Below are 232,869 nucleotides of genomic sequence, written 5' to 3' on the forward strand. Positions count from 1 at the left end.
AGCGGTTCTCAACCTTTTAGTCTCGGCGACCCCTTTTTGCAATCCCCCACTCTGCCGCGACCCCCCCCCCCGCACACACACACACACATCAATAGAAGAATGGACAAAAACAATCCATTTTTTCGATGGTCTTAGGCGACCCCTGGCAAATCGTCAATCGACCCACAGGTTGAGAACCCCTGTTCTAAAGCAATAACCCAAAAAAAATTGCGTTGTTGTTGTTTCAATGGCTTTATTCTTTGAAATAAATTCAAACGATATGAAATCACCATGGAAACGTTGTTTATGTTGCTATACCTCCTCTAGGAATACTCTACCCCAGGTCTAGGGACGAATGCACTAGTCGGATAGACTTGAGATATGTGTCAGTGCAGTCCAGCAGCTAGTGCTGTTGATGGACATGACGTCATAAGTTTCCCATTGAAGTATTGCACATTTTTTGTTATCTAGGTCATGGCTTTGCCTCTGCTATTATTGCACAACCTTTACATTATACACACACTCACACACACACATATATATATATATATATATATATATATATATATATATATATATAGGCCTATATTACTGGCAAATCAAGGGAGGGGGGATCACTATTATAAATTATTTGGTATATGTATTACATTTTTTTATATCAAGTTGCCTCCCTTCTCTAAAGTCAAATGCAATCATTGACAAGTGAAGTAAAATGGAAAGAGGACCCGTACCTGATTTTTCATTATCACTCTGCCGCCTGTCCCCCCTTTTTCTGACGAAAACATGAAAGTCAAATATGGCGACAGTTTTTTATGTAAGTTCTAAAATTATTTAATGGCATACATTTCATAATCATTTAGGGCCTAAACCGAGACTTTGTTTTGAAAAGTTTAGAATTGATAAGAAAGTTTTAAGGGAAACAAATGAAATGAGTTTTTAACCCTGATACTGTTTTCCTAGTCGCCTTTTCGCAGTCTCACATTATCTATTATATACATAAATTCTGCGATAGTCGTTGTCTAGTCTTCTGAATGTAACAGCGTGCACACAGGGCCGGCCTTAAGCCACTGCAACCTATGCGGCCGCAGTGGGCCCTGCACTTTCACAGGCCCCGCGCTAATTCTAGGTGTAATTAAATTAAAACATTATAACTTAAATATAATAACAGGGTTTCCGTGGCTTCATGATTTTTCAGGAACTCCTGGAAATCTGAAATTTCAAATTATATGAAAAAGTCATAGAAATCTGAAATTATTAAAATCTCCTGAAAACTCATAAAAATCGCCTGAAAAATAGACAAAATTATCATTTTGGGGTGCCAATCTTTCGCGCGGTTGGAAGAAAAGGCGTTGTCAGCTTTCATTTAATAAAATTGTATTGCAAAGACGTATGCATTTTCTAATACAAAATCTTTATTTTGACATTATGCTTATCCCTACCCAGACGGCCCCGCGCAATCAGTTTGGCATTGGGCCCCACAATTGTTAGGGCCAGCCCTGCGTGCATAAATCGCATTCATTTACTTTTATGTAACTAATTATATTCACATTACCTTTTTTTTTTGTTTAAAGCAATAAGTAGATCTTATTTTAAAGTAATCTTACAGATGAAATGTTATAGGTCGGGATGGCTGGACTGTCGTTCGGATTTATCGACGGTCGAGGGTTCAAACCCTGCCCGCTCCCATCCCCCGTCGTCCTGCGGGAGGTTTGGACTAGGAAGTAAACTATCTTCAACTCTGAAGGAACATCCGAATTATGTAAAACATTTTACAAACATTTTTACGATGCTTGTGAAGCAGATCAGAAAGCCATGATCTAGGCCACAGTTCCTCAAACGAACAAAGATCATAAGATCATGTGACATCTTGTTGATTTTTACAATCTAAAACCAAAAACACAACCAAAAAAAAACAAAGAAGGCTGTCCTTGTTTGGTTGCTGCTGGTAGCGTCAGGTCAACACCTGAAGTCAATATTTACACTGGTCGAGATAATTCCGCGTCAATAAAAAATGTCAGTGACTCAGGGGTGACAGAAGGATGAGCCCTGTGGAGCACACGCCCATCTTTACCTACAATAAACTTCTCCCAGTTCCACGCCACGTCATTGGATTGAATCGGTGAATAGAAAAGTCTGGAAGGCTGGAATGTTGTCGTGGTGGCTGGACAGTTGCTCTAGGAATAAAAAAACAAACAAAGTTACGTGAGGCCCACAACTAAGGACAACAGACGTTTTATCTTGAAATGATTTTAAACATTCTCAGCCTAACTGCTTTATTGTGTATTGTGTTGGACGGTCATCAACTTCTTATCTTATATAATACAGACGTTACTTTTTTTTTTATTATAGCTTTTATATAGCGCTACTTTCATGCTTATAGCATGCTCAGAGCGCTTTGGTCCAATCTCATTTGTGGACCAGTTGGGGGGGGGGGAGGGGGTATCTAGGAGTTGGTTTTCCGTGCTGCCTTTAGGCGCTCAGTAAACACAACTTTGCCCGAGTCGGGTGTCGAACCTCGAGCCCCCTTACCCTCTCGACCACGCATCTTCAAAAAAGAAGATGATTACGTCCTACGCGTCATGCATTTAGTCATGCGTATTAACCAATGACTTAAATTCTGCCAAGTCACTGGTTTTCCTGGCTAGCTCAGCAAACTTTTAGCACCAAACTGCTGGTAGACAACTAAACCGCCCTAAGCGTATTATGTCTAAACTTAAAATAACCTCTTTTTTGTGAAATATGTATTACAATATAGACAAAATCAACATGAGATGAAATACGAGTAGTGGACTTTAGTAATAATATAAATGATACCGGTATTTTTGAACAAAATCTTACTCACTACAAAAACGCGTCTTTTCACTCTGGCATTCTGGAGTCAACTGTCTTACTCTAGACAGCTTATTTACACTGAATAGCCGCCAACCAATCGGTAACTTCTTACCGTCACCATAGAAACACATACACACAGTCCATAGCTTGTATAGGTTTTCAAGTATTAATATAAATAACTTATTTATCAGGACAGTTATCTCGTCTATTTCCTTTCCCCCCCCCCCCCCCCCAATTTTTTGTTTTATTTTTGGAACCGCCACTGATTTCAATGTCACGCTTACCAGTAACAAGAAATTTCTAGCAGTAGTAATAATTGCTTACCTTTAAATAGGTGTACAGAGGATGTTCATTGTCTCCATTGACTAGAATTTTCTGCATCAAAGTAAAATTGGGCGTGAACCCATTGCCAGGACGCACGTATTTGATGCCATTGTAAATTTCTGTTGCGTTGGCACCAGGCTCTTGCTGGAGATAAAAAAAATTTGGAGTTACCGTACTTTATTGTTAGATAGTAATTTGCATTGCAAGCAACAATCTCTAAAGCTCTTGGTCTAGAGCAGCGGTTCTCAACCTTTTAAGCTCGGTGACCCTTTTTACAATCCCCCACTCTGCCGCTACCCCCCTCCCCAACACAAACACACATACAGAAGAGTAGACAATAACAATCCATAATTTCGATGGTCTTAGGCGACCCCTGGCAAATCCTCAATCGACCCCCCAAGGGGGTCGCGACCCACAGGTTGAGAACCCCTGGTGTAGAGGTGGCTCACAAATGATAGATTCTAATACTTGCAAGTTTCTTTTAGTAAAATAACCCATTTAAAGGTTACAATACAACTAGTAAAAACCTATGTGCCTGTAATATTTTCTTCATAATTAATGATGAATCAAATCAGTCTCGTACAACAAATATACAAAAGCCAAACAACGAGAATATGAAAAAGAGATTATTTAATGGGAAGAACTACACATTTACATCCGTGTAGCTCAACACTGTACGATCTATTTACCTATTTACCTTTTATATATCAATAAAAATTAATTAATAGACACTATTTAATAAAATACTTGATTACTTTCGAAAATATTCATGTTTTTTTTTTAGGAACAATGAATAATTGTGCTAATTTTAACTGGAATGGGAGGTAGGAGAGGTAACGTGCTCACAAATTGTACCAGAGAGACAGAGTGAGTTGATACAAGCTTTGAACAAATATCAACACTGATCATCATATCCTCGCTACACTTTTAATACCTATTAGGCTTATGTTAGTTTTGCGGGGTTACTCTGATGTTTTATTTTGGTGAAAGATGTGAAGAAATCTGGCTTTTACTCACCAAGCCAAATATATTACAGGGAAATGCTAAGATGGTAAAATTACGATCACCATATCTGGAATTAAGTGCATTCATTCCAGAATATTGATAGGTGTAGTCTCAGTAGGTTGCCACATTGACGATTAACAGAACCTGGTAGGAAATAGCGGATATATGTCAAGGTTACAGAGCAAAGCATAGTGTAATAATGACAAAACAACATGGATTTATATTATCTAGTGGTTTCCAACCATTATCTGCCCGAGTGTTGTTACCAGTCGTTGACTTGTAGCACCAAACTGCTGGTAGACAACTAAACCGTGGTAGGCGTAATATATCTTAACTAATAAAACTTCAAATAACTTGAATAACTTCCTTTTGTGGGTAAAACTAAATAGAACTGTTGTATTTATAATATAAACCAAATCAAGTTGACATAGCTGTGGTAGACGTTAGTAATGATATTTCTGAACAAAATCTAGCTTACTTCAATAACACAACCTTTCAGTCTCAAGTTCTTGAGTCGTCTGTCCTAACTAAGACCAAGTGACGACAATGCCACTTTTGTTGCATCATTCACAACCAATCCCTAACCTCTTCCCACCGTCACTGTATAAACACACACACACTCCATAACACCGAAGACTATATACGTACATTTCCGACATGCGGGCCGCAATAAACAAAAAAAAAAAGTCCTCCAGTACAATGGAACCGGGCCTCTGTGGCCTCATAACGAACTCTGGTTTTCAAAGCGTTACGGGCCGGAAACGGTCCTTGGTTCAAAAGTTGGACAGCACTAGTTTTTATCGATCCAACATGAACATTGTGTGGATGTGTTGACTTATTTGTGAGGATGTGTTGAGTTATCTGTGTGGGTGTCTTGAGTCATCTGTGTGTGTGACTTGAGCTATCTGTGTGGATGTGTTGAGTTATTTGTGTAGATGTATTGAGTTATTTGTGTGGATTTGTTGAGTTATCTGTGTGGAAGTCTTGAGTTATCTGTGTGGATGTATTGAGTTATTTGTGTGGATGTATTGAGTTATTTGTGTAGATGTATTGAGTTATTTGTGTAGATGTATTGAGTTATTTGTGTGGATGTATTGAGTTATTTGTGTAGATGTATTGAGTTATTTGTGTAGATGTATTGAGTTATTTGTGTGGATGTATTGAGTTATCTGTGTGGATGTATTGAGTTATCTGTGTGGATATGTTGAGTTATTTGTGTAGATGTATTGAGTTATCTGTGTGGATATGTTGAGTTATTTGTGTAGATGTATTGAGTTATTTGTGTAGATGTATTGAGTTATTTGTGTGGATGTATTGAGTTATCTGTGTGGATGTATTGAGTTATTTGTGTAGATGTATTGAGTTATTTGTGTAGATGTATTGAGTTATTTGTGTGGATGTATTGAGTTATTTGTGTAGATGTATTGAGTTATCTGTGTGGATGTATTGAGTTATCTGTGTGGATGTATTGAGTTATTTGTGTGGATGTATTGAGTTATTTGTGTAGATGTATTGAGTTATTTGTGTAGATGTATTGAGTTATTTGTGTGGATGTATTGAGTTATCTGTGTGGATGTATTGAGTTATTTGTGTGGATGTATTGAGTTATTTGTGTAGATGTATTGAGTTATTTGTGTAGATGTATTGAGTTATTTGTGTGGATGTATTGAGTTATTTGTGTAGATGTATTGAGTTATTTGTGTAGATGTATTGAGTTATCTGTGTGGATATGTTGAGTTATTTGTGTAGATGTATTGAGTTATTTGTGTAGATGTATTGAGTTATTTGTGTGGATGTATTGAGTTATCTGTGTGGATGTATTGAGTTATCTGTGTGGATATGTTGAGTTATTTGTGTAGATGTATTGAGTTATCTGTGTGGATATGTTGAGTTATTTGTGTAGATGTATTGAGTTATCTGTGTGGATGTATTGAGTTATCTGTGTGGATGTATTGAGTTATTTGTGTAGATGTATTGAGTTATTTGTGTAGATGTATTGAGTTATTTGTGTGGATGTATTGAGTTATTTGTGTAGATGTATTGAGTTATTTGTGTAGATGTATTGAGTTATTTGTGTAGATGTATTGAGTTATCTGTGTGGATGTATTGAGTTATTTGTGTGGATGTATTGAGTTATTTGTGTAGATGTATTGAGTTATTTGTGTGGATGTATTGAGTTATTTGTGTAGATGTATTGAGTTATCTGTGTGGATATGTTGAGTTATTTGTGTAGATGTATTGAGTTATCTGTGTGGATATGTTGAGTTATTTGTGTAGATGTATTGAGTTATTTGTGTAGATGTATTGAGTTATTTGTGTGGATGTATTGAGTTATCTGTGTGGATGTATTGAGTTATTTGTGTAGATGTATTGAGTTATTTGTGTAGATGTATTGAGTTATTTGTGTGGATGTATTGAGTTATTTGTGTAGATGTATTGAGTTATTTGTGTAGATGTATTGAGTTATTTGTGTAGATGTATTGAGTTATCTGTGTGGATGTATTGAGTTATTTGTGTGGATGTATTGAGTTATTTGTGTGGATGTATTGAGTTATTTGTGTAGATGTATTGAGTTATTTGTGTAGATGTATTGAGTTATTTGTGTAGATGTATTGAGTTATTTGTGTGGATGTATTGAGTTATTTGTGTAGATGTATTGAGTTATTTGTGTGGATGTATTGAGTTATTTGTGTAGATGTATTGAGTTATTTGTGTGGATGTATTGAGTTATTTGTGTGGATGTATTGAGTTATTTGTGTAGATGTATTGAGTTATTTGTGTAGATGTATTGAGTTATTTGTGTAGATGTATTGAGTTATCTGTGTGGATGTATTGAGTTATTTGTGTGGATGTATTGAGTTATCTGTGTGGATGTATTGAGTTATTTGTGTAGATGTATTGAGTTATTTGTGTAGATGTATTGAGTTATTTGTGTGGATGTATTGAGTTATCTGTGTGGATATGTTGAGTTATTTGTGTGGATGTATTGAGTTATTTGTGTGGATGTATTGAGTTATTTGTGTAGATGTATTGAGTTATTTGTGTAGATGTATTGAGTTATTTGTGTAGATGTATTGAGTTATTTGTGTAGATGTATTGAGTTATTTGAGTGGATGTATTGAGTTATTTGTGTAGATGTATTGAGTTATTTGTGTGGATGTATTGAGTTATTTGTGTGGATGTATTGAGTTATTTGTGTAGATGTATTGAGTTATTTGTGTAGATGTATTGAGTTATTTGTGTAGATGTATTGAGTTATTTGTGTGGATGTATTGAGTTATTTGTGTAGATGTATTGAGTTATTTGTGTAGATGTATTGAGTTATTTGTGTAGATGTATTGAGTTATTTGTGTAGATGTATTGAGTTATCTGTGTGGATATGTTGAGTTATTTGTGTAGATGTATTGAGTTATTTGTGTAGATGTATTGAGTTATTTGTGTGGATGTATTGAGTTATTTGTGTAGATGTATTGAGTTATTTGTGTGGATGTATTGAGTTATTTGTGTAGATGTATTGAGTTATCTGTGTGGATATGTTGAGTTATTTGTGTAGATGTATTGAGTTATTTGTGTAGATGTATTGAGTTATTTGTGTGGATGTATTGAGTTATTTGTGTAGATGTATTGAGTTATTTGTGTGGATGTATTGAGTTATTTGTGTAGATGTATTGAGTTATCTGTGTGGATATGTTGAGTTATTTGTGTAGATGTATTGAGTTATTTGTGTGGATGTATTGAGTTATTTGTGTAGATGTATTGAGTTATCTGTGTGGATATGTTGAGTTATTTGTGTAGATGTATTGAGTTATTTGTGTGGATATGTTGAGTTATTTGTGTAGATGTATTGAGTTATCTGTGTGGATATGTTGAGTTATTTGTGTAGATGTATTGAGTTATTTGTGTGGATGTATTGAGTTATTTGTGTAGATGTATTGAGTTATCTGTGTGGATATGTTGAGTTATTTGTGTAGATGTATTGAGTTATTTGTGTAGATATGTTGAGTTATTTGTGTAGATGTATTGAGTTATTTGTGTGGATATGTTGAGTTATTTGTGTAGATGTATTGAGTTATCTGTGTGGATATGTTGAGTTATTTGTGTAGATGTATTGAGTTATCTGTGTGGAAATGTTGAGTTATTTGTGTAGATGTATTGAGTTATTTGTGTGGATTTGTTGAGTTATCTGTGTGGAAGTCTTGAGTTATCTGTGTGGATGTGTTGAGTTATTTGTGTGGATGTATTGAGTTATCTGTGTGGATATGTTGAGTTATTTGTGTGGATGTGTTGAGTTGTTGTGGAAGTCTTAAGTTATCTGTGTGGATATCTTATCTGTGTGGAAGTCTTGAGTTATATGTGTGAATCAGCTTTTCTGACTATTTCTAAACCAGAATAAGCTCACAAGCTCATAAAGTTTTGCATAATGGAATTGTTTCTCTGTTACCAAAGTAGGCGAGAATGAACTTCTAATTAAAGTTGTTTAATTTAGGTTGACTTATCAAACTTTGTTATTCTTTCGATGCTGGCATTTCCAGTGCATTTTAGGGTGGCTATATGAATGCACTCTTGTGTTTCTTTATTTTTGTTTTGTATATTAGCATATATTTCAAAATATCTATTTATCTTGAATCTTTAAAGAAATCAACTTGAGATAAACAAAAACTAATCGAGACTTGAACAAAGAAAACATTTAAAATAATAAAAAAAAAAACATCATGGTCAGAAAAGTTGCTCTACAAATTATAAAAGGACTGTAGAATACACTAAAACTAAAGATCTCTTGGATATTTAATAATTTTCACTTGTAAATAAAAAGTTCTTACCTGACCTCTGAACTCTTCTAAATTGACAACTTTATTTCCGTCAATCTTTGTCACAGAGAAGTCATAGATTGTGCGATTATTATTGGAAGGTTGGTAACAGTTCTGCAACGAATCCAACAAACACCAGTTTAGTTAGCACACATTATGTGGATGACTTATGACAGTGGGGGGCGTAGAAATTGGATTGGCGTTTACTGTCACGGCAGTCTTAAGATGTAAAGGGCTAAATGATGGTGATTTAAATATAACTACACCGGAAGTTAGCGTAAGATGTAATAAAGTAGTGATTTACCCATAGACATAAATAAATATAGACTGGCCGAAGGAAGTAACTTCATGTAACTTGAAAACATGTATCTATATCTATTGTATTCGGATTTCCGAATTATGAAAAATTGCATGATCTTCATTCTTAGAGATTAAACAAAACTACACTGCCTCCTTATTTACAATATATATATATATAGGTGTGTGGCTGAAATAGATATGAATACTTAACTTTTATACTGCTCATAAATGCTGTATAATAAAGTGCACAAAATTGCAAGTCACAAATTTTCGTTTCATAAAACTCTTTAATCGGCCAGTCTATATTGATTACAAAGCACACACACACACAAATTCATACGCACCAAAACACTGTTAGAGTCGATCAAAGTCAAGAGACCACACAGTGTGGTCAAAAGACCCGTAAGTCTTGCAGACGACCACGTCCACATGGTGCAGAAAAAGGATAATGTGAAGTTCAAAACTTTTTATAGACCTGGCAGACGACAGCTTGTTGTCTGAGATGTTTCGTTAGGAGGTGTCAAGGTCGTTTAAGAAATGGGGGTAACTTCAAATGGGATTAAACTTCTAATTTGTCGGTTTGTTTTGGTTTATTTTCAATACACGGGAGACTGAAAACTCTTGCTTTGGTTTGCATTTAAATTCTAGAAGGCAGTTTAGGTAACGTATTAAGCTATTTTATGTTTCCAACACTGATATTTAAGAAAAACAAAAGACAAATGAAGTGATAGGTAGGGACAGCCACTAGATCGAGTAAAATAGTCAATACACCGAGTGACAGACTGCAATTTATCAACCAACTCAGCTGATTCTGCTAAAAAAAGCAGGGTTTTTAAATATATATTTTTTTTTTGGATAAACGCTTCTCCAGCTAGATGTAACAGTATTCATACTGATGCTTAAAGTCTGTCCGACCTCAGTGACCTAAGTGACCCGTATGGGAGAGCAGAAGACTGGCTAATTTGTTGTTAATAGCATGATTTGTTAGAGCGTCTATATTTGAATGTGTAATGTGTTAGGAACACGTAGTTGAGCGTGTTTGTAGTTTATTAATACAGTTTAGTGGTTGTTTTATCTTCTTAGCTTATATAATACAGATGTTACTAACCGTTACTTCAATGAAGAAGATGATTACATTCAGTCATGCATATTAACCAATGACCTCCATTCTGCCAAGTCACTGATTTTCCTGGCTGGCTCAGGCAACCCATTCCATGCTCTAATAGCACTAGGAAAGAAGGAGCATCTGTACACATTTGTCCTAGCATATGGAACAAGGAATGTGCCTTTATCTTTGTGTCTTTCAGAGTATTTTATTAAATTGTGTTTTTGTATTTGGAGATTGTGGTTCAGTGTTTTATGGTTGTCTTGGCTACAATGAGTTAAGAGATTCATTCGTTGAGTATTTGTGTGTAGAGTGGGCGAAAGCTGGTAGCCATTACGCAAGATCTAGTTAAACAGGTCAGAATATAAGCTGGGTTTATTGTCTGTTGGATTGACCTGACAAATTTTCATAGACTACTACGATGTCTGGGGGCGCTGTGGCTGAGTGGTTAAGCGCTTAGCTGGGTTCGAATCTCTGTGAAGGCTGGGGATTTTTTATTTCGGGATTTTTAGGGCGTCCCTGAGTCCAGCCAACTCTAATGGGTACCTGACTTTAGTTAAGGAAAGTTCGTCGCTGTACTGGCCACATGGCACCCTGCCCTTTAACCGTTGTCCAAAGAAACAGATGACCTTAACATCTTCTGCCCCATTAGATCGCAAGGTCAGAAAGGGGAAAGATTACTTGTCTGACAACATGCTAATGCAGTATTTGAAAAAGCGGACCTCTTGGAGTTTTCTTTTACTTAGAACTTTGTCATTTTGTCTTTAGGATAATTGGTCAGATTCTTTATCTTTTCAGCGGTGATTTCCAGTCCGTTTCTGTGGCCCATGGTTAACGCCCTTACTTTCCCCAACTAATGTCAGGTACCCATTAGAGCTGGGTGGACTCAGAGCTACTCAGAGATCTTGAAATTAAAAATACCTGTATTCACCAGGATTCGAACCCGGGACCCCGATTCGGAAGCCAAGCGCTTCACCCCTCAGTCAACTCTGTATAAAATAATTTTATTGGTCCCAACAAATGGACAATTAGTTTGACTACAACTGTCTACCTCATCATTACTAATGGTCTACGAACGCGTTGGATTTAGATCTAAATCCGTTGATAAAAGAGAAGCTGTAACATTGCCTTACTTGAAATCTGACGGGGAACATTTTGTGAATTTTACACAAAGTACAATTTTGTAAGATTTTGTGGTTTTTTTGCTTGATATATTACGAGACAGCTGGAGGTCACTCACAAAGGCCGCGGGATACACATTTGAGACCAGAAGAAATTTCGCTGCCTAGGACAGACGCAGACGGCGAAAAACAAATCTTAATCGATCACCGGCGGACAATGGTTATGCTTGCCCTGGATGTGGCAAAATATGTAGGTCACAGCTGGGGCTGCGTAGCCACGGGAAATACTGCATTCCTCATTAATCTTTGTACTCGAAGACAAGCCTTATTATTATTATTATTATTATTATTATGTTAGAAAAGAACGAGTATTCATTCTCTGGCGCCAGAGTCGAGTTTCGTTAAAGGGAAACAAAATTCATTGTAATCTCTTTATCAGTTTCCACCGTGGAATTATCTGGTGATGTGGCAGGTCTGCAGCAGTACCTCCCTCTGACAGGCAACGAGAATGTTCCTAGGAATGCCAAGGGCCTTGAAGGTATCTGTGAGGTCAGTTGTTATTATCCCCTCGGTTGATATAACATTGTGGTAGGCCTATATTGTTGTTTTAGATAACTTCCATAAACGCTTAATCTCCAAGCCTCGGTTCCTATATTTACGTTGTTTTTTCCAGCTCAGTTTTTTTATTAAATTGTGAGACAGTTAGTGATGGGCAAAAGTTAACTAAAAAGTTAGAAACTTTTAGTTTAACTAAAATAAATTAGTTGAGGCCATTGTTTAACTAGAAAAAAAAAGTTTAGTTAAAATCGTAGGTTAATTAATTTTTTTTAGTTACTAACTAAAAAGTTTAATTAAAATTTGTACAACTTTTCAATATGTGGTCAGGGTTGAAAAGCACATCCCTGTTTTCTGGTCATGTGATGTCAATAACTTAATTATCAAAAACAAAGATGCAGTTAACAACTATTTAGTCAGTCTGCATTTGAAGAGGGTAAAGTAAGATGCTGGTAGAAGTCATGGGATTAAATATTTGCAATTGAAAGTAGCAGTATTATATTATTATTATTATTATTCTAGTGGGAATCTGATTAGTGAGTTAGGTCAATATTTAGTGGTTTTAATCAATTCATTTGCGGCAAACAATAATTTATGAACTGCAGGAACATCAAGTACACCCTTTTTATAGTCTTAAGACTTATTATTGAGATCTAGGAATCGACAGTTAGACCTAGATAGATCTTAAAGCATTAGGATAACTAACTCTATAAAAAAAATCTTAATCCAGACCCTCTCTTGACCATAAAGTAAATAGACAGTGTCCAACTGATTTCAACGTCTGGTCAACTAGACATACACACGTAGGCCAAGTGTACAGTACGTGTGTAGTTGATGATATTACAAGACTACCTTGCATTTTTTTCATTACGCGTTATGCAATAGTGTTTTTGCTTAATGTGGAGTGGTCAGACGAGGCATGGCTAGTCAAGCATGTTCTTTACACTAAAATAGTTGCACACCCTCCCAGCCCAGAAAGTAAATAGACGGTGTGTCCAACTGATTTTAACAACCTGGCCAGATAGACGTACACGTGTAGGCCTATATAGTGTACTGAGTGTGCAGTCCATAAAGACAAGACTACCCTGTTTTTTTCCCTTGCGCGTTTAACAGTTATGCAATAGTGTTCATTGTATTTTTAGTGGTCAGACAAAAATAGCACATCGGCATGGTTAGTCAAACATGTATTTTACACTATAAAATAGTTATACTGTCAAATGTTTCTTAAAACTCTAACAATTTCGTTTCTATTTCATAGGTTACTAAGATCTAATTTTTAAACTTTAAATGTATGTTATTTAATATAAGTTTTAAAAAAAGAGTACCATTCTTTTCTAAATTATTTAGAAATCTTTTTAAAGAATTTTATTGTGCATTAAAGTTTATGTAAGAGACATATTCCTAATTTTATTATGGATAAATATTTCTGTCAACCCCCCCCCCCAAAAGTTTGTTATAGTTTAATTAATTTTCTTTAGTTTAGTTTAACTATATTTTGAAATTCACGATAAACTAATAGTTTATCTACTTTTTTTAAAAATTGATAACTAGTTTTAGTTTAACTTTTAAAAGTTAGTTTAGTTCCCATCACTAGAGACAGTGGTACGGCGATGTCAATAATGATAGCGGCTTTCTCTTTCTCACCGATGAGCAGCAGATCAGGACGATTAAAATCTACCGTTTTATCGGTCAAAATAGGCCTATCCCAGTACAGCATATGGTCAGTAGACTCCAGAACCTCTTGTGGTGAGTATTTGTAATAAGGAGGAGCATCCTTACCGATCAAATAATGTCAAAGCAAGAGCTGGTGTATTAGCTTTGCAACTTGGTTATGGCGACCTAGGTAGGCAAATTCTGATAGGGCTAAACATCCTACCATTATGTGTTCAATCGACTCACTCGCATTTCCACATTTTCGGCATTTGTCAACAATTATTATTATTATGTTAATGTAGTGTTATGAGTGTATGTTTGTGCTTCCAAAGCAACGAGAAGGAAAGAGCGTTAGTTTTTGATGATGAAGTCACTAGTTTTATTTTAAGAAAGAAATTCGTTCACGTTATTTAAAACTTAGTTCATTTAAATATATACACCTATATCTGTTTAGTTGTACTAGCTGTTTGGAGCTACAAACTAACGACCGACCAACAGCATGTAGGTAAATATTGTACACCATAACTTACATATCTACTTCGACAGACCAACATGTTCATAGTTGTAATATTGCTAGTCTTGGTTCGGTGTGAAGTTTTAACTCTTTCTCTCCTAATCGACGATACCATCGTTGATTTGACCTCATTAAATTAAAATAATGTTTAATTTTATAAACTATACTTCTATAAAAAGAGCATGCATTCCCCTTCTAGACCAAATAAAACATTTTCTGATAACAATCGAAAAAGTTATTGAAGCGTAATCATAACAGGGGAGTGAAATAGTAATGAGCAAAATGGAGAATTCCGTCAGAATGTGGAAAATAAATTACGGAGATAAAGAGTTAATACAACGAAGAAGCCGTCTGTAGTTATCTTTAGAGACGGAAGCTTGCATAGTGAGATTTTTCTTAAGATCGCGGCAAATCTCGACAAGTTTGAAATCACAATTAGCTTACTTGAAACGCCATTTCAACCGTTTGATCTTGTTTCATGAGACTGACAAAAAAAAAAGGCCAGTAAGCTTTACTTTAATTAACTCAGTATTGATACGTTGATTAACTGTAGGTCTGTGATCAATAACACGGTGGCTTGGTGTCCGTGACATCCATCAGACTGTTTTTTTTTTTTTTTTGCAATGCTTACAGTTTAATAAAATCATGTGTAGACATAAGTTATTTGATAGGTGTAGTAGTAATTTAATACAGCGTCCCGAATGGGAAATAGTGCAACAGAGGACATAAATAGAAAGCCTTCCAACTGATTCCTAAAATTTTTCCAAGCCTAATTGGACAGGATCTATACAAATCTTTTTCTTCCCTAGTGCTATTAGAGCGTGGGATGGGTTGCCTGAGTCAGACAGGAAATACAACGACCTAGCAAGTCATTGATTAACATCATAACATGCATGACTAACATATATGATGACCCCCCCCCCTCAATGTTTTCTCTTAAAGCAGTCATTTTCTGGCAGCGCTACGAACGAAATTATCTCATGGAAACAGTTCCTAACAGTATTCCGTAAGAAATTTTCAAAAGATTGAGTAGGTCTGCAGCAGTACCGCCCTCTGAGTGGTTATGATTACAATTATTAGTATTACCAGATCCGTTGGCCTTTTATCAGATGTTAGTAAAACGTCAGAGGTAATGAATGCTAGGACGTTACTTGTCAAGTACTTTTTATTTAGACTAGAGACGCTCTATGGTTGACGGACTCTGAACGCGACATTTAGTGACGTCATGGATAGTGGGGTTTAGTTTGTTCCTCTTGTTATTTTATTCAGTTGGCATTAGAACTTTGGGGGCGACATTATCAAGTAACGACGGGTATCGAGACCAATAGTTCAAGTCATGACCTGTGACGTGGCAACAAGCTATTGGTCTAAACTGCCCACTGATTGATCTCGACGAGGATCGACTGTGGCCTTTTCTGCATTAACTTTTTTTTTACCTTTTACCTATCCCTTAGTCTGTTGGACCGTTGGGGCACCAGGCAAGATTTGTCGACCGTCTTTCTCCATTCCTCTCTTTTTTTTGTGCCTTGTTTAGAACCTCTCTCAATGGCAGGCCTGTCCATTCTTTAATGTTGTCCTCCCATCGCTTTTTCTGTCTGCCTCTTCTCCTTTTTTCCTGGCACCGTTCCCTGAAGGAAGGTCTTTGCGAGCCCCGTAGATCTTGTAATGTGGCCAAAGGTTTTAAGCTTTCGTCTTTTCACAATAGTTAGCATTAACTATTGTTCTGCTTTAAACATTAACTGAATTGTTTATAAGGCTGGGTTTAGTCTTTCACATGCAGTTTGTGATGGTGTTGTGTTTGGCAGACTCGCGATGTTCATTAGTAATACGCCTGCACAAGATACTCACACATCTGCCGAGTAGTTGAAGTCTTACAACTGTTAAGCACATGTATACTGATGTGGCGGAGAGATAGGGTTAATGTGTGTGCGACCTACTAACACACGTGACTCAGGCAAATCACACAGGTCAACGGCTGTCAGTGGACAATGGACAGTACAGCTATTCCACGCAAATATGACCCATGTTATGATCATGTAATGGAAAGCCTTCGAGGACCAGAGACCGTGTGTAAGAAGGTGTCTGGAAATTTAGGCACCGGATATTTAGGCACCCTGAAATTTAGGCCCCCCTTACTTTTCCGGTGCCTTATTTTCCGCTTTGTCAAAAACTGCTTAATTTACCGGTGACTAAATTTCCAGTGGCTAAATTTCCTAGACTCGTGTAAGAAAGGGAGTTCTGTCCATGACAGCAAGGCAGTATAGACGGTGCGGTACAATGTGAGTCCTCGAAAATGTAGGGTTTATGTTGCTAGTAGACTGAGAGACCAGTAGTGTTTAGTTGGCAGTTCTTTTCAGCACAACAAAGCCTTTGTAGTTAGTGTAGCCAATTGTGTTGTTTATGTATTTAGTTATTAAGCTACCACACTTTTTTTTGGAACTCTAGTTGTCAAGTTCTTGTGTTTGATGTGCTGTGTTGAGCGCTGGAACTCTAGTTGTCAAGTTTTTGTGTTAGATGTTCTGTGTTGAGCGCTGGAACTCTAGTTGTCAAGTTCTTGTGTTAGATGTGCTGTGTTGAGCGCTGGAATTCTAGTTGTCTAGTTTTTGTGTTAGATGTGCTGTGTTGAGCAGTGTTTACAGAAGGCTGGTAGAGTAATACACAACGTCTCTATTACATACTGTTATTAACTTCACTTCGGAATTACAAAAGTTAAACTAATAAAAGGTATTAATTAGAGCAGTGGCGTCCCTAGGGGGGTTCGAGCCGCAACGGGTGACACACCCATCAATTTCTGACCACAGTGCATAATAAGGCCGCAGGTAACAATGGGCGTGTTGGAAATTTATATAGCCTCAGGGCGAAAAAGGTCAGGCAACAAACTGATCGAGGGGAGCCTCGCTATTAACAGTTTGAGAACTACTTTAATATATGTTTAAACGTTTCCGTCAAGTCTACAAACTTGACAAAGAAAATATATTCAGTTAATGTTCAGTCTGGTTCTAATTTTAATAATTTTATATTTCGATACATATCATAGATATTGATAAAGTATCATAAACAATGACATTTTAAAATAGTGTCCAATTGTCATTTTACAGACGTGTAACAATCAACAAATATAGGTTACTAGCTCACTGTATTATGGTTCGACACAAGATAAAGTGAACGACAGTTATCTTTGGAAAATTTTGCAAACGAAAACCCATGGTGGGGAAGGGGTGACACCCTAACTAACCGCACCGGGTGACACCGACCCTAGTAATGCCACTGAATTAGAGTGTTATAAATTTCTTGCGTCCATCTGCTTCTCTCGTATATGACAGACTTAAGAAATCAACAATATTGGTGGATACAAAAAAAAGTTAATACATTTTATTTGAAGTCTAAGTTGCCTTTTCATAATACATTTCACTTGTAGGAAAGCAGGAAAAGCTAACCCAGAGATATTAAACATCTACAGTGTATTATTATTAGTTCTAACAAATGTGCAATATTCTTTCGTTAAAAAGATTGTCTGATGAGCTCAGCTTCCTAGTTTTTAACAGAAAATGCCATTACATCTGCCACCAGACGAATGCACAAGTCTTGATGACGTCAGTAGTGTGTCAGCGTAATCCAGCAGCCAATGAAGGCTGTTTGTAGAAAACACGTCATAACATTCCCAAAGAAGTTGAGCCCACCAAACAGTTCAACACATCACTAAAGAATCCATTAAAAATTTTTCTGGTCATTATTAACTTTTCCCACGTTACTAAAGATAAAAATGTAATATGTTTTCAGATAAATATGCATTTTTTTCACACCACATATACAACGACAATACGTTACAATCAGGGCCTAGGCTGTAGCTTATATTTGTCTGATACCATGTACAGCACTGATTACAATGATGAAATTATATACAATAAATCAAATTAATGGTTAAACTACATATACATGTAATTACTTCCCTTTAAAAAGATTTCTTCTCTCCAATTTAAAGTTAGAAAACTAAACAAATGTGAAAAAATACGATTTAACATTTGGAATTGAATATAGTATAAAGACCTACATATTGATCTAAATATCAAGTTGCTAAGTTTTGATAGGTCGGGAAAACATGATTAAATTGTGGAGTTAAAAGTTGTTTTGTTTCGTATTAAAGCAAAATAAACTATTTCGATTGTAAAATTTCAGGCGGAGGTAATCCAATCCAGTTGAAAAGGAAATCCCATGTATTCTGGAGCTAACCATTGACAGTCTGGTCGAGTTCAGCACTCTTGGCACGTGCCACCTCTAAGTCTATGTCGTCTGCAAGTTGTAGTGGATCCGTTCGAGGATAAGCTCGCTTGACAACTTTCCCGTCGTAACCAATCAGAAAGGCCTCAAAGTTCCAGGCCACATCACTGGCTTTGATTGGTGTGTAAAATAATCTGGTTTGATTAAAGACAGTGGCTGTTGGAGGGCAGACACTCTGAAAATGACAAACAGCATGAAATCATTGGTGAAAGAAATTTTAAAAAATGTAATAGAATCTACATTGAGGAAGAAAAATAAGTACTATTATAGTCTTATCTTATATAATACAGACGTTACTTCAAAAAAGAAGATGATTACATCCTACGCGTCATGCAATCAGTCATGCATATTAACCAATGACTTACATTCTGCCAAGTCACTGGTTTTCCTGGTTAGCTCAGGCAACCCATTCCATGCTCTAATAGCACTAGGGAAGAAGAAACATTTGTACAAATTTGTCCTAGCATATGGAACGAGGAATGTGCCTTTATCTTTGTGTCTTTCTGAGTATTTTATTAAATTTTGTTTTTGTATTTGAAGATTATGTTTCAGTGTTTTATGTATAATTGCTACTTTACTTTTGAGTCTTCTGTCCTGAAGGCTTTCTAAATTTAGTGATTTAACTAAAGGTGTTACTCTAGTCAAATGTGAATATTCGTTTGTTATGAATCTCATTGCTCTATTTTGTGTCTGTTCCAGTTTCTTAATGTTTTCTTGAGTTGAGGGGTCCCAAACAGAGGATGCATATTCTATTATTGGCCTAACCAAGGTTAAATAACATTTTAGTTTAATGCTCTTATTGGATTTATAGAAATTTCTTTTAATAAACCCTAATGCTTTGTTTTTTGTTTTTTTTAAATAGTTTTTTCATTTTTCATTTATTATAACACCTAGGTATTTTGCCTTTTTAGTCTGTGTTACTGGTTTGCCATGAATAAGATAAGTGGAATTAATTTGTTTTAGTTTTTTTTGTTACTCTTAATAACTGACATTTTTCTGGGTGGAAAGACATGCTCGAATTTGATTCCCATTTCTGTAATTCATCTAATTCTCTTTGTAAAATGTCTGTATCTTGTGTTGTTTTTATTGTTCTATATATTATGCAATCGTCTGCAAATAATCTGTCTTTTCCTGAACTAATGCAATTTGGTAAATCATTTATGTAAATTAAAAGTAGTAGTGGACCTAAGACTGTTTCTCGAGGTACACCTGAGTTTACTGTTATTGGTCTTGATTTAGAGCCATTTATTATTACAGTTTGTTCTCTCCCTATCAGAAAATCCTTAATCCAAAGATGCAGTGGACCATAGATGCCAAAGCACAATAATCAAAATACAATAAGAAAATCATTCTTAATGTTTTTTGTGGTTTTTTTAAAAACTGTTTTTGCTAACATCAGAAAATTGAATCATTCACCGTGACCTACTTTTTTTTCCTAGAAACATTTTGCATGAATACAAGTGGCGCATTACACCCCCTGAGATACAGAAGGCGAAAAACTGCGCGTAAAAAAATAAAAACCGATATTTAGAAAAGGTGGGAAATTTAACTCATTTGCAACAATAATGTCAGCAGAGACACACATAGTTTTAATATTGATAGGTCCCAACACCTGGAACATACAAAAGTAAAGGAGTGCTTGAGATTTGCACAATAATAATAATAATAATAATAATCTTTATTGTCCGTAAGGAAATTTGTCTTACAATTTGTGCATTACACCAAACAAGAAACATTATAACTATAAGAAACCAAAGTGTACATTTACACCAGACTCACTCATAATTTACATGTGACAAAGTTTATCTGCATAACTAATTACAAACGAACATTCAATATACATCCAGCAAATAAAATAATAATAAATAATGAAAGCACAAATTGCACTGTGGCTTATTTTTTTTTTTTTTTTTTTTTTTAAAAGGAAACCTCAGAATTTGCGCTATTCAGTTTTAGCTTTATCATCATAGTAATCCTTGGGCTTTATGCCTCTTTTCTTTGCCTCTGTGGCTTAAAATGAAACTATGACAAACATATTTGTCTTTTAAAAAAACGTGTTTGTTCTAACATAGTCTACAACTGTTGGATTAACTTATATTTGGTGAAAATGTTTTTGAATACGCTTGTCATCTTTAAATAAAAAAAAAAGTAACGTTTCACTGCATACTGTGATGTAAAGAAAAGAGAACTACAGGGATATAAAAATTAGTTCAGAACAAAACACAAACGAAACAATGAAAGAAGATACAGGAGGATTCTTCTCGGAAATGACCAAATTTTTCCAAACTCATGTAATCAATAGTGAGTCCCCAGAACCTGACAACCTTACCATTTGTAATTCAAAAGAGGTTTACGAAGTTCTTCCCCCTCTTCCACCAACAATGTAAAAACACGAACAAAAGAAAAGCAGAAAGTGATAGCAAGCGTCAGTCGAACAGAATATATCAGAAAATTAATTCTTATTCATTTCGAGTTAATTAGGAAAACCAATATCCATTGTTTGTCGGCACAGTTTTTCGGATAATAGAAGATATGATCTTTGCAGACACTAATTAAAATAGTTAAAATAGAAGAAAAAAGAAGAAAGTCTTGATTTACTTCATAAAAAAATATCAGGGACCGACATATTTTTGAGTCATGTCAGGAAAATTATCAATTAAATTTGAGCTAACACTTAAGTGTCTGTACTGATGTAGCACCGCCAATGACTGGTACAGTTATTGGAACAGTAAACTTGTCCGAAAGGGTTTTAGTCCTTCTGAAATATAATCACACGAGTCGACCCGCGGCGTAGCATACGCCGCTATTTAGTGACGGGTGAACACTTCCTGAAAGGCACAGTTGTCCAAATTGGGTTGAGGGGTTGGGCGACGAAGAGAATTATATATACAGAGAAGATTACTTGTTCTCCCCACCCCCTATTTTTTTTTCTGTCGACACGAAAGTTACGTGGGGTAACTCTAGTCCGACTTGCAGAAATAAAAGAGTTATCTTTCGATGACTTTTTCATCTAGGGTTAGGGAGTCGTCGTGCTTGCGTTGTGTCCCGCATGGTTGGGTGACGTAGAGAACTATATATACGGATTATACACCAAGAGTTTCTTTTCGTTAAACATTACTTCCTATTCTGTGCTAAACAAGAGGTCCAAAAAATAAATAAATGAATTACGTTATTATACCGTTGTACAATTTGTGAATAAAATTAGAGTAAGAGATAAATATTGTGAACTGTAAATATGGAATAAATTTAGAAACAGAAAAATATTGACCATTAAGAAAAATACCAGAGGAAAGAGCTTTCCTACATTGAAAATCAAAATAAAATACCGATAGAATTCCAGTGTAATGACCTATATATTTTGACATTACCTTCAAGTAAATGTAAAGTATATGCTCATTTACTCCGTTCACTTCAATTTTCTCAAAAAGTTGAAAGTTCGGCACAAAACCCCCACCAGGTCGGACATATTTGATTCCGTTCATGATTTCTGTGCCATTGGCTCCAGGCTCTTGCTGAAGTAATAAATCAAATAAGTCATGATAAAGTTTAAATTCGAATACACCTGATCTGTCTTTCTGTCTGTCTGTCTGACCGTCCGTCCGTCCGTCCATCCGTCTGTCTGTCTGTCTGTCTGTCTGTCTGTCTATCTATCTATCTATCTATCTATCTATCTATCTATCTATCTATCTATCTATCTATCTATCTATCTGTCTGTCCGTCCGTCCGTCCGTCAGTTCGTCCATCTGTCTGTCTATCTGTCAGTCAGTCTGTTTGTTTACACACAAACACACATAAATTAATCATAATTTGTTAATGGAAATAAAGCTCGCAACTGGGTGTGAATCTAGCTAGAGAAAAAGAGTTACGTACCATCAGAAACTGGTTGCAAGGAAAGCCTAGGATGACAAAGTCTTGATCACTATACTTGGACTGTAGTGCATTCAACCCGAAGTAATGGTGAGTCAAGGCTCAGTAAGTAGCAACATTCACGATCATGACAACCTGGCAAGAGGGAAACATATTGAAACCCAACAGGGAAACATATTGAAACCCAACAGGGAAACATATTGAAACCCAACAGAGAAACATATTGAAACCCAACAGTGAAACATATTGAAACCCAACAGGGAAACATATTGAAACCCAACAGTGAAACATATTGAAACCCAACAGGGAAACATATTGAAACCCAACAGGGAAACATATTAAAACCCAACAGGGAAACTTATTGAGACCCAACAGGGAAACATATTGAAACCCAAAAGGGAAACATATTGAAACCCAACAGGGAAACATATTGAAACCCAACAGGGAAACATATTGAAAACCAACAGGGAAACATATTGAAACCCAACAGAGAAACATATTGAAACCCAACAGAGAAACATATTGAAACCCAACAGAGAAACATATTGAAACCCAACAGGGAAACATATTGAAACCCAACAGAGAAACATATTGAAACCCAACAGGGAAACATATTGTAACCCAACAGAGAAACATATTGAAACCCAACAGGGAAACATATTGAAACCAAGTGAATGAAAGATCCAAACATAGAGGGAACATTAGATTACTACAAAAGGGTGATCAGTTAAACTGTCAAAACTCTAATCGATTCCGATGAGGGTGATCAGTTAAACTGTCAAAACTCTAATCGATTCCGATGAGGGTGATCAGTTAAACTGTCAAAACTCTAATCGATTCCGATGAGGGTGATCAGTTAAACTGTCAAAAAACTCTAATCGATTCCGATGAGGGTGATCAGTTAAACTGTCAAAACTCTAATCGATTCCGATGATTAAGGATGTGCATTTCACATGACCACCTAAAACCCATGTACGACCTGCATATTTTGTCACAACTAACTTCCTCTGTCAGAATACACAAGTAATTAAATGACACATAAATGTCGGCTAAGGAGCTTTAAGTTTGAAAACTAAATTTAAAAAAATATTTTTAAGACGTATTCATTCTTTCTTTTCTGACAATAATGTAATTATCTTCTTTTTGTAAGTACCGTCTCTAATATATAAGATAAGATAAGAAGATAATAATTAGATCCAAAATAGGCCTACATTTAACTCTTTAAAAAATGTTTTTGACGTTCTCTTATCCACTTGGCGTCTTCAGGCAAAATTAAGTTGTTAGCACGTGCTGTGTAAATTCAACGCGCTATGTAATTTCAATTAATATTCATTTACTATTATAATTCTTTTAATAACATACATTTCTCAACAGTATAGATTGATTGAATCAGTTGTGGTATTGTGTCCAACTGTGTATAGACAAACTGGGTGACCTGTGTTGTTATTTGGATGAGTGGACTGCTGGGATAGTGTGTTAGGTATGAATGTGTAGGAATGGGTCAGTTGTTAGGATAATGCTGATACTGAAAGCATTACAAAGCAATACGTCTCTTCATGAGTGAAAAAAAAACAAAGAACATTGACCATTGTCTTGAACTATTCATTTACGACACAGTAATTAAATTAAACTGACATTGATCGAAGTTCCTGGTTTTTCGTCGAGGTTGACCCTTAACCCCTTACCCTTCGACCCCACTATGGGAGTCTGTAGAGCTTCTCAGACCCCCAGCTGGCTGAAAAGGATGGGGGGGGGGGGGGGGCTTATCAAATTTTTAAAAATTTCTTCACGGGGGAGCCCCTGGTGAAAGCTGTCAAAATTTAAAATCAACAAAACAATAATTAAACTATTCTATACAGCAATCATCAGCAGTCTAATTAACTTTGCCACCACCTGCTGTTATGGTAATAATTTACTGGCACAAAGACATCGACTAAATAGACTAATTAAAAAAGCACCGTATATCACTCGAACACAGCTACCATCTTCTTGGAGAACTTTTTTTTTTATGAAAGATGCTTTTCCAAAACATTCACAATCCTTAAAGACAAACTGCACCCATCAAACCCCTGTTACATCAGATCTAAACGAAGTGGTCGTCTCCTTTCCATTAGGACTAAAACAGAAAGATTAAAAAACTCCTTAATCCCACTTACGGTCAGTGTGCTACAATGTCATCTGTCGTCATCGAGAAGTACATATCATAAAAGTCTAATTCATAAAGCGCTGGTTGTGAGTGTGTATGCGTTTCGTGAATGAATGTTGTTCGTATTTGCATCTATATTATTATTGTTACAGTAGTTACGCTGAGGTGGCCAATAGTAGTGAAACTGAATTTCCATTACTTTGGATCAATAAAAATTATCTAATCTTATCTTATCTAAAAGTTATAATGTTTTTTAGCGACTTTCACTACACATCAGAACAATTTAGTAGCACAATAATATTGCATTCCACTTAGGATGAAAAACCTAAATCATTCTAAATCTATATGGCACTAGTTATGAAAGGGGAAAAAAAAAGGGTGAGGGTAGATTTGAAAGTACTGGTATTACCTTTCCCTTATAATCACTGAGACTAATTGTCCGATCTTTGTAAACGTTCATCACACTGAAGTCGTAGATCGTTCTTTTATCATCGTCTGCTTGATTGCAGGTCTGCGTGCCGATAGACAAATAAAATTAATGAAATAACAAATATAAATATGTGTTTTTTGTAAAGACTAGACCTAAACTAATCTAGGTTTTAATATCTAAGTTCTCCGTCCCTGACCACTCTCCAAGAATATCTACACAGTATATATATTTCTAATCTTGTCCGTTCCTTGCAAACACATTTCATTATATATCTCCCTTTACAGAACTATCTGGAGGCGTGGTGGCTGATCGGTAAAGCGCTTGGCTTCCGAACCGGGGACCGGGGTTCGAATTCTGGTGAAGATTGGGATTTTTAATTTCGGGATCTTCGGGCGCCACATGACACCCTTGTTAACCGTAGGCCACAGAAACAGATGACCTTTACATCACCTGCCCTATAGACCATAAGGTCTGAAAGGGGAACTTTCCTTTTTTTTTTTTACAGAACTATCTGGAATAATCTGAAAATAATAAGTGCGAATGAGGACTAAACTCAGAATCTCTACCATTGAATGCTCGCTGTTACATAGATAGATAGATAGATAGATAGATAGATAGATAGATAGGTAGATTAGATAGATAGGCAGACAGACAGACAGACAGACAGACAGATAGATAGATAGATAGATAGATAGATAGATAGATAGATAGATAGATAGATAGATAGATAGATAGATAGATAGATAGATAGATAGACAGACAGACAGACAGATAGATAGATAGATAGATAGATAGATAGATAGATAGATAGATAGATAGATAGATAGATAGACAGTTAGATAGAGATTAGATAGGCAATGTTCTCACTTACCAGCATGACACCTGCATGGACAATGGTCAGTAAGCCACACAAAGCGGCCACTAGGCCACCTCTGTATTGGCCTGGCCAATACATGGCTGAGCTTCGATTGAAACTTGTGTGTCTCGACCTCAGTATTTATACAGTAGGTCACCGCAGGATATCTGAAATTATCTTGATACACTAAAAGGATCAAGTGCTTTAACTTCTATATCATTTATCTTGTCAACCTGGCCCTGGCCTCTCAAAATACACAGCAAAGCACACTTTTATTTTGTTGTTGCCAGTTGTACATTTCTAATATCAAAATTTCTATTCATGTTTATGTTTGGGTTAGTTAGCAACCTGTCCCTGGCCTCTCAAATTACACAGCAAAGCACACTTTCATTTTGTTGTTGCCAGTTGTACATTTCTAATATCAAAATTTCTATTCATGTTTATGTTTGGGTTAGTTAGCAACCTGTCCCTGGCCTCTCAAATTACACAGCAAAGCACACTTTCATTTTGTTGTTGCCAGTTGTACATTTCTAATATCAAAATTTCTATTCATGTTTATGTTTGAGTTAGTTAGCAACCTGTCCCTGGCCTCTCAAATTACACAGCAAAGCACACTTTTATTTTGTTGTTGCCAGTTGTACATTTCTAATATCAAAATTTCTGTTCATGTTTATGTTTGGGTTAGTTAGCAACCTGTCCCTGGCCTCTCAAATTACACAGCAAAGCACACTTTTATTTTGTTGTTGCCAGTTGTACATTTCTAATATCAAAATTTCTGTTCATGTTTATGTTTGGGTTAGTTAGCAACCTGTCCCTGGCCTCTCAAATTACACAGCAAAGCACACTTTTATTTTGTTGTTGCCAGTTGTACATTTCTAATATCAAAATTTCTGTTCATGTTTATGTTTGGGTTAGTTAGCAACCTGTCCCTGGCCTCTCAAATTACACAGCAAAGCACACTTTTATTTTGTTGTTGCCAGTTGTACATTTCTAATATCAAAATTTCTGTTCATGTTTATGTTTGGGTTAGTTAGCAACCTGTCCCTGGCCTCTCAAATTACACAGCAAAGCACACTTTTATTTTGTTGTTGCCAGTTGTACATTTCTAATATCAAAATTTCTGTTCATGTTTATGTTTGGGTTAGTTAGCAACCTGTCCCTGGCCTCTCAAATTACACAGCAAAGCACACTTTTATTTTGTTGTTGCCAGTTGTACATTTCTAATATCAAAATTTCTGTTCATGTTTATGTTTGGGTTAGTTAGCAACCTGTCCCTGGCCTCTCAAATTACACAGCAAAGCACACTTTTATTTTGTTGTTGCCAGTTGTACATTTCTAATATCAAAATTTCTGTTCATGTTTATGTTTGGGTTAGTTAGCTCTGGATCTATTGCGCCTATCCCAAGATTAACAATGGCCAATCACTCAGTTAAGAAGCATTCTACATGTTTAAATAAGGAATCGAACTCTTACCGCCTAGTTTACAGCTGAATGACGAAATACGTGATTATGGGAACAAAAAGTTATCAGAGGAACCAACTGTTCAGTGTAAAAAGTACTTTAAGATGGCTTTTGAATATTAGGCTACGTAAAGCGAAAAATCGACTTCCTAACAACCTCGCCCCCTTGTGGCAAATCGTAACAAATCTATAGCCCTCCAACTCCCGGCGTAGAGTATTACAAGATTCGAATTTTACAAAATATTTATTTATCATTTCCCCAAGGAAGGTCTTTGCGACCCCCGAAGATCTTGTAATATGGTCATAGATTTTTAGCTTGCGTTTTTTTTTAACAGAAACAGATGACCTTTACATCACCTGCCCTATAGACCATAAGGTCTGAAAGGGGAACTTTACTTTTTTTTTTTTTACAGAACTATCTGGAATAATCTGAAAATAATAAGTGCGAATGAGGACTAAACTCAGAATCTCTACCATTGAATGTTAACTTTGTTTTTTAAGATGCAAGAGTATGTGTTCTTTCGCTTCAACAGGGGAACTAACTGTGGACTAGCATCAATCAGCGTTGTATCAGGCTAAGTTGGGTCGATGTACTATTGTCAGTATGACGACTCTGTTGTCTGACCACTGTGTTGGGCAAGTGTTGTGACTGTGTAAGGCTGAGGACTCTGTTGTCTGACCACTGTGTTGGGCAAGTGTTGTGACTGTGTAAGTCTGACGACTCTGTTGTCTGACCACTGTGTTGGGCAAGTGTTGTGACTGTGTAAGTCTGACGACTCTGTTGTCTGACCACTGTGTTGGGCAAGTGTTGTGACTGTGTAAGTCTGACGACTCTGTTGTCTGACCACTGTGTTGGGCAAGTGTTGTGGCTGTGTAAGTCTGACGACTGAGTTGTGTTCTGACGACTATGTCGGGACAGTGTTGTGGCCGTCGTGAGGTTTGAACGTGCTGTGATCATCTAAGGCAGCGGTTCTCAACCTTTTAAGCTCGGCGACCCATTTTTACAATCTCCCACTCTGCCGCGACCCCCCCCCCCCCCTAGACACACACAACAATAGAACATAGACAATAACAATCCTTATTTTTGATGGTCTTAGGCGACCCCTGGCAAATCGTCAAGCGACCCACAGGTTGAGAACCCCTGATCTAAGGGTTAGAGCGCAGACTGTTTATTCTACATCATAAATAAGTGTATGTCTACTATATGTGATGCAAACTCTGCCGCTCCAGAATTGGCTTGAACAGTTACTTAGCTACGTCTCAAGGCGTAACCAAAGTCAGTGACTCATCTGGGCGCATCCATTGTCTTCCGAGACAGAAGGAGCCATATATATATTATATATATATATATATCATATATATATGTGATACCCATTAATTATTCTTCTATGTATCATGCCACATAACTTCACCACATAGTAAATACTTTATCAAATTAAATATTATTGTTATAACCCTATTCGCGACGCAAAAAGGGTTAACTGTGTGTGATCAGCTGACATGTGTGACACAGGCCAGTAATACAGTTTGGCGTGCTATATTGAAAGGCAAGGGACAGTACTGGCATGAAATTTGCACGTGAATAGCGCCCGTGTTATGGTCATCTGATCATAAGCCTAGAGACACATTGTGTAAGAAAGCGGTAGTTCAAGACAGGACAGCGAGGAGACCGGGACTGTTAGTCTGGTGCAGTCCTCCAGTGAAACGTACGAGTCCTGGAAGAGACAGTAGAATTTATGAGTTTAGTACAGTGATATCCAGTCTAACGTTGTAGCAGTTGATTGTGTTGCCAATTGTGTCGTGTTGGCTGTTTTATTTGACCCTTATTAAAGTACCAGATTATTTGGAGCTCTTGTTGTCAAGTTCTTGATGTGTTAGATGTGTTCTGTTGTGTTTAGCAGTGTTTGCAGAAGGCCTGATTAGGAGAATGTCGTAACATTATGTTGTTGTTTTTTATCGGCTCGTCCATTATTCATTGTTCGGTCTGAATGTTTACACCAGGGAAGACGAGCCCAAGGCTTAAGAACAACCCTGACACGGTGTGTGTCATCTTAGAGTCTTTGGTGATGTTTCATTTCGTCATTCTTATAACAACTATTTGTAGCCTGCCCCCCCCCCTCTTCTCCGTTAAATTTCCCCTGTACACTATAGCTCTCACATTGTTAGAATATACACAGACCTGATACACACATACAGTAACCTAGTAGCAATAATGTAATCAATGTATCACTATAAGCATTAAACAATGTATTTGAGCACTGTTCATCCTATAGACTAGAAATTATTTTGAAGGACTGATAATTATTGACCAAAACAAAACCATTTTAGACATTTCGTTATTCCTCCGTGAAATGTATTTGACCACACAGCTTCGCTCAAACATGTTTTGGTCGGAACAGATAAAACAAAGGCCTTCACCTAGCACGAATAAATATGTGCTGCTATCAATTAAATTTGTCAACGGCGATTAAAAAAAAACAACACAATTTGGCAACTCTGTGTGTTTTATATTTCTGATATGTCAAGATAAACTCATGTAGACTGACATTAAAGTTGATGATAACAATACGTCCAAAGATAACAGTCTCTAACGTAAAAACTAGAAAGCTGGGACAGTCTTTGGGAGAGTTACTTCTGCTATCTATTTGTTGATGTCTTGCATGCGTTTGATACAGTTACTATGGGTTTGGGTGATAAGTAAGTCTTGCAACTTTCAGAAGTAAAACCTGATGAGCCAAAGACCTTGGGACAGTCTTTGGGAGACTTTTCACTTTCAGAGTTACTTCTGCTATCTATTTGTTGATGTCTTGCATGCGTTTGATACAGTTACTATGGGTTTGGGTGATTAGTAAGTCTTGTAACTTTCAGAAGTAAAACCTGATGAGCCAAAGACCTTGGGACAGTCTTTGGGAGACTTTTCACTTTCAGAGTTACTTCTGCTATCTATTTGTTGATATCTTGCATGCGTTTGATACAGTTACTATGGATTTGGGTGATTAGTAAGTCTTGTAACTTTCAAAAGTAAAATCTGATGAGCCAAAGACCATGGGACAGTCTTTGGGAGACTTTTCACTTTCAGAGTTACTTCTGCTATCTATTTGTTGATATCTTGCATGCGTTTGATACAGTTACTATGGATTTGGGTGATTAGTAAGTCTTGTAACTTTCAGAAGTAAAATCTGATGAGCCAAAGACCATGGGACAGTCTTTGGGAGACTTTTCACTTTCAGAGTTACTTCTGCTATCTATTTATTGATGTCTTGCATGCGTTTGAGCTTATAACTAATGACTATAACTATAATATATATATATATAAACACACACACAATAGGCCAATAAGCCAGTGGCGTAGCAAGGGTGGTGGGAGGTGGAGTCAAAATGTGAAAATCCCTGCGGGCCACCACTTGAGGGTGCTCCAAATGAGTGTCTAATTTTTGTTTACATTAAATATTATTGAACTGATGTCTTAACACTTTCTCTCCATAATTATTTTTGCACATTCAGATGGAATTCTTCATTTATGCTCATTACTATTTCACTACACTGTTATGATTAAGCTTCAATAGCTTTGTTGGTTGTTATCAGAAAATGCTTTATTTGGTATAGAATTAAAGAGAAATGCATGCTCTTTTTATGTAACACAAAGTCAAGTTTATAAAATTAAACATTAATTTAATTTCATGTGGTCAAATCAACGATGGTATCGTCGATTAGGAGAGAAAGAGTTAAACAAGCAAAATATAAAAATTCCTAAAAAAAAATATCATCTAAGGGGATGAACTACGCACTTATAATTATATCTGTCAATATATATTTAGCTATATCTGTGAATACTGAAGGATTTATTTCCCTTTTTCGTATAAAACAAAATTAATTACCATTAATTAATGGACTTATTTGAGTGACTTTGTTTATTGATTCACGTCTTGCCTATGCCAATAAGTAATTGTGCGCAAAGTTTCAAATTGATCCGAGAATGAATGTGGAAGAAATACCAAGTCCAAAACAGAGACAGATATAGTGAGTTGATATAAGCTTTGTAAAAATAAACAATCAATAACCACATTCGAACACATCTTTACTTGTTTTAAATCATGGAATCAAAAGTTTTTGTAGAAAGACGATTTTTATTGAAGGAGACATACATACAATGATTTAGGATGTAACTAACAATTTAACAAAGTATTATTATTAGACTAAAATTGTAAATTGCAACATTGTTTGTTCCGGTGAGTAAAGTTTCCTTTGTTTTTAACAACAGAAAATGCCATTGTATTGATCACCAGACGAATGCACAAGTCTTGATGACGTCAACAATGTGTCAGCGCAATCCATCAGCCAATGAAAGCTGTTTATAGAAAGCGCGTCATTACATTTTCAAGAAAAAAAACTTTATTCACCGAAAAGTCAAAGTACACACTAAAACAAAATTCACACTGCTGTTCATGTTTATTGGCGTCTTTATGCTCTTTCTGACTTCTTGTGTATAAATATTCTTAGAGTTGTTTTTAATAGTCTATTATAATCTGTGTGTCAAGAGAAAGGAACTCCAAATGGATTAATGATATTGATAATTACCTCCCTTGCTTCCTTTTATGTTACTCTTCTACAAGACAGTTTACTTTTGTTGGAAATTAAATTTCTTTTTTTTTTATATAGTGATCTCTTTCTACTAGAGTTATAAAAGATCATTAAACAAAGAAAATTAAATCTTAATTATTTGTAAGTAGTTCTTACAATTAACATTCAATTATTTATCTTTAAACAATCAAAGTTAAAAAGAAGATAGAAAAAAAAAGGTGTAGTTTGGCTATCCTATGATAGCACTTTTGGCACGCGTTAGCTCAGATTCAATATCTGCTGCCAACTTGTCTGGATCTGTTTGAGGAATAGTTCTCTTGGACACTTTCCCGTCGTAACCAATCAGAAATGATTCCCAGTTCCAAGCTACGTCACTGGCTTTGATTGGCGTGTAGAACAGAATGGATGGATTGAAGGATACCACTGTAGGAGGGCAGTAACTCTGGTAGGAAACAGAACAGTGTGTCATTAAATTGTAAACACTGAGAATAATTGTGCGAATAGTATTAAAAGAGAAAAAAAAGTCATGACCTATATATTCAAATGTCATACTTTCTAATGCGCTACAATCTACATTCTATCAGTTTCAATGTCTTGAACAGGAACAGAACATAATTCATTCTGGCTTAATTCATTTTACTTTCTTTTCTTTCATCTTTAAAAGCCTGTAACGTATAGTGATATGTTTCATGTGATCTGTTCGGCCCCTGCCAGGCGCGTGGCCCGTTAGAGGGAAATCAGTCATATCGGCCTAAAGTTTGCCCTGATAGTTATGTATTTTATTAAATATCTATGACCGAATTAAGCCAACGAATTTGGCGAAGATTAAAAAAAAAACATTTTGAATATTGTCGACTTCAAACTTATAGATTTTGATCTAGAATCAAGTTGTTTTTTTCAATCACTTCGCCACACTTATCACCAGTGTTGAAAACAAAGGCACACAACTCGTGTTTACCTTCAAATAAGTGAAGAGTGGATGCTCCTGTGCTCCATTCACATCTATTTTCTCAAAAATTTGAAAGTTTGGCACAAATCCTCCACCAGGGCGGACATACTTGATACCATTCATAATTTCTGTTCCATTGGCTCCAGGCTCTTGCTGCAAATGGAAACAATTCAAACAGAGACAATAATTAAAACACCAAGGCTATACAATATAATGCATAAAATAGTTCTTTTAGATCTCTATATTCCATTCAATTAGGCGCGAAGACTCAAAAGTAAACACAAAAACAAAACCTAATAAAATGCTCAGAAAGACACAAAGATAAAGGAACATCCCCCGTTCCATAGGCTAGGACAAATGTGTACAAATGCTCCTTCTTCCCTAGTGCTATTAGAGCATGGAATGGATTGCCTGAGCTAGCCAGGTCATTGGTTAACATGCATGACTTTTTAAAGTAACGTTTGTATTTTATAAGAAGATATGGCTATACCATAAAAGGCATACAATATTTCTTATAGGTCTCTATATTCCATTCAAGTAGGACTCAAATCAGGGGCGTAGTGAGCAAAACCTGCGCTCGGGGCAAGAAACTTTATTGACCCCCCCCCTCCCCCACGAACATCACACATAAAAATAGGTTTATCAATAAAAAGCATTTAAAAATAATATTAACATTAGAATGTATTACCTAACTAAAATATCTACAATAATTGTATTTTTTGGGCGCCTTTCTGCGCGTGGCGCCCCTTGACTACCGAACATGGGGTCCTGGGTTTGAATCCTGTGTGAAGACTGGGATTTTGAATTTCTGGATTCTTTGGGCGCCCCTGAGTTCACCCAGCTCTAATGGGTATTTGACTTGAGTTGGAGAAAAGTAAAGGCGGTTGGCCGTTGTGCTGACCACATTACACCCTCTTTAACCGTTGGTCAAAGAAACAGATGAATTTAATATCATCTGCCCTATAGATCGCAAGGTCTGAAAGGGGACTTTATTATACTTTCACTCTTGGATCTGAAATTTATGTAAGATGAAAGGGCTACTACCCAGCAGAAAAAAAGACAAGGAGATTTGATACTAAGATGAACTGCTACGCATTGAGATATTATTTAAATTAAAATTCATTTCTTTTTAAAATTTAATTAGCCACTGTGAAGTTTAAATTAGCATCCTTGACATTGATTAGTTTATCATGACAATCTCAATCTCCAATAATTATATACACAGTAGGGAATGAATGGTAAAAAAAAAAAAGTTCGACAAATCTGTGTGAATCTATAGTAAAGAGTTACGTACCTTGAGAAACTGGTTGCAAGGGAAGCCTAGGATGACGAAGCCTTGACTACCATACTGGGACTGGAGTGCATTCATCCCGAAGTAATGGTGAGTCAGGCCTCAGTAAGTAGCCACGTTCACAATCAGGACTACCTGGAAACGACAACATCATCTATAAAGTAAACACATCTGTTGGTGTGTCCATAAAAGGGTTAATATTATTCCTTCGTAGAATGCCAGTAGGTCGACTTCCACAGGACATCCTGTATGGAGATCTAATAGAAGGCAGGAGAGCCGCTGGTCGCCCACTTTTACGTTATACGGATGTATGCAAACGCGACATTAAGTTCTTCAAAATCGACACTGGCAACTGGGAAGAGGTGGCACTGGACAGAGCCACACGGAGAGAGGGAGAGAGAGCGTAAAGGAAGGGTCACGGATTGCAGATGTCATACACGACAGAGGCAGAAAGAAGGGCGAAAATGCAACGGCGCCTGGTGATTATATATGCCCAACCTGCGATCGCAGCTGTGTATCAAGGATTGGCCTCTTTAGTCACACAAGAAGTTGCAAAGGGAAAAGATCGTCTCTCGAGACGTAAAATGCCACAGACATATTATTAAATATTACACATAAACAAAAGCATTTACTTGTCGAAAGCGTGTTGATGTCTTCACGCACCAATGACCACCACACAGTCAGTGGTGCACAATGGCAAGAAAAAATGAGTGGGCAAATTAAGGTTTCTAGTATCCTAGCGCAGAGCCGGCCTTAGGCATGTGCAAACTAAGCAGCCTCATAGGGCCTCTGATTGTTGGGGACCTCGAACATTATTTAAAAATAAAAAAATATATCAAAATTGCGAAATTTAGGTCAGTCTCAGATTTCAAACACAGTAGAGCACTATGTTTACTAGTCTAACTCTGTCTTTTCTATGACTCCGTATTTACTAGTCTAACTCTGTCTCTACTATGACTATGTTTACTAGTCTAACTCTGTCTCTACTATGTCTCTATGTTTACTAGTCTAACTCTGTCTCTACTATGTCTCTATGTTTACTAGTCTAACTCTGTTTCTTCTATGACTCTATATTCATTAGTCCAAATCTGTCTCTACTACGGAATTTCAGTTACTTATTGATTTAGATATAGACACAGGCAGGTTTTTAATAAATTGCGTAATTTTTTTCCCACTGTTTCTTTGAAGTTTTTTTTTTACTTTCATTTGGGGCTACCAAATTCACTTCACCCTGGATCTATAATCCCCTAAGGCACGCCCTGCTAGCGGGTAGATATTTACAAATTATTTGTAGAAGACTAAATTTGTATTTTTATGCATAGTTTATCAGAAATTCTCCAGTCAGTCGCCTACATGCTCAATACAAGGGGAAGGAACTCATGGACGAGATGCAACTTTTTACATTGACAAAGAAATCGATGAGCTTATGATTTAAATTAAATTACTTTTATTAATGGCTCTTCATTACTCAGATTTCTTTTTTTTTTTTCAAATAAATCCCGTTTTCTTATAGATTCTATGTTTGGGACCCATCAGCTTAAAAGAACATTGAGAAACTGGAACAGACACAAAATAGGGCAGTGAGATTCATAACAAACGAATATTCACATTTGACTACAGTAACACTTTAGTAAAATCACTAAATTTAGAAAGCCTTCAGGACAGAAGACTCAAAAGTAAAGTAGCAATTATACATAAAGCACTGAACCATAATCTTCAAATACAAAAACAGAATTTAATAAAATACTCTGAAAGACACAAAGGTAGAGGCATACTACCAGTTCGATATGCTAGGACAAATATGTACAAATACTCCTTCTTCCCTAGCGCTATTAGAGCATGGAATGGGTTGTCTGAGTCAGCCAGGAAAACCAGTGACTTGGAAGAATGTAAGTCGTTGGTAAACATGTATTAATAGATAAATGTAGGAACACGCGTAGGACGTAATCATCTTCTTTTTTGAAGTAACGTCTATATTTTACAAGTTAAAATTATAAGCTCTATACAAGGGGACTAGCGACAATAGCGACAGGTATCCAAGCGGTTTATGCCACACACAAATGAGTGTTTCTCCAGTACTGGTGCCAAAAAGTGTCACATTATGCTAAAAATTAAAGTTGAAGTTTTTGGTTTCATTTCAACTGTATTCACTTCTTCAACCAGTTCACTTTAAGAATTTATCAATAGAAAATGAATTGCAAGATGTAGATTTTGACAGCAGTGTCTATTCAAGGGGTACCCCCTTTTGCGTCACAGGTGCATCACCGGGACACCACTTGATAATTTAACAACGACCAATTGATAAATTCATTGTATTTTAGCATAATATAACTGTCTTTATTGATATTAGTCTTTAGATACTGAAATTTATGCTTTTGCATAGAAAAAGTGGATTTGAGCTCAATTCAAAATTTGGGACACCGTAGCACCTGTGACACTACAAGTTAAAGTTTTTTTAAAAGATATTCTGTGAGAATATAGAAATTATTTTATTTTTGCACTAAAGTGATCCATTAGACTTGTTATTAAGTTCACTATTCTAGTCATAAAGTACCCATTTGTAAAAATGCTGCTTTAATTTCACAAAATGTCGCGGGTGCTTCATGGGACACCATTTTTTAAAATAATGTTTATAAGTTTATATTTTTGTCTTATCTGTGCACAAGTGAATGATCATTATTATTTTTAATTATTGACAAATATATATTTTATATCTTTTGTTAGTTTTAACACACAGAAAAAGGTTTGAAAAAAAAAAGAATGAAAAGAAAACATAAAACTGTACACAAATTTTATTTGACAAATTCAGAAATCAAAACATTCCACTCTCAAACTATTGCCATTGGTATCAACATCACTTCAGTAACAATCATGTCTGCATACACTAACTGTATGTCCTGCACTTCTGGATATATATTTATATATTTCTTTAATTTCTGTGCCTTTTTAAAAAATTATTTCTGCGCTGATCATCCAGGACTTCTATCACAACTCCTGTTAGAAAAAATTACCAGCAATGTTGAAAAGTTAATACTTCAATCTAAAACATACTTTGAACTTGTTTATTGAAATAAAAAGGTACACAGTGCAAAAAATTAAACCTGGATAGAATATTTCCCCATACTTGACAATCACACAGCTATTTACAATGTACTTTTGATGAGTGAAGAAAATTGTTTGGGCCTGAAAAAACAACAACATGAGGCTGAAATACTTAACTTCTAAAATGAGTCTAAAATTATTTAGCAAGGTATATTATTAAAAAACAACTTATACAATACAGGTAACATAAGATTCAATGAAAATGTTTAAAATGTTTATATGTAAAAGCTCTTTACCTTTGAATTTGAGCATATGGGACTGACATCCAAAGAGTCTTCAAGATTTGACTGAGATTGCACTACTGAAGAAAAAGAAACAATTTCATTTAGAAATCAATTACGTAATTTTAAAATGAATAATGTTTTTTTCTCAGATAATTGTAAAGTGCTATTTAAAAATAAATAAATACAAGTACTTACCATTTTGTTTCTGAAGTTTGAACACCTTCCAAGAGCCACATATTTCATCATGCAGGCACTGACTGCCATATATATGAATTTCTGTATGGATAGCAGAAACAGCTTCTATTTCTGTAAGCAATAGTGTTAGGTGTAATACCTCTCACTAGGTCATTAAAAGATCCTTCTTTATTTACTGGTCGCCACTTTGATACCTTTTGCAGTGTACCATCACTCTGAACATACTCATCCGTCATCTTTGACCACATACTATACTCCACTCTGCTAATTCATCTGTGCAATCTTTTAAAGGCTCAATACTTGTTAATTAAATCCACACCACAGTTGCTACATGATCTTTCAATGCACTGCAGCTTATGAAAACAATTGGCATTAGTTCTTGGGCATAGAGTTAAGTCAAGTGATGAAGCTGGATTTATTAATGTCAGCTCTCTGTGTCCTTTTTTGATCAGAAATTTATTAATGCCCTCTATGTAAAGAAAAATCTTCAAACACAACTCACATAAGCAAGACTGCATCTTATGTTAAGTAGCTTTTGCATGAAACGTTTTCCTGTTTGAGCACTAACAGATGATTGAGAGGGATCAGTTCCCTCTACTGTAAAAAATGAATATTGTTTCCAAGGCATTTTGTGCAATGCAATCACGTCATTTTTTTTCTTGCAATTTGTTCTGATTTGCACTTGGACATAAAACTTCTTGACCAAATGTTAGAAATGAGTAGCACAACCTCTGAGTTTGTTGTACTTACTAAGGATACTGCAGAGTACTTGTCTATGAGCACTAGACATCTGACTTTTTTTTTTGCTGGTGGAGTGTAGTTAGGTTTTGATACTTTCTTTAATGTTGTTTAGAAGGATGAGCTTTCTTCTCTCAGGTAGGCGCAGAAAGCGTATGTCATGGACAGCTTTTACTTTTTCTTGGGGAGCATATTTGTGTGAGACCATCAAAAACTGCAGCATATTTCTTGGGTGACCTAGGCAATTTCATCAAAGCCCTTGAAACAGCCATTCTTTTTGCCACTGGAGTCTGGAATCCAGTACCTAGTGATTCACCAACCTCTGCTGAGATGACATTAAGTGGACTATTAGCTTGCTGTTTTCTTTCTTTGCGTTTTCTGTTTATCCAAGCTTTTTCATGTGGGCTTAACTAGGCCCTGTATGCAGCTTTTCTCAACCTTTCCTTTTCTCTCTGCTCTAAAACAGCAACACGTGTTAGAGACTCAGGCTTTGATGCTTGTAAATTTAGAGTCTTTCTTGGCTTGTAGACGCCTTGAAACTCTAACAGATACTCCATTACTGAAATCTGTAATTTATAAAAAATGTATAAGTATCTAAATAAATAGATCTATTATATATAATATAGGCCTACTAATAAATTTCATAAACATATAATATATTATATATTGGTGCATTATTTAAATCTAGTCTAGTAATGCCCATAATTGCTTGATAGGGATAGACTCAATCAATAGTATAGGACTAGTACTGTTAATTATATTAACTTAAGTTATAATCATTCAGTGGTAGACTGAAAGAACTGAATACAATATAATTGAATATACTGTATAAACAATACAATGGAAATTAAGTGCAGGTTAAACCAAACTTTGTTTTAGATACTATCTACATTTTAATATAGAATAGGTCTATAATATAGATCTAGTCTCTAGATATTTTTCTAGATACTGGTCAATTTAAAGAAAAATATATTATTAAATCTAAAATTAGATTCTAAATCTAGTCATAAATGATCTAGTCTAGAGTCACTAGTCTAGATTCATAAAAGATCTAATGATTTCTAATCTAATAATCTAGTTTAGATCTAAATCTAGATATTGAATTAGATCTAGACTGACTAGACTATTCTACTCTACTCTAGGTCTAGATCAAGACTCAAGAGTAAATCTAGCTATAATATAATGAATTACATAATTAGATCTAGATCTAGGTCTAGATCTAGAGTAAATCTAGATAATGAATTACATAATTAGATCTAGATCTAGAGTAAATCTAGATTTAGGTCTAGAGGTCTAATCAGTCTAGATTTCTAGATCTAGAGTTAAGCTCTTTAAAGTTTTAAAGACAAGTGTCCGAGATGCGCCTCAAACGAAAGATCTAATAGTTCTAAATCTTATTTACAGTAATAAGTAAATTTTAATTATTTAATATTTCTTAAACAGTACCGCTTTATTTCTTTTAGATGTAGCTAATATTATCTGACACTGTAAAATCTTTAACAAACTATCACTAAAATCTATTTGGACTTAACAGACGCAAACTAGGACACCATTTGTAAACAAACGGAGTAGTGTCCACTGAAACGCCCCAAACGATGTAAAGTAAAATTACAAAAAATATATAATAAAAGATGTCAAAAAATGTTCATTTAAAATGATTAATTATGAAAATAGTTTATTACATATATTAAAATCATTTAATCTTAATTAAAACTTCCATGAATACAGAAAACGTAACAAATCCTGAACTCGCATTAGACGCTACATGTGACGCCATAATTTATGCATGGAAAACACCAGCACGGGGTCCCAAGGAGCGCCTCAACGCCTAATCCAATTTACTTCTCAAAATAAAAACAAATTAATTATTTTAAATCGCTACACACGTCTACTATTACATCAACATAATTGTTTTAGAAATATAAACTTTTTGTTTAGTAACAGGCTTTAAAATTGATTAACTTTACGATTTAAGACTAAATTGTGTTCAAGACGCTTCACGTGACGTCATGATTGAATGGTTAAATTTAGTAACCTCGTAATAAAAAAAGCACTTCGATTTGGATATTGCAATCAAACTTATTTGTAATAAGCTTAAATTTCAGTAGAATAATGAAATATCTACGTACCTGATGGGTTGTTGATTCACAAAAGATCACAAAAAACAGATTAAATGAGGTTTTTGTGCAAGATTGCCGGCGATTGATCGTGTCGACGCTTGAGGCGCATCAATGGTTAATTGTGGGACACGCTATTGTTTACGTACTCCTGTTAATTACTACGCTAGTATTTCCAGCGGAAACGGCACTTCTTTTGTTCTACACAATACCTGTGATGCTCAAAAGAACTCTCATTCATAAAAAGTAGTGTTGTGGGAAAAATAATCCCATTCTTAACACACGCAGCACAGGCGCTTCATCTGGGACACCTCGACCTATTTTAAGCTCGTTATGCATGTTTAGAAAGCTTTTAACAAAAAAAATACTTTAAAAGAAATCTTTAATGCTTGTTGTAACAGAAATGCAATGTTGAGCGTATTATTTATTTCTTGTTTACAATTCATAGAGGATTGTAATTCCGTATAAAGTGGGACACATCGCGATGCGCCTCAAACGCCTTTTTGTGGCCGTGTTTAATCAATATTTTGATAACCTTGAGAAAAACTAAATAATGACATTGAAATATGAGGATCTTGTTAACATATTCCAACAAAGATGGAAGTTTTATGCCCCTTGGTTTTAGTACGATATTAATTCAATCATACCATGGTGTTCCGTGTTACATCAAAAGCTGCCATTTTGGGTAGTAATTTCACACATTTTTTACAATTTCAATATTTCCCTAGCACCTTATGAGCTCAAAATATCAAAATTTATAGATTAACCATTTCTTAATGCAATGTAATGCAAATTGTCACATTTGAATAACAATCTTATGAAATACGGACTTTTTAGTGAACCAACACCTAGTTGTAACCAGTACTGGAGAAACACTCAAATATTTTGTTTTAGGTCATGGGAAGTTTGAATAAAGGTGCACCGGGTAGAACAGCCGTTTTCAACCTTTTTTGCTCGGCGACCCCTTTTTACAACTCCTCACTATGCCCCCCCCCCTCAACAGTAAACTGTTTTCGTTCCTATGTATAAGTAACTGTGCTTTCGCTAATGTTACATTATTATCATTATAGACCTGAAGTAAATATCTGATTTGCAGTATTAGAGCTATATGTTTAATCATGAAACAAAAGTATGTTATAATATGTTACAGTATATTATATTCTTGGATATACATAAATACATATCATCCAATTACAAATAAATGAAATAAAATCTTTATGACAGGCATTTATTTATTTATTTATTTATTACTAGACATATGTTACCCGCGACCCGCGGGTCTTTATTTGCGCATTACTGTTGATATAGTCACTGAGAGTGTTTTGTAAACAATTAAACGAAATAATAATGTAATAAGTAAAGCGAATGTGTCAATGTAAAAATAGTGTGAATGAAGCTATGAAATCAAAATAGCTAATAGGCTTAAATCCATTTTTTCAAATTAAAACATTTGCTTGTAGGCCTACATATATTTGATTAAAATTTGAGATGAATAGACTTAATTTTGTATGTTCATGTGTTACAGTATAAAATAGATCTTGAGGTAGACATAGATCTAAATCTACACTAATCTAGAGGATTTTATAGAGTTCATTCTGTGTTGCGCATGCGTAACCTTTTTTCATGAATGAATATAGGCCTATCTCAACACGGCTACGCAGCTTTATTTAGCGAACAGCGAACGAATGTATTAAAAATGCTTTAGAAAAACAAATTTGAATGTTAATTTGATTAAAATATGAAATGAATGGACAATAATTAGTATGTTTATGTGTTAAAGCATAAAACTATCTTTGCGAAAAGAAGTTTTATCATCTTAGAGTTCAATAAGAGTTTTAAACCTAGGCCTAGGAAAAGACTCAGTAGAGAGATGTGTTAATCACTGTTAATGTGTAACCATTTGGTAATGTCTAATGAAAGGAAGTTCGCCAGACAATACCCGCGGCCTGCGGGCCTAAGTTTGTGTTTACTAATCTAGTGGATTGGATTTAGATGTATGTTAAACTTAACTAATGATCCTTTCAAGTTTTTTCTCTTTCGCTACGAAAATAAAATTAGGTTTGCGAAAATGGGATTACCCGAAGCCGATACATTCATATCTATTAAAAACGAAAAGAGCGATAGCTTTGTTAAATGAATGGGATTATAAAGTGAACAATTAAACGAAATAATTTTTAGTACGCGATTCATGAATGAATATAGATCTAGGCCTTTAACTCGGCTTCGCAGCTTTCGTAAATAAATGGAGCTTAAGAAAACCAAATTTGAATGTTTATTTGATCAAAATATGAAATGAATGGACTTTAATTAATATGTTTATGTGTTAAAGTATAAAACTATCTGTGCGAAGAGAAGTTTTATCATCTTAGAGTTGAATTAGAGTTTTAGATCTAGGGATGGGATTATAAAGTAAACAATTAAACGAATTAATATTTAGTACGCGATTCATTACGGTAGGCTATTGTCTAATGAAAGAATGTTCGTCAGGAAATCTGTAATCACAGATATAAGGAACTAATTAATGTAAAAAATGCTTTTGAAACACAAAATTGAAGATTAATTTTATTATATAATGAAATCAATGGATCTTCTTTTGTCTTTTCATGTGTCAAAGTAAAAATTTATATGCGCAAAGTGCGCAAAACTTTATTTTTTTTGAGGGTCATAAGTTTGTTTTAGGGCTACAATACATACACTACGGTCTAAGTTAGTACCCAAAGAACATTCCTGCCTAGTTTTATCAAGATTGGTCAAGCGCTTTTGATGTCTATAAGTAACATACATACATACATACATACATACATACATACATACACCTCACATTCTACTTTATAATATAGATAATCTTATAATTATTTATTTATTTATTTTAACAGGATGTTATGCAAATAATGTATTTTTTTATTTTTTTTTTGCAAATTACAGAATAAGTTGCAACACAGACAAGTTGGGACATGACTGACAAGCTGAAAACGCTTGATCCAGATTTGTGTAAAAAAAAAATTAATGATATAACGTCAAAGTTAAATAAAATGTTTTTCTTATCTAAAGGGGGGAAAATGAGAAATATTAACTAGAAAGGAATGTTTAAACTATTAATTACATTAACTATTCATCACATGGACTCAAAGTTTATCAACAGACAACCAAGTCCGGAGACTAATCTTCACATGACATTTTAGTTTTATGTTCTTATTTGATTTATAGAAATTTCTTTTATTAAGTATATTATCAACCTGTAATGTTCTGTGGCTAATGTGGAGTAATTAATGCGATAGAAGTGAAGTCAGATAAAAGATTAGCCCACAACATTATAATATATATATATATAGGTCTGTGCTGTGTTACCTTTCCTCTGTAGTCGCTAAGGTTAATTGTCACATTTTGGTGAACGTTCTTTAAAGAGAAGTCGTAAATGGTTCTGTTGTCATTGGCTGGCTGGTTACAGTCCTGAAAGTACAAAGGAGTATTTTAGAACATGACAATGCAGGACACACCCACCCACCCACCCGCTCACACACAGACAGCGACACAGACAGACACAAACTACAAACACAGCGCATAGTTTCACAGTCGCACATCTATTTCCTTTACCTTTGCCTATCGCTTAGTCTATTGGACCGTTGGGGCACCATGCAAGACTCGTCGACCGTTCTCCATTCCTCTCTTTTTGCCTTAGTTTAAAAAAAAACTTTCAAAGGCAGTCCCGTCCATTCTTTTATGTTGTCCTCCCATCACTTTCTCTGTCTGCCTCTTCTTTTTCCTGGTACTGTTCCCTGAAGGAAGGTCTTTGCGAGCCCCAAATATCTTGTAATATGGCCATAGATTTAAAGCTTGCGTATTTTTAAATATAGCTAGCAGGTCATCCTGTGGTCCGATCGCTGCAGTAACCCTGTCTCTAATCTCTTGGTTTGTGATGCGGTCTTTGAATGTGAACCTAGGATCCTTCTGTAGCATCTCAATTCCATTGCTGGGTTCCAGCGGTTCTCAACCTTTTAAGCTCGGCGACCCCTTTTTTCAATTCCTCACTTTGCCGCGAAACCCCCATTTACACACACACACACAGCAATAGAAGAGTAGACAATAACAATCCATATTTTCGATGGTCTTTGGCGACCCCTGGCAAATCATCAATCGACCCCCCCAAAGGGGTCGCGATCCACAGGTTGAGAACCCCTGCTCTATACAGAGTTTTTTTTTTTTTTAAACAAATTCGACAAGGAAAGACCCGACTGAGTCTCAGCAGCACAATCCCTGTCTGTATTGTATAAGACAACAAGAGGATACGATCTAACAACACAGTGTTTCCCAAACTGTGTTCCGCGGAACTCTAGTGTTCCCCAAGGCCTAATTAGGTGTTTCACAAACTACTGGAATAATCAACTATTAGGCCAGCACGTATATTAATCTCTCTTAAAAAAAAGAAGCAAAAGTGTTCCGCTAAATACTCAGAATGTGCAAAGTGTTCCGTTAAAGAAAAAGTTTGTGAAACATACTAATAACAGGATGATAGGCGATTGTCAGATTCATTGGCTGATTTAACAAGATCTGAGATTGTTGAGACTTAGAACAGATACTAATAATAATAAGGCTAGTCTTCGAGTCCGAAGATTAGTGAGGAATGCAGTATTTCCCGTGGCTGCGCAGTCCCAGCTTTGAACTATATATTTTGCCACATCCAGGGCAAGCATAACCATTGTCCACAGGCGGTCGATTTAGATTTTCTTTTCGCCGTCTGCGTTTGTCCTCGGCAGCAGATTTTCTTTTGGTCTCAAATGTGTATCCCGCGGCCTTCGTGAGTGACCTCCAGCTGTCTCGTTCTGAGGCCGCATGCAGCCAGGTGCTCTCTTCTATGTCAGCCAAGGAAAGTTGACGCCTAAGCAGGTCTTTGAAGCGTTTCCGTGGGGCGCCTCTGTTACGTCGACCACCTTTTAGCTCACCAAAAAAAGACTTCCTTAGAACAGATAATGGATTAAGTAAATGAGCACGTTTTTCATTTTGCCTTGGCTATAAGATGGCAAATTCTGAGCCATTTCATTTTCAAGTATGGATGACTTAGCTACATCTCATATCGTGCTGTACCATAGGAATGAAACAGTAACACTTTAGTCCGAATTACGTAGACCATTTGCTAATGGGGCGTTGTGGGGGTGGGGCGAGTCTATGTGTACGTGTGTGTTACTGGAAAAGGGGGGGGGCGAAGTCAATGTGTCAGTGTATTACTTGGGGGGGGGGGCGAGTCAACACGTGACCTCCGTGACGTCGAAGGTGCCGGTCAACATGTCTGTGTGTCACTTGGCACTCAATCGTTTACTTGAGGAGAATACTGAGCTGTGGCGTGCACATTTGGGGCGCCTGTTTTTTTTACTTTATTTTCGAATAGATAAGTTATTTCTTGGGTGACGATCTTATGGTGGAGTTGTCTCTTGGGTGACGATCTTATGGTGGAGTTGTCTCTTGGGTGACGATCTTTTGGTGGAGCATCCCTTCGATGTTTTATACGTGACTTTGTTTAAATCCTAATGTTAAAAACACAATATTGCCAGGCCAATACTTCAAGAAGGCCTACTCATGCGTAAAAAGTAAAGTTCCCCTTTCAGACCTTGTGGTCTATAGGGCAAATGATGTAAAAGTCATCTTTTTATGTGGCCTACGGTTAACGAGGGTGTCATGTGGCCAGCACAACGACCAACCGTCTTTTCTTTCCCCCTAACTAACGTCAGGTACCCATTAGAGCTGGGTGGACTCAGAGGCGCCCGAAGATCCCGAAATTTAAAATCCCAGTCTTCACCAGGATTCGAACCCCGGTCCCCGATTCGGAAGCCAAGTGCTTTACCGCTCAGCCACCACGCCTCCAACTCGTGCGTACTGTAGGCTAATATGTACGATTTTCAGCATGTTTTAAAAAAACAATCTCAGCCTCTTCAACAAGGTCTTTTACGAAAAAGTTAAAAGTTATAAACAACCCAACACACATTATCTATTTAAAATGCTTATTTTATCAAAAATCGATATGATTAATGGAATGCAGCCACTTACCATCATAACTCCTGCATGGACTACGGCCAGAAGACCACAAAAAGTGGCCCACAAGCCGTAGGTCGATGTGTCTGACCAAGCCATGATGGCTCGAGCTGGAGTCCGACTGAGGTCACTTTGTGAACAGACCTCGATATTAGTAGCACGATCAATAATCTTATCTTCAAGTCAAAGTACTGTAAACATCTATGTCGTAGGCCACTACTAATTAGAAAAAAAATCTTTTATAATTGCCTTAATCTGTCTTATCACAAGCGAAACTAGCGGAAAGCTGTTGCTATGCAGATTTTAAAAAGGTTCAGTGGATCTCAAAATTTAATCAAACTGATGCACACAACAATAGTTTGTGCAAATCGATCTATGGTTCTGCTGATTAAATCTAATAAAATGAACACGCATTTGTAGTTTTTTGTTCACTCTTTCTACTCAGCAAATGTTCTCAACCTTCTTCAGTTATTTCTCACATATTCTTTGACTTCTGTCCCACATCTAAAACAGAAACACAGAAATACTTAAGTGTTTCCGCCATTTCTTTTCAGTTTGTAGCGCATATTCTCTCCCTTTATATTTCGCCTACCGCTGAGCCATGCACCCTCTACTATACCCATACCCTCAGGTCCCAAGTTGGGAAACGCAGATATTATATGGAGTTAGTGAACTGAAGACTCCTGGTTTGAATCTGGCTACTGACCACTATGGACTATTAATAGCAATGACGTTTTCCTTCATGAAGCCTCTTCTTCCTCCCCCACTTACACACACACACACACTTACACACCTTCACAAACAAGAAGTGAACTAGCCTGGAAACATTTGTTGTTTTTTTTATCCGGCGCTTTTTCGAGACCGACATATCGACATACTGAGCACAAAGTCAACAAGATTATAGGCTAAAAATCACTCGACCATTTTTTAATAAAGATTGAAATAGATTTCAGCATACGATCTGTGCATCAACACTCCCCCATCTTCCCCCTCCTTCTCTGAGAACACAGCGATTTGTTTGGTCACTTTGTCGTTTGGTGCAAACCAATTATCAATACTTCAGCTAATTGAGGTGGATTGCGCGTGAGATGTTAACACTGCAAGCTGTTTACTTAAAACACTTTTAAGTTCTTATAAGATAACTTGCATTGCATGCCGGGAAAAATTGCTCTGCTTCCGTTTATAGTTATGAGAATTATGGGTAAAAATGGTTAACATCCAGTTGTAAAGGCAAGGACATGAGATATGAATCAAAGTCTAGGAAGTCTAGTGCCAGGAGTGAGCGCCATTGTTTATGTCTCTTGTTAACTTCAGCTGAGGAGAGTGGGTCCTCGATTTACAGGTTGAATACAGAGTTGTTCATTGTTTATTTGTTTCGATTTTGATTTGGGAGAAGTGGATAGATTCTTGTATCTCATAGTGAGTGGAGCAAGACATTTTGAAAATCTTGGTATATAAGAGAGTTTGTTTTATTTGGAGGCTGAAAATAGTTTTTTTTCTGTTACACAAAATATTCAAGTTCTTAAATATTTTAAGTACTTTATACAACTGTGGACACCATTGTTGTCAGGATCAGATGTAATATAAATTCATATTCTCTGGATCTTATTAAATGTTATATTACATGCGGTGCTCATGAAATGAATTATTATAGCCTACATAAATAAACTATACATTTATGTAAACCCTAGTTATCAAACTTTATAGTATGAATGCTACGAAAACGATACAATATAAAACAAATGTTTACAAGTATAAAAGTTGGCACCTACTTGATATATAGGTCCTGGCAGAACAAATAAATATCAAGAGTTGGGGATAAAAACTTAACAAGTATTAGAGCTTCAAATATACACCTAAAGACATTTTACAAAGAAATGAAAAATTGACAGAGACAAGACTATACAACACTGACGTAGGAAAAAGAATAAACACTCGTAGTTTTTCATGATAAACTAATCAAGGTCAAGGGCGCTCAGTTGAACTACAAAAAAAAAATGCCAGGTAAATAAAAGCTTTAAAAATAATTTGATACTGCAGTGCTGACTATTTCTCAGACTGTATCATGTGACTTTACACCGTATACACCAAAAAGCTTGCAATGGATAGATTATCCGCCATGCATGAAAATCTCCAATCATCAGCATCTTTCCTTTGTGTTCCTCATGGAACCTGGGGTCTCGGTAAGAACACGTCACGCTCCACGGTCTCTTGCTAGTTTTATTAATGGCTTCTCAGCTTCTTCTAGTACACCGCGTCGCCACGTTCTTTTTGGTCTTCCCATATGTTTTGTGGTCCTGGGGGTTCCACTCTAAGGTCTGTCTAGCTCAGCGGTTCTCAACCTTTTAAGCTCGGCGACCCCTTTTTACAATCCCCCACTCTGCCGCGACCCCCCCCCACACACACACACACATACATCAATAGAAGAGTAGACAATACCAATCCATATTTTCGATGGTCTTAGGTGACCTCTGGCAAATGGACAATCGACCCCCAAGGGGGGTCTCGACCCACAGGTTGAGAACCACTGGTCTAGCTCTTGTTGTTGGTATCTTTTCTCCACTTCCTCTCTAAGATCTGCACCTCTGTATTTCTCTGTTCACCCATCTCCCACAGTGTGATATTTTCTACTTTGTGGTACCAGTGTATTTTCAAGAGATTTCTCAGACATCTGTTGATGAAGATCTGTACTTTTTTTTTGTTGTTGCTTCAGTTGTTCTCCATGTTTCAGAACCATACAATAGGACCGCCTTGACATTAGAGTTATAGATTCTTAATTTACTCTTGTTAGAGATGTGGGGAGATTTCCAGGTTGGTTTTAGGTTTTTGTTTTACATGTTTCGGATGTTCCTTCAGAGTTGAAGATAGTTTACTTCCTAGTCCAAACCTCCCGCAGGACGACGGGGGATGGGAGCGGGCAGGGCTTGAACCCTCGACCGTCGATAAATCCGAACGACAGTCCAGCGCGCAAACCGCACGACCAGGCAGCCATAGGTGTGCAAATGTCTGACGCGCAAGATTTATACGACGTTTAATGTCTTCATCTGTTCCACCTGATACACTGATTATACTCCCAAGGTATATCTTGGTCTACTACAGCGGTTCTCTACCTTTTATGCTTGACGACCCATTTTTAAAATCCCCCACTCCGCCGCGAGCCCCCGCGCGCACACACACACACACACATACAGCAATAGAAGAATAGACAATAACAATCCTTTTTTTCAATGGTCTTAGGCGACCCCTGGCAAATCGTCAATCGACCCCCAAGAGGATCGCGACCCACAGGTTGAGAACCCCTGGTCTACTACAATACTAAAACTAACTATTGTGGGAAGCTAGACAAAAAGCTGCAGTTGACAGCCTAACAACAATCCTCCATTTTGTCCCTTACATGAGTTCTATTTCTTTATTATTTTTTTAAATATCTAAATTCAGACAATACCATTTAAAAGAAAATCCAAAATAATTGCCCCAGGCTACATATCTATCTATAGATGTTGAAAGAATTTTTTAAAAAATCCAATTGATTTTGATTGTGTGTAGGTTACTTGTATAATTAAGGTTCTTTATCATTTTAATTCTTCTAAATCGTAGTCATTGAGCTTAAGTTATTGTGTTATTGAATGCAGGGCAACAGATCGTCTCTGGCTGTAGCAATCAATAACATAGAGTAGTATGCACAATTTCTTCTTATCTTATATATTAGAGACGTTACTTCAAAAAAAAGTAACATGATACCATAGTTAGCACTGCAGAATCAAATTCTTTTTGTAGCTTTTATTGAGCTGGCATTTTTGTGAAGTTCAACTTAGCATCCTTGACAAGTTGACATTGATTAGTTTATCGTGAAAATCTACGAGTATTCTGTTTATTCTTTTTCCACAGCCACCGAGCAGAAAGGGAAGCACTAACACTAGATGCTACCATGCTAGCAAATCATCCCAGTACCCCACACAGTCAGATTGTCTTTCTAACCGATGCAAAAACAATCTTTAAAAAAAAAACGGGAATACTCTGATTTCTTTTATATAAAACGACTCAGGACAGCACATATAAAGCTCAACAACAACAGCAAAAAAAAAACTGTTATTCAATGGATACCAGCACATTTAGAACTAGAAGGAAATGAGAAGGCTGACACACTCGCCAAGAGTGGGAGAACAAACTCACAATAAAACATTGCACTCTATCTGAAGAAACTAATAGTGAATAAAATTAATGAGAAATGGACAAGCTCTCATCCGAATCACAAGAAAGATGACACATATTTATAAGCTATCCCGACAAGATCAACGCCTAATCTTTCGCCTCAGGACCTGACACAACAGAATGAGACAACATATGCACCGGAAGCTCAAAATTGGAACCAGCGAAATCTGCCCATGTGGAGTATCACCAGAAAATGCCGACCACGTCCTCCAAAACCGCTCTCTTTACCAAGAGACCCGTATTAGACACTGGCCCCAAAACACCCCAATAGAAAGAAAACTATATGGGGAGCTCCCTGATTTGGAAACCACTGCGTAGTTCATCTCATGTATTGGTCTAGTCATCTGAACACTCAAACATAACAATGAGAACGAAGAAGAAGAAGATTCTTTGTCCACGTCAGTGTTGTGTAGTGTTGTCTTGAATATCTGACAGCGAATTACTTTTAACAACCCTATTCGAAATGACATTACAAAGTAAAAAAAAAACACAGTATTTAAGATTTCAAGACCATATGTTGTTGTTTTAAATAAACTCAGACTATTGTGTCCTGTGTCTGAAGTTTCTGCGACAGATGGTAAAGGATAGGGTTTGAACTTGAAACCATCGTAACGACAGTTTGAAGCGTACATGCTACCATGAGACCAGACAGTTAACACGCTACTCATGCATATAGTTTCATTTTTTTTTATACTGCCATATACAATCCAAGTGTTGTCTATTGCTAAGTATGTGTTTGTGTGTGTGTTTATGGTCATTCGAAGCTTTTTTTTTAATGGGTTATAAAATAGGTTTATAACGTAGACTATATATATAGTCAATGGTTTATACAGTATTTATAATTTTGATTCTTCTATTATAGCTCTTTATTTTCACAATCATTTAGTACATTTTATTAGTGCATTGATTGAGTACTGTCATACAGTGCTTTTTATTGGTACAATTTATTAATGGACTCGGTGCACTTTATAAATGCCTATTATTAATCGATATTTACATTTTAATAGTTTAATCTTTTTACTGACACATTTTATTGTGATTTAGTGAACACAAAATTATGATAATTTAATGGGCCTACAGGTTAAAGTTCAAACTCAGGCTGTCTCAAGTCTACAGAATATTCAAAATAAACTTTCTTTTTTATCATTGTCTTAGTAATAAAAGTAAAAAATAAAGTAAACTACCACTTTCAGACTTTTCGATCCTTTTCGAGGATGTAATAGTCCGTTTCTATAACGAGGGTGTCATGTGGCCAGCACAACGACCAACCGCCTTTACTTTTCCCCAACTAATGTCAGGTACCCATTAGACTTGGGTTGGACTCATGGGCGTCCTAATAATCCCGAAAGTAAAAATCCCAGTCTACACCAAGATTCGAACCTGATACCTGGAGGTTCGAAAACCAAGCGCTTTAACATTTACACGACATTGATGCAAAATAATGTGGCACTATATATGGAATGATTTTGAATAAAGCTTTATCCATCAGGTCAGAAAATTCCTTTGTATTTCGAAATTTCTAATTCTTTAAAATAATTATAATTGCCAAAAGTGCACACATTAAATAGGTATACACTCTCGGAATATTCTTTACTCAAATATTATAACTTTATCTTAACTGTAATTTCTAAAAAAATCAATTCAATTTTGTAGTATAACATAATAACAATAATTACCTCCCTGAAATGTACTTCTCTCTACTGACAGCACCAGCTGTGGTGTCCGCTATTTGCATATTTGTGTATGTGCGATATAATAGTTCATATTGAGAGAGATGTCAGCTGGTGTGAGTGTGTGAATAAGTCCAGAGAAACAAGGAAAGCGCGAGAGATCAATGAGCTAAGTATGTAAAGTCCTAGCATTTTTATCACGCGTCTGCGTTTTACTGACTACAGCTCACAGTCTACGGATATCTTCGTTAGTTCTGCGCGGTAGTTGAAAGATCAAAGCCTATGTTAAAACAAGCGTTTCTTTTATACGATTCGTTCTTTAAGAAAGTCTAAAAATAAAATTTCACTTTGAAATTAAAAAAAAAAAGGCATTTAACTCTCTACCAGTTATAAGGCCGCCTAGACCATACGATGCGCTTGACTTCCAAGCCGAATGGTTACAGGTTCGAATTCCAGTGAAGACAAAGAGTTTGATTTCGGGATTTTTAGGGCACCCCTGAGTCCACCCAACTTGAATGGTTACCTGACATTATACTATTTTTTTTCTCTCAAACATTTAATACTGGCGCCCCAGACAGCGGTCCAGTTAGACCACAAAAAATATCATTCACTGACCCTGTAGTCATCTACGTGGGCCTGGGGGTAGTGCTTCAGAAACTCATTCTCTTGGCGTCTACAACACATTATTTCTTCTAGTAAAAGATTGCAAGCTAAAATAAACTAAGAAGAGGTGAAACGGTCGGTACTGAAAGGTGATATTCTAGCCTTGTATGCCCTTGCCTTAAGGCAGCCCCTCAAACATGGCCGGTTGGGTCTTCTGCATTTTTTTCTCAGCCTAGTTCTACGTTCATTCATGATGGCCGATCTCCTTGCCTCGTATCACGAAACTCCGACACGCACGGCTTCACACCATGAGAAGCGATCGAGAGCTAGTGTTTCCAAGCCTTGATGGAGCTTTCAAGTGGTGTCTATGTAACGCCTGTGTCAAGGGCCTGAAAGCACAACCCTGCACACAGATACCCACAAAGAAGTTGGTTGGGAAAGCGATCTTCGGGTAAACGGACTACGAGTCCCACCGATCGTAATTCAGACTTTTTGCTGTGTCGTGGATATTGTTCATCTTATTGTTCATCTTATTGTTCATCTTATTGTTCATCTTATTGTTCATCTTATTGTTCATACAAAAGCTATAATAATAATCTTCCTTATATAGCATTAATAGAAACAATCATGTCACAGCATAGAGTGAACCAATAACTTCAGCTTTACCCAGTGCTTTTTTTTGTTGGCTGAGTGGTTAAACGCTCGGCTTCTGAACCTGAGGTCCTGGGTTTGAATCTCGGTGAAGGCTGGGATTTTAAATTTCGGGATTTTTAGGGCGTCCCTGAGTCCACCCAACTCTAATGGGCACCCGACTTTAGTTGGGGAAAGTAAAGACGGCTGGTCGTTGTGCTGGCCACATGACACCCTGCTTGTCAACCGCTGGCCATAGAAACTGATCTTAACATCATCTGCCCCATAGATCGTAAGGTCTGAAAGGGAAACTTTTTTTTTGTAGGCAGCATAATTATAGCTTAGGGCCCTCCACCCCCGAATATTGTTTTTAAATAAAAATTAAAAGCCTTTTGTTGATTACAATGGGAGCCATATCTCAAATAGCTTGGTGCCTTGTAAAGTCTAATTCCTTTGATGGAGAAATATTTTCTGATCAGCAAGCTAACTAGAGTACCACTATAAGAGTAGAAACTCAAGAAAACATTAAGAAACTGGAACAGACACAAAATAGAGCAGTGAGATTCATAACAAACGAATATTCCCATTTGACTAGAGTAACACCTTTAGTAAAATCCCTAAATTTAGAAAGCCTTCAGGACAGAAGGCTCAAAAGTAAAGTAGCAATCATACATAAAACACTGAACCATAATCTTCAAATACAAAAACCAAATTTAATTAAATACTCTGAAAGACACAAAGATAAAGGCACATCCCTCGTCCCATATGCTAGGACAAATTTGTACAAATACTCCTTCTTCCCTAGTGCTATTAGAGCATGGAATGGGTTGCCTGAGCTAGCCAGGAAAACCATTGACTTGGCAGAATTTAAGTCATTGGTTAATATGCATGACTAAATGCATGACGCGTAGGACGTAATCATCTTCTTTTTTGAAGTAACGTCTGATAAGATGGCTGCCTGGTCGTGCGGTTTGCGCGCTGGACTGTCGTTCGGAATTATCGACGGTCGAGGGTTCAAACCCTGCCCGCTCCCACCCCCCGTCGTCCTGCGGGAGGTTTGGACTAGGAAGTTAACTATCTTCAACTCTGAAGGAACATCCGAAACATGTAAAACAAACAAACAAGAATCTCGGTGAAGGCTGGGATTTTGAATTTCGGGATTTCTAATGGGTAGGTACCTGACTTTAGTTGGGGAAAGTAAAGGCGGCTGACCACATGACACCCTGCTTGTTAACCGCTGGCCATAGAAACTGATCTTAACATCATCTGCCCCATAGATCGTAAGGTCTGAAAGGGAAACTTTTTTTTTGTAGGCAGCATAATTATACCTTAGGGCCCCCCCACCCCCGAATATTGTTTTGAATAAAAATTAAAAGCCTTTTGTTGTTTACAAGGGGAGCCATATCTCAAATATAAAGTCTAATTCCTTTGATGGAGAAATATGTTCAGATCAGCAAGCTAACTAGAGTAGCACTATAAGAGTAGATTCAGAATCATAGGTTGTTATAAATCCTCTATTTATTATTTAAAATCGAAGTTAATCTAATAAAAGACATAACTAATAATGCAACCATCTCATAACAACTCTCTAATAGCAATTGAGTTGATTTAAGCACGCATTAATTAGTTTCATCCCAGTTCCCTGTAGCCACGAAAGACAATGTATTTGAATAAACAAGAGTCACTTAATTAATTATAACACACTCAAGGTAATCTTATCTTATAAAATACAGACGTAAGCTAACAATCTTCCATTGAATTAAGGCATTTGTCTAATGTAACAAATGCGCAATAATTGTAAGAAAAAATAAGTCTTCCATTTACTAGCATATTATTTACTGATGTGTTTTGCGAAACTATTATTAACGAATGATAATTTCGCAATTTTAGAATTCAAATATTTTGTTACCTGGTATCCTAAATTATGTTAATTATAGTTGAATAAGAAAACGTGATGATTAAAAGAAAAACAGGCGACAAATAAACAGCAAGATGATCTTCGGATTTACCTTCCAATGAGTTTGCACAAATACCTAGTACTACGCATGAATAAATAGTCCCTAGTTGATAATTTACGTTTTTCTCGCTTTGTTTTGATACGTTTGTCTTTCTCAAACAATAAGTCTGCCTAGTAGATTATCTCCCTTTAACTAGTTAGATGGTTTTAGTAAAATGTTGGGACATTTTTACACACACACACACACACACACACAAAAGCACCATAAAACTAATTAATAGATCTAGTTAATCTTCAAATAATCCTTACATTGGGAGAAATCGATTAGTGTGGTAAACATTTCTACCAGTGGTGAAAGTGTTCAAGATAAGATTAGATAAGATAAGATAAGACAATTTTGATTGACTCTAAACAAATGGAAACTTTGACTACCGTTGTCCACCCCAGCATTCCTATAACAATAACGATATAGATGTAAGCACGGACAACACTCGCAAATAAACACGCATACACAATAACACGCACACACAGCACACATAGGCTACTGTGTTCTTCTTGGCGACGACAAATGACATGAAAACACCCTGGCTGAAAGTGGAATAGAGGAGTTTTAAAATCTTTCTGTTCTAGCCGTAATGGAGAGGAGACGACCACTTCAACCAGATCTGATATAACTGTGGTTTAATGGGTGCAGATTGTCTTTCAGAATTGTGTGTGCTTTAGAAAGGCTTCTTTTATGAAAAAATTCTTCTAGGGTAGATTGTGTTCGAGTGATAAGAATGCTTTTTTAATTAGTCTATTTAGTCAATATCTTTGAGCCAGTGAAGTATTTTACCAGACCAGCAGGTGATGGTAAAGATAATTTGACTACTGGTGGTTGTTTTAAAAAAAAAAATTGCTTTGTCAATTTTAAACTTTCCTAGCTTCATTATGATGATACTGTGATATGAAATTGTTTTCCTTCTTTTATGTATTTCATGTTTTAAAACATTCTTTAACTGTTCAGCATGTTGCATACACTCGAGGAGCAAAACTTAAAATGCGTGTGTGTAAACAAAGTGGATGGCGGTAGCAACAACCCAGTCGAAACTATGGCATATACTTCTGACCTTGAACTAGATCTATGAATATCAATGTACACAACTCTATGTCACACGTGTTGCTTGACATGTGTCAATGCCATTGTTTGTGTCAATGTGTTGCAGCACTTTTAAAAAAATGCGCTTCTACTTCTTTCCGTTAGTGATTCGGTCTGAACTACAAAATAAAGGATACAAGACTTAAAAGTAAAGTAGCAATTATTCATAAAACTCCAAACCATAATCTTCAAATACAAGAACAAAACCAAATAAATACTCAGAAAGACACAAAGATACATATTTCATTGCAGTTTCATATGCTAGGACAATTTTTTACAAATGCTCCTTCTTCCCTAGTGCTATTAGAGCATGGAATAGGTTGCCTGAGTCAGCCAGAAAAAAACAACGACTTTGACAGAATTTAAGTCATTGAAATTAACATGTATGACTAGATTGACATAGGAGCATGCGTAGAACGTAACCATTTTCCTTTTTAAAGTAACGTCTGGGTATTTCTGGGTATTCTAGCTCGAATAGAAGTAGAACATTGTTAAATACTTTTTTTGTTTAAATATTGTCTTCCTCATTCTATAAAATTGTCAGAAACGAAAATTAAAGCAAACACATACACACCGAAGACACTTTCCATAAGCTCTAAAGAGCAACCCAGGCGCCATTTTGCCCTCGCTGGCATAGAGGAAAGTAACTGGCAGCGGATAGCCTCTGAAAAAGACAGTTGTCACAAAGGCCGCTGGTACCACATTTGAGACCCAAAGAAAAGCCCTTATTGAAGTCAGGCGCAGAAGACGAATAGAAAACTTAAATAGACCGCCGGCGGACAACGGCTTTGTCTGCACGAGATGCGAAAAATTATGCAGGTCGAAATAGGGTTTGCGTAGTCATGTGAGACACTGCACTCATTCTCAATCTTTGCAATTGAAGTCATTGCCATTATTATTTGCTTCGGAAAAAAGAGTGTAAATTTCTAGCATAGGCTTTAAAAAAAAAAAGTCGGTTCAAATATTGGCCGCGGGCCGCAGTTTGGGTATCACTGCTTTAATGTATGAATTTTGTTTTTCCCATTAGTTTTATCAGGACAAAGATGTAGATAGATCTATCTGTGAGAAGTTGACCGTATGGCGATTGTTTTTCTTGAGCTGATAAGACAAGAACGTATTGTGAAGTTTTCTTTTGATGGAATTTTAATTTACACCTAGAAGTGTACACAAAGAATATACCCAGTCTACAGACTTAAACTGAAAGTCTTGTGAATAACTCTTGGCCAACGGTCACAGCAAAATTAATTTGTCATTAACAGATTCAAACATTAACCAATTACTTGTAGGTAATTTTTAGTTGTCTCCCTTATATGTTTTGTTCATCTCTCTAATGACTATCGAGGGGGCCAGTGGATGTTAATTATTTGCCCAAGATAGATAGCAGTAGACATTATCGTTCATTTTGTACTGGCTACATTTGCATATGCATACATGTGTGTACTGTGTGTGATAGACCTATAGTTTTTTTTTTTTTTTTTTTATAAAACAAATCGCTGTAAAAAAAAAAAAATTTTAGGACAGCTGATATAAGCTCAAGACCAATCACGTGCCATGTTGACCAGCAGACATAAGTAGTCATAATCCCGAGGAAACTATCTTCATTGAGATCCGACTTCTGGAACTGTGGTCCACTCTTAGAGATCTAATGGTCAACATCATGATCAGTGATAGATAGCGAGGCAATACACAAGTTTCCAAGCAGTACATTTGTAGACCCTAAAGACACAAATCTCTTATATCATATTGTTACGACGTGGGGTTGAACTAAAGAAAATAACTCACCGATTCTCAGATCGCTGGTATCTCTTCGATTGCAGAAGTACAATCCAACTATCAATATCCCCGATAAAAAGAAATAATGTCACCATCTCCAAATCAAATTTACATATCCCGATTCACTAACACAATAGAAAACAATCCTCAATCCTCAGTCAAGAAATCCAAAAAATCATAACTAAAGTTTCTTAACACATATACACACTAGTTCAGGTCATTTACACCCAACAGCATACACAAAAATCACCCTACTTTGCACGTGGAAAAAAAAGGTTAGTCAGGGAGGAACAGGGTTACAACAATATCCTCATCCATAGAGCCTTTAGAGCATGGAACGGGTTGCCTGAATCAGCCAGGAAAACAAATAACTTAGTTGAGTTTGTCTATAATTAACTGCGTGCCATATAGATACGAGGAGGATGTAGAACCATTTTCATCAACCAAAAAAAAACTCAGTCTTTAAGACACAACAGGCAACAAAGGAAGACAGGGACACAGTGGCGTAGCTAAGGACTTTGGGGCCTGGGGGACTTGACCTCTTTAAGGGCCCCTGCATTTTAGCATTCACAATGACGACATGAGATAATGGGGTAATATTTAATGTGTGGGAAGCGTGGTCGAGAGGCCAGGTGCGCTTGAACTTGGCTACCTAGAAGGGGGCTCGACAAGTAAAAACAAGTTTCAGACACTCATTTGGGGGCCAGGGGGAATTAAAATTTTGGACCCCCCCCCTTTCCCCCACCCTAGCTACGTCACTCCAAGGGCAATAGATAAGACAATACAAGGGCAATAGATTTAAGACAACACAAGGGCAATAGATTTAAGACAACACAAGGGCAGTAGATTTAAGACAACACAAGGGCAATAGATTTAAGACAACACAAGGGCAGTAGATTTAAGACAACACAAGGGCAATAGATTTAAGACAACACAAGGGCAATAGATTTAAGACAACACAAGGGCAATAGATTTAAGACAACACAAGGGCAGTAGATTTAAGACAACACAAGGGCAATAGATTTAAGACAACACAAGGGCAGTAGATTTAAGACAACACAAGGGCAATAGATAAGACAACACAAGGGCAATAGATTTAAGACAACACAAGGGCAATAGTCATTAGATGAATATAAAAGCAACAGAAGGAATATCAGTATCTATCTATATATATAGTGATCAAATTAATATAATCCATTGTATTTTTAACTTAAGTAGAGTCTGTAGTGGTCAAATTAAAACAACCCATTGCTTTTTTTTAGTTTAAATTAAACAGTTTCAATGTTTTTAAAACATTATCATCAAAGTGACTTTGTACAAGATTCCCCTTTTGCTCTCTGCTCTACTGCAGCTAGTAAGTCAAACTCTATAAATGAATAAAAAAAAAAAAAAAAAAAGAAATACAAGAAACTCTTTAATTAAGAGAATGACAATCAGTATTTTTTTTATTGTGTATAATATGATAATATGAATTTTGCAGACTATATTTGATCCTAAGTCAATCAAAATTTGTTATGTGAAAGAGTTAAGATTACATTCACAACATAATTAAACTTTCAGAATGGAGAGTTCAATTCAGTGTTAACTTCTTTCTTTAATCATTTCATCAAACGTATGCAGTGTATCAACTGAAATGATTAGATCTAGTACATATGAGAAGCCTGCTACTGCTCAGCAGTTCAACTTGATTCAAGTTTAATGCCAAGAGTAGTGCAGGGAAGATGTTTAGACAATTTTATGGTCTTTGTTTTGTACTGAAACTTAGGAAGAGATTGATCTTGGTTTTACTTAGGAAGAATAGCATAGAACAAATGATAATATCAATAATAAAATAATAATAGATCTAAATATCACAGATTGCTTCCCGTAAACCTGAGATAACTCTGATTGGTGACAGAAAAGGAAGGACTACACCTCCCTTAGTGCTCTGGTAAGAAACTGGTCATATGGTGTAGTGCTTTATAGCCTCCCTTAACTCTCGGAGTCATGGAGACTCATACAAGATATGTTACACAGTTTCCTTGGTCTAAATAGTCATGGCGAATTTGGAGGGTGCAGGCACTGCAGAGTATTCACCAATAAGACAGTGTCTGCTTCCCCTGAACCAAAGACTGTTAAAATTGAGAATTTCTAGAATATGTTTTTAATGACAATTCATCTGAGTTCACAAACTTGAATATGCATTCCATACTGTATGTATTACTTTTTATTTATTTTGTTTTCATGCAAACAATGAAAAGCTTTGAAATGTTGATTGTTATAGCATCTTTGCACATCAAATCCAACACAGCTGTTTCCACCTCAAAACAATCTCTATAAACAGAAATATTAAGAATTTTGACAAAACCTGTTCAGTTCAATGAACCTGAGGAGATGAGCTAGGGATAGTAACTCATTTAGAAGAGACGATTCCCAAACTTAACAACTGGTCCCTTGCAGATGATCTTGGATGATCAAATCTATGGAAGCTTAACCAGAAAGAAAAGCAAGCTGAAGTCAGAGTCAAATGAAAAAAATAACTAGACTAAGCAATTGATAGTCTTCTTGGAGATTTTTTATCATTTAGCAAAAGAGTTTTCTTACATTTTGTAGCTAAAAGGGTTGTGACATTCCTTTTACCCTAACCTTGACCTCTCAACACACGTGCTAACAACACAGTGACCCTCAGAAAATACAATAAGTAGAAACTATTGGAATCATGGAAGGCAAGTAAAATTGGTTGGAAAGAGAGAAGCAACTCTGGCAAAAAAAAAGTGTTTTGAATTCAAAGGGACAGAATAACTCCTGGTGTTTTTTTGTTCTGTTTTTATAAGTTTTGGACATTCCTTCAGAAATGAAGATTATTACATCCTAGCCCACACTTCTTGTACGGTGACAGGAAATATGGTTCCTAATCTGGGGTTATGGTTCCTAATCTGGGGATATGGTTCCTAATCTGGGGTTATGGTTCCTAATCTGGGGTTATGGTTCCTAATCTGGGGTTATGGTTCCTAATCAGAACCATTGTGATGACAGTCTGAAGAACATACCACACAAGCAGGCAAGCCATTCCTCTAATTTCTCTACATCCACAAATTAATCTAATTTTTGTTCATTGTATTTCATTATATAGAGCTACACTTACTGCCATTAAACCCAGCAAGCAATGTGGCCCTAAACCTAAAACAAATATCTGGGTGATAAAAATGGAAGATGCAAAATATTTTGTTACCCTAAATAAAAAAAAAAAAAAAATTCATGAAGTGACAAACATACATTCACATTTAATAACACACTCCAACTAACTATCCAATCATTGTAATGACTAGCTAAATAGACTTTTAGAAATATAAATTCAATACAAACAATTTTTTTTATATAAATATATAAAGATATAAAAATGTACACACTATATATAGATAGGAAAAAAAAAAAATTTCCAGTGTTATACTAAGTTCTGGCAAAAGGATCAAGTTATAAGTGAACTATCAAAATTGTTTTCCCTTCTAGTGAATCCAAAAGAAAAAAAAATATCACTGATTTGTATATGAAAATCGAGTTGCTAAGTCACAAAAACATTGAGGCTGGAATGGTGTATACTACACCTTTTATACAGAAAGTTATGATACAAGTCTCCAACTGGAAGTGAGTGATGACATGTTATGAATTTGTACGAAAGCTTTTTTTTAACAATTAAGGACTTAGCGGCAGACCTAGCTTCACCTGGAAGACGTGCCCTGTTTGCCGACATAATTCAAGATGGCTGACTGTAAAACTTGCACCCTTTGAGCTTCTTCCTCTCGAAGACGTACAAGCTCCAGCTCCCGACCTTTCAACTTTTCTTCCAAGAGCACCACTTCTTTCTCTTTTTCTTCCATTTGTCTGCGATGTTTTAACATTTGTTCTGAAACAATGTAAACAAAAAGAACAGTGAAGAAAAAAAGAGTTTAAGTCCTCGATTAACATGCATGACTAGATTGACTTAGGGACATGCATAGGTCATTATCATCTTTTTTGAAGTAATGTCTGTATTTTATATGATTATAAAAAAAAAAAAAAAAAAAAAAAAGTAAAGTTCCCCTTTCAGACCTTGTGGTCAATAGGGCAGATGATGTAAAGGCCATCTGTTTCTGTAGCCTACGGTTAACAAGGGTGTCATGTGGCCAGCACAACGACCAACCGCCTTTACTTTTCCCTAACTAATGTCAGGTACCCATTAGAGCTGGGTGGACTCAGAGGCGCCCGAAGATCCCGAAATTAAAAAATCCCAGTATTCACCAGGATTCGAACCCCCGTCCCCGGTTTGGAAGCCAAGCCCTTTACCGCTCAGCCACTGCGCCTCCTATAAGATTATAAGATAAGGGGAAAGTACACACAAGATGGACAGTAGGCAAAAAAATAATTATAACAAAGGACTTAATTGACTGTAGGCACAAGGTGAACAGTAGGTATAGTGTGGACAGGGTCAAGTGTGTTAATAGTTTGTTTTTTTTAATTTTATTTGTTTATACTTGTAAATTTGGAGAGCATAATAACAAATTATAAACCTTTTTTAACCTTATTAAAACAAGAGTTAATAGAGAAAAGAAAAAAGTTAACAGACATGTTTCCCAGACAAACGGATAGTTCAATAACAAAAATTTTAGTAGCAAAAAATTTACCAGACATCTGACTGTCGACAGTGGCCAGTTTTTCTCTCATCTCTGATTGAACTGATCTCTCTTGATCAAGTTTGTTCTGTAATTTGTTCAGTTCAGCTTTGACCTTACCAACTTCAGCCATTGTGTAATTATTTTTCTGTGCTAGCTCCTGAGTTAAAAACAAAAACAACAACTAAAAAATACATAAATAATAAAAATAAAAATTAATTAATTAATCAAACAATTTAAATAAAAATAAACGATTTCTTCATAATTGCTTTCATAAACAAGACTTATGACTTACTTGATTCAATTCCTCCATCTGACGTCGAAGATTGTCAACTTCCATCTGTAGATTGCTATTTTTATGTTGTAATTGTGAAATGGTTGCTACCTGCTGATTGGTCAGACTCTGTAGTTCATCTCTACTGGTTTGTAGAACTCGAATTTTCTCTTCCAGCTGAACATGCCGCTGTTCCTGAATTAAAATAAAATCTCAAAAACTAAAAAAAAATTTTTTATCAATATAGGTAAATGAATTAGATGCACTTTCATGAGAATGGAGTTTAAAAATAATTGAGAAAACTTACAATATGAGATGTATGATGAAAAAAAAAAAGATAAAATTATTACAAGCAAATTAAAAAATATAATATAAACATGAATTTAGGATTTTTAAATTGCTAAATATATTCTAAGATCAGTGATGGAAGGAAAAAATAATTTCATTCAATAAAAAATCTTGAACTGTAAATTTTAGAATGTTCGCAATGGATATGATCAATATATAAATGATTGACATTGATAGTACTAAAGAACATTTTAAAAAGTCAGATATCATTAAAATACAACCCGTAATGAGTATAATTCCATAAAGTTGTTTTTGAGTCTGAATGCAATAGAAAATAAACATAAGCTCATGACCTTAACAAGTGACTCATTTTGTCAGGAAATTTTTTTTTATAATAAGCTAGTACAATATATGCATATTCTTATAATATCAAAGTCTTATCCTATGTTTGACAGTGCTCTACTGCATTAGTATGTATTCAAATATACCAGTGTCCTAGTCGAGTCCTAGAGACTTAACAATTACCTCTTCTGACTTAAGTCTGTGCTTCAGTGTTTGCAACTGTTCCTCCGCATTCAGTTTGTCTGAGACATTGGTCGACTTAAGACGACTGATTTCTTCTTCCATGTCCAGCCTCTGAGACTCCAGCTTAGAAATTCTGTCTCGGAGAATTTTCTCCATGTCTTCACTCTCTTGTTTCATGTGAATCATCTGGAGAAACATTTCATTGGTTGATCAAGTACAAAACACAAATAAATCATCTGGAGAAACATTTCATTGGTTGATCAATTACAAAACACAAATAAATCATCTTAGCAACATTTCATTGGTTGATCAATTACAAAACTAATAAATCAAAAGTTTAAGATGGTCATGTAGATGTAACCTAAAAGTTCCCCTTTCAGACCTTGCCATCTATAGGGAAGAGGATGTAAAGGTCATCTGTTTCTGTGGCCCACGGTTAACAAGGGTGTCATGTGGCCAGCACAAGGACTAACTGCCTTCACTTTTCTTCAACTAATGTCAGGTACCCATTAGAGCTGGGTGGACTCAGAGGCACCCTTAAGATCTCAGAATTAAAAAATCCCAGTCTTCACCAAGATTCAAACCTGATACCCCCCAAGTTAGGAAGCTAAGGGCTTTAACACTCAGCCACCTTGCCTCCAGATGTAACCTTGTAAGTTCTAATTAACTTCCTGGCATGCAGCTGATAGCTTTACATCAGAAGTGAAAGTGAAAGAATAAACTCACCTCCTTTTGTTTATACTGTTCAAAGTCTCTCATAGCTTCCTTCTGTCTAAGTTTTTCTTGGGTTATTCTTTCTGCAAAAGAAAAATTGATGCTAGTTAACCAATGTTTTTCTATAAAACAGTGTGTTGAGAAAATTCTTCTACCATGTGCTGATCTTATCTTCTAAAGTAAACTCCCTTGGCAACATTGAGGCTCATGATAACGAGAGTGTTATGAAGCCAGGACAACGCATTTTGCTTATACTTTTTCCAACATCACCCCGTAGAGCTGGTGTTTCAAAAAGCCAAAGGATTTCAACTGTGACCTTTGGTTAAAGCTAGTAGACACAATGTTATATGGAGTGAGTGTGTGTGTTTCCTAGGTAACAATGAAGAAAGGTAGCATCGATTGTTGGTCTAGTAGAATGATGAAACTATAACAAGGTCTATCATAATCTATGTTAGGTAGGTGATAGTAGAATGGGAGACAACAGAAAGTCAGGATGTGTTTCTGTAGTGATTTAAGATTTTGTTTAAAATATTATTTCATATTATTATTACACAGTTTATATTCATCTCAAGTTGAATCTGCATCTATTGCCAATAAAAGTTATATTGAGTTTTTATTTAAGAAAGAAGTTTGTTATTTAAAAGTTAGTTAATGTAAATAGAATACACCGACATCAGTTAGTTTTACTAGCCGTTTGGAGCTATCATCCAATGACCAACTATCACAAATGTTCATTAGTGACAAAGCAGGGGAAGTGATCAACATGATTCAACAATTCACTTATTCAAAAGAAACAATCAATAAATATTTTTATTTCAAACAAAGAAATGGATTAAGGCGACTTAATATGACACACAGTGAAGATGATGTAGTCGCTGGAATCATTTTTTTAAAAATACTATGCACATGACTTCAACATTTCTAAAACTGCCCCGTATATCTGAGGATGTTTCTAGCCCCCGTTGTATTTCATGAAACATTCCTATCACTGACCTTCATATTGTGAGCCTTTCATCGTCAGCTCCGACTGAAGGTGTGTTACTTGTTCTTTCAAGTCGTAGATTTGTTCTTGTTGTTGCCGACATTTTCTCTCGAGGTCTTCAACCTGCAGACATACAATATTTAATTTATAACTTACAACAACAAGTAAAAACCTAGACATCTAAATTACTCTTACTTCAATACTATTACAAGAATTTAGTCCAAAATAAAACAAGTCACACAAAAATTTTTATGACAACACTTAAACCTTACTTTATTTTGTAGTTGCATATTTTTATCTTGTGTCTCAGAAATTTCTTTTAAGTATTTCAATTCTTCATTAGCTCTGTCCTGCATTTGAAGAAAAGGTATTGGTAAATAGTTGGCTATGCAAATTTAATCAAAATTTACATTCATAAAAATCATAAAGCTTGACTTCAGGATAATATGTTATACTCCCAAACTTTAAATTCATCTATGTTGATTCATTCTTAAGTATGGAGTAACAAAACTAGTATTCAATCCCAAGAAATTTATCTTACTAGCTTATTGCTCTAATCACTACCATGAATCACCTGCCTCAGAAAGATTCTTATGGTCCACTGGCTAGACAGGATCACCACTGGAAAATTGTCAGGGAGTAAAAAGCAGTAGCCAATGTAAAAGATACCTTTCTCAAGTTGGAATCCAACATCATAAGACAAGCATTTACTTGGAACCCCCAAGGAAAGACGAAGAGGGGATGGCCCAGAAATACATGGCGCTGAGATTTGGATACAGATACCAAGCAGGCGGGACAGCTGAAGAAGCTCGCCCAGAGCTTAGGCCCCTTGAGAAAGCTGGTTGGCAGCTTATACCCAAGATGGAACCACAGGCAGAGAGGAAAGAACTGAGTTGATCAAATGTACATTTAATATCTCTAGATCTGCTCTTCCCTAAAATTGCAACCCACTGTACCCTTCCCTTTCATGCTGATTGATCAGAACTATGAATATTTACTTCTTTCTCTTTGCGCATCTCAGTCACATGATTAGCTGCCAACTCTTGCATTTCTACTTTAAGTCTGTTCAAAGAAGAGTTGTATTCATTAACTTTTTGTTCAGATAAGGCCAACTCTGTTTCTGCCATTGACAATCTGTAATTTAATAAATAAAAGCATAAGAAAAAAAAAAAGCCAAATATTTAGCTTAGAAACAAAAAATATAACAGTTGTCTGTCAAAAATTATGCTTTAAAAATTCAACTGTTTAAATGGTTCTTGTTACAACCAGCATTGTAAAATGTTTTAAGTACTTATAAGTTTGGAAAGAATGAAGCACTTACTTTGCAGCCAAAGAGTTAAAAGCACCTTTGCGTTCTTCTAGAGCTAGCTGAAGATTTCCAATTTTCTCAGTAGAAAATCTGGCAAAAAAGAAAAGAAATATGCTACAAGTTGCTAAAAGTTGTTTTTTTTAAAGTAAAATAAGACACTTGCTGGCATATAACTATCAGCATTAAATTGAATATGTTAACAGCCTATTTAGAAATGAGTGGTATACCTATGAGATTTCCTGTGGATTTCTTGTTGATTATCTAGAGAGGTGAGTAGTTCATTGACCTAAAGTAATATTGGAAATGTAAGAATGATGTTGAAATGTATGAATGATGTTGAAATGTATACATGATGTTGAAATGTATACATGATGTTGAAATGTACACATGATGCTGAAATGTATACATGGTGTTGAAATGTACACATGATGTTGAAATGTTAGAATGATGTTGAAAAGTACAAATGATGTTGAAATGTACACATGATGTTGAAATGTTAGAATGATGTTGAAATGTACAAATGATGTTGAAATGTACACATGATGTTGAAATGTACACACTTGAAATGTATACATGATGTTGAAATGTATACATGTATAACATAAAAGTTACTCTCACTCTTGTCATCCAGGGGGCTGAGGGCTTTGCACTTCTACCATTCACAATGCAAACTTATTTATACTATGCTAACTATTGTAACCAATGATATTAAAATACTAATACTTTAATCCAGTTTTTCATTACTGGGTGCCTGGTGATATGGTATGCGCTCTAGACTGTCATCTCCATGGTCCTGGGTTTGAGCTTGGCCTGCCCCTATTCCCCCACCATCCTACGGGAAGATTGGGCAAGGGATAAAATATTCTTCAATTCTGAAGGAACATCGAAAACGTAAAACATTTTATTTCAAGGCACTCCCCATGCGGGTACGGTGACTGAGTGGTTAAGCACTTGGCTTCTGAACCTGGGATCCAGGGTTTGAATCTTGGTGAAGACTGGGATTTTAAATATTGGGATTTTTAGAGCGCCACTGCGTCCACTCAACTCTAATCGTAACTGAACTAAGTTGGTGAAAAGTAAAGGTGGTTGGTCACATGACACGCTGCTTGTTAACCTTTGGCCAGAGAAACAGATGACCTTAACATCATCTGCCCTTTAGATTGTAAGGTCTGAAAGGTGGTACTTTACTTTTTACTCCCCATGCTATAAATAAAGAACTAAAGAAATATCCATATTTCTATGAACCTGTAGTTTTTTATCCAGCTCCAACTCTCTGATGTGTTGAGACATTGTTTGTGTTCTCTTGAGGTTCTCATCAATAATGACCTGTCTATCAGCATTATTTTGTACTGCTGTCTCTGGAACACAACAGAGTGTACACAATTATGAGTCTTTCAACTTTAAATATAAAGGAGGTGTGATATGTGATATGTAGATTAATTGCTTGGCTCTCAAGGAGGCTTAAGTTTGAATCCCAACTCGAGCTGAATTGTGTTTGATGAGTGCCTAAATGCAACAAGGAAACCTAAGCTATAGAATGAAAAAAAATGTTTTGTAATAGAAATTCAAGACAAAAAAATGAGCTCATAAAAATTAAGTTTACAAAAATGGTAGTTTAGGAATGATAGTTTATGGATTTCATCCTTTAATTATCCATTATATGTTTAGTAAGAGTGTCTACTGAGCAACTGAGTACAGATCTAAATAAAAAAAAATTACACATTTTATGTTTATAAATCAAAATATTTTTCTCTTTTTGGAAAAGGTTGTAAAATTAAGATTTAAATAACTACAACAGTCTGTGGTGAAAATCTCACTAACCTATGGATTTTGAAATATCTGTTGGCACATTATTTCCTGCTAATTCAAGACGACTAATCGTTTTATTACTTTGTAGCATCTCCAGCAGAGCACGCCCACCTAACAAGCCACAGTTGTTCCATCGCAAATCTGAACAAATGTTATATTAAGAAATTGAACATCGAACATCTCTCTTAAATGTCTCTAATGCTTAAGACTTTTTCCAATAAACAATTTTAAAAAGTCTTACCAAGGGCCCGTAAATGAACGTTACGTTTTAGAGCAGCTGCCAACTCTGATACGCTGTCATGGCTGATTTGGTTATTGCGCAAGTCCAGGGCTCTTAATGCTGTATTCGAACCCAATCCCTCACAGAACACAGCAAATGAGTTGTCTAGCATCCCCATACCATTCCATTCCAAACATAGGCTGATGTTGGAGAATAATAAATAGATAATTGAAAAATTGAAACATTAATTGTTGTTAGTATTTTGCTGAAGCAATTATGATTCACTTCAAATTGGTTAAAACCAAAAACAAATGTAAAATAAGTTGTTTGATAATACTGTGACCATTGCTGCAGTAAAAATTCAGAACGAAAGAAATACCCAGTTATGGTTCATTTAATTATCCATTAAAAAAAAAACACCAAAAGACATTATTTCAAGCAAACATTTTTAAATTCATAGATACAGTACAAGTGATGTTGATCATTTTTAATCAAGTAAAACTTCTGGATACTTCTAGATCAAGAAAAAAAAACTAGGTCTAAACCATTTACATATTTATAATTTTATTTAATTCTATACTAATAAAACGAAAATCAAATTGTCATATAAATGTACATTTTGCATCATTCTTTCCTTTGGTAGTTTTCCAGTAGTCATTAATTGAAATAAATTTTACAGGCCTATTTTTAAATACTCTAAAGAAATCTAGACTATATGCTGTTTAAAATCTTTTATCTTGTTACCCACCTGACTAAAGATTTGTTCTGGCGTAACATCTTACCAATGGCTTCAGTTCCTGCGGCATGTATATTGTTTCCCTAAATAGATTTATAAGCATTAATGTGCAAGTTTATTCACTCAGAATTCATAATAGAATAAAATCAACTTAATTTTCTTTTTAGCTTATTTCATTTTTGCATATCATTAACTTAATTATAATTTGTACCTTTAAGTCCAGTTTCTTACAAAATGTGTTGTATGCAAGTCCTTGAGCAAGACCTTTAATGGCTGCAGGTGAAATGAGAAAAATTCATAAAAGATAAAACACTATTTAAAAATAAATTTTAAATTCAAACTTAGCATCAAATGTATGCTCTGACCCACAAAATTTAGCATCCTGACCTATTTAACAGGTGCATGCTGTTCTACTTAACTCTATCTCTTCGTAATTATTGTGCATGAGCTGACAGAATTATTCATTTGCTCATTTGCAGTTCACTTCCGCTGTTATGATTAAACTTCTATAACTTTGTTATCAGAAAATATTTTATTCGCCATAGAATTAAAATGGGAATCCATGCTCTTTTTATGTAACTCAAGTTAATGTTTATAAAACCAAGAAAGTAATTTAACGTGGTGAAATCAACGATGGTATGGTCAATTAGGAGAGAAAGAGTTAAAAATATTTTTACAGGCAGCTTAAATGTATCAAGACAAATGTCTCACCATCTTCTGCCAGCATGCAATCAGCAAATTTAATTTCAACAAAGGTTCTGTCTGATGCCAGAGCTTTTCCAAGAACACAACAGGTTTTAGGGGTGAGGCTATTGGTGGAAAGGTCAAGGACAGCTTTACTCTTGGACCCAACTTCCAAGCTGAGAAATATAGCCATCATCAAGTAAAATAAAATAGGATTGTATAATGATAGTAGTAAAAATTATTATGCAAAAAAAACAAAAAAGATTAAATTTATAGTAAGAAGTTACTTTTAGAAAAGTTGATTTTAAAATAAATTTGAAAACTTTTCATATGTGAGCTATAATTTAAATAATGTATTTATAAAAAAAATATTTGTCACCTTTTGAGTTTTTCCAGAACACAGTCTTGTGGGTCAATATGATGATCTTTACAAAGACGTACATAAATATGTCGAAAACTTTCCATCATGGTGAACACTTCTTAACAGAATGGTTTTGTTCTCTTTTACTCTGAAAGTGTTAAAGTACTTCTACATATGAGTGAGACTTGAGTACACACTATGTATCCAATTTGAGTATCAAATACACACTATGTATCCAATTTGAGTATCAAATACACACTATGTATCCAATTTGAGTATCAAATACACACTATGTATCCAATTTAAGTATCAAATACACACTATGTATCCAATTTGAGTATCAAATACACACTATGTATCCCATTTGAGTATCACATACACACTATGTATCCAATTTGAGTATCAAATACACACTATGTATCCAATTTGAGTATCAAATACACACTATGTATCCAATACATACCAAGTAATATGTAGACAATAAAATAAATTAACACATCTCACTCTATTAGCCAAATAATGTTAATTTAAAATTGTATTTGAGTGTAATTGGATGTGCTGAGCTGCTCTTGAGGTGTGCACCATATGCAATTAAAGTGTATTAATTATAATTTTTTTTCTTGAGGTCTATAATAAGATATTTATAAAGCTTTCCAATATACACTTTTCACAACCACACAGCAAACTATAGGAGGTATAATTAAGACCTACCAGTATGTCTATAGTTTCTGTTATGCTATGTTAAAAGTAAAATATATTTTGCAAACCCTGCACCTTTAGATAGCCCAGACAGCTGCGATTCATTTTTAAAAACGTGTATAAACTGCAGGTTATATGTAAAAAAAAATATAAAAAAATGGGGTGTCCAGAAAATTTTTTCAAAAATCTCCTCCTTATATTTTGCCATTTAAATACTGAATATAAAAAGAAGAGTAAGTCAAGAGAGTGTAAACCGAACTTTTTTTTTTTTGTGTGGGGAAAAAAGAGAGAGACAGTTAACGAGTTAAGGAAAGACTAAAGTAACATGCACTTAGATCAAGTCTGTAAAGTCTAGTAGTGGAATGTGTGAGGAAGGCTGAGTCCTTCCTCATGTCATGTGATCAGTCAAGTGAAATTTTCTACATTTCTTGATTTCACTTGGCAGAATTTAAGCCATTGGTTAATATGCATGCCTGAATGCATGACGCGTTGGACGTAATCATCTTCTTTTTTGAAGTAAAGTCTGTATTAAATAAGATAAGAAGAATATAATATTATAATTAGTCATTTAGAAGAAAACATCACTAATTAATTGTGATAATGACTGGAGTGTCTAGCTATTTGATTTTGAGAAATGACTTAAAAGAGAAGCAATTTGTAAATCACTTCATAAGTCTAAAAATAAATTCATAGTCATGGTAAGTATTCATATTCATAGGCTTAGGCCACTTAGGGATCTAGATGAATGACAGATCTAAAATAAATCTAGAGTCTAAATCTAGGCCATTTTCTACATTTCTAATTCAGTAATTTCTAGGGTAGGTTAGGTAGGGCACAGGACTGACACTGACAGGTGGTTCCACTACTTAGTGACTATAGTCTACTAGAGTCAGTAGAGTAGATCTAGATCTACTATAACTATACTATAGATCTAGTTGAAGTTCCAGTCTAGACTTGTCCGGCAACAAAACAACGATTGAATAAAATTATAAATCAAATATATAACATATTAAATGACCTAAAATGAGAATGAAAACGTCATAGAACTACACCAAAATGGATACCTTTATATTGTACAAAAGATCGGTGCGAAAAAGAATAAATGAATGAATCTAGTCTAGCTCTAGAAGAGAATTTTGGTTTGTTAGAGCGTCGTTTGTTTCCATTTCGTCAAATTATAGTATTTTTTTCTTTCCAGTTTAAGCAGTTCAAAAGAAAAAAAAAAGGATATAGAATATAGAGGTCTATAGAAGATTTATATCGCATTATTATTTATTACCATTGTTATTATAAAATGTAAAATCTTTTACGTTTCTGATGTTCCTTAATTCAGTGTTGAAGATAATTTACTTCCAAGTCCAAACTTCCCGCAGGGATGGCAGCGGGCAGGATATGAACCCGCGGCGGGACCATCGAGAAGTCCTAACGACAGTCCAGCGCGCATATCGCCCGACCAGACAGCCATCTTATTATTATTACTAAGTGTTATGGTGTAACAGGGTTACCAGACGTCCGCAAAAGGAGTACATGCCCTCTTTTTGTGTGGTCGTGTCTATCATCCGTCAGGTAAATGCCAAAATTTTGAAAATGTCCGGCATATACTCAGTTGCTTACAACAATGGCAAATCTGATCTTATCTTGTATATTACAGGCGTTACTTCAAAAAATGAAGATAATTACGTCCTATGCATTTCGTGTGTCAATCTAGTCATGCATAATCATGCATAATCAATGACAAACTCTGCTAAGTCGTTGGTTTTCCTGGCTGATTCAAGCTACCCATTCCATTCAGCAATCCATCATATTGTTATAAACCTGCTTGGTGACACAGAGGGGGTAGGGATGTGACTGTTTAGACTACGCAAATCGCCCAAAGCCAGCGCTACACGAGCGGTCAACCGTGACGAGTGACAGTACACGTCAGTTCTGCAAAGACCCGTGTTGTAAATATTACGCACGTAAGTCATGGCGAATGTGGTCAACCAGTGGTCAAGCGACGTTCCATCCGATTCCCTTACTTGATATAAAAAAAAAAAGAATAATTAATTACAGTAAAAAATTGACCAATTGGATAATTTTTCAATTGATTCATGTTTTGTTAGGTAAAATAAATAATTGTTTACAGTTTCAACTTGATACGAGAATGAGTGTGGGAGAAATAATGTGTGCAATTATCTAAAGGGATAACTAACTCACAAAAAAACTCTGCACTCTATCCAGAGGAATTGAAGAAATTAATTGTAAATAAAATAAATGAGAAATGGACAAGCTCTCATCCAAATCACAAGAAAGATGACGCTTACTATAAGCTATCCCGACAAGACCAACGCCCTAGTTTTTCTACTCAGGACCGGACACAACAGAATGCGACAACACATGTACCGGAAGCTCAAAATTGGAACTAGTAAAATCTGCCCATGTGGAGTATCACCAGAGAATGCCGACCACGTCCTCCAAAACTGCTCTCTTTACCAAGAGACCCGTATAAGACACTGGCCCCAAAACACTCCAATAGAAAGAAAACTATATGGAGAGCTCCCTGACTTGGAAACCACTGCGCAGTTCATCTCATATATTGGTCTAGTCATCTGAACGCTCCAACATAACAATGAGAACGAAGAAGAAGAAAATCTAAGGGGATCAATCCCTACTATTTAGGATTTTATGATTTTCTAATTTAGCTATATCTGTGAATTCCGAATGATTACTTTCCATTGTTGGTATCAAACAAAAGAATTAAACACCAGTTATTAACTTAGTAATTAGTTGTCAATTTATTGATTCATATCTTATTCTATACCAGTGGTCTTCAACGGGGGCGATATCGCCCCCTAGGGGGCGTTTTCGAGATTTTGGGGGGCGCTGAGAGCCAAAGGGGCGGTAGGGGGGCGCTGGGCACAAAATGGGGCGGTAAGGGGGCGCTGGGCATAAAGGTGGAATGAAGAAACTAAAGGTGCTCTAAAACAAAACAAATTAAAAAATTCTTCAACATTAAAGCTGGGAAACTAAATATACATAAATTATAGTTAACTTGCTTCTAATTTAAGAATAGAAACAGCGTTAGAAATTGAGTTCGGGAATCCCATTTTCTATTTTTAAATTCTAACTCTTTTGCTATGATCAGAGAGTATCTATTGTCCTTGGATCTCGCGCGTATAAACGTTTAAGATTTGATAAAGTAGGTAATACGCCTTTATCTACATATGTTCATATATTGATATGTAAATGTTAATTGCAAAAAACATTAAAGGTAACATTTAATAGAATAATTTAACTTTAAAAAAAAAAAAGGATTGATAAAATGTTGTTACGAAAACTCACTGGTATGTCATGTAATATTTCCTTGAGATTTAGTGAATTGCCACTAGAAAAAAAGTAAGTTCTTCTTTGATGGCATTTTCAGATGAGGTTATGAAACCATGTCGGCTTCACGAACATATAGCGATATCCAAAAATAATTTAAGAATATTCATGAACAATTATAAAAATCTAGAGTTAAAACAATATTAAAACAAAAAAAAAACTGCAAAGCAGGCTATGTTTTAATGGCTTATTAGAAAAATGCATAGCTTTTTTAAAATACTTGTGATATTGTTGAAAAATTGATTAAAACTAAATTTATTTTAAAACATATGTAACACAAAAAGACTTTTTTACTGTTAGAGATGAAATATTTTTCAAAATTGTCTAGTTATGTAGCTTATGAGGACATACAGGAAACCATCAGCGGTCGGACGCTACAATGACTTCATAGGTAATATAGAATAAAGAACAAATCTATTCACTATTCACATTGTGAGTTATGATACACAAGAAAAGTTTAGCCCGCAATTTCATTTCTATTGGAATCTAATTATAAAACTGTAAATAAAATACAAACCCATGCCGAAAATAAGCGCAACTTTCAACAGTTTTGTGAAACAAATGATGAAAAAGGTGTAAGGTTGTAAAAAATTGTTGTACAAGGTAGGCATCTAACACAAATGAATGAAACGAACCTCCGACTGCTAGGAAAGAGATTGACTTTTATTTATAATATCATTTTCTCTTTTATCGAGATATTAAATCTATTTTAAAGAGTTTTACAATCTCACATCACTTGTTTATTGACAAATGAATTAGTGCCCAAGGACACCTATATCTATTCCATTTACATAACAATTCTATAAAGAAATTAAGATTCGCTTCTAAAATTAAATATATATATATATATATATATAAATAACAATTATTAAATATCTGTTACCTACGTTCAAAGTTAGTTGCATGAAAAAATAGATTTACAAAACTATGTCTTCAGTAAAAAGAATCTAAACATAGTAGGCACACAGTGGCGTATCTAGGTTGGGGGGAGGGGGGAGGGGAAATTGAAAATCCCCCAAATTAGTGCTTTTTTTATTAATTAAATTAAATATTACGCAAAATGCAGCGGCCCCCAGAGATGTCAAGCCCCCAGGCCCCCAAACGATGGAATTTCCTAGCTACGCCCCTGGAGGCACAACAGAGATGCGTCTGCATTGAAATGTTTCAGTAAAATTCCAAAACTGTGGTCGAAATTGGAATGATGTTTTATCTTTTCAGTAAACATACATGGGTAACCTAGATTTAGTGCGAAACAAAGTTAATAAATAAGCAAAGAAATAGACTGGATGTACCCACTAGAGGAGACCTTCGCCTTGCCTTGGCTAATTTAAAGCTTGAAATTTCTAATATTGTCAAACTGAAGGAGGCACAAGGTTACCATTAGCTTGATTTCATTTTGTAGTGAATTCAGCAATAGTAATATTTTTATTAAAAAATAAAAATAAATTGACAATTAAACCTAAAAACAGTAGGCCCAAATATTCTTAGGATTTGAAAGAAAGTCTTTTACAATTAATTTTTGTGTGTAATCACTGCAAATTATTTGACATAATTTTTGCATAATGATAATATTGGCTGTTTTTGCCTTTCATTCCGAAGATTACGGCTGAGTCCAGTGTTTCACATAACTACGCAAACCAAACTGCAACCTACATATTTTCTCGAATTTTATGCAGACAAAGCCGTTATATGCGGGCTTTTCTTTGAGTATCAAATGTTTCTCCAGCAGTTTTTGTAAGAGCTCTCGAACTGTTTTTGTCAGAGGCTATCTGCTGCCAGGTACTTTCCTCTATGCCAGTGAGAGCAAAATGGCGCCTGAATAAATCTTTATAGCGCTCACGGGGGAGAGAGGCACCTCAAAGCTCGTCAGTCATAGGCCAAGGAGTTCACAACAATCGCCTTTGGCATGCGGTCGTCTTCCAAGCGGGATAACTGTTATTGACAGCATAAAAATTAATAAATAGATGATATTTTGTTCAAATTTGCTTTCTTGCGCTTCTTCATAACTGTTTTTCTTAGAGGGGGGCGGTGGCGGATTTTTTTAAAGAAAACATTGGAAAAGGGGGCGGCAGGCCAAAAAAGGTTGAAGACCACTGTTCTATACAATGATTAGTGAATAATGTGGCAAAGTTTCAACTTGATCCTAGAATGGGTGTGGGAGAGATATCGTGTACAAAACGTTTTACCACTGACAGGCAGACAACGTGAGTTGATATACGCTTTGTAGCAAGAAAAAAATAATATAAAAAACAAACAAAGATTGTATTACGTGTATTCGTATCAGTTAGTTTGGATCAGTCATGTTATTAACTTTTGAATAGCTCTCGACTAACAATAATGCGCAACGATCCTAATACTTTGCACTAGTTGGTAAAGGAAAGGATAGAAAGAAATGAGTATCTGAATGAATGTTACCGCGATCGCTTTTAAATGCATTAAAAAAAAACAACGTGTTCACTCATGGTGTATACGAATTTATCACTTATATATATATATACTAATTATTTATATTTCAACCTATTTTTAGATTATTTCCCACCCCCTTTTAGTATGTTCACCGATTTTGTGGGTTGGGGAGGGGACTATAGCACTGACCAGGGTGGAGGGGTGAAGTGTGCTACCGACCATAATGGAAATATAATACAATATCAAAGAATGAAGAAGTAGACGCTGAAAACGACTTGAATTATACCACTAGGATTCTTTGCGTTAATTTTTTTCAACATTACATTAAATTCATGGAGATTAAAGTGTAAATTTGATATTGTTTACACTGAGAAATCGTGGCAAGTTCTCCATAATTTTAATACACTTAGAAAACAAAATACACACCAGGAAATCTTGGATAGCTTAGTGTTCATTTTATTATTATTATTTTTTTTTTTTTGAAATACTTGCAATGCAATTATATTTAGACATTTAAAACATGTATTTTTTTTTTTTAAATTGCTTTATTATTTCGGACAGTCTTAAGAAGGTCGGGTTTAGATTTCATATCCAATCTATTATATAGGGCTATAAGTAGCCTTCGTTTTTGTCATGATGAATAAATAATAGCTAATTGATATGTTTATTAATTATTAATTAAATAATAAAATCTATCAAGTCGGGTTTCTAGTTGATTCAGGCAACCCATTCCATGCTCTAATAGCACTAGCAGGGAAGAAGGAGCATTTGTACAAATTTGTCCTAGCATATGGCTGCCTGGTCGTGCGGTTTGCGCGCTGGACTGTCGTTCGGACTTATCGATGGTCCCGGGTTCAAACCCTGCCCGCTCCCATCCCCCGCCGTCCTGCGGGAGGTTTGGACTAGGAAGTAATTATCTTCAACTCTGAAGGAACATCCGAAATAAGTAAAACATTTTACAAGAAATATGCTATTATCGTTGTGTCTTTCTGAGTATTTTATTAGTTTTGTTTTTGTATTTTTAGTCTGTTGAACCGTTGGGGGCACCACACAAGATTTGCATTAGATAGACCCTCTTTCTAAGGCAGGCCCGTTCACTCTTTTATGTTGTCTCATCAACGTTTTCTCGGTCTGCCTCTTCTTCTTTTTTTCTGGTACGGTTCTTTGAAGGATGGTATTTGCGAGCCCCGAAGACCTTGTAATATGGCCATATAGTTTTAGTTTGTGTTGTTTTTTTTTACAATAATTAGCAGGTCATCGGAGGGTCCTATCTTTGTAGTAAACATGTCTCTAATATCTTCGTTTGCGATGCAATATTTAAATATGATACCTAGGATCCTTCTGTAGCATCTCCAGCCCATTGCTAGGATCCTGTATTCTCTAGCTCTGTAATCAGCGTCCAAGACTCGCAACCAGGGGCGGACTGGCTATATGGGCATTTGGGCAAATGCCCGGTGGGCCGGTACCCAAATGGGCCGGTAGGGCCACCGAAATGGCCTGATCGAAGTCACTATGGCACATATCAAGTTGTTAAAGGTTTTATAATATTCTTATTATGTTATTATCATTATTTTTATAAAAGGCCCTTTGAGCGTCGTGTTTAAAAAAAAAAATCTTCCACAGACATTGCAGTGTAATACTATTTTAATCAAACACATTTTCCGAAAATAAAATGTAGAATGTAGACAGTGCTACTAGTAGGCTTCGTCTTTTTAGGACCTACATAATTGCTGATTTAAAAAGACTCTATATTGCGTATTAAGATATAGAGTTCACTGTATGCATGCATATCGATACATTATCAAACTTAACAATGATTTTTAAGGACCAATACACCTAGAAATGGATGTCCATCACATGATAGAGAATTTGTGGGCCGAATTTTATAGAAATGCCCGGGCCGATATTGACACCCAGTCCGCCCCTGCTCGCAACAATATAAGAATGACCAGGGAGCTTATCAGTCTGACTTTGGTGTCGAGGGCTATGCATTTGCCTTTTCCCAAGTGCTGCCGTGAACTGTGCAATTGCAGCCATTAATTCAGGTTTGGTTCCCTCATCGGAGACGATAGCTCGGAGGTATAACATAAAACTTCACCTCTAATGCTGATGCCCCTTTTAAAGCCGGTTGGCTTTTGGACATAATATGATTTTTTTTTGGCATTTACTTGCATACCATATGCTGTAGAAGTCTTTATAATTGCTACATACTTTTTAGTCTTCTGACTAAAGGCACTATAGGGTCTTTAAAAAATTAACGATTTTACTAAAGTAATTAAATGTGAATACTCGTTTGTTATAAATTTCACTCTTTAGTTAATAGTAACAAATCTATAATTTTCACTTTTTCTTTCGTTTTTTGGAGGTAAATTTAGAATATATGGAGTCTAATGGAGTTATTATAAAGAGATTTCAACTCAAGATTAAATTCGGAGTGGCCTGGATATTTTGAACAAGTCTCTTTTCGGTTTCCAGGAAAGACAAGTCCGATTGCTTTCGATTGGTCTATTTACAGATTATCCGAGCAAATGTAGGTCAAAAAGCAGTGCAAAGTAAACGATATATGCAATTGCAAGTATGGGACCACGGATAAACAATACAATCAATAGTTAGGATTAGCTTGCCTAGTGTAGGTTATTTAAATAGATCCCCAGTGGTATTAGATAGATCTTTAAATTTTGATTACATCATTGCACTCGTGTGTAAACTCTAACTTGCAGATATCTAAAAGCCAAAGGTAATAGTAATATTTAGACTACATAGTATAATTTACTATAATAATAACTCTAATAAGGCATGACATGTCTTCGACTACGTGACTACCGTCTACGTAGATCTAGCTAGATCTAGTACTAGTCTAGTAGACTTATTAAGTTATTAACTTATCATCTTATCATGTCTTATGTCGTAGATAATCACTTATAAGTTCTAGATCTATATATTTAATATATTATATTCTAATAATAAGATAAGTATAAGTAATAACTAAATAAGATAATCATTAGAATCTATAGTATATTATATATTATATTAATGATTATTGACGATGTACTCTAGACTTTTTATAGAGTCTAGTAACTATCTAGAATAATCTAGATCTAGATATAAGTTATAAGACAAGTGATTAATAGTCTACTATGAGTATGAATGTATGAATACTAGATCTATAATATATTATATATATACAGTTATAGTTATACACACCAATGCAGTGGCTGATGGAGAAGAGTAACAGTAATATTAGAGTCTATATTATAAATATAGAAATCTAGTCTACTCTGTACTCACTATGATTATACTTTTATAGTTATAGTCTAGAGATAATAGAGAATAATACGTGACTAGAATTAACTTTTTATTTGATCTAAGATTATTATTATAGATCTAGATCAAGATTGATTTAATTATTTAAAAATTATATGTCATGTTAAATTAATTTTGATAATGTATACAATTTAGAAGTAGATCTAGTTTGTAACTTTAATATTCTTTTTTAGATTTTATAGTTTAATTAGATTGACCGAGGCCCTAGGCCTAGATTAGGCTAGATTATACAATTATTCTGTAGATCTAGAATCTAGACTATTGCTGACTTATTAGTCACAGTGTGTAGACACTAGGTGACTAGTCACTAGATTTGAGTGACATCTACTATATAAAATGTTTGTTTTACATGTTTCGGATGTACCTTCAGAGTTACTTTTTAGTCCAAACCTCCCGCAGAACGTCGGAGGATGGGCTCAGGCAGGGTTTGAACCCGAGACCATCAATAAATCCAAATGACAGTCCAGTGCGCAAACCGCACGACCAGGCAGCCATCTTTGTCCTTTATAAGTAGAATAGATCATGGTTAATCTGCTTATTATAGTAGATCTGTATACTAATATAGTGACTATAGTCGTTTAAGCGAGACTAATCATTTTAGTATGCCTCAACACTGACCTGCAAAGTCAACCTGTACGATGTGGCTACAAGGTATTGGTCTAAACTGCCCACAGGTTGTAATGTTGCAGGTCAGTGCTGAGGCCTTCTATGACCATTGGTCTCGGTTTAAGTCATTGATTAACATGCATGACTAGATGAACTAAGGGATACGCTTAGTATGTAAAAATCTTCTTTTTTGAAGTAATGTCTGTGTTTTATAATATAAGATGTTATATTATTTATGGTTTTATTTGATTTTGTCATTATAGTCATAGAGTGAAAGTCTAATGCTTCCTCAATTTTGAAATTTCTTTCCTGTATTGAAAAAGTCCTTTCAAGTCCCCCTTAGTTGGCAAACAAAAAGTCATCAACATAAACAATGTACAATAGTCAGGAGAAATTCAACCCTTTTAAATATAGAGTAAAAAAAAAATCACACTAACAGAGATGTTTTAAAATGTCTTCTTCAAATAGTTATTGTTGCAGATGCCTCTTCCCAAAACAGTTTACATAATATGTAAAAGGTCCTACCAGCTTTGCACCCACCCTTTTTTATTCTTCCCAAAACCTTGTCAGGTTGTCTGTGGTTCGCACTACATGCAGTAGCAGCACTACTGTTTGAGAACCAATACTCTTAATCCATTGCTATTAATATAGTATGACTCTTGATGTTGTGTACAGTTCAGTTATTGAAAGCTCTTTGTTTATACCTAGCTCATATCCAGCACTTCCCCATCTTGCAAAGCAACAAATGTGTTCAATATAGGCTAATTAGAGAAACAGAAGACGTAGGCTAGCTATATTGAATTTTAATAGAGATACGCGTGAGCAACGTATCAAGCCAAAACAACATTATCTTTTCTACAGTGTTTGGATCTGCTCATGCTACACGCCAACTTTGCCACTGGACCTCATTCACCAATCGTAAACAAGCAACATTTATCCAGTTGATTCTATATATCTTCTATACAAATTATGTAATCCATAAAGGCCGTCACGCGATACGTATTTTTCCATTGTTTTATCAATATCATGACGTGGCTATATGTGTTTATTTACGGTTGGTGAATTGAGGTCCATTCACTTGCTGAAATTTGTATAGAGTGAAATCATTTCAGCTTTTAGTTTTTGTGTAGTGTTAAGACACTTAGTATAGAGACGTACCATAGTTGACGGACTTTGAACGCGGCATTTGGTGAAGTCACGGATTAGTGGGTTTTAGTGTTTTTTTTTTATTGTCAGTTGGTGTTAGGACTTCAAGGTGACAACATCTTATTACGGGTCCTCGATTGTGGCCTTTATGCATTAAACTTGAAAGTATCAAAACGGTCTGGACTTAGCCCTTACGCCTTGTTCATGTGTAGGTCTTGTTCATAAGTAGTATAAACGTATCTAATACACCCGTACAAGAAACTCCAATATCTTCTGAGTAATCTGTCCAAGTCAGAGAGCCATCATACAACCCACCAAGATCAAGGCCGATCACAGTAACACAGGGGTTCTCAACCTGTGGGTCGCGACCCCCTTGGGGGGTCGATTGACGATTTGCCAGGGGTCGCCAAAGACCATCGAAAAAAAAAAAAGGATTGTTATTGTCTATTCTTCTATTGCTGTATGTGTGTGTGGGAGGGGGTGATCGCGGCAGAATGGGGGGGGGGTCCGCCGAGCTTAAAAGGTTGAGAACTGCTGCTGAGTAACATGACAGAAGGTTGAATCGTTTCTCGGTAGACCATCAGTTTTATTTGTGAGGCTCAGGTACATTCTCTTCATAACTCTTGTTCACTGTCTGGCGAAGGCGGCGGTGGCTTGGGCCACATGAAAGCTTAACCGTACTTGCACACGTCTTAGCGTCTCCACCAAGCTTGTTGTGGTACACCTTTGATTATGTATGTTGCAGGGGATGTCCATTAATGCTGTAGATACCAGTGGTGTCTATTTTAATATCATCTCGAGTTTCGACCCTATACCAAAATAGTCTCTGTGTATTTTTTTTTTGGTTTGGGGGGGGGGGCTGCGCGCATTGTCATAGTAGTGCGCATGTCCCCTGCACAGCGTGGTAATATTCAGTCTGGTAACACACTACTTCCTGGTTTGGTTTCGTTATGTAATTTGTGCTTAAAATCATGTCACTCCATTGGAGCGGACAATTAAAAAAAAAAATTATACGTTTTTACAACACACTTTTTGCACCCTGGGAATGAAATCAGTTTCTCAATGTGCAAGCCACAAGACAACACAGGCATTATTGTAGACAACACTTGACACGAAGCGGAGTGGATAGCTCTTGATATGATCCACTCTGGATAGCACTTGACATGATCCAGTGTGGATAACACTTGTCGTAATCCAGTGTGGATAACACTTGGCATGATCTAGTGGGGATAACACTTGTCGTAATCCAGTGTGGATAACACTTGTCGTAATCCAGTGTGGATAACACTTGACATGATCTAGTGGGGATAGCACTTTAGATAATCTATTGTGGATAGCACATGGCATGCTCTAGTCTGGATATACAGCTCCTTCTTTGTGGTCGAAGATGAGCACGTGTCTTATTTCCTATGAAGTCGAAGGTGGCTATGAAGTCCCATCCTCGATTTAAAAAAGCCAGCCCCATGGGTAAGCTGGGTCTACTGCAGATAAGCCTGCTTCTTCTCTTGAGTCTTTTATTGGCTCTGCGTTCTTTCAACGCTGGTCGCTCTCCTTGCCTCGCATCTCGAGACTCCCGCATTCACAGCTACAGAACACGAGGAGCGATCCCAGCCGTGAATGTCAGTATCACTGTTATCGAGGGAGCTCTTTAGGATGTCTTTGTAACGCTTGTATTGACCCCCCCCCATGAGAGCGCTTTCTTGCTCACGTCATATCTACAACACTGAAAGTCTACAGTGCTGTTGTCTGGATAGTACTTGACATGATCTAGTCTGACTGGATAGTACTTGACATGATCTAGTCTGACTGGATAGTACTTGACATGATCTAGTCTGGATAGTACTTGACATGATCTAGTCTGACTGGATAGTACTTGACATGATCTAGTCTGGATAGTACTTGACTTGATCAAGTCTGAATAGTACTTAACATGATCTAGTCTGGATAGTACTTGACATGATCAAGTCTGAATAGTACTTAACATGATCTAGTCTGGATAGTACTTAACATGATCTAGTCTGGATAGTACTTAACATGATCTAGTCTGGATAGTAGGCCTTACTTGACATGATCTAGTCTGGATAGTACTTGACATGATCAAGTCTGAATAGTACTTAACAGGATATAGTCTGGATAGTAGGCCTTACTTGACATGATCTAGTCTGGATAGTACTTGACATGATCAAGTCTGAATAGTACTTAACAGGATCTAGTCTGGATAGTAGGCCTTACTTGACATGATCTAGTCTGGATAGTAGGCCTTACTTGACATGATCTAGTCTGGATAGTAGGCCTTACTTGACATGATCTAGTCTGGATAGTAGGCCTTACTTGACATGATCTAGTCTGGATAGTACTTGACATGATCAAGTCTGAATAGTACTTAACAGGATATAGTCTGGATAGTAGGCCTTACTTGACATGATCTAGTCTGGATAGTAGGCCTTACTTGACATGATCTAGTCTGGATAGTACTTGACATGATCAAGTCTGAATAGTACTTAACAGGATCTAGTCTGGATAGTAGGCCTTACTTGACATGATCTAGTCTGGATAGTAGGCCTTACTTGACATGATCTAGTCTGGATAGTAGGCCTTACTTGACATGATCTAGTCTGGATAGTAGGCCTTACTTGACATGATCTAGTCTGGATAGTACTTGACATGATCAAGTCTGAATAGTACTTAACAGGATCTAGTCTGGATATTAGGCCTTACTTGACATGATCTAGTCTGGATAGTAGGCCTTACTTAACATGATCTAGTCTGGATAGTAGGCCTTACTTGACATGATCTAGTCTGGATAGTACTTGACATGATCTAGTCGGGATAGTACTGACATGATCTAGTCTGGATAGTACTTGACATGATCTAGTTTGGATAGCACTATACTTGACATGATCTAGTCTGGATAGTACTTGACATGATCTAGTCTGGATAGTAGGCCTTACTTGACATGATCTAGTCTGGATAGTACTTGACATGATCTAGTCGGGATAGTACTGACATGATCTAGTCTGGATAGTACTTGACATGATCTAGTTTGGATAGCACTACCACTTGACATGAGCTAGTCTGGATAGTACTACCACTTGACATGAGCTAGTCTGGATAGTACTACCACTTGACATGATCTAGTCTGGATAGTACTACCACTTGACATGAGCTAGTCTGGATAGTACTTGACATGATCTAGTTTGGATAGTACTATACTTGACATGATCTAGTTTGGATAGCACTACCACTTGACATGAGCTAGTCTGGATAGTACTACCACCTGACATGAGCTAGTCTGGATAGTACTTGACATGATCTAGTCTGGATAGTAGGCCTTACTTGACATGATCTAGTCTGGATAGTACTTGACATGATCTAGTCTGAATAGTACTTATCAGGATCTAGTCTGGATAGTACTTGACATGATCTAGTCTGGATAGCACTACCACTTGACATGATCTAGTCTGGGTAGCACTACCACTTGACATGAGCTAGTGTGTACAGTACTTGACATGAGTCGAGATGTGGATCGATCTGTGTACGTGCAAGGCTCAATCGAAGAGTCGGGAAGTCATTCAATTGAGAGCTTCGTAAACCAATAAGCTGGTCACGGAAAACGAGAAAGTTCTATTAAGAGATTACTTAAACATAATGGACTAGGAAAGTCTTTTTGGAAGACTAATATAAGAAAGCGAGGCACTCGAGGTCAGAGGTCAGTACAGTCGTTGGTTCGTAAAGTCATTACTCTTTGCCCGTTGTGCTTTACTTAATCTTCGTAGCTTTTTGGGCAGTCAACCTTGTTTTACTACTGAAATGATTGACTACAAGTGTGTTTGGTGTAAATAAAGCTCACCACAAACATATATATTTCATTGGATTGAGATTGAGGATATTTTAAACAGGGCAGGGGGGGTCCGGAACCTTATTGGCTTGGTGGGCCACTCTAATTTAAAAGAAAAAAACGCCAAGGCGGGCCGCACAAAACTTTCGCACAAAATCTGAACCAATGTCGCACTTTAGATAATTACTCCATGGGGGAGTCTTCTCGGTCTACAAGCGGGGAACAAAGAAATAATCTTCATGTCAATTTACTTGTAACATTCTTCTTTCTTCTGTCAATTAAAATTTAAATTGGACCGTGCTCCTAGATACCTTATGCTTCTGACTGCGCATGTCTCTCAACGAAGTCGTAATTTATGTCAAAGGCTCAGGATGTAAACATGGCCAATGACGTCACGCGGCTGGGCTGTTTATTTTATTTTTTGTTCCTATTCTTAACGTTGCAGTGTTTTGCCTTTATTTTATATTCTAACCATTACTTAGACATTTGACAGCAGTGCTTGTTCTTCTGTTGTTTTAATTTATTTTTTTCAGTCAAGAATATTAATAGTGGCCCCATGACTATTGAATCACAGTTTTCTATTTTTTTGGTTAGTCTCGTTAGTAATTATTGCAACAGTTAAGCACTATACAAGTTAGTCATTCTAAGAAAAGTAAAAGTAAAGTTCCCCTTTCGGACCTTGTGATCTATGTGGCAGATGATGTAAAGGTCATCTGGTTCTGTGGCCCGCGGTTAACGAGGGTGTCATGTGGCCAGCATAACGGCTAACCGCCTTTTACTTTTACCCAACTAATGTCAGGTACCCATTAGAGCTGGGTGGACTCAGAAGCGACCTAAAGATCCCGAAAGTAAAAAAATCCCAGTCTTCAACAGGATTCGAACCCGGGTCCCCTGTTCGGAATCTAAGCTCTTTACCACTCAGCCACCGCGTCTACTATTAATTCTTTTTGAAAAAAAAAATGAAAAAAAAAAAAAAAAGTAAGTGTGACTATTTCACGACGTCTGCGTTGCACATGTTGCTGACTTTAAGGCTTTGGGGCTGGGCTTGATGAGACGGAAAGGGGGGGGGGGGAGAAAGGGGGGTGGCGAGTAGCAGGTGTCCAAAAGCAACCCAGTTTGTGCTGAGCGGAAAGATAATCAATGGTCTCTCGTCTCTCCACTTCTTTCCCCTCTGCCCGAGACCAGTCGTCTTGGAAGGCCTAAACACTGACCCGCAACGTTGCAACCTGTGGGCTGTGGAGACCACGTCGCCTCGTTATAGGTCTGTGGAGACCACGTCGCCTCGTTATAGGTCTGTGGAGACCACGTCGCCTCGTTATAGGTCTGTGGAGACCACGTCGCCTCGTTATAGGTCTGTGGAGACCACGTCGCCTCGTTATAGGTCTGTGGAGACCACGTCGCCTCGTTATAGGTCTGTGGAGACCACGTCGCCTCGTTATAGGTCTGTGGAGACCACGTCGCCTCGTTATAGGTCTGTGGAGACCACGTCGCCTCGTTATAGGTCTGTACGGCGTGGCAACGAGCTATTTGGTTGCGACGTCGCAGGGTGAGTGCTAACTCTTTCTCTCCGTAATTATTTACCGCATTCTGATGGAATCAACGCTGGTATCGTCAGTTCGGAGAGAAAGAGTTAAAGCCTTTTACAACGATAGGTCTCGTTCAGTCTCATGCTCCCCATTTTCTCCGTCACTCTTTTATTTTTTCGCATTCTGTTTGTAGTTCTTTTCTCGCTCTCTTTCAGATCTCTCCCCGCTATTCTAAAATACTTTTCATTAAATCTCCGCCCCCCCCCCCGGCAAGCTTTTTTCCCCCCTATTTAGTAGGCCTACATTTTCTTTGACTATTATTGACCTGCGACCTGGAAATGATATTTCAAGTTGACTCCAGCTGATAACTGGTGAACGCAAAAAAAGGAATGACGTCAGTCTCGGTTGAATACATTTCGCCACGCCTGGCACATGAGTTCGTACCAAGTACTTACCTGGCATACCATACAGCGTGCATAGCCCCATTCTGGAGTCTATAAACGTTGGCTTGAGTTACTTTCAGGTAACACTATAACAACCAAACCAAATTCAGGAAACTTTTTCCCCCCCTCTCCTGATTTACCTGGGAAGAGGAGGGGGGATCCGGATACTTTCTTGATTGGTTACAGTGACACTGGAATATTCCAAGGAAGTGTGTTTATGGCTGGAAACAACTCCAGAACAAGAGAAACTAGAACAGACACAAAATATCCTCGAGATTATTAAAAAAACAACGAATATTCACATTTGATTAGAGTAACGCCATTGATAAAGCAGCAAAATAAAACAAAAATAGTTTTAGAAAGAAAAAAAAGCTTATATATATATATATATATATATATATATGGTGAAGAACTCCACAGTTACAACTATATATTCAACAATGTAAGAATCTATTTTCCGTTTTCGATACCGGGTATCAGACAAAATAATTAATTACCAATAATTAATTGACGAATTGGTAATTTTTTTAAAAAATTGATTCAGCGGGGCTGACTTTTACGTCACTGTGGTTAGATTGTATGTAGGTCAGACTTCTATGTGGGTCAGTGTATTGGCTTATGGGAATGCCATTGAGACCTATGTAAGGCCTTTGTGTCTTAAGTAGACCATGTGTGGCTGCGTGGGCCTGTGTGACTTGTGCTTTTGTGACAAATAAATCGAGCAATAGTTTGAACCAGAAAAACAAATCTTCTGTTGAGTTGTATACAATAGTAAACATGTAGTTGTATTATTATTTAGATTGGTGGTATCTTAGTATTGTGAGTATTTGTAAGGAATTGGAGAGTTGAGAACTAAACTGTAATCATTTCTGTGGATATTCCTTGACGAGAGTGTTGGCTGGGCCAGTACAATGACGAAACACTTTTTTTTCCCCAACAAATAAAAGTAAGAAAAGTAACCCCACTCGGGGCAGATGATGTAAAGCTCGTTTGTTTCTATGGCCAGCGGTTAATGAGGGTGTCATGTGGCCAGCACAAGCAATGTTGACTACAGTTCTATAAATCCCAGTCTTCAATTTGGAAACCCCGAGACGACTCGGTTCGGAAGCTAAGTGCTTATCACACAGCCACTACGCCCCATAACCAACTAATGGAACATCGATATTAGTGCTACCTGGACTTCCAGCTAATGGAACATCGATATTAGTGCTACCTGGACTTCCAACCAATGGAACATCGATATTAGTGCTACCTAGACTTCCAACTAATGTAACATCGATATTAGTGCTACCTAGACTTCCAACTAATGGAACATCGATATTAGTGCTGCCTGGACTTCTAACTAATGGAACATCGATATTAGTGCTACCTGGACTTCTAACTAATGGAACATCGATATTAGTGCTACCTGGGCTTCCAACTAATGGAACATCGATATTAGTGCTACCTGGACTTCCAACTAATGGAAAATTGATATTAGTGCTACTTGCACTTCCAACTAATGGAAAATCGATATTAGTGCTACATGGACTTCCAACAAATGGAACATCGATATTAGTGCTACCTAGACTTCCAGCTAATGGAACATCGATATTAGTGCTACATAGACTTCCAGCTAATGGAACATCGATATTAGTGCTACCTGGACTTCCAGCTAATGGAACATCGATAATAGTGCTACCTGGACTTCCAGCTAATGGAACATCGATATTGGTGCTACCTGGACTTCCAGCTAATGGAACATCGATATTAGTGCTACCTGGACTTCCAACTAATGGAACATCGATATTAGTGCTACCTGGACTTCCAGCTAATGGAACATCGACATTAGTGCTACATGGACTTCCAACTAATGGAACATCGATATTAGTGCTACCTGGACTTCCAACTAATGGAACATCGATATTAGTGCTACCTGGACTTCCAACTAATGGAACATCGATATTAGTGCTACCTGGACTTCCAGCTAATGGAACATCGATATTAGTGCTACGTAGACTTCCAACAAACGGAACATCGTTATTAGTGCTACCTGGACTTCCAGCTAATGGAACATCGATATTAGTACTACATGGACTTCCAACTAATGGAACATCGATATTAGTGCTACCTGGACTTCCAGCTAATGGAACATTGATATTAGTGCTACATGGACTTCCAACTAATGGAACATCGATATTAGTGCTACCTAGACTTCCAACTAATGGAACATCGATATTAGTGCTACCTAGACTTCCAACTAATGGAACATCGATATTAGTGCTACCTGGACTTCCAACTAATGGAACATCGATATTAGTGCTACCTAGACTTCCAACCAATGGAACATCGATATTAGTGCTACCTAGACTTCCAACCAATGGAACATCGATATTAGTGCTACCTGGACTTCCAACCAATGGAACATCGATATTAGTGCTACCTAGACTTCCAACTAATGGAACATCGATAATAGTGCTACGTAGACTTACAACTAATGGAACATCGATAATAGTGCTACCTGGACTTCCAACCAATGGAACATCGATATTAGTGCTACATAGACTTCTTACTAATGGAACATCGATATTAGTGCTACCTAGACTTCCAACTAATGGAACATCGATATTAGTGTTGCCTGGATTTCGAGCGTGTTCAAACTTTGAATTAAAAATTCCAGCCTTCCAGGTACCACAGCTTGCACCCAGCGCTAGGTAATCAATAACATCCCAGAGATAAATCAAGATCAACCAAGACTGTCTTGAAGTTTCAGTTTCGATATGAGTTACAAACAACTACCGTACATGAAGTGCACATGCTTACAATCTAGGTTGTTGTTGTTGTTTTTTTCCGACTTAAAATGTGTTGGTTTTGAGGAGTTGTATCCCTTTGATTTTCAGAAATGTGCAGACGTTAATTTTTTTTTTTTTTAAACTCTTTCTCTCCGTAATTATTTACCACATTCTGATGGAATCAACGCTGGTATCGTCAGTTAGGAGAGAAAGAGTTAAATCTGAACATAGTTCATTATTTCTTGGCTTGTAGCATGGACACGCCATCTCCAGAGTCATTTCTTGAAGTGATGCTGAAACAAGAATGATATAATCTAAAAAAAAAAAAAAACACAAATTATTTCCCACTTTATGTTCAAATAGTATACTATTACTAAACATGCATATTTCATATCAGTGAAAAATTAATAGAAAAAAAAGGCCAATAAGGGAATCGAACAGACGACTTTCGCGCATTAGCACGATGCTCTATCCCGATTAGCTAACCGGCTATACAACATACGGTCAATGTGTTAAAAATTCATTCAACCATTAATGAAGCGGTATTTTTGAAATGCGTTAATGCACTGCGTTGTCTCATAACACGAATTGATGTACGGAATATGCCAACTCGATAGGGAAATTAAAAAGTTGTCGAAAGAAATGATTCAATTTTATTTTTTTTACTGTAAACATGTCAAAAGTGTGAGCGAGTGTAGGAATTGAAAAAACAAATGCTATGTGCACGCGGAGCCCAAAACTTTGTACTCGTACTCCAAAACACTCGTAAGTTCTTCGTTTTTGGAGAACTATGGACTTCATGAATGGAATACTCGGCTCAAACCAGAACAGACGCTTCATGTTGGATTGCTTTGTTTGATTTTGGATGAGTGTCTGGTCGTGCGGTATGCGCTCTGGACTATCGATGGTCCCGGGTTCGAAACCTGTCAGCCGCCATCCCCGTCGTGCGGAAGGTTTGGACTAGGATCTGAAGGAACGTCGGAAACATGGAAAGCAAAAGAACAAAACTTCGATGAAAGGCTTTCTTGTAAATGACACACATGAAGCTTGATTACTTACTTACTCGTCACTTTTGGCTGATCTTAATCTATTCCACTGAGTTTTCAGTTAGCAAGCAGCCTACGGATGTTTATGTATTTGTATTCTAATGCACGCCAAATGCAATGGACGATGGAGTAACAGAGGTGCACCCCCCTCACCCCGTTATAAAGATCAACTAGAGGAAAGTAGTTTTCAGCAGAGGGCCTCTGAAAGAGACAGTGGGAGAGGAGGGCCGCGATGCACACATTTGAGGCTCAAAGAAAAGGCCCTTGGGGGAAGACAGGCACAGAAGACGAAATAGAACTTAATGTCGATACCGGGGGGGGGAGGCTTTGTGTGCATTAGATGCGGCAAAATATGAAGGTCGCAGATGGGCCAGCGTAGTCACTCAGGTATTGTCATTAATCCAAAGTTTTGGTACGTCTAACCTGTTTATGTTGAACACAGTCTGAAGATCGCGAGCTAGTTCGATCGCTAAGTGTGTAATCACCTGATTTTGTAATTCAAAGTTTGAAGGGGGTTAGAGACTTATTTACACATTATGTCTGACTACGTTCAAGATTTGAACGATATAATAGGTCGTTGGACTTGGGACGTACTTTCGTTCTTTGAATGTTTGCCGACTTGTTGACACGTGCTACGGAACTCTAACTAGACTTGGGACCTGCAGAAAAGAACAATAAAGCCTACACATCTCGAAGTTTGCTTTGACTCCCGAATCAACTCATATAATAATATACATTTCATTTCACTAACGCCTTTACCAAATACAGGCACTTTGATAATCTAACAGACAGAAAAGAACGGGAAAAAGTGTTCTCACTAACGCCTTTACCAAATACAGGCACTTTGATAATCTAACAGACAGAAAGGAACGGGAAAAAGTGTTCTACAACTGTTTTGAACAGGTAGGACCTTGGAGCGCAGGACTCTCTGACGGGACATATAGATCTAGAATGATCAGTTCACAACTAGAGTTGAGTTCACTAAAAGCGGGGACCTCTTGGGAAATAGAGAAGGGTGTTCACAAAGGTGCTAGGGGCATTTCATCATTGTAGATGTACGAATGACATGACAACTTAAGCTAAAATTACTATCACCGTCAAAGTTGAGCGCAACTCTCCCGGTATTGAATTGCTTATTACCTCTATCAGTTCTAGATTTAAGTTTATTTCTTATGCTGATTGTTCCCAAAATGTACGTTGATCCCAAAAATGTCAGTTGATCCCTAAAATGTCAGTTGATCCCAAAAATTTAAATTGATCTCAACATATCATTTGATCCCAAAATAAAATTGATCCCAAATTGTTGATTGATTCTAAAATGTTAGTTGATCCCAAAAAATTTAAATTGATCTCAAAATATCAATTGATCCCAAAATAAAGTTGATCCCCAATTGTTGATTGATTCTAAAATGTTAGTTGATCCCGAAATGTCAATTGTTCCCAAATAGTCAGTTGATCCCAAAATGTTAGTTGATACCAAAATGTCAATTGATTCAAAAAATTTAAATTGATCCCAAAATATCAATTGATACCAAAAATTTAAAATGATCCCAAAATTCAAATTGATCCCAAAATGTTGAATGATCCTAAAATGTCTATTGATCCCAAAATGTTAGTTGATCCCAAAATGTCCATTGTTTCCAAATAGTCAGTTGATCCCAAAATGTCCATTGTTTCCAAATAGTCAGTTGATCCCAAAATGTCCATTGTTTCCAAATAGTCAGTTGATCCCAAAATGTCCATTGTTTCCAAATAGTCAGTTGATCCCAAAATGTCCATTGTTTCCAAATAGTCAGTTGATCCCAAAATGTCCATTGTTTCCAAATAGTCAGTTGATCCCAAAATGTCCATTGTTTCCAAATAGTCAGTTGATCCCAAAATGTCCATTGTTTCCAAATAGTCAGTTGATCCCAAAATGTCCATTGTTTCCAAATAGTCAGTTGATCCCAAAATGTCCATTGTTTCCAAATAGTCAGTTGATCCCAAAATGTCCATTGTTTCCAAATAGTCAGTTGATCCCAAAATGTCCATTGTTTCCAAATAGTCAGTTGATCCCAAAAATGTCCATTGTTTCCAAATAGTCAGTTGATCCCAAAATGTCCATTGTTTCCAAATAGTCAGTTGATCCCAAAATGTCCATTGTTTCCAAATAGTCAGTTGATCCCAAAATGTCCATTGTTTCCAAATAGTCAGTTGATCCCAAAATGTCCATTGTTTCCAAATAGTCAGTTGATCCCAAAATGTCCATTGTTTCCAAATAGTCAGTTGATCCCAAAATGTCCATTGTTTCCAAATAGTCAGTTGATCCCAAAATGTCCATTGTTTCCAAATAGTCAGTTGATCCCAAAATGTCCATTGTTTCCAAATAGTCAGTTGATCCCAAAATGTCCATTGTTTCCAAATAGTCAGTTGATCCCAAAATGTCCATTGTTTCCAAATAGTCAGTTGATCCCAAAAATGTCCATTGTTTCCAAATAGTCAGTTGATCCCAAAATGTCCATTGTTTCCAAATAGTCAGTTGATCCCAAAATGTCCATTGTTTCCAAATAGTCAGTTGATCCCAAAATGTCCATTGTTTCCAAATAGTCAGTTGATCCCAAAATGTCCATTGTTTCCAAATAGTCAGTTGATCCCAAAATGTCCATTGTTTCCAAATAGTCAGTTGATCCCAAAATGTCCATTGTTTCCAAATAGTCAGTTGATCCCAAAATGTCCATTGTTTCCAAATAGTCAGTTGATCCCAAAATGTCCATTGTTTCCAAATAGTCAGTTGATCCCAAAATGTCCATTGTTTCCAAATAGTCAGTTGATCCCAAAATGTCCATTGTTTCCAAATAGTCAGTTGATCCCAAAATGTCCATTGTTTCCAAATAGTCAGTTGATCCCAAAATGTCCATTGTTTCCAAATAGTCAGTTGATCCCAAAAATGTCCATTGTTTCCAAATAGTCAGTTGATCCCAAAATGTCCATTGTTTCCAAATAGTCAGTTGATCCCAAAATGTCCATTGTTTCCAAATAGTCAGTTGATCCCAAAATGTCCATTGTTTCCAAATAGTCAGTTGATCCCAAAATGTCCATTGTTTCCAAATAGTCAGTTGATCCCAAAATGTCCATTGTTTCCAAATAGTCAGTTGATCCCAAAAATGTCCATTGTTTCCAAATAGTCAGTTGATCCCAAAATGTCCATTGTTTCCAAATAGTCAGTTGATCCCAAAATGTCCATTGTTTCCAAATAGTCAGTTGATCCCAAAATGTCCATTGTTTCCAAATAGTCAGTTGATCCCAAAATGTCCATTGTTTCCAAATAGTCAGTTGATCCCAAAATGTCCATTGTTTCCAAATAGTCAGTTGATCCCAAAATGTCCATTGTTTCCAAATAGTCAGTTGATCCCAAAATGTCCATTGTTTCCAAATAGTCAGTTGATCCCAAAAATGTCCATTGTTTCCAAATAGTCAGTTGATCCCAAAATGTCCATTGTTTCCAAATAGTCAGTTGATCCCAAAAATGTCCATTGTTTCCAAATAGTCAGTTGATCCCAAAATGTCCATTGTTTCCAAATAGTCAGTTGATCCCAAAAATGTCCATTGTTTCCAAATAGTCAGTTGATCCCAAAATGTCCATTGTTTCCAAATAGTCAGTTGATCCCAAAAATGTCCATTGTTTCCAAATAGTCAGTTGATCCCAAAATGTCCATTGTTTCCAAATAGTCAGTTGATCCCAAAATGTCCATTGTTTCCAAATAGTCAGTTGATCCCAAAATGTCCATTGTTTCCAAATAGTCAGTTGATCCCAAAAATGTCCATTGTTTCCAAATAGTCAGTTGATCCCAAAAATGTCCATTGTTTCCAAATAGTCAGTTGATCCCAAAATGTCCATTGTTTCCAAATAGTCAGTTGATCCCAAAATGTCCATTGTTTCCAAATAGTCAGTTGATCCCAAAAATGTCAGTTGATGCCTAAAATGTCAGTTGATCCCAAAAATTTTAATTGATCTCAAAATATTAATTGATCCCAAATTGTCAATTGATTCAAAAAAATTTAGATTGATCCCAAAATGTCAATTGATTCAAAAAAATTTAGATTGATCCCAAAATGTCAATTGATTCCAAAAATGTCAATCGGTCATTACATAAAATATTGACTTCTCTTGTAGATGATTTGTTACTGTGTGTTTAATATAGTATACTTCTATAGTCATCAGTTGTAATGATAAAGATGAAGGTAAACATCATAGCCAAACTAAATTTACATCTTTTCTCCAGAACGGGAAAGAAAGACAGACTACACAAAACTAATAGTGGCTTTTTCACTTTCTGGGGCCGCTGAAAATATGGGTCCTGATTTTGAAAAATAGACCTCTGAGCATGCTATAAGCATGAAAGTACTGCTAGATAAAAGCTATAATTTATTTATTTTACTGCTTCTGTATTTGTATTAAATGGTTGTTTTTTTTTTTTTAATATTTTTTTCTTTCAGTTTTTTAAATTTTTTGAAGACCATTCGTTCTGTGATGCTGCCAACAATTCTGACGATGAGCTATTGAACCTTGACCACAATGGACAACAAAGCGGTCAGGAAGGGGAGTGACATTGGTCAGATGCATGATGGGAGTCTGACGCAACGAAGAAGGGCAACGCTGAAAAAATCTAAGGAACAAGAGATTGATGGGAGCACTGTTGAAGGGAACGCAGAACTGTGGCAATTATCCGATAATGACTTTAGTAGCATTGATAGTGCAGGCCATTCAAGGGAAAGCTCATTGCAGCATTCTGATTCAGGACAAGGAGATTCTCTACTGAATTCTGATTCCCCTCTGAAGAATTTATTGCCTGATCGAGAAAGATCATTGACTCATTCAGACTTGAGTCTTGGGAGGTCAGTAGAACGATCAGAGTCTGGGCAAGAACCATCCTTACAACACTCAGATTCAGGTCAGGGGAAGTCACTTCTCCATTCCCTCTCCAATCAAGGGAAGTCATTAGAGCGTTCAGATTCAAGTCAAGAGAAGTCATTACCACATTCAGATTCAGGTCAAGGGAAGTCACTTCTCCATTCCCTCTCCAATCAAGGGAAGTCATTAGAGCGTTCAGATTCAAGCCAAGAGAAGTCATTACCACATTCAGATTCAGGTCAAGGGAAATCACTTTTCCATTCACTCTCTAATCAAGGGAAGTCATTACAGCGTTCAGGTCCAAGTCAAGAGAAGTCATTACCACATTCAGATTCAGGTCAAGGGAAGTCACTTCTCCATTCACTCTCTAATCAAGGGCAATCATTACAACCTTCAGATTTTGACCAGGAGAAATCATTACAGCAGTCGCCTTCATACTGGGGGCAGTCATTGGAACCATTCAATTACAGGGAGGAAGACATAAGGGTAGACTTAAAACAAACCGCGGTGACAGACTCTTCACAGGCTTCAAGTGTAACTTTGCAAACGCCTGGAAATTTGAATTATTTGACAGAACCAGTGAACAGACTATTGGACAATCCAGATTCAGGTACGAAATGTACTCCTGTCTATCCAAACCAGCCAATTTTTACATTCCCTCCATCTACCGAAGAAATGATTTCACTTCCATTGCAGACATTTCTTGACCTCTTAAGTACACAGTACAAACATAACAGTCAGACCCTGCCGTCACTTGCATACGTTCGCCATAACAGCTGGGCAGGTCCTACTTACTGTGGCTCCTTAAAACAGAAAGAGAGACATTTGCCGGAAGAAGCGTCTTGTGATGGAATAAATCCTGAGCCTGGACATCAATCGGTGTTCAAAGAATCCACCAAAAGTCAACTGAAGCAACAGATAGAAGGCTCGGTTTGTCTCGGAGATAAAGCTGAAACGCGTCATGTCGCCCGGCCTCTTTCTGGAGGAGGTAGAACTTCCTTGACACAACATCACCCCAAAACGCCCAATCTCAGCTCGTTTGATAACATTAACGGCCTCACTGACACGCATCTCAGCACAATAAGCTGGACCAAAAACAATCTCTCCGATACGAAGAGCTATGACATTGGCTCCCCGCTGATCTCCATTGCAAGCTTATCAACTAGTGGTGCCTACCACATCCCCTCCCCGCCCGGGATATCCAGAGCCAACTTTGACCAGCTGACCAAAGAACTCTTGAAGGCCAAGGAAGATAAAAACACTTTGGAAGAAGATGTTTCTAGACTCAAAAAGGTTTGTGTCAATATGTTATACATCATGAGTCTGTTTATATGTTTTACACATCATGAGTTTGTTTATGTGTTATACGTCAAAAGAGGTATGTGTTCATATGTTATACATCATGAGTTTCTTTATGTCATACATCATGAGTTTCTTTATGTCATACATCATGAGTTTCTTTATATCATACATCATGAGTTTCTTTATATTATACATCATGAGTTTCTTTATATTATACATCATGAGTTTCTTTATATTATACATCATGAGTTTCTTTATATTATACATCATGAGTTTCTTTATATTATACATCATGAGTTTCTTTATATCATACATCATGAGTTTCTTTATATCATACATCATGAGTTTCTTTATGTCATACATCATGAGTTTCTTTATATCATACATCATGAGTTTCTTTAGATTATACATCATGAGTTTCTTTATATTATACATCATGAGTTTCTTTATATTATACATCATGAGTTTCTTTATATCATACATCATGAGTTTCTTTATATTATAAATCATGAGTTTCTTTATATCATACATCATGAGTTTCTTTATATCATACATCATGAGTTTCTTTATATTATACATCATGAGTTTCTTTATATTATACATCATGAGTTTCTTTAGATTATACATCATTAGTTCAACTGTTAATTGAAACATTCTATTTACTCAGTGGATTGATTTAATATTGCACTTAACTCATTGTTGCCTTCTTTTAACCGTGTCAATAAAAGTAATCTTATCATACAAACCTAGAGAGTAACCTAGGTAATGATAATCCTCTGAGAGCTGATTTATTCTGTTTCAGTTAAATGAAGATTTAAAGATGAAGAACTATTTCTTAGAGTCCAATGTAAGTATAAATGCATTGTACTGCTTCAAATAAAAAAACAAAGGCAAACATTTTGTCATGCTCAACTGTAACGCAACGCAACTCTCAATATTTGACACATTGAAATACTTAAACTTTTTAAAAATTAACTCTTTCTTTCCTAACTGACGATACCAGCGTTGATTCCACCGGAATGTGGTAAATAATTACGGAGAGAAAGAGTTAAAAATGCATTAGAAAGAGGAAAAAAAAAAGAACACTAAACAACATCTTTTACTCTGCAGTTTTTTTTTTAAATTGTGCCCAGGAAACACTTTATGAAAAAATTGACTAAAAGTAAGAATCAACCACCCATGAAATCCTGTTGTTTAATTTTATACATTTTTAAAAACAGTATTCATAAAGTCATTTTTTTCTATCAATGACAAGCTTGTTAAATGTTGAAGGCAAAGCATGATTGTACTAGTAGATCTAATTGTACAAGAAAGATTGATCTAGATAACCTTTCACATTCAGCTTATTAGCTAAAAGACCATGTCTTTTTTTTTTCCCCTTGGCCTAGTTCGGCGTCGGCAACCTGCGGCTCGCGAGCCACATGCGGCTCTTTGGATGTGAAGCTGCGGCTCTTTAGTTCCATACACAAATATTATTTATTTTATCGAAACATTTTAAAAAATAGTTCTGAATTGTTTAACGAAGATAAGCCACCGATTCTATCTCTCAGACACTTGTACTCGCTTTTCATCACACACTTCCCCATTACGCGTCGTCACTGTTGTAAATCCGTTGGAAGCTATCAGCCGTCGTCAGATGTTTTTAGGTAGGTTTTAATTCTCTTTCGACGCCAGACTAATTGCTATCTTCACCACTCGCTTTGGCTGTGACTTTTAGTTTGTTGTTTCATCTAAAGAACCGTTTCGTGGTTTCAAAAACAAACCAGAAATCTTGGGAAAAAAATCAAAGATTAGCCACTATCCGCTAAATCAGTACAAGATAGAATAGCTAAAATTTCCTCAAATGTAACATATTTGCAGGTGGAAGATATTCAACTTTTTTTCTGTCTTATCACTTGCTATAGACGAGTCTTGCAACATAAAGACATGGCACAAGTTGCCCATTTTGTCAGGTATATGTTTTCCCAAGGGCTAAAAGAAGAACTTCTAGGATTGGAACCGCTCTCGTGACTAACTAGAGGAGAAGATAGAATGCCGTGCGAAAAAAATCTTGAAGACAATCGTTTAGATAGCTACTGATGGAGCCAGGATTATGACAGGAAAAATAAAGGAGCAACAACAATTCGTCGGAGCAAAGTCAACCGCGAAATTTTTACGTTTTACTGAATTATACACCAAGAAGTGCCCAAAACATTTCTGGCCGGAATATAGTTGAGGTAATGAGTTTGGTAATCAAGATTTTTAACAGCGAACTGTTACTTTGTGGTGGATATAACACAGAAATTAAATGAGCTGAATCTAAAACTGCAAGAGAAGGAAAACCCAGCCTATGTTTTTGGTAGAAGAATCGGTTGGTTTTGAAGAAAAATTTCTTTTTTGCAGACTATATTCAGAGCCGTAAGTTACTTCATTTTCAATGTCTAAAACAGTATCACGATAAAGACACGAATTACTTCAGTACAGTTATAAACAAATCAGAATGAATTCCATGATAGACTTGAGCTATTCAAAACCAACAAAACCATTCTAGCATTCTTAGTTAATCGTCTGAACACAAACAGTAACGAAATCCATATTGATCCACTAGGAATTAATTCTGGATCTCTAGAAATGCAATTGATCGATTTAAAAAGTAAAGTGTCGTGGAGTGCAAAATTTACAGAGATGAAAAGCTAGGTGAAAATGTTGTAGGTCCAGAAATGTATGTACTTAACGCAACAAAAGTGGACCGCTTTAAAAGGAATGCCGCGAGTTCAATTCGGCGCATGGAATACTCTTCCAGACTACTACAGTCAGGTGAAGAAGTTGGCATTTGGATTGATTTGACTATCTTTGGATCAACATATTTGCGCGAGCAAGCGTTCTCTTGCAGGAATAGAGTTAAAAGTAAAGTAAGAATCCAACTAACAAATGAAAATTTAGAGTCGTGTTGGAAACTAAAAACAAGCTATGATTCAAATTTATCCAAACTTTCTAAAACCAAAGCCATCGCTCCAATTCAATTGGTTTTGCTCAATTATCTGGAATTGAAGTTAGTGTTGTAAGTAAATTTTTAACTTCTTTATTTGTTACCGAAATAAAAAAACAAACAAACTATCTAACAGTGACATATATCTAATTTGTTGTGAAAAACACTACTTATATATGAATTAAATTATATATAGGTGTTGTATTTTTTTTTTCATAAAAAAATTGTGTGCGTACTATTTATTTTTGGTTAGGAAAAAATGTTGTGGCTCTTTAAAAAATGGAAATTTTGTAAATTATAATTTTGGCTCTTCCGACTCAAAAGGTTGCCGACCCCTGGTCTAGTTGACACTTTGACAACATTGAGCTGTCTCCTCTTAAGTTGTTCATATTTTATTCAAAGCATAGACAAATATTGTTTCTCTGAAAGCATGGCATCTGTACGCTTTTTAAAAAGTAAGGCTTGTCTTCGCGTTGGAAGATTAATGAGGTATTCCACACGGCTACGCAGTCCCGGATTGGATCTGCTGTTACAGATTTCGCCACATCCAGCATATCCAGATATAACCTGCTGGTCTGCTAGTGGTCGATTTAGGTTATCTTTCTGCCGTCTACGTTTGTCCTCAGTAGCGTATTTTCTTTTGTTTTCAAATAAGTGTATCTTACAGCCTTTGTAAGAATTATCTCCAGCCTTGTCTCTCGTGGGGAAGCCGCCTGGTGTTAAATGCTTGTCAGGAGGGTTTTTCAGGCTCGTCTTGGATATGATTTACATGCCCGGGCTCCCCTCATGATCAGTACAGACCAAGCAAAGAATAAGAGAACTCATAACTAGGGCGTACTAAAAATAGAATACAGGCCGTTCAACTGAACAACAAATTGTTCAACATGAACAATTTTAATAATAATGACACGTTAACTTACACGAGTTAACACAAGAGTGTACGTTCAACAGTTTAATGAATGTATGAATATTATGACATGAAGGTTGAATACATATTAATAGTATGTACTATGAACTATAGCACACCTTAATCTCATTGCCACAGTCAATCGGGGGCTCGCAAAGCTCACATCCAAAGACATGGACGATAGTCAACTACAATATATATGGCTCCTTTTGTCTCGAAAGGCAATGGATGCGCCCAAATGAGTCACTGGCTTTGGCTTAATCGGGGCAGAATCTGGTGTGGCCAATCAAGCCAATTCTAGAACGGCAGACTTTGCCACAATTCGTACATGTGTATGCCTCTGATTCAGGGCTAGCGGACAGGGCAGCTTTCTTTTTATCCCTCTTGATTAAAGCCGCTTCAATTCTTTTGTTCTCAGCAAGGGTTGTCCCAGCACGCACAGTCTGTCTCCATGCACTCCGGTCACTCCGCTATGTTTTCCCCACATACTTTCGCTGATGCCTGAGGCTCTCATGTCTCGCTTGCAGACATCTCTATATGTTATACAATAACACATCCTACAAATCAAACTCCACTCCTGCAGAGTCCCAAGCCTGGGTCCCTAGATAAGAAAAATACACACTCCTTTGAGACCGCCATTCGCGCGATTATAAAAGAAACGATTTTATATCTACGACATTCAGAAGGCAGTACAATAAACTAACTTACCCAATACTGGGGCAAGAAAACCACACAGAGAACTCCCATCTCAAGGCAAAACAAGAGAACTCGCATCTCAAATAAACTAACTTATCCAATACTGGGGCAAGAAAACCACACAGAGAACTCCATCTCAAGGCAAAACAAGAGAACTCGCATCTCAAATAAACTAACTTATCCAATACTGGGGCAAGAAAACCACACAGAGAACTCCATCTCAAGGCAAAACAAGAGAACTCGCATCTCAAATAATCTAACTTATCCAATACTGGGGCAAGAAAACCACACAGAGAACTCCATCTCAAGGCAAAACAAGAGAACTCGCATCTCAAATAAACTAACTTATCCAATACTGGGGCAAGAAAACCACACAGAGAACTCCATCTCAAGGCAAAACAAGAGAACTCGCATCTCAAATAAACTAACTTATCCAATACTGGGGCAAGAAAACCACACAGAGAACTCCATCTCAAGGCAAAACAAGAGAACTCGCATCTCAAATAAACTAATTTATACAAATACTGGGGCAAGAAAACCACACAGAGAACTCCATCTCAAGGCAAAACAAGAGAACTCGCATCTCAAATAAACTAACTTATCCAATACTGGGGCAAGAAAACCACACAGAGAACTCCATCTCAAGGCAAAACAAGAGAACTCCCATCTCAAATAAACTAACTTATCCAATACTGGGGCAAGAAAACCACACAGAGAACTCCATCTCAAGGCAAAACAAGAGAACTCCCATCTCAAATAAACTAACTTACCCAATACTGGGGCAAGAAAACCACACAGAGAACTCCATCTCAAGGCAAAACAAGAGAACTCCCATCTCAAATAAACTAACGTATCCAATACTGGGGCAAGAAAACCACACAGAGAACTCCATCTCAAGGCAAAACAAGAGAACTCCCATCTCAAGGCAAAACAAGAGAACTCCCATCTCAAGGCAAAACAAGAGAGCAAACGACACCAATATAGCGCATCCTTAGAAACTAAAAACTAACAAAACCCTTATGGTGCACAAAAGAAAATACCAAGCAAGATGCGCACGACAGTGCTCTCTTCTATGCCATTTATTTTGTCCTAAAAGATTTTAGAAGATAATGAACCTGGGAGTACTTGGAAACTTCTGTGCCTAGGGCAGTAATCTCTCTCCAATGAAGTAATGCCATATTTTTTTTAGCTCTGTTTTCGTTTTCCACTTTGTAGCCACTACGATGTGGCTGTCTTTGGGGGACATGTTTCGTCTCATACAATTTCAATCACCACTTTGCTTAGGGAGTGATGATGTCTGTGGGGTAAAAGATTTCTCTATTGTTGCTGCCGAGTCCCTTTTTTTTTATACCCATGAATGTTGTTTAACTTAAGCTGTGTTGGTCCATTTGAATGTACTTTCTTGCTTGTTGTGGTAAAATTGATTTCACTTTTTGCTTTTTTCACAGCTGAAGATTAGTCAGCAAGAAATTGAAAAAGTGAGTTATTTCTATTTTTTTTGTATTATAAATTTGTTTCTTTTAGATTATATATATATACATCATGGTCTCTCTCTTGGCCTTGCTGATGATATCCAAGGAATGATTTGCATTAGATTAGGCAACTCAGTTGCAGAAGCTGTCAGTAGCAAATGACATAGTTGTGACTTGGCAGAATTTAAGTCATTGGTTATCGTGCATGACTAAATGCATGACGCGTAGGACGTAATCATCTTCTTTTTTGAAGTATTATATAAGATAAAATAAGATATTCCCAAAACCTATGGGGTTCCGCATTCCTGATTTTTCTGAGGTTGTTTCATGAAGCCTTAACACCGCAAGGCAATAAGTTTTTTTTTTGAGTCCCCTCTTCTAGAGGAATTAACAGACGATCTGCTTGAAGCTCCTGTTTTTAATTACAATGAGCGTTTAAAGCCAGAGGCTAGAGATCTATTGTTTAATCTTTGTTGAATGGTTGGTCTACCCAGACGTCAGGTGACATGGATATCTTTAATGTTGGTTGAATTGTGAAGCTACAAGAAGGGCAGACATCATGACTATCTTTGATGTAGCTTTAATTGTCAAGTTACTTCATATTGCTTCAAATGATGAATGTCTGGTCTTGTCAAATTTAAACCCTTTTTACCATCAGCTCCTGCTGTCCTGCACAAGTTTTTTTGCTAGGACATAGTCTTCATTTCTGAAGGAATATAGGAGCTGGGGTGGCTGAGTGGTAAAGCGCTTGGCTTCTGAGCTGGGTGGTTCTGGGCTCAAATCCAAAGACTGTGATTTTTAATTTGGGATTGTTATGGTGTCTCTGAATCCACCCAGCTCGATTGGGTACTTAACATGAGTTGGGGAAAAGTAAAGGCAATTAGTTGTTGTGCTGGGCACATGACACCCTTGTTAACCGTGGGCCACAGAAACAGATGGCCTTTACATCATCTGCCCTATAGACTGCATGGTCTGAGAGGGGAACTTTTACTTTGAAGGAACATCTGAAACATATAAAAACAAAGATAAAGTGAAGGGGCTGGGTTTGAAGTAAAGAAAAAATGTAAAATTTCAATTTTATTTGTTTCGTTCCTTGAAGTGGGAAAATGTTTTTTTTTGTAATAATGGATCATATATTTCTAATTTTGTCTTACCATTTACAAATGTTCCTTCTAATATGAAGATTTATGTGTTAGTCTTCTCATGTGTGTTAATTAGAGTCATTCGTATTCCTGGCTGATTTAGACAACTTAACATAGAAACACACAACACTTTTCAACGCTCTTTTGAGGCTAGGAAAGAAAGAGTACTTATATGAAGTAATCTAGGCTGGTTGTAATCACTTTTGTTAAGCATACAGAGATTAAAATATTTGTTAGGCATACCGGTACAGAGATTAAAATATTTGTTAGGCATACAGAGTTAAAAATATACCTGACACAAAATAAGACTTCTTCGCTCAATTAATTTGACATAGATCTTTTCAGAATCAAGAAACAATGGATAAACAGTCACAAGAAATTGATAGACTTTTGTTAGAACAACAACTGTTAACTAACAAGGTAAACTTTTCAAATCTTTTTTCAGGGGTGGGTCAGTCAAATTAAAAATAAAAAGTTACCCATCAAACCATTTTGTGAAAACACATGCTGCAATTTGTTTCTAAAACATCTATTTTGTTTTTGTATCTTCTAATAATTAGCTTCTGACATTTAAAACATGAATATTTATTAACATATATATATATATATGAATCCTTTTTCAAGGTCACTGATCAAAACAATCTAAATGTTGAATTAAAAAGTTTAAAAGAGAAAGTTCTAGAACTTCAAAGCCGGTTGAATGCAGAAAGAGCTGCCAAAACGGAAGTGGAGCTATCGAATCAAAAACTACAGGCAGAGGTTAGGACATCAAGATATGAAGTTCATTTTAGTTTTAAATTTATTAATTAATTTAGTGGTTTAAATTTAGCTTTCACAATTTTACATTGTTCATACAAATTTCTATATTCCATTTTTTTTAACAGTGCATCAAACTGAAAACAAAAATTGATATTTTGGTATGTAAAATTTTTTTCAATGTCAGTTTAATGTGTTGTAATTAAAATTACTCAGTAACATGAATTATCAAAACCAAATATGCACTGAATATGCCCCTCTGTTAACCTCAAATATATTTTATGATGAAAAGAAAATTCCATGATATGCTTATTTTCTTTTTTTTTTTTCTTCTACAATGCCTTCCTGCTACATTTGCTGACTGCTACATTTGCTGACTGATCACTTTCTTGATATTAACCGCTTGCTACCTTTTATTGCCGCTATGCAGAATGATTATTTGGAACGACAGTTTATTGTGAGTACTTTATAATAGGATAGAACTGTTACAACATTTAAACCGTACAGTGCACTTTTTACTACATAACATCCTTTCCTCTGGGAGATATTCTGAATGTAAATAGAGAGAAGAAATTCTGTTTGTTTTTTTAACTCTTTCTCTCCTAATTGACGATACTATCGTTGATTTGACCTTATTAAATTAAATTAATGTTTAATTTTAGAAACTTGACTTTGTGTTACATAAAAAGAGCATGCATTCCCCTTTAATTCTATACAAAATAAAACATTTTCATTTAACAAACGAAAAAGTTATTGAAGCGTAATCATAAGAGGGGGAGGGAAATAGTAATGACCACAATGAAGAATTCCGTCAGAATGTGGAAAAATAATTATGGAGAGAAAGAGTTAAAACAGTCTGTCTGACTGGCACATTTCTGTAATCAAATGATAAAAGTGTTAAGTAAATGTTGAATTGTTTAGATGAAAATTGTGCATCTATAGACACACACAAAATTGTATGGGATATCACTTTATCATCCATTCTGTAGTTAAGGAACGACATTTTCTTAGATTCATCAAACTTTTTAAAAAACTTATTAGGTCATTGTCTGAGGACAGATACAGCCATTAATGTACTGATTATAATTACTTACCATGCAAAGTTTTCAATAGAAAAAATATTTTTAAAGATTCTATTACTTGTAATATTAGTAGAAAAAATGTTTTGAAAGATTTTATTACTTTTAATATCAGTAGAAAATTATTTTTTAAAGATTCTATTACTTGTAATATCAGTAGAAAAAAATATTTTTTCAAAACTCTATATTACTTTTAATATCAGTAGAAAACAAATATATACTAAAGATTCTATTACTAGTAATATCGAGGGTCCGTTTGATTGCAAACATATTTATTTTTTACCAACTTTAGAACTGAGTTTATCTAAGCTACATAATTCACTGTAAATTTTGTATTTTATTTTGTAGGACGAAGGTCAAAGACTTCAGTCGTCAGAAGAGCCCCAACAGGAATTTGGCCTTCCGCTTCGTTATCGAGAGCCACCATCGGAGGAGACAAATTTAAAAGAAGTTTTTTCAAGTGTTGAGGTGGCCAGTTCTAATGGCACTGGTGCGACTCCTTACAGCCAGCCTGCCAGCCGTGAAGAGAACGCTGAGGATGAAATGAACAGTCTAAATGTAGTCCATCGGAAAAATCCAGAGTTCCATTAACCGTCAATTTCGCACTTCTCATCGAAATGAACTAGTGACAAAATTTTGTCAATGCTATTTAAATGGCAGCACTAATGGTGTGCTGACTGTGGATAAGGACGAGTATTTGGCAGCTACAGAATATTTTAACTCTGACTCTCATGAAATTTGATATTACAATGCAATGTTATTCAAGTACACAATATGCACACAACTAGCAATGCAATAAAATCTTCACCTGTTTTAAGTTCATAACATTCCCGTATCAGAAGTCACTTTCTCTTCCATTCTCTCATTACATAAGTGCACATGTATGTATGCATAATATTCTGATATACTAGAGAAGCTCGTTAGTTAATTACTATTAGGTCTATATATATCTGAGGCTGTGTGAAAAAAAGAGTCCTAATTAATGACTAGTGTATAATTACTAGACAGACATTAAAAGCAGTCAGCTAGTTTGAAAGAAGTCTTTTATGAATAAATTTGATTTTTTTTTTTCCCCTGTTCATCTGATAGTTTATTATAAACAAGGTCAAATAAAATAAATCTTACTGGAGTTGTTGCCCCTGATAGTTATCTTCTGTGGCAGAAACAAGCTAGGTGTATGCATATGTTCTTGTATACTCTCCTGTATATCTGTCTAGGTGACAAATTAAATGCAATTATTTATAATGATGTTAATGATTTACTACCATTGAAGTAATTCTGTGGACTAGCTAGTATGTCTAAGAATCTGGTATATTAACTAGTGTCTGTGGACTAGCTTATTGTATGTATAAGATCTGGTCAATTAACCAGTGTCTGTGGACTAGCTTATTGTATGTATAAGAACTGGTCAATTAACCAGTGTCTGTGGACTAGCTTATTGTATGTATAAGTATCTGGTCAATTAATCAGTGTCTGTGGACTAGCTTATTGTATGTATAAGAATCTGGTCAATTAGACAGTGTCTGTGGACTGGTTTATTGTATACATAAGAATATGATCAATTAACTAGTGTCTGTAGACCGGTTTATTGTATCCATAAGAATCTGGTATATTAACTAGTGTCTGTGGACTGGTTTTATTGTATGCATAAGAATCTGATCAATTAACCAGTGTCTGTGACTGGTTTATTGTATCTGTAAGAATCTGACTGTCTGTGTTTTAGAAAAAATCTGCATTTATTACCCCACAAATCATGGAGGCAAGGTTGTCTTGACATTTAATTTGTAAATGTTAACTCACTGGCTAATTTATTTTGTCACTTTTTTTGTCTGTGGATGCTAGGAAGCAGTAGAAGTAATTCAATTGTGCTAGTGGTACTACAGATATTACTTCAGATAGGATTGGTTGGACATTGACAGATCAGTGATAGTGTTAACATTTCTCTAGAAATAGAAATAAAGCAGATAAAATAACACAGCTCAAAAGGCAAGACTGAGATTGAAAAAATAAAAAGTCCAAAAGTCCTTCCTTAACTAATATTTTGATACAAAACTAAAATTACTTAAATTTTGTACCATTTGAATTAATAACGTTTGATTCTTTGGTATTGGACCAATTAAATTATAAATGTATGGCCTTAAAAATCATTGTAATATTCTGCAGAGAATTTTAAAAACATTGTTTTTACTTACAAAGTAATGAACCAAAGCTGGTCACAGACTTAGTTCTGAGGAATCAATTGTGGCACCAATCCACTTTTATATCTTGACGCTTGTTGTCTAATGTGCAAATGTATAATGACTATTTTAACTCTTTTTGTGTTAATTTACACATGTATTGTGACTATTTTAATTCTTGTTGTGTAATTAACACACAAACTATTTTGTGATTACTCTTGTTATGTAATGTGTATCATTACTCTTGTTATGTAATGTGTATCATTACTCTTGTTATGTAATGTTTATATTGCACAGTAATTATTTTCTGTTTACACTTGTTGTGTAATATACACAGTAACTATTTTTCTGTTTATTCATGTTATATACACCTGTTTAGCATCCAAGATTTTAAATGCTAAATTATTTCTCTTTGAACAAACATTTTGTGACACATTGAACTACTCACTTTAAAACAGTGACGCCCAAAATACGCCCTGCGGGCCAGATCTGGCCAGCGACGTGGTTCCATCCAGCCCGCCGCGTCGACACAAAGTGTAGAAATCCCCCCTTCCCTTTTTTTTTAAAGGGGCTGAAAAATGCATCTCTATGTTAGAGCCCTCACCTTTTATCTGATGGATTGGTACCACAACCTTTAACATTTGTTATTTTATGAAATGGGACTATGAATGTAGAATTTAGAATCTACCAGAAAAAGTGAATGTATTTTTTTTTAATTTTTGTATGGAACATCAAAATAAGCCGACATATTTGTTTTATAAAGAAAGTGGCATTATGAAACAAATATGGCAGCATTCTTGGTTTGAGCCGCGTATAAAACTGCACCTAGAGATTGGAGGATGGATGGGAATATTTATAAAAAAAAGAGACAAAAATTAAGTCGGTTGTAGAGTTAGCTACAATGTTGCTCATATTTTAAGTGAAAATGAGAAATGAAGTCATTTACTGAGGTGTAAAAAAAACTTCAACTTCAATTATGCCATTAATTAATGTAAGTACTAGATCTACTGGTTTCTAATCAAATAGTTTCAGGTCAATTTTATCTTTTGTGATTAGCGACAGGAGTCTCGAAAATAAAATGGCCCGCAGGTCAAATTAGGTTGGGCATCACTGCTATAAAACATTGAATCAGCTACATTAAGTTTTTCTGTTTTTTTTCCCACTTGTGACTTTTATAGCAGAACTATAAATACCATAGTCAGACTTCCTTGGTTGTTAGGTATTTCCTATAAACTGTCACCACATTTGTTCCAAATTTAATCCAGACCCCTGCATCCAAGTTTGGCCTAGGTATAATGATCCTCATTTCTGAGGAAAGTCTTAAACTTGTAAAACAAATAATTTTAATCTTTTTGCCTTGCGTTGCTTGAATTTGGTTCAAAATGTTCTTAAATTGATATGTAACATGATAATAGCAGGGAGGCACGGTGGCTAAGTGGTAAAGTGATTGGCTTCCAAACTTAGGTCTGGGGTTCGAATCCTAATGAAGACTGGGATTTTTTATTTCGGGATCTTCGGGCGCCTCTGAGTCCACCCAGCTCTAATGGGTAACTGACATTAGTTGGGGAAAAGTAAAGGCGGTTGGACCTTGTGCTGGCCACAAGACATTCTCGTTAACCGTTGGACACAGAAACAGATGACCTTACATCATCTTCCATATAGACCACTAAGTCTGAAAGGGGAACTTTTTTTTAAAATGATAATAGCGTATTCCTTACAATATTCTTGAGATCATCCATTGAAAGAAACTTTTTTAAACCATGCTTGTCTTAACTAGGATTGGGTGTGTTTATATGTTGGTATTTCTTGTTATTTTTTTAACACAAATCTTGAATATTTTTAATAAAAAACTTTACTGATTTACTTTCAACAAGAACATTAAGACCTACCTGTTTATAACTTTTTTAGATTAGTTTGTCATTTTAGCTCTTGTGTTTATGTTTTTAATGCTATCACAGCCCCTTGAGCCTACATTTTGTTTGTTAACAGCACTTTTTTAAATTAAATCATTACTAGTCGACCGGCGGCTTAGCATACGCCGCCATTTTGCAGGGCCGGCCTTAGGCCACTGCAACCTATGCGACCGCAGTGGGCCCACCCTTTCATAGGAGCCACGCTAATTCAAGGTGTATAAATTCTTAAATGAAACCATTTTATAACTTAAAACAGATTTCCCGCGCCCTCCTGTCGATTTACCAGGAGCTCCTGGAAATCTCCCGAAATTGCTAAAGATACGAAAAAGTCCTTAAAATATCCGGAATATATAGACAAAAATTGTCATTTTGCGGTATCAATCAATATGGAAAAAGGCAAAAAATAAAAACGGCATTATGCATTAGCTGTAATTGTGTAATCTGGTGAAAGAATCTTCTCGCGCCTCATACTAATGAAGAATTACTTGAGGTCAACAATTCTCAAAGATAGATCGAAACATTTGGTAATTCTTTCTATTGAGCGTGATCTATGTAGGAAACAGACTTATTATGATATACCGGTACTGTATGACTTTGCTACACGCAAGGCTCGTAAAGTAATTCTGTACGTAGTAAAGAATGAATAAGATGCATAGACAAATTTATTTTCTAATACAAACTCTTAAATTTCATTTATTATCCGCTTCCCTACCCAAACTTGGCCCCGCGAAATCCGTTTCGCATAGGGCCCCCACAATGATTAATCCGGCCCTGCTATTTAGTGACGGGTGAATATATATAGTAGATTAGTTGTTCTCTTTCCATGACTTCTTGGTCACAATGGCTAAGTCCGGCGCTGCTATTTAGTGTTTGTAAAATGTTTGTTTGTAAAATGTTTGTTTGTAAAATGTTTTGGATGTTCCTTCAGAGTTGACGATAGTTTACTTCATAGTGCAAACCTCCCACACAGCCATCTGTAGCGACGTGTGAATGCCTACTTTTTCTCCCCCCCCCCTTTCTTGTTTTTTCATGGGGTTACTATCCGCAGAAATAAGAGAGTGATCTTTCCTTTACTTCTTGCTCGTCCAAATTGTTGAGCAAAGAGAATTATATATATATAGATTGTTATGTACTATGCATTATCTATACATCTTCATTGTGTGAATTATTTACAGATGCCTTTAAAAAAAAAAGATTTATTTTTATATCTTGTGCATATTTATACTTAGTTTTGTTTTAGAGCATTATTGTTGAGCTATAATAGCTCTGTAATGATATTATTTTGTACAGCGACCTTTCTTATTTGTATTTGTGTGACTATTGTGATTATTTTATGCAAAGGATACTCTGTTGTTGTAGATATTGTAATATAAACCCAGTGCATACAATAACGAAATGTATATGTATTCGTTAACAAGTAAACTACAGATCCCGGTGAAATGTCCAAGTGCAAAAAAGAAATCTCTGATAGAATATTTCAACTCAAAACAGACGTAGTTATTATCAAAGTGAGTTTTATTTGTTGCTTTGGTCAGTCTAGAGAACACAATTGTTAAAATCTTCTTTTTTTTTTATTGCTCATTGTTTGTTTGTTGTAAAATGTTTTACATGTTTCGGATGTTCCTTCAGAGTTGAAGATAGTTGACTTCCTAGTCCAAACCTCCCGCAGGACGACAGGGGATGGGAGCGGGCAGGATTTGAACCCTGGACCATCGATAAATCTGAAGGACAGTCCAGCGCGCAAACCGCACGACCAGGCAGCCATCCATCATTCATCATTGTTTGGACTTCCTTGAGTGTCTTGTTGATTTAAGCTGGTGGGGAGCCGCTGGTTAGAGATATAATGGAAGGCCGTAGACATTTAATATAGTGTCACTAATGAGATTGTTTTTTTCGTTTACCAAGGGCTCCAACCCTGTCACAATATACTTTTTTTTCTATGTCTAGTTTTTATTTCAAACCCAGTGAATTATTGTTTTTATACCTGTACATGTATCTGTGTATACATCTTATTTCTATATAATAAAAGTAAAAAATAAATAAATGTTTTATTAGATTTTAACTCGCTTTCTTTTGACATTCATTTCCAGACTCCACAGTTAGATGGTCAAGTGAGAGTCATGTGACTTGTCATTCCCCACTATAAGTTTAGACAGACTGTTTCACCTGTGACTCTCTAGTAGTCTAGACAGACATTGAAGACCTATGATAAAAGGCCCATCACTTTATTTCTACCGATTTAACTCTCATAGACCTATAAGAAAAGTCTTTTAAAAAGCCAGGCTTGTGGCTAGGATAATGTCAAGGTCACTGTTTGGAACATTTTGCACTGAATGGACTCACGGAGAAGAACTCTGTATGAAATGTGTGTTTGATAAATATAACTTTCAGTTGGCAAGTAACACAAAGCTGTCAATTGTGCCTCTTTTTTTTCCCCCTTGTTCTCCATACTTTTCAGCTAGTTACTATTGACGTAAACCTTATCAACCGGAAGCAAATGATACACAAGTTGCAGAAGACAAGGAACAAAAAAAAAACTTGACGGAGAAAAGCATCAGAGCAACTCGCACACACTCAGGCTGGAGCAGCTGGCCCAGTGTGCAGCACAACATTCAAGGCTGACCTAGGTCTCAGCAGCCAAGAGGAAATTTAGAGGTTTTGTACAAAACTGCAATGTAAATCCCTCGTCCGTAAACCTTATCAACCGGAAGCAAATGATATACAAGTTGCAGAAGAAAAGGAAAAAAAAAAACTTGACAGAAGAAAAGCATCAGAGCAACTCGCACACACTCAGGCTGGAGCAACTTGCCCAGTGTGCAGCACAACATTCAAGGCTGACCTAGGTCTCAGCAGCCACGAGGAAATTTAGAGGTTTTGTACAAAACTGCAGTGTAAAACCCTCGCCCCTTGGAAAGACAAGTGGTCTACATTGAATCACGATGGATGAATGCCGCAGACCTATAACTATTTAAAATACGGATTGTATAAACCTAGTAGGGAGTCACAGTGTGATGGCGCATTAGTCATTTTTTTCTTACCAAAATTTTCAAACCTATTTCTAATTAACCAAATTGGATGTGCGTGCGGCAGTTTTGTGGCCCTTTATTTAAGGTGGGGTGGTTTATAAACATTTTTAAAGAAATATTGTTATTAGTTACATAGGTTTAGTTACAAAATCACAAAAGATTTTTTTATCTTCATTTAATTTTTTTAAATCTTAATTTTACCTTAAATTTTGTATTTTCCTTGTCGAAGTTTCTTGCCTCTTTTGGATATGACTATCAGAGGTAGAATTCATTTCATGTTACTTTCATGGAGTTAGTAACTAATAATCAGATAATATACCTAGTCACAATGACGAAATTGAGTCTCTTTCCATCTTATCTTATCTTATATAATACAGACGTTACTTCAAAAAAGAAGATGATTACGTCCTACGTGTCATGCATTTAGTCATGCATATTAACCATTGACTTAAATTCTGCCAAGTCACTGGTTTTCCTGGCTAGCTCAGGCAACCCATTCCATGCTCTAATAGCACTAGGAAGGAGCATTTGTACAAATTTGTCCTAGCATATGGGACGAGGAATGTGCCTTTATCTTTGTGTCTTTCAGAGTATTTTATTAAATTTTGTTTTTGTATTTGAAGATTATGGTTCAGTGTTTTATGTATGATTGCTACTTTACTTTTGAGTCTTCTGTCCTGAAGGCTTTCTAAATTTACTGATTTTACTAAAGGTGTTACTCTAGTCGAATGTGAATATTCGTTTGTTATGAATCGCACTGCTCTATTTTGTGCCTGTTCCAGTTTCTTAATGTTTTCTTGAGTTGAGGGTCCCAAACGGAGGATGCATATTCTATTATTGGCCTAACCAAGGTTAAATAACATTTTAGTTTTATGTTCATATTTGATTTATAGAAATTTCTTTTAATAAATCCCAATGCTTTGTTTGACTTAGCACCATTCTAGTATGACTCTGTAGACTATGTTCACTTTTAAAGGTGTTAATTCACAGTTGATCTCAAGATAATGTTCATACAAAATGTGTTTATTCTTGATGTGCATATTAAATGACGTTCTTTTCTATTTTCTTTGACTTGAGAATTAACGTCTAAACGTTGATTGCGTGAATGTAGTTATGTTAGATTATATTTGCAAGTAACTCTACTGCACTCGGGCTTCGTGGGAAATGGTGGCTTTTGATGTTCAGCAGTTGACTACAGACCAAATAAGCAAAACTATATATATATATATATAGTTCGTCCATCGTGGTTCGATGATGACCACTTTGTCATCCAGGGGGCTGAGGGCTTGCACTGGGGTTTTATGCCTCCTCATGTGGCTGGTGAGACCTATGTGAGCCCGGAATGTTCGGCCGCACACTGGGCAGGTCGTAGTTGGATCGTCGCGGTTGACCGTCGCCACTCGTTACGGTTGACGGCTCGTCTAGCACTGGCCTGTGTAATTTGTGTCAGTTGGACACACACACACACACAATTAGCCTACCAGACGAAGTCACGACCTACGATCATGTCCGGTATAGCGAAACCTGTGTGTGAAGTCAGTTTGGAACAGTTTACCTTTACCTATCCCTTAGTCTGTTGGACCGTTGGGGCACCAGGCAAGATTTGTCGACCGTCCTTCTCCATTCCTCCCTTTTTTTTGCCTTGTTCAGAACCTCTCTCAATGGCAGGCCTGTCCATTCTTTAATGTTGTCCTCCCATCGCTTTTTCTGTCTGCCTCTTCTTCTTTTCCCTGGCACTGTTCCCTGAAGAAAGGTCTTTGCGAGCCCCGTAGATCTCGTAATGTGGCCAAAGGTTTTAAGCTTTCGTTTTTTCACAATAGTAAGCAGGTCGTCATGAGCTCCGATCGCTACAGTAACCCTGTCTCTGATTTCTTGGTTTGTGATGCGGTCTTTGAATGTGATGCCTAGGATCCTTCTGTAGCATCTCAATTCCATTGCTAGGATCCTCCTCTCAAGCTCTGCATTCAACGTCCACGACTCACAAGCATATAAAAATGTGGCCATGACCAGAGAGCGCATCAGTCTAATTTTGGTGCCGAGGGCTAAGCCCTTATCTTTCCATATTATTTTAAGTTTTGAAAGGGCTGCTGTGGACTGTGCTATTCGGGCCAATAATTCGGGTTTTGTTCCCTCATCTGAGACAATAGCTCCGAGGTATTTGAAGCTGGAACAGTTGACCCAGACCAAGTCCCAGACGAGGCGGAGACGCCAGCAGAGTTTGATACAGCGGTACAAGAGTTGATACGGCGGAACGGGTACAGTCAGTGTTACATGTTGCTAATTGTACAGTATTGGCTGTGGTATATTGGACATTAAAGTGTTACGTTACTATGGAGCCCTGATATTTTCTTTACATTACATTACATTAAGGGAAAATGAAGGATAGTGTGTTACAGGTGTCCTTGACCCGCTTAAAAAGAACTGGAAAAAAAATGTATGTACCGTAACTCAAGAAAGCCTTTTACAAAGAATAACTTTAGTCTTTCATCATCAATATTTTTCCTTTGCGTTCCTCGTGGAACATCTGTGGCATTTTACGTCTCGAGAGACGATCTTTACCCTTTGCAACTTCTTGTGTGACTAAAGAGGCAAATCCTTGATACACAGCTGCTATCGCAGGTTTGGCATATATCACCAGGCGCCGTTGCAATTTTACCCTTCTTTCTGCTTCTGTTGTGTATGTTCCTCGTGGAACATAGGTCCTCAGTAAACACACGGCACTCTCCACGTTCTTTCGCTAGTTTTTTAATGGCTTCCCAGCTCTTTCCTGTCCTCTCGGCTTCATTTAGTAGATTGGTCGCCACGTTCTTTTTGGTCTTCCCCTACGTCTTGTGCCCTGGGGGTTCCACTCTAAGGCCTGTCTAGCTCTGTTGTTGGTAGCCTATCTTTTTCTAAGAGTGCGACCAATCCATCTCCACTTTCCTTGTCTTTAGAAGACTCAAATCTGTAATGACTGTGTCAAGGGTAGACAACCGCTAAGAGAAATGCAGACGTTAATATAAGAAACAGTAAAAACATGAGCCAGTGGGATACAATTTTTAGCTATCCTGCAGATTTGGATAAAGATACAGTTAATATTCATGTCTGTAGGAATACCGAAACTTGCAAGTAATAAACATTACTAAGCCAATTCTTCTTCTTCTACCCAGCGTTTTGCTGCTGAGCTGTGAGCTCCTTTGCAGACTGTGCCAAGTAAAAATAGTGTGCTGTTCTCTTCAGTTGTTCAGCACTGCCGCACAGGGTGTTGGTTATGTTGGGCTATAGTGGTAGTAGGGGTCAGCCTAAGGTGGGTTAGGAAGGGGCATTACGGTTTCATAAGGATGGGCGCCCAGTGTATACAAATGGGAAGTTGTATAGAATTTATTTTGTTATGTTTTACATGTTTCGGATGTTCCTTCAGAGTTGAAGATAATTACTTCCTAGTCCAACCCTCCCGCAGGACGACGGGGGATGGGAGTGGGCAGGGTTTGAACCCTGGACCATCGATAAATCTGAACGACAGTCCAGCGCGCAAACCGCATGACCAGGTAGCCATCCTGTTAAGAAGGTAATTTAAATACTAAACCGATTAAAAAAAAATGAAATTATAATAAAAAAATTGTCTCTGATCATTCTCTGCGGCCTATATAACAAACAACTACATCGGGAATAAGTTGATACTTACAAGCATATTTGTGCTCATTGTTTGTTTCGTTGTTTTTGTTTCGTTTTGTTTGTGTCTGTGTTTTTTATTTTTATATTTGAAAGCTTCATGGCCATAGCCATAATGACATCATCTACTCATGGCCTTACGTCCTTTATTGAACTTTGGTCCGTAAATCCCCTTTATTTTTTATCTTTCCGACACAGAAGGCTAATGTCTGAAAGTTTGTGGATAGAAAAATTCGTACAAGTTATCTTTCTTCATTAGAGCATGAAACGGGTAACCTGAATCAGCCAGGAAAACCAAGGACTTGGCAGAGATTATGTCTGTATTAACATGTGCGACAAGATTATTACACAACTCCCCGTACAGAAGTCGCTTGGGAAAGCGATTGTCTGGCATGCGGACTACGTGTCCCGCCCATCGAAGTTGGGACCTTTTTTACTGTCGCATTGATACTGTGCATGCCGGACAGCTTTAAGATTTCTGTGTCTGGCATATGGTCGGACCAACGCACCTTATGGATACTCCTTAGACAGCGTAGATGGAAGGAGTTTAGCTTTTTGGTGTGATGGGAGTATAGGGTCCAGGACTCTGATGCATATAGGAGTGACGGGAGAACTACAGCACGTTAATACCCTTGGGACGTAATACCACTGGGACGTAATTATCTTCTCTTGATGTAATTATCTTCTCTTGATGTAATTATCTTCTCTTGATGTAATTATCTTTTTTTGTTGTAATTATCTTCTCTTGATGTAATTATCTTCTTATGATGTATTTATCTTTTCTTGATATAGTTATCTTCTGTTTTAAAGGAACACTATGATTCAAAAGATTAGATTTATATTTCCAGGGATTTAATTGTCTTGGAGATGCAAGTCTTATCTTAGTAAATAGTAAACCTTTATATGTTGCTTGTAAAATAAGTGTATGGTTGGCTGCCTCGTCGTGTGGTATGTGCTCTGGACTGTCGTTCGATGGTCTACCAAGAGCCTTACCCTCCACTCACAAATTAAAATATACACTTTTTAAAACTAAAATCTGCAAATTAAATATTAAAAAAAAACCTGTAATGTCAGGTGAACTGTAAAAAAAAAATAAATAATTATCTCATTATCATCATTATGTTGTCTGTTGTATTTATGTGTATTTTTCTGTTGTGTTGTCTTTATATGAGAAAAGAGTCCTTGTAATCACAACAAATTTCTGTAAGGGATCAATAAAGCAGTCTTAGTGCAATAAGTTCATTTTGTATTTGTGTAAGTATTTGGTCTGGAACTAAGCTTAGTTCTAAGCAAATGTTCTCTCAAGAGGTGGATCATGGCTAGAATAGTAATTTCACAAACTCATAGAAATGACCTAGATTTAGCCTTTCTCATTCTTCTTCAACTTGCTCGCGATGCCCATTATGTGCCAGACTCTGCTATTTCAGAGTCTAAGGCATTTATTTATAAGCTCCAGCTTACTGAACTTTAAAGTAACAAAACGTGCCCCAAAAGAAAGTGGGCGTGTAAAAGTGCATTGCATTCAGAGATTTAAACGATTCTAGTAAACTTGATTCAACCTGGTAACAGGTTACGTTTACTTTAAGAAAGAACATAGGGGATTAATTAATTCAGTAAATTAATTTCTAGTAAAAATTTCAAATTCAGTAGTTTTGTCTTTGTTCATGTATGTACAATGCGTTGATTTTATTGAGAAAATTTATCCTTAGTTTGATGCCCCTCGCCACTTGATGCCACTCGCACATAACTAACTACGTCACCGATATGTAGGTAGATATCACAGACTTATAATTAGACCTATAATTGAAATCCTATTTTGAAGTTTAAAAAAAAGTAAAGAATGATTCTATGCAACATTGTGTCGTCACTTGCTGCCAACTTGCAGTCTCATCGATCGTTTTGAAAGTTATTAATCCCGTGAAATCTAAGTGGATGAAAACAAGTGATCAGAAATCGATTTATTGATCTCTAGAAATCAGCTCGTCACTATTTTCATTGTTTGCTGTTTGGGTGGGTCAATAGTGGCGTGTGAGTGTGCTGATGTAATGCGAAGTTTCTGTTCAGATGAGGAATGCCTGTGGTAACGCGAGTCCCTGTGTGTCGGGAGTCAGAGAAATGTGTTCTTTAGACGTGTAGCTAGAGCAGGTAAGTAAATATCAAATTTTATGAGGAAAAGTGAGTAGTGTATGTAGTTAAATATACAACACTCACATCAAAATATGTCTAGCACTTTTCAATCGAGTTTCATTAACTATCCAGTTCTGCGCTATGACGTCAAAGTCACGTGACAAAGCTGCTAGGAAAAAAATGGGCTGAAAGAGAACATCAGAATAAAAGGTAGTTGTTTTTTTTTCCTGTATAGTTTTAGCTTGTATCACTTGACTATATATTATCTTAAAACGTTTAGCTTGTATCACTTGGCTATATATTATCTTAAAACGTTTAGCTTGTATCACTTGACTATATATTATCTTAAAACGTTTACTTCCTGAACATGTTTACGCCCTGTGGTCGTTCGTGAGATTTTAACTCTACCCAAGTACGTGTATTGGTTTCCTGGTTGATTCTCGAATGGTACTTGAAAAGATAAAAAGCTACTGTATGTGAATAAACATTGAATACCTTTCATTTCTTCATTTAAAAAAAAATCTTTCTTATCTTATCTTATAAATTATAGACGTTCCTTTAATAGAGAAGATAATTACATCCAAGGCGCATCCAAGGCTTGTTAATCTAGACGTGAATTAATTAGAGACTTAAGCTCTGCCAATTAATTGGTTTTGCTGGCTGATTCAGGCAACCCGTTCCATGCTCTAATGACACTAGGGAAAAAAGAGCAATTGTACTGAATTGGTCCTTATATATAGAATAAGAAATGTAGCCTTTTTGAGTAATATAATCTTTTTGAGTAATGTAGTCCTTTCGAGTAATTCCAAGGTTACGTTTTAAGTATTTTAATATAATCCGGGTATTAAATTATCAAAGTTTTCACAAAATTCTTAACATTTCTTATAGCAAACACGTACAAACGCAGTTTGCAGTTGCTAGGCTACTTATAAACATTGAGTGGGACATAAATACACTCAATCAGCCTTATTCATTAAAATTTAAAACTTTTATTTTAAACTAAAGTTATAATTTCAATAAAGCACACTCCTTCAACATTTTTTTTTTACAATTGTAATTTATATAGAATGCTTTTATGCAGATTTTCCACTTATGTGTCCGTTGGCAAATTTGAGTATCCAAAGGGGTCCGTGGGTCAAAAAAGTTTGAGAACCACTTGGCCTAACTCACCCTTTATAACAACAATATATTAGTCTATTTAAATTATTTGCTCAGCATTGTCTAAATCACACGGTATACAAGGGTTGGGCATATTACTAGAACAAAACATTCCTACAAAGCACAAAACCAGGAAGTGCAAGAAAGTGAAGAAGGCAATAGAGATTCATTGAGAGTAGCAGAAGATTGAGACCAAAGGTCTAAACTGATAAAACATTTCACTTTAACAACACGCTAAAGAAGTCACGAGGAGGAGAAAAAAAAGAGTTTAGTTTAAGATGTGTTCTGCTGTGTGGGTGTTTTTGAATGGTGTGATTTTAAAAAAAGTAATGTTCCCCCTTTCAGACTTTGTTATCTATGGGGCAGATGATGTAAAGGTCATCTGTTTCTGTGGCCCACGCTTAACTAGGGTGCCATGTGGCCAGCACAACGGTCAACCACCTTTACTTTTCCCAAACAAATGTCAGGTACCCATTAGTGCTGGGTTCACTCAAATCCCGAGAGTAAAAATCCCAGTCTTCACCAGGATTCGAACCCGGGTCCCACGAATCGAAAGCCAAGCGCTTTACCACTCAGCCACCACGCCTCCTGTGTGATTTTACCAATGTGTTATTCTTTTTTTTTTTTTTAGATTTCTTGTATGTTTGACTCTTCAAAAAATATTTTCCATTAATAATTCTTTTTTTCTTTAATTTCCACCTAATCTAGATGTGTATCAATGTTTAGATTGTTAGTTGATAAACTAGGAATTTCAACCTATCTAAAAAACAGATGGGTGAGGCGGCCTTAGCATAATCCGGGCCCCGTAAGAGAAGACTATATATAGTTTTTTTTTATACCGTATCACATCACGGTTAACCAGGGTGTCATGGGTTAACAGTAACGACCCACATTTTCTATTCCTCAACGAGTGTCAGGCGGACTCAGAGGCGCCTTAAAGATCCCTGCCATACATGCTTAGAAAAATTGCGTAATTTTATTTTTTCGCATCAAATTCATTTAGCCTAGCTCCTCTATCTAGTGTCGGCCCTGTATAGAGTGTTTTTAAAAATCGAATGTTTCTGTTAGTAGTTACACCTAAGCGTAAATCTATAATTTATATATTAAAAAAAATAGTTTGCAAATATCTGGATGCCTCGCTCTTTGTAAAAGTTCTCCTTAAGCAAAGAGCTGCATAAGCAAGCAGCTATACAGGGCCACTCAATAATAATGATATTAGACCTGTTCTGAGTAGCAAGACTGTGGATTCTAATCGCTTAGATGTATATACTGTTTATCTGCTAAAAGAAAACATCAAACTGTGTGAGATGAGTGGACAGAAAAATATAGAAGTGCAGATCTTAGAGAGGAAGTGGAGATGGACTGGTCACACCCTTAGAAAAGATACCAGCAACAGAGCTAGACAGGCCTTAGAGTGGAACCCCCAGGGAACAAGACGCACAGGAAGACCAAAAAGAACATGGCGACGCAGTGTACTTGAAGAAGCAGAGAAGACCGGGAAAAACTTGGAAACCATATAAAAAAACTAGCAAGAGACCGTGGAGAGTGGCGTGTTTTTGTAGAGAGTATAGGGTCCAGGACGGGAAGGCAATAGAGATTCATATAGGTTCCATTAGGAACCCAATGAAATGATGATGATGATGATCTTCAAAAAATAAATAAATCCGCAAAAATTATTAACATCGCCGTACCACTATCCCATAAAATAAGGAAAACTGGAATAGAAAAACAAAGAAATTATGAAAATCTAATCTTAGAGATTGAACAACTATGGGAGCTTTTTGTTGTATCAACCGAGGGGATAATGACAACTGACCTCGTAGAAACATTCGGAGCCTAATCCCTAAGAGGATCCTTTTTTACCTGTCAGAGGGCAACACTGCTACAAACCGTTAGATCGTCTACGGGAGTTTTGTTTTGCCATTCATTTAGCCTAGTTACCTTCTCAAGGCCTACAATGAATTTTGTTTTCCTTTAACGAAGCTAAACGCTGGCAGTGCCGCAGAATGAAAATTAATTCATTTCTATAATAATAATCTTATTTTCCTTGATGAAATGTGTCTTACAATTGTGCATTACACATAACAAATTATTATAAGTAAAGTAGCAATTATACATGAACCATAATCTTCAAATACAAAAACAAAGCCTTATAAAATACTCAGAAAGACACAAAGATAAAGGCACATTCCTTGTTTCATTTGCTAGGACTAATTTGTACAACAGTTCCTTCTTCCCGAGTGCTATTAGAGCATGGAATGGGTTGCCTGAGTCAGCCAGGAAAACCAATGACTTGTCAGAATTTAAGTCATTGATTAACATGCATGACTAGATTGACCTAGGTACAGGCGTATAACGTTAATCGTCTTCTTTTTTGAAGTAACGTCTATATTTTATAAGATAAGAAGATAAAAAATGTCTTCTTAATAGTAAAAATAACTTATCTTTGATTACACTCTGTGGGCCCCAATTAGTCATCACAGGTTCGGTGATACGCAATGGTTGTTACGCCCCTGCTTCAATCAACAATATTGTGTGGCTTAGTTTATTGTTTTAGAATAATATAAATAAGAACTCGTGACAGACTTGGTTACTACTATCACATAGAGACATAACAGGGCGGACTGGATGTCAAAATCGGCCCGGGCAATTCTATACAATCCGGCCCACAAATTGGATATCAGGGCATCCAGTTCTACTAGTTCTAGGTCTGTCCTAAAAATCATTATTTTAAGTTGGATAATGTATCGATAACTGTAGACATCCGCTAAATTTTAATTAGAAATATAAAGCTATGTTGCTTATTAATCGCTAAGTGTGTTGGCCCTAAAGGGACGGAGCGTACTAGTTTCACTGTTTACGTATGTAGACTATTACATTATATCGGAGAATGTGTTAGATTTAATTAGTCTTGCATTGTAGAGTCTGTAAAAGATTTCTTTAAACACGACGTTCAGATAGTCGCTTTTATAAGAGAATGCTATAAAACCTTTAACAATTTAATACGTGTCATAGTGGTACCCATGCGGCCCTTTCGGTGGCCCAACAGGCCCATTTGGGTACCAGCCCACCGGGCATTTGCCCGAATGCCCATATAGCCAGTCCGCCCCTGATAGTTATGTATTTAATTAGCAAGCATATTCAGGTTCTCAAAACATTGCAGGCCTAGTTTATTTAAAACTACGTTATTAAAAGGACGAATCTAGGTCAGCTACTCACCGTTTGATAACGACACGATTGGTGTGCTGTGTGTGGTCATCCGATTACTTCGATCTATAGCCCTAATCAGACGACATTTGATCAATGGCATTGTTGCCAGGAGATCGTTGGCAAGTCATTGTAAATTTATCTCTAGTCGTGTTTAATTCAGAGCTTACGCATTGAACTTGGCTTAACAGTTCTACGTAGATCTAGATTATTTAAGTAAATCTATACGTTTTTTTTTTAAATTAAAGTTTAAAATATGAATTTGAAAGTCAACCTAACTCGCGAAAAGGTTTCTTCTGAAGAGTTGAGGACTTGGTTTAAAAAAAAAAGATAAACAGTTTTGTTGTAGCTAGTATAAAATAGCGCTGGCTGAGCGGTAAAACGCGTGTCTTCCGGTGAAGACTGTGAATTTAACTTTGGGATCTTTGGCCGCCTCTGAGTCCACCCAGCACTAATGGGTACCTGACATAAATTGGGGAATAGTAAAGGGGGATGGTTGTTGTGCTGGCCACATGACATCCTCGTTAACCGTAAGCCACAGAAACAGGTGACCTTTACATCATCTGCCCCATACACGGAAAAGGTCTGAAAGGGGAACTTTTTTAAAAAAAAGTTTGAAATGGGAAGGGGTTTAAAAAAAACAACTTTTGAAATACACATTAACACACTAAAAATCGATTCAGGTGAAATAAAAACGACCCCCCCCCCCCCGCACACACACACAGCAATAGAGGAATAGACAAAAACAGGAAAATTTTTCGACGGTCTTTGGCGACCCCTGGCAAATCGTCAATCGACCCCCAATGGGGGGTCGCGATCCACAGGTTGAGAACCCCTGCTCTAAATGTCTTGTACATTGCGATTTAAGCAGAAAGTTGCCTAAGTGCCAGTCTGGATTCAGTCTGGAAAAAACCATTGCTCACGTTGAGTCTTTGTACATGGCAGCTTTAGCAATTTGGTCCATTATTGGCCCGGGCATGCTACCCTGCCTCATAGTGGCGCCCGGGTGGAAACGATCGTAGGAGGAAACGATTAGGCTAAAGGGTAGCAAAACAAGACTCCCGTGGGGGGTGCCTAAGGGGGTGCGAGAGCATCCTCATTGCACTGTGCGGAGTTGTAAAAAAAGCTCCCACAACCTTGTCACAATCCAGGCGCCTCAAGGGGCCGTTACATAAATGGCGTGTCCTGCACGGTTAGCCTGATATAGAAAAGGAAAATGGCAGGGGTTCCTGTGCAAGCGGTCTCTGGCCGCGAGTCTGACACCCCGACAGACAGAACAGTGTACACTGTTCTCATTCAGGCCGGTGAAAGGGAGCTCTTGTTCACTTTTGCTGGCCTGGAGTTCCAAGAGCCGAAGGCTCAACTCTACCTGACAGTTTCAAGAAGAAGAAGAAGTCCATTATTGGTTTTGAAGAAAGTCTTTGCAATGCAACTTGCAACTTCTCAAACGGTTTCGTCAAACGTTTAAGATTGCAGTTCAAGTATGAACTCTTATCTTATCTTATATAATACGTTACTTCAAAAAAGAAGATGATTACGTCCTACGCGTCATGCATTTAGTCATGCATATTAACCAATGACTTCAATTCTGCCAAGTCACTGGTTTTCCTGGCTAGCTCAGGCAAACCATGCCATGCTCTAATGGCACTAGGGAAGAAGGAGTATTTGTACAAATTTGTCCTAGCATGTGGGATGAGAAATGTGCCTTTATAATCTAAGAACGTTGAGGCAGAGCTTTTGATATGCTCAGTGTGCGTTATGGCCTTAGTTCGAAACTTATTAGCTTCATCTACAACAGCGGTTCTCAACCTTTTAATCTCGGCGACCCCTTTTTACAATCGACCCCCCCCCCCATACTCAATTACAGAATTGTAGGGTAGACAATAACAATCCATATTTTCGATGGTCTTAGGCGACCCCTGGCAAATGGTCGCGACCCACAGGTTGAGAACCCCTGATCTACAACAAATGCTGCCAAAATCTCTAGGTTACAGATTAAAGCCAGGATTTTGTAACAAAGTAAAACACCGCACTTATTCCTAATCGATTTGAATATATTGCCTTTGAGTTTCATAAAATTCATTTTTTAAAGGAATAAATGACGGAGCAGTCAAGTCTAAATATAAATATGAATTTAGTTTTAAAGTTTTATTTTATAATAAAATAATTTTCTATCAAAATAAAAGACTGCACTACATGGTAGAACTATGTTTGTTCTGTTGTCACAGAGAAATAAATAAAATACTATAGACATTAATATTATAATAATAAGGCTTGTCTTCGAATAATGATGAATGCAGTATTTCCCGTGGATACGCAGCCCCTGCCGTGACCTACATATTTTGCCATATCCAGCGTAATCCAGGGCAAGCATAACCATTGTCCACCGGTGGTCGATTTAGATTTTCTTTTCGTCGTCTGCGTCTCTCCTCGGCAGCGTATTTTCTTTTGGTCTAAAATGTATATCCCACGGCCTTTGTAAGTGACCTCCAGCTGTCTCGTTCTGAGGCCGCATGCAACCAGGTGCTCTCTTCAATGTCAGCTAAGGCAAGTTGGCGCCTAAGCTGGTCTTTAAAGCGTTTCCATGGGGCGCCCCTGTTACGTCGACCACCTTTTAGCTCATCAAAAAATGACTGCCTTTGGCATACGTTCGTCTCCCATACGGGATACGTGCCCTGCCCAGCGTAAATGTCGGACCATAAGAAGTCCCTCAATACTGTCCATACCGGCGTTCGCAAGAACATCGCTGTTCGTAGTGTGGTCTTGCCACCGTATATCCATGATGGATCGCAAGCATCTTTGATGAAAGCTCTCAAGTATTCTTAGTTCCTTTTTGTATACTGCCCATGTCTTAGATCCATATAGAAAGGTTGAGAGAACCACCGCTTGGTAGACATTGATTTTTGTAGGCAGACGGAGCGATTTATTTCTCCTAAATCTCGCCTGAAGGCGTCCAAAACGCTACTGGCCCTGGCCAGACGGTTATCTTCCCTTGAAAGCGAGGTGTCATTTGACACTATACTACCTAGATATGTGAGGTGGTCTACCACGTTAAGAGGCTGTCCGCTTATACATTAATAATAACAGAACAAAGACATTGTGTTGATATCAGTAGACATTGAAGACCATTTTATTACGTCACATCCTTTAAGTACTTTCTCATACAAACATCCACAACAAACAATGACGCAATATAAACATATTAACACATCCTTCCATTTAAAGCTGTTAGCACATCCTTCCTGTTGGTATAAGTAGACATTGAAGACTATCATTTTATGACGTCACATCCTTTTAAATAATTTCTCGGAAAAATATCCACAACAAACAATGACGCAATGTAAAGATATTAGCACAATGTTAATTATGCAAAGTCACCGTATAAACTTTATGTAATACTCTCTAATCTCAATATTGGAACTTTGGTGCAAGCTTCTTGGAGACATACAGTCATTACGGAATATTTGTATGGGCTATGTGACCTTGAGACTTACAGCTCACCTGGTCGCCATAAAATCTCAACTTCGCGACTCTATTTGTAATTGTCATCCAATTTTTTTTTGTTTTGTTTTAATGTTAGTCGATTTCTTAAGTGTTTTCAAACATGCCACATAGTGACATAGATAGACCTACACACCCAACACACATTGCATACATATATGCTTTCTTATCCAATACTCCTAAGGGAGCAATTCTTGTATGTATATATATATATATATATATTGTTACGTTCTCTCCTAATCAGGCCTTCTGTAAACACTGCTAAACACAACACAGCTCATCAACACATCAAGAACCTGACAACAAGAGCTGCAAATAATCTGGTGCTTTAATAATGGTCAATTAAAACAATGACACAATTGGCAATACATCAACACTAAAAGTGCTATACTGTACATCACCGTACTAAACTAATAAACTCTACTGTCTCTATCTCTTCCTGGACTCGTACAGTCACTTCAGGACTCCACCAGGACCGACTTTATGGCAGACTAACAGTTCCGGTCTACTCGTTGTCCTGTCTTGAACTGCACTGCCTTACACACACTGTGTCTCTGGTCTACGAAGCTTATGATCAGATGACCATAACCCGGGTCCTATTCACGTGCAAAGTTCATGCCAGTACTGTCCCTTGCCCTTCAATATAGCACGCTAAACTGTATTACTGGCCTTTGTCAGGCGTGTCTGACCTTTCTATTGCGTCGCGAATAGGGTTACAACAATATATATATTTAAATTTTATTTTTAAAACGGCTTTAACGATTTTCTTTAAACTTTCAAAGTAAATGTATACAAATGAGAAAAACATTCTCAATCATTGACCACAAAGGGAAAACTCGAGATCGACCGTTAGTTATCCATCCATCCATCCCAGTGGCGCTACAGCCCATGCAGGGCTCTGGCCTGCTTTAACACATCCTTCCATTCAGATCTCTCATGGGCCTTTCGTCTCCACGCCCTAACCCCAGGCCCCGACCGTTAGTTATATCGGTTTGAAAATGTTTCATTATCGAAAAAATAATTTTGGCTAGAATGTTTTATGAATGAAAATTTTCCATGACGTCAAAGGGGGAAAAAACACCGCTTACGTCACTAGGCTTACAGCAATACACTAAAACATTTCTTTGTAAAACATGAACCACTTTTAATGAATCAATAGATCCAATTAAACATTTGCGCACCATCTTAATAAAGGCTCTATTAGCCTTGTCAACAAAGAAGATGGCGTAATGCAAAGACATTCTTCCACGCTAATAAAAGCCCAATACTTTTATCTTATATAATACAGACGTTACTTCAAAAAAGAAGACGATTACATCCTTGGCGTCATGCATTCAGTCATGCATTCAGTCATGCATATTAACCAATGACTTAAATTCTGCCAAGTCACTGGTTTTCCTGGCTAGCTCAGGCAACCCATTCAATGCTCTAATAGCACTATGGAAGAAGGAGTATTTGTACAAATTTGTCCTAGCATATAGGATGAGGAATGTGCCTTTATCTTTGTGTCTTTCAGAGTATTTTATTAAATTTTGTTTTTGTATTTGAAGATTATGGTTCAGTGTTTTATGTAATGTTTTAGGCAAAAGATCCAATGTAAACGACTCGACTGTGAGCTGCGAATTTCTAAGACTGTATCTTATCTTAAGAAAAAGGGCCTACAGTCGTTACTTCATTAAAGAAGATGATTACGCCCTGCGCGTGTTCTGTATTGGGGACTTTCTATTCTAATCGCCATGTAGATTGACATTTAGAATTAACTCTTTCTCTCCGTAATTATTTTCCCACGTTTCGAAGGAATTCTTCATTTTGCTCATTACTATTTCACTCCCCAGTTATGATTGGGCTTCAATAGCTTTGTTGTTTGTTATCAGAAAATATTTTATTTGGTATAGAGTTAAAGGGGAATGCATGCTCTTTTTATGTAACACAAAAAAAAAGTTTATAAAAGTAAACATTAATTTAATTTAATGAGGTCAAATCAACGTTGGTATCGTCAATTAGGAGAGAAAGAGTTAAAAGAACACGAATGCTACTCTTTGGGTTTGGAGTCATTACCCGATCGCTCATTTTTTTTTGTCATTACACAAATGTTTCCAAAATAAGAAAATATCTTTCCTCCACAAATTATTCAACCTAGCGAGGCTCGGTCACCTGGTACTGTACGTTTATACTAGGCAAAATACAGAGAGGAATGGAGAAAGACGGTAGACAATGGTGCTCAACGGTCCAACAGACAAAGATAAGGTGAAGGTGAATATAGTAGTTCCCCTTTCAAACAATGCGGTCAATAGGGCTGATGATGTTAAGGTCATCTGTTTCTTTGGCCAACTGTTAACGAGCGGGGTGTCATGTGGCTAGCGAAACGACCACCGCCTTTCCTTTCCCCAACTTAAGTCAGGAATCCATTAAAGTTGATTGGCCTCAGGGCACCCTACAAATCCCAAAGTTCAAAATCCCAAGTCTTCCCCAAGATTCGAACCCAGCATCACAGGTTCGGAAGCCAAGCGCTTAACCACTCAGATACGTTTATACGGTATTCAAAGACGTATGGATTGAACATACTTCTAGTTCTAGGATAATCTGATGACCTTGAACCAATACTAAAACAATGAACCAACCTATAATGGTTTCACTGTAATCTACTGACTATTGATCTCTTAAGCTAAGTCTGGACTACTGATAAGAACATTCAACATTTTGATTATGTCTTTGCTTGGTTAGTCCATTGTTTTATTAATGTGTGTGCTTTAGTTCAAATTAGGCACTTTGAACGTAACAGAAATAAACAAGCCTAACAGTGCTATTTCGTTGATAAGGATAAAGAGATGCCCAGTTTAAGCTTCCGCTAAGCCAGAAGACGTCTGGTGACACCATGACACTCTTCTGTCAGTGGCTAACATTGCACGCAATTGTTCCACCATTCGAAAGTCTGGCCTAGATTTCATTTATTATTAATTCCGCGTGTTCCCAACAGGACTTCCCGTTCGGCTATCATACTTTCAGAATGTTCGGTCCCAAAAGCGTGTAAAAATGTGACTTCAGATTGACTTGAAGTATCATCCTGTTATCTCTGATACAGACAATGTGACGCTGAGACTTTAAAAAAAAAACATAATCACATAAGCTAATGCGAGGGATGTTAACTCGTGTTTGGTAGCTTGGGGTAGATTACGAGGGTGTGTGATTGACCGTCCAAGCATTATCTATTTAATATTCCTTTGTGCCGATTCTTCGAGGATAATATTTCAGTTCCTCTTGTGCTGGGATAGTATTCCATTTTGCGGAGTATTTAGTACATTAAATATCAGGTTTGAGAAACTTTGGTTTTTATTCCTTTTACCTGTAGTTTGAATTTATTAAGAAAAGGTTTCTTTTAAATCGAATGTTTTACTTATAATAAATGGGGATTTTCATACATGGCGGAAAAACTATAAATAGCTAGCTTTTTGGAGTATCCGGCGTACAAATTAAAGACAATAAATTAAAGACAAGTTGATAAGCTTTTTTTAAAAAAAAAAAAAAATATATATATATATATATATATATATATATATATATATATATATATATATATATATATATATATATATATATATATAAAGTATATTTTTTAAAAAAAGCTTATCAACATTGTCTTTATTGATGAAACTATCAAAAAATCAAACTAGCATTAGGGCTTATTAAATTAAAAGAAATTTCTATAAAACATTAAGAATTTGGAACAGACACAAAATAGAGCAGTGAGATTCATAACAAGCAAATATTCACATTTAACTGGAGTAACACTTTTAGTAAAATCACTAAATTTAGAAAGCCTTCAGGATAGAAGACTCAAAAGCAAAGTAGCATTTATCATAAAACACTGAACCATAATCTTCAAATACAAAAACAAAACCTAATAAAATACTCAGAAAGACACAAGGATAAAGGCACATCCCTCGTTCCATGTGCTAGGACAAATCTGTACAAAAGCTCCTTCTTCCCTAGTGCTGTTAGAGCATGGAATGGGTTGCCTGATCCAGGCAGGAAAACCAATGACTTAGCAGAATCTAAGTCATGGGTTAACATGCATGACTAGATGTATGAAGCGTAGGAAGTAATCATCTTCTTTTTTAAAGTAACGTCTGTATTTTATAAGATAAGATAAAATAAGATAAGATAAGATATAATGTTGAACCCAGGATCAACGTGGCGACACTCCATAGGCCTACTACAGGACCATGCGGCATTGTTAGCGTTTAAAGCGCCTTGTTTCCATCAACTTCGTAATGTTTTTGTGATTATACACATGACTTTGTTTCAGTCAACATTCTTTTGCTATGCTAATGTAAACTTGGCTTTGTTATGTTTTTGAATACATAACTTTGCTTCAACCTACTTATCTTATCTTATATAATACAAACGTTACTTCAAAAAAGAAGATGATTACGTCCTACGCGTCATGCATTCAGCCATGCATATTAACCAATGACTTAAATTCTGCCAAGTCACTGGTTTTCCTGGCTAGCTCAGGCAACCCATTCCATGCTCTAATAGCACTAGGGAAGAAGGAGTATTTGTACAAATTTGTCCTAGCATATGGGATGAGGAATGTGCCTTTATCTTTGTGTCTTTCTGAGTACTTTATTAAATACTTAGTTTCGATATGTGCTTGTATACACGGCTTGATTTGATGCTTACACAATGTACACTAAACCTATGTATGCTACAATTGCGATATTTATCTTAGCTTACATCAGAATTAATTATAATAATAGTAACGACATGAAGACCGTGTCCTGGGAAAAATTGTGGGAGTTGTTGAATAACCAAAATAAAGAGACCAAACAAACAACAAAAACTTACACAATAAGAAGAGAAATAATACACGTCAGTATGTACCGAGTTATAAGTAGCATAGCTTATATAATACAGACGTTACTTCAAAAAAAGAAGATGATTACGTCCTACGCGTCATGCATTTAGTCATGTATATTAACCAATGACTTAAATTCTGCCAAATCACTGGTTTTCCAATTGATCAGTAGCCTTTTTAAATGATTATATTCAGTCTTACTGATGACCACTAGAGTAAATCTGCTGAAAAGCATGTGACAATTCTTAACTGTATGCTCACAAATACTCAAAATAATACAAACTGAATGTTTCTAATTATAATAATAAATATTAATAATAATAATAATTTTATTTATAAAGCGCTGTTAACAAACAGAATGTAGGCGCTGTGATAACATTACAAACACAAACACGAGAGCTAAAGTCACAAACCAATCTAAAAAAAGTTTTAAACAGGTAGGTCTTGAAAGTAAATCAGTTAAGTCTTTCATTCAAAAATATTCAAGATTTGTGTTAAAAAAAAACAAGAAATACCAACATATAAATACATCCAATCCGAATTAAGACAAACAAGGTTTAAACAAGTTTCTTTCAATGGATATTCTCAAGAATATTATAGAGAATAGAGCCTACATTATTATATTGTTAGGTGTTAATTAAAGAAAATTTTGAACCAAATTCAAGCCTCGCCAGGCGAAAAGATTAAAATTATTTGTTTTACAAGTTTAAGACATTCTTCAGAAATGAGGATCATTACATCTAAGCCAAACTACTGCAGGACGGCAGGCGTCTGGATTAAATATGGGACAAATGTGATGAAGGTTTATAGAAATTACCTCACAACCACGGAGGTTTGCACATGGTATTTATAGTTCTGCTATAAAAGTCACAAGTGGGAAAAACAGAAAAACTTTATAAAAAAAACATATTACTTACTATGTACAACTTAATCTAGCTGATTTAATGTTTTATAGTGAGTAGTTTGATGCTAATACAGAAAGTTTGTTTAAAGAGAAAAAAACCCGCAGGGAGAAACGTGGCACCTCTAGAAGCGTTGAGTCGCTTGAGCGCAGGGCTCTTTGAGGGACAGTGTGAAAGATTAAAATTCTGAACTATTATTAATGATACATGTGAAGTAAGAAAAATGTATTTATATTAATAAAATTCGAAATGTCCAAATTAGCTTAGTTACATGCCATGTCCACACAAGCTTAGTTACATGCCATGTCCACATTAGCTTATAGTTACATGCCATGTCCACATTAGCTTAGTTACATGCCATGTCCACATTAGTTTAGCTACATGCCAGGTCCACATTAGCTTATAGTTACATGCCAGGTCCACATAAGCTCATAGTTACATGCCATGTCCACATTAGCTTAGCTACATGCCATGTCCACATTAGCTTAGTTACATGCCATTTCCACATTAGCTTAGTTACATGCCATGTCCACATTAGCTTAGTTACATGCCATGTCCACATTAGCTTAGTTACATGCCAGGTCCACATTAGCTTAGTTACATGCCATGTCCACATAAGCTTAGTTACATGCCAGGTCCACATTAGCTTAGTTACATGCCAGGTCCACATTAGCTTAGTTACATGCCAGGTCCACATTAGCTTAGTTACATGCCAGGTCCACATTAGCTTAGTTACATGCCATGTCCACATTAGCTTAGTAACATGCCAGGTCCACATTAGCTTAGTTACATGCCATGTCCACATTAGCTTAGTTACATGCCAGGTCCACATTAGCTTAATTAATTTCCAGGTCCACATTAGCTTAGTTACATACTAGGTCCACATTAGCTTAGTTACATGCTAGGTCCACATTAGCTTAATTAATTGCCAGGTCCACATTAGCTTAGTTACATGCTAGGTCCACATTAGCTTAGTTACATGCCATGTCCACATTAGCTTAGTTACATGCCAGGTCCACATTAGCTTAGTTACATGCCAGGTCCACATTAGCTTAGTTACATGCCAGGTCCACATTAGCTTAGTTACATGCCAGGTCCACATTAGCTTAGTTACATGCCATGTCCACATTAGCTTAGTAACATGCCAGGTCCACATTAGTTTAGCTACATGCCAGGTCCACATTAGCTTATAGTTACATGCCAGGTCCACATAAGCTCATAGTTACATGCCATGTCCACATTAGCTTAGCTACATGCCATGTCCACATTAGCTTAGTTACATGCCATTTCCACATTAGCTTAGTTACATGCCATGTCCACATTAGCTTAGTTACATGCCATGTCCACATTAGCTTAGTTACATGCCAGGTCCACATTAGCTTAGTTACATGCCATGTCCACATAAGCTTAGTTACATGCCAGGTCCACATTAGCTTAGTTACATGCCAGGTCCACATTAGCTTAGTTACATGCCAGGTCCACATTAGCTTAGTTACATGCCAGGTCCACATTAGCTTAGTTACATGCCATGTCCACATTAGCTTAGTAACATGCCAGGTCCACATTAGCTTAGTTACATGCCATGTCCACATTAGCTTAGTTACATGCCAGGTCCACATTAGCTTAATTAATTTCCAGGTCCACATTAGCTTAGTTACATGCTAGGTCCACATTAGCTTAGTTACATGCTAGGTCCACATTAGCTTAATTAATTGCCAGGTCCACATTAGCTTAGTTACATGCTAGGTCCACATTAGCTTAGTTACATGCCATGTCCACATTAGCTTAGTTACATGCCAGGTCCACATTAGCTTAGTTACATGCCAGGTCCACATTAGCTTAGTTACATGCCAGGTCCACATTAGCTTAGTTACATGCCAGGTCCACATTAGCTTAGTTACATGCCATGTCCACATTAGCTTAGTAACATGCCAGGTCCACATTAGCTTAGTTACATGCCATGTCCACATTAGCTTAGTTACATGCCAGGTCCATATTAGCTTAATTAATTTCCAGGTCCACATTAGCTTAGTTACATGCCAGGTCCACATTAGCTTAGTTACATGCCAGGTCCACATTAGCTTAATTAATTGCCAGGTCCACATTAGCTTAGTTACATGCTAGGTCCACATTAGCTTAGTTACATGCCAGGTCCACGTTAGCTTAGTTACATGCCAGGTCCACATTAGCTTAGTTACATGCCAGGTCCACATTAGCTTAGTTACATGCCAGGTCCACATTAGCTTAGTTACATGCCAGGTCCACATTAGCTTAGTTACATGCCAGGTCCACATTAGCTTATAGTTACATGCCAGGTCCACATTAGCTTAGTTACATGCCAGGTCCACATTAGCTTATAGTTACATGCCAGGTCCACATTAGCTTAGTTACATGCCATGTCCACATTAGCTTATAGTTACATGCCAGGTCCACATTAGCTTAGTTACATGCCAGGTCCACATTAGCTTATAGTTACATGCCAGGTCCACATTAGCTTAGTTACATGCCAGGTCCTCATTAGCTTAGTTACATGCCAGGTCCACATTAGCTTAGTTACATGCCAGGTCCACATTAGCTTAGTTACATGCCAGGTCCACATTAGCTTAGTTACATGCCAGGTCCACATTAGCTTAGTTACATGCCAGGTCCACATTAGCTTAGTTACATGCCATTCATTTTCAAAAGACTGCTCCTTTTAATTTCTTTTAATTAATAGTATACGCTAAGGTGTTTAGAAAGAAGTCATAATTTTATGGATTCGTACAACAGCTTCCAAACAAAAATGTATAAAATTACAATAAATTTAACATTTGATTTTGTAGCCCTGCATAAATACGAATTAAAAATTTACAATATGTGGTCCTAGAATTGTAACAGTATGGAGGCTTTCAAGTATATGTAAAATTCAAACAATAAGAAGACATACATTTATAACACAGTGAAACAATTCTAACATTTCTACCCCAAAAAGAGTCTAGTCAAGACTTATTAGCATCAGTCCGGGGAAAGGGTTGCCTGAATCAGCCAGGAAAACCAATGACTTAGCAGAGTTTAAGTCTCTAATTAACAATCATGACTACATTGACACATGGAATTAATTATCTTCTATTTTGAAGGAACGTCGAAGATGAAAAAAATGAGATGGAAAAATAAAAAGACAAAAAAAAAAAAAAGAAATAAAACTACGCTATGAATTCCCTGCCCTATATCTAAATCAACAAATAAAATAAATTCATATAGCGCGTTTCCCGCAGCGTTCCGTTATCTTGAATCATAGTAGGCCCCACATACTTAGAACTAGGTTAGCAGACGATTTGGCTATGTTTGACATTTGATGCAAGTTTTGCATTTTTTAAATCTAATTTGTTTTTCCCTGTGCGCGGCCCCCACCAATCGGAGGCCCTAGGCGAACGCCTAGTTCACCTATGCCTACGGCCTGTCCTGGAGTCCACCCAGCCCTAATGGGCTCCTGACATTCGTTGTGATGGCTATTTGTTGTGTCGTCCATAGGCTGCTAGGTCTAATGGGGTTACCTAACTTGCTTTAGTTTAGATTTAATTACACTGATACTAAAGTAAAGGCCTCCCTCTCGTAACTATGGGTCATATGGTGTAAATAAAGTTCATCTGTTTTTATGGACTACGATTAACAAGGGTGTGATGTGGCCAGCACAACGACCAACCGTCTTTACTTTCCCAAATTAGGGGCCTATATCAAGTACCCATACAGTGGGCTGGATTCTTGATATTGATCATAGGGCCTATTAATGATATTAAATGTTTAATTAGATCGTAAACTTTATTGTTCGTTAGTATTAATTCATTTATGTTAATGGCTTGTAGTAATATCGATTTGTATCGATGATTTATTTATTAACAAATTAATTTTTATTTTTTATAAACATAATTATTTATAGACTAATAAATAATTATTATTCTTATTTGTACGATGTATTTATTCATCAGTTGCTGACTAGCCACTTGATCATCGACTACAGGTGATCATGGTCAAGAAGCGATGTTGTAAATGGTCGAAATTGACCACTGCTTTATTATATTCATCAGCATTGCTACATCTCTGTTTCGCAGGTAATTAAATTATTAATATTCTCGATTACCTAATACGGTCTTTAAATTGTTATTAATGAGCTTTTTATATAGATCATGGAACTAGATCTTTATCTACCTTTACTATCTCAATTCTAAATGAGTGCCACAAGTTAACGCTTAATTTTATTTTTCTTTTCGAAAAAAGTTCCACACGTATTTTATTGTTAGCATATCTATTATTACAGTTACGGACTATCATTCTTTGGTCTATACTATACTACTTACTACATTACTAGATCAAGATCTAGAGTCTACTATCTAGATCTAATCTTGACATTTAAGATATGGAATACAGAAACAGGCTTATCTATTAATGATTAATTAATATACTATCTTTAATCTTAGTATTAGGAGGACTAGGCTTATTATTATTAATTATTTATTATTATCTTAGTATCTAGTCAGTAGTACTACTGACTACTAGTAGTGTCACTGTCAGTGTTCAGTAGTGAGACTACTGACTTGAAACTTGACTCACACTAGTACACTCAACAGTCAACACTGCTACAGTCAATGACTATTGACTACAGACAGTAACTAAGCCTGGCTTGAGTGGCACTGACACTAGATCTAGATCCACACTTTGTGTCATCAGTGTATCTATAATTAAGAAATGGCCTTGAACCTTAGAGAACTGATCACTCCATATGTCCCTCAGAGAGCTCTGCACTCAATGGACTCAACGCTTCTAGTGGTGCCGCGTTTCTCCCTCAAAAGCTACGGCCTGCGGGCTTTTTCAGTGCACGCACCAAAGGTTTGGAACTCACTACCCATTGATCTCAATCACACAACATTCAAGAAGGACATTAAGACCTACCTGTTTAAATGGGTGACTTCAACCTACCTGATATAAATCTGAAAACATTAACCAATGAATAAACACCAAAACCTTGACATAAATGAGCTTTTCATAGAAACTTTACACAACTTAAATCATTATAAAAACCCAACAAGATTAATAGCTCACTTCTTAACCAACAGACTGGATTAGTAGTAGATTATGATATTATCCCTGGTCTATTGGACCATGATGTCATTAAAATACACAGTCATTTAAAAGCAGCAGCCAATATAAAACCCAAAAGAAAAATCCTACTTTGGAACAAATGCAATCTTACACAACTACACCAAGCTGCATTAAACTGCTGCAACAAACATTCTTATAAGATAAAGACATTAACCAACCAGTTGATGACCTCTGGGATTTCATTAAAAACTATCTAAAAACATAGAAAATCATATACCAACTAAATACACACCAAACAAAATAAACAAATGCTGGTTTAATAATAGATTAAAGAAGCTTTGTAAACCTATATAGAAAATTTAAAGAAACTATGGCAGAAAGTTAATAAAAAGTATATTAAAATTAAACACCTAATCCAAAACAAGCAGACAACTGCAGAGTGAATACATAAACAATAAAATATCTAAGGATAACAACAAAAACTTATGGTTATACATTAAGTCTAAGAAAGGAGAAGATAACTTAACACATAATGATAATAAAACATCCTAAATAAATACTTTGCATCAGTATTCCCAGCCCCAGGAGACAAAGACATATTACCTAATTTGAACCAAGTAGATAACATTGGAGATATAGAAGTACAAGAAAAGGTGATTCAAAAACTATTAGCAAACATTAAACTAAATAAAGCATCTGGACCTGATGGTATTCCAGCTAGATTACTTAAAGAACTAAGCAACGAGCTAGCACCAGTGTTCAAAATACCTTTTCAGGCATCTCTTAACCAGGGCAGAGTACCAAGGACTGGAAAGAAGTTAATGTCACCCCCGCCCCATTTAAAAAAGGAGAAAAATCTGACCCAGGAAACCACAGACCAGTATCACTAACCAGTATCACATGTAAAATCCTTGAACACATTATATGTAAAAACATCATAAACCACTTAGACAAACATAATGTCCTTACTCCATACCAACATGGCTTTAGGAAATATAGATCATTTGAATCACTACTAATAGGACTAATTGATTTTTCCTAGGCTTTTGACAAATTTGACCACTATAATTTACTTAAAAAATTAAAATATTTTGGCATTGATTGTCCATTGCATCAGTGGATTCATGATGTTCTGATAGGGAGAGAACAAACTGTGATAATAAATGGCTCTAAAGCAACACCAATAACAGTAAATTCAGGTATACCTCAAAGAACAGTCTTAATTCCACTACTATTTTTAATTTACACAAATGATTTACCAAATTGCATTAGTTCATGAACAAAAGTCAGATTATTTGCAGACGATTGCATAATATATAGCAATAAAAACAACACAAGATACAGATATTTTACAAAGAGAATTAGATGAATTACAGACATGGAATCAAATTGGAGCATGTCTTTCCACCCAGAAAAATGTCAGTTAAGAGTAACAAAAAAACTAAAACAAATTAATTCCACTTAACTTATTCATGGTAAACCAGTAACACAGACTAAAAACGTAAAATACCTAGGTGTTATAATAAATGAAAAACTGTCATGGTATCCCCTATTGATTAAACTATCAAAAAATCAAACAAAGCATTATGGTTTATTAAAAGAAATTTCTATAAATCAAATAAGAACATAAAACTAAAATGTTATTTAACCTTGGTTAGGTCAATAATAGAATATGGATCCTCTGTTTGGAACCCCTCAACTCAAGAAAACATTAAGAAACTGGAACAGACACAAATTAGAGCAGTGAGATTCATAACAAATATTCACATTTGACTAGTGTAACACCTTTAGTAAAATCACTAAATTTAGAAAGTCTTCAGGATAGAAGACTCAAAAGTTAAGTAGCAATTATACATAAAACACTGTACCATAATCTTCAAAAACAAAATAGAATAAGATACTCAGAAAGACACAAATATAAAGGATTCCTCGTTCCATATGCTAGGACAAATTTGTACAAATGCTCCTTTTTCCCTAGTGCTATTAGAGAATGGAATAGGTTGCCTTAGTCAGTCAGGAAAACCAATGACTTGGCAGAATTTAAGTCATTCGTTAAAATGTATGAATAGATGCATGACGCGTAGGACATATTCATCTTCTTTTTTGAAGTAACGTCTGTATTATATAAGATAAGAAGATGAAGCTTTTTTACATTAGTTTGTCGCTTTAGGTCTCGTGTTTATGTTTGCAAGGTTATCACAGCCTTGAGCCTACATTTTGTTTGTTAACAGCGCTCTATATATAAAATTATTATTATTAGTATGGAGATCACCTGGACTATCACTTGCTAACAACTATTTTAAGCCACATTACATATTTGTTGTTACTCGATGGGTATATAAAAATTAAACTATTATTTTTGCAGGTGAATTTAGAGATTGAATAATTATTTTCTCGTTCTCTTTTACAGACTGTTCTGTTAATACACCCATCATAATGCCAGAAAATGAGCCCATTGGTAAGTTAATGTCATAGGCTTTTGATCAATATGTAATAAAATGCAAAGGAATAAATAGAATATCTCAGTTTATGTGATTGTAGCAAAGGAAGGCAAAGAAGCACTTTATAGTCTATATTTGATCATTATTGAAGTAGGAGTTTTATGTTTGATCAAGGAATTATTTTTTCTATCATGGTGCACTCTAGACCAATGCTATGGATAGTCTCATATAATAATATTTAATTTAGTTTCATTGACAACATGATTAGCCAAGTATGTATTTTTGAAGGAGCATAGACCTTTCTAAGCCATATAATGGGTAACATTGAGGAAGTTGATTGGCTGGCTGTGTGGCATGCATTCCAAATTGTCATAACCATCCATCCATCCATCCCAGTGGCACTACAGCTCCAGGCTCTGGTCTGCTTCAACACATCTTTCCATTCCTATCTCTCCTGAGCCTTTCGTCTCCACGCCTGAACCCCAAGCTGTTGTAGATCTGCCTCCACATCATCAATCCATCGCATTCGGGGTCTGCCTTTGGGTCGCCTGCCTTTCGTTTTTTGCTGGTATACAATTTTCTGTCCTCTGTTCTCTGACATTCTTCCAAGGTGACCTGCCCAGCATAATCTGTTCCTTTTTATTTCAGTCCCTATCGGTAGGTCTTCATACAATTGATATATCTCATGGTTAGTCATCCACCAAGTTTTCTCTTGTATAGCACCATAGATTTTTAAAGAATTTTTCATTCCACATTGTCACCACAAAGTCCTGAATTCAAACCCTGACTGCCTAGCCTGGGCTAGGATATAGTAATCTTTATTTCTGAAGGAATTTCCAAAACATATATAACAAGTTATATAAGTACTTAGGCCACCATAAAAATATCTGTTAGACCAATCAGGTACAAGAGTATGGTGCGGCTCACTGAGAATGGTATGTTTCAGATGTCTGTTAGTTTTCAAAAGTACTAAACCTTTTATCAAAACGAGGTTCTTTTGACAAGTAGAATTCTTGCTGTTGTTTGTCTCAGGAACTGTTGTGGCATGGATTCCCACAAGTTCCTTAAAAATAGAGAGATGTCGAGACGATCCAAAGTACGACCACCAACTCAAAGCAATGAAAGTTGCTGAACAAAACTGGACTATCGTCATCAACCAAATATTTGACGCTGAAACGGTAAATATTTAAATATTTTATTGTGTTTTAGTTGCATAGCTCTTTGATCATTAGAAGTTTTTTCTGCCCGACATTGTTTAGTGAAGAGCCAAAGGTTATGCGGTAAAACTTCCCATCAAAGGTTATGCCCCCTGGAGAGTTATGATGTAGATTGTATTAATTGATTTCATTGTTTAGTTTCTGTGTAGTTTGGAAGAAGTTAATTTCCAAAGTGGTTATGGCAGGTGTGAATGAAAGAAAAATAAAAAATTACAAAGTAAGAAAGAAGGTAAATAGCAAGAAAGAAAAAGTGAGTGGCACTCAGTCCATAAATGGCAAGAACCAGATCATCTTAATAAGGATCACAGTGTATGGATGAGAAACTTAGCATGCCAATGAGAAGCATGTTAATAAGGATCACAGTGTATGGATGAGAAACTTAGCATGCCTATGAGAAGCATGTTAATAAGGATCACAGTGTATAGATGAGAAACTTAGCATGCCTATGAGAAGCATGTTAATAAAGATCACAGCGTATAGATGAGAAACTTAGCATGCCAATGAGAAGCATGTTAATAAGGATCACAGTGTATAGATGAGAAACTTAGCATGCCAATGAGAAGCATGTTAATAAGGATCACAGCGTATAGATGAGAAACTTAGCATGCCAATGAGAAGCATGTTAATAAGGATCACAGCACATAGATGAGAAACTTAGCTTGCCAATGAGAAGCATGTTAATAAGGATCACAGTGTATAGATGAGAAACTTAGCATGCCAATGAGAAGCATGTTAATAAGGATCACAGTGTATAGATGAGAAACTTAGCATGCCAATGAGAAGCATGTTAATAAGGATCACAGCGTATAGATGAGAAACTTAGCATGCCAATGAGAAGCATGTTAATAAGGATCACAGCGTATAGATGAGAAACTTAGCATGCCAATGAGAAGCATGTTAATAAAGATCACAGCATATAAATGAGAAACTTAGCATGCTAATGAGAAGCATGTTAATAAGGATCACAGCGTATAGATGAGAAACTTAGCATGCCAATGAGAAGCATGTTAATAAGGATCACAGCGTATAGATGAGAAACTTAGCATGCCAATGAGAAGCATGTTAATAAGGATCACAGCGTATAGATGAGAAACTTAGCATGCTAATGAGAAGCATGTTAATAAGGATCACAGCGTATAGATGAGAAACTTAGCATGCCAATGAGAAGCATGTTAATAAGGATCACAGCGTATAGATGAGAAACTTAGCATGCCAATGAAAAGCATGTTAATAAGGATCACAGCGTATAGATGAGAAACTTAGCATGCCAATGAGAAGCATGTTAATAAGGTTCACAGTGTATGGATGAGAAACTTAGCATGCCAATGAGAAGCATGTTAATAAGGATCACAACCTATAGATGAGAAACTTAGCATGCCAATGAGAAGCATGTTAATAAGGATCACAGCACATAGATGAGAAACATATCATGCCAATGAGAAGCATGTTAATAAGGATCACAGCGTATAGATGAAAAACTTAGCATGCCAATGAGAAGCATGTTAATAAGGATCACAGCACATAGATGAGAAACTTAGCATGCCAATGGGAAGCATGTTAATAAGGATCACAGCGTATAGATGAAAAACTTAAAATGCTAATGAGAAGCATGTTAATAAGGATCACAGCACATAGATGAGAAACATATCATGCCAATGAGAAGCATGTTAATAAGGATCACAGCACATAGATGAGAAACTTAGCATGCCAATGAGAAGCATGTTAATAAGGATCACAGCACATAGATGAGAAACTTAGCATGCTAATGAGAAGCATGTTAATAAGGATCAAAGCGTATAGATGAGAAACTTAGCATGCCAATGAGAAGCATGTTAATAAGGTTCACAGTGTATGGATGAGAAACTTAGCATGCCAATGAGAAGCATGTTAATAAGGATCACAACCTATAGATGAGAAACTTAGCAGATTGATACCTCTGATATAGAAAGAGGAGGTAAGAATGACTAAATTCACTTTTAGTCAGTAGTCACTTTAGGTCAATTGAGTAGAGTAATCACTTAAAGTCAATTGAGACAGTACACATATTTTTAGTAGTTGCTTTCTGTACTTAGAACTTGATACATGTTATCGAAGCTTATTGTCATCGACCCTGATGCGGACATATCTTAGAAGTGAAATTGTATTCTATAGGACTGTTATGCTGATGTAATCATATTCCTATAAGTTGGATTATCTTGGTGTAACTACCAAGAAGTTGCAGTATATTGTTATTATTGAATAAACGTCACTTTTGTCTGCTAAATTTGCAATCAAGTCAATCTGTGTCATTTGTGTTTGTTACGTGTTAAATGTGACTCCAGGATGCACGAACCCAGCATTCTACAGCAACACATAATATTAACATTTTAAAATTTACAGTGGGTGTCATCATTCCAGTCATAGCTTGTGCCCATTATTGCAATAAGACAACCTGTTGTTGCCTCACAACTGAAGGAGCCAAATAAAGTGGTGAATAAAGAAGAGCCAACAGGATCTATAGTTCAACACTCACTCACTTGCATTCAACACTTAGGTCATTGGTTAATATGCATGACTAAATGCATGATGCATAGGACATAATCATCTTCTTTTGAAGTAATGTCTGTATTATATAAGTTAAGATACCAGTGAACACAAAACATAAGATGATTTTTATTGGTTCAATCAAATGGAAATTCAGTTTGACTACAATTGACCAGCTCAGCGTAACTACTGTAACAATAACAATATAGACACAAATACGAACAGCATTCACACACGAAACACATACACACTCACAACCAGCACTTTATAAATTAGATATGTACTTCTCGATGACGACAGGTGACCTTGTAACACTGACCAAAAATGGGATAAAGGAGTTTTTAAATCTTTCTGTTTCAGGAAAGGAGATGATCACTTTGTTCAGATCTAATGTAACAATTGTTTAATAGGTGCAGGTTGTCTTTAAGAATCGTGTGTGTTATGGAAAGGCATCTTTCATGAAAAAGTTCTTAAATAGACGATTGCTGTGTTTGAGTTATATACAATTCTTTTTTTAAATGGATAATTTCATTCTGAGCCAATGTAAGCACATGTATAAGAAAAAGTAGCAGGCCAACATTTTTGCTGATACCATAAGGATTGAGGATGTCTAGAAATTAGTTGGAGATTTAGCGAATTATAAGTGAAAAAAGAATAAAATATTTAGGCCTTATAGTAAGAACGCAAGTCTAGCAGCACTGCATGTGAGAATACCAAAGTCCTCAGAAAACAGGATAAGAGGAAGGTCAAGAAAAATCCAGACTGGAATAAAAGCAATGCTACAGGTAGCAAGGTCTTATGCTAAATCACTTTTACATGTAGTAGTTTGCTTCATTTGCATGGTCAAAGATGAAGGATATAACAAGTTAACTCTTTCTCTCCTTAATTATTTACCACATTCTGGTTGAATGAACGTTGGTATCGCCAGTTAAGAGAGAAAGAGTTACACTGCTTGTAACTTTATATATATAAAGATTTAAAAAATTATTATATATATGAACATTGTGTTTTAATCATTTACAGATGCCAGATGCCCTGACGTTTGATGCAACATGTCAAAGCAGTGATGGATCATCAGTAAGTTATGCTACTTATATTAAATCACAAATGGACATTTTGTTTTTATTTCTACAAGTTTTGGATGTTTCTTCAGAAATGAGGATCATATTGTCCTAGCTCATATCTCCTGTAAGACGGTAGGGACTGATACTAAGGGGTTTTGAACTCAGGATAGTTGCATACCACATGACCCGGCAGAAACTAGGCCTGTATTACATGTAAATGTATTTCATACATTATCATTGATAATGTTATTGCTCTACTATACAACAGATGTTGTATTGATGGTTGTTTATCTGTAACATTTTAATATTACTTCACTGTTATTGCTGTTATTACTGAATAGTCATTGGCTTAGAATGAAATAAAAAATTAAGATAAACTGCTTTAGCTCTTTCCCTTAGATTAATAACTGATGACCATGAATTACTCTATGCATTATTTTATATAAAATCTCAAATAAATCTTTATTGGCAGTTGCACTTGGCTGTTTCCTGCACTCTCTACCGTTACTGATTATTTAGAATGACTACTAAGGCAAGATTAAGAAATTGTGCAGTATTTTATGTAGCTATGCAAACCCTTCTATAACTTAAATGTTGACACAGGATTGTCCTCTGTGCCTGTTTTTGGTGATAGATTTTTTTTGATTCTCAAATCTATGTGCTGGGTTAGATCAAAGAGTTATTTGTTTTTGGAAACAGCTGACTGAAGAATTACCTAATACTATTGTATGTTTCAAAGTGTGTTAATTAAGGTGGCTGCCTGGCCTGCGCACTGTGATGTTGTTTAGATGCTCTTGATGAACCTGGGTTCATACCTTACCTGCTGCTCTCTTCCTTTGTCCTGGGGGAGGTTTGGGCTAGGATGAAATTATCTTCAAATCTGAAGGAACATAAAAAACATTTAAAAGAAATATTAAATAACTGATTTAAGTAAGTCTACAAATATTAAATTTAGTCAATAGTTCATGTTAGTTGTTTTTTTTTAATTTAGAGACTTCTTCTTCTAGCCAGCTTTATTGCTGCTGAGCTGTGAGCTCTTTTGCAGACTGTGCCAAGGAAAAAAAGTGTGCTGTTTTCTTCAGTTGTTCAGCACTGCCGTACAGGGTGTTGGTTATGTTGGGCTGTAGTGGAAGTAGGGTCTGCCTAGGGTGGATTAGGGAGGGGCATTCAAAGAGGATATGGTTTGGGCGCAGTGTCTGCAAAGGGAGAGTTGTGTGGAGTTTATTTTGTTCAGGTGGTAATTTAATAGTGGTGTGTGTTCTGTTCTTAGTTGGAAGATGGTAGATCGTTCTTTGCAGGGGAGGAAGTTAATCCTGTCCAGTTTGTTAGGCGTAGTCATTTCTTTGTACAGGGCTCTGCCTGTGTTTCCTGATGCCCATTGGTTGAGCCACTCCTCTTTGTGATTGTTGACTAACATTGGCCTTAGGGTGAGGTAGTTAACAGGTCTGTCTGGTTGTTCCATAGATGAACCTGCCTTTCATAGCTTATCTGCCTTTTCATTTCCCATGATGCCAATGTGTCCAGGGATCCACTGTAATGTGATATTGATATTTAATTTTGATACCATCTGGTGGATTATCAAAATTAAGAGACAAGCTACATATCATGGATTCGATAGGTTGTACATTGTTTAGATAAATTAGTAAAAATGAGAAAGGTAGAAGACTTCTAATATATTGTGTGTCCTGAAAATTGAATAATATCACATTCAAGCAGAGCATAACCATGTTTAAATATAAAAAAATTATGTTTTAATTTGTACTTTATTTGCAGTTGCCGCTTTCCCTTCCGGTAATCATTTCAGATGTGGATGAATATGCTCCAACATTTACATCAGCAATGTTTTCTGTTCAAGTACCTGAGGTATTTACTTAACAACAAAAATATTTGCCTGCCAACCTTTTTTTTTTTTTTTTTTGCAACCATTTAACTTAGTTGAGTTGACTATTAAAAAAAGTAAAAAGTAAAGTTCCCCTTTCAGACCTTGTAGTCTATAGGGCAGATGATGTAAAGGTCATCTGTTTCTGAGGCCTATAGTTAGCGAGGGTGTCATGTGACCAGCACAATGACCAACCAGCTTTACTTTCCCAACTAATTAGAGCTGGGTGGACTCAGCAGGGCCCAAAGATCACGATATTAAAAATCCCAGTTTTCACCAGGTTTTGAACCCCAGACCCTGGTTTGAAAGCCAAGTGCTTTACCGCTCAGCCACGCGCCTCTTGTTAACTATTACTGTTACAAGCTGATGAGACTCTTAATTATGGTTCAGTTTGGGAACGTCTGGGGCACGACCTCCATTTTATTTAGGTTAATAGACTAAATGAGGCAGCAGCCTCAGAAAATTCATTGCTGGCCAATTGAAATTCCACTTGGTGTTTACGATCTCCCAAACCAAAATTTAAGAAATGATTGATACCTCAGTATCATTATAAGAGAATATAAAAACATGTTGGTGAATTCATTATAATATGTGCTGATTCATTTTTGTTACTTTATTTTGTTTATCAGAATACTACAGTTGGATCAAAACTCTTTACTTTTGCCATAGATGGCCCAGCAACTGACAAAGATCGAATCAGTCAGTTAACACAGTATGTTTTGATCAGTGTAAGTAAATCTCTTGGGGTTTAGTAGCATTGTAGGCATTTTCAAAATAGATTGTCACAATTTATATGATTTTATTGCATGTCATGGCATTTATTTTAAGTAAAACCTCTTCACTAAGAAGACACTTTAGAGTTAGTCAGCTTGGATTACTTTATATTTTTTTTACAACGAAAACAAAAGTGGACACCTGAGAATCTCCTTTACTTTCATTTTTTTTTAAAGTAATGAGAATATTCACATTTGACTAGAGTAACACCTTTAGTAAAATCACTAAATTTAGAAAACCTTCAGGACGGAAGACTCATAAGTAAAGTAGCAATCATACATAAAACACTGAACCATAATCTTCAAATACAAAAACAAAATTTAATAAAATACTCTGAAAGACACAAAGATAAAGGCACATTCCTCGTCCCGTATGCTAGGACACATTTGTACAAATACTCCTTTCTTCCCTAGTGCTATTAGAGCATGGAATGGGTTGCCTGAGCTAGCCAGGAAAACCAGTGACTTGGCAGAATTTAAGTCATTGGTTAATATGCATGACTGAATGCATGACGCGTAGGACGTAATCATCTTCTTTTTTGAAGTAACGTCTGTATTATATAGGATAAGATAAGATGTCAGATATGACAAAATAGGTTAATTACATTTGAGTCTACATAGGAATTTTTCAAAATTTCAAATCTCTTCTGATTCTCTCTTTCTCTGTCACACATCTGTTTGAGACTCATTTGGTTTTTAATTTTCCTTTCAAAAGTCTATCAAAAAAGAATGGATCCATTGATGTAGAGGACCAGCGATGCTATTATTTGAAATAGATTTAAAAGCTTGCAGAAATCTCAATCTACTTTTTGAAACATTCAGCGAAAAACATTCATAAAACATAATAGTAGTAATAATAACATAATGATCTAAACTTTGAAAGTCATGTTGGTGTGGAATCAGAACATTTTCTCAGCTGTCACGATGTCGCTGCACATTTTATGTTTTAATAGGCTTTCTAAATCTGTTGTCATTTTTTAATTCTTTAGAAAGGCATCTCTAGGTTTTAGAGAAACATAGGTGTTTCTTCAATTATTGGTTTAGATGATGGGGGCTCTTCTCTATAACTTTTGCTGTGTTTAAGTCAAGAAACCTGTAGAAAGCTATCAGTCTGATTGTTTCACAGGATGCCAATGGTAGATTTGCCATCAATGATCAGTATCAAGGGATTGTGGAGCTAAAGCAGCCTCTAGACTATGAAAGTGGAAATACTGAATTCCGTCTTAATGTAACAGTGCAGGTACTTTCTCTATCCTTATATTTCAATTCTGATTATTGTAATTGAACAACGAAATCTATGAAACATTTTGAGTTTTCTAATTAAACATATCTGAAATATTAAAACACCTTTTAAGGTTTTGATGTGACATTTTATAGTTGATCAGATTTTAGTTGAACATCTGTTTTTTTTTTTGGTTTAAACTTTCAATCATTTGGATAATTATTATTATTATTATTATTATCTGCTACCCATTATTATTATTATTATTATTAATTAATTGCTATGCCCAACTTGAACTTTTCAGGAAGTCAATAATGTGTCCATGGCTGACTTTACAACGCTGGTCATCAAAGTCACAGATGTGGATGATCTGAATCCTGTATTTAATCAGCAGGCTTACACTTTACAGCTTCAGGAAGGGGTAGGTTTTTTTTTAACCTGGATTCATTAATTAGGGTTTAACTAGGGATGGCATTTAGAGTTCAATACATTCTATTGAAAGCTATAGAAAATACTAGTGACAGTGCGGAGCAGTCTATATAATCTAGATGAAAATCATTTCTATATTAGTTAGGTAAAGGTGCTGAGTTGTGTATTTAGTATTACTTTAGTTCAATCTGTTTTAATCTAGATATAGTATTTCAGAAATTTGATTCTAGATTTTGTTATTCTTAAGACATTCACAGGCTTGGAATCTTTCTCGCCAAGTCCTGCCATAACAGCTTATGATGGGGATAGGGCTATTAACCAGACTATCGTATTCGCCTTGGATACAAGTAAGTTCAGATTTTATAATTATAACAACCCAGGACCATTGACATGACTCCAGAGTGCCTACTGAACCACCAGGCAGCCATCTAGTTACTTAAGTTATCTCAACTTCCAATTTACAAAACATGCACACAAAAATATCTTAACTCTTTATCCCCGTAATTATTTTCCACGTTCTGACAGGATTGTTCATTTTTCACATTTGTACATTCTACCCTGTTATCATTAAACTTTATTAACATTTTTGCTTGTTATCTGAAAACAATACTTTGGGTTCAGTATTATAAGAGAATGCATGTTTTTATATGTAACACAAATACAAGTTTATAAATCCCAAAATTAAATTTAATTTAATGGGGTGAAATCAATGATGGTATTGTTAATTAGGAGAGAAAGAGTTAATTGAAAACTGCAGAAAAATATGTCTCCCTGATATTTGTAAATTGACACTAAAAAATCTTTCTCCTTTGGAAACATTAGACACTGATTAATGATTAGGTCTATGAGCCACTGAATCCTGGACACAAGAAGTTTCCATAATCTGCAGTATTAGGCCCATATTTCTAAAGTTCTACCAACCATTACATTTTTTTTATACGAAAGTTCTTAAAATTCCTTTTCTTATGTGCAGGCACTAAAGCTTTGTATGGCAATTTGTTTGATATCGCTCGGAATGGAAGTCTTAGAGTCAATGGGGCACTTAAACCTGGACAGTACAATATCAATGTTAAAGTAAGTAGAACTTGAGGTTTTGTTTCCTTTGTTTCTGGTTGTGAGTGTTTGTGTTTTGTGTGTGAATGTTGTTCGTATTTGCATCTATATTGTTATTGTTACAGTAGTTATGCTGAGGTGGTCACTTGTAGTGAAACCTGAGTTTCCAATAAAAATTATCTTTCTGTGTTAATCATTTTCATACATTTTATTAACATTCTTATCTTATAAAATACAGAAGTTATTTTAAAAAAATGAAGATGATTATCTCTTACGCATCATGCATCTAGTCATGCATGTTAACCAATGACTTAAATTCTACCAAGTCATTGGTTTTCCTGTTCATTGGCCTCCTTCAGTCGTAGGACGACTATGGTTCATCTCAGAGCACACTTCCTCATGTGGCTGTGGAGCTCTATTTTGGAGAGACACTCCCGTCCACAGATAGCGCAGGTTAAGGTGGCTTTTGCTATGGTGGTAGAGGAGCTGGCCGTTTTTCGGATTGTGCGTTTTTTTTCCTGAGCTGAGACCCATGTACTTTCACTGTCCATAGCTTTCTTGGTCACTGTCTCTCTCTCCATCTGTTGCGGTCTAGAGCAATGTCTTCCCAATTGTCAGTATTGATGTTCACTGATTTGAGGTCACGTTTTATTACATCTATGTAACGGAGGTGGGGGCGACCAGTTTTTCTTGTGCCATTCGCGAGTTGACCATAGAGGATGACTTTCGGGATGCGTTTGTCTTCCATCCGGCGAACATGTCCAAGCCAGCGCAAACGGCATTGTCTGAGGGCTGTAAAGATGCTGGGAATACCTGATCGCGCAAGGATTCTCAGTATTGCACACTTTTTCTTCCCATGTGACATTCAAGATCCTATGGAGACATCTCACATGGAATGAGTTCAGTTTGATTTTTTGGTTTTCCTAATAGGGTGATTATTTCTATAAGTGGCACAGTGATAATTTCTTATTTAGAAATTTTGATTTTTGCTTATAAAATTATCCTTTTCAAGAGTGGATCTTTTTTTTGAAAATTGAATGTATTTAGTACATAGTGAGTTTCACTTTATTAATTCTTATTTACAGTCCTAAATGACACATTTACCAGTTACCAGATCAAAACTTTCTAAAGATTATAATAAACTAGATGGCTGCCTGGTCGTGCGGTTTGCGCGCTGGACTGTCGTTCAGATTTATCGATGGTCCCGGGTTCAAACCCTGCCTGCTCCCATCCCCCGTTGTCCTGCGGGAGGTTTGGACTAGGAAGTAACCATCTTCAACTCTGAAGGAACATCCGAAACATGTCAAACATTTTACAAAACAAACAAACTATCCTCAGTATTGGAATAGTTGTAAGCCAGTAATAAAATCTCAATAGCCTGACTACTTTGGCTTCAGATTAAGATGGAATTTAAAGATTTGAAGGATATTCCCACAGTATTTAGAAACAGGCTAGAGCTTCACATGTTAAAGAGATGTTTAAATCAACCAAAATTACTCTCAGTAGATTGCAAAACTAAGCAACAAACTGTTAAATTGAAGCCAATTTGTGAAATGAATTGTAAGACATCTGTGCCATATGCAGTTTTCACAGTACTCCATCTAGTATGTCCCAGTGTATAATAATGTATAATATGTATAATGTATAATAATAATGAATTTAAAGATTTGAAGGATATTCCCACAGTATTTAGAAACAGGCTAGAGCTTCACATGTTAAAAAGATGTTTAAATCAACCAAAATTACTCTCAGTAGATTGCAAAACTGAGCAGCAAACTGTTAAACTGAAGCCAATTTGTGAAATGAATTGTAAAACATCTGCACCATATGCAGTTTTCACAGTACTCCATCTAGTATGCCCCAGTGTATAATAATGTTTCCCATCTAACATGTATAAAATATTGATAATGCAATTAAAACTTAACTAGCTCCTGTCTTTCTCAGGCCTACCAAATAGACAACCCAACATTTAGATATGCAGTAGCCATCCTAGTCTTGAATGTCTCTGATGTCAACAATAACAAGCCAGTCATGAACAGTGCTCAGTACTCCGCCAGTGTCTCTGAATTAGCTGCCATAGGGACAACTATATTGACCATTGCTGCCAGTGACTTAGACGAGGTTAGTATTGTATTCGATGACCTGTAAAAATATCTTTAGAATTCAATGTATTTTTTAAAATCACATATACAAAAGATCAAAATTCTGCTAGAGTTTAACATTACCCTTAGGCTTAAGAATGTTAAAAACTAAACAATGAAAATGAATTTTGATGCTAGCTCTGTAACAAAGTAACATAAAAAAAGAAAAAAAAATGGATGGCTGACTGGTCGTGCAGTATGCGCACTGGACTGTCATTCAGACTTCTCGATGGTCACGGGCCTACTGTCGTCTTGCGGAAGGTTTGGACTAGAAAGTAAATTATCTTCAAGTCTGAAGGAATGTCCAAAACATGTTTAACAAACATATTTAACAAACAAACATTATATGCATGACTAAATGCATGACGCGTAGGACGTAATCATCTTCTTTTTTGAAGTAACGTCTGTATCATATAAGATAAGATAAGATGATGCTGAGGGTGATGCTCAAGGTGATGCTGAGGGTGTCTCCTTCTATTTCTTGTAATGCTTCATGATGGCTAGGAGACTCCCAATGCGCTTCTCACAATCATTCATCTAGATCTAGTCTTGTAGTTGACATTTGTCTATTTCAAAACATTCTTGGAGCTTGCTCTTTGCTGTTCATCTGGAGTCTTATCAATTTAGACACCGAACTGAACCTTTAAATCTTCATAAGATGGTGTGCAAAGTGCTCAAGTAGCCTATGTCTTTTTATTTATTCCACTCCTTACTGAATACAAAGAAACATTTGAATTGAGTGCTGGAATTCTGACGAAGGGGTGTTACATAACGCTTCAAAAAAATGTAAGCCAAATTTTAAGATAATTAAATAATTTTGAAAAAATGATAACAGTCAAAATTTTCTCTATGTGGCTAGTGAATTTTTTCTCCAAAGATATGCATGTACTCAAATTTCTAGGAAAGTTATTAGAGCCGTTTTGGATATATAATTTTTTCCTTGTAAGATTTTTCCTTCCACCAATGAAGACGGTGTAGGCTGGTGGTAGGAATTGAAAAATGTGTTTTTTTATTAGTAGGTTGGAGTTTTGGTTTTAAATCTGGTCTGATAGAATTCCAAAACTATCCACAGGGTGACAATGCAGCCTTCAAGTTTCTCATGCAAGGAAATACTGATGGTGTCTTTGATCTGGAGACACAACAAACATTAGGATATATTGTTTTGAAAAAAGTATTGGACAGGGAGATAACTCAGAGCTACAGTTTCCAGGTGAGCAACTGACTGCCTTCCCATTCCTATGATTTTCCAGCACTGTTATTCTTGATTGCATCTCTTTATTGTTAGTAATGCTGAGGTGGTCAGTTGTAGTCACTTTCAATTTTAATTTGTTTGGACCAATAAAATTATCTAATATTTTTTTTTTTAATTTAGTCTAGAAAGACTTAACCCCTTACTTTTACCTATTCCTTAGTCTGTTGGACCGGTGGGGCACCAAGAAAGACTCATCGACCATCTTTCTCCATTCCTCCCTGTCTTTTGCCTTGTTTAGAACCTCTTTCAATGGCAGGCCTGTCCATTCTTTTATATTTAACAATAAAAAAGGATGCATTTGTTTCTTTTAGAGAATTTCTAGCTAAAGCATTTTAAAAAAGACATTACCAAATGTTTGAACATAAAATAAATATCTGCAATCCAGGTCTTCAGTGTATAATAGAATAATACTAGGTCTTGGTAAATAAAGATTGTGTGGCAATCAGTTAGTAATGAGTGTGTTCTCTTGACTGCTGGCTGAGACCACCATTTCTATCTGTGTATTCACTACACATTAACTGCTAATTTGTTGGTATTTTACTGAATGGTATTTTCTTTCAAGTCTCTCTGTTTTGGTTTACAGGTGTTTGCAAAAGAAACTAAAACGAAAGAACTCTTTGAAAGTGACCGCAGTGCAGTGACCATCACAGTCCTTGATGAGAATGACAATAGTCCAGTCTTCACTAAAAGCTCTTACAACTTTAAGATTAACCGTACAGACACTGGCTTTGTTGGACAGGTAACTAGTTATGGATTCAAAGTTTAAGATTTGCAGAACAGTCTTTTTAAATACACATACTGAGACTTTAAAAGACTCCCAAGCAAACAAAGGCTTTATCTTCAATTGTCGTGGCAACAAAATATGGTTAGAGTTATGGTAGAATGGCTGCCTTGTCATGTGGTATGCGCTCTGGGCTGTTAACTTGATTGTCCCAGTTTTGATCTGCTTACAACCATTGCCCAACTGTCTAGCAGCATGAAGTTTAAGCTAAGATGTCATAATCTTCAAGTTCTGAAAGAAAAAAAAAAAAGCTTTCAAGCTGAGTGGTAAAAACTGCTTTGCTACCTACCAAGGGGGCTCAAGTTTGACTCTAGAGCCGTGTTTGTTGAGTACTCAAAGGCAGCATGGGAACCTTTTTCACAATTACCTCCCTTCCTCTACGTATCCACAAAAGAGATAGGGCCAGAGTGCACTGAGCATGATATGGCATGAGAGATGGGCTGTACAAAAGAAATTACAAAAAAAAAAAAAAAAGCTTTTCTAACTCTAGAGCTCCAACACAAGTTCATTTTTAGGATTATTTAGTGATGTTAGTGGTGCATTTATTGAACTGGTGTAGAAATAAATACTGTGACATTTTCTAGTATTGATATAAAGCTTCTATCCACTCACTCTTTCTGGTAAAAAGTTTATAGATTTCTCTCACACCCATTCTCGGATCAAGTTGTAGCTTTACACATTTATTTTTTAGTACAAAAAAAACATGAATCAATACAAAAATTGCCCAATTAGTCAATTAATTATTGGTAGTTAATTATTTTGTTTGATATCGAATAAAAAAAATGACTTCTACATTATTGAGAGCTATAGTTGTAAATGTGGAGTTCTTCCCCTTACATAAGTTTTTTTAAATTAAATTTTTAAAGGACTTTTTATATCTTGCATATTTACTTGCACTTCACCTCTAATTAACATCTTAATTTTGGTTCAAATGTAATACAAGAGTGAAGTTGAAATCTGGATATAAGCATTTTTAGATTAACTGTCATTTTAGCTTTAGTGTCTGTGTTTGTAATGTTATTACAGCGCCTTGAGCCTACATTTTGTTTGTTAACAGCGCTTTATAAATAAAATTATTATTATTATTATTATATAGGCCTACTTGTGTTTCTTCCAGGTGACAGCTACAGATGCTGACGCCCTACACAATGGAGAGGTGCTTTACTCTCTACTGCAATCCTCATTCTCATCTGCGGTGACTATAGATGCTAGGACAGGAAGGATAAGTCTGACCAGGCCACTTGTTTTCACTGATGTTGGTACCTATTCCATAATAGCCAAAGCTACAGACAACAGCACGGAAGAAATCAAAAGACGGTAAATACTCTTGTCAATGTTGTCTATAGATCTCTAAGTTGGATTTCACTTTATTCACTTTGGTTACATTGTTATGGGAAATAACACATTTGCATTTATTTTGTATGTAAAATTAGTAAGTAAAGTACTAGCATGGACCTAATAGCTGAGGTGGACTAATAATAGTACCTATTTCTAGCCCTATTGTTTCTTATGAAATCTTCAGTAAGTTCTCCTTTTTTCAGGATTATTTAGTGATGAACATTTTTAAACAATTAGGCATCCTCTAGAGCTGAAGAGATTCAAGAACAAATATCCCAGTCCCTACTGGATTTAAACCAAGGACCTTAAGTTGAGAGCCAAACTCTCTACACTAAGTCTCCCACCCTCCAGTTTGGCTAGCAGTCCCCTTGTTTGTTGTGTGGTCAGTAGACATGCAATATTGACTGTATCGTCAGAACAAAGGGTCAAACACAGATTATTCTGGTCAGCATTGACCTATTTATTCACAGAATGTCTGCAGCTGCCTCATGTCAGGGTTTGTTTTTAAGCTTTGGCTCGTTTTCCCAGGCCCCTGACATTATCTTAAAATAACGTGATAAATGACTGTCAATAAAATGACTCGATAATTCATTTAATGTAATAATAAAAAATTTAATACAATGAGTATTTACAGTTTATGTAGAGGATGATAATGATGGTATTAATTAAACTTAAAGATGTGAATAATAAAAAAAAATACTGGTGATTTTATCAAAGATTGTAACAACCATTCACTAACAATCCAATCATACTACAACTGTAATGCTATCCAGTATTCGCCGTCAGCCACAACTTTGGCTCACAGTAATACAACTCCTACACTGGCACCCTTTAAGAAATAAACACAAAACTCAATGTCTACTCTAAGACTGGAACCAGTAGCTACTATCTCATAGAATATAAAATAGAGATATAACAAACACAGAAACTTCCCCTAAACAAGGCTCCAAAAATCCTACAGAAATATTAATTCCAAGAAAATAGTACTAAAGCTGCCCACTAGTTTCAACAAACTAAGAGTCTTGTATGGAACAAAACCCCGTCTGTTTCAACCTTCTTCAGAGGGTGAACAAAGAATGACCAATAAATGTCACCGGACTTTGTGACGTAGCAAACTAATCAAAACAAGAAATAAGATCAGATAAGATAATTTATTGATCCTATCAAATGGAAATTCAGTTTGACTACAATTGACAACCTCAGCGTAACTACTGTACAATAACAAAACACATTCACAGTCACAACCAGCGATCTCCCCCTGAACAATGTTAACGAGTAGAAAATTTTTTTAACAGAGTAGGGAGAAAGAACAATACACTTGTCCAAACTGCTTGTGACACCACATAAAAAAAAACTATTTTTACAAACATATCAACTCATTCAGTCTGTCTATCTGGTAAAAAGTTTGCACACGTTATTGATCCCACACCCAATCTCGGATCAAGCTGAAATTTTACACAATTATTTCTTTTACCTGACAACACAAGAATCAATAAGCAAAATTAACCAGTTAGTTAATTAACTATTGATAATAAATTATTTTGTGTGGTATCTGGAACTAGGGAAAGAAATTGTATTTGACTGAAGTGGTGACATAAGTGATATTAGTCCCCTTTATAGGTCGTCATCTGAATCTTAGTGAGCACAAACCTGAAAATAGGACATGACTGAGTGGTAAAGGGCTTGGCTTCTGAACCGGGGGTCCCCATGCTCAAATACTTGTGAAGACTGGAATCTTTAAATTCAGGATCTTTGGGCTCCTCTGAGTCCACCCAGCTCTAATGGAAAAGTCAATGCGATTGGTTGTTGTGCTGACCACATGACAGCATCATAAATCGTAGGCCATAGAAACAGATGACATTTACAACATTTGCCCTATAGATCACAAGGTCTGAAATGGGAACTTTACTATAGAAACAATAGGTAACTATACAATCTTTGATGTTCATAAGCTCGCCACTAACAGAGAGGTTACCATGTTGGCTTGAGAAGGCTTGAGCCATGAGTTCGAGTTCAGGCTGTTCCCCCTTTTTTATATTATTATTAGTCTAGATCTATTACACAATTAATGACATGACTGATCCAAACTAATTGATACAATTAATGTAAGCTTTGTGATTTAAAAACAGTATTATGTTGATATTTTCTTCAGTTCCTCTCTTGCTGAAGTAGTGATACAAGTTCTGCCTGTCAATGACCACGCACCCTCATTTGTTGGTGGTCCCTATGTTTTTAATGTCCTGGAGACTGCAGTGGCAGGGACTCTAGTAGGACAAATCTCAGCTGTAGATGATGATAAGGATTCTATTAACTATGCCATCAGATCAGGCAATGAAAATCAAGGTAAGCATTGTTGACAGCTTCTGGGGTAAATGAAATTTTCTTTGCTCATTATCATGCGATGAGATTTTCTTTATGTTTTGAGTGATCCAAATCTGTGTGGATTATTTTCATGGCTCTTTGTTTAGGGATTTTGGCTTTTGGAGAAGGACACAAAGATGCTTGTACTTTAGAGTGAATGTTTATTGGCACAGTAAAACAAGTACAAAGTTTATCAAATAGTGATTGATTTGATTTTCAGTAATCAAATGTTAAATTAAATGGTGAAACATGGTATAAGAGAAAGGGGAATGAAGAAAATGTCTAATCATTTGATTGATTCAAAGACTTTGTTAGGTGTGGTATGCAATCCAGGCCGTCATCTCAAAAGGTCCAGGGTTCAAACTCCTGCAGGAGTTTTTAGCAAGGGCATTAAAATTTTCATTTCTGAAGAAATGTCAGAGATGTTGGTATGTTAGTCAGAAAGCTGAATTCTGTCCCCCGAGTGCCTGTTGGAGGTTGCTACTGTTGAAAAGGTAGCTGGGGGCTGAGAAAGCTGAATTCTGTCCCCTGAGTGCCTGTTGGAGGTTGCTACTGTTGAAAAGGTAGCTGGGGGCTGAGAAAGCTGAATTCTGTCCCCCGAGTGCCTGTTGGAGGTTGCTGCTGTTGAAAAGGTAGCTGGGGGCTGAGAAAGCTGAATTCTGTCCCCCGAGTGCCTGTTGGAGGTTGCTGCTGTTGAAAAGGTAGCTGGGGGCTGAGAAAGCTGAATTCTGTCCCCCGAATGCCTGTTGGAGGTTGCTGCTGTTGAAAAGGCAGCTGGGCTGAGAAAGCTGAATTCTGTCCCCCGAGTGCCTGTTGGAGGTTGCTGCTGTTGAAAAGGTAGCTGGGGGCTGAGAAAGCTGAATACTGTCCCCTGAGTGCCTGTTGGAGGTTGCTACTGTTGAAAAGGTAGCTGGGGGCTGAGAAAGCTGAATTCTGTCCCCCGAGTGCCTGTTGGAGGTTGCTGCTGTTGAAAAGGTAGCTGGGGGCTGAGAAAGCTGAATTCTGTCCCCCGAGTGCCTGTTGGAGGTTGCTGCTGTTGAAAAGGCAGCTGGGCTGAGAAAGCTGAATTCTGTCCCCCGAGTGCCTGTTGGAGGTTGCTACTGTTGAAAAGATAGCTGGGGGCTGAGAAAGCTGAATTCTGTCCCCTGAGTGCCTGTTGGAGGTTGCTACTGTTGAAAAGGTAGCTGGGGGCTGAGAAAGCTGAATTCTGTCCCCTGAGTGCCTGTTGGAGGTTGCTACTGTTGAAAAGGTAGCTGGGGGCTGAGAAAGCTGAATTCTGTCCCCCGAGTGCCTGTTGGAGGTTGCTGCTGTTGAAAAGGTAGCTGGGGGCTGAGAAAGCTGAATTCTGTCCCCCGAGTGCCTGTTGGAGGTTGCTGCTGTTGAAAAGGTAGCTGGGGGCTGAGAAAGCTGAATACTGTCCCCTGAGTGCCTGTTGGAGGTTGCTACTGTTGAAAAGGTAGCTGGGGGCTGAGAAAGCTGAATTCTGTCCCCCGAGTGCCTGTTGGAGGTTGCTGCTGTTGAAAAGGTAGCTGGGGGCTGAGAAAGCTGAATTCTGTCCCCTGAGTGCCTGTTGGAGGTTGCTACTGTTGAAAAGGTAGCTGGGGGCTGAGAAAGCTGAATTCTGTCCCCCGAGTGCCTGTTGGAGGTTGCTGCTGTTGAAAAGGCAGCTGGGGGCTGAGAAAGCTGATCTGTGGAAGACTTAGTCATTCTAAAACACTGGTAAAGCTGAGATGCTTAAAGGAATTCAGTCCGGAGTTTTCAGAAATGGCCCTAGCTAACAGGTTGCTATTTATTCTGCTTATCCAGAAACAGATATTAACTTCTACACAACCCTAAGATAAGTGAAGGAAGGAATTAAGGATAGTGTCCTGGTATGACTAGTTGTCTGGTCTGTGTTATAAATAGCAAGACCCATTTAGCATTTTCTTGACTGGAAGACGTAACATTGAGCAACCCAGTCAACCCTTTCGGAAATATACCAACCATCTTTGTGAGGGAATAAAAAGTGATGGGAACATTTCAAATTCTTGTAGACATTGAAAGATAATAGCCATAAAGATGTTGGGTGGGTTTGACCAAGCCATAAAGATGTTGGGTGGGTTGGACCAAGGCCATAAAGATGTTGGGTGGGTTTGACCAAGCAATAAAGATTTTGGGTGGGTTTGACCAAGCCATAAAGATGTTGGGTGGGTTTGACCAAGCCATAAAGATGTTGGGTGGGTTTGACCAAGCCATAAAGATGTTGGGTGGGTTTGACCAAGCCATAAAGATGTTGGGTCGGTTTGACCAAGCCATATAGATGTTGGGTGGGTTTGACCAAGCCATAAAGATGTTGGGTGGGTTTGACCAAGCCATAAAGATGTTGGGTGGGTTTGACCAAGCCATAAAGATGTTGGGTGGGTTTGACCAAGCCATAAAGATGTTGGGTGGGTTTGACCAAGCCATAAAGATGTTGGGTGGGTTGGACCAAGACATTAAGATGTTGGGTGGGTTTGACCATGTCTGCACACTGCTTAAATAAAAATTGTGTACGGAATGATATAATTCAATTTTAATTGATTAGTTTGTTAGTTTTTCTGACTTGTTTCAGTGCCCAATGTTTTCATTTTGATGTGAAATCTTGTGCTAGATAAAAGACTTTTCATACCTCATTAGTAAGAGCTTTTTATGTTTACAGTTGATGGTATTTGGTTCTGTTATTCATAAAGTTTTACCCATCAAAGAGCCAACAGAATGTCAATAGAATGTGTTGCTTGTATAAGTTGATAGAATGTGTTACTTTTATGAGCCATTAGAATGTATTACTTGTATAAGTGTAAAATGTATGTTACTTGTATGAGCTATTTATGTTTTATAACATTTTGATGTTATTTTGAATACAAGTTTTCTATGTTATACACAAAATGTAACCAGATGAAAAAAAGAAAGTCATACATTTTTTTTGTGACTGTTTCAGACATGAGACTGGACAGTTCAACTGGTCAGTTGTATCTGGTCAAACAATATGATCTGGATACTGGGGCTGCAGCATACCTGAGTTTAGTTGTGACCGCCTCGGATGGTACACACACCACGGTCATGGATGTACAGATCGTCTTTGTTTTTGTGAATGAGTTTGACCCAGTGTTTACATCAAGTCCCAGTGCTAATGTTCAGGAAAACTCTCCTTCAGGAACAACAATCACAACAGTTGAGTAATCAGGGAGTCTAACTTTGAGAAATAAGAGTCCCTAAAACTTTGGTTTTTAATCAGAAGATAAAAGGTTTATTTGACCCAGTGTTTACATCAAGTCCCAGTGCTAATGTTCAGGAAAACTCTCCTTCAGGAAAAACAATCACAACAGTTGAGTAATCAGGGAGTCTGAGTCTAACTTTGAGAAATAAGAGGCCCTAAAACTATAGTTTTTAATCCGAAGATAAAAGGGTTATTTGAATAAGATATTGTATGCGTTATTATTTATGATGTACAAGTAATACAAAGCTCTAGAAAAGATAGGATCACCTGATCTGTCTCTTGACTTTAGTTGTAGGCATGCTGGGACAATTCCTGTAACTGGCTCCCTCTATTTTTCCCTATCATCAGCTGTTGTAGACGGTAATGGAAATATTTTTATATATAGTTGTCTTCTCATTTAAAATATAAGCACTTGCTTTCATTCAGTTTTTATCTGTTTAAATATTGGTTCATAAAATTCAATTTATCACGAGTGATAAAATGTATTTTATCTTTATATTTAACCATTAGTATGGGTTCAAAGGATGGTGCCCATGAATGCTTAGTCACTTAGATAAAGATCATAACAGCATATTTTATTCTAGAGTTGAGAACTTTTGAGGTCCATTTAACTCTGTTGGGTGCCAGACTTTTGAAAAGGGAGAGATATGGGGAGGAGATATAAAGTAATGGTTATGTCAATAGTACTTTTTGACTTATCCTGCACTATCTTGCCAAGAGAGATATGGGGGGTGTATAAAGTAATGGTTATGTCAATAGTACTTTTTGACTTATCCTGCACTATCTTGCCAAGAGAGATATGGGGAGGTATAAAGTAATGGTTATGTCAATAGTACTTTTTGACTTATCCTGCACTATCTTGCCAAGAGAGATATGGGGGGGGGGAGATATAAAGTAATGGTTATGTCAATAGTACTTTTTGACTTATCCTGCACTATCTTGCCAAGAGAGAAATGGGGGGGGGGAGATATAAAGTAATGGTTATGTCAATAGTACTTTTTGACTTATCCTGCACTATCTTGCCAAGAGAGAAATGGGGGGGGGGTATAAAGTAATGGTTATGTCAATAGTACTTTTTTTACTTATCCTGCACTATCTTGCCAAGAGAGATATGGGGGGTGTATAAAGTAATGGTTATGTCAATAGTACTTTTTGACTTATCCTGCACTATCTTGCCAAGAGAGATATGGGGAGGTATAAAGTAATGGTTATGTCAATAGTACTTTTTGACTTATCCTGCACTATCTTGCCAAGAGAGATATGGGGGGGGGTATAAAGTAATGGTTATGTCAATAGTACTTTTTGACTTATCCTGCACTATCTTGCCAAGAGAGATATGGGGAGGTATAAAGTAATGGTTATGTCAATAGTACTTTTTGACTTATCCTGCACTATCTTGCCAAGAGAGATATGGGGAGGTATAAAGTAATGGTTATGTCAATAGTACTTTTTGACTTATCCTGCACTATCTTGCCAAGAGAGATATGGGGAGGTATAAAGTAATGGTTATGTCAATAGTACTTTTTGACTTATCCTGCACTATCTTGCCAAGAGAGATATGGGGGGGAGATATAAAGTAATGGTTATGTCAATAGTACTTTTTGACTTATCCTGCACTATCTTGCCAAGAGAGAAATGGGGGGGGAGATATAAAGTAATGGTTATGTCAATAGTACTTTTTGACTTATCCTGCACTATCTTGCCAAGAGAGAAATGGGGGGGGGGGTATAAAGTAATGGTTATGTCAATAGTACTTTTTTTACTTATCCTGCACTATCTTGCCAAGAGAGATATGGGGGGTGTATAAAGTAATGGTTATGTCAATAGTACTTTTTGACTTATCCTGCACTATCTTGCCAAGAGAGATATGGGGAGGTATAAAGTAATGGTTATGTCAATAGTACTTTTTGACTTATCCTGCACTATCTTGCCAAGAGAGATATGGGGGGGGGGTATAAAGTAATGGTTATGTCAATAGTACTTTTTGACTTATCCTGCACTATCTTGCCAAGAGAGATATGGGGAGGTATAAAGTAATGGTTATGTCAATAGTACTTTTTGACTTATCCTGCACTATCTTGCCAAGAGAGATATGGGGAGGTATAAAGTAATGGTTATGTCAATAGTACTTTTTGACTTATCCTGCACTATCTTGCCAAGAGAGATATGGGGGGGGTATAAAGTAATGGTTATGTCAATAGTACTTTTTGACTTATCCTGCACTATCTTGCCAAGAGAGATATGGGGAGGTATAAAGTAATGGTTATGTCAATAGTACTTTTTGACTTATCCTGCACTATCTTGCCAAGAGAGATATGGGGAGGTATAAAGTAATGGTTATGTCAATAGTACTTTTTGACTTATCCTGCACTATCTTGCCAAGAGAGATATGGGGGGGGGGTATAAAGTAATGGTTATGTCAATAGTACTTTTTTACTTATCCTGCACTATCTTGCCAAGAGAGATATGGGGGGGGAGATATAAAGTAATGGTTATGTCAATAGTACTTTTTGACTTATCCTGCACTATCTTGCCAAGAGAGATATGGGGGGGGGTATAAAGTAATGGTTATGTCAATAGTACTTTTTGACTTATGCTGCACTATCTTGCCAAGAGAGATATGGGGGGGGGGGGATATAAAGTAATGGTTATGTCAATAGTACTTTTTGACTTATCCTGCACTATCTTGCCAAGAGAGATATGGGGGGGGGGTATAAAGTAATGGTTATGTCAATAGTACTTTTTGACTTATCCTGTAGTACTTTTTGACTTATCCTGCACTATCTTGCCAAGAGTCTTACTTATCATTTGAAAATGGTTGAAATAAAGCTAGAATAGAAAAGTTAACAAATATTACAATGCCTCCTTCTTCCCTAGTACCATTAGAGCATGGAACGGGTTGCCTGAATCAGCCAGGAAAACCAATGACTTTGTATTGTTTAAGTCTCTAATTACAACCAGATGAACACATGGATTTGTGTAGGGCCTTTTTGTTTTTCACTCTCTAATATATAAGATAATAATATAGGTCCATGTCATATTTAACTTGGAGAAAAGAGATTTACTATCAAATGTTGTGACAATGTGCTTTGCAGGTTTTAGCCACAGATAGAGATAAAGGTCAAGATGGTCAAATCACTTATAGTTTGGTTCCATTACCAGACAGTACGTTCTTCCTTATTGGAGCCACAACTGGAGTAATCACCCTTAACTGTAACAAGTGTTTGGATTATGCTACTAGAAGTGGCTATGTTTTAGTAGTGAAGGCAGAAGATGGTAAGTTTCTATTGGCATTAAGAAATCTAATACTGCCTGGAACACCACTCCTTATGCAGACTTTCACTATAGCAATTGTTTTTTTTTTAAATAAAATTCTTCTAAGCTAGAATTGCTTTGGAGGAACTTTAGAATTAAATTTGAATTGTTTAAGAGGAACTTTAGAATTACATTTGAATTGTTTAAGAGGAACTTTAGAATAACATTTGAATTGTGTAAGAGGAATTTTAGAATTACATTTGAATTGTGTAGGAGGAACTTATGAATTACATTTGAATCGTTTAAGAGGAACTTTAGAGTTACATTTGAATTGTGTAGGAGGAACTTTAGAATTACATTTAAATTGTGTAGGAGGAGCTTAAGAATTACATTTGAAATGTGTAGGGGGAACTTTAGAATTATATTTGAATTGTTTAAGAGCAACTTGAGTATCATATTAGAATTGTGTAAGCCTGCATGTAGAAATGTTACCTTTGAGGACAGTAAGGCCTACACATCAAACTTAAATCTAGTCTTCTATCAGTGTGTTAATGCAGTTCTATAAATATTTGATAAACAGGAGGCAGCCCACCAAGACTAAGTCTCCAATCTCTGACTATAAATGTTACTCAGACAACTTTCTCTGAGCCACGATTCAAACAACAATTGTACAACTTCCAGGTGGTAGAAAATTCTGTCAATTATTTTCAGGTAACTTTTTGAATTTTGAAATAGTTTAATTAGACAAATTATTGATCTATGAAATAAAGCTTCTGAATGTAAATTTTATTCAGTACAAACTTATTCATATTTATGAGTGTTAATTCAAATAAAGTCTTAATTGACCACCTACAGACTATGGTTATGCTTGCCCTCGATATGTCGAAATATGTAGGTCACAGCTGGGGTTGCGTAGCCACGGGAAATACTGCATTCCTCATTAATCTTCAGACTCTAAGACAAGCCTTATTATTATTATTATTATTATTATTATTAATGCAAATACTAAATAATACTTCAAGTGGTTTGTAATGCTTGTAATAGTCAAGAGAGTGTCTTAGAATTTTTTTCAATTGGATGGCATGTTCCCTAACTAGCCTACTAAACTAAAACTTCGTTTGGTTCCCCATTCAGACCTTGTGGTCTATAGGGCAGACAAGGGTGTCATGTGGTCAGCACAATGACCAACCGCCTTTACTTTTCCCCAACTAATGTCAGTTACCCATTAGAGCTGGGTGGACTCAGAGGCGCCCAAAGATCCCGAAATTAAAAATCCCAGTCTTCACCAGGATTTGAACCCGGAACCATCGGTTTGGTAGCCAAGCGCTTTACCACTCAGCCATTGCACCTCATGACATGTTCCCTAACTACTAAACTAAAACTTTGTAGAATTAAATCCTTCCATTTTGGTAAAATCAGATTTTTAGTCTTAGATCCTCCCAAACTGTTGTGTAAGCATAGATCTTTAGATGGCTGCCTGGTCATTCAGTCGTCTTGATTCCTGGGTTCGTACCCTGCCCCCCTGCCATCCAACATTGTCCTGCAGGAGGTTTGGGCCAGGATGTACATTCAACTTTGAAGGAGCATCTCAATCATGTAAAACATTGTACTGTATTAGTTTATGTGACTAGATAAGCTAAATCAGGTATCTCTTATATTTTAAGAATATGCAGAAAAAAATGCAGATTACAAATATGTAATTTGATTATCTCGGAGATAAATAGTTTATAAAATATATATTTTTAAGTTTTATTTCTTATTACCATCTATTTTCATTGGAAATACGCCATTTTTGAAGGCTCAACACTAGATTATCTCCCTTAAGTTAATTGCCAACTTTTTTTCTGTTTGTATTTTATCTTTGTTTCTAACATCTATTAGATCTAATATTGAAATTCATTTAAATTGATAGCATAAGAACAAAAAACTCTCTTTAAAAAAAGTTATTCAAAAAAGAAGAAACAACTTCATCAATTTATTATTAACATTTATTTAGACCTTCATTTCAGTAAATACACTTAAAAATTCATAAGTTGACAGCATAAGAACAAAAATCTCTTTAAAAAAAGTTATTGAAAGTTTAATGTAGATAAGGGAGATAAATATGCTTAAAAACAACATGGTGGTCAGAAAAGGTATCTGGGCATCTAAACTATTACCCATTGTACAAACATATTCCATTTTACAGACTTAAATCCTCCCACTCTGTTCCTTAAGACTTCATTTATATTTAAAATACTTTTTTTTGTCCCTTTAGTAAAAGAAACATCTCTAATGTTATAAATACCTGTAGAATACAAAATTCTTCTAACTAATAACTCTTGAATGATAGGTTTAATTAAACCAGATTTCTCTAAAGTCTCAACTTATCTGTTGATCTTTTTTGTTATTTCTGTAGCTTGATGCCAGTGACCTAGATACACCAAGGTCACTTTTGGTGTTCACCAATGCTGCTCCCAACAACCCAGCTGATTCCCCATTTTATGCTAATGTTTTTCCTAATGGAACACTTCGAATATCTAGCCTTGATGCTGAAAAGATTTCCTCAATGACATTTGGTAAGTTGAAAATCGTTTGGACAATAATAGTCATCATCTCAGTACTATTGTTAGGAGTTGAGACTGCGATAGTAAGTGTGTTTGTTTTGAGTGACTAGTCGTGTATTGTGTATGACTGTGTATGAAATGACCAGTTGACCTTCATTGTACATGGATGAGTGAACAGTGAGGAAAGTCAGGACTGTGTGGAAATGGGTCAGAACTACAACAGGATGCTGGGGTGAAGGAGAATAATGTAAAAATGAATAAAAACAATTTAATCTATAGAGCGCTGTTAAAAAAACAGCATTTGTGTAACAAAAGTTTAATGATTCAATGATAGGATATGACATGGGTGATGGTTATACTATCAGTGCTCCTCACCTAAGTGTGGGCTCGCGATGCCCACAGCCCAATGGATTATGGCCGAGCATGGTCCATACAATAAGGCTTGACTTCCCAAGCCTGAGTCCCCACTACTGGGAGAAACAACAAACAGAAAGCTCCCAGCCAAGAATCTGCTACCCAAGGAAAGAAAACAAAATGATGCGTTAATTGAGATCATAGTTGTGTTTAGTGTGTTTATCTTATATAATACAGACGTTACTTCAAAAAAGAAGATGATTACGTCCTACGTTTATTAGAGAGACTTCTCATTAGAGAATGAGAAAGCCAGAGCCAGAGAACAACATGAATTTGTTTTATATATAAATATATAGATATATATATATATGTATGTATGTATAATGGTTGCATTCTTGTGCATAAACAAAAAGATTTCCAGCTGATTCCAATGTAATGTGTTTCTGCTTTGCTCTATGAAGGAGCCTCAGTGACAGATGGTGTTACTAAGGATACTGCTGTCATCATTGTGAATGTGACAGATGTCAATGATAATGATCCAGTTCCAGTTCTACAGTCACCCATCAGTGTCTTTGAGAATGCTCAATCTGGTCAGGTAAGGGGGATCATTTACTAACTTCATAAAATTTGATATTTTTTAGCCCCACAAAATTGTACTATTCTGATATTGAATTGTTTCTGGTCAGTTAGCAGACTAAAGGATGTATGTTGCTAATCAACTGATGTATGTTATAATCAACTGATGTATGTTGTTCAGTGCTGAATTTAACTATTGTCAACATGAGCTATTGCTATGGTTCCATGACAGATTACCTTACTTGATTAGAAGATGCCCCATGTCTCAAATAGTTTACGGCCTTAACAAGTCTAAATCCGGCTTTATCAACCAATGTATGTGGTTAATCAGCCAATGTATGTTTTTAATCAAGCAATTATATTAATATTTTTGGGGTAATATTCATTACCCATGGTCTGTTTAGTAAATCTGTTCAGTTTTGTTTGATATTTACATCTCTTGAAACTGTTAGATTAACAATGCTTACTTACATATATAAAAGAAAAACCCCAAAAATTAGTTATTACCATTAAAAGATGAACATAACATAATACATAATGATAATGAAACTAAAGCAAACATTCTAAACAAATACTTTGCATCAGCATTCTCAGCCCCAGGAGACAAAGACATATTACTGAATTTGAACCAAGTAGACAACATAGAAGATATAGTAGTACAAGAAAATGGAATTCAAAAACTATTAGCCAACACCAAACCAAATAAAGCTTCTGGACCTGATGGTATTCCAGCTAGATTACTCAAAGAACTAAGTAATGAGCTAGCCCCAGTGTTCAAAATACTCTTTCAGGCTTCACTTAACCAGGGCAGAGTACCAAAGGACTGGAAAGAAGCTAATGTCACCCCCCTATTTAAAAAAGGAGAAAAATCTGACCCAGGAAACTACAGACCAGTATCACTTACCAGCATCACATGTAAAATCCTAGAACACATAATATGTAGCAACATCATAAACCACTTAGACAAACATAATGTCCTCACACCATACCAACATGGCTTTAGGAAATATAGATCATGTGAAACACAACTAATAGGACTAATTGATGATTTTTCAAAAGGTTTAGATAATAGTGAACAAATAGATGCTATCTTACTAGATTTTTCTAAGGCTTTTGACAAAGTTCACCACCATAGTTTGCTTAAAAAATTAAAATATTTCGGCATTAATGGTCCACTGCATCAGTGGATTAAAGACTTTCTGATAGGGAGAGAACAAACTGTAATAATAAATGGCTCTAAATCAACACCGATAACAGTAAACTCAGGTGTACCTCAAGGAACAGTCTTGGGTCCACTACTATTTTTAATTTACATAAATGATTTACCAAATTGCATTACTTCAGGAACAAAAGTCAGATTATTTGCAGACGATTGCATAATATATAGAACAATAAAAACAACACAAGACAGATATTTTACAAAGAGAATTAGATGAATTACAGAAATGGGAATCAAATTGGAGCATGTCTTTCCACCCAGAAAAATGTCAGTTGTTAAGAGTAACAAAAAAACTAAAACAAATTAATTCCACTTATCTTATTCATGGCAAACCAGTAACACAGACTAAAAACGCAAAATACCTAGGTGTTATAATAAATGAAAAACTGTCATGGAATCCACATATTGATGAAACTACAAAAAAATCAAACAAAGCATTAGGATTTATTAAAAGAAATTTCTATAAATCAAATAAGAACATAAAACTAAAATGTTATTTAACCTTGGTTAGGCCAATAATAGAATATGCATCCTCTGTTTGGGACCCCTCAACTCAAGAAAACATTAAGAAACTAGAACAGACACAAAATAGAGCAGTGCGATTCATAACAAACGAATATTCACATTTGACTAGAGTAACACCTTTAGTAAAATCACTAAATTTAGAAAGCCTAAGGACAGAAGGCTCAAAAGTAAAGTAGCAATAATACAAAAAACACTGAACCATAATCTTCAAATACAAAAACAAAATTTAATAAAATACTCTGAAAGACACAAAGATAAAGGCACATTCCTCGTCCCATATGCTAGGACAAATTTGTACAAATACTCCTTCTTCCCTAGTGCTATTAGAGCATGGAATGGGTTGCCTGAGCTAGCCAGGAAAACCAGTGACTTGGCAGAATTTAAGTCATTGGTTAATATGCATGACTAAATGCATGATGCGTAGGACGTAATCATCTTCTTTTTTGAAGTAACGTCTGTATTATATAAGATAAGATAAGATAAGATTACCAATTCACCCATTTATGTAGAGTATTAAATTATTAGAACACCAACCCCATGATAATTATTTATATCCTACTGACCAAGACCATCACAGGATTGTGATTTTTTAAAAATTAATATAAGCTTTCTTGGGGTTTACACTCTACAAAATTATTCAAAGCATTACAGAGATTGGAAAATTAATTTTTGCCATTTTTTAAAGACCCAGCTGAAGGCAAATGAATAAATCTTTCATCATCATCATCTTTCTTTTGCATTTCTCATGGAATATAAGGCCTCAGTAAAAACATGCCACTCTTCACAGACTCTTGCTAGTTTTTTTGATGGCTTCCTAGCTCTTTCCGGTCCTCTCGGCTTCCTCTAGTACAGTGTGTCACCACATTCTTTTTGGTCTGCCTCTACGTCTTGTTCCCTGAGGGTTCCACTCTAAGGTCTGCCTAGCTCTGTTGTTGGTATCTTTTCTAAGGTGTGACCAATCCATCTCCACTTCCTCTCTAAGATCTGCACCTCTATATTTTTCTGTCCACTCATCTCCCACAGTTTGGTGTTTTATATTTTGTCGGGCCCGTGTATTTTTATATTTTTCAGGCATCTGTTGATGAAGGTCTGTACTTTTTTTTTCTTGTTGCTTCAGTTGATCTCCATGTTTCAGAACCAGACAGTAGGACAGCCTTGACATTAGAGTTAAAGATTCTTACTTTAGTCTTGTTCCTGAACTCTGCCATGTACTAATAACTTTTTGTTCTATTATTTTTCTTATAGTCAGGCTATAGTGATGTGAAAAGAACCTACCAAAGCTATTTCATTATCATCTGAGTTATAGGCTTCTAAGTTTGTATGTTCCATTTTTGAAACACTAGGCAATTCAGTTCCACTAATGAGATTTGCATGTTCCATTTTTGAAACACTAGGCAATTCAGTTCCACTAATGAGATTTGCATGTTCCATTTTTGAAACACTAGGCAATTCAGTTCCACTAATGAGATTTGCATGTTCCATTTTTGAAACACTAGGCAATTCAGTTCCACTAATGAGATTTGCATGTTCCATTTTTGAAACACTAGGCAATTCAGTTCCACTAATGAGATTTGCATGTTCCATTTTTGAAACACTAGGCAATTCAGTTCCACTAATGAGATTTGCATGTTCCATTTTTGAAACACTAGGCAATTCAGTTCCACTAATGAGATTTGCATGTTCCATTTTTGAAACACTAGGCAATTCAGTTCCACTAATGAGATTTGCATGTTCCATTTTTGAAACACTAGGCAATTCAGTTCCACTAATGAGATTTGCATGTTCCATTTTTGAAACACTAGGCAATTCAGTTCCACTAATGAGATTTGCATGTTCCATTTTTGAAACACTAGGCAATTCAGTTCCACTAATGAGATTTGCATGTTCCATTTTTGAAACACTAGGCAATTCAGTTCCACTAATGAGATTTGCATGTTCCATTTTTGAAACACTAGGCAATTCAGTTCCACTAATGAGATTTGCATGTTCCATTTTTGAAACACTAGGCAATTCAGTTCCACTAATGAGATTTGCATGTTCCATTTTTGAAACACTAGGCAATTCAGTTCCACTAATGAGATTTGCATGTTCCATTTTTGAAACACTAGGCAATTCAGTTCCACTAATGAGATTTGCATGTTCCATTTTTGAAACACTAGGCAATTCAGTTCCACTAATGAGATTTGCATGTTCCATTTTTGAAACACTAGGCAATTCAGTTCCACTAATGAGATTTGCATGTTCCATTTTTGAAACACTAGGCAATTCAGTTCCACTAATGAGATTTGCATGTTCCATTTTTGAAACACTAGGCAATTCAGTTCCACTAATGACAGCTTCTTCTTCTTCTTCTTCTTCATCATTCTCATTTTTATGCTGGAGTGTTCAGATAACTAAACCAATACATGAGATGAACTGCGCAGTGGTTTCCAAATCAGGGAGCTCTCCATATAGTTTTCTTTCTATTGGGATGATTTGGGGCCAATGTCTTATACGGGCCTCTTGGTAAAGAGAGCAAAGAGCAGCTATTTCTTTGAAACCTGTAGAATCTCTCTGAGATTGAAGAATGAAGAACAGAAGCACATAATGTAATCCTTGTTGCTGCCATGAGACGTGATTGCTTGCAGACTTTACTTTCAAACTTTCATCGCACTGACTATGCAAATTTATATTGCTGAAAAAGCACTTTTTGATCCAATGCCACCTCCCATAAAAGAACTCAACGATAGATGCATAAAATTTATATGAAATAAAAAAATATTTCAGCCTTGATCAATTGGTCCTGGGTTCCTTACTTTGATTGTAATGGGTGAAACAATTTATTCATTTCGGCTTCAAGTTATTAGTGAGGTGCCTCTTGTCTGGGCCACATTTGCTGGTTTCTGCCATATCTGGGCAAATGGCAAGATAATAATTATGAGAAATACAAAGCCGGTGCATCTTTTATCCTGCAGTTTAGTTGAGGCACCTGTACTAGAACAATCATTTCATGGGAGGTGTAGACAGAGCTGATGAAAACATTGATAAATATCAGGCATCAACCACTGGAAAGAAACGGTATTCAAATCCTCTATTGTTCTGTTTTGAATTAGCTTTACAAAATGCAACTGCATAAAAACCATAATTAGAAGTCAATGAATCTTCTGGAGCTTTGATGATGTATCATTAGTCATTGTTTGAAGAGCCATCCTGCTGATCTTGGCCAAAAAGGAAGAACTACACAACAGTGCAACATTGTTTCACCTTTTGACGGCTTGAATAATAATAATAATAAGGCTTGTCTTTGAGTCCGAAGATTAATGAGGAATGCAGTATTTCCAGAGGCTAATCAGCCCCAGCTGTGACCTATTTTGCCACATCCTGCTCAAATAGTCAAACAGGAAAAGCAGTGTGCTCCATGTTATAAGAACACATTATTTCAATAAGACAGCTGTGATGTTGTCTTGCTTGTCCTTTGCACTTCTGTAAATAACTGAGTAGTAGGTCATACTTTTAGTAGTTGTAGGACTGGATTTTTATTATTATAGCTTTTATATAGCGCTACTTTCATGCTCATAGCATGCTCAGAGCGCTTTGGTCCAATCTCATTTGTTGTGGGGGAGGGGGTATCTAGGAGTTGGATTTCCGTGCTGCCTTTAGGCGCTCAGTAAACGCAACTCTGCCCGAGTCGGGTGTCGAACCTCGAGCCCCCTTCTAGGTAGCCAGGTTCAAGCGCACGTAGCTTCTCGACCACGCTTCCCACCTAGTAATACAATTTTGGAATAGCTCATAACTCAAAAATGGAATCTAGTACACCTTTTTTTCTCATCAAATATTTATTTCTTACATTGTTCTACTTGACATATGTGATTTCCTACAAAAAAAAACATTTAAAAATTTGCTTCTTTTGGCGTCAATGGGTTAATTTGAAACTATTTTTATTTCAGTCAGTCTCAGTTGTGAGTGCTACTGATGCTGATATTTCCAATGCTGGATTCACTTTCTACATAGAGACTGGCACAGATGGAAAGTTTGAAATCAATTCCTCCACAGGATTGATCACAACGTCAGGCCAGTTTGACCGTCGATTAAAATCATTCTACAATTTCAGTGTCAATGTCCTTGACCACGGGTCACCTCCTCGCTCAGCCTCCAAGTTTCTAGTGGTGAATATAGTAGACAGCAACACTGCCCCCATATTTGTGAAAGATTTGACCTCCAGACAGGAAGTAGCTAGATACAGTTTTAACATTTCTGAAGACAGACCAGTGGGAACTAAGGTCGGCTCTCTTTATGCTTATGATCCAGATTTTGGCTCCTCTGGCCAACTAAAATACTCCATTTCATTCCAAGAGCCCATAAATACATTTGTGTTGGATAGTACTGATGGTCAGCTGACCTTAAACCGGATTCTTAACTATGAGATAAAGAATAACTATAATTTAATTGTTATGGTCAGTGACAATTCATATGAGCCCAAAACGGCCACCTCCACTGTGAATATCAATGTGGATAATGTGGTGGAGTCTCCAGAGTGGCCTCTGCCGCTGCCTGTCATCTATTTCACCCAGGCTACTCCCTGCGACCCACAGGTGGAGGCTTTGTCCCAGGAAGTGACCACCTTGTCCATCCATGGGGACGAAGGAGTTGAGTACAAACTACTGAACCACACAGACCAATTCAGCATCAACAGTACCACTGGCAATCTACAAGTGACCACCACATCGTTGTCAGAAGGGGATTACATTGTCGGTCTAACCGCTTGTGCTAAAGGTTCCTCGGTGTGCTCCAACGCAAGTCTGACTATTAAGGTCAGCGTTAGCAGTGGTCTAACATTCTGTCCAGCCTTTGTGACTCTGTTGGTCAATGAGTCCTCCAGAGTGAACGAGTTGCTGCATGACCTAAGTACCAATAAAGGAGACACAGGCGTGCAGTACACCATCACAAGTGGTAATGCTGAAGGGAAATTCAGGATCAACTCAACTGATGTAAGTTATTATCTGTTTGTCTTTGTTCTAGCTGGCCTGTAAATGTAGAGAAGATCAAACTTCACTTTATTCACCTGTTTGTTAGATTTGCTAGGCATAGACGTAAGCTAGATTTATTTTGCAGAGACTAGTGAGTTACTTTTAGAAGTAACCTTGAAGATTGACATACCCACCTTCTATCAACACATCTCATGTCCGACAAGAGTGAACAGAAAAATACTGTAAAGATAATTTTTTATTATTAAATTAATTAAAAAAAACAAAGAAATGATAATCGATTTTTGTAGGGAAAAGAAGGAAAATGATATTGTTTCTGAAGCTGGAGAGACTATTGAAATAGTGCAAACCTTTAAATACCTTAGTACTATCCTAGACAATAAACTAAATTTTACTACAAATACTGATTATATCAGCAAAAAAGGGCAGCAAAGATTACGATTACTAAGAAAACTGTCCTGGTTTAATGTTAGCGAAAAGACCTTGGCTATGTTTTATCACGCTCACATCTGCAATATTTTAAGTTTCAATATCACTGCCTGGTATGGCAATCTAAGCATTAAAAATAAAATAAACTTTATAGAATCCTAAATCATTGGCAAAAAACTAAACCCATTTGGGCAGTTGTTTGAGACAAACATCTATAAAAAAGCTAACAAGATCCTCGAAATAAAGAATCACCCTTTGTGTCAGGATTTTGTGATTTTACCATCACAAAAGAGATACAAGACACAGATAGCAAAGACAAACAGACACAAACACTCTTTTGTTCCCCTGGCAATCAAATCATTAAATAAGAACAATCTGATATAAAATTTGTCACATGTAAATTATGAGTGAGTCTGGTGTGAATGTACACTTTGGTTTCTTATAGTTATAATGTTTTTTTGTTTGGTGTAATGCACAAATTGTAAGACAAATTTCCATACGGACAATAAAGATTATTATTATTATTATTATTTTAGCTTTCCCTAAAAGATCTCTATGAATAAATAACAAATAAATAAATCTATGAAAAATTACATTTTAACTTCAACAAATGTAATAAATAAATAAATTTCTTTACTACCAATAGATGATATATGACTAATATAATTCTAATTTATAAAAACCCATATGTATATGGATGGTTTATTTGCCATGTGTGAATATAACTAATTTTATTTCAATAAGTAGATATCTATGTAAATAATATAACTGTAACAGTTAGATAACTGTATGAATAATTTTACTTAAACAAATGGATGATATTGTTATGGTCTATGTAAGATCTGACTGCTTTATGTTCATCATTTCATCGGTTGAATGGCTTGGTTTCTACTCTAGGGCAAACTTTACATCAATGGCCTATTAGACAGGGAGACAGCTAGTCAGTATGTATTGACAGTCTCTGCATTGCGACTCTCAACTAAAGAGACAGCTAATGCTCAGGTAATCTTTTAGATATAGCATAGTTAGGTTTGAATAAATTGGGTTTAAATAGGTTTTTATTGAAACACTTTTATTATTTTTACCAACTCAGATACACTTTGTCTTTAATAATATATATATATATATATTTATTTATTTATATTTATATATTTATTTATATATTTATTTATTTATATTTATATATATAATATATATATACAGGGCTTTTTTTGTGACAGTACACACCGGTACAGCATACCAGCACCTTTTTGAATGTGTGGAAAAATTATTGCTTTTCTTGTATTTTAACATTTATAATTAATTTATTAGTAGTTAAAAGTTAGGCAATCAATCACTGAGTACCGTCACCTAATCATTGAGTACTGACACTATTTTTACAAAAAAAAGCACTGTATATATATATATATACTGAACTAACAATGTGTGGATTCTAGTTAAAAACAATTCTTTGTTCTCAGATTATAATCTATATTTTGGATTCACCTGATACACCACCTAGATTTCAGTTGCCTGTGTATCTTGGAGAAATCTCTGAATCTGAAACTGTTGGGACTCCTGTAAAATTGTCTGAATCATCGACACCTCTTATTGTACAAGCTACAGATGAAGATCTGAATACGAAAGTAAGTGTAAAGTAAAGTATAGTGTTCCTTTCAGAATTGGGGATCTATTATGAAAGTGTCATATGGCCAGTACAATGACTTACCATCTTTACTTCCCCCAACTAATCTCAGATACACTTAGTGTTTGGTAGACTCAGGGGTGCCTAAAAATTCTGAAATTCAAAATCCTAGCCTTTGCACAGATTGGAACTTCAAACTCCTCAGTTCAGTAGCCTAGCACTTTACGACTCAGCCATCTTGTTCCACAAAAAAAAGGAAGTTTACATTGTTGTAAAACAAAGGATATATATCTTGCGTCATAAACCTGGAGCTAGTTTTCCTTTTTAATACTTGTATTCAAAGATAGATGTTGTGTTGAAAACTATTGATAAATCATTCTGATTTTTTTTTTACATGTCAAAATATGAGTTTAATGAGTTTATTATAAGTCTACATACATTAATATGTAGATTTAGTCTGAACTGTGATTCATCTCAGGATATTCATATTTGTGTACAGCTTACATATTCCATTGGTCCAGTCAATGACACATCACTTGGAAGTTTCAGTGTCAACCCAGACTCGGGTGCCATCACTCTAGCCAAGTCTGTAGACTTTGACACTATGGCTTCAAGTCTCAACCAAATGTATTCATTCTTGGTAAGTTATTCCCTTATTTAGGCAATTATTTTATTTTCAAGAAATAATTACAATGTACCAGGAGAGTAATGTTCTGAACTAAAAGTAGTCAGCGAGTCTATGACCTTTTCTTTCTGTTTGAGGTAACCTTGTTGATGTCTAAGAGCTGAGCCGAAGGCTCTTCGAGCTCTAAGTTTAAAAAAAAACCTGTTTGGACGCCAAACAGTAAAAAAAAAACCAAACCTGTGTGAACACACAATTCTGTTTGGGAGAGACCCTAGACAATGCCTATGTAAGGCATTGCTGTTGACCGATGCGTTCGGCCCCCGACACGTGGACTAGAGACAAGGCCGAGAATGCACCGGGGACTTCTGCCATTTTCCTTCAATGTACCAAGCTAACTGTGCGGGATCCGCCATTTATGTAACGGTCCCTTTGAGGAACAGCGCATGGATTGGTGACGTGTTTGTGGGGGCTTTATTACAACCCCGCCCGTGCAATGAGTGGACTCTCGTCTACCCGTGGGCATCCCCACGGGAGTCCTGTGTTGCTACCCATTTAGCCTAGCCAATTCCTCAAATGGCCGTTTCCACGCGGGCGCCACGATGAGGCAGGGCAACGTGCCCGTGCTGTTTGAGGTAAACAAAGTAAAGAACTGGTGAATTGAATAGACCTGTATAATAACAAGTACTCAAAAAACAAAGATTTACTGCTGCAGTGATCCAAGAAGACTAGCTTTTTTCATATTTAACATTTGCCAACAAACAAAAAATTAATAAAAAGCTCTGCTATCATGAAATAGATATTTAAACTTGAAAACTTAAAAAAAAAAAAAAAGAAAGGTCAATAAAGAAACTTTTGTTAAAACCAATTGTGAGAATTCTTTTCTATTTGAAAAACCCAAAGTAAAAGAAAAGGTCACTAAAGAAACTTTTGTTAAAACCAATTGTGAGAATTCATTTCTACTTGAAAAACCCAATGTAAAAGAAAAGGTCTCTAAAGAAACTTTAGTTAAAACCAATTGTGAGAATTTATGTCTACTTTAGTGACCTTTTTACTGTCTGTATTCTTTTTTTTTTTTTTTTTTTTTTTTTTAAAGATTTTGGTTTTCCAACTCAACACTTGCAGAATAAAAAGACAAATCTTAATGTTGAAAGACTTGACTCTAGCAATGCTTGATATAGCTGTCTCTAACATTACTTCTATGTCTAGGTTCTAGTTTCTGATGGACTATTTCAAGCCAGCACACAAGTTCACATTAAAATACTAGATGCCAATGACCACAGTCCAGTATTCACTGACCTCTCAGATCCTATTCTAGTTACAGTAATGGAGGTACTTCAGCTATTTCTCAAATATTTGCATTTTGATTTTAATCTTCTATTGAACACGTGTTTTCAAATAACATTGTTTACATAATTAGTGAATCCTATTCCAAGTGTTAGTTTTTATTAGTATTTTAATATTTCAATATTATGCTAATAAGGTCGATTTTTCTTTTCTCAAGAACGAGGTAATTTCCAAAAACATTTTATCAGTTGTTGCAACAGACACAGACTCCATAGACTCTGGGAAACTGGAATACAGTTTAACTCTAGTGTCCCCTTCAGGTGACTGTTGAGACTTAAGTCTAAACATAAGATTTAAGAAGCAACTGAAATAGTTGAGATGAAGATTGTTGAAGACTCATAATATTAACTACTGTATCTTTCAGGTCAAGGTAACCCATTTAAAGTGGATTCCACCACAGGAAACATTGTACTAGATCATACTTTAGACAGAGAGGTAGTTGATGAATATCTTCTCAACATCACTGTGACAGATGTAGCTGGACATAAGGTCAGTCTATTTGCTCTTTCCACAAAACTTTGGTTTCGGACTAAAACAAATAAGAAAACTTCCTCACTTATTAATAATAATAATCTTTATTATCTGTGAGGAAATTTGTTTTACAATTGTGCTAAACAAAAAACAATACAAGATTAGAGCAAACATTTGTACAATAGCACACAAGCTATACGTTCATACACAAGTTTCTCATTAACATTACATGTGAAATTTACAACTGTAACTTACATATTGTTCACTTGCTAGCAATACTTGGATTTAAAAGAATGGTAGATTAATTAATAAATATGAAATTTTTATTTTGAGACTAGGTACATTGGTAAGTTTGATTTGAAGGGTGACATTTATGCCCATCTGTTGGGTTCCATTGACTGTTAATGCTTGGGCTGAAAGCTGGGATATGCTCCCACTTGTATCTTTCAAGTCAAGGTAACCCATTTAAAGTGGATTCCACCACAGGAAACATTGTACTAGATCATACTGACCTGGCCTTCACATGTGATTTTCTCATAAATCCGGCAGAGCCTGTTCTTTACAAACTGACAGGAGATGGCGGACAACCAGCTTCTGAAAACCAGTTAGATTTGTGTTGAAGGGACTCATCAGCCTTAACAATCTAGGAGAAGGAAAACTGACTCCTAACCTCCACTTTGCTGCAATATCCCCCCAGGGTCTTGGAAATGACCAGCCGTAAAACAACCCCTCCATTTTTTCCACTTGCATTTGTTTGGTCAGGCACGATTTTCTATATGTGCGTCTTTTGTAATTGTAATTTGTTCACCCCTGCAGCTGTAAATAAAAGAAACTAAGGAAGCATTCTAAGTCAGCTTTTTTAACTGCTAAATGGCCAAACGTTAGAAGTTGCCTAATTAAAATACCTAGTGTCAAACATAACGAGAGATTCTCAGATACTGATTTAAGCTTGGTATCCCCTTCCATGAGTCAACTGAGGAAAATCTTGAAGAGTAACTAACATCAGCTTCCCAGTCAAATTAAAACTTTTCTTTGCTAGTGATCTCTGAGCTTCTATCTGGTTGTGAAAGTTGGACACTGAATGCTGAGGCTTTAAGAAGAATTCAAGTCTTTGAGAGTAAATGCTACAGAAAAAGGCTATGTATCAGATACCGGGAAAAGAAGACATGAGTTTCTACTTTTACAAGTCAACACTTTGGCTGGCATAAGGGAAGATGAAAGCTGAGCTCGTTCGGTCCTATTGTAAGACATGACTCACTGTCAAAAATCATCCTTCAAAGTACAGTGGAGGGAGCATGAAGAAAGGGTCATCCAAAGAAAAGCTGGCTGGACAACATAAAAGAATGGACTGGCCTCCCTCTTGATATCCTGCTAAGTACAGCGGCTGACCCGGAAAAGTGGAGAGATTTGGTTACGTGAACTGTCACAGCACCCTTGCAATGAAAGTCAAGGTACAGATGATAATGAGATGAGAGGATGGTATGAACAATTACTGACCAGGCTGTAAAAAGAGATGCTTATGATTAAATGATAATAAGAAATATACTATGGTTATATATATATACGAGTATAGACCATAATAGTTTAGAAGAAAAACCTGAGGGTTTTTAAGAAGTTACATTTGAATTGAATATTTAGATGTGAATAGATTCTATTTTATATCTACATGTACATCCAGAGTCTCTTTGAAAAGATCAAGTTTAATATCAAATAGTGTTATCTATCTATACCCCAATCTGCCTGGTCGTGCTGTTTGCGTGCTGGACTGTTGTTCAGAATTATCGATGGTCCAGGGTTCAAACCCTGCCCGCTCCCATCCCCCGTTGTCCTGCGGGAGGTTTGGACTAGGAAGTAATTATCTTTAACTCTGAAGGAACATCCAAAACATGTAAAACATTTTACAACAAACAAACATTTTGTGTATTATAACAGACAGTCAAACAAGTCCGGATCACAGTAGGAGATGTGAATGACAACGGGCCATACTTTGTCAACACGACCTACTTAATGAATGTCACAGAGGGTGAGTCAGTTACAGATTTACTTCTCTAGATAGATGTATGTGTGTGTGTGAGTCTATAGCAGATTCACTGCACTAGATAGATTTATGTGTTATGTGTATATATGTCTATTATGTGCATACCATCTCTTAAAAAGTATTTCTATATAACTAATTCCTTTGCACTCTAATGCTGCATATTCCATAGTCTATATGAGATACATTTTTGTAGTATAGACATATCTATTGTGTATTCATCTCGCCTTATATGTCATGCAATCATCAAGTCTTCTGTCATGCTTTAACCTCATCTTCTATGTCATGCAATCATCAAGTCTTCTGTCATGCATTAAACTCTTCTATGTCATGCAATCATCAAGTCTTCTGTCATGCATTAAACTCATCTTCTATGTCATGCAATCATCAAGTCTTCTATATCATACATTCATACATTCATCTAGTCTTCTATGTCATCCATTGATCTCATCAAATTGACATCTTCTCTACAAACATTACCCAAATAAAGATCCTAAAAAAATACCCAGAAAATTGTTTGAGTGTAGAAACGCTTGTTACTTGCTCTGGGAATATGCACCTCTAGATAAATTAAGTAATGCAAGACAGAGAGACTTGGTCAGAAAGAAGTGTTTCTCCAGTGCTCCATGATTTCAGATCGAGGCCTGCGAATCTCGGCAACACCCAGTGAAATTATCGTAGGGAGGACTCCGTCGCTGGTCATTAATTGTTCGTTTTCCCATCCTCCTACTCAGACGTCACATTTGGCTTCCATCGTTCTCTACTCTATGACTGCTGGAGCACCAATGAAAGGTTAGCATCTTTACATCTGTTTTACGTTCTTTAGCATAGGGGTGACTTAGTACAAGAAGGGAAGTAATTAAGTTTGGACAAGGAAGGGAGGTCATGGGGAATTGTTTCTTTTCATTTATTTGTGTAGCAAAACTTAGGCACCACTGGCCTGATTCAATCAAACTAGAAAGAAGTAATTCAACAATATACTTTGTGGGCTTGAGTTTAATTTAGCATCTGATTTACTTTGCTATTTTTCATTTTTATCATGGCTTCAAAATCAAATAGTCATTAGCACAAAATCAACATTTTCTTTCTAGTTGTAGTTTTTCAGAATCTTCCAGAGTTGATTAAGGGTCTATGTTATGGTTGAGTCTGTGGTGGCTGAGTGGTAAAGCACTTTGCTTCTACTTCAAGGGGTCTTGGGTTTGAATTTTGGTGAAAATTGGGATTTTGAATTTTGGGATTTTTTTTTTTAGTATGCCGCTGAGTTCACCCACCCTAAACGGGTACCAGACATTAGTTGGAGAAAGTAAAGATGTTTGGTCATTGTGCTATGTGGCACTCCTGTTTACCATTGACCATAGAAACAGTTAACCTTTACATCATCTATCCTACAAATTTCATAATCTGACAGGGGAACTTGACTGCCTATGCTTGAAACAGTTTAAGCTAAGCCAGCAGTTCTCAACCTTTTAAGCTCGGCGACCCCTCTTTACAATCCCACACTCTGCCGCGACACCCCCCCTCCCGCTCAGACACACAGCAATAGAAGAATAGACAAAACTATTCATTTTTTCGATGGTCTCTGGCGACCCCTGGCAAATTGTCAATCGACCCCCAAGGGGGTCGTGACCCACAGGTTGAGAACCCCCTGAGCCAAGGCATAAATTGAGCAAAAATAGATAAAAGATTAACAAAAGATAGAACAACAGGGAAATCTTTATATTAGTTGCTTAATGTCTGATTGCGCTGTTTTCATTTCAACATTCCTTATCTGTATCACCAGAGATCCTAAGTGCCAATACATTCACTCCACTCACTGTCGCCAAATATGTGGATTTACAGTCTGGCTTTGTCTACAAAACAATGTACGACGACGTTTCCATGACTTCATACATAGCCCTGAGATGGAATTACCCAAACCATCAGACTACAGTGTACACTTGTGAGGCCAACACGCTTGATATTTACGACAGACCTGAAAAGTTCACCTCTAGCATTGAGGTGGTCAAGAAAGGGCAAGTGTCCATCAATGACTTGCTGAAAGAGTTGCAGGCCCTGGGGAACAAGCTGTTCAATGTAGCTGTGAATGGCAGCAGTGCCCTGGACGGACACTGTAGTGAAGCTCTTCATCGGCTAAAGGAAGAGAACTCGATGTACAGAGACTTGATTTACTACATCTCTGACCCACACCAAGGGATGAGGTTCTATTTGCGTAAGGTGAGACTCTTGCTATCAGAACCTGGAAAGTTTGGGGGGGGGGGGGGGAGGTAGTTCAGTATAAATAAACACACTTTAGACAAATGCATTTTAAATTTATTTAACACTAATAATAATCATTTAATTTTTAGAGCGCTGTTAGCAAACAAATTGTTGGCTCAGGGCGCGGTGATAACATTACAAACATAAACACGAGAGCTAAAAGGACAAACTAATCTAAAAAAGTTTTAAACATGTAGGTCTTAATGTTCTTGAATGTAGTGTAGCATGTTGTCTGTCTGAGATCAGTGGGGAGTGAGTTCCAAACCTTTGGTCCGTGCACTGACCCTAGCTTATAAGGAGAAACGTGGCACTAAAATAAATTGAAGCCTTATTTATATATTTTGAGAGACAAAGCTTGTTCTGCATCTGTGAAGAATAATCTATTCTTATAGGTTACAGTCAATCTAGTCATGGATGTTAATCAATGACTTAAGCTCTGCCAAGTCATTGGTTTTCCTGGCTGAATCAGGCAACCCATTCCATGCTCTTAATAGCACAAGGGAAGAAGGAGCATTTGTGCAAATTTGTCCTGGCATATGGAACAAGGAATGGTCCTTTATCTTTATGTCTCTATTTGTGAAGTGTCTGTTAAGGTTTGGCGCATTGATTTAAAGTAGCAGAGATCATTGTAATGTGATATTTCTCTGCTAGCAAACTTAAAATAAGTGACACTAACATCTTCTTTGTTTGTCTAATCAGAACTAAAACTTTGACCCTACACAGAAAATAATCTAATTTTTTATATATTTTTTTATTCTGTCATAAATGAACTGTCCTGTCCCTGTAGAGTGTCTAGTAAGTTAAGGAATCAGCCTCAAAGTATGTCCCAACCATCATTGATTTTAATAGTTTTGTATTTTTTTTCCTGTATAATCAACAAAAAGAACTTAGAATTAAACTGTAATAAAACTTTTAAAATGTTTATGTATGTATATCACATAATAAGTAAACTTAAAATATCAAGATCTTCCCTTATCTTTAGAGAGTTTAGTTCTCAGTCTATGTTGTCATTAATTAGATCTTTACATCTTTTGTTTCTTCTTTGTTATTTAATTGCTAGCCAACCAGTTTAAGGGTTAGGGTTAGGATTTAAGCCCTCTTTCGAAATAATGTACACTTCAATACAATGTCTCTCATATATGTGCTAGTATATAAGTACTCTCTAAACCAAAAAGTTGTGTATAAGACAGAAACTGATAGGTACTCTCTAAACCAAATATTTATGTATAAGACACAAACTGATCAGTACTCTCTTAACCAAATAGTAATTTGATGAGTTAAACTGATGAGTTTTAGGGATGTGAGGAGTTGTTTGTATACAAGATAGAGACTTATTTGGAATGGCACAGATAAGATAATATTTTGCCCCTGTATAGAACAAACTTTGGTTATTATATACTGAGCTTATTGAACATCTTATTGACTTGTAGTAAAAAAAACACCTGTTTAAGCTCACTTTAATCTAAAAACAGATCACAACACTTGATATACAAGGAAAGAAAAAAAGAATGTTTTGCACAGATCATTTCTTAAATTCCATTATTGTGGGGAAACTAGTCAGTATCTTTCATGACTCAGTAGAAGTACCTAGAAACACTAGGACTTTGATCACTATTCATAATGTATGCTAATTAACATACTAAATGAATCCACAAAAGTTCTAGCTATCTAGAAAAGAACAAGTTTAATATATTTATAGAGAAAAAAAAAAAACCAAACTCAGCAAAAACACCTGTCTTCTTCCGTTCCCAGGAAACAACTTACTCCAATCACTCACAAAACTCCCCATGTCATACAACATTATCAGAACATGCTTGTATAATGTTCCACATGTCCCGGATGTTCCTTCAGAGCTGATAATTTACTTCCTAGTCCAAACCTCCCACAGGACGACCTGGGAAGGCAGCAGGCAGGTTTGATTCCTGGACCATCAAATGACAGACCAACATGCATACTGCACAATCAGTTCATATTTATACTCTGGGAATACATAAACAAAGAAATGGAACCCTTTTATATCTAAATAACAAAGAAACATTATATTCAGTCTCTCCTTGGATACCACGGACGTGTCAGTTTAAAAAACTGTTTCACAAACCTAATAATAACCCAGTGACCATATTGAATGTAAAAGTGTATTGAGAAACTAACTTAGGAGTAGAACTTCAATGTTTTTAATTTTGTTTTATAAAAATGCAACAATTCGTGTTTTTGTGTAACTTTTTTTCAGGTGTCTGATTGTGCTGGTTCCAATCCATCCGCCAGAAAAGCTTTTCAGATGTGTGAAACAATGGGTGGGCACCTGGCCAGAATTGAGAATGGACAACAGTTTGCATTCATTCAGAATTTCTTAAAGTCCAAAATCGATTTTGAGACCACTGTTTTAATAAGTGGGCACGACGAAGAACGATTTGACCACTGGGTTTACCATGGGACTGACCAGTCTTTGTTATATTATGACTGGGCATCACCTGAGCCGTATGGCCATAGTGTTGATGGCAAACACTGTATTGTACTGGGCTGGGCTGGGTTTGATCTCAAGATGTACAGCAGTCAGTGTGATGGAAACCCTAATACAGTACACACAACATTCCTGTGTCAACTACAGGACATCTAGATAACTAGAAGTTGACGTCTGCATTGTTTAGTAAAAATGATTATGATCATTTGTGAATGATGAAAAAAGTTACTTCCATTTTTCATAACAAGTGCTGGCATGTTGCCTATATTCTAATAGGTTTTATTTGATTTTGGTCCATAAAAAATGTATTAAATGTACAGTATTACTAAGACTTTGCTTTATCGATCCTTATGGAAATTCGTTGTGATTGCCATTTTGTCAATAAAACAACAGAAACATTCACATAGATAGGACACAACATAAAGAGTGCATTGAGTGACTACACACAGACAATAATGATGATAGTAATAATAATCCTTTTCCTGTTTCCTAGTCAACTAGTAGCGCTGTTGCCCTGCTCCCTTACCACTGTTTGCAGGTTTTTACCATTCTTCCCTACAAGCTTATCTTATCTTATATAATACAGATGTTACTTCAAAAAAGAAGATTATTACATCCTACGTGTCATGCATTCAGTCATGCATATTAACCAATGACTTAAATTCTGCCAAGTCACTGGTTTTCCTGGCTAGCTCAGGCAACCCATTCCATGCTCTAATAGCATTAGGGAAGAAGGAGTATTTGTACAAATTTGTCCTAGCATATGGGATGAGGAATGTGCCTTTAAAGCAAATACAAAAACTCATCAGTTATGAATGCAGTTTAAAAACATCAATGTATGATATCATATAGGCTAAAATATGCCTCCCAAACACCTTATTAACAAAGTCTTAGTCATTAAGGCAGTAATATTGTAGTATGTTTTGTACATATTTAATAGCTACATTTTTAATGACAAATTAATCAAGAGAATTTATTTTACTTGTATCTCATTTTATTGTTATTTTAAAGTTTTATAGTTGTTAACCATTCAGGGTGTCTTTGACTAAAAATGGACTTAAAAATAAATGAATTGCTAAAACTATGAACAAACCCTCAGACAACAAAGTCTACAAATATGAGTGGTCACTGAAATTTAAACGCAAATCATTGATGGTGTACTGTATATTTTATAAATTGATATAAAAATCAGATTACAGAAGAGTACAGAGACCTGACATAAATGTTTGGGATTCCAAATATACCAGAGCATAAAGCTGCCATTTCACCTTTGTTTCTTTACTTTATTAAAATGTCATTGAATTCTACAAGTTTGTCTCATATGTTCTTGTTCTACAATTAAGTGTTCAACCTTCTCTTACAAAAACTGTTTTTTTATGTGTTCCATCAATTGTTTAAATTTTGTATATAAATCTCTATCAATCTTTCTATACACAGATTTTCACATTCTATTTTTTTAAAAGTTTTTTGTACAAATCAATGAATAAAATATTTGTTTGTTTTTTTTTGTTTTTACAAATCATGAATGTTGAAATGTTTTGATACCAGTGACTTTGAAATACAAGGCTCTTTTTTATAGAATTTTTAAACAGAATAAATAAATAAATATTCTAAAGATCAAAAAGTTTATTTTGCTTTCTTTCTTCTTGTAAACATTTTGTCAACAGTAAACATTCCATCAACTGTAAACATTTAGCCAACTGAAAACATTCCATCAACTGTAAACATTTAGTCAACTGTGAACTTCTTCAATTAGTAAAATGCAACTTTTCAATACATTATATAATTAATGTCAAATATTATTATAAGATTATTATATTATTATTATTTTATATTACTATCATTGACCGATAATTATTAATAAGGCACCATTGACTTTATCATTAATATAAACACATCATTTAATTGATTTCATATATATGAATATTTTAATCTTGATTATAAAAATATCACTATCACTAAATGTTGACCTCCCTCAGTCATAGAACGACTGGTTTATCTTGTAGAACAATTTTTCATGTGACCTGTCCACATATAACGCAGGTTAGGGTGGCATTCGCTTTGGCGGTAGAGGAGCCCGCCATTTTTGTTTGGCACATTTTTCTTCCACTTCTAAGGCCCATGTTTTCTCACTGTCCATAGCTTTCTTGGTCACCATGTCTCTCTTCATATAGTGCGGTCTAGGGCTATGTCTTCCCAGTAGTCAACATTAATGTCCACTGTTTTTGGTCCTGTTTGATATCGCTATCTATAACTTTATCATTATCATAAATGCATTATTAACTTATTAATTATGAGGAATCTATAACTTCTTTAAAGTCATCACCAACGTTTTCATTATTAGAAATACATCATTAACTTGATAAAGGTTATTATCGTAATTACTAATTTTATCATTATAAATGCATCATAAACTTAATCAATTCTATAAAGATATTATTAACCTAATCCTTATTTTATACATAATTTATCTTTATAAACAGGTCGTAAACTTTATTAATACTATAAAGACATTATTAAGCTAATCTAACTTCATCTTTATAAATGCATCATTAACTAGTGCACTGCCATACAGAGTGTTGGTTATGTTGGGCTGTAGTGGTAGTAGGGCCTGCCTAAGGTGGATTAGAAAGAGGCCTTCAAAGAGGATATGGTTTACAGTTTCATAAGGGTAGGCACAGTGTCTACAAAAGGATGGGATCTATTTTTTTAAGATAATAATTTAGCAGAGGGGTGTTACCTGCTCTTAATTGGAAGATTGTAGCTTGCTCTTTTGTGGGGGAGGAAGTTAATACCGTCCAGTTTGTTAGGCGTGGTCATTTCTTTGTACATGGCTCTGCCTGTGTTTCCTGATGCCCATTGGTTGAGCCACTCCTCTTTGTGATTGTTGACTAACATTGACATTAGGGTGAGGTTCCTTCAAAAAGAAGATATTCACACCCTATCTTTGTGTATGTGAATTAAACTTAGAAACACTACCAATCATAAGCTGATTTAGGCAGCCTGTCCATGCTCTTAGGCATTGTATTAATTCATATAAGCTCTAGTATCAATAGGATCCATGCTTTTATTGAGCCAATGTAGAAGCTGTACATGTCCTGCTATATTACATGAGTTAAACTGATTTCTTTAATAGTTATAAGAAATATGTATATCGCCCTTCACCTATCCTGCACATGATCTGTTGACCATTTTCATCCAATCCTCTTTGTCTTTTGCCTTGACTTTTCAATGACAGGCCTCTCCATTCTTTGATGTTGTCTTCCCATCGCTTTCGCTGCCTCTTCTTCTTTTCCTGGTACTGTTTCCCTGCAAAAAAAGGTCTATAGTTTATATTTTTGGACACTGGTCAGCAGATCATCATGAGGCCTGATGGCCGTATATACCTACAAAAATATTGTAAAAGAATTCATTTGAGACCTTTGAGTCTGCAGCAAATAGATATATTACTAATGTTTCTGTGGCGGCATGATTGTAAAGGAGGATATCATGGGGCTAGCTCAGTGATGACCCACTTTTACTCTACTGAATATACTTGGAACTGGATGAACCAGGGACACTACAGAATCCCAAATTAAAACCTTTACTGATATTATAGATATAGAAGTCCAGCATGTCACCACTTGTCCTAATTCCCTAGACATTGTTACTAGTTGATAGTTTACAACTATTTCATTTTAATATTTATATTCATTTGAATTACACAAGAAAGAAAAGAATTAGTTTTTCACACAAGCTTGAATTCAAAATGTATTTGAACATATCGATTGGATAGACAAAGCTTGTTATAATTTCATTATTTCTGTCATAATAGTGGTTGCCTTTTTTTTACTTTTTTTAACTACTTATTCTTCTAATGATTTAAAGGTGTGAATGTTCTATTATTGGCAGGACCTGCTGGCATTGGTTCATCTCTAACACTGGAAGCTGTTGATAAGGATGATGCTAGCAATGCAGAAATTCTGTATTACATTCTCTCGGGAAATGAAGGGAAATACTTTGACATAATGAAAAGTGAAAATAAGGTAAAAACCCAACTTTTTAGAGATCACTTCTGCATATTCTGCTTTTAAACAAGATAAAAACCCAACTTTGTATAGAGATCACTTCTGCTTATTCAGTTTTGAAACAAAATAAAACCCAACTTTGTATAGAGATCACTTTTGTTTATTCTGTTCTAAAAAATGGTAAAAACCCAACTTTGTAATAAGATTACTTCTGCATATTCTGATTTGAATCGCTTTTAACTGTAATTGTAAGAGTTTACATTTGCATTATTTGTCCATGCATAAATATTCCTTTCAGTATTCTCAAGGTGATTAATCATCATTTGTTTTATGATTATTATACACGTTATAGAAGGATGATATAAAGTCTAACTTATAATAGTAATAATAATCTTTATTGTCCGTATGGAAATTTGTCTTACAATATGTGCATTACACCAAACAAAAAACATTATAACTATAAGAAACCAAAGTGTACATTCACACCAGATGCACTCATAATTTACATGTGACAAAGTTTATACCAGATTGTTCTTATTTAATGATTTGATTGCCAGGGGAACAAAAGAGTGTTTGTGTCTGTTTGTCTTTGCCATCAGTGTCTTGTATCTCTTTTGTGATGGTAAAATCACAAAATCCTGACACAAAGGGAGATTCTGTATTTTTTTTTATTATTATTATTTATTAAGTTGTTATTTGACTTTGACCTATTCAGGGTTTGCTACGAACTGTGAAAGTCTTTGATAGGGAAGAGTTAATAAGACAAGGAGTGGCTTCTCTAAGTGTACTTGTCAAAGCAGCCAATTTGGACAATAATTGGAACTATGTATGTATAATCATTTTTGTTTCACTTGACTATATTTTGTACCAATCATCTCTCCAGTAAAAACTACTTTCTCTATCACTACCTTCTTAATTTAAAAAAAAATAAAAAGTTTAAGTTGATTTCAGTTCTTTGAATGATATTCTTTTTACAAAGCTTATATCAACTCACTCTGTCTGTCTGACTGTCTATCTGTTTGCTTGTCTGTCTGTCTGGTAAAAAGTATGTACACGATATTTCTCCACACCGTTCTCGAAACAAGTTGAAACTTCACACAATTATTCATTGGCATAGACAAGACATGAGTCAATAGTAAAAAAAAAGTAATAAATTAGACAATTAATTACTGGTAATTAATTATTTTGTTTGATAGCAACAAGGGAAACTAATACTTCAGTATTCACAGATAAAGTTAAATTTGTCAGGTTTAGTCCTTTAAATAATTGTAAACACTATATCTTCCTCACATATTCCCTGGTCAACTTGATTTTTTAAACTAATATTTATTGTAACTAACAAAACATGAATCAATAAACAAAAATACTCAATTAGTCAATTAATTATTGGTAATTAATCATTTTGTTTGATATCAAATAAGAGAAATAACTTGTACATTATTGATATATATAAGGTTTTAAGGGCAGAGTTCTTCCCCTTTAGATAAGCCTTTTTTAAAAATATCTTGCTTGTTTCTGATTTAATGTTACAACATGCAGTTCAAAGAAATATTCTAAACTCACTAATTTTTGTGACTTGAGTTTTGAACTATGAAAGTACTTTGTATAAAAGGATAATCTTGAGTTGATGTTGAGTTTAGTTTCTAGATTCTGTGTATGTATTATGTTTCTTTACAGTTGAGTTCTAGTACCTGTACAGTGTTAGTGACTGTCTTAGATGTCAATGATAACTCTCCAGTGTTCAATGCCAACTCTTATACTGGCAAAGTCCTGGAGTCTGTTACTTTCAACACACTCATTCCATTAGTGAGTAGCTACTTTGACATTGATGATAGTTATGCTAGCTAGATAGTTTGATAATTGGGGTTTGCTTAAATTAGAAAAAAAAATGAATGAATCAGTACAGTATAGATCTTCAACATGATTGACTTGAAACAATTTGTAGTAAGTAATAACCTTCTATGTCATAGAAGCATCTGAAATTACAGGACCAACTATGAAGTTCTATATATTACAAACATGTACTCATTGAAGGATTAGGGTACTTTATAGTACGCAAATCTATTTATCACCAAATAAATCATCCTTAGAAGAAAATTCACTCTACATAGGGAAAAACAAATAAAACTAGAAATACCAGCTTGCATGATTCTTGATTAACTCTAATTGTAAATTTTTTAAACAAAAGTTCAATGTTGAATTGGGATCAAAAGAGAATTGTATTCATTAGATAAAAGCTAGCAGATGTAGCCAGATGATAAAAGCTAGCAGATGTAGCCATAAGGTATATATATTTATAGCTTTTTATATAGCACTACTTTCATGCTTATAGCATGCTCAGAGTGCTTTGGTCCAATCTCATTTGTGGACCAGTGGGGGGGGAGGGGTATCTAGGAGTTGGTATTCCGTGGCGCTCAGTAAACACAACTCTGCCCGAGTCGGGTGTTGAACCTCCCCTTCTAGGTAGCCAAGACAAGCCAAGTTCAAGCGCACTTGACCTCTTGACCATCAGCTAGCAGATGTAGCCATAATGTAAAACAAGCTAGCAGATGAAGCCATAAGGTAATAGCTGGCAGATGTAGCCTTTAGGTAAATGTTTGTATGAGATTACTTACAAGATTTGCAATAATAGATCATGTTTACCTTGTAGACACCTTCACTGACTGTTACTGATGCAGATAGTGGTACTAATGGCAAAGAAGGCATTGTGTTCACATTAAAACCAAGTCAAGACTCATCAAACTTCAGGGTTGATAGAACTACTGGGCTGATATATTTCAATGGAACACATTTAGACAGAGAGACAAAAGACTTGTACATCCTGGAGGTCAGTTTCTCTTCCTAATGATAACAAATAGTGGAGTGGAACCTCCCACAATCTAGTATTAAATAACAGTTCTGGAATCAAATAAATTTGTACAGAAAGTAAGGACTAGATAATAATAATAATAATAAGGCTTGTCTTCGAGTCCGAAGATTAGTGAGGAATGCAGGACTAGATATGAAATGTTTTAATAACTTAAGCATAGGAAATGTAAGGGCTAGGGCAGCAAATAACTTAAGTTTAGGTTATGTAAGGCATAGGGCAGCAAATAACTGAAGTTTATGTAATGTAAGGGCATAGGGCAGCTAATAACTTAAGTTTAGGTAATGTAAGGGCATAGGGCAGCAAATAACTTAATGGGAGACTCTGATGGTTTTTCAAATTTGAGTTATTGACATATTTAAATTCTGCATAAAAAAATTGTAATAGTAAACATTTTACCATTTTGTATTTAAATGCTTAGAAACATTTATATTTAATAAATTAGTCAGTAAATTCTTGACATCTCCAAAAAAACGGGGTTCTTTGATATTTTGTTTTTAGGTTAGGCATACATCACTTCCCTCAACAATACTGAAAGGGAAACTAGATTAGACCAATCGTATCGCTTCATTCTTACTGTAGCTGTTAGGCTTAGTGACAGCTTAGTCAAGCGCTATGGTACAGTTATAGATAGATAGATTTAAAAGCATTAGGACAACCAACTTGAGAAAAAAAGCAATATTTTCATCTAAGCCCCTCCCTGTCCCAAGAAGTAAATAGATCGCAGGTCTGACTGATTTGAACAAACTGGTCAGTGTAAGGCTAGTCGAGATTACGTGTAGTCAGTCATGACAAGACAACCAAGCGATAGTGTTTGTTGTGTGTTGAGTGGTCAATGCGAGAAGATACACACTGCCGTGGTTAGTCAAGCATGTAAATCTCCTTTAACACGCATTTTTTTCTTTGCTTACAAGATCTAGATCTAACTGCTTAGACGAAGATTTATTTCTTTTACGAGAATGTAAACGTTACTGTATGGTTTTCCATTATACAATTAAGTCAATAGATTAAATTAATAGGCATGTGTGACGTCACATAGAAACCCGGTGAAAGTCTGACCGTTTTGGATGCGCAGGAAAATTACGTCAGAAAAATATCAATTACTAAGTTATTATTGCAAATAAAAACAAAATAATAATATATTCATTATCTGTAAATCAAAACACATATTATATCAAAAATTGTCAAAACCATCGGAGTTTCCCTTTAAGTATAGGTAATGAAAGGGCATAGGGCAGCGTATAAAAGAGTTTAGGTAATGTAAGGGCATAGGGCAGCATATAACAGAGTTTAGGTAATGTAAGGGCCAATGTTATCTTAGACTTCACAAAATTTAAACTATCAAATTGTCAGTCAGCATTCCACCACTTGACCTCTGACCTACTCTATCTTTCAGTCTTTCTGCACCATTCTTTTTTTTTATCCCTTCACTCAGTCTATCATTTATCCATCACTCCAATATTTTCATTCATTCCTTTTTCCTCTAATATCACAAAGTAGTTCAAATCACTTCACACTGTCCTCACTAAACAATGTCAATCTTATGGGAACAGATAGTTGCGACAGATGAGTTGGGTCAAGGTCTCAATGCCACAGCCAGTCTGAACATAACCGTGTTAGATGTGAACGATGAGATTCCAGAGTTCAACCAGACAGCGTACAGTCTAAGTGTCGTAGAGAAGTCTGCGGTGGACACCGTCGTTGGTCAAGTCTTTGCTAGAGATAAAGACAGTGGGACTACAGTTTACTTTGTCAAGAGTTCCTTCCCTTTTGTAATTACCCCCCTTGATGGTAAGTCAGGGTTTATGGGAAAATTAAAATAGCAAAAGTAATTAGTACAGAGATTCATTTTATTTTTTTTTCAACATGCTGTAGACCAGTGGTTCCCAAACTTTTTTGTCTCGTAGACCCTTTGCCATGTTTTCTGGTTTTTGGTAGACTCCCTGTTTAACTTGCAAATTTTTTTCAAATTCATCAACATTTTCTTAAAACTAATTTCTGTCTGTAGTGAGTTGAAAAAGGCAATTGTCATGTTTGATAAGGAAGGAATAAACAATTTTAAATAATCAACGCTATACAGCTTACATTTATTTTTGCTAAACATAAACATGTAGACAACATTAAGTTATTTAAATAATTCTTGAAATTAAATACGACAATTTTTTCATTTAAATAGGATAAATATTGAAAGGATCAACTCAGGTCTAAATTATATATTATTAGGAAGAGTTACATGAATGGGATGTGAAAATTAAAAGTCACGACCTGCTTAAATGAAATCTATTACAGTAGACCCCGTGGACATCTCATAGACCCCCAATTTATTTTTTCACTTTCGTAGACCCCTTGGAAGTCTTCGTAGACCCCTGGGGGTCTATATAGACCACTTTGGGAATCACTGCAGTGTAGACAAATACGAGACATCTAAAACTATTTTGGACCAATGAAAGGAGGGAGCATCTGGCAGAAGTTTTCAGTGCTGCCTTTAGGTGCTTGGCAAACATAACTGCTCGAGTCAGGATTTGAACTCATGCTCCCTTGTTACGTGGCCAAGCTGTACAAATGCAGTTTTGGCCTATCAGCCACACATAAGAATAACAGTTTAAAGTAAAAAAAAAAGTATTCTTAATAAAAAAAAACAACAATTGTCCTCATAGGAATTTTTTATCTTTAAATTATTTTTTTTTTTGGCTAATCAATTAAATCTGACTGTCCAAACATTTTTATTGAAATGAGTATTATTGTTCAACTAATCAGATGACATTTTAATACAATGAGGTAGTTCCGAATCTCTGAACTTCCTACTTTATAAAAAGTCACGCGGTCTTATACATGGCAATAATGGCAATATCTTCCTATGATAAGATGTAGATCTAGATTTAGTGCTAGCCTAGATCTAGTAGACCTACTAAATAATCATAAAAATTAGTAAATTATTGTAACATACTTTTTATTATTTAAAGATGTATAGATCTAGACTATTTTCATGTTTAAATTACAATGAAACCAATGAGGTCATTAAGTTAAACAACACACCCACGTGACTGAGAAGAGATCCGAAACTACCCCATTTCAGTGCTGTTGTATTATTGACAGTCATTTTAGAACAATTGCTCTGAAACCTTTTAAAAAAAAAACCTAGTAATGATGTGAAATTAATACTCTAAAAAACTTAACAGCTAACTATAATTATAGATGTAATTATCTTCTTTGATGAGACTTCTTTGTTTTCTAGGTAAAATTCTAGTGGCTGGCAACTTGGACAGAAAAGTGTTGAAAACATATTGGTTGAATGTGTCAGCCTGTGACGTCACTCTGCCCGAGAACGTGGGCTGTAACTTTGTGAATGTCACCATCACTGTCACAGACACTAATGACCACTGTCCAGTATGGAACACTAGCTCTTTATATTTGACTGTTACTGAACAAAGTCAGGCAACAACAGTTATTGGTCAGTTGTTGGCTACAGATGAGGATGAGGATAGTTATGGCAGAGTGACCTATTTTATCAATGACACAGGTAAACTTTCATGTCTGACACTGTTCTCTTTGGATTGACATCTTTTGGTTCTTCCTTCAGAATGGAAGACTAGTACAAGATTTGTACAAGATTAGTACATGATTAGTACAAGAATTGTACAAGAATAGTACACGACTAGTACAAGATTAGTACATGATTAGTACAAAAATAGTACATGATTAGTACATGATTAGTACTAGATTAGTCAAGTTTAGAGATTAGTAAAAGATTAGTACAAGATTAGCTATTAATACAAGATTTGTACATGATTAAAGATTAGTACAAGAATAGAGATTAGTACAAGATTAGAGATTACTACAAGATTAGAGATTACTACAAGATTAGAGATTACTACAAGATTAAAGATTAGTACAAGATTAGTTCACATCTTAACCCAAACCTCACACAGGCTGTTGGGGGATGGCGGCTTTGTAAACCTGGGAACATTAAGGTGTCAGTCCATTGTACATATTGCACAACTGGGGCACCAGGCATCCACTGTTATTTTTTATATTTGAGTTTAACTGTAAAATTCATTTGGTTAGTTATAATATGCCTGCATTTATTAGTAGCTGTTTAATTGTTTTCCTATTGTTTTAGTTTTAGCGTAGGACGTAATCATCTTCTTTTTTGAAGTAACGTCTGTATTATATAAGATAAGATAAGATAAGATAGTGAGGTGAAATTTCTAACATTTCTTTCCATGTGGTACAATGTTAGTGCCTATGTGATAGACCCATTTGTTTGATACTGTACCTGTTAAAAAGAAAGATGATAAAAGTCTCTTATAAGAGGCTGAGAAAAAAGAGATTCGTGCTATCTTGATTACTTATTTTGATTTCAAGTGTTGCATTGCACTTTTTTTTTCTTAAAGTCAAGTTTAAATCTTCTTCTTCATCGTTCTCATTGTTATGTTGGAGTGTTCATATGACTAGACCAATACATGAGATGAACTGCGCAGTGATTTCCAAATCAGGGAGCTCTCCATATAGTTTTCTTTCTCTTGGGGTGATTTGGGGCCAATGTCTTATACGGGTCTCTTGGTAAAGAGAGCAGTTTTGGAGAACGTGGTCGGCATTCTCTGGTGATACTCCACATGGGCAGATTTCACTGGTTCCAATTTTGAGCTTCCGGTACATGTGTTGTCGCATTCTGTTGTGTCCGGTCCTGAGTCGAAAGATTAGACTTTGGTCTTGTCGGGATAGCTTATATTAATCGTCATCTTTCTTGTGATTTGGATGGGAGCTCATTTATTTTTTTTATTTTATCTACAATTAATTTCTTCATTTCTTCTGGATAGAGTGCAGGGTTTATTTGTGAGCAAGTTTAAATGAAGTTGCAGAATTATGACATGAAGCTATGAAGTTAAAGATACTGTCCTTGCATGGAGGACTTTCTTTTTGTATTACGTTGCCGCAGCATCACAGACAACTTTTTATTTTTGCATCTTTTTACCTTTTCTAGTTCATCATTGCATAGCTCTCCATTTAATCGTCATTTAGGATGTCAACTGTCAGCCACTAAGTTGAGACCTTATCATCTAATATTTATAATTGAATGTAAGGTGTTTCTATATATATTTCTATATGTATGTATGTCTCGCCTAGAAATCAAAACTGTTTGACCAATCTTGATATCCTGGCATGAATGTTCCTTAGATCATGGCGGAGACAGTAGTGTATGTTTAATGTCCCCCCCCCCCAATCCAAGGGCCCTAAAATACAAAAAATTAAAATAAATTCATCTCAACTAACAAATGAAACTTTTAAACAAATCCTGTGAACCCATTTTCACAGTATTTTGTATTTGATATGAATATATATCGGCTAACTGGGTAAACCCATTTTCACATTCTACTTTTATTTTTGTGGCAAAATTTTAAAATTTGAAGGGAACATTTGCCATGTTTGACTTAGATCTAAATCCAATCCAGTATATCAGTAACACCCTATCTGCGGGTCATATCTGGCTAGTACTAAATAGTTGTGTCGTAAAGAAAGATTTCTCTCACTCCCTTCTGATGATTTTATTTGTCTCGTCCTGCAGCATCCCAGACCAGCTTCAACGTGAAGCCCAATGGTGAAGTTGTTCTGCTCCAAGCCTTAGAGAACAGTGGCGTTTTCAAGATTCCTGTGTATGCTCAAGATGGTGGTGGAAACCAAAGCTGTATCCAGAGAAATGTGCTGGAGATTCAAGTGACTGGGAAGAATCGCTTCAGTCCAGTTCTTTGTTTCAACGGTACTTGTGGCATGTCTACTGTTAATGTAAGTTCTTGGGTTCTTGTGATTTGATCCATGTTGATACAAGTTCTTTTGATTACTAAGTAATCTAAGTTACTGCCTGCTCGGGATGGCTGCCTGGTCGTGCGGTTTGCACGCTAGACTGTCGTTCAGATTTATCGATGGTCCCGGGTTCAAACCCTGCCCTCTCCCATCCCCCGTCGTCCTGCGGGATGTTTGGACTAGGAAGTAATTATCTTCAACTCTGAAGGAACATCTGAAACATGTAAAACATTTTACATTTTAAGTTGACATTGAGTGCCTGTCTCTGTTGGTGAAGTCATAAGAGTTTGCTACATAAATATAAAACTTGTCTTTGAGTCCAAAGATTAATGAGGAATTCAGTATTTCCCGTGCCAGCTGCGACCTACATTTTTTGCCACATCTAGTGCAGGCATAATTGTTGTCTGCCGATGGTCGATTTAAATTTTCTTTTCGCCATCTACATCTGTCTTCAGCAGCAAATTTTTTTTTGGTCTCAAATGTGTATCCCTCTGCCTCTGCGAGTGACCTCCAGCTGTCTTGTTCTGAAGCCGCATGGTTGCATACATTAATATACTGTTTGAGGATCTGTCACAGTCTCGGTTGACCTTGCTTGTTATATGTTCACCTCGGGTCATGAGGGTGAAAGACACGTAAATCCTATGAGATAGAAAGAGGAAGTAAGGATGACTAACTTGACTTTAAGTCAGTAGTATCTTTTGGGCAGTCGAGCACAGTAGCAACTTGGGACAGTACACGTATTTACTAGTAGTCATTTTATGTCCTTGGAGCTGGATACATATTATTGAAGTTTATTGCTACCCGCTGTGATGCAGATGTATTTTAGTAGTGAAGTATCTAAAGAATTTGTATATTTGATACCGCTGTTATGCAGACGTAACTATATTTCTATGCATTGGATCATTTTTGTAACTACTATGAAGTGCAGCATATTGTGTAATCAAATAAATGTTATGACTAGTCTGCTAAAATTTGGACTGTAGTCAATCTATACCATTTATGTTTGTTACGTGTTAAGTGTGACTCCAGGAAGCTTGAACCAAACACTCTACAGCATTCTTCAACATTGCACACATCGATAACAAACATATCACTTACAGGATTCAACAAATTAATCAAAATATCAGCTTTATTTAACACTCTCACAAGTAAACTCTGCACTCTATCCAGAAGAAATGAAGAAATTAATTGTAGATAAAATAAATGAGAAATGGACGAGCTCCCATCCAAATCACAAGAAAGATGATGCTTACTATAAGCTATCCCGACAAGACCAATGTCTAATCTTTCGACTCAGGACCGGACACAACAGAATGCGACAACACATGTTCCGGAAGCTCAAAATTGGAACCAGTGAAATCTGCCCATGTGGAGTATCACCAGAAAATGCCGACCACGTCCTCCAAAACTGCTCTCTCTACCAAGAGGCCCGTATAAGACACTGGCCCCAATTCACCCCAATAGAAAGAAAACTATATGGAGAGCTCCCTGATTTTGGAAACCACTGCGCAGTTCATCTCATGTATTGGTCTAGTCATATGAACACTCCAACATAACAATGAGAACGATGAAGAAAGAAGAAATTTAACACTGATTTTTTTTTGGGTGGGTCTGCTGTGCAGATTGTATTGACCCAAAACTTCAATGATTGGAAATTCTTTTATGTTTTTTATTGTCTAAATCTTTTTTTAATACTTTTTTTTTAATAGATTACTGTTCTGGACAATGCAAAAGCAGGCTCTGTGATTGGCTATTTGACATCATATGACAATGACACACTCTTCAATGGTGAAACACATTATCTCCTGTCAGACACTTCTTTTATTTCTATCAGTAATGGAGGATTTATTACGCTTCAAAAAGATATCGCCAAGAATGAGGTAAAACACAACTTTTCAATCTTAATAAAATTTCTTATTGATTTCTTTTTTACAATACCTCTATTCAAGTCACTCCTTCATGGAGGGCAGACGCTGATCTCAAATACTGCTTTTCCTTTATATCGCTGAGAAAATAATTAGTGCTCAAGGGCCATGGGGGAAAACTCTAATTTGACTATAATTTTTCAAAGTAAAAAATAAATAAATGTAAATTTGGTTAGAGACTAAATCTACGTCTAGATCTTATATCAGTTTTGAAAGAACTATCACCTTCTTGAAAGAAATTTCCAAATATGTGGCTTAATAAATTAATGTTCAGGAAAATTGTGCACATCGTCTTCTAAATGCTTCTCATTTATATATTAAAAAGTGTACTCTATCTATACATTTGAGGAACCAGGATTTTTTCTTAAGGGGAAAGGGGTGGGTTAAAAAAATGGTTTTAAATCTAACATTAATTAATTTTTAAGCGAAAAATAATTGTTCAATACCCCTTTACCTTTTATCTATCCCTTAGTCTGCTGGACCGTTGGAGCACCACGCAAGATTTATCATCCACCATCTTTCTCCATTCATTTCTGTCTTTAGCCTTCGTTAGAACCTCTTTCAATGGCAGGCCCGTCCATTCGCTGCCTGGTAGTGCGGTTTGCGTGCTGAAATGTTGTTCAGATTTATCGATGGTCCCGGGTTCAAACCCTGCCCGCTCCCATCCCCCGTCGTCCTGCGGGAGGTTTGGACTAGGAAGTAATTATCTTCAACTCTGAAGGAACATCCGAAACATGTAAAACATTTTACAAACAAACATTTTTTTATGTTCAATCAGTTACATAAAGGAGGAATGGTCTTTTTTAAAAAAAAAAAAAAAAAAGTAGTTTAAAGTTTTTCTTGTTTCGACTTAACTCGCTAAATGCATGTGTTTTGTTTGTCAAGTTGAGAACGCTCCTTCAGATTATTTCGTCTGAACCCAAGGAGCAGGAAATAATGGCGGACAGGTTTTAAACAACAGTCCAAAGTGCATGCCACTCCACCAGGCAGCCATTCTATGTATAATCCATTTAGTAGTTCTAGGTTGACAAATTATATAGGCTCTAAGTAGTTTGTGGTGTTAGCTAGACCTTATAAGATAAGATAAGATAAGATAATTTTCATTGATCCAATGTAATGGAAATTCAGTTTGACTACAATTGACAAGCTCAGCGAAACTACTGTACAAAAACAATATGGATTAAAAATGCGAACAACATTCACACACGAAAACACATACACTTTCACAACCAGCACTTTATGAATTTGACTACTATGTACTTCTCGATGATGACAGATGATCTTGTAACACTCTGACCGAATAACATTGTCAATACAGTATAAGATAAGATAAGATAAACCACGAATAAAACAAAATGTTACTATAAACACAAACAATTGTTTATGGATATGTTTAGGATGTAATTATCTTCTCTTTTGAAAGAAAGTCTGTAATCTATAAATAACTACTAGAACGTAATGATACTCTTGTTGTGCAGGTTCCAAAAGACCTGACACTCTGGGTGATAGACCATGGCATTGTTCCCAGAAACTCAAGTACCACTCTCCGCATAAGACTGGAAGCATCTCTGACTGTCAGACCTGTGTTTAGTAACAACAGCTACTCTTTTAGTGCCCAAGAAAATTCTGGTAAATAATTGATCAAGAGTTTAAACATTACATGTTCTTTGTTGATCCTGTACGACCTTTTGAGTTGAAAGCATATGAGTTTTTTTAATGTTTTTTTTTATGTGTTTAGGTCAGTGAACAAAGTTTAGGTGTTAATATTTTTTGGGCAGACCTGTGTTTAGTAACAATAGCTACTCTTTTAGTGCCCAAGAAAATTTTGGTAAATAATTGATCAAGAGTTTAAACATTACATGTTCTTTGTTGATCCTGTACGACTGTTTGAGTTGTATAGGTTGAAAGCATATTAGTTTTTTCTGTTTTTTGTATGTGTTTAGATCAGTGAACAAAGTTTAGGTGTTAATATTTTTGGGTATAGGTCGTTGAAAGTAATAGTTCCATTCCAAACTCTGATTAGTTTACCAAATTTTGATTAGTTTACCAAATTTTCATTAGTTTACCAAATTTTGATTAGATTACCAAACTCTGATTAGTTTACCAAATTTTGATTAGTTTACCAAATTTTGATTAGTTTACCAAATTTTGATTAGTTTACCAAATTTATATTAGGTTACCAAATTTTGATTAGTTCATCAAATTTTGATTAGTTTACCAAACTCGAACTACTTTATCAAGCTGGTGATTTTAACCCCTTCGTCTCATGCTAGGATACATAGAAGATCTAACAGAAAAACAACAAAACATATTCACACTCAGTAATATATTTTTTTCTTGATAAAGCTTTCTCTGCCAGAGTGAATGTAACACAAACTGATGGCAAGCCAATCAGACTCTCACTCATCACAGAGAATGTACCATTCGGCATAAGTTCTAATGTAAGTCACTTGCAGATTGATATATCAACAGGTTTCAGTAAAATAATTGAAAATATATTTTGTATATAGTGTATATAGTACACTTTTTAGATTTTTTCATTCAAAATATATATCTGTGTAGAAATATTTGTATCCTTCTGTCTTTTGTGATTTAAGTTTGTCTATGTGTCCTCTCTATCATTCTAACTTTTGTCAAGTTTGTATATGTGTCTACACAGGGAACACTGTACAACACAAGTAACCTAGACAGAGAAAAACAAGACAAATATGAGTTTATAATTTCTGCTACAGTCACCAACAAGGAAGATTTGTTTTCTTGGGCACTGGTGAGTTGAAGGCTTTGCACTCTAATGGTCTGTCTAATTGTTGAAGTTAAGAGCATCTATCTTGTTTAATAAATGTGAACCTACCATTGTATTTTACAACATATTACTGAATTTGAACCAAGTAGACAACATAGAAGATATAGTAGTACAAGAAAATGGAATTCAAAAACTATTAGCCAACACCAAACCAAATAAAGCGTCTGGACCTGATGGTATTCCAGCTAGATTACTCAAAGAACTAAGCAATGTGCTAGCCCCAGTGTTCAAAATACTCTTTCAGGCATCGCTTAACTAGGGCAGAGTACCAAAGGACTGGAAAGAAGCTAATGTCACCCCCCTATTTAAAAAAGGAGAAAAATCTGACCCAGGAAACTACAGACCAGTATCACTTACCAGCATCACATGTAAAATCCTAGAACACATAATATGTAGCAACATCATAAACCACTTAGACAAACATAATGTCCTCACACCACACCAACATGGCTTTAGGAAATATAGATCATGTGAAACACAACTAATAGGACTAATTGATGATTTTTCAAAAGGTTTAGATAATAGTGAACAAATAGATGCTATCTTACTAGATTTTTCTAAGGCTTTTGACAAAGTTCACCACCATAGCTTGCTTAAAAAATTAAAATATTTCGGCATTAATGGTCCACTGCATCAGTGGATTAAAGACTTTCTGATAGGGAGAGAACAAACTGTAATAATAAATGGTTCTAAATCAACACCGATAACAGTAAACTCAGGTGTACCTCAAGGAACAGTCTTGGGTCCACTACTATTTTTAATTTACATAAATGATTTACCAAATTGCATTACTTCAGGAACAAAAGTCAGATTATTTGCAGACGATTGCATAATATATAGAACAATAAATAACACAAGACACAGATATTTTACAAAGAGAATTAGATGAATTACAGAAATGGGAATCAAATTGGAGCATGTCTTTCCACCCAGAAAAATGTCAGTTGTTAAGAGTAACAAAAAAACTAAAACAAATTAATTCCACTTATCTTATTCATGGCAAAACAGTAACACAGACTAAAAACGCAAAATACCTAGGTGTTATAATAAATGTAAAACTGTCATGGAATCCACATATTGATGAAACTATAAAAAATCAAACAAAGCATTAGGATTTATTAGAAGAAATTTCTATAAATCAAATAAGAACATAAAACTAAAATGTTATTTAAACCATGGTTAGGCCAATAATAGAATATGCATCCTCCGTTTGGGACCCCTCAACTCAAGAAAACATTAAGAAACTGGAACAGACACAAAATAGAGCAGTGAGATTCATAACAAACGAATATTGACATTTGACTAGAGTAACACCTTTAGTAAAATCACTAAATCTAGAAAGCCTTCAGGACAGAAGACTCAAAAGTAAAGTAGCAATTATACATAAAACACTGAACCATAATCTTCAAATACAAAAACAAAATTTAATAAAATACTCTGAAAGACACAAAGATAAATGCACATTCCTCGTCCCATATGCTAGGACAAATTTGTACAAATACTCCTTCTTCCCTAGTGCTATTAGAGCATGAAATGGGTTGCCTGAGCTAGCCAGGAAAACCAGTGACTTGGCAGAATTTAAGTCATTGGTTAATATGCATGACTAAATGCATGACGCGTAGGACGTAATCATCTTCTTTTTTAAAGTAACGTCTGTATTATATAAGATAAGATAAATCAATTCCGTTATTCTTTGGTAGCCTATTGAGTACAACTGGATATTTAGTTATTTTCTATAAGTAAAAAATATTAGCCAATTACTTGGACTAATGAGACTATCAATTAAATTTAAATTAGTCTCACTTATTATTGTTTACAGTAACTTTTCCTGCCTTGCTCATTTCTTATATTGTTAAGTAGAACATAAAGATAGTACTGTAAGCTTTCTGATGTCAGGGCCTCAGCAACTGTAGCTGAATTATTTTGTCTGTAGGTGAAAGTTGAAGTGACAGATGTCAATGATAACCCGCCTGTGTTTGATGACAGTGAAAAAACAGTCACTGTGCCAGAGAATACCAACCAGACCTTGACCCAACTACATGCCACTGACCCTGACCTTGGACTTAACAACAAAGTCACATATATTTTATCTGATCCTAATTCATGTAAGTATCTTAGCATATAAAGTAAAGTAAAGTTTCCCTTTCAGACCATATGGTTTATAGGGCAGATGGTATAAAAGTCATCTGTTTCTGTTGTCCACAGTTAATGAGGATGTCATATGGCCAGCACAATGATCAACCGCTTTACTTTTACCCAACAAATGTGAGATACCCATTAGAGCTGGTAGACTCAGAGGTGCCTTAAAAATCCCAAAATAAAAAATCCCGGTCTTCACCAGAATTTGAACTCTGGACCCCCGGTTTGGAAGCCAAGCACTTTACCACTCAGCCACCGCGCCTCCTGAGCATATAAAACAGTGGGCGTTGGTTGTAAAAAAATTTTTTATTTTAAAATGTTTTTCATGTTTCGGATGTTCCTTCAGAGTTAAAGATAATCTTCTTCCTAGCCCAAAGCTCCATTAGGATGACAGGGGGTGGCAGTGGGCAGGATACTACCTCGGGACCATCGAGCTGACATAACAACAGTGCACATACTGCACAACCAGGCAGCCATTGGTTAGGAGACGTGTGTTCAGTTCTAGTTGATTCATTCACTCTAAACTCCAAATTTGCTTTTTTAACCTCTTCTCAATTTTACATAGCAAAAGGTGCTTACGGTGTGAATGTCAAACTATTAGCCTATGATATAGTATTCCAGTAATGTAGTATTCTTATGATTTAGTATTCTTATGATTTAGTATTCCTATAATATATTATTCCTGTGATTTAGTATTCCTTTCATTTACTATTCCTGTTACTAAATATTCCTATGATTTAGCATTCCTATGATATAGTATTCTTATAATTAAGTATTCCTATGAGTTAGTAAAAAAGATAATTGATAGACCACAATCTAGAATTCAATTAAACCTTTTTATGTTTGACTAAATGATATTCCATTTTCTATGACAAATTTGGTTGTACTAGTGCCTTCATCCCTAGTGTCATTAGATCATGCAACAGGTTGCCTGAATCAGCCAGGAAAATCAATGACTTATCAGAAAGTCTCTAATTCCCATGCATGACTTGATTAGAACAAAATTATCTTCTCTCTTGAAAGATGGAAACAAAACGGTCTTGTGAGATTTTATTTCTATCTCGAGCATTTGGTTTCTTTCAGTAATAACTTTAAATATAAGAATTATTCCCGAAAATCATTTTCTTGGATTAAAAGAATTCTACTACTTTTTATATGACGATATGGCTCTATTTGTAATCATGCTCATTTGAATGTCTATTCAAGTTCCAGAGTTTAGAATTGATGCTGGAACTGGATTGTTATCTCTGGTGGTCCCACTGGACAGAGAGACTGTACCGTCCTATACACTGCATATTGTGGTGAGTTGAAGCTTGAGATTCTGTCCTTTGAACGAGTCTTTGCTAAATATTCTGCGTACATTATGTAAACACATTAACTTTTGACATTTATTCATCCTTAATCTTCGGAATGAAAGACATTGCCTTTAATATTAGTAGTAGTCTTTAGTATCTGTTACTTACCATGGATATAGAATTGTTACATTTTACGGATGCTCTTTATTTCACTGTGTTGAGTGTTATCCATCCCATTATTCACCAGGCACAAGATGGAGGCACACCAATGCTTAGTTCCACGGCCACTGTCACTGTTGTAGTTGCTGACCTTAATGACAACGCTCCGATATTCACCCAGTCAGACTATGTGTTCAACATCAACGTATTCAACACCAGCAGCCAAACAGTGAGTCAACAGTTTTTTTCTTTTCTCATGTTGGTTGGAGAAAGGGTTGAAATGTGGCTCTTTGCATGTTGGTTGGGGAAAGGGTTGAAATGTGGCTCTTTGCATGTTGGTTGGAGAAAGGGTTGAAATGTGGCTCTTTGCATGTTGGTTGGAGAAAGGGTTGAAATGTGGCTCTTTGCATGTTGGTTGAAGAAAGGGTTGAAATGTGGCTCTTTGCATGTTGGTTGGGGAAAGGGTTGAAATGTGGCTCTTTGCATGTTGGTTGAAGAAAGGGTTGAAATGTGGCTCTTTGCATGTTGGTTGGAGAAAGGGTTGAAATGTGGCTCTTTGCATGTTGGTTGGAGAAAGGGTTGAAATGTGGCTCTTTGCATGTTGGTTGGAGAAAGGGTTGAAATGTGGCTCTTTGCCCATTTAAAATTAAAAAGAAAAGATGTTTTATTAAAAGTCTTGGATAGCTGCCAGTTCATGTGGTAGACACTCTGGACTGTTGTAATGCTGGTCCTTGGTTCGATTCTTCCACCATCCCCTCCCATCCTGCCAAAGGTTTGGGCAAGGACATCGTCATTTCTTTTTCATGTATAAACTAGATACAACTAGTGTAGAGCCCATATCCTTGATTGTTGGTCATTGTGCTGGCCACATGACTCCTTTGTTAACCATGGGCCAAAGAAACAGATACTCTTTAGATCATGTGCCCCGTAGATCACAAGGTCTGAAAAAGTTGCTGTACTCTACATATCCCTAACCAAGTTTTATATGTACTAAGATATTTACGTTCGTTGTTCCATTATGCTAGGAAAATTTTTTACAAATGCTCCTTCTTCCCAAGTGCTATTAGAGCATGGAATGGGTTGCCTGAGTTAGCATGGGAAACCAATGACTTGGCAGAATTTTAAGTCATTCATTAACATGCATGACTAAATTGACATTGGGACATGCTTAGGATGTAATCATCTTTTTTTTTTTTTTTGAAGTATTGTCTGTATTTTATAAGATAAGATATATATGTAATGGATTAACCAAGTCTATATGTAGACTATGATATTTACATATATATGTAATGGATTAACCAAGTCTATATGTAGACTATGATATTTACATATATATGTAATGGATTAACCAAGTTGATATTTACACACATTTCACTTTTCAATTTAACAACACTGTCTAAGCTGCTTGTTACAAAAGATTTTTTTTTACATTTAAAAGACTTTCATGACTTTGGATAAAAAAAGAAATTCTGTCTTGTAAGACAATCCTTTATTTCTATACTGTAAAACATCTATTTATTTCTATGTTTAAGACCTCTATTTTTTTCTTTCTGTACTGTAAAACATCTATTTATTTCTATGTTTAAGACCTCTATTTTTTTCTTTCTGTACTGTAAAACATCTATTTATTTCTATGTTTAAGACCTCTATTTTTTTCTTTCTGTACTGTAAAACATCTATTTATTTCTATGTTTAAGACCTCTATTTTTTTCTTTCTGTACTGTAAAACATCTATTTATTTCTATGTTTAAGACCTCTATTTTTTTCTTTCTGTACTGTAAAACATCTATTTATTTCTATGTTTAAGACCTCTATTTTTTTCTTTCTGTACTGTAAAACATCTATTTATTTCTATGTTTAAGACCTCTATTTTTTTCTTTCTGTGCTGTAAAACATCTATTTATTTCTATGTTTAAGACCTCTATTTTTTTCTTTCTGTGCTGTAAAACATCCGTATGCTGCCTTAATGCTCTTTTAACATCCTGTGTTGTTTTTTTTCTTGTCTTGTAAACATACATTTATTTTTTGTCTTGTAAATATCAATATATTTATGTTTTGCAAATATCAATTTTTCTGTCTTGCAAAAATCAAGTCATTTAAGTCTTGGAAATATTTATTTGCTAAGTAAGTCTTGGAAATATTAAATTATTTTTGCTTAGAAAACATTCATTTATTTATGTGTCGTCAACTTTTTTTTTTCAATCTGTAAACATTTTTTTTCTTAATTAATCACCAATTTTATTTTTCTTTTGTAGCTGTATGCAGTGAGTGCCACAGATAAGGATGAAGGAATCAATCAGAAAATTGTCTACAAGCTTGATGACACAACAGAAGACTCAGATTATTTCTATGTGGACCCATTAAGTAAGAAAATGCTCCAGTCGTATACATTTTACTTAGAACTCCATTCAGTCATAGAACCATATGGATAGTTACCTCAAAGTCATACGACACGGAAGAGGAATGGCACCTACCTGTAAATAAGCTCAACATTTTCAATGCTTTAAGGTTTCTTGTGTCAGTTGTAGACTTCTATGTGACAATAAACATAGAGTTGAAGCTAGGGGCTAAAACAAATGTGATACATACATATATTAAACATAAATGAACAGCAGCACCAGGGACCAAGTTTTTAAATGAGAGAAAGTAGTGACCAAGGCTCGAACCAGTGACCCCTGGAAACAACAACACCGCCTAGCGATAACGCACTAAGTGAACTTAACCTCTAGACCATCGGAATGTCAGGAAACATTCTTCTGGTCCAGAGTCGTTTCGCCCGTATGCAAATTACCACCCCTGTGGTCAATGGTCACATGCCCTAGCTAGCCCCTACCCCCACCTTGCCATATCCATTCACCAACAACTTCAATAGAGCCGACACAGACAGCCGTTAGACATGTATTAGATAAATAATGGCTCTATCTGTAATATACTAAGTCAATTCATAACCTTAGAAACAAGGCTTTATTTCAATAAAACACGACTGATACACACAATAACACAGTACAGACTGGTCACGATTCACAGACTACGATAACAGAACACGATTACAAATACTAGCACGATTACAAGCACGGGTAACACACAAGTTCATTTAACGATCACTCCATTCACCCCTCCTTCATTTCTTTCTGGGTCTTAGGTTATAGCCATGCGTATGAAGGGAAGGATCCGGAGGTATCTCTGGCGTAGACTTTTCTCCTTGCAAGTCGTAACTGTCCTGTACGGGACTCGAGTCAATATTGGCCTCTGGCATTGGGTGGCTCCCCTGTGAGTCACTGATGACTTCTGGCTGGTTGTACATCATTGGGGTGGGACTCTGTGAATTACTGATAGTTTCAGGCACGTAGCGACTCCCTGGTGAGAGATCCAAAGAGTCACCGACCTCTTGAGGCAGAATACCGTTCTCTGGTTCGAAATAGTCGTTCGTGGAACTTTCCTTCGGCGCCAGCTGCCTAAGCGACACTGTCTCCTCCCGGCCATTTGGAAATCGTATATGGGCGTACTGTGGGTTGCAGCTAATAAGTTCAACCTCTTGTACCAATGGGTCAAATTTTGAAGATCTTACAGGTGATTTTAGTAATACTTTGCCTGGGTTCTGTAGCCAAGTAGGCAAGGATGTTCCCGTTGGCGATCTTCTGTTGAATTTGAAGATCCGTTCGTGTGGAGTTTCATTAGTAGAAGTACACAGTAATGATCGAATGGAGTGAAGTGCCTGGGGCAACACAGATTCCCACTGTGATAGTTCCAACTTCCCTGAGTCCAATGCTAATAAAATAGCCTGCCACAATGTTTTATTCAGCTTTTCTATTTGACCATTTCCTTTTGCGTTATAGGGCGTTGTCCTGCTAGTGGCTATGCCCTTAGAATGTAGATATTCTGTAGTTTCTGTGGACATAAATGATGAGCCACGATCAGAGTGGATGTAACTGGGTGTTCCAAAGAGGAAAAATAACTGGTCGAAGCACTTTATTACTGTCTTAGATGTCATATCAGGACAGGGAAAAGCGAATGGAAACCGCGAATATTCGTCAATCATTGTTAACAAGTACTTGTTGCGAGTAGCTGATGGCAAAGGACCTTTAAAGTCAACACTTATTCTTTCAAACGGCTGTGTGGCCTTGATGAGCGTACCTGCAAATTCCTTATAGAATTGCGGTTTAATTCTATTGCAGGTTCTGCATTGTTGAATGGTCTGCCTGACCTCTTCAACCGAGAAGGGTAAGTTCTTTGACCTGACATAATGTAGAAGTCTAGTGACACCTGGATGACACAGGTAGTCATGGTACGTCTTCAGGCTACTTTGTTTCGTCATGGTTGCACAGTGCCCTCTAGACAAGGTGTCTGCTGCTGTGTTGGCGTTCCCAGGTCTATACTGTATATCAAACTTGAAGCTTGCCAGTTCCAATTTCCACCTTTGTATCTTATCGTTTTTAATTTTCTTGTCATGAGTGTCTTTAAATATGTATGAAATAGACCGCTGGTCCGTAATAAGGGTAAAATAATTGCCACACAAATAATGCTTCCATTTGCGTATAGCTTCAATTATTGCAGTTGCTTCTTTCTCTATGGCAGATTGATGCCTTTCACTAGGTGAAAGAGTTCTAGAGAAGAATGCAATAGGTCTTCCGTCCTGATTTAAAGTGGCAGCTACTGCGATGTCAGAAGCGTCAGTTTCCACAATTAGAGGATGGTCATACTTTATGGTGAAAATTGCTGCTTTCTGCAATTCTTCTTTCAAGTCTTCAAACGCTGTTTTTACTTCTGTAGGTACAGGAAAAATTTGATTTTTCATTATAGGATACAATTAGTCGGAGAAATTTTGTATCCAGTGAGCATAATATGCCAAAAGTCCTACAATCCTTTTCTGAGACTTCAGATCTTTTGGAGGTGGCAAATCTCGCAGAGCTTGAAATCTATCAGGGTCCGGCTTTAAATGTCCTTTGGATATTTCATATCCAAGCAGCTTTACCTTCTTAGTAGCAAATACACTTTTACTTTCGTTGAAAGTTATTCCGTATTCCTGAGCTACCTTCTGAAAATGCAACAGATTTTTGTTATGGGAGTCTACATCTGTACCACATATTGTTACATTGTCGACATAGGCAAACGTGTCAGACAACTTTTCTTTTTCTATAATAGTGTCTATGGTTTTCTGGAAGCAAGCTACACCGTTAGTGACCCCAAAGGGTATTCTGCAAAACTGGTAGAGTTTACCACAAGCTTCGAAGGCTGTGTATTTCTTTTCGCTCTGTTGGATATGTATTTGGTGATAAGCACTCTCCAGATCCAATGTGCTAAAGATTTCATACCTGGAAATTTTCTCCACCATTTCATCCACTCTAGGCATGGGGTAAGCGTCTAGGTAAGTAAATCTATTTATAGTTTGGCTATAATCAACGACCATTCGCTTTTTGTGCCGCTCATTGGTCGTGACAAGGACTTGAGCTCTCCAAGGTGATTTGGAAGGTTCAATGATACCGTTTCGTATCAATTTCTCAACTTCAGCTTTAATAAATTGTGTGTCTTGGAAGGAGTAACGACGAGATTTAGTAGCAATAGGTCTGCAATCAGGGGATAAATTTGCAAACAATTGTGGTGCCTCTACCTTAACAGCATTGAGCGAGCAGACATGAAATGCAGGTCGACCACCTTTGAATGGAATTATGAGTTCTTTGTGTAATGCGAGGAAATCTAACCCAAGCACTACATCAGTGCAAAGTTCATCTAGTAACGAAAGTTTGAATTGATTGTAAACTTCCCCTTTGTATTTTAGCGATGCAAACATGTGGCCTCTTGTGACGCTTGACAGTTGAGATGATGCCATAGAAATTTTGTGCTTTGAACGTGTCACTGACCAATCGTATTCTCTTGGTATGTTTGAAGAAATGTAGCTTTCCCCGCTACCTGTATCAATTAGGGCTTTTAGGTTCACGCCATTTACAGAGATGTGTACTGTTGATTTAGTTAAACCAGATACAGACGAAGTAGCAATTAGTGATGTTAGATGTGTAGAGTCCTTAATGCAGCTACAATCTTTACAAGATTGTCTTTTAATCTCGTGGCTAGGAGATGTTTTGACTTTTGTTTTGGTTATAGGAGTGTTGCGAGACCTGCAAACCTTCGAAAAATGTCCATTTTTCCCGCACGAATGACACATGCAGTCTTTGGCAGGGCATTTCGCTCTGAGATGCTGACTACCTCCGCAAAAGAAACATTTAGTACTCACTGTTGCGATTGTTTCTGAGTCCACCATTTCTTCGGTTGAGATTGCCGATGACGAAAGAGTTGACTCTACCAATTGAGAAGGAGTACTAAACGAACAGGATTCTTTTTGAGCCATGTCGAGTGTCTTGGCAATATCTAAAGCCATTTTCAAGTCAAGGGATCTTTTCTCAAGTAGCCTCTGTCTAATTACACTCGAACGCATGCCGCTAACAAAGGCATCGCGAATGGCGTCCTCTTCATTTTTGTCAGCACTGACAGCTCGGAACTGACAATCTCTGGCCATCACTCTCAGCTTGTGTACAAATTGATCAAGACTTTGATCGACTTCTTGTTTGCAAGTTGCAAGCAAATGTCTGGCCAATGTTTCATTAGGGGCCTTCACAAATAAATTCTCAAGAATAGATTTTGCTTCTGAGTATTTAGAACAGGTAGAAATATACTGATATAAGGATGGAGACACAAAGTTGCATAGCAGGTCAAACTGTTCGCTTTCACTAGCCCCTACCTTCGTTGCGAATCTGTCAAAACAAGAAATCCAATGTTTCCATGTAACTGAAGCATTAGTTGAACTAGGATCAGCATCCAGTCTATTGGGACGCAAAAACTTGTCCATTTAAGAATGGTTTTATTGAAATAAATTGTAATATACTAAGTCAATTCATAACCTTAGAAACAAGGCTTTATTTCAATAAAACACGACTGATACACACAATAACACAGTACAGACTGGTCACGATTCACAGACTACGATAATGCGAACACGATTACAAATACTAGCACGATTACAAGCACGGGTAACACACAAGTTCATTTAACGATCACTCCACTATCTAATTGTGTATCTCTCAAGCCTTGGTCGGTGCAGTCCCTTATTTTCGTCGCATTTAATTCACTACTTTCTCTCATTTAAAAACTTGGTCCCTGGTGCTGCTGTTTATTTGTTTAATATATGTATGTATCACATTTCTATTTGACTATAAAAGAAAATTTTGAAAATTAATTTCTTATTTTTTTTAGGTTTTTAGAAGAAAAAAAAACAAATTGTTGTCGTTCATACAGCTCACAATTAAATTAAAAAGTAGTGCTTTACTTATTTCTAAGTAATTTTTTGAATTCTTTGTAGTTTTATTATCGTAGACCTTGAACAAAGTTTTTCTCTTGCAACCATTTTCAGCTGGCCTACTTTCCAGTGTCCAAAAGTTGATTCGAGCCCATTACTACTTCAAAGTGAAAGCCTCAGATCTTGGATCACCCTCGATGTTCACGTTGGCTAATGTGACTGTGAATGTACAAAGTAACGAGATCATCCCGACCTTGTCAGTTGTACCAGAGAGTGTCATGCTGTACGTTGGCATGTCACAGGGCTATGTTCTGAATGTTACACTCAATGCAACAAATACAGGAGTGTTACAAATAGCAGGTAATATTCTTAATGTGACTTTATTAAATAACAAATATAATTAATTTTTTTTTATAGTTTTATATATTTTGACCACTTTTGTCATCCAGCGGACTGAGGATTTTACACTGTAGTTTTGTGCCTTCTCATGTGGCTGGTGAGACTTATGTGATCCCGGAATGTTTGGCTGCGTATTGGGCAGGTTATTCCAGCTGGAGTTTGTGTCAGTTGACGCTTTTCTTCTGCCAGGGCTTTTCTCTTGTTCTCTGCAATTTTTATCCCAGTCTTCACAGCAGGGCGCCATGATGCTCAATCACGGGCTTTTCTTCTCCCAGGTGGCATGGTCAATGTTGAAGCTTTTTCTTTTGTTAGGTGCTTCTGCGGTGTCTAATGCAAAAAACCAAATGGAGGTAGCACTCAAGGAAATCCAATTACAGCGCAGAAAGGTTGAACAACCAATATAAGTTAGTCTACGCTTATACTGAATGCCCATCAAGAAATTAAATAGCAATGAAGGGAATCATTGAATGTCAGCTAATTCTATCCTGGAAGTAGTCTGTTTACATCGGCTGATATTTCATTCTGTCTAAAACCTAGTCTTGTTTATACTAGTCACGTCATTGTCTCTAAGTCAAAACTTCTTCCTTTTCCAAAACAAATAACTAATTCCTAATTGTGCCATAACACTTTGTTCACATTGTGATCACTTCCCTTTCTTTAATTGACCATAAAGGACTCTGTTAGGGACGCAGGAGTTTTACATTTTCATTAATTATTATAGCTTTTATATAGCGCTACTTTCATGCTTATAGCATGCTCAGAGCGCTTTGGTCCAATCTCATTCGTGGACCAGTGGGGGGGGGGGGGAGGGGGTATCTAGGAGTTGGTTTTCCGTGCTGCCTTTAGGCGCTCAGTAAACGCAACTCTGCCCGAGTCGGGTGTCGAACCTCGAGCCCCCTTCTAGGTAGCCAAGTTCAAGCACACTTGGCCTCTCAACCACGCTTCCCACATTCTGCAAACATTTTCATTTCGAAGTCTTATGGAAGATATATTTAGAAAATGTTTACATTATAAACTACATAAGCATAGATTAGATTCAGGAAACAAATAAATGGAATTACTGAATTGAAGAGGAGACTAATAGCTCATTTAAATTGAATATTTTTAGTGCTGAGTGTACTAAACAGTCAGGTAGTATTATTTCTTTACTGTTGTGTGCTCATTTAGATTATCTGTGTAACTAAAAGCTAGGTTTTTTCTTTATTAAGCAAGTATTTGACATTTTATTCAAACTGAATTGTCGTTCAACAATGTAATCATTGCCTTACTGGTGAGTCTGGGCTACCTAATGTTACATCCTGATTCTGGGTATTTTGTTAGTTCAGTATGCTTTGGTTAGTTCCAGCTCTGTTCACTCAGTGTCATCCTGCAGTAAATTTTGGCTAGGACGTAATCATCTTCATTTCCGAGGGAGCTTCTAAAACTTGTGAATACAGACAAAACACTTAAGTTCAAAGGTCATTTCAGCCCCCGAATTCTGGCCCAGAACTGCAATGCCAGACCCTCTACTCCCCTTATGATGAGATTGATTCTGATCGTGAAACACTCCTAAGACATTGAATAAGATTTTTAATTAATTCCAGTCAAAATGGGAATACTCATTTTTAGATCCAGATTTCAATAATTTAATGAAATGCTCTAATTTAGCAAAGAAAATGAATAGTGAAAACTTAATTTTGTTTATATTTAATAATAAGGCCATATTGGAAACTACAATGCTTTTAATTGTTCTGTTTTCACAGAGAATAAATAAATGACTGTAGACAGTTAAACATAACTATTAATTAATAGAGACCTTGATATAAGTAGTTATTGAAAAGTATCATTTCATTACATCAATTCCTTTTAAATACTTTTCACAAAAACATCCACAACAAATAATGACATAATATAAATTTCCATGAGTTTTAAAGATTGATGATGTAACAACTGTGTGGCCTACTAAGTTTATTTACTGATATTTGGGTATTTATTTTAAAAGTTCTTTTAACATTGGAGGCTGTATTATATTATTCTATGTATTTTTGAATGTAGGAGGCAATGAGGATCAAATATTTACACTCCAGAACAACAAGATTTCTTTGTCACACATTCTCTCGCAGCCTAAAGACTATCTACTGGTTTTGGAAGCTTCCAACAGACCAATATCACAGCATACTAGTACAGCGAAGGTAAGTGCTCCATCACACTGATTACACCACGCACTAGTACAGCGAAGGTAAGTGCTCCATCACACTGATTACACCACACACTAGTACAGCGAAGGTAAGTGCTCCATCACACTGATTACACCACACACTAGTACAGCAAAGGTATGTGTTCCATCACACTGATTACACCACACACTAGTACAGCAAAGGTAAGTGCTCCATCACACTGATTACGCAGCATATATTCGGGCAGGGCAAATTGGAAATTTCCAAAAACTAAATAAAATCAATCTAGAAAATGGAGTCGTCATATAATAGGGTCACTGGTTTGAGCCCATGTTACTGCAGTCCATTATTTCATTATATATAATATATATATATATATATATGACCTTTACATCATCTGCCCTATAGATCACAAGCTCTGAAAGGGCAACTTTTACTTTTTTTTTTAAACTACCAAATGAAGTTGAGGACTTTTTCTAAATATACATTATTTTGATTTGAATGATAACAAACTGAACTGTTTGTATTTTCCTGTTGCCAGCTACAAGTCTCAGTCAGAAGTGTCGAGTTTGATCAAATCAATTACTTTGCAAATGAGACAGAAAATGACAAAAGTCTACCGAGGCTCATCTGCCAGTTAGGAAGTCCAGCCAAGCAAATAGCAGCTGTCAAATATACTCTCTACAATTACAATGGTTAGTCGCAGTTTATCATGTCTAGTCTAAGGCCAGATATTGTTATTTCTATTTAATGTGCCACCTAACACTAACCCTAACAACAAACTCTATTTACAATCATTAAACAGATCAGTTCAAACTAGATGCTGGCAATGGCCAACTTTTGGTTGTGCAATCTTTAGACAGAGAATCTCTCTCGGTGTATGTACTGAATGTCTCAGTCGGTATTGTTGCCGATGGTCAGTCGCAAGGTAGAAGAAAAAGAGAGGCACAAAATTCAGGTGATTTGTGAGTCTTTCTTATTTAATTCAATTAAAGATGTGTCACTCTTAATAAGAGAAGGAGGAAAATAGTGTGTTGAAAATAGGGTGTTGAAAATAATGTGTTGAAAATAATGTGTTGAAAATAGGGTGTTGAAAATAATGTGTTGAAAATAATGTGTTGAAAATAGGGTGTTGAAAATAATGTGTTGAAAATAGGGTGTTGAAAATAGGGTGTTGAAAATAATGTGTTGAAAATAATGTGTTGAAAATAGGGTGTTGAAAATAATGTGTTGAAAATAGGGTGTTGAAAATAGGGTGTTGAAAATAATGTGTTGAAAATAATGTGTTGAAAATAGGGTGTTGAAAATAATGTGTTGAAAATAGGGTGTTGAAAATAATGTGTTGAAAATAATGTGTTGAAAATAGGGTGTTGAAAATAATGTGTTGAAAATAATGTGTTGAAAATAGGGTGTTGAAAATAATGTGTTGAAAATAGGGTGTTGAAAATAATGTGTTGAAAATAGGGTGTTGAAAATAATGTGTTTCTTTCTGTCCTTCTGTTGTTAGCTGTTGGTTATGCCAAAGTGATTGTCCAAGTTGGGGATGAGAATGACAACATTCCCACATTTGGTTCTAGTCTGTACTTTAATCTACCAGCCTCTATATCTGATGGTGCTTTGATTTCACAGATTCAAGTAAGTCAAGTTTATTGTATAGCATTAGACCATTAGTACCTCGTGGTCCCAAATTATACTACCTAGGCTATTAATTATAGCCTCTAGATCTAGAACTTACTGAGACATACAAGTAATAATAATAAGATTTCAGTTGCAACTGATAATGAGTTTTTAATTTTAAAAAAAAATCATAAAAAATACTGAAGTAAAGGCCAACAAAAGAAAATAAAATAATGAAAAAAAATCAAATAGTAGGACAGGTTCAGTTCAAAATAATCAAAGAGCTGCCATCACAGAGGCACACTAGTGTCTCATCTCAATAACAAAACGATGGCTTACAATAATATAGTAGTAAAGATACAGGTCATAACAATCAAATGACCATCATCCCTGATACACACTCCTCTTGAGTAACACAGTCAGAGCACAACAACAAAAGAATTATTTAAACATTACATAGCTTCAGTTCAAAATAATGTACACTGGTCAGCTCAAAGATTTGAGAGAAAGTGGCAATAGAATACTGTCAACAGACATAAATAGTGTATTAAAGGGGACTAACTCTTCTTGACAAAAAAAAAAGGAACGACCCATATTATCTCTTTTGTCACACCTGACAACACAAGAATTTATTTTTTAAAATTAACCAATTAGTTAACTCTTTCTCTCCTAATCGACGATACCATCGTTGATTTTGACCTCATTAAATAAAAAACTTGTTTATGCATTTCCCTTTAATTCTAAACCAAATACAACAGTTTCTGATAACAAACAACAAAGTTATTGAAGCCCAATCATAACAGGGGTAGTGAAATAGTAATGAGCAAAATGAAGAATGCCTTCAAAACTTGGAAAAATAATTACGGAGAGAAAGAGTTAATTGACTATTGGTAAAAAATTACTTTGTTTGGTATCCCAAACAAGGGAAAGAAATAGTATTTGACTGAAGTGGTTGTATAAGTTGAATTAGTCCCCTTTATAGATATTCATCTGAGGCTTATTACAAGTATAATTACAAACTAATTGATACACTTAATATAAGCTTTGGTTTTTTTTTAAGTTTTTTTTTGTATTTTGCTTGTTACTTTTGAAACTTCTCATGTTTGAAGAGGCCACTCCCTGATAGAGTTACAGTTTTGGCATTTGTAATCACAAGATGTGCAGCCTTTTCATTTTTTTTTCCTATCTGGTGTGTACACCATCTGCAACCCAGGACTCCTCCTTTATGTTTGCTATCAATGTGTGGGAGGACCTGTCCTACTCCTCTTTTCCAACTGTTGGTGACACTTTTGAAGAGCTTCATGTTTACATAAATCAGTAGGCGTTAGAAGTGACTTACAGCTCTCCTGCCCGCTATTAGATCACCATAAGGACATGTACATAGTATAATCACATATATCTCTATCCTAACTCCTCAAACTGTTCAGGCGTTTGATCCAGATGAGGGGATCAATGGACTGCTGCAATACAAAGTCACCAAAGGAAGCAGTGCAGCATTTAGCCTTGACCTTCAAAGTGGACAATTCAAGGTAAACAACTCTACAGTGCTAAGTACGCAGCAGAAGTGGGAGCTGCAAGTGAGCGCGACTGATCAGAATGGTGCAGGACATACAGCTTTCACTGATGTGACTGTAAGTCAACTAGTTTTAAACATCCTTGTCTTCACTGATGTCTTGTGCTAGATATGAATAATAGTTATTGGACTGTGTCATGTTTTAGGAAAGTCTACTTTCAATTCACTGCAGACTGTTTGATAATAAATGATGTTGGTGTTTTCTGTTTTCAGATCTATGTACAGAATAGCAGCTTGTACACTCTGCCTGCATCCATACCACTGTCTTTGTTTCAGTCCAACCAAAAGGAGATTATAAGGTTAGATTTTGACAAAGTAACTCTTTTGTTACAAGAAAAGTATTATTGGTTTAAAAATTTAAAAGATTTTTTTCCAAGTATATCTGGTGAATAAAAAGCTTTGGTTTAGTCACAGTGTCAAATAATCTACTGTGGCATTTTACGTCTTGGGAGAATATCTTTTCCCTTTGCAATTTCTTGTGTGACTAAAGAGGTCAATCCTTGATACACAGCTGCGGTCACAGGTTGGGCATATGTAATCACCAGGCACCGTTGCATTTTCACCTTTCTTTCTCCTACTGCTGTGTATGGCATCTGCAATCCGGGACCCTTCCTTAATAATAATCGACTACATATAACACTAACTATGTCAAGTAATCTATAAACTGCTAGTACATATGTATAGACAAAGTTCCCAATGACAGACACTGTACTAACTATATTGTTCGATTTGATCCTATATCAGAAGTCTGGGTGTTCTACTTGGCTATACTGTTGTGTTCAATCAAGCTGCAAAGATCAAAGACAGGTACAAAGTTGTTTGTCATTTGTTTTCTTGAATTGTTTCTTAATGTACACTTTTTGTTTATGTGTGTACACTGTTATGTAGGTCTTATTTGTGTACACTGTTATTCAGGTCTTATTAAGATTTGACTTGTACAAAGTATTATGTCCTTGTTCAAACCGTCAGCATGGTGGCTTAGTGGTTAATCACTTTGTTTCCAAACCAAGAAGTCCAGGTTCAAATCTCAGTGAAGACTGGGATTTTTAGGATGCCCCTGATTCCAACCAACTCTAATGGGTATCTGACTTTAGTTGGGGGAAGTAAAGGCGTTTGGTCGTTGTACTGGCCACATGACACCCACATTAACAATCAGCCATAGAAACAGATGATCTTTACATCATCAGCCCTATGGATCGCAAGGCCCTTAAAGCAGGACTTAATGTCACTTGAAAAACCTAAGCTAATTTGTAATAATTTTTTAAGCTAATTAGATTTTAGACTTGCTTTTACTAATTTCAAAGCATTGAATATTTGTTTTATAGTATCTTTGTGTAATTAAATATATCATTTTCCTGAACTAAATATCCTTCTTTGAGCAATCATCACATAAATGGTTGACAAATGAATGAATGTTATCTTCCTGAATAACTTATGATCACTTAATTCCTCAGCACCACTGCCATCTCTTTTAGTGCCTTAGACCCAGTCTCTAACTCAACAGTGTCTACTGATGATATTGGCAAGTAAGTTCAGTTGTGTGTCTGTGGGCAAGTAAGTTCAGTGTATGTCTGTAGGCAAGTAAGTTCAGTGTATGTCTGTAGGCAAGTAAGTTCAGTGTGTGTCTGTAGGCAAGTAAGTTCAGTGTATGTCTGTAGGCAAGTAAGTTCAGTGTGTGTCTGTAGGCAAGTAAGTTCAGTGTGTATCTGTAGGCAAGTAAGTTCATTGTATGTCTGTAGGCAAGTAAGTTCATTGTATGTATGTATGTCTTTGGACAAGTAAGTTCAGTGTATGTCTGTAGGCAAGTAAGTTCAGTGTGTGTCTGTGGGCAAGTAAGTTCATTGTATGTATGTATGTCTCTGGAAAAGTAAGTTCATTGTATGTATGTGTGTCTATGGGCAAGTAAGCTCAGTGTATGTCTGTAGGCAAGTAAGTTCATTGTATGTATGTATGTCTCTGGGCAAGTAAGTTCATTGTATGTATGTGTGTCTATGGGCAAGTAAGCTCAGTGTATGTCTGTGGGCAAGTAAGTTCATTGCATTGCTATGGGCAAGTTAGGTCAGTGTACGTCTGAGGGCAAGTAAGTTCAGTGTATTTCTATGGGCAAGTTAGGTCAGTGTAAGTCTGTGGGCAAGTAATTTCAGTGTATGTCTGGATCCTGTTATTATCTCTTCTTTATTCTATGCATATACCTCCCTAGAATATCGGTTTGATTAAAAGTGTGATTATACAGTGTGATGTCCTTGTGTAACCTGATGATCTTTTCAAAGGCATATATTGCAAAATGATTTTTTGATTATGTATATATTGAAGGGAAATCAAAATGTTTAAAACATTTTCTTTGACAAGTAAATTTATTGATGTTTTTTTTTTACTTTAGTATAGCTACCATAATAAGGCTTGTCGAGTCCAAGGATTAGTGAGGAGTGCAGTATTTCCCATGGCTGCGCAGCCACAGCTGTGACCTACATATTTTGCCACATTCTGGGCAAGCATAGCCATTGTCCGCAGGTGGTCGATATAGATTTTCTTTTCGCCGTCTGCGTTTGTCCTCAGCAGCGGAGTTTCTTTTGGTCTCAAATATGTATCCCGTGGCCTTCGTGTGTGACCTCCAGCTGTCTCGTTCTGAGACTGCATGCAACCAGGTGCTCTCTTCTATGTCAGCCAAGGAAAGTTGACGCCTAAGCAGGTCTTTGAAGCATTTTCGTGGGGCGCCTCTGCTCTGTTGCGTCGACCACCTTTTAGCCCATAGCCACCGTACTCTGCAGAAAAACCACTAGTTACAGAAACACCAAACAGCATAGAAAGTTATATCAGAATGTTTTCTTGTTTTTTTTTTCAATAATTACATTCTTAGTTAATATCCTTATCATAGACTGAGTCCATATATCTTTGACTCAGTTAATATTCTTATATATTTTCAGTCGATATTGCTTATTTGTCTTTATTCAGTGATCTAGCCATTTAGTCAACTTTATACTTTAAACAAAGTATTTATTTATACAATCAATCTGCTTCTTATTTGTTAACAGAAAAGTCCAAGCAAGTTTGTCAGACATTTCAGATTTGTTCAACTCGTACTTAAAGTCTGCCAAATCTGCCAGCAACAAAGACGAGGGAGCCTACACGACCACATCTATTGTCTTGATTGTCATTGGCTGCGTTATGTTTGTGGTTTCCTTGTTTGCTATCTTGGTGGCCTACTTGTTGTGGAAAAAGTAAGTAATCATTTTTTAGGTCAGTGATCTACATTAAAAGTCAGTGAATTTTTATATAATGATTGTTTAAAACAAAAAAATTAGTTCAACCTAAGAAAAAGAATCAGATGTATGATTATGTGTTTAAATTTGGTCACATAAAGATTTGACATACTTTAGAATTATTGTTTAAATTTGTTCACATAAAGATATGCCATATTTATGATTTAGTGTTTAAATTTAGTCACATAAAGATATAACATAATCTTTTTTACAAGCTTTAATTTTAACTACTATCTGGCAGAAACTGGAATGAAAAATGTTGAGAATTTTAGTTTAAGAGAGTTAATAACTTACTCATTTTGGACCTAAAAATACTTTTTAAAAATTGCTTTTGCATATCACATCTCTTATGTTGTAGCACACTCCATACTCTCTGGTCATATCTCTTTGGTGGACTTGTGGTTGGAAGGGGAAATCTGGGGATAGGTCTCTGTGCTCAGCAAATGCTATTCAGCTGAACTCAGGATTTGATAGGTAGCCTCTCAGCCATAGACCCCTCAAAATCAGCTTGACTCAGGATTTGATAGGTAGCCACTCAGCCAGAGACCCCACAAACAAACTCAAAGATACACAGCTCTTGCTTCATATATAGAAATAAACTCTTGCATTCTGTGTAGCATTCAAGCAAATGGCTGCTGGAATCTTACTTCTTAATACAATTTCTTCTTGCCATCAAAAACGGATTTGCTGCATATATTTAAGATGCAATTATCTTCTCCTTTTATGAAAACATCCACAATTTATGAGATAAGAGCCAGATTTAAGGAAGGGCAGGTTGGGCTAATGCCAGTGGTAACCACAAGAACGGGGCCCCCACAATAGAGGAAAAAAATCCATATTTTAATGGGTCAGCTACTTTACATTTTTTAACATTTTTTTCCACATGTTCACTGATAATACTTTAAGAACTGTCCATTTGTAGTGTGCTCTTATTATATATATATAAAAGAAGCAGCCTCGGATTCACATCAGTGCATAAACCCCAAAATTATACAATTTATTTACTAAAATATGCATATTAAATATCTTAAAAAAAAAAAAAAGGACAAGTATATAAAATGTATTAATTCTCTATTTATTTCTTCTAAAATATGGCATGCTTTTACAAATTATTATTATTAAAAAGTGGATTTTTATTAAAGGTTTTTGAAAAAAATGTTTGTGGCTTCGACAAAAATCCTGCCCTGAGGCCTCCATCAACTTAAATCTCGCCCTGACCAATGTATTCAGAATCAAATCTTTGCTTAAAGAAGAAACAATGTACTACTCCTATATAGACATAAGTTGAAGGTCTAAAATGTAGAACTAATGTTGCCTTGTGTTTATAGACACAAGCTTGACGTCTGCTTTGTATTTCTAGACAGAAGCTTGATGTCTGCTATGTATTTGTAGACACAAGCTTGACGTCTGCTTTGTATTTCTAGACAGAAGCTGTATGCACAGAAAGAAGAAAATGCTGCCCGAGTGAGAGAAAAACTAGGTCAACAGATGACCATGACCCATAAAGTCTCCAACGCCAGTTCTGATCCTGATGGACATTTAGAAATGTAAGTTGGTCCCCACTAGAAACTTTTGTTTTACTGTTTGAAACAGATGTCAAGGCAGACAACCCAATGTGACCAATGTCTCAAGTCTGCAAGTTACCTGCTCTTACAAATATGACATTGGAGAGTAGTAGGAGACTTAAAAGTAACTGTTAATACATTCTCCACAAATATTTTCTTAGTCCTGGGTTTATTTTTAAAGAGTGTTTAGTCCAATCAATTTGAATACATGAAAGAGATAATGTTTGGTATGAGCTAGTTGAAAATTTGTCAATGTTTTTAGAAAACTAATACGCTATAGAAAAGTTGTGTATGTACATGTAAAATGAATCATAATGAAAATGAATCATATAAATGAATTTACACCAACACCAAAGGATGAGAAAAACAATTATGGTGACCAAAAAAAACTTTTTTTTTTTTTAAATTCATGCTAAACAATGTGATGTACTTGTTCAGGCTGTCTTGAGGTCAACTATAGATGACTGTTGAATTTCAACCAATTACTCTGCAAGCGTTTGAGTTTTATTGTTTGGGTGTTTTCAATGTAGTTGATCAACAATACAGAATAAACAAGACGATCGATTTAACGAGTAAAGAGATGTGGTCAACACTGATGAACAACTTATCATACATTTATTCCAAGAAAAGGCCACAGTAAAAGTCTCTGTCAAAATAAACACGTCTTTATCCTAGAGGATTCTATCGCTAACTGATTTTCCGGTCTCTAACCCAAAAATATCCCAAACGTCACTAGTCCCGTTCAATATACCTCTTCTATGGTGCGTCGCTAAATAACTAATACTATAAACAAGGTGTCTAACAACAAAGAGCTCAAATGTGAAAACAAAACTTGTTCCCGAAAACAACCTTGTTTTTTTTTCTCCTCCAACAATTAGGTTTTAATTCAATACTTACCACCTAGGGAACAAAGGAAACAAACGAGACATGAGTAAAGGAAGAAACACTAATGCTGTCTGCCAGTTTTACCTTTTAGAGGGGGGAAAACACTAGAACAAAGTTACAATTTCAAATTGCAAGTAAATATTGTGTGACCCAAGGGATGGCAGTTTGGTTGTATGGTAGTCCCTCTGGACTGTTGTCTATATGGTCCATGGCTATAACTCTACCATCTGCTATCTTATCTTATAAAATACAGACTTTACTTCAAAAAAGAAGATGATTACGTCCTACGTTTGTCCCGAGGTCAATTTTGTCATGCATGTTAATCAGTAACTTAAACTCTGCCAAGTCACTGGTTTTCCTGGCTAGCTCAGGCAACCCATTCCATGCTCTAATAGCACTAGGGAAGAAGGAGTATTTGTACACATTTGTCCTAGCATATGGAACAAGAAATGTTTATTTCTCTTTGTGTCTTTCTGAGTATTTTATTAGGTTTTGGTTTTGTATTTGAAGACTATGTTATTTTACTTTTAACTATCCCCTGCTGTTTTGTGATCTAGAATGTCATAATCTTCAATTAAAACAAAAAGACAAGACAGTCTCAATACAGTCTGCTAAGAGACAAAGAGATTACAAAGTCTTTGGAGTCTGATAATATGGAGAGCATTCTCTTATCTTATAAATTAGAGACGTTACATCAAAAGAGAAGATAATTACGTCCTTTTAATATGATTCAAACCAAACTCAGAACACGTAGTGGACAATGCCCTCTCAACTACCAACAATAATCTTTCTGAACAGATGGTTCTTATCTTTTGGACTAAGCTATGAGACCATCACAAAGATCTAAATATGACAGCAGACTTTAGGGGCCATTATCTCAGGTCATCATGATTTTAATTGTTAAAAGTGAGAATTTTCAACAAACTTGCAAATCACTTGTGTGTTATAATAAACATCACAGTTACATCTTCCATGTAACAAACTACACTCCTTCACACTCAGAGACAAACAAACCGTAGAATATTCTTTTCTTTCAACCTTTGTCAGCATTTACATTTGGCTGTGTAGATGTTATAGAGAAAGGGTGGCTGAGCACTAAAGCACTTTGCTTCTGAACAGGGAGTCCTGGATTCAAATCCTGATGAAGTCTGGGATTTTAAATTTCAGGATCTTTGGGTGCCTCTGAGTCCACCCAGCTCTAATGGGTAACTGACATAAGTTTGGGAAAAGTAAAGGCGCTGTTGGTCATTGTGGTGGTCACATGACACCCTCGTTAACTGTGGCACAACAGATGACCTTTTATATCATTTCCCCTACAGAGCGCAAGGTCTGAAAGGAGAATGTTACACTTTACATGTAGATGTTGTACATAACCTAATCATAGCTTCACAATGTTACCTTTGAAAGGTGTAGAGTTATGTATCTACATTGTATTAGTACTGTATGCTTAACCATTTGTTTCTTTCCTTATGATCTAGGGATATTGATTTAGATGATTCCAGTCTATTTAGTCCTGACATGTTTTCCAACAAAACGAAAGAGTTAGCGTAAGACTGTCCACTAGTTCATCACTAGAAATATATTGTGGCTTGTCATTTTTTGTTTCTTTATTTCAACTTTGATTTCAATATTTATTTACTTTTTTAAATCTCACACTGGATTATTCTTGCACAATTTATTAACACAAATTATTAGACATAGGCTGACAATTATTTTTCTTTTGTATTTTTCCCTCAAACTGTAGTCTTCACTAATCTAATTTGCACTTTTTGTGTACTAGTTTTATTAGTCTGCATTTAGAGATTGTTCTAGTAGTTTGTAATAGTCTAATTTGCACTTCTTTGTTCTAGTAGTTTAGTGGCGTTCATTGAATGTAGAAATTGTTTTAGTCTGTACATTCTTTTCTTTATATCTAGCATGTGAAGCTTGCATTTTAATTTCTACTGTAGACTAAATCTTACAATGTAACAATTTATCAATTTAAAGTTCAAAATAAAAGACTAATATATTTGTTCTAGATTTGACCTAGCATCTATCCATAAATATATCTATATGGCTACATTTTTTTTTATTTTTACTTATTTACTTTTAAAGTTTGGTCCTGGCAGCTACATAAATATGTTAAAATATTAATCAATAAACATTTAACTGTATTTTTTTGTAACTAGATATTACGGTTTATAATTATTGAATACAAATTTAATTTTAAAAATATCTAACATTTCTTTTATTTTATCATGTGCTTTCTCTCTCTCTAAGGATTGAGTACTAAAGTGAGTAAATAGTCTGAATTACAATTGATGTATCAAACAGCTTTTAATTATCTCTTTTTATGATTAGTGATATGTGCTGATTGTTTCACTAAGTTACTGGGCTGATTGATTCACTAGGTTACTGGGCTGTTTGATTCACTAGGTTACTGGACAGATAGATTCTCTAAGTTACAAGACTTATAGATTCTTTAGGTTTCTGGACTGATTTATTCACTATGTTTAAAACATTTAGACTAAGGTCAAAAATTTTTTTGCATTTAACTAGAAATAAAAGTCTGGAACCAGTTGTGGCAGGAGACTCTGTTATTATTTGTTTCTTTTCTTGTATATTTTTAGGCAGGAGTCCCCGCCGGATGTCGAGGAGCAGGAGTCTAGGATTGTCTTTGAGACTGAGTTTCAATCTGATGTCAGTACGGTAGCCTTGCGGAAACGTCTTGTGGACATGAAGACACAACAAATGCAGGCATTGTTCCAGTCCATCAGTGAGGAGGATGAGGAACTCAACAATTCACGAAGAGGGCAGTCAGCTGACCAGAACACTCAAATAGAGCCGTCGAGAGTTAATCAAGGAGCAGTGTCCTACGCAGAACAGCCTGCTAGTCAAGCGTCTTCAGTCCGGAGACATAATGACGTCATTTCTGAAGAGGATGAAGATGTGTTTGTTGATGAAAAAAGTAAACCCAACTTGCATTCTGACAGTGATGCAGTCCCTGAGTCCAGTTTACAAGTTTATGATCAAATTAAAAACTTAGATGACCAAGTCCCCTCCGTCGGTGGCTCAGTCAATGACTCAGTGCCCTCACTACTGCCGAGCCAAGACAAGGAGAGACTAAGCAGTGGTGGTGTCGGCTCCAGTGACTCTAATCACAGCCCTTCACGTGAAGATGACAAATCTGATGAGGATTCTTCCAGTCTGTCTTCACGAAGTGATGGGGATGACAATTCTTATGTGGAGGAAATGACAAGTTTCTAAAGCAGACATTTTTTATTTATTTATTATGACATTGAGATCAAAACATCTACATTTTACCTGTTCACTCATCTATTCACTCATCTATTCACTCATCAATTCACTCATTCATATACATTATTACTTCACCAAAGCTTATTACAGTATGTCACTAACTCAATGTCACTGACTCTGTCTGTAACTCTATAATCCACTACCTATAAGTGACTATTGCTGTATATAATAAATACATTTCAATGAGCCATACTTTAAACTGATAACAAATTGAATGGTGCCATGATAATAATTATAATTTTTCATCACTTGGCTGGGTTTTTTTAAAATCTGCCTTAAGAGTTCATTACATTTTCTAAGTTGTTCTAATTAATGTTTGCACATTTCTGACGCAGATAATGATGTTATTTAGAGAAAAAAAGAAAGATGCAACATATCAACATAAAGCTTTGAGGATTCAAATATATTTAGGAGTCATTAATTATTTTATTTTATTTTTATCAACACTAAAAGAATACATTTAGTTTAATTTTAAATTTTAAAAAATTCTTTGATTCCAAAGCCAGTATCTCAACAAGGTTATTCTACATTAATGTTTTTAATTTTTTTATTTTGCATTGTAGACTTTACAACTAACTATGACTTCAATAATCAGTTAGCATTGTTCAGTGCTTTACTTCACAAAATTTTATAAATGAATATTTTAATTGGGGTGAACTTTAAAAAAAGAAAAAATTTGCTGGACAGATTTCCTTTTTGTTTTTTAATAAACATTTTTTTATAAATCCTAAAATAGTTTTTTAATATCCTATTGGAGAACTTGATCTCTTAGCAGATGGTACAAAGTTGTTTTTTTATTCTCAAAAACAAATTCCTAGATTAGATTTTATTCAAAGTTAAATTTTTTTATGGTTAAGAATTAGGATTTGGGGGGGGGGGGGGGGGGACATTTAAAAATATGGTCAGTAAGGGGATCAAACCCATGATATTCACATTATTAGCAATTAGCTATAACCACCCATACCATTAAATTCAGATGTGAAATTTCAGCTTGAAATAAGTAACTTTTTTACTATGAGAAAAATTTGAGCTCATGGAAGGACTCTTATTTTGTTCTTATGATTGAAGTTTTGATTTTGGCTGCATGGCTACACTAAATGTTGGCACATTAAGCTAGATTCTGCTAGATAAAACTAGTCTAGTAGCAGCCTATCATGAAAAATATAACCTAACGTAATTGGCAGGTGCAGTATAATCTTCTTGTGTGTGAAAACTGTGATAGAAACAATTTATGGTAACTTTTACTATTGAATAAAATATTTTTTTATAACAAATTATCATTGATGTGAACCAAAGTTTTTTGACTTGATGTATCTTAGTGTCTACTTGTACAATAATTTTGTATTTATTTATTCAACATTTGATCAGATCCACATTTCATATTGTGCCACGCTTCTATCTCTTCTACCATGTATGTGATATCAGTTTTTGGATGCTACTTTTTGAATCTGTAAGTCTAATTTGATATCAAATTATTTGATGTTTATTAAAGTTTAATTTACTTTAATTTCATCTTCTTGTTTCTTTCATGACATTAGAAATCACTTGGAGTTGAGAAACTAAAATAAAGATTGAAATGAAGTCTTAACATTTCTTGGATTCATTAGTGGGAAGCGTGGTCGAGAGGCCAAGTGCACTTGTCTTGGCTTGGCTACCTAGAAGGGGGCTCGAGGTTCGACACCCGACTCGGGCAGAGTTGTGTTTACTGAGCGCCTAAAGGCAGCACGGAAAACCAACTCCTAGATACCCCCTCCCCCCCACTGGTCCACAAATGAGATTGGACCAAAAGCGCTCTGAGCATGCTATAAGCATGAAAGTAGCGCTATGTAAAAGCTATAATAATAATTCACTTAGAACTCAAAAGACTTATCACTACCGAAACATTGTCAATCAGAATCTGGTATCTGAAGGACATATTGAAAAAAAAAACATACTGAATTAAAATATAAGAATTCCCTTCGTTTGAACAAGCACTCAGCTTTAAACACATCACAAGGTCCTCAGGGAACAGTACCAGGAAGAAGAGGAAGACAATATCAAAGAATAGACAGGCCTGTCAGTGAATGAAATTCTATCCAAGGCATTGGGTAGAGAGGAAGGGAGAAGGAGGGTTGACAGACTAAAGGATAGGGGAAGATGAAACTTGTAAAAAAAAGTAACAGAGAAAATATAAAGCTTTGAAACAGTAAAATAACAATTCAAGACTTCTCACCCTGGGATACAATTTCTTTTCTATATTACACAGCAGGAATAAGATAAAACAAGAAATAAATGTAATTGTATCAAATTGATCAGTTATGTCATAAAATTTTTATTGTTCTAGACCAACAACAATAAATCTGTGTGATTAATATTTTTACCAATAGTTTTTGTTTAGCACTAGTTCTTACTTTTAGCTTCTCAATACGCTATGATCCTATCACTTGTCTGGACCTGTTGGGAAAATGGAGGGGGGCGTGGAAGAAAGAAAGGGATGTCACAGTAATTGGGTTTTAA

At 36.1% G+C, this 232,869-nt stretch overlaps 5 protein-coding genes, 1 long non-coding RNA gene and 2 pseudogenes across 10 annotated transcripts; 2 read left to right on the forward strand and 6 right to left on the reverse strand.

The window, feature by feature from the left end:
* Positions 1-212: 212 nt before the first annotated feature.
* Positions 213-9,750, reverse strand: LOC106070502 (glutathione peroxidase-like; annotated as a pseudogene).
* A 7,796-nt stretch (positions 9,751-17,546) lies between these two features.
* On the reverse strand, positions 17,547-25,947 carry LOC129921606 (glutathione peroxidase-like). Its single transcript, XM_056018682.1, has 5 exons — positions 25,789-25,947; positions 24,897-24,998; positions 22,345-22,476; positions 21,843-21,986; positions 17,547-18,649 (listed from the first exon to the last, which is right to left on the reverse strand). The coding sequence occupies exons 1-5, from the start codon at positions 25,870-25,872 to the stop codon at positions 18,422-18,424; spliced, it is 690 nt and encodes a 229-aa protein (XP_055874657.1). The 5' UTR covers positions 25,873-25,947; the 3' UTR covers positions 17,547-18,421.
* Positions 25,948-31,481: 5,534 nt separating this feature from the next.
* On the reverse strand, positions 31,482-46,624 carry LOC106070504 (glutathione peroxidase-like; annotated as a pseudogene).
* On the reverse strand, positions 36,832-41,323 carry LOC129924422 (uncharacterized). Of its 2 annotated transcripts, none has more exons than XR_008776366.1 (5): positions 40,443-41,323; positions 37,576-38,879; positions 37,393-37,457; positions 37,156-37,237; positions 36,832-37,048 (listed from the first exon to the last, which is right to left on the reverse strand). It is a non-coding gene; the product is annotated as an uncharacterized LOC129924422 (long non-coding RNA). The 2 variants fall into 2 exon arrangements; XR_008776367.1 differs by having other exon boundaries at positions 39,996-41,323.
* A 13,237-nt stretch (positions 46,625-59,861) lies between the features above and the next one.
* Positions 59,862-72,882, reverse strand: LOC106070453 (leucine-rich repeat-containing protein 45-like). The gene is made up of 18 exons (XM_056018689.1): positions 72,731-72,882; positions 70,986-71,115; positions 70,634-70,782; positions 70,134-70,195; positions 69,935-70,005; positions 69,208-69,386; positions 68,979-69,107; positions 68,403-68,515; positions 67,385-67,443; positions 67,170-67,247; positions 66,847-66,982; positions 66,121-66,198; positions 65,860-65,971; positions 64,879-64,949; positions 64,153-64,338; positions 63,361-63,534; positions 63,078-63,225; positions 59,862-62,320 (listed from the first exon to the last, which is right to left on the reverse strand). Exons 2-18 carry the CDS (start codon positions 71,072-71,074, stop codon positions 62,136-62,138), a joined length of 2,019 nt encoding a protein of 672 aa, XP_055874664.1. The 5' UTR covers positions 71,075-71,115; positions 72,731-72,882; the 3' UTR covers positions 59,862-62,135.
* A 7,115-nt stretch (positions 72,883-79,997) lies between these two features.
* On the forward strand, positions 79,998-113,494 carry LOC106075898 (uncharacterized). 2 transcript variants are annotated; one of them, XM_056018690.1, is made up of 9 exons: positions 79,999-80,172; positions 96,612-98,319; positions 99,131-99,175; positions 104,348-104,377; positions 105,859-105,933; positions 106,138-106,272; positions 106,398-106,430; positions 106,700-106,726; positions 107,697-113,494. In XM_056018690.1, exons 2-9 carry the CDS (start codon positions 96,691-96,693, stop codon positions 107,937-107,939), a joined length of 2,217 nt encoding a protein of 738 aa, XP_055874665.1. In that variant the 5' UTR covers positions 79,999-80,172; positions 96,612-96,690; the 3' UTR covers positions 107,940-113,494. The 2 variants fall into 2 exon arrangements, with proteins under 2 accessions (XP_055874666.1, XP_055874665.1); XM_056018691.1 differs by lacking the exon at positions 105,859-105,933 and having other exon boundaries at positions 79,998-80,172.
* Positions 113,495-120,374: 6,880 nt separating this feature from the next.
* On the forward strand, positions 120,375-231,878 carry LOC106058867 (protocadherin Fat 4-like). Of its 3 annotated transcripts, XM_056018694.1 has the most exons (58): positions 130,952-131,419; positions 137,834-137,956; positions 141,355-141,402; positions 142,418-142,563; positions 146,149-146,202; positions 147,963-148,052; positions 148,698-148,796; positions 149,968-150,081; positions 150,368-150,484; positions 150,740-150,839; positions 151,466-151,566; positions 153,490-153,666; positions 154,759-154,896; positions 155,522-155,677; positions 156,837-157,036; positions 159,210-159,400; positions 162,375-162,607; positions 165,749-165,929; positions 166,489-166,619; positions 168,307-168,466; positions 169,270-169,403; positions 175,055-176,095; positions 177,419-177,523; positions 177,982-178,146; positions 178,645-178,785; positions 179,977-180,099; positions 180,272-180,374; positions 180,479-180,603; positions 182,518-182,608; positions 191,229-191,362; positions 192,060-192,170; positions 193,022-193,150; positions 193,995-194,171; positions 195,764-196,001; positions 197,446-197,730; positions 199,777-199,994; positions 201,722-201,892; positions 203,416-203,566; positions 204,284-204,378; positions 204,597-204,704; positions 206,674-206,845; positions 208,086-208,180; positions 208,422-208,562; positions 210,589-210,697; positions 215,736-215,981; positions 218,055-218,191; positions 218,718-218,871; positions 218,982-219,134; positions 219,684-219,811; positions 221,221-221,424; positions 221,580-221,665; positions 222,111-222,173; positions 222,821-222,892; positions 224,399-224,584; positions 226,051-226,173; positions 228,555-228,623; positions 229,336-229,349; positions 229,686-229,824. In XM_056018694.1, the coding sequence occupies exons 2-57, from the start codon at positions 137,872-137,874 to the stop codon at positions 229,346-229,348; spliced, it is 8,517 nt and encodes a 2,838-aa protein (XP_055874669.1). In that variant the 5' UTR covers positions 130,952-131,419; positions 137,834-137,871; the 3' UTR covers position 229,349; positions 229,686-229,824. The 3 variants fall into 3 exon arrangements, with proteins under 3 accessions (XP_055874668.1, XP_055874667.1, XP_055874669.1); XM_056018693.1 differs by lacking the exons at positions 130,952-131,419; positions 228,555-228,623; positions 229,336-229,349 and adding an exon at positions 120,375-120,452 and having other exon boundaries at positions 229,686-231,878; XM_056018692.1 differs by lacking the exons at positions 228,555-228,623; positions 229,336-229,349 and having other exon boundaries at positions 130,950-131,419; positions 229,686-231,878.
* Positions 211,284-213,143, reverse strand: LOC129924424 (uncharacterized). The gene has a single exon (XM_056018695.1). It carries the CDS (start codon positions 213,126-213,128, stop codon positions 211,455-211,457), a length of 1,674 nt encoding a protein of 557 aa, XP_055874670.1. The 5' UTR covers positions 213,129-213,143; the 3' UTR covers positions 211,284-211,454.
* Positions 231,879-232,869: the final 991 nt, after the last annotated feature.

Source organism: Biomphalaria glabrata, chromosome 2, assembly GCF_947242115.1.
Source record: "Biomphalaria glabrata chromosome 2, xgBioGlab47.1, whole genome shotgun sequence".
In the NCBI taxonomy this organism is placed as follows: Eukaryota; Metazoa; Mollusca; class Gastropoda; family Planorbidae; genus Biomphalaria; species Biomphalaria glabrata.

Excerpts from the sequence above, each read along its gene's own strand:
- LOC106070453 (XM_056018689.1), bottom strand. The coding sequence starts at position 71,074 with ATGATGGAAAGTTTTCGACATATTTATGTACGTCTTTGTAAAGATCAT. Across the intron at positions 69,387-69,934 it reads CAGAACAAATCTTTAGTCAG|CCTATGTTTGGAATGGAATG; the intron begins GTGGGTAACAAG and ends CTCCAACATCAG. Across the intron at positions 63,226-63,360 it reads AGATGGAGGAATTGAATCAA|GAGCTAGCACAGAAAAATAA; the intron begins GTAAGTCATAAG and ends TTTTTAACTCAG.
- LOC106075898 (XM_056018690.1), top strand. The coding sequence starts at position 96,691 with ATGGACAACAAAGCGGTCAGGAAGGGGAGTGACATTGGTCAGATGCAT. Across the intron at positions 99,176-104,347 it reads ACTATTTCTTAGAGTCCAAT|CTGAAGATTAGTCAGCAAGA; the intron begins GTAAGTATAAAT and ends CTTTTTTCACAG. Across the intron at positions 106,431-106,699 it reads AAACAAAAATTGATATTTTG|AATGATTATTTGGAACGACA; the intron begins GTATGTAAAATT and ends GCCGCTATGCAG.
- LOC106058867 (XM_056018693.1), top strand. The coding sequence starts at position 137,872 with ATGGTCAAGAAGCGATGTTGTAAATGGTCGAAATTGACCACTGCTTTA. Across the intron at positions 204,705-206,673 it reads ATTTGTTTTCTTGGGCACTG|GTGAAAGTTGAAGTGACAGA; the intron begins GTGAGTTGAAGG and ends TTTTGTCTGTAG. Across the intron at positions 210,698-215,735 it reads TTTCTATGTGGACCCATTAA|CTGGCCTACTTTCCAGTGTC; the intron begins GTAAGAAAATGC and ends AACCATTTTCAG.
- LOC129924424 (XM_056018695.1), bottom strand. The coding sequence starts at position 213,128 with ATGAAAAATCAAATTTTTCCTGTACCTACAGAAGTAAAAACAGCGTTT.